The following is a 276,513-nucleotide window of genomic DNA, read 5'->3' as shown; positions in this document are numbered from 1 at the left end:
AGGTATTAACTATACCAGACAACATATTTCCTTTTTACAAAAACTTTATCCTCACGCACCGACATTTAGACCTGTCATTTGGGATAGTTTTGAAACTCTAGTTTGTGATGGTTAGTTACATTGGCAACTAGCAGAGGCAGGTGAAAATGATACCAGCAGCTGGTCTCAGTATTTAGTACAACGTCAATTTCTTTCCAAGACGATAAAAAAGCATGCGAGAATGCAGAATCATCATGGTTATGGAATATCAGTAACTGTTTGAAAAATACAAGGGGCACGAGAACAGGTTTGTGACTTTAGGGGGGACTAACAAGTAAATAAGTTAAGAAACCACTCTACCATATGATAAAACTAAACCGTTCTCACATTATTAGAGAATTGCAAGTTTCAGTCGATCCCTAATCACCGCCGTACCAAAAGTGTGCGTTTTGCTGCACAATTTTACCTATTGTCTGGGTAGCTTTGATGGTGTCTTTTAGAATTCACTGATATTTTGCAAAAAAATACGTCAATGAATCCCCAAATGACGTATAAGATGTACGTCAGTGTAAAAATCGCCTTCGATTTGTATGTCCCTTGGTAAATTACCGTGTCGCATTGCAATTGACCTTCAACTGACGTATCGCAGCAGAAACTTGCGCCGATATATGAATAGATAAAAACTTGCGCCTACAGGCTAGGGACGCTGTCAGAGTACTTGACGGGATTTTGATAAATTAGGTGCACTGATAGTGTTGCGTCAGAGACTTTTACTTTCCTTTTACTAGAGCTATTAACCGGCAGCAAAACTGTTCTTGGGCACCTGCATATTCGCCTGCAAGTTTGTCAAAAGCAAAACAGCCACAGCATGTTTCAGGAGTAATGCAATGAGTAAACAGTTTGATCACTATCGTCTTGTTGAATTCGGTTTGTAAAAAACACTTAGAAAAATACGATGTATTTTGGCGAGACCTTCCAGGATTCGCCTCCTGAACACCCCCTTCAACAGAAAAGGAAACAGGAAGTCGTGGTGCGGCGTAACAGGCCTGAACAAATGAGGAACGACCGCACGCCAATAGAAATCAATTAGCTTCGAGTCGCAGCCTGAAATTGACCTATCGTGTCAACCTTGTGTGTAAGCATACTTGGTAAACAGTTATTTTATTTTAATATTCTCTGTAAGATAAATTCGCGTGTAGATAAGATGCGAATAATTATAGAATATTGCCTGCCCACCGGAGAAAAAGTGTCAGGTAGCACGTTGTATTCATCAATAATTTACATTGAATTAAAAAAACAGCGTGTTTATGGGGTTTTAGTCCGGGCTTTGCCTTTTGTGGCAACACAATGTAGTTTTACAGCAGTCTACAAGCTTCACTGATCCTCTGACGAGTTAAAAGGTCTCTCTACAATTGACCTTTTATTACAGTAGCGTTTTGACACAATCATTCCGTCGAGCGTACCGGTGTTAATTTTCGTGTTGTTTGTTGTTAAAGTACCGTGTACTGGAGAAAACTGTTCAACTACGAGGGTAAGAATCAACTGGTGTAGATGTTCCATTGTCTAGTTGCCCCCTCTAAACAGTAGCAGTAAAACTGTTTACACAGTGTTTTAACTACTGTATGTTAATTGCTCTTGGTTGCGATATGGCAACCGTGCTTACAAGGAAGTCATATCATGCATGTTATCCATCAGGCTGTTAACTACCGTCTAAGTATTTCAGTACTTTACTTTGTTTATAATAGGTGTCTTCAAACTTTGATAGGGCCGCTGTGTATGAAATAGTGGGCTGGCTTCCGGATTGGTACATGTAGCTTTGCGACGTTCTGGAACTGCCGGTAAGTTAATGTTTCTTCAAATAACATTTATGATTATTGTTTTTTTTTTGTAACAATGCTTTCTATTTGTGTGGTTATTATAAACTAACACTTTCTTATAACTGTTGCGCTTGTCTGATAATGCGGTGAAGGTTTGCACGCCGGTGAACCTTGTCGACTTGTATCGAATAAATATTCCAAAGATCAAGTCGTTTTAAATTAGAATAAGTTGTTGTTGTTTTAAACAAGTCTGTTTCGAACGTTCGCCTGTGACGTTGTTACTTTTCCGCCGTGGGCCAGAGTTTTCTGTGGTTCAGTATTTGTCCGGATACCTGCCAGACATACGTTGGTAATTCCATAACCAATCGCAAATTTGACATTAAGTCAAAACCCAGATTATCGCTATTTAAGGTTTTACTCTTGTGGCCAGTCTTTTGTGTTGTGTGTTTCTGTATTTTACGGCCGCAAAAAGGAATGTCAGGTTTGAGACCAGTAGTGCAGCCGAATGTTTGCGATACACCTGTCGTTCCGTATCGGATTTTAAACAATCAGTCAAGTTGAGGCAGAGACGACCCTTTTGTGCGCGGAGGCGGAGCTACCCAATGCTGCAAGGCACGTTTTAGCCGCAGAATATCGCGCACCAATTAAACAGCGTGCACTGGCCTGCGGTAAATGATAACCTCAAACTAAAGAAATGAGACCAGCACGTTTCGCATCGCGCCGCGTCTTTCGCAGGGTATACATGATTCAGTCATTCAATGAGCGTCAGGAAACAGGAACTGGTATGGCGTGCTCGTGCAATCCGTTCTATTCACTGAGATACATATTCTTCAGCAGCCTGAAGTTATCGTTGCGTTTCTTAATCAAAGTTAGTGGCAACTGCAATGCCATATCACAGGGAGGCCACGCAAAGCTTAAACTTGACAACAAAAGTATCCACAGTCGTATTTTTCGATGTATGTTCGGTTTTGTAGTTTTTCGAGGAGTTAGTGTATGTTACAGAAAAAGTACACGTTGCACGGTAATACTGTTGTTAATCGTATTTTCGGTGTTTTAGTTAACACAATCAAAAACTATATGTCGGTTTGTGTGTTTGTAAAGTGACGACTTTTTCCACAATTTGTTTTCATTAATGCGCAGTTAATATAACTTATTTTAAAAGTATTTCTAAACAATAAAAATCCAGTTTGCTCCTCTCTCAGGACAACATTAAGTCTCATTTAAAAAGCCAAAACGTTTATGGATAATAACCAAGACACATTTTTAAAAATGGGTGTTGGTCATAGTGATCGACATTTTGTCTAAACACGTTAGACGATGTGGAACGACATGGTAGGAATCTGGGCAATCCTTTCAGGCAATGTAATGTTAGAAACTTTCACCAAATGCGTAGATTAACGTCAGTTTTTGTGAATAGCCGACCCCTATTTTGCTTCATCGAAACTACTATGGCGTAAATGTGTTTCCCGATCAAACTTGCGACCGCTCGATAGACATGTCGTTCTGTTGCCTTCAGTTTTGGGAAACAATGGCACACGTTCATGCTTATAAGGCAAGAAATACTGCACCCACGTCAAGACAACAAATCAAGGCCTGACGCATGTTGCGCTGCGTAGCAATATAACTCACATGTGTTTGACTGAACAAGGATTTGCATCAGTTATATATACACTCCATGTAGGCGTTGACTCACAGATTTGTCCATGTTTTGCGAGGAAATTGCAGTACTTTCATAGGCGACACTTCCAGTCTTATGTCAACCAAGTATTTGTTTAGCTTTGGTTAGTGACGGTGTTATAGTTAACTTACGAAAGTTGTTCATGTGCTGATGAGGAAATGGCAGTACTTTTATTATTTTACCTTTGGTCTCTTGTCAATTTGTGTTTATGTTTTACTAGTTAAAGTGTTTAGTCATAAAGTTGACAGATTTACTGATTTGGGCGAATTGCATTTTAAACAAAAGTGGAATTATGAACGGAAGACGTTCACCTTTGCCTAGCAAACGGCGCTCACCGAACTTGCAGAGCCCAAGGCCTTATTCAATGTTTGTTGGGTCACAATATTTAAAAGTAAACCCGGCTGACAGCCTGTCGAATTCGTCAAACTCATCTGGGTCTCCATTTGGTGAGCAGACTTCCCCCACAAGAACCAGCACGTTTGGTAAAGGCTCAAAGTAAGTTAATTAAAGCAAAACAACGTATGCCATCTAAAACGTGTAAGGTTATACATTGTTCTTTTCATTGAGCGCTTGTTTATCAAATGGCTTCTGTTGATCATGAAAAGTTCCTTTGTAAGATTTCAGTGTTTTTAACCTACTTCGTACCTATAGACCACGTTCCCGCAGTCTATTGGAAACCTTAATTCAGCCTTTAAAATCGCCCACCTTTTTGGGAAAGCAATCCCTTCCAGAGTGGTATGATACGGAAATGGAACAATGGTTCGTGTTGTGGGCTTATTGCCTGCGTCCAGCGGTGTTTGTTAATACTTACTGGTGGACTAACTATCAATCCAACAAGCGTTTGCAAAAGCTTGTCTGGATGTGTATTGTAACTTTCATTATCTGGAGTAACACAACTAAAGCTTATATTGTACATCACCGATCTTGCTGTATCGGCTAAACTCATTGGTTTTGTCGTAATTGTCGCAAAGTTACAAAAATACGTATTAATGTTTGTTCTGTTATGAGTTGTTTTAAACAAATGTGTCGAGACATTTTGCCCGAGGCTTGAACTATAGCGGCCAAATTCAGTTTAGGAAATTAGTCATTAGCGGTACGAAATAGCACTAAATCGGAGAAAACGCCCCCGAATGACTCGAGTATTTGTTGTGGAAAGTAAAACGGTGTAAATGTGGATCGTGTTTAACTCACAGCTGGTGTACGCAAAAAGTTTGCATGTATTCTAGCATGGTGATACCAGGCACGCGCTTTCTACGAATGTTTGTCAACAAAATTTCGTGACATAGGATCGTGGAATATACACTGTACAGGTTGTCACAAGTCAGCTCCTGTGGTAATTTATAGTCTTTGTCGCGGCACACCTCTGTTTGCAAGTAGATTCATCGATTGCACAACGTGTGTTTGAACAGTGGGGCTGTCACTTTATTCCCCACGCGTTTCCTTTCTCACACTTCTGGCGAACGTTCGCAGATATAGCTTTTCTTGGCGGCCATTCACACCTAGACGTGTTTGTTGCCAGGTCAAAACGCAACTCGTCAGTTGACACTTCGCTAAACTGTGGTGGCGCTTTTGACAGCCTCGTGTGCAGTATTCACTCGGTAGACGTGAACGCCAACAACACCATCAGCGAGTACGTGAACAGCCCGCCATACACCAACAGCAGTCACAAGAAGAAATCTAATTCCCCGTGAGTATACTTGTGAAAACGACTGATTTTGCTTGGGCAATGGTTTTTGTAGCGTTTTTAAGTGCCATGGGAATTGCCATACACAACGAGATGTTCGTCGCGTCAAGGAGGTAAAGGGTTTTGAACGGTTGTAAGGCTGCTGTTGTTGACGCTACGTTGTATTGATTTTTAAGGAAAAACGATTGTGCACAGATATTAAACGCTAAGCAGTTAACATACGTGAAGCTGAAGGCTGTTTTTGTGTGTTTAGGCAGAAGCGCATGGTCCCACCAGCAGGACCAAGTGTCAAAACGTGGCTCATGCCGAAAAGTGTAAAGTAAGTTCTATAATCTATACCATTTTTAAATAGTTCCTTTGTTTAATATGACTTTTTAACAGAAAGCTACCCACTGGTGGTCTTGTGTTTGGGACACACCTGGGCAAGTCAGGTTTGTGTTATGTGTCGGTGATTACAGCCAAAGAAGAGCGAATTATACAGACTTACGACCGCAATGGAGTACTCGTCAAATCTTTCCACACCAGAACGACAAAGGCAGGCAAACCCTTTGAGCCTTACCAGGTGAAACTAGTTTCTCTTTAAACAATTTATTGATTTCGAAATCACGTTTCTTCAGTTGCGCCATAACAGTGTAAGGGTGTAACCGAAAAAAATCATTTTTAACGATATCAATAAAAGGCTTTTCACCCAAACAACGTTTTGATAGGTTATAGGAAATTTGCACACATTCTTGACATAGCTTTTCAAGAATGGTCAACAATAGCGAAAACTTCGTTTGTTTCATGATCTTTTGTTGCTTTTAAAAGTGTTTGACATTTGTGCAAACACTAATCGTGTGACGTCAAGTTAAGTCATCAGTTAAGTAATTACACATTGATCTCACGTTTTCCACGATAATTCTAATACCATATACCTAATTTGCCGGGTTTTACGTATCCTGTGTAAATTACGTCACATTGATAACGAGGCAGTTCTGTGTATTTTTGCCATTTAAAACTACCACATGCGTAACATATTACGCAAGCTGGCTTGGTACTTTTGCTTGGCAAACAAATTACAAATGTCAATTGATTTAACCTCGCCTTTCCTATTCACTATGAAAGAATTCGACGAAACGTCATTGAAAAACTTTATACGCATGTCTTTAAATGAGACTATATATATATATATACATATGGGCATGATATCCAAATGCGTGTGTTACACGCTGAAGTGGCCTTTAAGTGTCAAGGTGAATTTGTGACTCGATAAAGACTGTGTGCTTAACCATGTTTTCACAAGTTATGCTCCCGATAGCTGCAAAAGCGCTTCATATGAATCTCCTAACTTGCAGCAAACAACCTTCGTCCAAAACATAACATTTGTAAACATTTGTAAACATTTGCTATTATGCGACTCCACAGATGTGCGAAACACCGGAAGGAAACATTGTGATCGCCTGCGGCTCATGTGTGACAGTTTGGTCGAAGGAGGGCAAACTTCTGAATGAACACGGCAGAAATATGTTTAAATTCGCAAAGTCTGTTGCAGTGAGATCGACAGGTTAGTAAATTCTTTAGTAAGAAAATTTTATTTAACCGTAAATCTTGCCAAGCTGTCAATGAATAGGTAGCCTATTTTTGCCTATAGGGGATTTCAGTTCTACAAAATTGTTAACACAAGCGTGAATCTATACGCGTTCTTTAGGGGGTTTTTCTCCTTTTTCTGAAAGGGGAATCATTTTCGGGAATTCTGAACAGTATGATCACAAGACTCTGCAGGTTTCGTATGCAAGTCAATATGATTTATATAATGCAATATGACTTCGTGTTTATAATTTTGGCCAAACTCGTAGGTCGAAACTCTAGTATCTCCTTACACTTCCCTATTTGACGTATGGCTGGTGTAACGTGGACTGATTCATATTGTGGTGCAATCCGTTTAATAACCTTTGGATCAAAATGCATTGACCTAGTATAATATTACATCATTGGGTTTTGAACCAATGATAGATTATAATAACTACAGCTATATATTATAATCCACAATTTTCAGTTAATCACCATATATGCGCCCTATAAATCCTTTCATTACAAATTATTACATGTTTGTTTGGAAAGTTGGATAAAGCTTTCTGTGTATCACGTAAAAAATGTTGTACTCAAAAGGGCAGTTTGGGACATGTTCCATATAGCAGTTGCCGTTCTGGATCATTTTGATTTCAGAGGTTTTCAAATTTTGGGTCTCAGTTACACCGTTTTGGTTGTCGCAATCGGTGATTCCGTTGTGGTTTTTCGAAAATGTTGTTCAAATACCGCGTGACAAGCGCCAACAGTTACATCACGAAATGCGTGATTAGGTGGGCTTGATTGTCTGCAATCACAACGCGTTAAGAACACCTCATCTAATGTGATTCGTGAACTTAAGCAACGTTATAGGCCTAGTGAATGGTTGACGGTTGACCACCTGGAATTACGGACTGTCATGCCGTTTTGTATTTGCACAGAAAACATTTTTTAACTAACAACTGATCTTTTACAGGTGAAATCATAGTAACGGATACTGATAACAACGCTGTAAAAATTATATCACCGAATGGTCAACAAATATCCAAACTGACCGGAGATTTTGATTGTCCAGTGGGCGTCACCGTTGACAGTGATGACAATATAATTGTCGTTGACTGGAAAGACAGGATATCGGTAGGAAAAATATTCTATTTTACCTTTAATTGTTAATTTTCGTGGTTTCATTGATCCTGTGTTTCAAGCAATTTTGTCTCATAAGTTTTCAGTTTGTCGCTGCACAAGTCGGAACAGTGTGCCTTGCATCCTAAGACAGCGACGCTTGACGATTGTGATAGCTTTCATACTTGAACTAAAGTATTCTGTCATTGCTTATGAATGCACAAAACAATGCTTTCAAAACTACTAAATGCGCCGAAGTTGCGGTTGGCCGAAACATTTTGGCTGTATATTCTGTAATGCCAAAGTTTCGATTTAGGCCAGAGTTTTTTTTTAATTTGGCCGATACCGAACTTTTTTGGTATCTGAAATTAGAGCACGAACTTTCAATATCGCCAATTTGAAGCATCATAAATTAACCTAACTCTCGCATCTATAGTTTCCATAAAAAACACGAGTCACGTTGTCTGCAAAAACAATGTGTTTTTCAGTTTACGTATCGTAAAAGTGTTTTGGAGTTTCGTAAATGAGTTTACCTGCAACAACAACAACACAAGGTTTGAATAAAAACATCCTCCAGAAAGGCGATTTTAGGTTCGGCCAGATTCGGCCGAAATTATCTGAATATTCGGTTTCGGCCCGAAACTTTTAAGGCGGGTAATTAGTGCATCACTGCCTTCAACAGAGGAATAAGAATCCAAAAAAGTCGGCAAACTAGAAAGGCAGTCTTTGTGAGTGTCATGTGGCAATGATAAATAAGAACCATGTAGAGTTGCAAGTCGGGCCGGTCTTTTCTGGTCTATTTCGTTTTTACGCAACTTTTTGTATGCTTAAGAAATTGTCACGTAACTGGTATTTCTACGTTATTTCTAGATTTTTGACGAAGAAAACGAACTTGTGCGATCCTTTGGCACAAAAGGTGGAGGCGATGGAGAACTTGACCTTCCGTACGGTATATCGGTCGATTGCGAAAACAACCTTGTGATTGCCGATATGTGGAACAATAGAGTTTCCGTCTACGATCGCGAGGGCAACTTTCTGCGGCACATCGTTCCAGATCCTGAACACGCAATACGTTTACCTTGTTCTGTGTCAGTATCCCGGCATGATAATACCGAAGATTATCGTTTGTCAGTGACAAATTTTGGCGGAACAGCTGTTTACGTGTTCACGTACTAAAACCCGATCTTGCCGCTAGGTGCTGCTGTCCAACAGTTTGTTTTTTTCAGCGAGACTCGAAGCGAGGACTTCGCTGGACTTTTGTTGCGCACAGATGCCATATTTATTAGGCAGCTGTATTGTAGTAAACACAAACGTACGATTTCTGCCTTACGACATCCATTTTCTTTCCACTGTATTTTGCGTTTTGGGCGTTCTTTGCTCGTGTTGCTTTCTTCGACATCTTCTTACTGTGCCGGTTTGTGGGCAAAGGTTGTTGAGGTTGGACCTCAAATAAATGTTTCTTCTCTGTTATTCATAGGTTTTCTTTTGGTGCGTAACAGGTTTTTGCATTAAAATACTTATAAGGGTAATTTAAAACTTTGAACTCACTACATTCTTTATGGCTAAAACGCATTTCCTCATTTAGTAGAATTTGAGAATTTGGCTCAATCGATATTACTCTGAACAACATACCGCTATACCATAGTGCAACTGCTGGTAATTCGGTTGCTTGTGCCTAATCTGGATTATTAGTAAGCTGAATAAAACAGGTTGAAAGGGGCGGGGACTTAGTGCCTTTCCTAATCTTTTTTAAATGAACCTGAAAATGTTTAAAAAACACGGCAGAACATGGCAGAAATATGTTTAAATTCGCAAAGTCTGTTGCAGTGAGATCGACAGGTTAGTAAATTCTTTCGGAAGAAAATTTTATTTAACCGTAAATCTTGCCAAGCTGTCACTGAATAGGTAGCCTATTTTTGCCTATAGGGGATTTCAGTTCTACAAAATTGTTAACACAAGCGTGAATCTATATGCGTTCTTTAGGGGGGTTTTCTCCTTTTTCTGAAAGGGGAATCATTTTCGGGAATTCTGAACAGTATGATCACAAGACTCTGCAGGTTTCGTATGCAAGTCAATATGATTTATATAATGCAATATGACTTTGTGTTTATAATTTTGGCCAAACTCGTAGGTCGAAACTCTAGTATCTCCTCACACTTCCCTATTTGACGTATGGCTGGTGTAACGTGGACTGATTCATATTGTGGTGCAATCCGTTTAATAACCTTTGGATCAAAATGCATTGACCTAGTAAAATATTACATCATTGGGTTTTGAACCAATGATAGATTATAATAACTACAGCTATATATTATAATCCACAATTTTCAGTTAATCACCATATATGCGCCCTATAAATTCTTTCATTACAAATTATTACATGTTTGTTTGGAAAGTTGGATAAAGCTTTCTGTGTATCACGTAAAAAATGTTGTACTCAAAAGGGCAGTTTGGGACATGTTCCATATAGCAGTTGCCGTTCTGGATCATTTTGATTTCAGAGGTTTTCAAATTTTGGGTCACAGTTACACCGTTTTGGTTGTCGCAATCTGTGATTCCGTTGTGGTTTCAATTTCAAAAATGTTGTTCAAATACCGTGTGACAAGCGCCAACAGTTACATCACGAAATGCGTGATTAGGTGGGCTTGATTGTCTGCAATCACAACGCGTTAAGAACACCTCATCTAATGTGATTCGTGAACTTAAGCAACGTTATAGGCCTAGTGAATGGTTGACGGTTGACCACCTGGAATTACGGACTGTCATGCCGTTTTGTATTTGCACAGAAAACATTTTTTAACTAACAACTGATCTTTTACAGGTGAAATCATAGTAACGGATACTGATAACAACGCTGTAAAAATTATATCACCGAATGGTCAACAAATATCCAAACTGACCGGAGATTTTGATTGTCCAGTGGGCGTCACCGTTGACAGTGATGACAATATAATTGTCGTTGACTGGAAAGACAGGATATCGGTAGGAAAAATATTCTATTTTACCTTTAATTGTTAATTTTCGTGGTTTCATTGATCCTGTGTTTCAAGCAATTTTGTCTCATAAGTTTTCAGTTTGTCGCTGCACAAGTCGGAACAGTGTGCCTTGCATCCTAAGACAGCGACGCTTGACGATTGTAATAGCTTTCATACTTGAACTAAAGTATTCTGTCATTGCTTATGAATGCACAAAACAATGCTTTCAAAACTACTAAATGCGCCGAAGTTGCGGTTGGCCGAAACATTTTGGCTGTATATTCTGTAATGCCAAAGTTTCGATTTAGGCCAGAGTTTTTTTTTAATTTGGCCGATACCGAACTTTTTTGGTATCTGAAATTAGAGCACGAACTTTCAATATCGCCAATTTGAAGCATCATAAATTAACCTAACTCTCGCATCTATAGTTTCCATAAAAAACACGAGTCACGTTGTCTGCAAAAACAATGTGTTTTTCAGTTTACGTATCGTAAAAGTGTTTTGGAGTTTCGTAAATGAGTTTACCTGCAACAACAACAACACAAGGTTTGAATAAAAACATCCTCCAGAAAGGCGATTTTAGGTTCGGCCAGATTCGGCCGAAATTATCTGAATATTCGGTTTCGGCCCGAAACTTTTAAGGCGGGTAATTAGTGCATCACTGCCTTCAACAGAGGAATAAGAATCCAAAAAAGTCGGCAAACTAGAAAGGCAGTCTTTGTGAGTGTCATGTGGCAATGATAAATAAGAACCATGTAGAGTTGCAAGTCGGGCCGGTCTTTTCTGGTCTATTTCGTTTTTACGCAACTTTTTGTATGCTTAAGAAATTGTCACGTAACTGGTATTTCTACGTTATTTCTAGATTTTTGACGAAGAAAACGAACTTGTGCGATCCTTTGGCACAAAAGGTGGAGGCGATGGAGAACTTGACCTTCCGTACGGTATATCGGTCGATTGCGAAAACAACCTTGTGATTGCCGATATGTGGAACAATAGAGTTTCCGTCTACGATCGCGAGGGCAACTTTCTGCGGCACATCGTTCCAGATCCTGAACACGCAATACGTTTACCTTGTTCTGTGTCAGTATCCCGGCATGATAATACCGAAGATTATCGTTTGTCAGTGACAAATTTTGGCGGAACAGCTGTTTACGTGTTCACGTACTAAAACCCGATCTTGCCGCTAGGTGCTGCTGTCCAACAGTTTGTTTTTTTCAGCGAGACTCGAAGCGAGGACTTCGCTGGACTTTTGTTGCGCACAGATGCCATATTTATTAGGCAGCTGTATTGTAGTAAACACAAACGTACGATTTCTGCCTTACGACATCCATTTTCTTTCCACTGTATTTTGCGTTTTGGGCGTTCTTTGCTCGTGTTGCTTTCTTCGACATCTTCTTACTGTGCCGGTTTGTGGGCAAAGGTTGTTGAGGTTGGACCTCAAATAAATGTTTCTTCTCTGTTATTCATAGGTTTTCTTTTGGTGCGTAACAGGTTTTTGCATTAAAATACTTATAAGGGTAATTTAAAACTTTGAACTCACTACATTCTTTATGGCTAAAACGCATTTCCTCATTTAGTAGAATTTGAGAATTTGGCTCAATCGATATTACTCTGAACAACATACCGCTATACCATAGTGCAACTGCTGGTAATTCGGTTGCTTGTGCCTAATCTGGATTATTAGTAAGCTGAATAAAACAGGTTGAAAGGGGCGGGGACTTAGTGCCTTTCCTAATCTTTTTTAAATGAACCTGAAAATGTTTAAAAAACACGGCAGAACATGGCAGAAATATGTTTAAATTCGCAAAGTCTGTTGCAGTGAGATCGACAGGTTAGTAAATTCTTTCGGAAGAAAATTTTATTTAACCGTAAATCTTGCCAAGCTGTCACTGAATAGGTAGCCTATTTTTGCCTATAGGGGATTTCAGTTCTACAAAATTGTTAACACAAGCGTGAATCTATATGCGTTCTTTAGGGGGGTTTTCTCCTTTTTCTGAAAGGGGAATCATTTTCGGGAATTCTGAACAGTATGATCACAAGACTCTGCAGGTTTCGTATGCAAGTCAATATGATTTATATAATGCAATATGACTTTGTGTTTATAATTTTGGCCAAACTCGTAGGTCGAAACTCTAGTATCTCCTCACACTTCCCTATTTGACGTATGGCTGGTGTAACGTGGACTGATTCATATTGTGGTGCAATCCGTTTAATAACCTTTGGATCAAAATGCATTGACCTAGTAAAATATTACATCATTGGGTTTTGAACCAATGATAGATTATAATAACTACAGCTATATATTATAATCCACAATTTTCAGTTAATCACCATATATGCGCCCTATAAATTCTTTCATTACAAATTATTACATGTTTGTTTGGAAAGTTGGATAAAGCTTTCTGTGTATCACGTAAAAAATGTTGTACTCAAAAGGGCAGTTTGGGACATGTTCCATATAGCAGTTGCCGTTCTGGATCATTTTGATTTCAGAGGTTTTCAAATTTTGGGTCACAGTTACACCGTTTTGGTTGTCGCAATCTGTGATTCCGTTGTGGTTTCAATTTCAAAAATGTTGTTCAAATACCGTGTGACAAGCGCCAACAGTTACATCACGAAATGCGTGATTAGGTGGGCTTGATTGTCTGCAATCACAACGCGTTAAGAACACCTCATCTAATGTGATTCGTGAACTTAAGCAACGTTATAGGCCTAGTGAATGGTTGACGGTTGACCACCTGGAATTACGGACTGTCATGCCGTTTTGTATTTGCACAGAAAACATTTTTTAACTAACAACTGATCTTTTACAGGTGAAATCATAGTAACGGATACTGATAACAACGCTGTAAAAATTATATCACCGAATGGTCAACAAATATCCAAACTGACCGGAGATTTTGATTGTCCAGTGGGCGTCACCGTTGACAGTGATGACAATATAATTGTCGTTGACTGGAAAGACAGGATATCGGTAGGAAAAATATTCTATTTTACCTTTAATTGTTAATTTTCGTGGTTTCATTGATCCTGTGTTTCAAGCAATTTTGTCTCATAAGTTTTCAGTTTGTCGCTGCACAAGTCGGAACAGTGTGCCTTGCATCCTAAGACAGCGACGCTTGACGATTGTAATAGCTTTCATACTTGAACTAAAGTATTCTGTCATTGCTTATGAATGCACAAAACAATGCTTTCAAAACTACTAAATGCGCCGAAGTTGCGGTTGGCCGAAACATTTTGGCTGTATATTCTGTAATGCCAAAGTTTCGATTTAGGCCAGAGTTTTTTTTTAATTTGGCCGATACCGAACTTTTTTGGTATCTGAAATTAGAGCACGAACTTTCAATATCGCCAATTTGAAGCATCATAAATTAACCTAACTCTCGCATCTATAGTTTCCATAAAAAACACGAGTCACGTTGTCTGCAAAAACAATGTGTTTTTCAGTTTACGTATCGTAAAAGTGGTTTGGAGTTTCGTAAATGAGTTCACCTGCAACAACAACAACACAAGGTTTAAATAAAAACATCCTCCAGAAAGGCGATTTTAGGTTCGGCCAGATTCGGCCGAAATTATCTGAATATTCGGTTTCGGCCCGAAACTTTTAAGGCGGGTAATTAGTGCATCACTGCCTTCAACAGAGGAATAAGAATCCAAAAAAGTCGGCAAACTAGAAAGGCAGTCTTTGTGAGTGTCATGTGGCAATGATAAATAAGAACCATGTAGAGTTGCAAGTCGGGCCGGTCTTTTCTGGTCTATTTCGTTTTTACGCAACCTTTTGTATGCTTAAGAAATTGTTACGTAACTGGTATTTCTACGTTATTTCTAGATTTTTGACGAAGAAAACGAACTTGTGCGATCCTTTGGCACAAAAGGTGGAGGCGATGGAGAACTTGACCTTCCGTACGGTATATCGGTCGATTGCGAAAACAACCTTGTGATTGCCGATATGTGGAACAATAGAGTTTCCGTCTACGATCGCGAGGGCAACTTTCTGCGGCACATCGTTCCAGATCCTGAACACGCAATACGTTTACCTTGTTCTGTGTCAGTATCCCGGCATGATAATACCGAAGATTATCGTTTGTCAGTGACAAATTTTGGCGGAACAGCTGTTTACGTGTTCACGTACTAAAACCCGATCTTGCCGCTAGGTGCTGCTGTCCAACAGTTTTTTTTTTTCAGCGAGACTCGAAGCGAGGACTTCGCTGGACTTTTGTTGCGCACAGATGCCATATTTATTAGGCAGCTGTATTGTAGTAAACACAAACGTACGATTTCTGCCTTACGACATCCATTTTCTTTCCACTGTATTTTGCGTTTTGGGCGTTCTTTGCTCGTGTTGCTTTCTTCGACATCTTCTTACTGTGCCGGTTTGTGGGCAAAGGTTGTTGAGGTTGGACCTCAAATAAATGTTTCTTCTCTGTTATTCATAGGTTTTCTTTTGGTGCGTAACAGGTTTTTGCATTAAAATACTTATAAGGGCAATTTAAAACTTTGAACTCACTACATTCTTTATGGCTAAAACGCATTTCCTCATTTAGTAGAATTTGAGAATTTGGCTCAATCGATATTACTCTGAACAACATACCGCTATACCATAGTGCAACTGCTGGTAATTCGGTTGCTTGTGCCTAATCTGGATTATTAGTAAGCTGAATAAAACAGGTTGAAAGGGGCGGGGACTTAGTGCCTTTCCTAATCTTTTTAAATGAACCTGAAAATGTTTAAAAAACACGGCAGAACATGGCAGAAATATGTTTAAATTCGCAAAGTCTGTTGCAGTGAGATCGACAGGTTAGTAAATTCTTTCGGAAGAAAATTTTATTTAACCGTAAATCTTGCCAAGCTGTCAATGAATAGGTAGCCTATTTTTGCCTATAGGGGATTTCAGTTCTACAAAATTGTTAACACAAGCGTGAATCTTTATGCGTTCTTTAGGGGTTTTTTCTCCTTTTTCTGAAAGGGGAATCATTTTCGGGAATTCTGAACAGTATGATCACAAGACTCTGCAGGTTTCGTATGCAAGTCAATATGATTTATATAATGCAATATGACTTCGTGTTTATAATTTTGGCCAAACTCGTAGGTCGAAACTCTAGTATCTCCTCACACTTCCCTATTTGACGTATGGCTGGTGTAACGTGGACTGATTCATATTGTGGTGCAATCCGTTTAATAACCTTTGGATCAAAATGCATTGACCTAGTAAAATATTACATCATTGGGTTTTGAACCAATGATAGATTATAATAACTACAGCTATATATTATAATCCACAATTTTCAGTTAATCACCATATATGTGCCCTATAAAAAACCCGATCTTGCCGCTAGGTACTAAAACCCGATCTTGCCGCTAGGTGCTGCTTTCCAACAGTTTTTTTTCAGCGAGACTCGAAGCGAGGACTCCGCTGGACTTTTGTTGCGTACAGATGCTGTATTGCAGTAAACACAGACGTACGATTTCTGCCTTTACGACATCCGTTTTCTTTCCACTGTATTTTGCGTTTTGTGCGCTTTGCTCGTGTTGCCTTTTTTGGCATCTTCCTAATGTGCCGATTTAAGCTGTGGGCAAAAGTTGTTGAGGTTGGACCTCAAATAAATGTTTCTTATCTGTTATTCATAGGTTTTCTTTTGGTGCGTAACAGGTTTTTGCATTAAAATACTTATAAGGGTAATTTAAAACTTTGAACTCACTACATTCTTTATGGCCAAAACGCATTTCCTCATTTAGTAGAATTTGAGAATTTGGCTCAATCGATATTACTCTGAACAACATACCGCTATACCTTAGTGCAACTGCTGGTAATTCGGTTGCTTGTGCCTAATCTGGATTATTAGTAAGCTGAATAAAACAAGTTGAAAGGGGCGGGGACTTAGTGCCTTTCCTACTCTTTTTTAAATGAACCTAAAAATTATGCATAACAAATAGGTTAAGCAATTATGGCTTTGCTGCAAAACAAGTTAAGCTGACACTATTTACATGGAACTAGCACAATCAATCAAATAATGAATATTTTACCGCATCCACAGTGAGATTTAAAGATTACAATGTAAAAGTGCTGTTCCAGAGCATGTAGCAGGAAAATCGCTCAAAACAACTTTCCCAGGCCTTAAATCAAACACTGTACAGCCAATGTAAGGACAGGCACTTTGAGAAAGCGATAGTTGTCAAACCCCGACCTCCATTGGAGTATATAGCGCCAAATAAGGTGTTTTACTGCACAACTGGCAAACAACTTTGTGCAATTTACTGCTTGAATGTTCACAAAACATAAAATTTTATCACGTAAGGCAGTACAACCAAGGCAACAAATTTCAACAAGTTCATTCAACATTAATATCCATATAATCGTAAGGTATATTGTTTGCCAAAGTCTCTCGACGACTGAATGTATGACAATGGCTTTGGGTGGGTTATATGTGTATTACCAAAAGCAAATTTGTGAGTTATCGACTGTCACTGGGATATTGTACGAACTCCATGTCTCCACACGCCAGCATATTATTATCGGCCAAGTATTGAAGGCAAGTTTGTGTACTGACGTCGACGGTCGTAGAAAACGAAAAGGCCTGGTACAGTGGCACATCGGCGATTCGTGTTTCATTTTAGGCAACGTTCAACGCGTCTTATCGCGGCTAAAGCCACCCTACAAGAAAAGTAGCACAATGGAACAGCTTTGGTTTCTCGTTAAAGCAGGGGGCGACGCGACGCGTTTGGAGTGTATGACCGGTGGTTTGTCAAGATGTGATGATTCATGTGTTTAGCGGTTTTGGTTTCGCACCTATCCTGTTCTTTAGTAGCATCCATACTGAAAGTCAGGGTGTAGGTAAGTTGACAGTAAACATGTACATCACATTGTGCTGGTGTCCTCAAAGTTGCTTGCTCATTTTGGTGTACCAAAACAAGAAGTTCTGTCATAGTAATTGCCTCTTTTGCTGATCGTATAGAAGTTTGTTGTTACTGCGAGGTTTAATTACGCCCCAACAATATTAAGGTTTTGAACTGCAAATCACAAGTCGACGTTGGTGTTTACAAATCGCCAATTTAATCCCTCCTCGGGCTCAACTCAAGGTCTGTAGTGTAGCAAATTGCAGTAATCGGCAATACTTTGCAGGCACAAGTGCGGGTGGAGATTTTGAGTAAGTGCTTTGTCAACTAACGTAGTAGCAAGAAGCGCCGCTCGTTTCAACTTCAGTAAATGACCGGTTAGTTGTGCGTCAAAACCACTTCACTGCTTTGCGAAGAAAGAGATATTGTCTCAAAATACAGCGTTTAAAGCTAGTAGGACCAGCATCACGATTTACAGGTAACGATGTATGCAGAAACATGGCCAAGGACCATCAATGAAATTTTCGGTTGCGAACGTTTAAAATATTTATGTGTCCATGCATTCGTTGTTGGAAGATTGAGGGTTGGAAGAATTGCTCGGACAGACGGACTAGTTACAATCGTGTTCTTTATCCGTACTTCAGATACAGTTTGGGGGTAATTTTGCGGTGTCAACGATTGCTCTTATAGGCGACTGATTCATATCACTTTAAGGGTTTAAATAAACTTCGATGGGAAAAGTTAAGTTTCTCACGATTCGATGGTAATGAGTAGTACAGTAACAAGTAGGTCGTAGTCTGGAATAAAGTGTTTGCTGTCTGGTCTGTTGCAGTTTTACTGCAATTTTTAAAGTGCATTGTGTAGGATTTATTGTTACTTTCTACCTACCAACAGAAAAATATATCGTTAAAGATAAGAACCTTAAAGATATTGGCAATGGCGGATAGAATCATCGCAGCCTTGGAATATTTGGATGCACACACTTCTTTCGTGCTACAAAAGTCGAAGCATGTAAGTATACATGGCAATTTTAGAAACTCAATAAACGTCGCCTGCTCTATGAATGTTTACCATTCTTATGGATTCAATGAAACATGTCATTGTGCGGACTTTGCCTGATACAGATCGATTAATTTTGTACTCAATGGTTGTCAACAACAATGAATACATCCAATTCTTACAAAGTAACCACACTCACAGGAGTTGTAGTATACGCTCCAAGCTAAACAAATATTATGCTACGTGATTCAAGTCAATGAAACAGGATTATTATGAATACTTATTGGTTTTATGTGTGTTTTATAAAACCAGTTTTCTGATAGTGAACTTAATCATGTACATCTATTAACCGTTCGGTAACATTTGCGGGTTAAAACGCTTCAAAATGTCAGGCATCAAGTATATTATGATCTGAAGCTTTAAACGCAGTTGGGTGATTATAGCTGTACCAAGTGCTATTTCTGTCTGCAGTGAGAAATACAGTGAATGCTGTTTTGTGACTTTTAACTGCCTTATATAGATGATAAACAATGTTCACTCATAGGAAGAAGCGTTACAAAAAAACTGCACTTGTAAATTGTATCTGGAAAAGCACTAAATCAGTTGTGATTAATAACAACAATATTAAACAACGAATGTTAATGGCGGACTGGTGTGCAATAATACCCTAGTTAGTGTAAGTTAAGTTACCGGTCGTTTTCCGTAACCTAGCAATACACTAGGAAATTGCCCTCCAAATTGATTTTCTGCTTGCTGTGTTTGCATCGTTGCCATGCTTAACCAGCTCGTTAATTTGTGAACTCTTAAGTTTGTTCTGTGTCGTTTTACGAGCTAATATAGCCTCAGTGTTTATTGGTGCTCAGTAACGTCACTCGTGCCTTTGACAGAGATCTCTCGGGGACATCGACTCCAAATATGAGGTTATAGACCCAACAGAAATGCCGCTGTCAGCGGTGATACATGACCAGATAAATCTCTTGGGAATCAAGCGCACGAATCTGTCACGACAAAAGACCGTCGACCAGATACTGGACGAAGATCGTGAGAGGATTGTTCTGTCAACGCAGCGAACAAGGTGATTAGTTTCTGTTTTACTCCTATATCAGCATGTTAGGATATGTTTACTGTGCGCAGCATTAAAATTTGCGAGAATTTGTAAGGACCTGTCGTAATATAGCAGTATTGGATTTTATTATACTTAACTACGATATTAGGCACTAACAAAACGAATTGAATTTTGGGAGAAACTTTGGTGACCGTGGACCGTGTTATTTTTACAAATCCGCTTCGATGTGTTTTGTGTGAGCGCTCGCCTCGGCGGCCCAGCCCACAGTGAATGGACAGTACTTGATCGGGACTCCAAAGTTTGTTTTGTTGCTTGCCGCCATTGTCCTGCTGCTGGTACTAACTCGCAGAGCCACCAGAACCACGGCTGTGCGATTACCACAAGCATTCTCGAACTTGCGGCGGCGCACGCGCTGCGGACCCACTTTGATGACAAGATGGCAAGCTATGCCCTTCCGACCCTCTCCACCACATTCCAAACTTTCGCTAATTGTCATTTTGTATGTTGTAACGCAGCTTTATGAAACGAGGTTGCATTGTGCGGTAAATTATGTAACACAAGGTTGACAATACACATTTGCATTGTCTCATACACAGTTTTCAAAATCGCCGAGGAGCGAGATCTTCAGGATATGCTGAGGCAGGTGCGACTTATGAATTATCTATAGGACATGAATTTACGACAGACAAACAAGGGGGCGACATGCCAGGAGCACGGAAATGTGGAGAAGAAATTATCCCACTAACGTAGCGACATTTCAGTGCTGTTATTTCGCGTTTACACTCGCAACAGAGTCAGTGATTTCGTTTGGTGTAGTGTGACGCTGTCAACAATATCGACATCTTAAAAACGTAATTCTAAGCGAGTAACCCGGCCAGCGACAGAAGCGCATAGTTGGATACAATTTCACAAGCAACAACACCGGGTTATTGTGACCGTCCAATCAGCTTGATCTGGTGACATTGATTATCCATTTATACTAGCTGTGGATGTTACTCCTACATTTCTGTGCTATGTGTTTATGGTTATCGAGTTGCCCCGAATATCCCGTACCCATTGTTAATTGTTGACCAGTGTACGGTAAAATCGCTTTCGACTCACGCCTGTTTCTTATCACAAAATGCCTGATAAAAGCTTTCGAATAAAGGGCTAAAATGTTCGTCGCTTCCGCACAACCTTTTTTATTTAGAAACAGAAGTTTTCCAGACATACAAGACACAAAGAAAACTTCGAAAACCCGTTCAAAGTAGCTTGTATTTGTGGTTTTTGTCTACTGATGAGACTCCAAGTTTCAAAAACACAACTTGGCACGTTTATAATTTCTATTTCAATAATTGATTGTGATCTTATGACTTCTCAAGCCAAAGAGTTAAACAAATTGCTTTATATCATACCATAGGTCAGCTCCGTCACGAAAACGTATTGCCACAAGTCGACCTCTGACCTCAAGTACAAACGTCGGAAAATCAACGAAGGTCAATCGAAGACGAAACATTCCGCGCCCCGAATCGCAAATGACATCATCAAGTACCTCCGTCACTAAGATGGCGTTCACACGACCGGGAGTTGATGTTGGACCAAGTGACGCGCGAGACGAAGTTATGATGGATATCGTGAACAAACCTCTCACACACACTCCTCCCAAGGTTTTCTAAACTAGGATCACTGTGTTTCAAAATTGATTACATGCTAATAACGGCTATACAATTAAGTTTTATATAAAAGTTGTTCGGGTCTGATATTTGTGTCGAATCAAGTTGTACATTTGATTGTAATTGTGCGGTTGGACACCCTACTTAGTTTAAAAAGAGCTTGTTTAAATATAGCCCATTTCAACACAACAGACGTTTCTTTCGCAGACACGAAACACAACTTACAAAACCCGTCCGTTCACATCGTCATCACTTCCAGGTTTTGGAAAAGTCAGTCTTGGTTGCCGCTCATTGAATTCTCATAAACGATCCCAAACTAGCCATGGAAGACCTTCACCACGAGCAGTGGAAGAGGAAAGCAAATGGGATAGAAGGCCTGGACCGTTTGCAACAGTAAAGGTACGTTGTATGCTTGCTAGCAAATGTGTACCAAAGTTCAAGTTTCAGAGTACTATAATCGTTACCTGTTTCTGCGAATATATTTATTGTAGGTCACCTTCTATGAAGGGGACACATATTGTTTTTGTCTGTATTTTTGTTCTTTTTTCTTTTTTTTCCTTTTTTCTTTTTTTTCTGTCTGTCTAACGCTGGTTTGTTATACGCGTTTGGTCAAGAAAGAGTGCTTCATTTTTTACAAAATTTAGAAACATGTTAGTTATTAATCCAAATTTGATCCTCCTGAAGTTTAACCCCGAATGACCCAGCGGTTCACCCACAGGCACCCAAAACGTAAATTTTTTAAAATGGCTGTACTGACTAAAGTACTTCATTTAGGAGTTATATGCTTTGTTTTTTGGTGCAATATAAGGTATTTCAATGAATTTCGTACCTTAAAAAAGAGTTACCCATTTTCACCCATTAAACCCCAAAATATCGTTTATGTCTAACGCTGGTTTGTTAAATGCATTTGGTCAAGAAAGAGTGCTTTAAATTTATTCAAATTTCCTCAGATGTTAGTCATTAATCCAAATTTGATCCTCCTGAAGTGTGACCCCAAACGACCCAGCGGTTCACCCACAGCCCCCCTAAACGAAAAAAATTAAAACGGCTGTACTGACTAAAGAACAGCCCATAATATGTGTACACTGTCAGTTTGAAAAGTCTCAACTCTCATACGGGGTAATTCACTTGTTTACGATTAAGGCGGGTGAATGCAGCGGGAGTGCTCAGCTTGACGTGTCGGTGATTAGAAATCAGCTGTTTTTGCGCAGCTATGCTTTGTCGTTTTATTAAGTTATCACGCACATTTGTAACGCGCCTTTTCAGTTCGATATGGACCTGCAGTTAACAGTTGTTGCAATCTTTATTGGCAATATAAAAACCGGCATATAAAATCCAGACAGGAAAATTACATCTGTCTTGCACAACGACCAAATCACGACTACCACGTGCATTCACCTGCCACGTCGAGCATCGCCGTTACGAAACAAACACTGGGGGCGCCACAGAGCATGTGTGACGTAATAATTGTGTAACACATTTTCAGTTTTGGAAAATTGTGTTTAAAAACTGACCTTGAACAACAATATCAAGATCAAAGCATGAGATTAAATTAAAAGTATTTTTCCCATTCTTATTTACTGTTTTTTTGTAGTTATTTACTGTTTTTAAGTTTTTCCTTAAGAATCTAAAAATAACCAGGATGTTTGTTTACCGTAAATCCGCACAAACACGCGTGTGGGGACCCATTTGTTTTTGCTTGCATATGTGTAGATCAAACGATGTATAGTAAATTGGTAAATATCGTAAAGAATATATAAAATGGAAGTATATTAGAAAGCCACCTTTCTAGTTATGCAAAGATTTAAATTTGTTGCAATGTCGTGAAAGGTAACTGGCAAAGATATGTGGGTTGTTTCCGACTCCACACCACCATCATACTTTAACGGAGATTTGAACGGTTTCCAGTCTTCCAAACTTCCCGGTTGGGAAGAAACAGCTAATTCACTTCCACGAGAGGAGAAAAAGTCGGCTCCCAGGTACAGTTTTTCACATAAGCTGACAAGAATAATTGCATTGTTTTCGTTGTTATAGTAACTCAATAAACTCTACCCAGGTTTGAACGACAGCTAGGCGCCCCTCCTCAGTTTGGACCTTCATCTCAGTGGTACAGTTTTGCCGGCAAAGATCCGTCCAAACAACAACCGATCTTAACATCGTTCACAGGTGTTTGCTTTATGTACAGGCTAAGACGCAAATTAGGTTAAATATTAACCAACTTTTTAATATTTTCCTATTTTACAAACTGGTTGAAAGGCTGGATGGGTGAATATGGTTTGAGCCATTGGAAAACAGAATTTGTATATTTTCTAGAAAAACATGCTGATGATTACTACAACATTGAATCACGAGTTAGTGAAACAGTAATCAATCAGTTGCAGTCTAAAGCAGGAATAAGAATCGGTGTCAACGGAAATGTTGTTTCGGACTCGATGAAGGTGAATATACATTTTCGTGTCTTTGTGATATTCGTGTTTAAAAATTGCAACAACTGTAAGCAACAATTGTATTACGACAGGTTGTCAAGAAATCTCAAAATGGAACCGCAACAGGTAATGATGACATTTCATGGGATGACGAAGAAAATCAACAAACAGACTTCACAAGTGACGCGAAAACGTAACATTTGTTAATAAAGCTGTATAAAAGGGGATTTTCACAAATATAATTTTGCTCTAAACTTTGCTAGTTGTGTTATAACTACTGTATATGTGTCATGGTTGTTTAAAATATTACGCCACATTATGTTGATTTATAGAGAAGACAAAGCCAGTTCATCAGGAAAAGGAGACTCTATAGAATCAGTAGAGGAGGAAAAGGCGGAGTCGGAGTTGGGAAGCGATGACAAAATGCAAGACCACAAACCCGAAAATGCCGACACACCCCAAGAGGAAGACCGTAAATTTACTTTACTTCGCTTCGTCGGAGTAGCGAACGGCGAAAATCCGTATGTGGCAAACTCGCCGTCGACCTCAACGAGTTCAGGCAATCTCTCAGCCTTGTTAGCTGATATTGCTCGAAATGTGAAGAACGCCAAGAACAGCGACATGGAACTTGTGGCTGACGAATCGGTTTGGAAATTGCTGAAGGAAGCGTCACCATCCTTTTGGATTTCAAAGGAAAAGTGGAGAAAGATGAGGGAAGATTTACAGCGCAAAAAGTCGAAACGTGTTGCGGAGATTGCAGATGGTACAGTTTTTCCTCTGTCGTGGGATGAGCAACTAAAACAAAACGACGCAAGGGTGATTGAAACCAAAGCGAAAAATGGTACCATAAGTAACTTGGTAAGTAAACCTCATCAATGTTGTAAGTTTTCAACAGGTTATTGCAATCAGCAGCTTTAATACACATGCTGCTGGAGTACTTTTATTACAATGTGTGCGAAGTTTCACATTTGGCATTTTTTCATTATCACACCGTGTAAAAAATCTGTTGTTGGGATAGAACCACGCAAAGCGTTTAACATACTTTACTTACAACAGGGTGAAAACGACTCCTTGCCCGTGGTGTTTCATAAACTTCTGTCTTACGATCAACTTCCTGTCGGTTTCGTCCATCTTACAAACAGCGGTTACCGACCCCACTCGACAATGTCTCGGGTCGACAAAGATCTTGATCTCACCGCTCCATCAAAAGGATGCGAATCGACTATAACAACGCCGCCGAGATCAGCCAAGTACGTCTGTCTGTTGTTACTTGCGCTTTGTGTCCGTTCGCACACAATACAACGCGACGTTGACTTTGAAGAGAGAAAGTAATGTGCCCAAAACACGTTGTTGACTGTAATCAAATGTTTCCATTCATGTAAAATAGTTAATGAACTCGAATCTTTTTTAATAGTTTTGTTTGCTAAAAATCAAATAGCTTTGATAGAATGCTTATACGAAACAACATGTCCACGTCTTTATTTCACATTACTTTCTTTTTGACTGGATGGTGCTGGTTTAAGTCAGTGTGCTGTTAATTAATCATTTTTACAGTAGAGAACGTCCTTTGAGCTATGTTTACCATCTTATACCGCAACGCTGTGTGCAGGTCGCGGACCACTAGTGCGGCAAACGGTTCACATGATGGCGCCTTTCCCGGGCGACCGTTCACAGCACAATCGCTCACAAAGAGAAGTCGATTGGCCGCGAACGAAACGGGAAGTCTCGAACTCTCGCAACTACTTCGAGTCACGCAAGATTCACTGCCGGGCAAGCAGGTTGCAAGCGAAGCGGATCATGTCGAGGGGACAGAAGGGAAACGTATGTTGTTGTATTATGTTGTAGGACGTGTTCTGTGTATAAATGTACGTATCATAAACTGTACAGCAGATTATTCACTTGGTCGCGGTACATAGTTCTATTGTATGATAGCTTGGGTGCTGATTGGACTATATTCATATACATGGAAATTTACCCTTTATGTTGGATGCGTCGTGACCCATAATTAGGTCAAACCCAAGCGAAATAAAACTACAATGAATAGCTATAGCTTTGTAATTCACGTCTTTCATCCAAACATGGTCAGATAGCAAAAGTCGTGACTGTAACAGATGGAACTTGCTACGCGACGGTTGCAAAGAAATAAGCATCACATTCCAGTACTTCAAGCGGCGGTTTAACCAAATAGTTGTTGTGGGTGGTTTGTAGATGACGACGTGAGCAGAGAAGAGCTTGAAGCGATGCGTCAGGAAGCGGCGAAAAGCATGAAGTTGACCGGACACGTCCATCCAAAGCTACTGGGATCTGTCGACGAACGATCAGAAGCCAACCGATCTACTTCGAATCAGCAACAGCATCAGAATAGGTTTGATAGGCGGGTTTCATTTGCCGCTGCGGTGGCTGGAACACAAGGCAGTTGACAAATGTTTGTGCTTACAGAACCAAAAGCGTAACCCTGAACAGCTTACCGATGAAGTCGAGCTCACCTATAACTACTGTGGATATTCGCCCTTCCGTCCCTAAGTAGGTTGTGGTAAACGATGGTTAATTTTTGAAAGCTGATTACTTCGCTGTGGTACAGTTTGTTAGATAACGAGGTCTTGTGATTGCATTCTATGATTACGGCTGTAAACCTAAGCCGTGCTTTTATTCCAGATAGTATAAGAAAGCTTACATGATAATGGGTTTTTTAGATCGTCGGTTCCCGTCAGCGGTTTAAACTTAACAGATCTGGATGAAAACTACAACGTTATAAACGGACCCAATCCACCAAGCCCAGTTTCACCCGTAAGTATTGCTCGGCACAATAAAGTCACATGGTTCGTAGCTACAAAACCCTACAAACTAACTGACCGTCACAGATTCGCATGGAAGAAATTTTTGAATTGGCCAACTACGCACCGTTAGGCACTGGAACGAAATTCGGCGTGCCAGCAAACACGCCCAAAACACCGAAAGTGCCACCGACCAGCAGTAAGCTCAGCAGCTCGGACGCAAGGAGTTTGCTACAAGACGACCGACTTCCGTCTTCTTACGAGAATCGAAGCCGGGCAGGAAACTTTCGACACGGTTCCAAGTCAGCGTCGACTCTTCCACGTTCCAATGGTTCATCACCAAGAAACTATCCAATGCAAATAGCCAATGGTGAGTCTTCATTTTTTACCATTAATTTCTGTGTTGGGTAACATCTAAAACCACGACAATATCCACGCACACCGAAAGTTGCCCTAATTCAATGTTGGAAAAGTATTTTAAAAAGATTAACGAGCTTTGTAAAAGTCACCGTAGATCATTGGCATGACGTGTTGATTTAATAAACCTTTTTTCGCATGTGTGCTGTTATCGTATGCGCAGTAACCTAGCACAAACTAAAACTGGAATACGATGCGTTTAAAAGTTGTAACAAATAAAATATATGCTGTGAACTTTTCTGCGTTGACAGATTTGCCACAACACCCCCCGAACCGAGGCTTTCACGGTTCACCGCTGACCGGGCGCACGCAAACCGGAAAGGCTGGCCAATCCCGATTTGGCAGCACGACGAAATCTTTTAAAACAGCAACTCCGGTCGGTCTCACTGGAGTGGACAACATCAACAAACTCGTCGAGTTCCCAACGCGCACTGGCTTTATTCAGATATCTCACTCTCTGCACATTCCGCCTCAACGACCCTCTTCAGCGAAGGCGGAGAAGCGCAATAAAATCTACGACAGTTACATGCGAGAGCTAACATCGAGGACAGAACGAAGTAACAAGTACAAAGGTTTGCATTCCGGCAAAACTAACGGTGTTGTAGTGAAGAGTTTGGGTGGGACTTCCGGTAAAATATTTCCGGATCACCAGGGAGGCATCAAACCGCAAACTGCACCAGCGGGAGGTGGAAGCACCAAAAGCAAGCCTAACTACACCAGTTTTTCCGCTCACGCTGGACGGCGCTCTGGTCTTGCAATAGCAGGTGAGATTTCTGCGCCACCTGTACACCAAGCCAAGTCCAACGGTGGGAGTGTCCATCTAGGTTTGCACGGCGACCCCGTCCGACTAAATCTGGACAAAAACATTCATAATATTTACCGTGATTTGGGAATTCTTAAGAAGCCTGGTAATGGTTCAGGCGCTACATCACCGCAACAATCAAATATTATGACGTATGAAGAGGTGCAGGTGGTCAATAACGGGGCAAAACGAAATGTGAAGTCAGCTGGTCGTCGAAGTGACGGAAGTCGTTCCAGAGCTCATTCTGCAATCTCAGGAGAGCGCATTGCAGACAGTGCTTCCCTTCACTCGGTGGTTACCATACCAACCGCAGCAAACAGCACTCACGACTACGATGACGCATACTTAAACGATACAGACGTCGATTCTGTGAAGCAAGAAGAAATTAAGGAGCAGAACGCGGATACCGGCGATATACCATTGACAAATGGTCAACAAGGTCAATCAGAACTTTTACAGACTACTAACGATAAAGAACAGAGAGCGTCATCGGCAAAAAAGTCCAACGACATGGCTGATTTTGGAACCCAATGCAATCCTGCGGAAATGGAACCTAAAGACGAAATCGGTACGTAACATATTCGTCCACACAATAACGTCTGCCCAAGACTTTTAGAGTTTTATTACAGGATTTTTTTTTAAATGCATATTTTATTTAGTCTGGAGATAAATGATAAATATTATATATTTCACATGCATAGAATGTATTTTTGGACAATTTACCAACTAGGCAGATTTTACAACGGGTTGACCATTATGTTTTGGTCCAAATTCGGCACAAGATCAAAAATGTGCACCTATCCTACAATATGCTATTTTTCGCAGCGCCCAGCATGGCAACAAATGGTGATAATAATACTGCTGTCGACACGACACATGAAACTGACCCACCACAGTCAGATAATATCCAAAACCGAATGGAGTTGGATACCGGCGCAGTAAATATGATCGACATCCGTCCAGATGCAAATGAGCGTTTACCTGAAAATCCTATCCACGAAATTCAACCGCCGTCTTCGCCACCACAAGATGTCGCTGAAAACCAAAACTTGTCAAAAAGTGTGTTGCAAACCGATAAACCCGATGATGGTTTGGTGACTTTCGAAAACGATCCTGATGAGAAGAGTAAACAGTCTTCCGAGAACGTAGAAGATACGGAAAACGGTGCTCCCCTTCCATTAGCGGATCGCAGAAGTTTGTCCGAAAGTCATCTCGATAAAATAGGGACCGAGGATGATACTGATGATGCGGGTGGCAAGATAGTGGAAGAAGATGTGGATGTTAGGGGCGTTACCAAGGTTACCGTCAACATTCCACCAGCCGTGAAGTGATGACTGGCTATTACCCATTGAATGCAAAACGTCTCATTGGACTGAGAACGGGCTCCTTTTCTCTGTGTCAGGAGATTCAGTGAATATTTATACGTACGGCAGTGGAACAGTTACTTAGAAAATTTTCATTTTACTACATACTTTTCAACAAATTGGTTTAATTTTAAGTGACGGAAATATTTTTGTTACTTTATAATTGCACTGTGATTTTTGCTTGCGTAGTATGTTATACATGATTTACACAAGCGATATTAAACCTTTAACTAGATTTCCCTAAAGTTTCTTTCTGTATACTACACAATACTCTATCTAATTAAGATGGTCAGCACAGTGGATCAGCTCAACAATGGTGGCGTCGCATTTATTTTCGCCCGATCTGTGGAACATAATTAAATGATTTGTAAACGTAAAATTATAACGCAACACATAGAAAACTGTGGAGAAATAAAGGCAAGAACCTCGGGCGAGAGTGTGTACATCGGCTTGGGTGCGTCAAAAAATGCCCCCACAGCTAAACGACACGTTGAAGAAATTTTGGTCAATAGTTGTGACGTTGTGGAGCAAAATCCACCACGTGGTAATAATGCTATAACAGTTTCAACTCGGGATGTTAACGGTAATATTGCGTTTGTTAGACTTGTAATACAGTGAGCGCAAAAGGTGGCCTAAATGTCACTACTTGATGACGTAAACGGTAGTAAAGTAGAGTGAGAAGAATTGTACAAAAAAATCTAAAGTTTTCCGCAAATACTGAACATAGTATGTCATGTCGGAACATAATATAACTTTTACCCAAACAGCATTGAGAAATAATACCAGACAAATAAAGACAACATTTCTCGCTAGAATACAAACACGAAGGCTTCAGATAGGTTTTACAAAACACATATTTTGTCGCAAAGACGTGCGGTCAAAAAAACACAGTACTGCAATTTTTACATGAACGTTCGCAATGAGGTGTATGTACATCAATGCTTTTGTGCGTGTGCATTTTAGCCTATGTGCAAGATACATAAATCATGGTGAACAAAAATCCAAAGAATTTACAAAACATATACATTCGCGGAATGCATTTCTGCTGCCCTCTGCCGGACAGAATCTCTAAAGTGCCGTCGACTTTCAAAGGCTTCATGAATGGTGGTCGTGGCTTCTTTTCGCTGTATATTGCATAGACGTTTTAATATGGACGTGGCGATTTAACGATTGCTCAAAGAACTGCGTCCGAACGCAGCTTGTGCTTGGAAGGGTGGAAATGGTTTTCATTACTGTTCCAGTCGGTAACGGCTCCGCTGCAGCTCGAGTACGGGATTTCGGCACAACAATCCCCCGCAGTTGACGAGGCATTCTCGTTCTCTTGGATGCTCCACACCACGTGTTCATTGCCGCTCTCCAAAACAGGAGATGTTGGTTGATGAACGTGATGGTCCTCTTCATATCCAGAATCTCGGTTCTTTGACTTTGAGCTGTGAGTGCGATCACTGGACTCTCGGCGCAAGCACGAATGATTGACAACTGACGGAGCAACCATCGGTTCGTGACGTCGGCCACGGTCGTTCGAGTCTCTGCGCCGAAGCTGGGACACTTCGGCGGAGCAAACCAAGAGCCCACTGGAAGAGCATCCTGATGAGGAAGAAGAAATGGATTGAGCATTGGCATCAAGTAAGTCCGAATCACCCTCTTGTACGATTGGAAGACGTTCCGTTTCCTCTTCTTGGGGAAAGAAGATTTTCGCTTCCTCCTGTGGCGCAAATGTCACGTGATGACCCGTACTGCCACTGCCGCAAGAGTCGTGGTCGCTTACAATCAGTTTAGGTGATGGGCGATTGAACTCCGTCTTTATTGAGTTCGCGCCGGACAAACTAAATTCCTGCGATGAACTACCGTAGAAGACTTCATCTCCAGTACGGGAGCGGGGTTTTCTATCAGCAGCGGTCAGCGAATTTTCTAGACTACCAGGCTCGTGGGTTTTAAATAGTGTGCTGATGCGAGACACGTCGGGGAGACTGATGCTACGACGCACATGCGCAACATTGCGCGACAATACGGAAATGACCGAAGCCAGTGACTGACGCTCTTTGGCGGTCCCAGAATCACCTTCAGCCCTTTTACGTGCGCACCACCACGAAGCGAGATTGTTTCCACGCGGCGAGAGAATCATAGCTCGGTGCAAGGCAAGCCTGTACTCGTCGGATTGGTGCATGCCGTCGGGAGTGCTGCAGTGTGAACGGGGACTGGACATGATACTGTCCGATGAGCGATGACGTATACTGTGCGCCGGGGAGGAGATGTTGAGGGTTGTTGGTGGGGATGGGACTCCTGGGTTGTTGTTCATCGGTTCGTTAAATGAAGCTGCGATAAAATAGTTTCATTAATGAAAATATGGTTTAGAAAAGTATGATACTCTCTCAAACAATGCAGCGACAAAAATCAGCACAGAAAGAAATGTGACATAAAAATTCACAATTGTGAGAACATTTTCATAAACTCAAACCAATTATGATGACATGTTTGCAATGGAACATTTACCAGCCCATGCTGGTTTGTGGTTACCAAGCAGCAAATATAGCTCCACAATATGCGGGACCGTTTTAAGCTTAACTGCCGTGGCCAAGACGGTATCCACGCCCAAAGGTCGCTACAGCAATTTGATGCATCACAACGCATTGGTCCTAAAAGGCCATCTATATACCAACCAATTACCAATATAACTTTTGTTTCCGGCTATCGTGGCACGAAGACTTTACTATGACCAGCAAGTTTTTGACAAACTTAGTAAACAAATTTGGCAAATCCTGACATGCGTGACGTTAGGAGTTAAACAAATCCGTAAATAAACGAGCGTCAATTAACGTTTAGTGTCGAATCGAGCACTTTTCACCCCCTCTTGACACTTCAACACATCACGTCGAATAAACTGTAAACATTTTCTGATCGAAAAAAAACTCACCGAAAACTGATTTGGGGCGTGGTTGCCGTTTTTTCAACCCTCTGCTGCTGCTGCTTGGACCATCAGTCTCTTCCACCCATGATGTTTTTCTGTAGTCGGTTGTTGCGATGTCAAAGGTCATTTCGAGAAGAGCGAGACTCGGTTCGTCCGTCAACTTCGCATTGCCGCCTTCCAGATGCTGCAAAAGATTACACATACGATTAGTAATCCAACAACTAATATTTTGTATTGCTGTTCAAAAATGATTCCAATTTAAACCTACACATTTGTGACAAAACTTTTAGGCAAACATTAACCACTTCAGCTTAAATTCAACTAAAGTTCACTGCCCTTGGGTCAGAAACCAAATGTGCAAGAAAAACTAAATAAATGTGAAGCACAAACACAGGTCATATAATGACCCAAGTCAAACGAGAATGTGAAAATGCTTTACTAGTTGTGCATATTTGTGGTATCCTTGTACCGACTGATTAAAATATTATAAATACGTAGTGTTTTCCGTGTAACACACGAGTTCATTAATCGATCTCAGACGTTGCTTGTCACGCAGTACACGTTGGTGGTTCACCGCCCAACCATCGCTGTCTGTATATATAAGTGCTTTGTAACGGAGGAAAGCTCAGTGCTATAAATAACACACATACTGATTACCCACCACAGGACATTTGCAAAAACTGACAGCGTCGGCATTATAATTTGCCTCATTTTTCATCAAATGCCATCAAAGGAAGCTCTATTCGTACCGAAAGGTCACAACAGTAAGGTAACTGTATCTTGGCTTACCACAGCGTTTCACGCACTTGCAATGTACCGGAGGCAGATTTCGCAGATAAAACATTGTTCGCATAAAACTATCTCCCCAAACTTACTCAATAAGAGCGGAAGACGATCAGTAATAGTCCAATCTTTTATTTTCGAAACAGAAATTTTAATTCCTCCTATTTAGATCGTCAGTTTCTGTCTTATTCAAATAGAATCATGGAAAATAACACTGACACTTATCGTCTGCCGCTTTTATTGAGTAATTTTGGGTATTTGATGAGTGAAGACAGATCCGTCGGTCACCACAGTATATTTTTACTTATTTTACACAAAACCATGTTCTTATTCACGGTAAAATGCATATAATAACCGAGTCTAGTGAAGTTGTGTATCAAAGCCTAGCGGGGCCGCGGTCGTCACAGTTAAGTGACCTTGTCTTGTTGTCTCAATCCCTACTTTGTAAACATCGGTGGGAAAACCGGCACTCAACAGATGTTAGTTAAATTTTTAACTACAACACAGCTGTATAACGCGATCGGTCGGCTATTGTCAACATGGGGTGACCTTTTGCACTGTAGTAAATGGTACAGGCAAGGGCTGGAACATATATAAAACTTAGTGGTACACGGTATTACCACTTGTAACAGAAACCGAAAACGGCAGCAGGGTTTGTTAAAATATTCGGTTGGCGACTTGCTTACAAGCTGTACGGTGCTTTTCCTTGTACATGCAAGAGTGCCGCTTCAAACCAGTGTATGCGTATGAAACATATTTCCTTCGAGTTTTACATGGGAAGCAATAACAGAAACAGAAATATTGTGTTTGACTGTTTGCTTTCTCTTTCGGGCTTACAGCAGCCTTGAATTTTAACGATCACCGTCTAAACACTTTCTATCAGAATAAAGCGAAACTATTACGCACAAAAAACAAAGCGGTAAAATTACGTCATTCCCTATTGTACATTACCCCTACGTTTCGCACAAAAAATGCAACACCGATTAGTAAGCACTACACATGTCGCGTCACAGCACTAAATTACCAGCGACAATGTATTAACATTCGAAACGTAGTTGTGACATCACTGGACTCTATATATTAGCGGAAGACTAGCGGAAACGCTTCCATTTGTGGAATATACATGTTGTGGTATGTGATATGTGCAGGTCGTTGATAGGCTAACCACGTTATACCTAACTGCAAGTCAGGATGTACATTAAGTGACGTCATCGAGTATGGGAGTTAAACGTATCGGTTATTGTCCCTTATCAAACAACAAACCACATAATTGAAGGCGTTCGATGCATGAAACATATAGGACCTCATTTAACATTTTCGAGAAGCATCCACTGTTGGCCATGTGTATTTGCAATAAGCAATCAATACTGTTGGTCGAGGTTAAACGCCGACAGGGCGCTCTAATCTTTACACATGCTGCGTACATGGTCCGATAGCAAGTTCGCCGAGAAATTAAAGGCTGTGCAACAGATTACACTTTACGTTGCTTGATTGGTGATAAAAATGACCACACAATTTATTTGACAAATAAACCAATGGTGATGCAACACATGTAAAACATTAAAGGTACATGGTCATTTAACATGTATTTTATGTAATGCATAGAGCATACAATGTATCATACAACTCACCTCCAGTGTGGAGAAAGGATTTGTGAAGCTTGATTCGTCATCATCGTTTGCTGAGCAAGCCATGTTTGCGGCATGCGTTAACAGCTCACGTGATATGTCGGAGAAACTTCGAGAAAGACGAGAAGTGGACGACGGGCGGCGACCCTGTGATAGGTGGATAAACCATGGGTCAGTGACTGATCGAGGTCGCGTGGGGTTGTGATGCAACCCGGGAGATTGGACGGGTCGCCCGAGTATGTGTCACTACAGGGGCTGGGTGGGGGGTTTTACAGCAGTAAACATTCGATGCATGCTCACGAAAGCAAGAAGGCAATTCATATATTAACATGTGCAGTTCTAACAACGTGAACAATGATATCGCAAACCAATTCGGGACATTTATAAAAACAAACATATGCATTTATAAAAACAAACAACAAACATATGTCTGCAGCTTAAACATATGTAGTTCTAGACATAAAAACACATGTCTCAAACCTGTACGAGGAATATCGACCAGCACTTATAATGGTCTGTAACTATATGTGATCACGTATTTTATATTGCAGGATACACTTACTCTAGGTGACATAGGAGGTTTGGATGGAGATACTGTCGAATTCCCATTGTTTGCTGAGGGTTGCGAACTTCGGGTGGTGGAAGCCGAATAACGACTTCTGGCGCTGTCGTCAACTGAAAAGATAAAAAAAGTTTATCTGACTGACTAAACTTTGCTAGCGAGGTGACCTGGCGTTGACTTCAGCTATTGTGTTCCCGTAGTTAACTGCTAGCAGTAAAAATTCCAACGGTGCGTGGTTGAAAATGGCACGTTAATAAGCGTCTTGTCGCAAAATCCCTTTATATATCGCACAACACAACAATACCCGAACCTCGTCACAGCGCATTGAGAAACACAAACATTACGAATATCCCAACAGCTGATTGTTATGTGTAGTTGGAAATATTTTCATACGGGATGGTCTGTACAAATAAGTTTGGTTTCAGCTGAAAATAGTTTGTAGCTCATCTGCTTAAAACATTTTGCCATCGGAATTAGAAGAGTTGTTTACAAATCGATTTGGTAGCTTACATGTGATAGAGTTACAGATATCTGGTTTACCATTCACACCAGTAACGCAAAACGAAGACGTAGTAGCATAAACTTCCGGCATGCGACACTGTGGGCCCAGACTATTTTCATGCACGCAAATGCACATCGAATGCGGTTTTAATATCAAAGGTTGTCGCCAGGGTCTTGCTGTAACCAAAACGTCTCGCACGTCGGGATGCTTAGCAAATGTCAACATTGCAAGAGTTAACGAAACACGTAAAAACGTGACGATAGCGCACGATCGGGGTACAGGGTGCAGCTGGCAATGGCAAGGCAGGACGTCTAGCGCTAGGTGCAACAAGAGAAGTTTGCTTTCACCAAAGCTTTGCCCAAAGGCGCCCAAAACAGGAAGGAAGATCGTGATTAACCTCAACCAGCACTTGCTGGAACAACGCGCAAGGGCCGACAATAGAAGCGGGAGCCAGAAGTAATCAATCGCAACGTTGGTACACATGTGCATAGTTGCATGTAAATCGAGTGGCGGCCGAAACTTAACCGCTTAGCGTCGTTGTGACGAGCAAGCAATGACATGACTGGTGGACGTTCGATACATTTGACGCATAACCTGCACGCCTTTGCGCACTAAACAGCAAAGGTCGCGTCAAAATAGAAGGACGTTAAATGTCGCCCGGTACTAAAACAAAAGCAATTACGGCGACCGTTACTCTATTGATCAATTCTACACGAAACGCATTGAACACTATGGCACTGTTGCGTAATTTTACGCCCGGGACGTAAGCTTATCCGGTCGCAGTGTTGCTAAGTCGTAAGCACACCCACGGGTCTGTTTTTAATCGGCCTTTACGGGTAGACAGGGCGAGAAGGCAGCGAACACAGCCACAACGTCTGGAATTCAAACACAATCAAGTCTGTTCGCGATCATACTTAAAAAAACATTTGCGCATTCCTTACAAATAACTTCACACACCTCGAAACGAAGAAGCCCTTTTCTTCTTTTTCAGGGCAGTGAGGATGGCTTCCAAACAGGCAACAATTTTGGAGAAAGTTGGGCGTGCTTTTGGTTCCAGCTAGATACAAAATCATCAATGTTTACTTGTAAATGGCTGTATCAGATGAATTCTTTAAAAATATATTCATTTTAAATAATACCTAGCGATTGTTAAATAGGCAAGAACTACATGACAAGGCCACATGTAATATATAAACACACAAAATGATTGAATGGTAATAATGTAAAAAAAGGTTGCCTGAGCCTTCTATAAATAGTAAACAAATCAAACTAGGAAATGACATGCCTTTATCTGCTACCATTATTGCCCTATTTTAAGCAAGCTAAATACAGATTTGTAATAGATCAATGCATATGAGTTAATGGGAACATAATTTTTTTACAACTCACTTAAAAATAAATTAATGTTATCTAAATGGACATTTACAAAAAATGACCTGTCATCTACCAATATACCTTTTGAGGACCATTATATATTGGCTAAATGAGAACAGATCAAGTTTTATGTGTTTGTAATGCAAACACACTTTGTCAGGTGTATGTTAAGCCGTATAACAATGCTGAAACACATTGATTGAGTCAACATAATAAAACTTCAGTGGGAATTTCATCAAAGCTGCCTGGCAGACATATCCACATTCTATTGACACACAACTTTTGATCCACCAAAAAGCTTTGCCTGGATACTGTAAGCTATTTCAAATTGATTACCTGACAACAGTCATAGGCTAGTTGCAGGAGTTCATTAGGTGGTGTTGTCTCATTGGATGTCAACAAACGCTGAAAGGTGTCTATTGCCAAGCCAAAATCATAGCTTCGAGGAAGTTCCTCTGGGTCACATGAGACCAGAGCCATTAACTGGCAAAGTATAAGACCATAGGAAAATATGTCTGCCTAGAAAAACATGAACATAATGCAATTAGTATTGTGCTGTTGTCATCTTGACATTGTCTGGGTTATTAATGAAATTATGTTGTGTCCAAAGGGTAGTGCCTTACAAATTGTGCAATCATTTTGTTTATTGTTTGTATAGTGTGATAACAAACATGCCATGGTTCAGGAAGGCATGTTTTCCTCTTGTGGCATTGTAGTTGGAAAAACACTGTTGCTTTTCATAAAGCAACCAATCAGAAAGTTTGTACCACCTAACACCTTTGTCGTTTCCCACCATGATAAGTCATACAATGCACAGCATTTTACAGCATGGGATCAAGCACCAGAATTAACTTGACAATATTGACAGGGTATAAATTTCATGCAATGACAAGTTGGTTCAATGACAGAAGATTAAGTCACTGCACTAAATCAGTCAGGCTTTTAAAAGTCATAGCACGTTGTGATACTGATGCATATTTGCATGAATTTTATACAGTGGAAAATAACAACAAAAAGACTGCTTTAGACCCTATTTTGTTGCTGATGTTGTAAACCAATTATTTATAATTTTACACTGAACATGCTGACTTAAGTTTCCATTTATTGCAATATTTGCTTCAATGAATTAAATGTCATATGAAGGTAAAGTTCAAACATCTTTATTGGATGTGAGGCACATTCCATGTACACCAGCTTGTAAATCTTACTTTTTCATTGTAAGGCCGTCCATGTATAACCTCGGGTGCCATGATGTATGGAGTTCCCACCATTGCAAACCGCTTCTCGTCCTCAGTGCACGTTGGAATTTTTTCAGCTAACCCAAGGTCTGCCACAACTGCCTTGTATTTCTTCTTGCCATTATTGTCAGTGGAAATGCTTACCAAACAGTTCTGAAATAATCAAAAATGTGTTATAGTAATTCCACTATTTAAATTCAACTTTATTATATTACCTCTTTCACAACCAAACCTATATATGCATTAATATGACACTTTTGATCAGTCAAAAATATTTCAAAATATGGATTAATGGTAAGCACAAATTCTTGTGACAATGTAAAGGCCAAATTTTGGTTCACATTTTCTGTCAAGGCAAATTGAATTGCTACCCAGTGCCAAGCATAGCAGAATGTAAGAGAAAAATACATTTCCTGGTCTTACAAATTAATTTTGAAGCCATTCAACGCACCTTTGCACTGAGGTCCCTGTGAAAAATTCCAATCGCATGTAGGTATTTCATGCCTTGTGAAATATCATGAGCAATTTGTATCCGTTGTTTCCAAGATAAGCGTATGTTTTTCTTTGTAACCAGTTTTTCAAGATCTCCTCCATTGATAAACTGTAAAAATAAGATGTTTTTGACAAAAATGCAATTTGTTTATTGTCTATTTAAATGCATTAACACAGTCATAAAACTAAACTTATGAAGTTTGACAGAATATGTATTGTATATGGTCAGTTTTTACCTCAGTGAGTCCATGCAATTGTCCCTCATGTACACAAACACCTTTAAACCTGAAATTAAAAGTAAACAGGGTTTTGAAATTTCAAAAACTTGTAACATATATATATGTGTAGCATGTAGGAGGTAGCAAACTTGTAAATCGCAAGGCTGGACAACCAACAGCTTCAAGATTGGAAGGTTATCAAAAAAATCAATAATTGCCTCTTTAGCAATCAATGAAACTGGGTTTTACTTGAGAATGTTGGGATGGGAAAGTCTGTTCATCAGTTGAACTTCTCGCAGAATGTTCATTTTCGAATTGGTTTCCTTGTTTCTTTTAAGTACCATCACTTTGCCAGTTTGTTTATGTGTCACCTAATAAAAACAAAACATAGGTCACATCCTCAAGAAAACAATTGACTACTGCTAATGCAAAGTCCCTATTTGACACAGCTAATAGCCTTAATGGCCACTAATCAATTCCTTGTGTGTTATACATATTGCACTGAAGGGCAAAACAGTATGTCTGTAATCAACCAAGAGGTAAGCATGTTACGCAATAATTGTCTTGTACAAAGTGAGTTTTACCCATAAATACACTAGATTGTGAAACCACCATTAGACATAAGTAAAGGAGGGTAAAACAAACTAGGAAAGGGGAGGAGGGTAAAACTTCTAGGAGGGTAAAACAAACTAGGAAAGGGGACAACAGTGAAACAATAATGTTCTCTTGCGTAAGCCACAAAAAATATTTACTCTCCTGATCCAGCCATTCAAACCACAATTTCAGGTTTGCTTAGTTGACTGAGAAAAGGCACTGGCACACATAGTTAAATATTGCGTAAACGCAAACCGAAAGTCTTGGTGACCACATATGCTTGTGTTTGTAAGAAACGAAGACAAAATTTATCTGAAGTGAATCTGGCCTGTATTTACTATTCACAACTTGCATATATTTGTATAAAATAATCACACCATATGCTTAACTTCAAACAGATTTTAATCTAACCAGACAGTATATTATTTTATCTGTACATGTTTTTGGATCACAACTTGGTATTATTTGTCACAGATCACAGTGCAACAAAAAGTTTTTTAACAAGTGCTGTATCTCTATAGGAGAGATGTTCTTAAAAAACTTTAGTTATTCTGCGACCACACCATGACTTACAAACAATTTTGTTGCAGTAGGGTTAACTTTATTAATACACATTTACATTGCGTTTGCCAAGGTTATTCCCGGACAAAAAAGAGCCTGAGAAATTCTGTTGTTCAAGCAAGCATATTTCAGCCAATGAAATTTTATGTATTTTATGTTTGTGTGATGTCATAATGCTTGGATACGGTTCGCGCAATGCTCAGTATCCTTACGCACCTATGCGGATGTATTACAGATTTATATACAGAGTAAAACAGAGATGAACATTCAATGGTTGGGCCAAAACAGAAAGACGTAACAAGTGAAATCTGTAGTCAATGGCTGATTTGTGGCCGTTTTGCTTCGTTAGCAAATTGTTTCCGGCGACTATACTACTGGCCAAATAAACGGATAACGCAGCGAGTGTGGATTGATTTTGTTGTTGGGGTTAAAAAACACTTTTTAAGTAAAACATAAACCGCAACTTTTAGATGCTATTGTAGTCAGACAAGTCCGTGTCAGTTGTTTGTGCCAACAGACACAATCGTCCTCGCCAATGTAAACAAACACTTCTGCAGTAAAAGCAACGTGTTGTCGTGAAAACGCATGTTTGTTTACGCAAGTTCGTACCGGTCACGCTATACAACCGCAATGTCCATGCTCATGGATTAATAATCGACTTAAATTCAAAAAATGCTAATGACGCGCAAAAACAATCACCGTAATAATGTCAATTTTTGTAAGTATTGCGTGCAGTACACGTGGATACTATACACACACGCGGACGCATTTTGAAAAGTTGTTTATGGCCTTTAGGCTTTAACATAACGCATCTAGTATCAGGTAGTACTCAATGGCGCTTTGGTAGATATTTCCGTTCGAGTGGGTGGTCTGAAAAACCGGGAGTTTGATCAGCGTCCGTTCTTTCATCTACCTTAAATTCTATGTTCACTCTAACACGGGGCACACTCGCTTGTGATTTGATGCGACGTTCGAGTGCGAACAACCAGCGGATGCAAAATCTGTTTCGCTGATTAATCTGACGATTGACCTATTTGTACCTCATTACATGCAGGCCCTGTGCGACATAATGGCTGGTCATCAATGTAACGCAATGTTGAGCTAATAATCAAACACCTTGCATGAGTTTCCATTTTTCCACAAGCATAAGTCCATAAAATTTCACATTTTGTACTTTATTTTAACTGCATGTTTAAATAGGAAGTTGTATGCAAATTGTGTTGCTAGGTCATACTTATAGCGCTAATACAAACACAACTTGCATTTGCAAATCCAATGTTTTAAGCATTAAAATATTTTTGTCCTGTGGTAGTATTTTTGCCAGCAGGAACATTCTGAGAAATGCAAAGTTCATTTCTGACAGCAAGTTTGCTTTTTTGCAAATGCAACAAATTGTTAGCATACAAAAATGTGTAAAACACAATACAAAACAAATTGAATTGGTAGTAAACACAACTGACTTTGTCAAAAAACCTTTATATTTGTAATCACTGCACAAAAAATTACCTTAAACACATCAGAAAAGAATCCATAACCTAATTCTTCAAGATCGAAATCATCTATGCGAGCTAACTGAGAAACAGCAGCTTGGACAGCATTAAAATGAGAGACATTTAGGCTTCTTCTCCGATCAGATGCAGATTGCATTTTGTTGGAATTGGAACCAAGCGATGATCGCATGGTGACCTGGGGAGGACTACCCTGTCCGTTATCTTGATAGGCATTTGTCATCCCTTTCATGTGTTTAACATCCAACAACATCCACAGTACACAAAATTAATGCTTCATATTTCGTCTAAACATATGGTTTGTTAAGAGGATTTTTTAGTTGTTCACTGGTAAAAATACATTGCAATTTTTTGCGGACTTTTATTAGATTGATGCTTGAAGCGCTAGCATTACCAATACAATCGATATTAACATAACACATTAAAAGTGCTATTTACAAATAAATGTTAACTTATAATATATTTAAGTACATGCAAACATTCCAGACCTGAAATTTTACATTCAAACAATACTTTGATAATAGTTATTATAAAGTAGAAAATATACACACAATTTCCATTACAACTAAAAAGCATAAAGTTATAACAGTCTTATGTTTGGTCGGTCTAGAATTCCTGCATTAACTACGACAACAGTGTAGTGTTGGAAATCTTGGTGAATTTAAAATGTTCTGTCAATAATTCAAACCATATCCTAAAAATTGCACTGTGTGTGTATTTACTATACTGAACAATCTGGCAACTTGCATACTCAATGAAGAAAACATAGCATATTCTTTTCATAACATACAATGTACCTTGTACAAATCAGACTTCACAAACCACACGCCGTCTACCTGCGGCCTGCGCTTGCCTGCGGCCGCGGGTCTTTAACTCTCAGCACTTCAGCAATTTTTTGCAGCATGAACTGGGCCAGGAGTGGACACACAGCCATACACTCAGCAAGTAAAGAATCTATGCAACAGCACCGTCTTGCGGCTGGTACGAAATTGGTCACAAACATCATATTTTGTATAAAGTAGAAAATGTGATGGGGCCAGTGGTGGGATTCAGCCGGTTCGCACCGGTTCTATAGAACCGTATCACGAAATTTTATGAGATCAGCGTACCGGTTAGCATTACTGGTTACTGTCAAAGGATTTTTTGTAACAGAAACGGCTGAAAAATAGGACTTTTGTGACAGAACCGGCTGACATAAAATTTGAATTCCACCAGTGGATGGGGCCAAGAGTAATTTCTTTTTAAGCTTAAACAAATATGGAAATATATAATTAAACTGAAAATTGCTCCGAATCTAAATGTTTATTAACCAACAAAAATAAATTTTGCGGCAATTAGTCCTTTCAAAGTGACTCGATTTCTGAAGGCCAGTCTAATTGTTTGTGTCTGTCCTATCGGTATATGTCTGTAAGTGTTGGCGAAGTCTTGTGTTATGAACCAGGGCTGCCACTGAGAATTTTAAGATATCCCAAGCTTCCCTCACAAAAAATCCCAAGGTTTGTCCAAAAATCCCAAGATAACCAAAAAATGGCAAAAGAACAGTTTAAATCCTAGCTGGCGCAGGCAACATAAGGTACACCACCACGTCCCAGCCATCACGTACCTTTCAAAAGACGTTAAGATATACAAGAAAAAAACAAAAGAAAAAATATTTTTTGTCTCCATTTTTTAACTGGTAGGCTACATGATACATCGAAAAGCCTGTAGTACTGGCCTAACTTACCAGTTTTGACAGGAAATTTCAATCAACTTACACAGCTTGGAACACAAAATTGATGAAGCACTGTTATGCAAATCGTTAAATAAAAAGACGATTTTTGCAAAAGGATCATTTTTGTTTGCAACAATAGTAATAATTGAATCTTATACGTATTAAACTGATAATTTCAAAAAATCCCGAGGTTTAAAACGTTTTTCCCAAGATTCCAAGCTTAGCACTAAAATCCCAAGATCTTGGGAAAAATCCCAAGGAGTGGCAGCCCTGTTATGAACATTGAATTTTAGACACATTTTAAATAATTTCTATAATTGTTTCGTAGTAATATTTCACCATACTTTTGTGACGTGTTTCGAGATTGCAGCTACAGATGAATTTTGGTGGGAAATTGAGCAAAAACATGTTTTGATACAATTGCCCACAGTTGTTTGTAAATACAACATGGATCAGTTGTTGACACGTTTGAATTTAAGTCAGACGGTTGAGATCACATAACCAAATGGGGCAAGATTCCCTGATACTACTGGCAATGTTGAACAACCAGTCTTATCAGTCGAACAACTCAAGCCTTAAAAGATGTTGTGAGGTTTGATTTCAGGTGTTAAACTTTTCAAGACAACAGAGGTTTTTAACCGAGTAATGTGACATGGCAAAATTAAAGTGGAAAAAAGAACTTTGGGATAAATTCTCGGTGCTTTATTAAAGCAAGTTTGGATAAAAAACGTTATTGACAAGGCACTGAAGCAAATGTATTTAGTTCAACGGAGTTTTTTTTCGAATCCATGACAGATGACAACTTCATGGTGAACAGTTTAAGACTTCGAGTCAGGTTATGTCGTCTTAAAGCACGTATAGTCTTTTAAATAAAACGACTCGAGTCAAGTTAGGAATTGAGTCTTACAACACTTGCAAATGGACATTGGACAAAACTTCGTAAAATGTCATTTTTGTCTGAACTGCTTCAACACCATCAGACATCATTTCCATATTACTTCCTGCTGTGACAAACCAACCGAGACTGAAATATTGCAAATGACATTTATAAAGCAGATTTTAGATGTGACAAGCCGCGCCCAAAGCGATCACAACCACTGCAGACGCTGCAGGGCTTCTAGGTGTAGGTTGTGCGTCCAGCAGCAACATGTAGCAGCGAATGTCGCAGATATTAGACTGGCTATTACTGCACAAAAGGTTTGCCTAATTATACGCTTGCTTCCAGCAAATAACAAAGCGCATCCTTTGCTTTGGTGGGAGCTGTAGTCCCATGTCACGCCGAAAGGGAAGTGCAGGTTTTGACGAGCGCAAATGAATGCCAGTGAATGTTGGAAATTGGAATAAGGGTTGGTGATTGCTGGTTTATTGCACAAATGCGTTTGCTTCTATTATTGATATTAGTCTCTTTGTCAAGACAGTTTATTGTCTAGCATGATGTTATACGTTCGTAAGAATATCACATAGGTATAACGCGACACATAAACAGGAAACAGCTGCAAACATCGGACAGCTGAGAAATTACCTACAGGTAAAATAAATGTGGAAGCGAGAGTCACAAGTGCAGCAGCCACACATATTTATATTTGTGAAAATCAAGAAAAAAACAAAAACGATCTATGGAGTAACAGAATGTGGCAATAAAAAGATCACTAGACAACAAGGGACGATACGATTGGATAAGTCGACAGATTGTAAAACATTTTGAAAAGGTACTGTAGGTAGGTCTTAAAGATGAAGTTAGTTGCAAAGTAATACGCAAGTGTCGTGAAAATAAAGTTATGTTCAAACGTTTCATGTAGAATTCGAAAACCCAGTGTAAAAAACCATGCAGGCCATGCAGAATCTAAAGGTATGTACACATATTCCTTAAAATAGATTATTTACGTAAGGTTAATGGCATCATTGGTTCCTGCAAACAAATGCCAGTGTGACACAAACATGTGTTCAGTTAGTTAGAGTTGTTCTTTATATTTTGTTGGAACTGTTTCAAACACAAAGATTAACATTAATCTTTCAAACTTAAATGCGGGTGCTTAATATATATATGTCACTTACATTTGCCGATAATGATGCGCCAAACCTCAAACACATGTAATTATTCCTTCCCTTGAATGCTCTAATTGCACATTACATACTTTCTTTTGCGGCGAATTGTCTGATTGGGACTTTTTCTTCATATTACATGTAGCATCGCCAAATTGGTTTGTTTAGTTATACTGCGATTTCTAGCAAAATGTGTTAAACGAATAAAAAAACAAAGACGAATCAAAAACATCACAGCATAGATGCACATGGATTCATAGCTTTACAATATATTTGTACCTGTTTAACGTTTTGGAATTTGAAAAACCTTCGTAAATTCGGTGTATTATGCAGTACATATCAAAATCCATTAAAATGCTATACACTGTTTGACAACGGTGTGGATTATGAGTGAGCTCATGTTTGACTCAGAAATGACCAAATTTGCCGAAGAGAGCGGATGTAGCTATAAACTTTGGCAAGCCTCTGAGGTCCAAACTGCCGGCAATATTACACCAGGGACTTGGTTTGTCATAAGTAAAGAGAATCTAGCTGCAAAGCTTGGGAAAGTCACCTCTTTCGTTTCATGTTTGCATTTTCTTATCGGTGTTATAGCGTTCTCGCGGTGGCCACGAATAATACTAAACAGCCTCGAGCAAGCGACGCAATTCCAATGGCATTCGTTTATTGCTTGCGAAAACCATACAAGGAAACGAACAGATTGGTAATTCTTTAAACAGTATTATGTACGCAAATTGAAAGATCTTTATTGGATATGTGGATTGTTAAGTTAAGAGCAAGTTGAGGTTTACAAATGAAATCAACAGGGCAATTGTTAAAAGACGTACAACAAGCCTTCTCTGTCGCTCTTGAATTATAACGACTTGAAGACTTAACTAGTTATCGTTAGACTTTGAAACTTTTGTGGTGATGGATGACTGCGTAGTTTCTCCTTCTCAAAACAATAAAGCAAGTGTCCTCCTGCCGGGCGGTATTCACAAGTGGTCATCGGCGGCTCTAAACGAAGGGAGATGGCTTCAAAGCCAGTTTAGTTGACTTGGCACCTTGTTTTTCGTGCGGCGGCGGCAAATCAGTCAGTTAGAAAGACTGCGACAGACTTTCTTCTCGCAGCCAGGCGTAGCAAAATCAATAGGGAATTGTTGTGAGTTACAAATGTCTGCCGGGGCCGCCAAATTGCCCGACGACCGAAAAAGATGGAAACAAATCGCGATATCGGTAGTCTCCGGGGAGTTACTTCTGAACGTCGCGCAACCAGTAGCAGGTATTGAGATTTTGCTGATCAGGGACGCCTCCCTGAATATTTCATGAGCAGCGCATCGAAACAGATTGTGTAATGTGGGAAATTAACACAGTTTGAGAACTAGAGGCGGCTTGGTGTGTTTGTTGTACCAAACCTAACAGCTGGGGCCAAATTGCGGTTGCAAGTCACAACATCTTTTATTCATTACGTTCGGTCTGCGTAAAACGCGTAACGATTTGTTCCGCAGCACAGTCGAAGCAATCGTGAAGCATTCGTTTCCTTAACTACCCAGCGGAATGAGTCGAAAGTTGTTGGCAGACAGTGCATTGCGAATTAGCTGAGTTTTCCTGTGTGGCACTTGGTTGTAGTAGAGGCTTTAGCTTTTCTCTCAGTTGAATTGGTTAGGCTTGAACGAGCACGCAGAAGTGGCAAATCCGAGGGCGTAGTTTGTGACAACAAGACTTTTAATTGTAGATTTTGGTGATTTTGTGTTTATTTTTACGATTTTTTATATTGCAGAACCCTAAAAGCAATTGTTTCCAAGTTGAAGCTGTTTGTGTTTAATTGTAACTGGGTAAAGTCAAGCTGTCCTGGTTTAAGAAAATAACGGCAAACAACAGAAACCAGTTCAATCTAACCCCAAAAACTCCGCTACACCAAAATGGGATCAATTTGTGGCAAAGGATCAGCAAAAGAGGCAGCTAATGAAGAGGCAGCAGCCTCCCCAGCACCAGCGGAAGAACAACCTCAAGAGCAAGCAAAGGAAACCCAACAGGAGGCGAACGGCACTGCTGCGGAAGTGGAACAGGCTCCTGTCGAGCAAGAGGCTGCTGGCAACAATGACGAAATTGATCAGCAGCAACAGGAAAGCGCAAACAGAATGTCAAGTGAAATCGTGAACGATGCTGTGGCTGAGGCCAACCAACAGCAGCAAGACGGATAAAATTTGTTGGTCGTCTTAAACAAGGAATGGACTGAAGTCAAATTACATTTTTATCGTTCGCCTACAAGTACAAATCGAAGTCAGTTTTGATATGTTGTTTTATTGCTGGGTTTAGTTTTCTTTTTTATGTCTAGTTTAAACAAACGTTAATGTACATCATGCGTTTAACTTAAAATTATAACCGAACATGGCGACCGAGCGTTGTTTTTTGAACTATTTGCGAAAGCACGATAAATGCAACGAAGCTATTGCAATTTTCCCACTTGCGCCTTCTCATTCTCCCTATATTGTTGTCGCCAACATTCGGCAAACCGCCTAATATTGACTAAAGCCGAATTTGGTATGAAAGCTCACACCACGCAGGCACGGCCTCGCCCTGCCGAATGACGTCACACAAATTGCAATTAATCGCATTTTTAAAGACACGATTGCGACTTAATGTATTGTGTGTGCGGCCACACCAAACCCGCCTGGATTACTAAGCGTCCGAAGAGTAATGCTTTCCGGACATAGCGACACTAAATTGGCATTTGACCGAACAGAGTGTGAGCAAAACGTCGTGTCGATGTGTCACGACTGGCATGCGTCATCTGCAAATCATTTATCAACTACCGTTGCACACGCAGCACAAGGCCAAGCAAAATTTTTTGATGTATGTTACTGTAAGTGTAGTATTTCTTTGCATTCGATTTTTTTGACCAACTGTTCGTTCGGACACAATAAAACCGGATACAAACCGAGGGTTTTTACAATTCCGTCAGTCAGTCAGTATATGACCTAGATTCCTCCACACACATAGTATATGACCCAGCAACCACAAAGCTTAGACATTCCGATGCAGGCGATAAAGTCGGCTAACGATACACTGCATGCCCAGCGGCAAGTCAGTGGATCGCTTCGACGTGGTTTGACGCTGTTCTGACACATCGTGGGGACAATGCGAACTTTACCTGGTGTTAAACTCATAAATTCATGAAAATTTCTTGCGCAAAATATGCTTGACCTACATCTGAAACAGTTGTTAGGCAGCTAACGGGCGTTGACGTCGTTCGGCATGCTATTTCAACTTTGCAGCAAAGCAAAATTTAAATTTTAAAATAAACGCTATCTAGCCAAAAATTTGGCACAAATAATGTTTGTACATTTAACGTTTAGAGGCCATACTTTAACAAACATGGAGGCCTACAAACCAATAAGGACATCATGGCATAAAAGCGTGTTGTATATATGTTTTAATCACGCATATCATTAAAACACGGGACATGTAAGTCTTTGAAATCGGAAATGACGTTGCCAGCGCCACTGGCTGGTCGATTTAATTGCATGACGACTTGAGTGTTCAACGCTTTACAGCTGACCTTTACAACACCACGATTATCAGCCCGAACACCAAGCAACGGGTAGCTGTGACGTAGATGGCCTGACCTTTACCACATCACTAACCGCAAACTTAAAACCTATTCCCTCCCAAAATGTGGCATGTCTATTTTTTGCTTTCCAGGCTCAAGTTTTTGCTTTCTTGTAACCGTTGAGTCTGGTTGGGCAAAAATCACACGGTAAATGTAAGTTCATGTGGAGAATTTTACACGAGAAAATGCGCTCGACACATACAAAATATAGATGGTGGCCCGACAAACGACAGGACACGTAACGCGGAGAAGATTTGCGAGAAAAGAAACACCGCTGGCGACAAACCAACGATCTGTTACCATAAATCATCGAAGCAGACAGGCGCAAAATCTTTAGTGCATGCGTTGGAAGGTTACATCGGGGTATTTTAGCGGCTTGAAGAGATGACTGTCCTCATATGACACGACGCTACCAATAGCACCAAGCTATATGCTGACACAAACGCGGTCTTTGTTTGAAACATAATAATGTGGCTGTTCTGTGGTTTACATCGCATTACACAGGGTGGGACTGCGCTGGCGGTAGATGAAAATATGAAGAGGTTTTCAAGCCGTTTGGCGACCAGAAGCAGGAAGCAATATAGGGGAACAGGGCGAGCCATCACACAAACAGGCGCGTTCAACACAGATACAACGTACACATACACATGAGGTGGGCAACAGTGAACTTTCAAAGCACCGAACTTTGTAAGTAGCCACTTGATTCGTCGCAAACACAACAATAAATGTCAGATCGCAGTCCATTGACGAGCGCGGGGGAATTTTGCTGGTCTAGCTTCCTTGAAAGTTACGGGAAGAGTTTATTGGCTTACAACAACCGAGGGAGGAACCACGCGCCACGACTCACAGTATATAGGCGAGTTTTGCTACTGTACAGTGTAACACGAACTTTTCTGCCAGCATTGCGATGATACGGGGAACACAAAACGATCGGTGCACTACTTTGGCAAACGGTACCGGCGGGTTTAGTATAAAAATAGTATTTTATGACGAAGCAGCGTGCAACGGCCGAGGGGCACACACGCCGAAATTGAACTATACATATGATGCAATGGCCAGACGACCTTTCGATAACCTCAAATGTCTACAAGGGAAATTGCGTCAGTCATTCAGGGGCACCTGCGTTCTTTGAAAAAAACTCTGAACAACTGCGTTAACTATATGGTGGAAAATAAATAGGTAAAGCGCTGGCCACCAGGCAAGGACTCTCGCCCTGAAATGCAACACTGACTGTGTGGTGGACGTTGCCATAGCAACGGGAATTGGGTTGTAAAGTTGTCATGAGGATGAAAATCGACGAGAATTTAGTTCCTTGGTCCAGCTTTGTTTTTAATGTTACGAGAAAGAGCTTCTTCTTCTAGGAGTGCTGATTCAAATACGTCAAGTTTAGCTGCAAAAAATAAGAAAATGATATACTTATGTAAAAGATAACAAAACAATTCAAAAACTGCATTTTAAATTTTTTTGGCGTAATTGGAAAAACATGAAATCGACGGTGGATTTTAGAACACCTCTGCAACGCACGTTAGTAATCCAATTAATGAGAGCAAAGGAGTGAGCATCGTGGCAGAGCGCCGGAAAAACCTGGCCAAGCGCATTATTTTCTATCTTTGAATGGCGTGATTGAAAATACATTGCCCGCCAAAGCATCGTGCCCACGGCCACAAAACCCCCCTAGGGAACCATTGACCTAAAATCTTAGACAGGGATGGTTTTATTTATAGTAAACGTACTGTTTTGTCTCCAAACGCTTGATCTAGGAAAAGATACCCACTTCTAATTGCGCAACGCTTAAATCGATTTAAGTCTTCAAAACCAATGCATCTTGAATGTTAAAATATTTTTTTACGATTAAATTGCAGAAAACAATTGTTTTGGTGTATTGTATAGCCTATATTTAAATATTGTAGAAAATAAAAATTTCGTCGTGATTTATATTTCCTACATTATCAAATCGTAAATCCAAGGGAAATAGGCAAAGACGTCAAATTTTGTGCGTATTTTCTGTCTAAAATGTGATTTTCAAGGTTTACATGTATTGAAATATTTGTTAACACAGCCATGTGCCACTAATGCAATCATGTCATCATCATTATTGTGTAATGCTATATTCACAAAAATCAGTGTGTATGGCGTTTTCTCAACAAACAGACAATAGCAACTTTCCACACTTTAAGCCTATCTTGTTACATCACCATCATTGAAGATGTGATTTCCTGATCAATGCGATGTAATATGTCCTACAGATAATGACATGAGTGAGTTTATCATAAGTTCTTACCTTTCAGTTCACCACGCAACTTCCTATACTCCTCGTCAGATGCCGCCAACTGTTCCTTGAGCTTCGCTACATAAGCTTCCGGATCGAAGTCAACGTCCTCTGTCATATTGAAGAGGTTGCTCGACGTCGTCACCGAATTGGTAAGCTGTGTGTTTGACTAATGTTAAAATCACAGGTACAAAGTACATACGAAATTTACCACAAAAACAAAACACGTTTAGGCTTTCTTGCGAATTTGAAATAACCTACTGGAAACAAAAGGCAGCATTCGAAGCAGTTTGATCACAAGGCCTATTTCGTATTACAAACTGATCAGAAACCGTTTTTTTTTTTTATACTTATGTGTTTTCGTAACTTTACTCAAAGTAAAACGTAGAGTCCCATGTTGATGTGGCTGAAAGTTTCTAAAGATTTGTGGGAGCATGAACATGTGCATTATGTCACAAAACCCAAAAAAGTTTCCCAAACACTGTGGACTACTCTCGGGCCAGGGGCAGTGGCGTAGGCAGACGAAAATTTTGGAAGGGGCCAAATAGTTTGCTGTCTAATACAACTTTTTGCTAATGCTCGGCGTAAGGCGTGCTTTTACCAAACACGTGACTTGCCATACTTTGGTTCGACCGTACAGCCAAACGCTTTTTTGATTTATTCCATGTCTACATAAATACAAAAAGCATGGATTTCAGCTTGCAATGTGGCGACAACAGTCATTTTTGTTAATTTATATATTTCTTTGATAGTTGAAAGAAGAAGCCACAATGATGAGGGACAAAACTGCACTAAATCAAAGTTTCTCAGTATACAACTTGAAAAATTTGGGAGGGGCCATGGTCCCTTTGGCCCCTCCCTGTCTACGCCACTGGCCAGGGGTAACCAAGACAAACAGCACCGTGTTTTAACTGTTAACCACTTTAACGTAAGCGAATATTTCCTCAATCTACTACTGGGTCCTAACTAGAGGGCTTTACAGATCTATTTAGTGCACTCATGTCATACAAATGCAACTGGTTACATTTTAGGGAAAATTAAATTATTTTAAAAAGAATAGTATGAAAATCAGCATTCTAGCAAAAACATCATAACCTAGTCAAAACCATTATGAGAAGAAACATATGGCAATCAATAATTGTCTGCGGACACTGAAAAACATAAGTGTGTTTCATCAATAAACCGTTGACTCGGCGACTTAAATCTGTGGCGGCTTGTTTCCACCCAGAGGGGAGGACTAGACTGCTACAACAGTCACATGGGGTTTGTGGTATTTGAAAGTGCCGAGTCGAGTTGTTATTATAGTTTCCAATACATGTGCGGTGTTGAAACAAATAGTACAGCTTATGTTTTCACGCCCAAGGTATTATAAGACGTGTCGGAGGCATTTGCTTTAGTTTGGCTATTGTCAAGAGGGTGTTTGTTTTGGATAAGTGTTTAGTTTGCACCAGTTGGGACCAAACATCAAAAACACTGCAATTTATTATACACAAAGCTAAAGTGGATTTTGTGTTGATTTGTGCGCGCAATCTGTAAGTGCGCGTTTAAAAAACGAAACAATCCCACAGTTTTCAAACATAGATGGAAAACGAGTTTAAAAATCATACAGAATCAGCAGGCAATTGTAGCAGGTTAATTTCGAAATGATTTGACCAATATCTGTGCCACAAATTAACTTGCATAGTGCATTGAAACTGAGGCATCTTATGACGTAACAATGCATCTAATAGTTTCTCTCATCACGCCATGCCACGCCTTGTGTTTGAATTAGAGTAACCTGAGGTTTTGGGTGCGGTGGTGTGAGTTTTCAAACGAGGTCATTCTATTGTGGGGAGAATACAGCAAACATCTCGACAGTTCTTGGTGTGCCAAAAGACAGCGTTCAACACAAATTAGCAACAGTTGGGACATCTGACCCGACTAGTTTGCGACAATCTGACAAATCGTTACCATTTTACACTTTGCGACCAAATCCTAAGCCACCAGGTGACGCCCTATATTAGGCAAAACTCGTTTCAAAAGAGTCATTTTCCACAACAGATGTAGTCAAAAACAAATTCTAATGCGGTATCATCAATCAGCGATGTGGTTTTGTAGAAAAGGGCGGTTCGGGCGTAGTTAAAACGACTTACCCCTTGGAGAAAGTTGCGGTGACATTCAACGGTTTCCTCTTCAATTTCTTGTAGACTGGTGACAGTTTGATGCACCTCATACATCTCACGTGACAATTCGTTCTCCTGCAGAAGTGATGGGCAAGTTCAATACTTTTTTAATGGTGTTAGCTATAGATTTAATATTTCCATTCAGCAGATATTTTAGTGTGTAATTATAGAATTTGCATACACCAACACCATTACACTTTCGTGTTTTTAGGTATATCACCAAATTCCAAATTAGTCTTTCCGTGAGCAATGACTATATCTCACATTAAGGTTTAAAATAGCATTGGAGCTATTATGGCGGCATAAAAAAGCGAAGTACTGAAATATTGGTCCCAGTGTATATATTTAACCTTCAAGACATTTTTTCTTGTGATTTTTGGATCTTCAAATCGCTAGTCAAATTACTTTAAATTGCTAGACTTTTTTATCAAAATGGTATCATATTAAACTCGACATGATATCTTTACAAGTAACCTAAACATGGCTAAGCCTCAACTGTGAATTTAAAAGTGCAGAAAAGGTATCACTTGTCACTTAAACATGTTTGTGTGTCTGCGTGTTCCTGGATGTCCTGTGTAAGCTTTATTGGGATTTGTTAACACATGTCATTGCCCATTCAACATCTGCTTATTAACAGATCTTATGTTTAGAAGTGCAGCAAAGCAAACACCGTTTGACTTTGCGACAGTTTTGGAAACTTCATAGAAAAAACTGAGAAATCAAGTTCATTGCGTAACATTTCATTGTCATCGTTTCAACAATCCACTTTTTTGTGTTGTTTTTATGCTTTTATGCAAAGTGCAATTAGATATACGATGGAAAACAGAGTTCTGGGATAGAGTTTAGAAGTGTTCACCGTTGTCGTTGTGACAACTTGCTATCATTTCATGAAGTAAACTAAGTTTCAAGTACTTACACACATGGAGCTGATCAACGCAAGGTCGCTGTTATTGGGCGAATGAATGCTAACGTGTTGTGGAGATTCGTCCAACCGTTCCAAGGGTCCACCAACAGCCGGTCGCTTCTTGAAAGGTTCGTCAGCTCCGTCGTCCACAGCAAGTTCCTTCACCCTGACAAAATAAAATAGTTTTTGTTGTTTACACAATTGACTTTTTTCATGTATGAAGAAGTAAATTATAACAGAAGCGTTACAAAGTTTTTGATCATGACTTTGCATGCACAACAATAAATTTTAATGGGTGATTCGTATAGATTTTTTATAGGGATTTTAGAGTATTCACGCTTAAGTATAAAACCCTCAGGGCCCAGTACTTAAATGGTTGTTTAAACTTAATTGTCACCTGTTCTCAAAACCAGCCAAAAAATAAAAATATCAAGACCGAATGTTAACAGTATATCCCTAAAAATAACATCCAACACTCATGTACAAACAGTTTCAAGCACAACAGCCAGCATCTTGCAATGCAAGTAACAACAACACACTGGTCGTGCGGTAGCGAAGGCAAGTCTTCCTCGAGCCAGTTTAAACAATTTCTTTCCTCGTCGGATCCAAGCGAACGTGTCAAGATGTCAAGATCAGCTTGGAGACTATAAGCGCCACGCAGATTTGCAAAGCAGTCAACCACACTGGATAACAATTCTACGTCGTCTTCGTTGCCGCTATAGTTGGACAAGCATGTGTCGCTATGGCTAGGAGCAAGGGATTTCTTCAGTGGGCTTATGGGGGCTTTAAAAGAACGGTCGCCTTCAGGGTTGGCTTTGGTGAGATTCGAACCACGAACGGATGAACGTGATTCAGAATGCGAGCGTTCTTTGCTTCCGCGGAGATGCGACGTCGCGGTTTTGGTAGATGAAGAAACCGAAAAGTCTTTTACTCTAAGGGTTTTACAAAGGCGCAACACGAAGGCAAGCGGAGACAATCAAGGTTGTCATGCAAGTTACCGGTTAAAGTTGAAGTTGATCCAGACGAGAGAAATGAATGCAAAAACACAAGGGACACTTTCAAAAGAGGGACGAAGTCCAGTAGACATTTAATGGCCATGTTCGTGACAGATAAACTTGTATTCAAATTTGCGAGCAAAAGGTTAGTATGTTTTTTCTTTTGTTTTCGTGATGAGAAACTGAGATATTTATGTGCAATGGTGAACCAGGCCTTTATTTGGCCACAGAACTGACTTTGGTCGCATAAATATATTTCGCTTTATAGACGTTTTGACTTGTTTAAATCAACCACATACAAAAGTTCACCTTTTCATTATTTGAACAATTTTTGTTTTCAACCTAGCGCAGTTGCGTCTCATAAATCTCGGTCCATGTCTCAGCGTTAGCAAATTAGTGTCAGCCAAATAACAGTACACATATACTAGGTTACCTGTCGGCGTATCTGAGTGTGTTAAGTGTGTGTTCACATGAAGTGATTCCGGGTGAGATGGTAGCAATCATACAAGTCCGCGATCTTTCCCCGATGAAGGAGTCGCGCAAAACCTGTGTGAGTTTGCTTGCTCTGAAGGGAAGATGTTGTTTGTTCTGACTCATCGCTCTGATGCATTCCTGTCATGGAAATATTTTGTATTTACTTTGGTGATGTTGTTTCTCGTGTAAGGAATGATGTACGCTGTATACAGTTTTAAAAGTACTGTCGTAAATTAGTAAAAGTGTATCAAAAACAGCGTTAACAGTAGCCATTTAATTAAGCAGGTCATATCCTTAAGCACAAAACCTTGGGAATATTTTTTGTGGTAACGGTTTTTGGCCTGACGCGAAATTTCGGTTCACTTACTTTGAGAGCTAGAAGACTTTTGTTGATTTCAGCACCTTCGACTCTGGTTTGACGATCAGCGCTCGTCGTATCGGCTCCTCTCTCGTTACCTGTCACAACACCACAAAGATCAAAACCCCCAAACACCCGAAAGCTCTCAATGGTGCGCATCGGAGTGTGTAAGTTGTTCATATAACACCGTTGTGGTTTCACTCATTCGAGACGGTATTTCGTTTAATGGCAACATAGCATAAAAAAGAATAAATGCTTTTGCAAAATTTCCCCCAGCTTGTAGGGAAATTCTGGGAGAATAATACGTGTAGACTAACTTGAAAGGACCTTATCAGTTTTGCTCGAATATATCTTGTTGTATCTAGGATAGCGTCATTTGGCCATTTACACTTAAAATGCTGCTCAGTATATTTCTCTGTCGGTGTTTGTCGTTTTTTAGTACAATTATTAAGCAAACGCAATGGTCTAACATAGGGAATTATCCGATTTGAAACTGTTTAAAACATTTTAAACACTACTTTTAAATGAATTTCTAGCACATTGATGTGCACTATTGCTATATTGAAAAATCGAATTTTGAGGTGTACCCTTATTCAAAAAGTACGAAACAGGATTTTCATAAACCGGTGTAAAAACACTTTCAACTGTGTTAACCATCTGCATGTTTGCCAGCCCGAAAATGCTATAAAAAAGTCCCAATGACTCCGCAAAATGTACCGGCTAAATCAATGAGAGAAAATTTCCCGTGCAGTTGTTGTCGGGGCCCACTTCTCCGCAAAATCAGCTGGAAGACTGCATGTGATCTTGAAGAATGTTGGTTTGCTGACGTAACACCAGATGTTCTGTTCAGCATAAGAGGAGATTTAAATTTGCTTGATTTCGCTCGTACTTCTTGGGGCTTATAAAACGGTGGTTTGTCATGAATAAAACATTACAAAATCCACATGCATATTTGGTTTCATTTAGGAAACAGGCGTCAATAAAGTATGAAATTTAACACAGCAATGTTTTTGACCATAAAAATAGCTTCTAAATCGGTAATTTTTAACACGAATGGTTTTATACACCTGTTGTAAATGCTCTCCAACAATGCCTTTAACTTTAATGCTTAAACATACATAAAGTGGAAATATTGGTGTTATGTCTCATAAGGTTATCATATTGATAAAATGGGACAATTTAACACGGCAGATAATTTACCTGCAACGTGTCCCTTCAGATATAAGTTGAAGAACATCTTCTATACATGTAACTCGGCGTTCCTGCAGACCCACAACCTGGACTTGTTGTTTGCCGTCTTCCAATACACGTAAACGACATTTCTTGTTTAGCAAATCGAAGACCTGAAAACAACAGTACAGTTTGTTACGATGTGTGAACAACATTGAACACAACAACATTGAATCAATTTGGTATCATAAATATAATTCCTGGAGCAATTGCAGTTTTAAGATTTTGCGTCTTTTAATGTTTTGAGACTATTGGCCCAGAAGGTTGTACACTCTTCATGCACTAAGTTAAACCAATATCATCTAAGAAAAAAAAACATTTTTACGCAACAGGCAAAGCACTCACGCAATTCAGAACACGGACAAACGCGTCCCTACCTTTAATGACAACATTTATTTTCACAGTAAATCAGTTTGTTTAGTGCCATTTATGGGCCCCATTACCAGAAGAATGGCTCGTCAAGGTCGGTACAATAGGATATTCTTTTACTATGTAATGTCAAAACCGTCAGTCTTTTACGCTAGAAATTAAAAAAAACCTAAAAGTTTTGGAAAAAAAATCATTTGTTGACGAAAACAACAACAGAAAGGAAGCGTTAAAGATCAATCATTTTTAGTTTTGATTAAAAAAATCTTTTGGGAGGAGTTTCAAACATAAGTTACGTTTTAGTATTTAAAAACAGCATAAACAACCGATTACCAGAAACTTTAAAATATGTATGACGTAACAAAACATTTACATCACCATCATAGCAACGTTGAACAGTTTACCACAACAATTGGCAGTGATGAGTTTGGGGCAATATCAGGTTTCAGCAAACCGGATTAAAGCTCAGACACAAAGGTGGGCTAACGGTTGTTGCACAACAATAGTGAATCACTGGATGTCTTGAACACATGGTCGTGGGAGAAAGTAAAACAACACAGCCTGAAACGTAAGAGTGAATGTAGATAGAATACCTTGCCACTGTAAATTTCGAAAAAGCTTGCGTATACATCAAGGTTGAGGTGTCGATAGGAAGGTTTTTGAAGTATTTGGAAAACATCTTGCGCTGCAAATAACATTTGGCCTTTTTATTTTGCTCAAAATATACATAATGAAGCTACAATATCCAAATCCTCCATGCCAACAGTAAAAAGAAATCAAACCTTATAACATAACAATGCGATAGTAGTTTATCATAGCATCAGGATTTACAGAAAACACAAATATATTTATAACAGTCACAGTAACAGACCTGCTAAAGCGTATATTCCTTTTCTTGTGTCTTGTGATTTTCCTGCTGTGAAATCACCACCCATTGTCTAAATCACAACATATCAAAAGCTTAAGTCCAATGAAATTGCTGTTTAAATTCCAACCAAGTTGATTGCAGTCTTCTTTAACTTACGTGAGTTTTTCCACTTCCAGTTTGACCATAAGCAAAGCAGGTAGCCATCCCTCCCTCAAAAATACATTCAACCAGAGGTCGAGCTGTATACCAGTACACCATTTCATTGGAACATGTTTCATCAAATGTATAATCAAATCGAAAGTTTTGATTCTCCAAGTATTTTGTCATGTCAACTTTCGTTTTGGGTTCACTCACCTAAGAGTAAAATTGTATTTATTATGAAGTGAAACTTCTCCTTTATAAGGATTTTCGCCACACTCTTGGTTTGTCACATTCATTTGATGAGATTTACAATCCACTAAAATTTAAATATAATGGCTGTGATATGGCATTCTCACCATTGCAACATTTTTATTTGGAATAGTTATAACATCAATCTCCTTTCTGGCCATTTCCTTTTTATTTACAGGTCGTTTTCGTACGCAAACACATATTCTGTGGTCTAATACAGGGTCAGCTGCTGTCAGTGGTTTCATGTCCAGGTTGGCCCTGTTAAAGGTAAAATAGATCCATAAAAAGTCCAATCAAACACTTTTTATGGTTCAAAAACACCCAAACAGTCACTGATCAATGTTGCACAGTGTGGAGTGTTGGTATATCCCAGGTTAATAATTCATAGACATTGAAGTGAAGTATAGCAGAGAAACTTTAAGTCATGGAAATTAACAATGTGAATGTTGTGGCTTCTGACAAAATGTACACATTTATTTGATCAGTGTTTAGCAAACATTGGATCAACTTGACTGATACTCCACAAAACAAAGGATTTTTTCCAGCGTTTACCCGACTTGCCAAAAAAGACAAAGTCAACATTAAGCTAAAGGCTGAAGTGAAAGTATTTGTAACAGGATTATGATCAATATAAACAGGGTTGCCATACCGTCCTTATTATGGGTCCCCTTCCCTGAAGGGGACACATATTGTTTTTGTCTATATTTTTTTTTCTTTTTTCTTTTTTTCTTTTTTTCTTTTTTTCTTTTTTCTTTTTTTCTTTTTTTCTTTCTAACGCAGATTTGTTCCCACGTTTTGGTCAAGAAAGAATGGTTCAAACTTTTTCAAATTTACACACATTAAAGATATTGGTCTAAAGATGGTCCATGTAAATTTTGACCCCGTTTGATCCCCCGGTTCACCCACAGCCCCCCAAAACGTGAAATTTTTAGCGCGGCTATTGTTCCCACGTTTTGGTCAAGAAAGAATGGTTGAAACTTTTTCAAATTTACACACATTGCAGATATTGGTCTAAAGATGGTCCATGTGAATTTTGACCCCGTATGACCCAGAGGTTCACCCATAGGCCCCCAAAACATAAATGTGTCTAACGCCCGTTTGGTCAAGAAAGACACTGTAGGCAGAAGTACCAAGAGAGTAACTCACTGGTTTACGACAGCGGGAGGGCTCAGCTTGACGTCGGACAGACGTTTTACGAGACGTCGTTTCAGTGATTAGAAGTTATGTCGTTTTATTAAGTGGTCACTCACATTTTCAGTTTTGGCGAAGGTTTTACACCTATGACGTGATTTAAACCTAATAACCGTGCTTCGGTTTTGTATTTGTCAAGAAAAACTTTGTTAATAAAAGTTAAGATGAAAAAATTAACTTGAGTTTTGCCAAATAAATGTTTTTTAAATGCTCGTTGTCAGGTTGGCTGCCGCATGATCACGGGTTACTTAAGGTCAACTAGTCGGTATTACAAACACAGCTTAGAACTTTCTTTATAACGTAGCGTTTTTTTTGACAATCAATTAAGGAGTCAATACTCAAGGCATGTATAAATTAGGCTTAACAGTATTGTTGAACACGAATGACGGCGTGCTATTGAAAACGGTGTCAAAAGGTCAAACAGTCGTTTGGCGTGTGCACCCTGAGAGGTTACTACTGGTCAATGGTACTCGTTTTGCGAAACAAAGTTAAATGAAAAACAATTTGTTATGTATACACTTGTAGCAAATTGCTTTTTAATTTAAAGTGTCTGTAACACAACTGTTACAGCTTTCTAAAAAAATTGTGTTCAAAACCCGACCTTGGAGGACTATATCTGGGTCAAAGCAAGAAATTAGATTTAAGTCTTTGTTACGTTTTTTTAATTTTGTAATTACATGACAATAATAGTGCAAAAAGAATACGAACAATTTTTTTTTATTGTTGGGTTAATGCTTTCTAAAAATTTGTCCTTAAGAATGTAAAAATCACCGCAACATTTGTTTACTGTAAATCCGCACAAACGCGCGTGTGGGGACCCATCAGTTTTTGTTTACAAAAACAATCATATGTGTAGATCAAATGATGTGTATAGTTAATTGGTAAATATCGTATAGAATATATAAAATGGAAGTATATCAGAAAGCCACTCTTCTAGTTTCTAAGATTTTTCCTTATTTTGAAGGACAATGTCTTAGAAAAATGTACTGTCCTTATTTCTAAGAAATATCCTTCTTTTTGACTTACGTCCTTATTTTGTCTTATTTTTTAACAAACACAAGTCAAATCCCTGCTACAAGTAAAAGTAAACCTAGACCTATGCTGTTGTGAGATGCACGAAGTATTTTTAACAAACAAGGAGTTGCTGAAACAAATTGTTTCTGGCCAAAAATTCGCATGTAATATGTCATGGTTCGTATCAATGCAAAGATTTGTCCAAAAATGTTTGTTTCGTTTGGCAAGAAAATCTAATTTTTCAGCTGTACTTATTTAATGGTTCACGTCGATAGCAACCCTGAATATAAACCATCACATTTTCACAAACTAAGACATGTGAAACTGTTTGAAACATAATTGGTTTCAAATGAAACTTGAATAATTCTTAAAAATTTCTTGATTGAGATAAAATCAAAAAAGATTATATTACAGTGTTACCTTTGTTTGTTTTGGTAATTTAAATACTTCAAAGTTTAATCTATACTTCCCAACCATACAAGATATTTACCTGCTTACAAGTTACAACTGGTGTTTAAAATTACCTGAATTCTTTGATCATTATTGCAAATTCCCAGTTGGCATTATTAGGATCGAAATACTGCTGCCGTCGCTCACGCTCAATAACTTGTGCTGCTCTCCGTTCCTCTCTGTTCCTCCTCAGTTTTTCCACCTCATCAACTACTGTTGATTTTCTCCCCCCTAAAACACAATTTCCCCAAATGTTGAAACTCATAATGTTGCCAACCAACACTTTGTAGCAGTTTTATAAAAATATACATTATTTAAAAACTTATTTTAAAATTTAAAAACAATTGTTACGTGGTGGAGCCTTAGGTGGGGGCATCACAGATCCATTGCCATTCACTGCAACTGCATTATTGTTGTTGGGGCCAATCTCAGGCTTAAATTCTCCTCTATGCAAAGGCCTTGATGAGTTTGGTGGGTTTGCTTCAACCTTTGGTACACGTTTATAGTAAGGTGAAGGAGATGGACTACGATTTTCCTTTTGTTGATTTCGCAGGTTCATCGGAGGTTGGATTGTCCGTCGACTTCGTGCATCAGTTTTCTAGAAAATTTTAAGTGTTAGATCATTTCAGCATAAATTAAATGGTGAAGTTAAAAAATGAAACAATACACAGCAAACCAATAATTTTCAGTTTTGCAAACAAGAAGTGTTTGAAAAACATCTTTCAATTGTCACATAACAATTACGCAAAATTTGCTTGATTGTGCATTAAATATAGCAAGTCAATCACTTTTGTCACAAAGCAGTTATAAAAGGGTTTTGACATTAGGTAACTCCACTACTTGTCCAGAAGAATGGTGTTAAATTCTAAATTATAAAACACTTTTGGAAAACAGTTGACCTATTGAAGATATTTGTTGGTGCATTGTGTCACAAAAGCACATTGTGTAGACAGAAGCCAGTGCCACTACAGGCACCAACTTTAAGAAGACTTAACAGGCACTTGAAAAGTTCTCTACCTAATTGCTTCACAACTACCATATCCTCCATGCCACCAGTAAAAAGAAACCAAAGCATTTGTGAAAAGACAGGGACAGTGACAAATTCTACCCAAACACACCATTATTATTTTTTCAGAAAAAATTTCTCCATTGAAAAACAAAAAGTAATCAACATATATACTGCCATAGATATTAAAAGCAACATACTTAAATCAGATATTTAAGCAAAAACTCAAGGCAGTAATTGAATTCCAATTTAGAACTTGCATGTCACTACATACAAGGATAAGATTGTCTAATAGTTAGATTGAAAACTTGATTAGCACTATTTGTATCTTTTTTTAATTGTATTGTTTTAAATCAACAGGACCACATAGTACAATTTCATACCAATCAGGGCAGCTCCCAAATTATAAATTTTGCAGCGTATTGGACTGCAAGAAAATTAACTTCCATGAAAAATCATAATGATTAGTGTACAACAATTGCCTGAATAAAATGTTCGATCTTAACCTTAGCTTTGACTTTTCTGAATGATCGATAAGACCTGGTTTCCTAAAAAAATGGTAAAAACAACAGACAGTTTAAGCTCTTGTTTAAATGCAGTGTAAATATTTACAACTTTACAAGTTCAAGTATTAATATACCCGTGATGGAGGACGGTCTTGTGTTTGCTTGCCACTGCTTGGTGCTACTTCAGGATTTAATTCGAAAACCATCTCCAAAGACACCTGGATAAATTCATTATTATTAAATAATCTTACAAATGGAGTACTGTAAAAAACATATTTTTTTAGTTTACAAACACAAAATATTATTTGAATATCATGTTTTATTAGTTCGGGGTCATTTACAATGCAGCAGGCAAAATCAAAATGAGGTCCCAATGAAGTTTATTTCCTTATTGATGTTTAATTTCTGTTCCATTTTTTGGGCTGTGTTGTAAACAAACCCTAATTTTTCAGAAACCAGTCTGTAAACATTAACATATGTTTACCTCCTTTCCTTTTGTTTCATCATCTTCAAACCATTCAACTGTAACACTTGCAGTATCACGCTGTAGTTCAGTCACAATGGCTTTGTGGACACGACCTATACAAACAAAAATAGGTTATGCTTGAAAACAACAAAAATACAAATATGTCCAGCATACCATTGCTTCTTCGTATGTTGACACTGGTCCCTTTCACCAATCCACCAAAGTTTACACTCATTTTTAAAAAATATAATTTGAAAGAAAAACATTTAATAGAAAAAGATTCTAAAAATAAAAGTTCTTGTTACATGGTATCTACTGGAAATATTGGCAATCATTTTGGTTTTAGGGACTTTATCATTTGTTTCCTATACAATACCAATCAATCTACAGATTAAACTAAAGTGTTTTACACCATTTAAATAAATTTAATATACTATATTTAAATATCAAAAATAATATACGTAGTTTTCAAATTGAGATGAGTATATATTGCTTCGTGAAAGAAAACATAGTGACATATTAGGACTAAAACAACCACCAAGCTGGAAATTACTGTGTGACATTAAAACACTATGGAGAACACAACAGTAAAGGGTACAATTGGTTGATAATAGCTAAACACGCTGCATAGCTACACCTTGTAACCGTAAATATGATCTTTTGTGTTTAGCAGCTTTGCAGACAAACAACTGTACACATGATATTAATAGTAAAAATCGAATTTCTGTTATCATATTTTGTGCTATGTCACCGTTTATATCCTTTTATTAGAGCATCTTTTTATGGTCAATGTGAGATTTTTGCACTTTATCTCACCTTGTGCACCATGTACAGCACACAGTACAAAACGCTTGTGTGTTCAAACAAGATGCGTTTAATACACATTACTGATGGCAAAAATTGCTACAATTAATCGTGATAAATAAACACGCATAAGATATGTCTCGTAATTTGGTAAAAAAACAACTTACATCAGCTCGCAACCAACGATCGAGTAAACTTTTGGAAAAACAAAGCTTTTGAATTTTTCAATGACATAGAAATCATCCAACGCATACCGCAACCAATAAAGCGCCATCTTTTAGAACTGCTGTTTGCAAATCTATCTCAACGAATGTTAATTGTTAACCTTTCCGGCAACATTTTTATTCTAAAACAGATAAAACAAAAAACATTTATATTTCATTACGATATCAAGCACCACAAACACCACTGGGAGTGGGACGTTGGCGGAACCAGGGGCTCTAAAAACTAAGCATCCCTGTTAGGAAAATACTTGGGGTTCGACAGGAAAAAATACAAAAAAGAAACCTTCCGGATAGTTTCAGGCACCGAATGAAATAGGACACACACAATTTCCCTAATAATATCATTGGTAATGGTACACTTGGACCAACATTTAAGTTTCAGGCCAAGATAATTACTTGAATTGAAAGTTTGACAACTATATCAACTGGATGCAATTGAATTCTTGTTCATGATTTCGGTGTTGCAAGTTGTGATCTTTAGGCCTTCTTCTATTAATCTGCTTAAAAACTCTGTTTAGACTTTTACTTTCTAAAAAATCTTTAAAGGTCGAAAGATTTTTTTTTTGAAGTAAACTAAAAAAAATAAGACAAAAATTTAAAACGCATATTTGGATGTTTCGCTAGCCTGATAAACGCATTGACAAAACAACAAAGTGTTTCAAATGAATATTAATTCAAAAAATTTTTTTTTTTTAGAATTTGACGAACGTTGCATTCTATTGAAAGTTTATTGGACCTTAAGTTAGAGCTCGTGTGGTTGCAAGAATTAGTGACGTCACATAAAGTGACGTCATAATTTACGTCCGCCACCTTGCATTTTTGTAAAACTCGGCGCCTATGCACAACATGCATCTCAAGTGTACGTAGATTTTAAGCTGCAAAACTCTATTTGTGACGTCATAGTTTAATATTTCACTTCATAATCGTTGTTAATGGTAGTTCTTTTTGAAGTAGAAAGTGGATTATGGCTTGTTGGTATTTTGCACATCATTATTTCTGTTAGGACCACAGAATTTTTCACTGGGGTGTACAAATTTGGAGTGAACGTTAAAAGGGTGTACCGCTTCAAAAATACCGATGCGTTGATCGGTATCAAAGGGAAAGAGCGCAAAACGAAAAGAAAAAAAGATTCCTTCGGCTATTGTGTACATAAGGAAACTTGTGGTACGACAAATTTGCCTAACAAGCGATACAAACCAAAGAAGGTTGTAGAAAAAGTTGCATGTAGACAAATTTATTCTGTTTAGTATTCTTTTTGTGGTTGTTCGGGGAAGACAAAAGATTAAGGACAGTTTTTAAAAGGCACAATTCGCGATACATTTACTGTTGTAAAGAGGTCATTTAGAACAGAGGATCCCAAACTTTTTTAACGCGACCCAAATGTTTCGAAAGTACAAGTTTGTGATTTCACGCGACAAATGAGTAAAACAAACAGTCAGATAACTTGTGACGTCACAAACGAACCTAGACAACTTGTTACAAACGAACACTGCGTTAAAACAAGCTGTTATGACATTATTATTTCGCAGTTGTTTAAGGCCTTGAAAAAATGAAGGCTAAGAAGCAATGTTAAAAAGTAGATGACATCGTTTCAAAACCAAGCGAACCACCTTTGGGCCGCGACCCATACATAGGGAAGCACTGATCTAGAATACATGAACGTTTGTGATGTGTGGAGTTTTCGATTTACTCTAATTGCCCAAACAAACTTGCATCCAAAGTATTTTACATTTACTTAAATCGTTACTTATAGCAAGAAGTTAAACGAAGTATCGATTCCGAACTGAGGTGTGTCAGAGCCGGTATCAACCGACTTCAAATTAAGATTCTCTGCATCTTGCTAAATTGCTGTCATAATAATTCAGCACACCCTTTTCGCGACCCCCAATTACAACGACGTTGTGCTTGTCTGGGATGCCACGTTCTTCCGATTGCACCTGTGTTCCGAATGCCATTGTCAACACTCAACACCGATCATAAATAGCTATAGGTACTGGCCATTGAGTTCTTAGTGTTTATAATAACGTCATAAGGACATGGACGCAAATTACTTCCCGCCAGCGTGTACACAATACAGTTAAAGAACGGACAACGTGAATTACGCAACTCCACACAAGGCTATGACGACAACATGAGATTAGAGCCTAATTGTGGGTTTCCTTCGTCAAGTCAAGTGTGGGGCAAATGTAGGCATAAAGATCTCGGTTATAACGCCCTGGCGCGGAAAAGACTACGCTCGACAATCAAAGTGTTTCAGGCGCCAAATAGAAACAAATAGTTTTAATGAAATATGAGCGAACTTTATAGGTTGAAACAAATAAGGTTGAGTGCGATTGAGATAAATGTTATGGAAACAGCATAAGCAGTATTTCAAATAATTCGCATTATGGCACGTTAATTAGTATAGCAGTTATTTTTTTAGTTTTTATAGAACATTTTTATTTAACAGGTCTAATGTAGCTATGCCAGGTTTCAACGGTGTAATATATGCCAGGTTTCAACGATTTCAAGTTTTAGGTTTCTACATCAATCTATGTTCTGTTTCAGATTCACGTTAGAATGTAGTGTAACTACATCACGGAAGATAGTTGTGAAACATGTTCATGAAAAAGTTAATTTCGAGCAAACAGATTAAACAGGAATGAATATTTCCTGGTCAAACATTTTCTTCTTTTCTTCAAAATTAAAGTTCTGCGGCATATTTTTCTTGTTTTTTATCGTTCGTTCATCCGGGAGCGAGATCTTGTCATGGAAAGGTGTCAAGCACTTCACTGACGACGACTGGCGCACAAAATATGTAGAAATTGCCTTAAATTCTTCATACACGATCTTTGGCCGAGGAAAATTTGATCGTCTATTTGTGAGTGGCTTCCTGTGTAAAAACCCAAACCGGTTGCTGCGCAAGTGAACGTAGCAGTTGTGCAAGCCAAAATTGGCACCTTGTTTGCACCCATAATTACAATCAAGGTCTTGTTTTGACCGTTACATGATATAGTCCGTAAACGCCCGATATTTGATTTATTAGCGACAAGTGCGGTTAACCAAAAAACTAAATATAAAACAAACTTCATGTTCAACTCGTTTTTAGATAAACGAAATGGGAACAATAAGCATGGGATCCCCACAGCGAACAACTGAGTTGCATGACGTCAGGGACGACGTGATTTTGTTTAGTCCAATTCTGATTGACCTTCGAAAAGCTGGTGAGTCTTAAAGTTACTGTATTGCATATTAAGTAAATTGTTTTACGTTTATTATTCAAACCATGTTTGGTGGCAATTTATAAAAGATGTTTATTCGTTCTCACTACCAAAATGGTTATAACCGGATGAAAATAATTTAACAAAACACGCTAATAACGAAATACAAAAAAAATCTCAAAGCATAACCTTTAAAATATGGTTTGTGAGGGCAATTCAATTTTTAAAAGTCTGCCGAACCAAGGCCCATAGGCCTTTTCATATTTTGTTTATCTTCTAACCACAAATCCCCATCCGATTGAAACGCAATGTGCGTTGCACAAATTTTCTTTCTATTTTTTTTTTCAGTTGTACGTAAATCCATTTCGTACTTGGAGCTTTATAATGCGACGGATCATTTCAAAATTCAAACCATATTTCGCCAATCCCTTCAGGATCATGATTTCACTGTGTCACAAGCATTCGCTATAACGTTTAACTTCACCATGGTAAGTTATTAGTGAGCTGTGAACTTATCAAGTAAATTGTTTTGCACAAAATTTTATCTGTTGTGGAAATTCAAGATAACCTTCAGAGCAGTGTTTCTCAACCTGGGGTTGCGAAGCACTTTTGAGGGAATAGCGAAGACGTAACCCAACTAGGGATGATTTTATCCGTATCATAAAAAAATCCGTGACTTTTCTGTTTAGCATAGTAACTCACACGACAGGTTTATTAAGAATTAAGTTGGTGTTGATTTAAAACAGCATTTCCGATCATAAACTTCTATGATCGTGGTTTTTGTTTTTTTACATGAAAAGCACGAAAAACGGAAAAGAGATTTTGGTGACATGAGCCACCCAAGCAAAAAATTATGACCGGGCCGTGTCCAAATACGTATGGCTTACTAGTGCAACCAAGTCTGGGTCGGACATGACAACCGTGTCTCAACCTTATATGAATGTATGGCTGGGTTGACATTGAAACACCCCCATGCATGGTGCGTACGTCAGGATTATGTTTGGTCCATGTACGTTCCGTGCCAACGGCCATACAATGGTACCCTTGCCTGGTCCATGGCTGACAGTCCCTGGCTTGTTGCGTCGTTACGCCACACTTTGCCTAACATGCCCCGGACACCCACCTTGCTAGTTTTTCTATCGGCTTTCCGGATGAGTACGGACTATGACCCACATATTGCTTTTATCTGAATTTTATTGCCACAAATACGAACGGAAAAGGGAAAATCATCAACATTAAACGTACGAAAAACTGTTACTCAACGTCGACGCACAATATTCGCGCTGCAGTCGTCAATTAAAGACGAGCGGTTGCACCTTGTTGTTAATGAAGGTTTTAGGAAAATGCCAATCGTTCACATCTTTACTTCCCCCGCTGAACTGAGTTTGACGTGCGCCCATGAAGATATCTAAACAAAAAATAAAATAGATATAATCGATTTTACAAAACATGAAAATGCGCAGTATTATTTCAAAACTGTTTACGGTTTAAATAATTTTCGGTTTTTAGAAAAAAAATGATGGCTACAGGCTTACATGCAAACATGGAAATATTATGGTACAAACAAAGATACAACGAAATCAATAGGACAACAAGTGCTTACCTTTTCATACATAAATAAGTTGACGTCCAGCAACATATTGCAGTTCGTAAGGCAAAATAAAGTATATTCCTGAAGTGTATTCCGAAAAATAGACTTAACTGAAAAGCTGCATGCTGCCTCAACAACTTAACTTTCACTTTAACACAGTGTGTTAACAGAGCTAAGTCATTCCACTGAACTAAGTTCCTTTATCGTCGATTGGCCAATAGCACTGCTTGAGCTTAAACGCGCCTTTGTTCGAAAGTTGCACTGTGGCGCGAAAAGGGAGAGCAAAACTTCAAAGGCATGATTGATCGACGTCTCAAAATTGTGCGATGGTCGGCCTTTGTAGCTGCCAGCGGGGTGCGTCACTTACGGCCAAAACATAACGCCCTTAGCTGAACAATTGGTTGATAAATAAATCTTTAAAAATTGCATTAACAGTTAGGCACTATTCACGCGATTTCGTAATAAGTGTCGACGAAACGACAAAACAAAAACTTTTTTTACGTTTAAGCAAACCATCCATTCAATTCAACACCTAACTTTATAAGTAATATGAAATTCATTCTTTAAGCAATTATTTAATTACAAACTAGCCTATATGTTATGTTATTCCAATAGTACTTTTTTTCCTAATAGTCAAACTTTCTGTCTTTATGTGACGTGCATCGAATCAATAAAATTTGTAGTGTTTACAAGCAACATTTACGACGCCGTACAAAATTGTAACATGGCCATGCTTGTCTTTTCATACCATAATCCTTTGTACCTGACCGCCATTAATAATCAGACGAGGGCGGTGTATGATTATTCCAAGTTAGGACCAGGTATGAAAATGCCTTAAAAAAACTTAACTTATATGAATGGGAAAAGTTTGGGACTGCCGTTCATTGGCCGTTTGGTACATACGCAACAGATAATCGTGCGCAAGAGGCCAACGGCCGAGCGTAAAGGGTAGATAATTTTCGCCTGGGCATAACCACACTTTTAGGGGTTTTCTATAAGCTTACATCAAAAAGTTGAACTGTTACAGTGACTTTTGATAGTGATAAAGTTTTTATTGTTGAAGTGGCTATATATAATCAGGTCGCACTAGAACGGTTGACGGAGATTTAGATTGTGTATATTGATCGTTTACATTTGAAAGACTAATTTAAACACTTGTTCTGTTCACATCAGTTTTCTTGACCTTTAACGTCACCGTAACCACAAAACACATCACTTTAATCTCGTCTATTAAAACAGATATTAATACTGCCATCTTCAAAGCAAATGTCAGATGTGAAACAACTGCGTGGAAAACCCGTCTTTCCACTTTTGATCTCAAGTCGGAATCTACCAGCGGTCGTTGATTCTGTTTAAAATTTTAGCGCTGGTCTTTAGCACGACTTCTTGGCATTAGTTATAGGCCTCACTGACATGAACATACTTATCAGTACGCTGTACGGAGACATATGAAACCACAAAAATCGGATTATTCGTTATATAATAGCATCTTTTGTGTATCAAAGCTTGACAAAGGCTATCATTACGCAAAACTCGACTAACCAGAAAAAAACAACCTCATCGTCCTACGACAAATTATCTTTAATTTACAAAACTGTAAACTCCATTACTGCATGTGGATCATATTGTTGTGTATTTTTTTATATCAGATGGTCTCCAACTCAAATGTTCGAAATATTTATCAAGTTGTCTTGGCTGGAAATAAAAACAAAATGTATGTTGGCTATTTCTACAACGTCACTGAATTCACGAATTGGGAGGAAAATTACGCAAGGGTAATTGGCCATGTTGGTATTTATTCTCCATTGTTTAGAACAGTGGTTCCCAACCGGGAAGAAATTCCTCCCTTTTGGCACCACTGGTTTGGAATATCGCGTTCTCGACTTTAATTCTAACATTCTATTGTTGCAGGGGTTCCCAACCTTTTTTCGATCTCGTACCACTTCGACGCTTTGTACTGCCACGCGTACCACTTCTTGCAGAACAACTTATTTAATCGAATCATATTTTATTAAGAATAATAATATTGGCCTACTAAAATAACACTAAAGCAAATTTAATGATATTTTTGCTTTTGTTTACTGTCCACCAATTGGCTGAGCAATCATTTGCCGTAATCAACGCCCACTGTCCCACAGCGTTGTACGGCTTTTCAAAGCAACTGTGCTTCTTGTTGGCAATTGACATGACCTGTAGTTTGTAGATCGTAATGATACGAAACAACAGAAATAGTTACGTAACAATAAGAAGAGGCTTGGGGATTTTTTTTTGTAAACAAAACCAGATAAACAAAATAGAAAGTTGTGAATCCAAATTTTTGTGAAAAAAAAACGAAAGCTACTCGCGTACCACTTAAAAAACCTTCGCGTACCACTAGTGGTACGCGTACCACCGGTTGGGAACCCCTGTATTATTGCAAACTACAAGGAATATTGTTACAATCTGATAAAGCGTGGATGGTTTACAATTTACATAATCTATACATTTTAAAATATTCAGCTTGTTTAAGTGAAAGATCTGTGCCATGTTGCATCTGTGGTGTTTAACAAAATAATACATAAGCTTCCCTAAACAAGGCCGGAATTCAAAAGTTGAAACTAAACTGATTTATGACAAGATGTAGGCATCTGTCGCCCTTGTTACTTATCTTTTTTGATGTATGATTAGGCGGGAATATTTGCATTACGCGATGGAGCCATTGAATGCTCTCACGAGGCCGACGGATCGGGAACTAAAGATATGTCGAACTTTCATCAAAGTAGTAACGTCGACACGCCGGGAACATTTATGTGGAGAGTTGATTTGCCTCTTGAGTGTACCTCATTTAGTAAGTATTCCAATTATACAATTTTTAAAGGCTTTTAAAAGTTTGTTTACCGTAGAACTGATTTTGAGACAGGATTGAATCAAAGATAAATCCCGAAATAAAATGCCGTTGAAGACAAAAAACATTTTGTTAGATGTAATCATTATCTTGATTTCCAATAATTTTAAGAGCTTTTACGTGTTTGTGCCCGCAGGGAATCAGGGATACGTAATACACACTTTGAACTCACAGTCACGGCAGATTATTAACAAATTTTAAGTGAATAAGATTGTTGTTAACGCGTGTCCACTTCAGTAACTTTGACAGAAGCCTTTCCATTAAATTAACATTAATACCCATAAGCGTGCGTGAAATTTAACGGAACAATTGAGATCAACTACTCAATCCTGAATTTATCGGTAGAGCAACTAACACTGGAATTTTGGCTAGCGCCCGGTCTGGGATTTTCTGGTAGGTGGCGCAACGGAGCATAGGCGTTTATAGTGCTGACTCAGCAATTTGGGTTTATGGCAAGAATAATTGCCGAGCACCATTACCGCCCGGCGCCCATGCTCTGTTGCGCCACCTGCGTTAGATGAGTTCCAGTGTTAGTAGTTCTACCGAATTTATCAGCAAACAAGCATACAAAGTAAAAAAAATTGGTCGACTGGTTCGGTAAATAGGCAAATTGCGTGTACCATCGGACATTAAAAAAATGTTATTCTTTTTTCCCCAGGTACAGAGGCAATGAGTTGAGTTGAGTTTATTTCGCTTGGTGAAAGACAACATAGCGACACAATAGCACTAAAAATGTAAAGTTTTGATTGTTGTTTCAGAATCAGAGTGTGGGATCGCAAATGTTGCCAAGCGCTTGTTCAACTTGTGTCCAGTCGGCGAGTTCTTCGAAACAGTTACCGCTGCACGGTGGAGATTTTACACTTTCTACTTCTGCAAAGCGGGGAGAACCTTACAGGACGGTTCGGTGACCGTTAAGAGAGATTGCCAGTACGATTCCGATTACTATACATACGAATGGACGGCCCTAGCTACAAGCCAAAGATGTAGCAAACGCATCAAAAGTAAGTACACGTGGTCCAAATGGATTGGCCGAAGAAACGTGCGTTTATTACTGGCAGGCCAATGACATAACGCAATAATAATTTTATAGCCAATCTAACACATTAACAGACATGAATTGTAATGACTTTTGAATGCTTGTAAACCCCTTTTGAAAAAGATGAAAAACATTATTGAATGTTTTTTCCTTTTGATCAGGTCTTTTTTTTGCAGATTTTTGGTCAAATTTTCACTCAAAGCAAACATAGCATGGTGGAGAAAAGCAGTAACCCCTCATGCACCTTCGCAAAAGTTCATACTATATCAATAAAAGTTTTGACACAATATGCATTGTGCTATTCTGTTTGACCTCTAGTTCTGGAAGCAGCTGGAATTCACTTCCAGCAAAAAAATCCAGAATCATTGAACAAGTCTGTATGTTACATAACGTCCAGCTGTTTCACTGGGTCTAACAATTTTGACAACTTGGCCCCGTTTAAGTCCAAAATATCGCGCGACAGGGTCACCAGCTTGTATTCTTGGTAGCTGATAGTCTTTGAGTTTGTATCTTGTCAACAGCTCCTGCTTTTCAGAGGGTGTTAGTACAACATGTTCTGGTACAAGCTGTAAGACACAAATATCTTTAAAAACATGTCCTTAGAATATGTTAATAACCACAAAAAATCTATCGGAGATATTCATTAGGACTTTTACAAAAGTTTCATATACAATTCAGATTTTTACGGAAGTTTTATACAAAAGATTAAGCTACCACCCAAAGAAGCAGCAAATTAACACAAAGTTACAAATGACAGACAAGTAAAAAAGGAACAAGAAAAAAAAAACCTAAATTACAACATCAAACAATTAAAAAGATTAAATGGACTTGTATCGCAATTGTTGAAACTTTGAGAAATAATATACCTCATGTTCAGTAATGTTAATCAGCAACTCTTGTTCCAAAAACTGTTCAAGAATATATTTTGGTGCCATATCAAATAATGATTGTTTAGCAGAGGGTGTCATGCCTTGTTGCACGACGATAATTGCTCGCTGAATGTTCTCTTCTTGCATTCTTTGACAGTATGTCTTGATTGTCTTTACTCCAACCTTTGGTTCCTCTGATAAAAAGATAAGGATTTTACACATGACAAACCAACTACTATACCAAAGCAACCATAAAAAAAGACTTTCTTTCTTAATTGGTAAAATGCGGTTTCTACAGTTGTGAAAGTAAAATTGGAGTTCTGTCAAGTGTCCAAAGCAGTGGTTCTTAACCTTATAGTGATTGCGTACAACCTTACGACTTTTTCTATGGCCGCATACCACCAAACCCTATTTGGATGAGTAGACAAAAAAGGCATATTCTTCTTTACTATGACAAAATATTCCTAAAACCAGCAATATTAGCATCTCCGAAAGAATGTCCAAAACACGAGTTTTGCCCAAGGTTTATCAGTTGGGTAAGTTAAGTTGCAATTTTGGATTTGACTTGAAAGTATAATAGAAAGCTCATCTGCATACTACAAAGTTAAAAACCACTGATCTAGAGTTATTTAGCACCCACCCGGAAAAAACACAAACATCTGATCTGTCGGATCATCATTGTGAGCAACAAGGATTGTAAGATCTTGTCGTCCAGGTTTTCTCTCACTGGGTTTATCACCAAATTCATCTTTGAATTCCTCAAGGGATTGGTCAAGTTCATGTTGTGTGACCAAATATCCACGGTCATGGCAAAGCTAAAATTTAGATGTGAAAATTTAATTTGCACAAACAAGGAGTTAGTTAAATGCAAGAATCAAATAAGTCCCGAAATTGTTTAAGCTCATTATCCAAATTAACAACACCAAAAAGTACAAATTGATAAACAGAGCAGTGGACTTGGCAATAAACCAAACCCAATCTAAACACAGGCCACTTGAAACAAAAGCATTCACTGCCCAATAAAAATGAGTTGTCTATATTAGAAACACAGCAAGCTTAGTCAGTACTACATAGGATAGATATAGAATGATAACTTCATTAGTCACTGTTTGCTGTTGAAACAAAATCGGACTGGTGCTTAGTCTTACTGCTCAACCAAACATGGCATATATGTATACGGTATGTTGGGAAATTTCTTTTAATGAAGTCAGTTTCTTAAAACAACTTATTCTTGAAATGCAAAAACAATACAGCAACTAATAGATTAGTGATATTATACTTATAGCAGAAGCATGACAACTCTGTCAATCATAAAAAGATACAAATTGAAATATTGAGCTTTCAAAACACACATATTGTAAAAAAACAAATAAACAAGTAATTACTTGCATCACTGTTTTCCTTATTCTCCATAATCTGTACGTTTCAGCTTCATCATCCATACTTCAAAATTCCTTAAGACTTTGGTGGCAAATTCGAGGTACTTTTTTTGTTTGGGCGTTTATGACAAACTTTATTATGTCTGAGTGAAAATATTTTTTGGCATTTTTCGATTCTGAATGACTTTATGAAAGTAACAGTAAATACAAGTATTTAGGAATCTCCAAAATCTTTTTTTTTTTCATTTATATCTGCAAAATCTCAAAGCAAGCTAACATTTAACAACAAAATTGCAGAAATTTACTTGAAGCAGATTCAGCAGAACATGCGCATTGCGCACAATGCCGCATGACGCAAGTGTGAATATACGACTTTTCCATCGTACAAATAACACAACTATTCGATAAAAAGCACAAAAGTTATATTTATAAGTAGGGCAATTATTTTTTGACCTAAAAAAAGAAAAATTTTGACCTACAAATTAAAAATTTTGACAAATTTTGACCTTAAAAAACTTTTTTTTGACAAAATTTTGACCTAGGAAGAATTCAAGTAGTTAAATTACGCATTATCGTTCAAAAAGTTAAAATATGGCTAGGCTAATCTAACTACAGCGAAAGAATGTGCAAAAGTCTAACACAGTCGACGAAGGTCTTTTCAAAGTACAATAAAAATACTCGTTTTCGTCAAACTTTAGGGTCTGCTAAAAATGGTAATTTGTATATTGCCAAATATCAAAACATTGGAAGCTTACACTTAGGCAAGGTTGAACAACCTGCGGACGTACTGCCGCCGCAGAGACGAGTTTGTGCGGTCGTGAACATGTTTTTAATATGTCTATATGTACTGGCGGCCGTGACGTAAATAAAACTCGTTTGCTAAATATTATCATTTTTAAACTGCTTTAAACAGTTTTTGTGGTACCAAAAAGGGTATTACCATAGTATACTAACTTTACCAGCCTAGTAGCAACATCCGTCAGACTTTTTGTACGCCTATTGTGTGCTAACAATGCGAACAAAACAGGTACCACAAGCGTCAGAATTTCGATTATGACATCATAAACGTGGGACTGATCTTCGTATAGTGCAGCTCAAACTGTGCACCTAGCTAGAAATTAATCTGGGTGTTTTGGGCGCTATTAGATGGTATGTATATGATATAAACCAAGTATTTTGAAACAAAAATAAACAGGTAAATGACGGTCGTTAGTAAAATAAGATGCGCAAAAAGGTTGTGCATCCCTGCACTAAGCTTTTATTTTCTTTTTTTGACGTACCAACTAGCAATGTGTGGTTTGTTCGTAAGCAGAAAACCAACAAAATATTGGCAGCAAAAACATATCTTAACAAATAAAAATTGTCGGAATTAAAGGAATCTTGAAACAAGATGCTTGTATTATTATGTCAGATTTTAACAAAATGACTAACAGTAACTGTTGCCACTACGTTTGAAAAAAAACTGATTATGATTATCCAAACAAAATTTTCTTAAAACCTACGATGTAACTTTGGGGTTCGACCAAAGGCTGAAGAATATCGTGGGGGTTCGGCCGCTATAAAAAGTTTAAGAACCACTGGTCTAACAGAAGGGCAAAAATCTGAACATACACCTAACCTATTCTGAAAAGGGAATGAGCTAATTAAAAATCGCTGCCCAAAAACTGCAGCTAAGACACAACGAAAATTATTCAATACATTTGTATAAACGAAAGATACATGAAGTATCTAAAGCAAAACCGAAGCAAGAGCTGCACCTAACCTGCAGGCTGTAGCTGTCGTAAAATGACTTGGGACCTACCAAAATTTTGCACGTTTTGAGGTGTGTTCAGCATCACGCCATATCAACCTAATTGTTTCACTCACTTGATGGTTTATGATTCGCAATAATTGGGGCAATGGGCCAATTACAACAGTATAAAGTAAGCTACAAGGTGTAAAACGAATAGTTTGCCGGCAGTGCAACCTCTACAACACCACAACAATGCAGTTTGTAAACAATTTTAACTTTGTAAAAAAATTTGACTTTGTAAACAATTTTGACAATTTTTGACCTATTCTAAAAATTTTGATAGTTATAGTTATAAAAGGTAAACGCGAATCGTATTGTAAAACGTAAGCAAAGTGGCCGTAAAATGTTCACAAATCTTTAGCTAGTCACCACCAAAGCATACCACTGTACCAAAAGCCTACTATCGTACTGGTACGCAAAATAAATGTTGAAGAAATGGTCTTTTTTACATCGTTTCTTTTTGCAACAGATGAAAATTGACCAAAACCTGCATTTAAAGCTGTTTATCACATGATTTTACCGCAGTGCCTTTTTTTCTAAACTAGAGTCAAAAATGTTTATGACGTCACTACTTCATATTTCAGGCTTACGTGGGTATTCGTTCTGTAAAAGAATGATTACACGTGCATTTGGGCTGCAGTTACATTTCCCATAGCGATTAACCAAAGACATGCACAAAAATTAGCACTAGAAAGTGATTTGTTCAGTATTCTCAAGCGGTTTTCAGTAGTCTGGAAAGTAACTGTTTTGTTCTGCAGTTACAGTTGAAGGGAAAAATATAAATATAAATTTAAAGTCGCGTATAGGACGAGAATCCTTCTATTAATATTCAAGTCAATAGGCTACTTCGTCCATGTGATTTTAACCCCTTAAAAAATCTTATCGACGCTATATAGTTAAAACTACAACTTCATTTTCACCAAGACAGTTGAGCGGCTTGTTTAGACACCACTCCCGTTAGTGCAAATCTGATTCAGATTAGTTTATTTAAATGCACGGTATAAGCAAAGACAGTGCACTACCCCATGGGGTTGATGCAGGTGCGGTACGTTCCAGGTTTTGACATTTGGTACGGTATTGTAGTGCGGGACGCTCTTCGCAACGAGTTGTGTATAGTACTGCCAATGTAATATATACTGTACCGTAATGCCATCCTTAAAGAGCAAACAAAAATGCTATACTGGGCAACAACTAAATCATTATTAAGTTTTATAAAAACACTAGAATTTATCCGTAATTGGGTGCATTTAAGTTTTGATATTTATGGGGCCCTTATGTCATGGGCCCTGGTGCGGCACAACGGCCCGTTGGGGCGTTTTCACCGCCACATGAAAAGTGCACTCATATGACACGGATAGAATAGGCCCCAATTGGATAAACGAGCTATACCCTGGTAGTATACCTGCATACAGCCATTCAAGCTCGGGGGTGAAGCAGTTTCTCTGTTTTTCAAGAATCAAATAAATATCGAACCACCCCCATTGTCCCCTCCACCACTAAAAGGGCATATGTTATGTGGCGGCGTTTAAAGCGTTTTATTTTTTGTCCTGTTTTCAAACATGTTTCGAAAAAAGAGCATAATGAATAGGATTGCCAAGCTTCATGTTACCCTAAACCCAAAACAATTTGATTTCACACTGCATGCAATTATCGCCGAGTTTTTAAATCGTGACTCAATTAAAACTTCGTGCCCGGAAAGGGTAATTGATTTCTGAGTATATCAAATTTCATAAGGATGCCAACTCGGATGCGAAAACTAGCACTTTTTGGGCGTGTTTTTTTCTTGTTTGCATAGCAATGTATCTCATGGTGACCCATGCGGTAAAATAGCACATCAGTTAAAGCTAATTGCTAAAACGTAGACCTAATACACATACTTGAACAGAGACCTTTAAGTCGCACCAGGTTGTACTTTTAGTTTTTAACTTAGGTTAACAAACCAGTTTTGGTTTTTGCAACATTATTTGAAAGCGTGAGTGTCATGCAAGTACATAAAACCGGGTGAGGTAAAATTCTTTTGTAACAAAAAGTTTTTTAATATTAGGTTTTTTATTGCTCGAAAAAAGGTAACCAGAATAAAAGTAAAACCAGAACTAGCAAATCCGGTCAGTGTGGCAACCCCGGCAATGATAAATTAAAGACAGTGGCCGAGACATCAGTTATTGAAAATGCGGCTATTATGGCGGACTGGGCACTGATAAATGCAAGACAATTGCGTCCACAGATTGCGGACGTTGATAACGTGCCGCCGTGAAGAAGGCCACCAACTCCGCCGTTGGCGCTAATTTTCTCTCATCACAGCAAAGTGGATTTGCTGAACCGAAAGCAGCACAGTAGTTCACGGTGGTGTCTTATGTAAACATGTGCGTTGGCCTTTAATAAATAAAACAAGTGCACAAAGTACTGGAAAAAAGACTAACTAGAATGTATTGTTGTTAGGTAAAAGTCAGTGTAAAATTGCAGTAAACTTGTAGGTGAAAAAGCATGAAAGTTTCGCTTTTCTTTTTGGCATTTCTACTTGCAAGTATTAAAACTTCAAATGCCGTTAGCGACGTTGGATGTGGACAAACGAAAGCCTGCTTCAAGTTTCCTCAAAACTGCCTCCTGACAGATTCATCATGTCTGTTCTTTTCGTATGTTTGGGTAAGTACGTGCAAAAATAGTTTTGAAACGACACATTGTTCATCTACCCACATTTGGCATGGTTTTTGATTGTTTCCAGTATTGCAAAAACTTGAGAGAAAATGTATTTTCCATTGAGGTGATATGCCACAATTTTAAAGGTGAATGCTCGTGAACACATTGCTTGTTGTATTGGGCTATTTTTGGAAACATGATTTGGATATGTTTTCGTTTTCTCGATATCCGGGGTTTACGCTTAGTCACTTTTCGTGCAATTTCATTTTTACGACAACCCGGGCTATTAACTGTAAAATCGCGGCACGCTGTTTCATGTCGTGACTTAAATGACGTATTGCTGCAGTGATCGGTCAGTTCGAACTCCCGTTGCCGCAAGCCACTCTTTGGCAGCCATATTGCATAGAAATTGAAACAATCGTATTTATCAAGTCATGATGATGCAGTGGTGACGATCATTTTTTCTTACAAACCTTTCTTACAAAAACTGGTCGCTTTCATATTCCTCATTCGCAAAACCGAATAATTGTGCTGTCTAATGCGAATTGTTAAGCGATATTGACGCCATGTCTTTAATTTTGTTTAAAAGATACAAACATTTTTTAGCATACAACTTATTTTTAATCAAGAACTTGTCACATTTCATGTCCCATTGAAGATCAAGAAAGTTAATGAGAAATTCCATCTATCACAACCACTGCCCACGCTTTGGGACAGCTTCTTGAGAAGTTTTCTATTTTCGGTTTTGCGGTCTCCTTTATGATATAAATTTAACTGAAAAATATTTTTAGAAAGAAGCAAATTCATTTCTCGTTACCGACGGCTACTTAACGCACCCATATATTTCAAAAAGTCGTTGAATGTTGTTGATCAAATCTGTTTTAGGCCTTCGCGGCCGGTTTTTGTAAACCCCCTTGAATATATTTTTAACATTTGTTAAAAGCAACATTATATTTCTGCACGTTACTTTTTTGTCGCTATTGGATTTTTTTGCCCTGTCGAAAACAAGGAGTACCACCCAAAACAGGCCATTTTGAGAATCGCGTATTTTGATGTTTTTATAGAACCAGTCAACCGGCATGTTTGACATGGAGTTGAGGGGTGGTGCAGGTAATGGGGCAACGTACACTGCCGTAGCGTTTTCCGCCACAAACAGGATGCAAGATGCTGACATGTACTATTGCACCGGGACAAGCTTGAAGTCTGGAGCAATTCAGGGGCTTTATCAAATGCCGGTCACTGACACAGAGACGGTGAGAGTTTCTCACACGATACCCAAGCGGCAATTAAGTTCGACGTTAATAAATAATGAGTGTTTGTGCGCAGGACGTTTTGACGATGGGAATCGCCAGTACAAGCAATGGGGTAGCGGAGTGCCAGTTTACACGATACGAAAGTGTCACAAAAACTATTAGCGGTGATACATCAAAAGTATTCAATTTGACCGCCGACGATTTTTACGTGCTGTTGGCTTCAAGTGCTTATCCAGGTTGGTCATCGTTAACATATAAAAACCCGATAGTTTGACAAAACAACAATACTTGTGTTTTTTGTTCCAACAATCTAGATGTGATGACATACCACGGCACACAAAGATGGATTTCGTCAAGTGCTGTGAATCTGAGATCTTCGTCACCACAAACAAGCACGTAAGCAAGAAAAACAAAATGCAGAGATAAAAAATCAAACCTTAAGGGTATTTAGATAAGACCTAAATTGTCTCATAAAAGATTTTATCAGGCTACGCCATGGGTCATTTCCGAAAATGCGTCAAAATGCCGTTTGTGGCAAAAAAATGTTTTTTAATAGCGCAACATTTATACCCCCGACAACGACGCTATCACCTACCATCACTTCGGGCTGCAACACCACCAAAAGATGCTACACAAATACGCCCGGTTGTTCGCCTGGGGACACCAACTGCATATTTTTTTCTTGGAAATACGTGAGTTTTTGCATTCACGTTTAAGACGTATGCGTATTCAAAGAATTTGTTGCGTGTTCTTTATCACGTAGAGGTTATGTAAATTTGTGACGCGATGTGGTCACGTGTGTGGGAGAAAAACACGGTTCGGTAAAACACTTGAAACTTCGGTCAGCATACCTAACATGCGAACCCGAGTTTGACAAACAAACAACCTAACCAGAACATGTCAACAAGCGAGTGACACAAGAGAAATGCCGCATTGCCCATGACAACTAAGCGTTTTATACGTTGAAGTATAAAGAATAAGCTAAGGGAAATAAATTTGCAGGTTCTTAGTTACGTTTAGAATTTAATAATTTCTTTAAAATTTGTTCATCATTAAAAGAGCTGTTTTCAACTTTGGGCAACGAAAACAAATTAAATCTCTTTCGACACACAAAAGATAGTATTTAACTGCTTCGGCTTTTCTATTAGAATCCAAACTCTGGAACCTTTGACATGGAAATAAGTGGAAAACCCGAACTGGACATGGGTTACATCGCTATTGCCTTCGCACCCACTGGAAATATGGAGAACGCAGACGTTTATTTCTGCGCAAGTGGCGTACTTGGCTCGGCGACGATTGGACAACAATACTCGTCCCCTGTGGTTGATTCTGTTTTGCCGGTTAGTTATGTGTCATTCTTTAATGCGGGTTCATATAAAAGAAAATTTGCTTTGTGTGAGGTTGTACGCAACGTCATAGCAAATAATGTACATTGGAAGTCACGCAACGCAAACCAAAATTACATCAAACAGTTTGTGCGTTGTCATGTTTTCGTTTGAATAAAAACAAATCATGCTGGGAATCCCAATTCTACGCAAATGCGTTTCGTTTGTCTCGACTAATGACATAACCTCAATTTAACAGTCAAAAACATAACATTTGTCAAATATGGAAAAAAATTGAGATGCGTTGATGCAGGCTTGAAACTCCCTGAATATTTTTGACAGACCGGGGTTTTGAGCACTGACGGCGACTCGACCAATGGCATGACGACATGCAAGTTTACCAGACCGTCATCGGTGACACGAACGGCCAGTGATGGAAGCCAAACTATATTTGACTTGTCTTCCGCCGAGTTTCATTTACTTTCAGCGATTGGTTTATATCCAGGTACTGTGTATTCAAATTGTTTCCAGCGAAACAAAATTCCATTTCGTCTTTCGTGGTTGTTTTTATGTCTCGTAAAAATTACAGTTGCTTTCTTCATTGTTTTATTTGAGCAACGCCATTTCCTAAAGATGTAAGGCAGTTGTAACCATTAAAGTGCTAAGTCTTCCTTCCAATACTTGATATGGCGCACATGTCATAATTAATTAAATAAAGCGTTGAGTGGCATTTAACATTATACTCCATATCATTACACCTGGTAGGTGGAAATTTGCAGTATCATTTCAATCTCCGTTGGTTCTCACCCTCGTCGCTCAATTACACGACGGGCTTCTTGGCTCCACCACCTCAAAACGAAACAAGGTAATAATTGCGGTGCTGGAAAACGCTTAATTGCGTCGACAATTTTTCTGGGTGTTAATTACTCAAGCGTCTACACTTATCCGTGTGATTCCACAATCCTGTCCCGAGAGCACATGGATTATGCATGGCATGGTGGTTGACATGCTGCCACCTTTTTGTAAGTCCCTTTTGTCGAGGCGTTCACCCCCTTTTCACGCCAGAGCAAAGTTAATCGTCCCACTAAATAATACATACAGTCACTGCATGACTGACAAACAATCTCACGAACAGTAATATGAAACACGACTGGGCTTTACTGCTAAGACTATGGGAAATAGAGGCACTTGCAGCTTTAGTAAAAACAGTGATAAAGTGGCCTACTCCGGATGTTGACAAAATATTGGGCGAGTGCCAAAACTCGCGGCCCTAAGGAACACATTTGAGAGCGAAAGATGCTCTGTATATGTTACTTCATTAGTTAATCATGAGAAAAAACTTGGTAGCGAACAAACCTGTGATATATGTAAGAAGCGGCATTCATTAAATATGCAAGAAATGTGTAGATGTGTATTCAAGGTTCTGTTCTATAGACTTTAGATTCTGGGTTCGAAACCACGTAAGGACAACCAAAAAAACACGTAACTACGGATACAATGTTAACAAACTTTTGTTCTAAAACAGAACGTCAACTACACCCTTACTGGCATCCGCCATCTCAACCACACCCGGTGATGAATGTGGGACAACCAAGTTGTGTGTCAGTAACATTCCCAACTGCTCGACAACAAGTAGTGGTTGTGTCACTTTATCATCCCGCTACGTAAGTCCAGCGTTTAAAAATATTATTTAACAAAAAACAAGCTCAAAATTTTGTACAACAAATCAACAGGTAGCAGAAGTAAATAATTTCGAAATGGAGATAAGTGTTGGTGCACTGTCCGATACGGAATATGTGGCAATTGCATTTGCTTCGTCACCTACAATGCAGGATGCAGATCTATATTACTGTACTGCTTCAAATCTTGGTTCGGGAACAATACAATCCTTGTATGTTAGCCCAATTCTTGATGCTACTTTGCCGGTTAGTATTAACATTATATAATATGCGGTTACTATGCAGATAAAACTTTACGTGTGAACTTAATGAGAAAAATTCTCGAATCTTACTTTCTTGAGACCAGAGATTCACCCCCAGTCTTACCACTAAGGGTTAATTTACTTCAAATTTACAAATTAAATGCTATTCGTTATAATGACGCTGTAGTTTTCGGCTTGCCACACCCATATGGCACTCTTTGATACTTAATTAATTGTTGCCATCGAGAGTAATCCGGAATGAAGTAATTTTAAAGTTTATGTTTTGCTTTCAAGGCTGGCGTCGTGTCAAACGGTGTAGTGTCCACAAACGGAAAAGTGACTTGTTCTTTTACAAGACCTGTATCGATAACTAGAACGGATCAAACTGGACAACCCAAATCGTTTGACTTGTTAGCGGAATCGTTTCACGTGCTTTTCGCAATTGGCTCATATGCTGGTAAGTGCATTGAACAAAGAGCGGATTTAATCGACATTTACACATCCAAGCGAGCATTGCAATTTCGATACACATGCTGATGCACTGCTGTCTAAAAACTAATGATACAAAATGAAGTATGTATTCAAAAATTGGGCGTCGACTGTTTATAAAATGCAGCAGTTTGTGATTTGAACGATTGATCCGAGTAACGTTTCGAAAGCTGCTACTAAAAATTCATGTAGCTTATCATCGGCCCGGTATTGTACCAATTAATTTGGGTTGTGTGTTCTAGGTGGGACGCTTCTATACCACCAACAACAGCGTTGGTCTTCGCCACCAGTGAACTTCATGAATGGTTTTTCCACAACACCGACCGCTGCAACAACGTATGATTTACTTGTATGGTGAAACTTCGTTGCACGGATTTTGCTTAAATTTGCATACACTCACAGAATAAGTGAAGTCGTTTCTACCACGACAACAATCGTTTCAACCACAAAAACCATGACGACTGCGATGCCAACAAGCTCAGCGACGACGCCTCCAAAGTGTGGAGGTTACGCAGAATGCATGAGCAACATTCCGAACTGCACAGTGAACCAACCAAATTGCATCATACTTTCCTGGAACTACGTAAGTGTGGCAGCAGACGTGTGTAATGAAACCGCGGGCTCTGCCATTTCGGTAAAACATCAACTCGTCAGCGTCAGACAAAATTAATGATTGCAGACCAAATATGTTTCCAGGATAAAGTCGGCGAGACATTTGACATGCAAATCCGCGGCAACATTGGGGTCATGCCAAAGTACGTGGCTGTTGCCATGTCAACAAGCACACAAATGCAGGACGCTGATCTTTATTTTTGCACTCGCGGTGCACTAAAATCTGGGGTTATTCGAGGTCGCTATTCAAATCCTATCGAAGACTCAACTCTACCGGTAAATGATTTTGACAATTGATAAATGTTGGTACTGATGTAACTTTTGTGTGCAGGTTGGAATTTCAATGCCCAGTGCAGCGACTAACAATGAAGTCATACAATGTCGCTTCCGTCGAGCAAGAAGCTTGACTAAAACAATCAGTCAAAACAAAGCGGTCGCATTTGACTTGGTTTCAAATTCATATCACGTGCTGTTTGCATCAGGCGCTTATCTTGGTATATGAATGGGAACCAATTGTATAAAAGGGCGTTTCTTTAGTTTTACATTTATAAGATAAAAAAAATTCAAAGCGTTGTAGCAGATTTTGTATGGTTCAATTTGAAAAGTAAACAACCGCTTTAAGCTACAGGATGGTAAAAAAACTTTCCTTTAAAGATAGCTAAAACAAACTAAAACCTTCCTCTAACTGTTGTTTTGACTTTGCACATAGGTAATTCCATGTTATATCATGGCGTGGATCGATGGTCGAGCAACTTGACAAAATTCGTTTCAGTCGAGTCGGTCACAGCTAACACGTAAGTTTGACTGGGTTTCGTTTTTCGTCAGGACAATTGCAGGACAATTTCGAACAATTTGTGTTAACTGCCTCCGAAAGAGAGCAAATAAAGTTCTCTTTTGTATCTAGTTACCAGTAAACAAGACAACGTGCCCTCGGGCAATCCTTCAAACAATATCACAGATTCCTACACACATCCTCTTCAGGTTATGAGAATTATAAAATATGATTTGTACTTCAAAGCGCATCACCGACACCAACCCCTAGTTCGCCTTCCAGCTTTTTGACTCAAGTTATACCTTCATCGAACCCCACAAATTCTAACGCTATGACGTCGACACTTACTGCTGAAATGGAATCGACAAGTTCAACGCCAGTCTCAAGCTTGTCAACAAGATCAAGTTCGTCCACATATCCATTAATATCAACCACAGTGAATACTGAAGTTGCTGTTTCCCAATCTTTTTCTCCTACCTCAGCTCCCGCCACCCCAGGACAAACTTTATCGACTGAAAAGTGGGTGGATGATATTTTTTGTTCGTGCGGAGATTTATCTTACTTTAAATGAAAAAATCACTCTTTTAAGTTTTTCTCACACCACACCTTTCACTACCATGCAGTCTGTATGGGTATAGTTACACAATAACATAAAGCTTATTAGGCAATTATAAGTGCCGTGTATATTTTAGGAAAACAAACATGAAACAATACCTGCATTTGACATGTTGCCAGTTCCTTAAACCATCAATTTTGCAGGAACAGAAACGCTCAAAGTTCAGCCTCAACATCGGTACCAGACGCCGAGGGCTGCGGCAAAACCAAAGGATGTTTTCGCTTTCCTCCAGGTTGCCAAACAGGAGATTCGAGTTGTATTTTGACAACCTGGGTTCACGTAAGATATATCTTATCGGTGTAACCTCAATTAGTTACCAATTCTAAAAAGTTTGTAACTTGTAGCAAGCAGCCGAAGACAAGTTTAAATTTGAGATCATTGGCGCCACATCTGGCGAGTATGTTGCAACTGCACTGTCCTCAGACGGAATGATGAGGAACGCTGACATGTACTACTGCACTGAAACCGAACTGAAGTCTGGTGTAATTCGTGGACTGTATAAGCCACCTGTGGACGATAACGACATGGTATTTTATTTTAGCTGCTTATTTTATCGAATAAAAATTATAAAAAATAAAAAGATTCTAATTTGATGTGTTGTATTGATAAACAATCCATTTGGTTTTTGTTTTGCTTTTCACCTAAAAGTGAAGACCAATTGTTCTAACTTTTTGTAGCATTGGATCCCGTTTAAAAATCATTAGGATCATTCGAGTTTTTTTACTAAAATGGATTCATAATGTAGGCGGTAAAACGATACACAAACCCCATGTTCAATTTAGCACCTTTGGTCATTACAACAACCGCTTCGAGGAAGCCAAATAGATCTTCTTGCAATCAATAAGATTCCTTTCTTTACTTTTGCAGAGTGTTTTGACAGATGTTGAAGTAAAGGCAGCAGATGGAGTTTTGAAGTGTTCTTTTTCACGGCCAGCTTCTGTAGACAAGCTGATAGATCCTCAAAACCCGACAACGTTTGACGTGATAACCAGTAACTATTACATCTTAATGGCTGCTGGAGCAACACTTCCAGGTTAGTGGCAGTGATTCTATGCATGCGGTTAAAAATGTGACCTAATACTATGCTGTATACCGTTTCCCCCCTTCCTCACCCTCAGTACAAATGCTACGATTCCATACACCCTTGTGATTGATATCCATGCAGCACCCTTGAATGTGAAATGACCATTTTTCAAGATAACGAACATGTATAAAATGGTTGTATATAAGTGGTCATACGCACTCTACAACTTTCTGCAACTCTCACACCTACATTTTTTGGTAAAGCACTATGACCCCCCTTCGTACTTACGCACTCCTGTAGATGTTTGATGCACTACAGTATATGGGGGAACCGATAACCCAGCTTGAAGATCGCTGTTCTAAAGTACTGGATTAAAATCAAATACAAAACAAAGTCGTTGTTAATGTACCACAGAAAATCGGTTTTCGGTTCAACATTATTACGTAAAGTATATTTGCAGGAAATATCATGCAATATCACCAGAATCGACGAAGCTACTCTGATCTCCCAGTTAACTTTACGCGAATCCGGGAGTCAGTACAGAGCTCCGGCGGTTCATCAGCGCGAAGGGTATTGATAAAACTGCACGCGTAAGTAGAAACAGTTGATGTAGTTGACTTTTATTAACACACATTCTCTATCTTATACGTTTGTTTTCAGGTCGCTCATGATCATTGCTTGGATTACATGTGTCAGCATTGGAGTGTTAATCGCCAGACACTTTAAACCACTGTGGCATGGTTCAACTTGTTTTGGAACAAAAGTGTGGTTTCAGGTTCGTAAACATTATACTATTTATTCACACTTCTACCAACCGGTAATGCAATAATCGAAAACCTTGTTTAATGTTTAGAAGAATCAATTTATCCTTGCCGGAACTTAGTTGAGCAATTTTAGGTAATTGCCTTTCGGTTTTAAAACCGTTAATTAACGTGATCATGTTAAATTGTTATCGATAACAATCAAATCCGTGACAAATAAGTACATTCGCACCTTATGAAGTTTTTTTAAAAGTTAACACTAAAAAGCAAATCCGGAAGTATATCGGACAATTACTACACAATAAGGTGTGAAATCTGCCGAATCGGGTTCCCTTTGCAATTTGCGTAACAGGTCATTTTTCCTCGATAGATTCACAGAGCAATGATGTCGACAGCTGTCGTTTCCACTTTGGTGGCATTTGTGCTCATTTTTGTTTACGCTGGAGGATACAGTGCCGTAAGTTGGATGCAGACTTTAACCTTTAACCTAGCAACTTATTTTAAACCTTTCCTGGTTGCTATAACAGAACGCTGGCGCACATCCTATCATAGGACTGATCGTCACTGGACTTGCCATAACCAATCCACTTATGGCCCTTTTCCGTCCTCATCCAAATACTCCAAAGAGATACATTTTTAACTGGGGTCATTGGTTTGTGGGGTTGGCAGCACGAACACTATCCGTCGTCGCCATATTCTTGGGTAAGTTACAGCTTCAAAGCGAAATTTGGCACAGATGTTTGTTGAAGGTTGTTTAACATTGTTTTCGACAGGAATTGATTTGCCTATTTTCAACTTACACCAGTGGGTCACATGGTTAATGATTGGCTTTGTTGTTTTCCATATTATCACAGAGATAGTCATGGAAATCATATCAGCTCGATATGGTCATATTGAAGGTATATAGCAAATATTTTTTATTTGACTCTATACATAACTTAGTTACATTATTAAAAAGGGAAATTTCGAATTGTGAAGTAAATTGTTTGTATAATATGGTGACTTGATCCTACTGTTTTAGCCTATAAAAAGCCAAACAAAACAAGTTCTGTGGAAATGACCAAACCCGCTGCAGGAGCAGCACCCGAAAGTGACAACAATAAACCTATGCCACCAAAGGTAAAAGTTGAGAATGTTGAAAAAAATTCAAAGCATGGTAAAAACTCATTTGTATTTGCAGGGAGCCAAAATAAAATACATTGTCCTGGGGATATATGCGACTGGAAACATTGCCTTCCTGATAGCGTTTATTGTCGCCATCGCAATGCATTGACAAGTTTGCGCTACATCAAGCTATATAGCCTATAGGCTTTGCAAAAGACAATTGATTCAAGATTTGAAGTGCATTTTGATGTGGTTTACCACCATGTGTTGACATTTTTTAACGATGAGACTTTTTATGAGCTATGGCTCACTTTTTAGTATTCGATGCATCGAATGGGCACTCATTTATTTGTTACACATAATTACCTACCCGTGGAAATAAGAGATCTGTATTGAGACCGCCTTGTCCGAGTTTCATCATTTTTTTTTCGTATTGTTTATCAACTACTTTTTTTGTCGAACTGCCTTTTGCATATTTTTTTGTTTATCAACTACTTTTTTTGTCGAACTGCCTTTTGCATCAGTTTATAAGGTTTTAGGATTTAGGCCTACCTTTTTCAGCCTATCCGAAGCCAAATCGATATGGCTCGTACTTTGGCTTGTGTTTGAGCATTCCATTTTTAGGTAATTTGTAACAGTTATATCTAGTGATGTACCGAATCGGCGAAATTTCGATTCGGCCGAAACCGAATATTCGGCGGTTTTGCCGAATAAATTCGGCCGAATCAACCGAATCATTTATGACGTCACGCGAAGTCGTACGCTACGCGTTTGACATGAAAAAATGTTTATCTACCAGGCAATTAGTGCAGAATAGTTGTGTTTCGTCCTCATTTCAGTTATGTGGGGTTTAAAATTGCCTCAAGCATGATTGGCAACCTGCCAATAAGTTGCTTATTTTTTGACAACAGTGGGAAACCGATAATGTGTTGAAAAAGATAAAAATTGACGCGATTTTCGTTATGTTTGGGCTTTTGAAAGATTTGCGTGGTACCTTAAGCAGAAAAGACACGTTTAACACTTTAAATTGGTGTTCGTAAAAGATTCGGTTTCGGCCGAATCGCAACAAATTATTCGGCCGAAACCGAATCTTTGCAAAAATGACCGATTCGGCCGAATAAATCCGGCAAACCGAATATTCGGTACATCTCTAGTTATATCCCACCGTGGTAACAATCATACATTAAACAAATTTGATTACGGGACGACGGTTTTTGTATTTGTGTTTCTTCTGAGAAGTGTCCATGTGAATGGTTTTGATTGGAGGGTTCTGAGTTAAAAAGAGGTTGCTTCAAAACAATAACTTTAGCACTTCTGTTTTAAGCTTATTAGAATAAAGTTTTAGTAAACCTGACACAACATGTAATAATGCGAGACGTATTTTAACAAACAAATTGTCACCAAAAGGTAACGTGAAAACATGGGTCGGCAAGCTATGTGCCGCGAGGTAATTTTTAGGGGTAGATATTTGGCCTCGACAAAACCTCTAAAGCAGGGGTCAACAAATTTTTTTCACTGCGGGCCGGATGAGTTTAATAATGATTTGCGCGGGCCGCATAGTTTACATGCCTTAGCGCCGTCTTTCCAAACTTAGCCCGCGAGGCTATTTTTATAGGGGCGCCAAGATATGGTCTTTCTGTAATCCCATTTAAAATCTTGTAAAGCGACTGTTAAACTCATAGTTAGCCCCATCTTGCGAGCAATACTTGTATATTGCATCACAAGTAACCAAAGAAGGCAATTGTTTGCGCACAATTACCACTTGTAGACTTGTTTGTGACATAACAAACTGGCTTTGGATCAATCCTGGGCGTTGTAATCGTATGAAACTTGGTAATATCATTTCTACATATCGCAACAGAAAAACTTTCGTATACGGAGTAGAATTTTTTTAATGTGATAAAGATATCCATGTGTTTAGTTCTAAAGTATGGGACGGGTACAGATACTCCACATGGTATAGGTATCGGCAAGTCGCGCCCGCTCTCTTTAAAACTCTACGCCTGTGCTCATAATACTATTCATCGTTACTCGGAAACTTTATCTTTAAAATTTACTAACATTTGGCGGGCCGTAGTTTGCCCACCCCTGGGTTAGAGTATTGGTTCTGAAACGAGTGCCACTTGGCACTTTTGAGGAAAAATGTTTATTTCCTGCAAAGAAATTTGTCCCAAAGAGGAATTGGGAGAGGAAAAGACGCTATTACTTGTAAAAAAAACTGTCTAAAATATTATAGACACATAAGCCGACTGTTGCGCTGTCTTTTAATTGGTAGAGGGCGTGACTCTATGCGCCCAGACAGCACAGCAGGGGCGATCGCTTATATTCCTAGAACGGTTCTCAACGCGCTTTTCCTCGCGCTCAACAACTCCAAGGCACCAAGAGCCAAAATAACGAACGTTTTATTAAGGCAATATGGACAGAGGTGGCGCTCGAGGGTTCAGCAGCAAGACGAGCACAAAGGCAAAAGCGGTTTCTGCAAATATGCACTAATTTAGTTAAGGAAACAGACGAGAAATTATCAGTACATTTGACTCTTACCGAACTATTATAGGACCAGAGTCACAGTAACATTCAAAGCGATCAGGAGATTTTAGGTTCTGCAAATACAGCATCAAATTCAATAAACATCACCAAAACACAATAGTAACGAACTGCGAGACTTTAAGCAACAAGGCTTACCGGAAAAATACAGTTATTTACAGCAAACAGCAAGTTGGCTGACGACGGTGGGATCCGTGGGCCAGAAATGCACAAATTACACATTGGACGACCGGCAACAATTCAGTTAGCACAAATTTCCTATTTGTTACCAAAGAAACAAACATAACCGGTCAATTAGATAAAGCATGCTGCCTCTATAACATCCAGTCGCTAATAAACACGAGGCAGTCACGCTTACAAGTTGGGACTTCAGTAAAACAAGGTTGTGACATCATAAGCACCGATTGTGTGATAGATAATGTCACCAGGTTGCACAACATTGCGCCATACAAGAGAGTTAAGGTTACTGGCGGGAAACATAGAAAACATAATAATATGTACGATGGCGATGTAACACTCCCCCACAAAATGTGGGACACATTTTCAAACACAACATTGCCAATCGCGCGCTCATCGCAATGCGGCAAAAACAACGTCGGACAGTCCTCAACACCAGCGCACCGCACCGTCAACTCGGTGTTCATCCCAGAAGTCCGGGCTACAATCACTCGGAGGGGCTGATGTCGAACTCTCATCAGAAACAACAATGTGGTCAAGTCCTTCAACCGGACATCGGAGCGTACCGCCGCTCGCCAGTACGAGCTCGATATTTACTCCTCGAAATCCACCAGGATTGGCACGAAAGACGAGCTTCTTCTCACTGAAGTGGCAACGGGAACCATCGATCAGCGGAACAATGTCGTCATCACAAGGCGATCGCAGATCACACAACCAGGACCCAAACATGGGCACTTTCATCCGATGAGGTGTCGGAGAGCAGCATGAATTTCCATCAGGGAATAAATGAAAACAAATTCTGTCAACATTCGGAGGCTCCATAGCACAACCCAAGTGAGGACCCAGCACTTCAGCGTTATCAGGACAGACCTTTGGGCTCCTAGCACAACAGTTAAGCCGCCTGTCTAGCTTGTTCTCACTCGAATTTAAATTGCACGGCAAACACAAAAATTGCCCGGGAGTAGAAACCTCTTCAGCATGACCCCCGGAATTGTAAGTCTGCATGGAATCAACATCATTTTTACACAAGCCTTCGCTGTGTATACCGACGAGACGCTTGTCTACCATTGAGCGGTCAGCTGGCAGCGTTTCTGTACGAACCTTCCGTGACAACGGAAGTTTTAAACGTTTATCGCGGTGCTTGACAGACCCCTTTATTGAATCCTGGGCGATCCGGTCCTTGCTAGATGTGGGCCCACCGAGAGCTGATGTCCAGTCGCTATATTCACCTTTCCTCTCCTGTTGGTGCATAACCTTGGCCACTCTCATGCATTGGACGTCGGTCTTGTTCGTAGCGGACGAACTAACTTCGGGACCAAAAAGTGACCACCCAAGGGGTGTCTTTACAGCACACTGACCTTGTGGACCAGAGCACGTACAGAGGACGTTGAAGGCAGCCGGGACATCAGCGCCAATGAGGATGGTGACCGTTCCTCCTTTCAAACGGGACAGACTGACATCTTGAAGATGTGAAAACTCATGAAGAACACTTGGCGCTGGATTACAATTGGGCGACACAGGAATTTTGTCAATGGACAAAACCTCATTCAACTTTAGAGGTTCTCCTCCATCAAGTGGCATGACAGTTAAGGACACCGTGGAACCTTGATACACTCGGGATTTGTCGGTGAGTGTACTCAAGCAGATTTTTCGACCTTTACGCTGCAAGCCGAGTTTGTCAATTAGTCGTTGTTCGCAAAATGTAGAAGTAGAGCCTTGGTCAAGGAATGCATATGTGTGTACCTCAATTCCGTTATGTCTGACTTTTACCGGCACGATATTGAGGTAGACCCCGCAGTTATTGTCGGACGCATTCGTCGTGTCCATGGCAGAGCTTTTCGAATTTTTAAAGGCTGGCCTTCGCTTGAAGGTTCCATGCAACTTCGTGTGATGAAAGTTACTAGTGCAACCCTCAACGGAGCACGATTTTCGAATAGGACATTTTCGACAACGATGTCCTGAACAAAGACATTTAAAACAAAGGCTATTTGAGCGCACAAACTCACGACGCTTGAGCAGTGTCATTTTGTCGAATTCCGGGCACGCGGATAATTCATGTGACTGCTTGCAACAGACACACGAAACTGACACAGACGAATTCTTAGAACGTGCCCTGTCGAACTTCGATAATGAGATGCTGTATGCCGCGGCCCTTGAACCTTTCCTTGGATTATTTCGCGGTTTATCGCGCACGGCCTCGTAGACCACTTCTATTCCAAACAGCGAATTGGCCACACGGGCGCACCGCACAACGAAACTTGTAAACGCAAGGTATCCAGCTTGTCTCCCGGTCTCCTCAAGCACTATGAAAGATCGTTCCACCCATTCCTCTTGAAGCTGAAATGGAAGTTTCCCGATCAATTGCTTCAACGTATCCAGTGAATTTAAACTCGCGTACTCCTGGATGTCTTCCAGAGAGCTACGGCATTTTTCAAGCAAATCGGAAAACTCCATTAGTTCTTTTGGTCGACCGTGTCCAACAGGCGGAAAAAGCTTCAACCGACGTTCGCAAGCATTGGCAACAATATGTGGTTGACCGTAATCATAATACAGTCGGGAACGAGCCTTTGAATAACCAGAGACTGTATCCTTGCTGTAGATTTCAAGCTTGTCAGCAACAGAATCTTTACAGTATTGAAGCAAGCAAACTAGTCGCGACTCTTCGGATTTTGTTCTGCGGTGAACATGGGACTCAATAGCTCGAACAAACGACCAGTAGTTCAACGGATCGCCGTCGAACTTCTTAATGGCCGGCTGAGGCAGGACTATTGGCTGTTGCACGAAATCGTTGTCGGAAGCACATCGAGGCGGGGAAGAAGCACGAGGATTGTGCATGTATGGAGGATAGGCATCGGGATAGGTACGTGACCTATCGATAGGTGGACCGACAGAAGGAGCAAGAACTGGCTTTGCATCCATCTTCGGAACATGCGGCAGTGACATCTTTACAGGTTTCGTCGGAGTCTGGACCACAGCGGGTGATCTAGTTGTTACGTATACTGGCTCTCTAGAACAGTTCGCGAGAGGAACGACGGGTGGGGACAAAACGTTGACCTGTTGCTGGTGCACCACAATACTATCTTCAATTCCCAACTCCTCGTCCCAAGCAAGTACCTCGGCCTCGGCTAACGCGACTTCGTTGTCCTTATTTTTTATTCGTCGTTGGGCTTCGAGTGCGACCTGCTGCTGCTCAATAGCAGCTTGTTGCTCAGCTCGTTGCCTCGCAATAGCAGCTTGATGCTCAGCTCGTTGTCTCTCAATAGCAGCTCGCTGCTCGACCTGTTGGTTCTCCAGTGCTACATCTTCTTGAACTTGCTTTCGCGACAAGCGAGCCACGCGCATCCGCACCCGGGCAGCCATTCGGGCACTATCTGTCGAACCAGATGTCCGAGTACTTGCGGAACCAAGATGGGAACTGGATGAGTAACTTGATCGAGTTTCGTGGCGACCCAAAGATTTCTCGACGTTTACAAGCCATTTTTGTATACGGGAATCGAGTTCACGTTTAGCCTGTTGGCATTCCTTTTGCGCTTGAGATATGACTTCATTGCTATCCACAAAAAAGGCGTACGCGACATCGAGGTCGCTGAAGGCACTGTCGACAAATGGAATAAACCCCTTTACAAGGACAACATTTTCGGTCTTCAGCATTAACTGTTCAATTTGCAAACAAGCTTGTTGCCAAGCGTGTGTGTAGCAGGAAATTTTGTCTTCGATTTCGACAGTGGAAAGTAAGTGATGTGAATCAGGTACAGCAGGGGCGGTAACACCTTTGTCAGTTTCCATTGTGAAGTTTTCTATGCTTAACTGCAATCAACAAGTGTCCAAAAGTTCGAAACTATGTTGCGCTGTCTTTTAATTGGTAGAGGGCGTGACTCTATGCGCCCAGACAGCACAGCAGGGGCGATCGCTTATATTCCTAGAACGGTTCTCAACGCGCTTTTCCTCGCGCTCAACAACTCCAAGGCACCAAGAGCCAAATAACGAACGTTTTATTAAGGCAATATGGACAGAGGTGGCGCTCGAGGGTTCAGCAGCAAGACGAGCACAAAGGCAAAAGCGGTTTCTGCAAATATGCACTAATTTAGTTAAACATCACCAAAACACAATAGTAACGAACTGCGAGACTTTAAGCAACAAGGCTTACCGGAAAAATACAGTTATTTACAGCAAACAGCAAGTTGGCTGACGACGGTGGGATCCGTGGGCCAGAAATGCACAAATTACACATTGGACGACCGGCAACAATTCAGTTAGCACAAATTTCCTATTTGTTACCAAAGAAACAAACATAACCGGTCAATTAGATAAAGCATGCTGCCTCTATAACATCCAGTCGCTAATAAACACGAGGCAGTCACGCTTACAAGTTGGGACTTCAGTAAAACAAGGTTGTGACATCATAAGCACCGATTGTGTGATAGATAATGTCACCAGGTTGCACAACATTGCGCCATACAAGAGAGTTAAGGTTACTGGCGGGAAACATAGAAAACATAATAATATGTACGATGGCGATGTAACACCGACACCCCGAAACTTTGGAATATTTGTGCTTACATGGACGAAAAAAAAACTTTGAGAACCATTGGGTCAGACTTCTAGCAACCACTTTGTGGTCACAAGATTGTGGGTTCCCCGTACTTGCCGCTTGTGCTTCCGCAAGCAAACGTTGAGCGGCGTGACTCCAACACAGGGGAATTGATGGCCTGAACTAAATTAACGTCACTAGCTTGCTAAAAAATTCGACAAAAATTTGAGATTGCATTTGTGAGATTTTTGAGGACGCTAAAGAAACAAATGTGGTCAAAAATGCATTTCTCAAAAACGTTTGACACTTTTGCGCCACCTAGGGTTTAGAATGATTTGCGAATTTGTGTGTCATGTGTGAATGTGTGTGGCGGACTATTGTCATTCTGGCAGAATAAACTTTCGAAGATGTAAGAAAGTATTTTACGCATCACTGCACAAAATTTCACAAAATTTTACTACTCACAAAGTGCAATAATTGATTCCAGACTACCCAAATATTACTCTAAACATGTTGAATGTTGTTTATAACGAACCAATTCAGTCTTTATTTTTTACAGGTATTTGAAGGCAACCAGAAGTCCGGAGTTCGGAATTGAAATATGTACATGCGGAGGATTTCTAAAAGCACCACCAACGTCCGAAATTTTAGCGTTTCAAATCAAGCGAAACTACCTCAAAAGATTCATGCAGAAAATCGTCTGCTTGGTTTCTGCTTATGTCGAAAAATGATTAGTCTACAGCGTTTTATGTTTTCAACTGTTGTGTGCGACATTTGTTGCACAAGCTCATGGTTCACCACAGTTTGGTTTCTTTTTGAAAGGGTGGGGTATTTTTAGCATTCCGATATGGCAATCCAACCTTAAATGAACTTTTCAACCAATAAAGTCAACAAACTCCAAACTTTTGAGGTGGTCATTGTTACGTGTTTGTTGCCTCATGCCAGAATGTCAAGCATGGCATGCACGTGTTTCATTTCTTCCGCGTTGTCGTTGGGTTTGCACGTTGTTTTTAAATAATATTGCGGAAGTCAAAGCTATTTTGTCGTTTGGGCAAGTTTGTGAGTTGTTTACTTCAGTTTACTTAGTCAGGTATATCTCTGTGAAGCTTTGAATTTCGGTTTAGCATGTATAGCAGTGGTAGCATGTACAGCAGGTGTGGCGTGACAGCATGGCGGTGTTGAAGTCCTTGGCGATTTCAGCATAGTTTAAACACTTTCCGAAAATAAGATATGTATAAAATTTGGCACAGATGTACACCAGAGCATACTCAACATTATAGTAATAACGAATTTTTGGAGCGATTAAAGAATTTTCAGCAAAATAACTTTTGCTTCGGGCCTACGCATTTTAGCAAGCACAGCATTATGGCACAATCGATTTATTGACGTTTGCAACTTAATTTAAACACAATCCGAAAATAAGAAAATTATAAAATTTGGCACAAATGTACACCAGAGCATACTTAACATTATAGTAATAACGAATTTTTGGAGCGATTAAAGAATTTTCAGCAAAATAACTTTTGCTTCGGACCTATGTATTTTAGCCTGCTCAGCATTATTGCCTTGTGACACAACAAACCACTAATTGACGTTTGTAACTTAATTTAAACACTTTCCGAAAATAAGAAATGTATAAAATTTGGCACAGATGTACACCAGAGCATACTTAACATTATAGTAATAATGAATTTTTGGAGCGATTAAAGAATTTTCAGCAAAATAACTTGTTTTCGGACCTACGCATTTTAGCCAGCTCAGCATTATTGCCTTGTGACACAACAAACCACTAATTGACGTTTGTAACTTAATTTAAACACTTTCCGAAAATAAGAAATGTATAAAATTTGGCACAGATGTACACCAGAGCATACTTAACATTATAGTAATAACGAATTTTTGGAGCGATTAAAGAATTTTCAGCAAAATAACTTTTGCTTCGGACCTACGCATTTTAGCCAGCTCAGCATTATGGCCTTGTGACACAACAAACCACTAATTGACGTTTGTAACTTAATTTAAACACTTTCCGAAAATAAGAAATGTATAAAATTTAGCACAGATGTACACCAGAGCATACTTAACATTATAGTAATAATGAATTTTTGGAGCGATTAAAGAATTTTCAGCAAAATAACTTGTTTTCGGACCTACGCATTTTAGCCAGCTCAGCATTATTGCCTTGTGACACAACAAACCACTAATTGACGTTTGTAACTTAATTTAAACACTTTCCGAAAATAAGAAATGTATAAAATTTGGCACAGATGTACACCAGAGCATACTTAACATTATAGTAATAACGAATTTTTGGAGCGATTAAAGAATTTTCAGCAAAATAACTTTTGCTTCGGACCTACGCATTTTAGCCAGCTCAGCATTATGGCCTTGTGACACAACAAACCACTAATTGACGTTTGTAACTTAATTTAAACACTTTCCGAAAATAAGAAATGTATAAAATTTAGCACAGATGTACACCAGAGCATACTTAACATTATAGTAATAATGAATTTTTGGAGCGATTAAAGAATTTTCAGCAAAATAACTTTTTTTTCGGACCTATGTATTTTAGGCAGCTCAGCATTATTGCCTGGTGACAAAAGTAAAATAATCTTTTTTTTGTCTAAGATCCCAAAAAAACTTTGTCTGTGGTGCGGTAATAATTGTTTTGGTATATTGCAGCATACACTGAATATTCAACTGAGAAATTTTTGAAAAACATTTGCAAATCATGGGAAAACGAACTACTCCAGTAAAGTACGAGATGGGTGTCAGTGGAAAGCAGACAGGGTACCTCCGTGCTGAAGCTTCACCCCTTCCTTCCGTGTTGTTGGTGACTGACAGCAACGGGAGGAACCTTGTTTACCCGCGGGTGGTATCATGTAACAGTGATTCATTCGTTTTTAATGCTATTTCTCTTCCAGGTGGTCATATCGACCATGGATGCACCGAACTGGAGTTTGGGCGAAAGTTCAGCAACGTCGACTTTGTGGTGTTAGCACTTGGCTCTAACGACGTTGATTCAGGCAAATCCATCGCCTGCGTCGAAGCAGCTTACCGAAGCTTGGTTGAGGCGTCTTGCAGCGTGTATCCCCAAGCGCAGGTAGAATTGAGTTAAAGTGATTTACGTTTACACTGTGGTATATTGGATAGAAGTAACAGTCAAGTATTAATTGATCAATATGGACGTCTATTTTTGTAGATAATTGTGGCTGGAATTCTTCAACAACGGGGAAATCACGGGCACCTTGTTCCAGAGATCAACAAGGTGTTGCGCAACCTCGCCACGGGAATGGGCATCAGCTTCTTGGACTTTACCATCGGCCATAATCGAGAGCTTTGGCACGACCGCCTTCACTTGTCTGACGTCGGTTTGCGTCATTACATGGCCAGTCTTGAGGCTCATATTCATGCCCTTCTTGCTGCTTCCAGCGTCCCAAGTAAATACTCATAAAATACTTTTGTCTCAACATAAGGTTTGATGGATGATCCCGAAATATAGTCCTAAGACATTTCAATTTTTAGAGAAGTTATCCGATTTTGCCGAAAACAACGCGACAAAGGAAACAAAGAAGAAGAAATTCCGAAGACGGCTGTGTTTTGGATGTGTGGCTGATCACATTCGCCCCTCATCCAGAAAGGTCAATTTGCGGATTTCCCAGACTTCTTCCATCTTTGGTACCGTCAGAAGAGTTTCTGCTGGTGGAGCAAAGGGTAAGGTGACCTTGGTTGCTGGACCCCCGCGCAAAGCCGACAGTGGAGCAAAGGGTAAGGTGACCTTGGTTGCTGGACCCCCGCGCAAAGCCGACAGTGGAGCAAAGGGTAAGGTGACCTTGGTTGCTGGACCCCCGCGCAAAGCCGACAGTGGAGCAAAGGGTAAGGTGACCTTGGTTGCTGGACCCCCGCGCAAAGCCGACAGTGGAGCAAAGGGTAAGGTGACCTTGGTTGCTGGACCCCCGCGCAAAGCCGACAGTGGAGCAAAGGGTAAGGTGACCTTGGTTGCTGGACCCCCGCGCAAAGCCGACAGTGGAGCAAAGGGTAAGGTGACCTTGGTTGCTGGACCCCCGCGCAAAGCCGACAGTGGAGCAAAGGGTAAGGTGACCTTGGTTGCTGGACCCCCGCGCAAAGCCGACAGTGGAGCAAAGGGTAAGGTGACCTTGGTTGCTGGACCCCCGCGCAAAGCCGACAGTGGAGCAAAGGGTAAGGTGACCTTGGTTGCTGGACCCCCGCGCAAAGCCGACAGTGGAGCAAAGGGTAAGGTGACCTTGGTTGCTGGACCCCCGCGCAAAGCCGACAGTGGAGCAAAGGGTAAGGTGACCTTGGTTGCTGGACCCCCGCGCAAAGCCGACAGTGGAGCAAAGGGTAAGGTGACCTTGGTTGCTGGACCCCCGCGCAAAGCCGACAGTGGAGCAAAGGGTAAGGTGACCTTGGTTGCTGGACCCCCGCGCAAAGCCGACAGTGGAGCGACAAAAACAGGAAAGAGTTCAAGAGTTGTGTCATTTCTGGTACCCATACTCAACGTCCTCGTACTTGCAATAATCTGCCTTGGCCTGTTTACTTTGTTTTATTTCGCATTTATACCTGTGATTTTTAGCCTGATACCACTGCCACGTCGGTTTCGAGGATCAATGTTGAAGCGAAAGCAAAGTGGTCAAAGAAAACATCATCGGAGAAGGAAATATTTGAAACAACAACCAGGTATCAATTTGCATTTTTGTTCTCGTTTGCTACAACTGCCGACATTTGTTAAAACTGGGGGTGGGCCACAAAAGGCAAATATTGCTGAAACTGTTGAAGCCATTTCGCGTTACATGAAATTGCAAGATTTACCCGAATTGAATCGTGAGCATAGTTTAGCATTTCTTCGCGATAGTCATTTGTGGAAAAATTTGTCAATAATGAAACGTTTGAGGCTTTTAAGAAATTTTTGCATCAAGTATCGCGACGCAATCTGTCAAAGCTTATGTTCAGTTCGTAAAAGCGTTTTGGGCAGCAGTCTTTTATTTAGGGACCAAAATAAGATTGACAACACTGCGATTATTGCATTGGCAAAGTCATTGGACTATTATCCTAACGTTTCAAAGTTGCCGTACCGGGCGGTGAAAGCGTTTTTAGAGTTATCCGGTTTAGCTGTAAATGGAAAAAATCGATTTAGAGTCTGCAGTAGATGGATAAACGACTTGAAGTTTAGACAAGCAGTCCAACACTGTTATAATGAAATAAATGGAGATTGCGATGTGGTTATTAACCAAGCCACCAGTAGTCCCGTAACTGATTTACTAAGCAAATCAGTTCTGTATTGTATATGTCAAACCCCTTATGACGGTCGATTAATGGTTGAATGCGAAACTTGCTCACAGTGGTATCACCCTAGTTGCGTATTTGATTGTTGTTCTCCCGCAGTTACGTTTTCAGCTGTCGAATGGCATGGTACACATATGGTTTGTCTCAATAGTAAGCACCGGTTTAAATCATTTTATGAGCACAAATTAATTACGAATAATTCGCCACTAGCTGTCTTAAGTGATGTGTCGGAAAGTTTGCCGACATGTGATTTTTCTGTCGTTTCATCTATATCACCTGTTGACTCATGCGCATTACCTTCTGTAAACGATCCTTTGTCTCCCACTGTTACTAATAATAGCAGTAGCACATTGGCCTCGAATGTTAAGGAAATTAAACTAGACGAATCCGATCAAGCTCAAACCAAGGAATGTGTTGATAGTACATGTAACGATATTTTGGCTGAAGATTGTTTTTTCGATGATGCTTTTGATCAACTTAACGAGGCAATAAGATCAGATTACAAGCACATTGATGATATTAACATAGTTGAAAAGTTTGTCGTTTCCTTGCAAGAATGGCACTCTATGGTTAAAAATAGAACAACAAATCATTTTGGCAGTTCACGCTACGTTGAAATTACTTTGCATTACTTGCGCCAGATATATAGCGGATGTGTGCCTAATGTTAAAAATAATTACTTAGTTGACCCAAGTGGAGTTGTTGCAATTTCCAAATCAGATAAAAGGTACAAGGAAGGTTGGATAAATTTTTACTGTGGTCATAGAAATTGTGAGAATTGCAATTGCGAAGTTAAATTTGTTGTAACATTTTGGTCGTTTGTTGACAGAGTTGAAGGGCATGTTGAAATAAGTGGTAAAAGAAATCACAGTCCCGGATGTAAACGTAGTAGGCGTTGCTGTGGGCCAATGAGGAAAAAGCTTCGCAAATCTTTACAAAACCAAACCGCTGTTAAAAAATACAGGGAAATTTACGATACCTTGAAACCGGAGGAACGATGGTTAGGGGCCCACACTTTTTTACCGTCACAATCTGTATTAAATAACATTAAAAGTGAAAGTAATTATGGTCACCGAAAAAGCAAACTCTGGTTTATAAACCTTAATTCAATTCGACTAGAAATGAACGAAAAACAAAATCGTTTTGTAAGAGTAATTAGTTTACATCCCCCAATGGTAATCCTGTACACAGATGCACAGATAAAAATCTTTCATCGCACTTGCATGTTTGACGTGGTTTACTTCGATGCGACCGGAAGTATTTTACGCCGCCTTCAAAATTACTCTGATTTCCAAGTGTACACATTACTTATACGAAACCCGACAGCAGGCGGCACACCACTACCAGTTGCAACGTGTGTAACAAGTCACCACGACGCCAATACAATTAGCCACTTTTTGGAAAACTTTTTATTTGATGCGGTAAAAGTGTGTGGAACGGCAAGAAAACCCAAGTTGGTAGTAATTGATGGCTCAATGGCAATGTGGAACGCTGTTTTAAAAGCAATGTGTCGCGAATCGCGCTTGGATTATTACAGGCGTTGTTACAGAGTTGTAACAGGCCTACCTGACGATTCCGACTTGCAAAAAACATTTGTTACCAATTGCTATAGCCACGCTATGAGAGCAGCAAAAATTTTGTGTGGTAAATACTGCAAAAACAAAACTTTAGTCACAACCTATTTGTTTTGGATAAACGTCATGTTTTCGTGTTCGACCGTTAAAGAGTTAGACGAAGCAGTAGAAAGTTTTTTTATTTTAACCAACAGTGAAGCTTCTTCCTCATTGGTCGAATTGCATTTTGAAAGACTTAAGTCACAAGGTCAGTCGCAATCCGCTCGGTTCGACCATGACAATGACGGCAAAACGGTTACAGACGAAACCGACTATTTTTTTACTGCAAAAGCATCGGACAAATTACAAGAACGCCATTCGCCATTTTACATCAGATATAGACGTAAATTAGATACCGTTATTGAAACGATATCTAATTCTACGCCATCGACTCCGGAACATAAAAATGTGTACAAAAATTCTGAAATTTCTAACAAGGTTTTGGAAATAACTTTAAGTAGAATCTGTTCAACTTCAAAATTAATGCTTGGAGATTTGTCCAGACATATGCGCAAAGGCACAACGTCAAATGACCAGTCGCAAATGTACAAACAACATAGTGATCACTGCAATAACCTTAAACTACTAGGCCATCAAACTATTTTGCAAAACAACCGAACGCAGGGGATTATTGAACAACATTTTGGAGATTTAAAAACAAATGTGATAGACGGGAAACGAATAGCTAAAATTGATGATTTTGTTGTAAAGTATTATCAAGCCATATTGATTTTGCAAAAACTTTTTTCTGATTCCCACATTTACCTCATGTCCAAAAGGAAATCATCAAATTTGTCGAGCAAGAAACTATTGACGCCTGTGGTGGAATCCAAGTTTAAAAAAAGAAAACGCAAACCCACAAGTTATTATTCTTCAGATTCTGCTTCAAAGCAGTTACAATACCGCAATGAAACATTTTTTAAAACCTCCAAAAACACAGGAATGTCCCCAAGTCCTTTCACGGCCCGATTTGCTTTTTGCCCTGACCCGGAACTAATGATTTCAATTTGCAAACCTGTTGTAGATTTTATTTGGCACCAAATTCTCCACAACACCCACTCCATATTTGATACAGCTATAATCACCAAATCGCGCCATTCATTGTCATGGTTGGACTTGTGTTCGGTTTGCCCCAAACCCAGGGGGAAAACTTACATTGCTCTGACTGAAAATTTTGCGCGTTCCCACAACGATGCGACGCTTGGGTGGTTAACGGATAAAGTTGTAGATTGCTATATTACTAGAACTGTCGCCATATGTAATTCGATTTTACCCGGTAAATTTGCATGTGTGTCAAGTGTTTTAGCTGCTGAAATTTTGAATGGAAAAACATTTAAAAACTTGCAACGGGCTTTGGGTGGAATAATGAACAGTAATGGACAGATATGTGAAAATGTTGTTTTACCGGTTTTGTACGAAAATCATTATGTTGTGCTGTGGTTCAGTCAGCTGACTAATACACTAGTTTTTTACGACTCAAATGTTTGTGCTAACGATAAATTGGAACGTTTAATCAGACAACACATGATTCCAGTGTTTAAATCCCTTACCGGCCAAAACGTTATATTGAAAGGTGATTGCAAGGTTGTCCAGCAAGATCAGTCTAGTTGCGGGTTGTGCGTCTGTTACACAGTTGATCGCCTTGCATCAGTCATTCTTAATATAGGCCATGCGAACTTTGACGTCACAAATTATCGAATTTGGGTGGTGTACGCATTAGTTCAAGACTCATTAAGTTGTAGTTTAAAAATTCACTCCACTGAAAAGTGACGATAGTCAACCTACGATTAAGGTCGTGCCTAGGAAGCGTCGTCGCCTCAACGCATCTGCCGTTGCAACAACGGAACGAATAGTTTACAGGAATATAGATTTTACGCAGTCAGACAAGGGAGAGGTAGTGGCGCTTTCTGGTCCAGAGATACTTGAAGCTTCCGTAGCAGAAGTTTACGAATTTGTCAATTGTCAGCTTTTGTCCGCTATGTCAAAGTCGTTTGAGGTCGGCAAACATGAACTTGACTGTTATCGTTTATGCCTTTTTTCGAAAAACCGCAGAAAGCAGTTGACTGGTTACAACTTAAGGTCAACTTTGGAAAAAACATCATTGTTAACAGAAACGTTTCAAAACCTAATGCGATTTTTAGATTATTCACTTTGTCGATTTCGCGTCCGACAACGTCTTATGGGTAAGCAAGTGTATAGGGAAACAAGTGTTTGCAAGGAGTTGAAGTCTGAAATAGGTATCCAAGGAAGCATTATTCACAGTATGCTTCAGGCTGAAACATTCGACATATCTTTTTTTACCAACAATGTGTTGTACATGGAAGCAGCCATTTACTACTTAATGCGTGTCGACAGGTTAACGTATATGCAAGCGTCTCAACGAATAGGAATTTCGGCAGTAGCATATGTGAATAAAATGTAAATTGGTACCGTTTTTTGTTGTGTGAATTGGCATTTATACAAATTAAGTTAAATTAAGTTGCAAACGTCACTAAGTCGTTTGTTGTGTCACAAGGCCATAATGCTGTGCTTGCTAAAATGCATAGGTCTGGAAGCAAAAGTTATTTTGCTGAAAATTCTTTAATCGCTCCAAAAATTCGTTATTGCTATAATGTTAAGTATGCTCTGGTGTACATCTGTGCCAAATTTTATACATTTCTTATTTTCGGAAAGTGTTTAAATTAAGTTACAAACGTCAATAAGTCGTTTGTTGTGTCACAAGGCCATAATGCTGTGCTTGCTAAAATGCGTAGGTCCGAAGCAAAAGTTATTTTGCTGAAAATTCTTTAATCGCTCCAAAAATTCGTTATTGCTATAATGTTAAGTATGCTCTGGTGTACATCTGTGCCAAATTTTATACATTTCTTATTTTCGGAAAGTGTTTAAATTAAGTTACAAACGTCAATAAGTCGTTTGTTGTGTCACAAGGCCATAATGCTGTGCTTGCTAAAATGCGTAGGTCCGAAGCAAAAGTTATTTTGCTGAAAATTCTTTAATCGCTCCAAAAATTCGTTATTACTATATTGTTAAGTATGCTCTGGTGTACATCTGTGCCAAATTTTATACATTTCTTATTTTCGGAAAGTGTTTAAATTAAGTTACAAACGTCAATAAGTCGTTTGTTGTGTCACAAGGCCATAATGCTGTGCTTGCTAAAATGCGTAGGTCCGAAGCAAAAGTTATTTTGCTGAAAATTCTTTAATCGCTCCAAAAATTCGTTATTACTATAATGTTAAGTATGCTCTGGTGTACATCTGTGCCAAATTTTATACATTTCTTATTTTCGGAAAGTGTTTAAATTAAGTTACAAACGTCAATAAGTCGTTTGTTGTGTCACAAGGCCATAATGCTGTGCTTGCTAAAATGCGTAGGTCCGAAGCAAAAGTTATTTTGCTGAAAATTCTTTAATCGCTCCAAAAATTCGTTATTACTATATTGTTAAGTATGCTCTGGTGTACATCTGTGCCAAATTTTATACATTTCTTATTTTCGGAAAGTGTTTAAATTAAGTTACAAACGTCAATAAGTCGTTTGTTGTGTCACAAGGCCATAATGCTGTGCTTGCTAAAATGCGTAGGTCCGAAGCAAAAGTTATTTTGCTGAAAATTCTTTAATCGCTCCAAAAATTCGTTATTACTATAATGTTAAGTATGCTCTGGTGTACATCTGTGCCAAATTTTATACATTTCTTATTTTCGGAAAGTGTTTAAATTAAGTTACAAACGTCAATAAGTCGTTTGTTGTGTCACAAGGCCATAATGCTGTGCTTGCTAAAATGCGTAGGTCCGAAGCAAAAGTTATTTTGCTGAAAATTCTTTAATCGCTCCAAAAATTCGTTATTACTATATTGTTAAGTATGCTCTGGTGTACATCTGTGCCAAATTTTATACATTTCTTATTTTCGGAAAGTGTTTAAATTAAGTTACAAACGTCAATAAGTCGTTTGTTGTGTCACAAGGCCATAATGCTGTGCTTGCTAAAATGCGTAGGTCCGAAGCAAAAGTTATTTTGCTGAAAATTCTTTAATCGCTCCAAAAATTCGTTATTACTATAATGTTAAGTATGCTCTGGTGTACATCTGTGCCAAATTTTATACATTTCTTATTTTCGGAAAGTGTTTAAATTAAGTTACAAACGTCAATAAGTCGTTTGTTGTGTCACAAGGCCATAATGCTGTGCTTGCTAAAATGCGTAGGTCCGAAGCAAAAGTTATTTTGCTGAAAATTCTTTAATCGCTCCAAAAATTCGTTATTACTATATTGTTAAGTATGCTCTGGTGTACATCTGTGCCAAATTTTATACATTTCTTATTTTCGGAAAGTGTTTAAATTAAGTTACAAACGTCAATAAGTCGTTTGTTGTGTCACAAGGCCATAATGCTGTGCTTGCTAAAATGCGTAGGTCCGAAGCAAAAGTTATTTTGCTGAAAATTCTTTAATCGCTCCAAAAATTCGTTATTACTATAATGTTAAGTATGCTCTGGTGTACATCTGTGCCAAATTTTATACATTTCTTATTTTCGGAAAGTGTTTAAATTAAGTTACAAACGTCAATAAGTCGTTTGTTGTGTCACAAGGCCATAATGCTGTGCTTGCTAAAATGCATAGGTCTGGAAGCAAAAGTTATTTTGCTGAAAATTCTTTAATCGCTCCAAAAATTCGTTATTGCTATAATGTTAAGTATGCTCTGGTGTACATCTGTGCCAAATTTTATACATTTCTTATTTTCGGAAAGTGTTTAAATTAAGTTACAAACGTCAATTAGTGGTTTGTTGTGTCACAAGGCCATAATGCTGAGCTGGCTAAAATGCGTAGGTCCGAAGCAAAAGTTATTTTGCTGAAAATTCTTTAATCGCTCCAAAAATTCGTTATTACTATAATGTTAAGTATGCTCTGGTGTACATCTGTGCCAAATTTTATACATTTCTTATTTTCGGAAAGTGTTTAAATTAAGTTACAAACGTCAATAAGTCGTTTGTTGTGTCACAAGGCCATAATGCTGTGCTTGCTAAAATGCATAGGTCTGGAAGCAAAAGTTATTTTGCTGAAAATTCTTTAATCGCTCCAAAAATTCGTTATTGCTATAATGTTAAGTATGCTCTGGTGTACATCTGTGCCAAATTTTATACATTTCTTATTTTCGGAAAGTGTTTAAATTAAGTTACAAACGTCAATAAGTCGTTTGTTGTGTCACAAGGCCATAATGCTGTGCTTGCTAAAATGCGTAGGTCCGAAGCAAAAGTTATTTTGCTGAAAATTCTTTAATCGCTCCAAAAATTCGTTATTGCTATAATGTTAAGTATGCTCTGGTGTACATCTGTGCCAAATTTTATACATTTCTTATTTTCGGAAAGTGTTTAAATTAAGTTACAAACGTCAATAAGTCGTTTGTTGTGTCACAAGGCCATAATGCTGTGCTTGCTAAAATGCGTAGGTCCGAAGCAAAAGTTATTTTGCTGAAAATTCTTTAATCGCTCCAAAAATTCGTTATTACTATAATGTTAAGTATGCTCTGGTGTACATCTGTGCCAAATTTTATACATTTCTTATTTTCGGAAAGTGTTTAAATTAAGTTACAAACGTCAATAAGTCGTTTGTTGTGTCACAAGGCCATAATGCTGTGCTTGCTAAAATGCATAGGTCTGGAAGCAAAAGTTATTTTGCTGAAAATTCTTTAATCGCTCCAAAAATTCGTTATTGCTATAATGTTAAGTATGCTCTGGTGTACATCTGTGCCAAATTTTATACATTTCTTATTTTCGGAAAGTGTTTAAATTAAGTTACAAACGTCAATAAGTCGTTTGTTGTGTCACAAGGCCATAATGCTGTGCTTGCTAAAATGCGTAGGTCCGAAGCAAAAGTTATTTTGCTGAAAATTCTTTAATCGCTCCAAAAATTCGTTATTGCTATAATGTTAAGTATGCTCTGGTGTACATCTGTGCCAAATTTTATACATTTCTTATTTTCGGAAAGTGTTTAAATTAAGTTACAAACGTCAATAAGTCGTTTGTTGTGTCACAAGGCCATAATGCTGTGCTTGCTAAAATGCGTAGGTCCGAAGCAAAAGTTATTTTGCTGAAAATTCTTTAATCGCTCCAAAAATTCGTTATTACTATATTGTTAAGTATGCTCTGGTGTACATCTGTGCCAAATTTTATACATTTCTTATTTTCGGAAAGTGTTTAAATTAAGTTACAAACGTCAATAAGTCGTTTGTTGTGTCACAAGGCCATAATGCTGTGCTTGCTAAAATGCGTAGGTCCGAAGCAAAAGTTATTTTGCTGAAAATTCTTTAATCGCTCCAAAAATTCGTTATTACTATAATGTTAAGTATGCTCTGGTGTACATCTGTGCCAAATTTTATACATTTCTTATTTTCGGAAAGTGTTTAAATTAAGTTACAAACGTCAATAAGTCGTTTGTTGTGTCACAAGGCCATAATGCTGTGCTTGCTAAAATGCATAGGTCTGGAAGCAAAAGTTATTTTGCTGAAAATTCTTTAATCGCTCCAAAAATTCGTTATTGCTATAATGTTAAGTATGCTCTGGTGTACATCTGTGCCAAATTTTATACATTTCTTATTTTCGGAAAGTGTTTAAATTAAGTTACAAACGTCAATAAGTCGTTTGTTGTGTCACAAGGCCATAATGCTGTGCTTGCTAAAATGCGTAGGTCCGAAGCAAAAGTTATTTTGCTGAAAATTCTTTAATCGCTCCAAAAATTCGTTATTGCTATAATGTTAAGTATGCTCTGGTGTACATCTGTGCCAAATTTTATACATTTCTTATTTTCGGAAAGTGTTTAAATTAAGTTACAAACGTCAATAAGTCGTTTGTTGTGTCACAAGGCCATAATGCTGTGCTTGCTAAAATGCGTAGGTCCGAAGCAAAAGTTATTTTGCTGAAAATTCTTTAATCGCTCCAAAAATTCGTTATTACTATAATGTTAAGTATGCTCTGGTGTACATCTGTGCCAAATTTTATACATTTCTTATTTTCGGAAAGTGTTTAAATTAAGTTACAAACGTCAATAAGTCGTTTGTTGTGTCACAAGGCCATAATGCTGTGCTTGCTAAAATGCATAGGTCTGGAAGCAAAAGTTATTTTGCTGAAAATTCTTTAATCGCTCCAAAAATTCGTTATTGCTATAATGTTAAGTATGCTCTGGTGTACATCTGTGCCAAATTTTATACATTTCTTATTTTCGGAAAGTGTTTAAATTAAGTTACAAACGTCAATAAGTCGTTTGTTGTGTCACAAGGCCATAATGCTGTGCTTGCTAAAATGCGTAGGTCCGAAGCAAAAGTTATTTTGCTGAAAATTCTTTAATCGCTCCAAAAATTCGTTATTGCTATAATGTTAAGTATGCTCTGGTGTACATCTGTGCCAAATTTTATACATTTCTTATTTTCGGAAAGTGTTTAAATTAAGTTACAAACGTCAATAAGTCGTTTGTTGTGTCACAAGGCCATAATGCTGTGCTTGCTAAAATGCGTAGGTCCGAAGCAAAAGTTATTTTGCTGAAAATTCTTTAATCGCTCCAAAAATTCGTTATTACTATATTGTTAAGTATGCTCTGGTGTACATCTGTGCCAAATTTTATACATTTCTTATTTTCGGAAAGTGTTTAAATTAAGTTACAAACGTCAATAAGTCGTTTGTTGTGTCACAAGGCCATAATGCTGTGCTTGCTAAAATGCGTAGGTCCGAAGCAAAAGTTATTTTGCTGAAAATTCTTTAATCGCTCCAAAAATTCGTTATTACTATAATGTTAAGTATGCTCTGGTGTACATCTGTGCCAAATTTTATACATTTCTTATTTTCGGAAAGTGTTTAAATTAAGTTACAAACGTCAATTAGTGGTTTGTTGTGTCACAAGGCCATAATGCTGAGCTGGCTAAAATGCGTAGGTCCGAAGCAAAAGTTATTTTGCTGAAAATTCTTTAATCGCTCCAAAAATTCGTTATTACTATAATGTTAAGTATGCTCTGGTGTACATCTGTGCCAAATTTTATACATTTCTTATTTTCGGAAAGTGTTTAAATTAAGTTACAAACGTCAATAAGTCGTTTGTTGTGTCACAAGGCCATAATGCTGTGCTTGCTAAAATGCGTAGGTCCGAAGCAAAAGTTATTTTGCTGAAAATTCTTTAATCGCTCCAAAAATTCGTTATTGCTATAATGTTAAGTATGCTCTGGTGTACATCTGTGCCAAATTTTATACATTTCTTATTTTCGGAAAGTGTTTAAATTAAGTTACAAACGTCAATAAGTCGTTTGTTGTGTCACAAGGCCATAATGCTGTGCTTGCTAAAATGCGTAGGTCCGAAGCAAAAGTTATTTTGCTGAAAATTCTTTAATCGCTCCAAAAATTCGTTATTGCTATAATGTTAAGTATGCTCTGGTGTACATCTGTGCCAAATTTTATACATTTCTTATTTTCGGAAAGTGTTTAAATTAAGTTACAAACGTCAATAAGTCGTTTGTTGTGTCACAAGGCCATAATGCTGTGCTTGCTAAAATGCGTAGGTCCGAAGCAAAAGTTATTTTGCTGAAAATTCTTTAATCGCTCCAAAAATTCGTTATTACTATATTGTTAAGTATGCTCTGGTGTACATCTGTGCCAAATTTTATACATTTCTTATTTTCGGAAAGTGTTTAAATTAAGTTACAAACGTCAATAAGTCGTTTGTTGTGTCACAAGGCCATAATGCTGTGCTTGCTAAAATGCGTAGGTCCGAAGCAAAAGTTATTTTGCTGAAAATTCTTTAATCGCTCCAAAAATTCGTTATTACTATAATGTTAAGTATGCTCTGGTGTACATCTGTGCCAAATTTTATACATTTCTTATTTTCGGAAAGTGTTTAAATTAAGTTACAAACGTCAATAAGTCGTTTGTTGTGTCACAAGGCCATAATGCTGTGCTTGCTAAAATGCGTAGGTCCGAAGCAAAAGTTATTTTGCTGAAAATTCTTTAATCGCTCCAAAAATTCGTTATTACTATAATGTTAAGTATGCTCTGGTGTACATCTGTGCCAAATTTTATACATTTCTTATTTTCGGAAAGTGTTTAAATTAAGTTACAAACGTCAATTAGTGGTTTGTTGTGTCACAAGGCCATAATGCTGAGCTGGCTAAAATGCGTAGGTCCGAAGCAAAAGTTATTTTGCTGAAAATTCTTTAATCGCTCCAAAAATTCGTTATTACTATAATGTTAAGTATGCTCTGGTGTACATCTGTGCCAAATTTTATACATTTCTTATTTTCGGAAAGTGTTTAAATTAAGTTACAAACGTCAATAAGTCGTTTGTTGTGTCACAAGGCCATAATGCTGTGCTTGCTAAAATGCGTAGGTCCGAAGCAAAAGTTATTTTGCTGAAAATTCTTTAATCGCTCCAAAAATTCGTTATTGCTATAATGTTAAGTATGCTCTGGTGTACATCTGTGCCAAATTTTATACATTTCTTATTTTCGGAAAGTGTTTAAATTAAGTTACAAACGTCAATAAGTCGTTTGATGTGTCACAAGGCCATAATGCTGTGCTTGCTAAAATGCGTAGGTCCGAAGCAAAAGTTATTTTGCTGAAAATTCTTTAATCGCTCCAAAAATTCGTTATTGCTATAATGTTAAGTATGCTCTGGTGTACATCTGTGCCAAATTTTATACATTTCTTATTTTCGGAAAGTGTTTAAATTAAGTTACAAACGTCAATAAGTCGTTTGTTGTGTCACAAGGCCATAATGCTGTGCTTGCTAAAATGCGTAGGTCCGAAGCAAAAGTTATTTTGCTGAAAATTCTTTAATCGCTCCAAAAATTCGTTATTACTATATTGTTAAGTATGCTCTGGTGTACATCTGTGCCAAATTTTATACATTTCTTATTTTCGGAAAGTGTTTAAATTAAGTTACAAACGTCAATAAGTCGTTTGTTGTGTCACAAGGCCATAATGCTGTGCTTGCTAAAATGCGTAGGTCCGAAGCAAAAGTTATTTTGCTGAAAATTCTTTAATCGCTCCAAAAATTCGTTATTACTATAATGTTAAGTATGCTCTGGTGTACATCTGTGCCAAATTTTATACATTTCTTATTTTCGGAAAGTGTTTAAATTAAGTTACAAACGTCAATAAGTCGTTTGTTGTGTCACAAGGCCATAATGCTGTGCTTGCTAAAATGCGTAGGTCCGAAGCAAAAGTTATTTTGCTGAAAATTCTTTAATCGCTCCAAAAATTCGTTATTACTATAATGTTAAGTATGCTCTGGTGTACATCTGTGCCAAATTTTATACATTTCTTATTTTCGGAAAGTGTTTAAATTAAGTTACAAACGTCAATTAGTGGTTTGTTGTGTCACAAGGCCATAATGCTGAGCTGGCTAAAATGCGTAGGTCCGAAGCAAAAGTTATTTTGCTGAAAATTCTTTAATCGCTCCAAAAATTCGTTATTACTATAATGTTAAGTATGCTCTGGTGTACATCTGTGCCAAATTTTATACATTTCTTATTTTCGGAAAGTGTTTAAATTAAGTTACAAACGTCAATAAGTCGTTTGTTGTGTCACAAGGCCATAATGCTGTGCTTGCTAAAATGCGTAGGTCCGAAGCAAAAGTTATTTTGCTGAAAATTCTTTAATCGCTCCAAAAATTCGTTATTGCTATAATGTTAAGTATGCTCTGGTGTACATCTGTGCCAAATTTTATACATTTCTTATTTTCGGAAAGTGTTTAAATTAAGTTACAAACGTCAATAAGTCGTTTGATGTGTCACAAGGCCATAATGCTGTGCTTGCTAAAATGCGTAGGTCCGAAGCAAAAGTTATTTTGCTGAAAATTCTTTAATCGCTCCAAAAATTCGTTATTGCTATAATGTTAAGTATGCTCTGGTGTACATCTGTGCCAAATTTTATACATTTCTTATTTTCGGAAAGTGTTTAAATTAAGTTACAAACGTCAATAAGTCGTTTGTTGTGTCACAAGGCCATAATGCTGTGCTTGCTAAAATGCGTAGGTCCGAAGCAAAAGTTATTTTGCTGAAAATTCTTTAATCGCTCCAAAAATTCGTTATTACTATATTGTTAAGTATGCTCTGGTGTACATCTGTGCCAAATTTTATACATTTCTTATTTTCGGAAAGTGTTTAAATTAAGTTGCAAACGTCAATAAGTCGTTTGTTGTGTCACAAGGCCATAATGCTGTGCTTGCTAAAATGCGTAGGTCCGAAGCAAAAGTTATTTTGCTGAAAATTCTTTAATCGCTCCAAAAATTCGTTATTACTATAATGTTAAGTATGCTCTGGTGTACATCTGTGCCAAATTTTATAAATTTCTTATGTTCGGAAAGTGTTTATGTACGCAAAACGCTAAAAAATGATAATGCCATGCGTGTATGTAATAATTTTCGTGCATGAAATTTTTTGGTTCTTTGCATGTGATTTAACGTTATCTACGACGAATAAAATCTGTTCAGCATTGCATATGGTGCTTGAATTCAGCCATTATCACGAAGGCCACAAAAACTACAATTCGGTTGTTGTGAAAAGGTGATTAACGACTACGTGAAGCCTTGTGCAGTGAAGCGTAAAAAAAATTCCCTTTAGGGCACATTTCATTCTGGCAGAATGACAATAGTTGTGGCGGTGTGCAACTGTGCATTCTTATTGGTAAAAGTCATATTCATTCTCGAGGAATTTTGCGTCTTTAATGCCGGTGCATGTTTGCCTTTTAAATAACAAATGTTGTTGTACGTTTGGCCGTAAATTGGGCAAGGTCTGAACAGGACAGCACCCACCTTGACCCAACCCAAAGCCATGTCCAGCAAAAATGAGTTCAATATAAGCCTGTGTAGTTATGATTACCAAACATCTTTTGTTATATGATCAAATGATTTGTTTTACATGAGGGTGATTTAAAATAATTGGCATTATAAAATCATAACAAATATTGAAAAAGGGATTTTGAAAAGAGATTGTTAACGCACTTCTGTTTCAAAGTAAACTGAGTTTGTTATGTAAAGTCTTTTACCAAGAAAGATTCATACCAAGTAAACTTTTTCACTTTCAAAATCATATCTGTGTTAAATCAACAAAAATCCTATTGGAATTCGTTAGATGAAATGAAGGCACAAAACAAATAACTTTTGGAAGAACACATAGTCACTTACAAATGCTTTACAATCTTGAAAAACTTCCACTTAAATGAACTGCCCTAAAAAGATTACCAATTGGACTAAATTCTACTAAAAAAAATTCAAAACAATCCAAATAATAATCTGCTTGATTTGCTGATTAAAGAGTTGTGTATACAGTTTTAAATAACAATGTTGGTGGCCACTGATATGAACAAGTTTTCAACTCTCAAATACTTATCTATTTATCCATAAGGGCATTGAATAGGAAGGATTGTGTATGATTGTTGTCAACTAGGCATAGGGCATCTACATTAAGTGAAAAAATGAAGATCACTATTAAAACTCTGAAACAGGAGAAATTTGATGTGGAAATTGGAGACTCTGACACGGTATGTTGGCAACTAGGCATACAGATTAATATGGCTTATAAAATATTCAATTGTTTCTTGTTTCATGAAGGTAAAAATGTTGAAAGAAAAAATTGAACAGACAAAAGGAAAGAATGACTATCCTGTTGGTGGTCTTAAGCTTATATATGCTGGTATGCGATTTTTTTTGTCGAAATAAAACAAGCAAATGGTGTAAATGCTTTTTCTTACAGTTGACTAAGTGTCCAATTTAAATAAAAGTAATTTAGAAGCATTATTTTACAATACTTCGTTGTACAGGAAAAATTTTGGATGACGCCAAAAATTTATCAGAGTACAATATAGAAGAAACCAAGTTTGTTGTTGCTATGGTTACTAAGGTTGGTTTGATTTTAAAAAAACAATATATATACTAGTGATGTAAAGAATATTCGGTTTGCTGAATTTATTTGGCCGCATCAGCCTTTTTGCAAAGATTCGGATTCAGACGAAAAAATTTTTTGTGATCAGCTGAAACTGAATCTTCTATAAGTACAAATTCTACACCATAACTATTTGCATCAAATATTTTTTTCCACTTCAGACAAAAAAGTCAGTAATTATGGGTCCCCTTCCCTGAAGGGGACACATATTGATTTTACTCAAAATGTTTGTTTGTTTTTTGTTTTGTTTTCTTTCATTTTTCTTCTCCCCAAAGTTTGTCCGACTCGTTTTTCCATCAAATCCTTGATGGATTTGGATGAAATTTACACAGATGGTAGATGTAGTTATGTAGATGTGCATCCCACTTTGTTTTTGTTGATAACCCCAGTATTTACCCCGCTAGCCCCCTAAAATGGGTATTTTTTCCCCGAAGTTTGTCCGACTCGTTTTTCCATCAAATGTTTGATGGATTTGGCTGAAATTTACACAGATGGTAGATGTAGTTATGTAGATGTGCATCCCACTTTGTTTTGTTGATAACCCCAGTATTTACCCCGCTAGCCCCCTAAAATGTTTATTTTCCCCGAAGTTTGTCCGACTCGTTTTTCCATCAAATGTTTGATGGATTCGGCTGAAATTTACACAGATGGTAGATGTAGTTATGTAGATGTGCATCCCACTTTGTTTTTGTTGATAACCCCAGTATTTACCCCGCTAGCCCCCTAAAATGGGTATTTTTCCCCGAAGTTTGTCCGACTCGTTTTGCCATCAAATGCTTGATGGATGTGGCTGAAACTTATACAGATGATAGATATAGTTATGTAGATGTGCATCCCACTTTGTTTGTCCGGATAACCCTAGCATTTACCCCGCTAGCCCCCTAAAAGGGGTGAGTTTGTAAACAATGTCAGAATTGGCAAAAATTTGGATAGCTTGTAAAGTATGCCCGTTATCGTTATTGTGCCATTGCAGTTTGTGGGTTGTTAACAGCCCTTTGACGTCAGAAACATTAACGGTTGTTGCTCAAAACACCTCTAGTGGTTGAAATTTTAAACGTTGGCAGATTGGACTGAAATTTTGCAGTACTATTGATTGAGTCATTGTGGTTTCCTACTTTTAAGTTTGTGTGTGTTGAACCTCAATTAGTTATCCTACTAGCCCCCTAAAATGAGTTTTTTTAATTTAAATAGTTTTTACTCCATATAGCATATTTAGATATGCACAGTACCAATCACTGTGTTTGTCTTCACAATACCAAACTTACTCATTGTTATCTATTGAAATGCATTTTATCTACAACTTTGCATGTGTGGGGACCCATGAGTTTTTGCTTGCAGAAACGACCAAGGTTATAAAAGACGATGGCTAATATGGGACCCAATACAAAATAAGCATAGGAAATATATTTATGTTTTAAAATAGATCATAGTGTATGTGCAAGGGCAATATGTGCTAAGCCACCCTTCTAGTTAATTGTTAGGCTGACACCCATGAAATAGACAATCTTAAACCCCAAACAACTAAAATAATAATAAAACACAACTATCCTGTTGTGTAGTACCACTGTTTGTGTGGTAAAAAAACATATGCTTTCATGTCAAATGCATAGCTTACGACTTCATGTCAGGTCTTAAATGATTCAGTAAATATGGCCCAAGTTATTCAAATAACACTGCTGAATATTCGCTTTCGGCTGAAACCCCAATTATGCAGATGTGGAGCATCTCTGATATATACTAAACATGTACGAATGGTTGTTTACTAAATAGGTTTGTATTGTTTTACTTATAAGTTATGTTTAAGGTCTTAAACATTTAAGTAAATGGTGGGTGTCTGCAAATACCACTTGCCCACTGTGGCCAACTTGAAAATACCACATGGCCAACCTGTGCATACTACATGACTGCTATGCCCAACCTGTAAATACCGCTTGACCACACACACAAATGGTATTTATCCATGATTATTTGTTTCAGTCAAAGGCCAGTGCCAGTAGTGAGGAAAGTACCAGTGCACCTGTCCCAACCCCAGCTCCACCAACCACTGAACCAGCAGCAATGGAGACACAAGCATCCGCGGAAACACCAGAGGAACCAAAAGTGGAACAAAGTGCTGCGTAAGTAAAGCCATTCGGAGTTCAATGAAATATAGCGATTCAGCATAGGACTACATTGTACAACATTTTGTAAATACTGTAGGCCAACTCCCACCTCTACCACTGAACCCACAGATACATCCGTCACTGCAGCTCTTGCTGCTTCTGAGTCTGCACTAGGTAAGTAAGATGTTTGCACTTTTATGTGTTTTAACAAAAGCCAGTATGTCATGCTGCAAACCACACCTTAGTATATTGCATTTCCAAATGCAAAGCATTGCAATGGCACCAGCTTCCAATCTTTTTTGTTTAATTGGTGCTTTGAAAACCTGCTGTGTGGATCCACTGTAGATGAGGCCTGGCAGAGATACCAGGAACAGCTGTCAGTTGCTCTTCAATCTGGTGATGATATTCCACCACCTCCTTTGCCTCCAGTGCCCGCAATGCCCAACATACCGAGTTTTGACGAGTTTTTGTCTCAGGCAACTGGGTCACAACAACCCCTGGCCCCAGAAAGTTTGTCATTAGGTTTGCCAGGTGATCTCACACCTGCCCGTTTGGATGAGCTACGTGGAAAGATCAGCGAGTCTGGTGGAATTGATAGGTGCCTTGAATCAGCCTATGCCAACCAGGACATGCCATTGAGTGATGTTGCAGCAGTAGAGGCACTGAAAGAGGTTGCAAGTGGCATGCACAAGACAGTTGATGAGGTGATTGACATGTTGAAAGAGGCACATCTGTTTGCTGCTGCTGCCAGGCAACCTGTAAATGTGCAAAGTGACAATGTCCAACAGGATCAAGCAAAACCTGGTATTGATTTCCATGCATGGAAGAAGTTGACTTTGTTGGGTGAAGGTTGTTGAATATAACTGAGAGGTAGCGCATGTTTTTGTGAAACAGGCTAAAGAAGTTTTCAGAAAGGTGGTGGATCATGCACATGGGTTTTGGTGATGGGTTTGGCTTGACATGCAAGAAAATTTGTAGTTGTAATGTTGTAGTGCTTCAAATGAGGTCCAGGTTTATGATAGTATATTTAGAGAAAGAAATTTTATTTTTATCCAAAGTAAAAAAAATTTTCAATCTCCACTACAATACATTGTTTTACCACTAAAATCCTTCATTCGCAGTAACTGGATCAGATTATGAAACCCTCATTACCAACATCATGACATTGGGTTATCCCCGCGATGATGTTGCTGCTGCCTTGCGAGCAAGTTTTAACAATCCTGACCGAGCTGTTGAGTATTTGCTAAATGGGCTGCCTGAAGGATTAGTTCCTGCCCCAGCATCTGGACTGGGCGGCAGTGTAGCCCCAACAACTGCAGGTATGTAGTGTGAAGGGTTTTTTAACCTGTCTGCTATATAAAACTTCCATTTTTATAATATAAGATACAAGGCAAAGTTTTTGTTTATCAATCTACCAATTTTGGATTTCGTAGTTTTATGGAACTGATAAAACATTAAATTAACAACTATTGAGATATTATGGAGACTAATGTTTGTGTTTTCACTACTGCCTCTTTTTAGTTTGTACTTTTGGTCTCAAATGTGTTAAGCTTTTTGTCAATCTTTTTTTTACCCTGAAGCATTTGTTGGATATTTCCAGGCCATTTTAGTCATTTTTTTTCTTTTTATGACATTTTTAACCATAATTATTTAGGTATGCAGAAACAAATGGGTCTCTTTTGAAATCAAAAACATAATATGTTTATTACATATTATGTTTGTTACTGATTTGTCTTTTGAAATCTAAAAATGATTGTGCTGTAATCATGCATTACCAGTTTGCACATACACATGTGGGACCGATTTGGTTCTGCCTGCGTAACCAGTTATGTTCAACAATGCCAGGAAATAGAATAGGAACAAATTAAATTTAGGTAAAAAATATGTAACTATTAAAATCATAGTGTTTGTAGTAAGTTATTTTAAAGGTTTAAAATTAAATAAGCAAACATTGCTAATTTGTTTCTATTAAGGAGTTTTTCAATCTTGGGTAATTTTACCCTCAAAAGTATGAAATTGAAATACTGTATGAATCAATATAATTTGTCACATTCAATTTGGAGTTGAATACATGTAAGAAAACTATTATTTATATGTTCATATAATTTAGCTCCACCAGCAAGCAATCCTCCAACTGAGCAAAGATCTGAAGGTATGCTGTCTTTTTTCATTATTATATTTGATCTGTGTAGAAGCGAATAGCTTGGATTTTTGCATATTGTTGGTTATTGCAAACTAAGTTGACCAGTGAAATAATTGTTGCAGTGAAGAGTAGGGATGTTCAAAGTAGAATAATTGGGTATTCTAGAATAATTGTTTCGAATCGAGAATATCGAATCAAATTCTTATATCATTTTTGACTGTGCAATCATTAATTTTGACAACAACTAAAGTAGACCAGTTTAATACATTATAAAACATATTTTTCATTTAAAATGTAAAAAAGAACCAACCAAAACAAAGAAAAACAATGGGAAAAAACTTTACACAACTGCATTGAAACTAAATGCAGTCCACAAAGCCAGAACAATTAGCATAAGGTTAAAAATTAATTAAAACGATTTTATTCAGTGATTTCTATTGCCTTCAGTAGAAATAACTATGTTGTAAGCATGCTGTGGTAATTTGATTTGTCTGGTGGTAGAGGACTGACATAGACTCCCTAGTGTACAAATATATAACGTTTGTTAACCTAAAACAACTGCAAAAACAGGCACCCTATCAAATAAAGTTGGGACATTGGTTGATAAATTTTCAAATCCCAATTGAACTACCTGCGATTTTGCAACACAAAACGTGAACTTTGCAGCGTTTACTCACTACATTTTTCTGTTTGTATTCGGTTAGGAAATGACCCAATCGTCATATGTTTTCGGATTCCTTTACTGTTTTTGCGATATTAACAGACATTCCCATGTTTCCAATCGCTGCCTAACGCCCTGAACGTTTAATGTTTTTTGTTGTCAAAGTCGGAAAACAATTAGATGCTCATAAGACGTTGCAAAAAGTTGCCGGTAAGTCGTTGAATGGCATAAACGTAATCACATGATCAGTTGCTTAACAAGTGCGCTAATCGTTAATTATGCCTCCAATGCACAACCGTCGTTATGGCGTTGTTATAGCGACTCGTGACTTGGCGTTAAGGCGTTGTATATCGCTCTCAGATTTGACGGCGAGGAGGCACGTGCCGTCTTTTGCAACTCGTACAATGACCGGGCGTCGACGTAAAAACGTAACGCATGTGTTTACATTTTTACCACCGACGAGAGCACACATTTATATCGGTTCCAATTACCCGATATAAACGGTGAAAATGGATTCGAATCTAACTGGATTCGAATCCTAAGGATTCGATATTCTACTTTGAACATCCCTAGTGAAGAGACAGAAAGATTTTTCACCATGTTGCTATTGCACATATAGTATGACTAACTCAGTTTTCAGAAGAAGATAGGTATTTAATTGAATAGCCGACCCAGCTTTTTGACGCAATTTACAAGACGATTTTCTTCAAGAAATGGCTGTGGTTTAGATTTATACTCTTTGCATTTAAATGGATTGTGCAATTATGTGGAATCATCTCTTCAAATAGGAGTATGGAACTAAGTGGAATTTTTATTTTAGGTTGTACTAGGCACCCAATGTATTTTAAAGGATTATTTTGCCTATAAAACATTGTGTGATGTTAAATTGTAGTGTTTGTGTTTAGCACAGCTTCAGGGGATTGTGACATGACATGTTGGAGTATGGGTTGAAACCAAGTCATGAAGTCATCGCTTGCTCATAAAATTTGCATTTGAAATTAACTGATTTATTATACCCTTATTAAGCAAGGCTGTAGCACAGTCGAAAAGTGTTTTTTTTTACCTACATGCAATGTCATCGAGATATAATCTACACCAGGGCTACACAGGCATTTTAATACAACATAAAGATGGCATATAGAGTTATAGACTAACGCTTAAGTATTGTGTGGCGCAATAACTTTCTCTAATAAAAATAGGTAATAAATTTACGATTTCTAAGCAGTGATTAATGTCCGTTTGCAAAGCACTGTACTGGCCTAAACTTGGTCAAAGTTGATAGGTGCCTATTTGCAAAACAATGTGACAGAAACTAAAGGCTAAAGCACGTAAAAGGTATCGGTATTTGGACGTGTAAAGTAGTAGACTCAAGTACCGGTAGGTTGTTTTTAGTTTTCGCTCCAATTAGTCGTTTCAATAAATACAACAAACATATTTTTTGCATTGTTTATCATATTATCCGTGAAGGGTCGTGAAAAAGAGAGCGATGAAAAAAGTTTGGGAAGCCCTGATCTACACCATGTGGATAATAACTGTGATAAGATAAAAACCTGATTTGAGAAAGATATGTTTAGCTTATTTAAACCAAAAAGTGTTTATGGTTACATACATGTTAATGATTGTCATGAATCAAACATACATCATCTCAAACCTATTAACTATTAAATTATTGGGATATGAATGGTTTATGATGGTTTTGCTTCTGATCTTGAACTATTTTAGTGGTGATATAGGTAAAACATTGACTAGAATATTTTTAATTATTGGCATACTTGATGTTTAAGGTGGAAATGTGTTTGAAAGTTATCGAAATAATGAGGCATTAAGAACAATGGCCAGAGAAGTGAGAGGAAACCCTGCATCACTTGTCACGTGCATGCAACAAATCGGACAACAAAATCCCCAACTTCTAGATGTAAGTGCTTATTTGTTATTTTGTTTTCTGGCAAATCAGTTTTATTTTTGAGTCATGTTAATGTTGTTATGTTTGAGTTTCTTTACACATTTTACTGTGGCTTCTATTTCAGTACATAAGGAGCCACCAATCTGAATTCATAGAATTTATTAATTCCTTGCAAGATTCTGATGAAGAGCAAAATCCCCCACCAGGAACTACATATCTTAGGGTGACACCTCAAGAACAGCGTGACATTGAACAGGTTAATTTCTTTTGAAATATATAGATCTTAGTCCACTGTGTGAATTACCTAAAATAACTTTATGTTGTCTGTGGCATAAGAAAAGAAAGTAGACCCTTTGTTAAAGTACTGGTGAATTTGCAATCACAATTTTCTTCAAAACTAATTTTTTTCTCAACTAGAGCATTCTATGTTTTGAAATTGCATTTTTGACTACTATTTTACATGTTTGCTAACAAAATGTTATTGTTAACAGCTTAAAGAACTGGGCTACAGTGAGAGTGCCTGTGTGCAAGCTTACATGGCCTGTGAAAAAAACGTGGAAATGGCCGCATACTTTCTTACAAGCCAAACTGATGACTAACTTATCACCAGCAGATGGGGCTTTGCCATACAGACTGTCTTACCATTTACATGTGAACAGAACAGAAACACAGTGTTCCAATCTTAAACAGTTTGAACTATGTGGTAATCACACCCACAAGTTATATATTTTTAAGTTTTATCATTTCGGTGAAAATTTGGGGTTGTGGAAATTTCCGTGCAGTACATGATGTGCGTGGCTTTTTGCTTTAAATGTATAGCTTGGCTGCCAGCAGAAAACTCACAACGGTACAGCCCTAAACTTGCTCTCACATATTACATGGTGTTTAGGGGCAGAGTGAACCAGTAACTTTCAGCTCGTTTTCTTCCAGATACCTTGTATATGAAAAAAGGATTTCTGTGTATTTTGTTTTCATGCATGTGCTCCTTACAGCATGCTTGATCATTGATTAAAACTACCCACAAACCCATTCAGAAGAAATAAAAGGCTAATTGATATTAGAATCCTGAAATGCACGCCTGAAATTGTATCCTTAACTGCTCTGCGTATTTTGGCCAGGGTTGCCCGGTTACAGACGTTGTTCCTTTAATGGATTTTAGGAAAGTTCAATCCTGTAAACAATTCCTATAAAATATGTTATTGGAAAACAATGCAAATCGAGGTACAGTCAAATACTTTTCGACTAATGCAGCCAATTCGAACTCAATCACACGTGGAACTATTGCAATACATTATTTAGCAGCGCATATGTTCGTACTGCTTTCTTGGTAAGCAATAGAGTGGATTGACAATCTTATGTTGATGGGAGTCTTTCTCGGTGCTGACAACCTCTTTGCCCGCCACTTGTTGTGTTGTAAATATAAAAGTCCTACATCCGTTGAAATCTCCCAGTCTTCGTGTGTTTGTTTTACACTGTTTATGGGATCACTTGACCCAACAAATTCTGTTCAGTGTTTCGGAATTAAATTGGTAAACGTGAACGAGCGCATGAAGTCTCCGTATTTGTAAGTCCGTTCTGTTTTTACTCTCATAGTAATGTGAGACATAGTAATGAAATTGAGTTTGAAGTATAGTGATCATTTAGATAAGATAAGTGGAGTGTTTTGCAGCTGTACAAAATAATATGAGCGCTAGTGGGCGAGCTGGGGCTTTAACAGCCAGACATCGGGTAGAACGAATGGTGCGGCGCGCCTGACCCACAAACAGACATAAAAAAACGACCGGGATTGTCCTGGGTTCGAACCCCGTGAAAAAAAACAGTAAGTGCCAAACTGTCAAATCTTAGTGTGGTAAGGTTTAATAGGTTAATTTTTAATAATGGTAAACAAAAAAGCAACGCAATTAGTGTATGTTTAAACTTTCTTTCCATATTAATATCAAAGTTTATCGCCAAGGTGTGAATAAACTTATTCTGACATTTTAGGTGTTTGTGATCTGCTGGAGAAGTTGTGCTACTTGCTTTGCTTTTGTTTCAAGAATTTCACGTTCAGTTGCGAGCAATTGTCTTTCTGATTCGATTCTCTCCTGTAAATGACACATTAAACACTTTAAATTGTCACTTGTTTCAAAATTCCTTTTCAGTAAGCCCACCCATGCAAGTTTCATTTTTTGGCGCTGGGAGTCATTTTCCTGAAGTCGCGCTTTCCACCAACTTTCATTTTGCTTTTTATGCTTTTCGACCATTGATCTAATTTCGTCTCGTTCCTTGTCAAGCAACCTGAGATGAAGTAAACTATGTTTAATTATGCTAAACCAGGGGTGCACAACCTGCGGCCGTACGGCCGCATGCGGCCGAGTTGACGATTTTGTGCGGCCGTGAACATGTTTATTAAAATATATGTACTGGCGGCCGTGACGTAAAAACAACTCTTTTGCTAAATATTTTGACTTTGAAACTGCTCTAATTAGATTTTGTAAGACTGTAAAGAATATTACCAGCGTGGTAACCCTGTACATTACACTTTATATACGCCTATTGTGTGCAAACAATGCAAATAAACAGTCACCTCTTGTGTTACAATATAGATTGTGACGTCATAAATAGCTCAGACGGGTCATCAGACTGTTTAGCTCAATCTGTGGATCATGTTTTAAAAATTATCCGGCCTTTTTGGACGCCATTAGATGGTTTTTGTATGTGGGACAAGCCCTATTTTCACATATTCAATTTAAAAACAAAACAAGCAGGTAATTGGCGGCCGTGGGTGAAATAAGGATCCGCAATGCGGCCGTCTTAGCAAAAAGGTTGTGCACCCCTGTGCTAAACTAACGTAACAGCTGAAAGGCTATACTTGCCGTATCAATTCTGTTCGTTCGTTTTCGAATGCTTGGCGCGCCGAAGCAAGTTCTGCACGAGCAGCCCTTTGCAAACTAAACCGAAGTTCCGGTGAATCTACTTCAGACAATTCTTCACTCTCCAGGGCCTGGTTAATTGGGATCGTCATCTGCTCGTTGCATTGGTTAAATTGAAAGTAAGAAGTTAAGCATACGTTTTCAAAGGAAAATAGTCTACACTCTACATGACTTACAGCTTCAGAGCATGAGAGGTTGTTGAGATGTTTCTCTGTTTCCGCAATCGTTTGAGAATTAAGTTCATAGAAAACTGTTGGCTTTTCTGTGGGTGACCAACACTTTGGGGAGTTGCTCTGTTTATTAAACGATGTATTGACGTCAAACAAAAAAGAAAACACATAAACCAAAGTATGCGTACTTTTTAAAAAAAAGAAAGAAAACTTGCGGAATAAAAACAATCTATAGACGGATTTGTACGAGTAAAGGGACTGTGCAAGAAATAAATGTTGAAAGGTCAGTAGCGTGAAAGCCTCGTAGCCATAAGTCACGATCAACCTTCTAATTGATCACCATCCATCATTTACACTGCACGACTAACCTGTATGCAAAAATCGTCGAGAAGATGTTCGATCACTGGTTTACGTTCCGAAGGATTGATGAGTTTCAGAGTACGCGCCTGGTTTAAACTCTCCTGGCCACTGTGTTCAATGCCACCAATCACATACATCGCGCTGTGTAATATAAAAGCTTCGTGTCCATGCAACGGGCTGTCGGGCAAGCTAAGTCCAGCCGCTACTGGACGTTTCCATTTCCTGCTTCCTAAAACGTAAAATACAAATTGGTTGTTCTTGAAGTCTTATATGCTGCAACTCATCTGACACAATGTAAAAAAGCAAGATATATTATTCTTGCCTAAACTGAATTTGTATGCCGCAGACAGGCACGAGATTGTGTCCTTGCACGTATCATTGTAACCGCCAATTAGATATATGTCCTTGTTTCGATGGGCAACAAACTTGTGGCCGGCTCTCGGGTACGGCAGCATACCACGTACCTCAGGTTGACTCCAAGAATTTTTGCCTGAAAACAATAATTGATGGCCATAAGTCGCTGTTACATATCAGCACATTTGGCATTTAATCGGTAGTTATTTCTAATAGTCATTCAGCCCACCAATTTATACAAGCTATCAACAAACACCACAGGTTATCGTTCTACGCACTTGGATCAAAACAATACAAGTCGTTGTAATACGTTTTTTCTCCACTTGAGCCTCCTTGAATATACATAATCCCGTCCACACATTCGCTGCCATGATCACATCGCGGGCTTGGAACAGGTCCAGTGGGATGAATTTTATCCCAAGTTTTGTTACCTTTTGTGATAAAATTCGAATTCGTAACATTCGTGTTCAACTATAGCAGTGGTTCCCAAACTATGGTACGCGTTCCACTAGTGGTACGCGAAGGTCTCCAAGGTGGTACGCGAGCAACTTATTAAGTTCACACCAAACGATCTTTATTTCACACAAGTTACGTAGAGCGTGAAATTTCACACTATACTAAATTCTAATTCCTTGGTGTATTGACGCATTGAACTGTTAAGCAAGGTTTCTTTGTGACGAAATAGGTTTGTTATGACGTAATGAATCTGTTATTACGACGTAATAAGTCCTTAAAGTCAGTTTTTGTAAAAAGCTACTAGTTGTGTTGGCAGTAGCACTGTAGCGAGGGCGGTAAAAGTTTAACTAATTTTTGTTTAATATTTACGAGCCTTTGGTTACTAAGGTACAGTTAGTTAGTAAAGTTTAGTAACATTTTTATTCATTAAATTCTAACAATGATTGTAGGTGGTACGAGAACGCTGCATGAACCAAAAAAATGGTACGCGAGTAGAAAAAGTTTGGGAACCACTGAACTATAGCATACACATGTAACGCTAACCTGTATGGAAAACAAACAGTTCGTTTGAGGCAGTTCCATCGCAAATTCCACCGAAAACGTAAATTTTTTGTCGCATGATTTCTGCTGTGAAACTAACCGCTAACGACTGTCGGCCACTGGTGTGAAGTTTGGTCCAAGACCCATTAACTTAAAATACGAAATGCATTAAGCCTGTGGTCATTTTGTGAAAGTAAAATATACTATAAAACCTGTTGAAAACTGGAAAATTCCAGGAATGCATCTGTCACTGATGAGCTGGTCTTTACCACCAAATATATACAACATCTTGTCAGAGTAACTAAAGTAAAATTGAATAGGTGGTGAAGTTAAAGACAGACTCCGAATGTAGGGATAAAACATACCACATAGCATGGCTGTCCCTTGGTCCTGGTATATCTCCCACCTGTTCCACTGTCGTCCAGGTTAACTGTGCATCTTTCACTAAAAATATTGTTACGATACCAAAGTTATCAAGCGGCCAATTAAACAAAGGCAAGATTAACTTACATGCCAACTCAAACAAGTCGTTGTAAAACGAAACTTCCCCCTATTTAAAGAATAAAAATAATATAACCCAATTGGTTTGTTGCAGTTGGTTATAACTTACATCGGTATTTGAATTGCATCCTCCAAAAACAAAAACCTTTCCCTGTACAAGTTTGGCTGTAAACCCATATCTAGACAACACGAACAGATTGTCGGTCAGTTAATTAATATCCTAGCGGGCGAAAGCTTACCTAGATGATGGTGCAATACCCGATGTTCTGACCGTTTTCCATACGCAACTTACAACAGCCATGGTGCAGAAAACACTGACAGTGCTTTACTAAGTATAGCAGTAAACCGCCCGAAGTTACTTTGCCTTAAACTGCTGTCAAGAACCCTTTGTTGTGAAGAGGGCACTTTCAGCTTTTAAGTTGGAAGTAGAAGGGACAGTGGCTGTTCTGTTTGGATTTTAAACAAGCACACAAACACGTTTGGAATGCATAGGATACTTAATTACGAAGGCTAGTCGCCCTTTCATCTTAAAATACGGACACATGGGGGTTTAATTTTTTATGTTATTTGCACATTGTCACGTTTTAGGGAAAGACAATTGGTTGAACTTTGAACGAAATGATTAAAAACAGCGATGCTTTGTTTTTTTCTTACATGTAAAAAATAAAGGACAGATCCATCACTCAATGTAAGACTTTTGTTCAACTGCAGCACTAAAGCTCTCACTCATGGCACAGAAACATTTTTATTAAGGGACAGCAATAATTGATCTTCAAGAAACATAAGTGGAAGTTTTATTGTAGGGAATAATGCGTCGCATGATGGGCGTTGTTGAAAATCTGAACGAGAAGAACCACTTATGACGGCTTAAATCATAATAAAATACTTCAGCCGGGTGTATCCATCTTTTATCCAGTTAATGGTCTTCTTGTGATCGCCATTAGGGAACGTTTTCTATACATGACATTGGAGTAGGATACGAAACACTATTGCACAAATGAACAACACAACAACATAAATCTTGATATTCACATGAACCAATGTGGTTCCTTTTGAACAGAAAAAAATGCAAGTTTATTTAAAATGTGACACTTAAATATCTATAGTCAGTTTTTTTAATGGAAGGTGAACTTGTTTTACCCAATTGGCACAACTGACCTAAAGAATCCATTCAAATATTTTCTCTTATGTAAGATATTTTAGGAATTTGTCAGCTTGTCATAGAAAGTAGCACAAAATAAAACAACAACTGTAATGAATATGTAAGGACCAGTACACACACAAGAAATATTAAGTTGCAATTGTTGAGGTCATGTGTGCTTTTGATGTCATAATTATTGCCACAATAATTCCAAACAAACCGATGGCACTTCCGAAAATCTCCACAATCAACACCTAAATACAAAAATACAGATGTAGGATGTTATAGACAAAAAAAAAGATAACACAAACATAGTGTGGTGTAGGTATTTTTTCTGACAGTGAAAGCAACATTGCTTACCTTGACAAACAAGGTCTGGTTGGCTGCATCTGCCAAAGCAGCCCCACTTCCCACAATACCAACACAAATACCACAAGCCAGGTTAGCCAAACCAGTCGTTAAACCAGCTCCAAGAATGGAAAATCCTAAACCAAGTAAAATACAATGAAGACACATGCTACAACATTTCCAAACAGACTTCATTTATACAAACCAGCAAAATAGTTCTTGGCCATTGTGGCTTCATCCAAAAGAGCAGGATTGAAGTTAACCAGTGATTGTGACATTACAATGGCTAGAATGATCCCATAAATGGCGACAGCTTCACAAAAGATAATACTTACCTGTAAAGTAAACAATGCACGATTAGAAAGCCGCTTACACATTTTTGCTATTGTAATCACCTACCAAATTTTTGGAATAAATTCTTGGAGTAATGATTCCTGCTCCCATGATGGATGAGCCAGTTGTGTAGATGCCCCTGTTCAGAAAAGAAATATGTAACTGATAATTGTAGAGATAAACTTAGAAAAGCGTTCATTTCAGCATGTACTGTAATCTGAAATGATCCCGAAAACAATTATAAATAATGCTTGGCAATAGCATGAAAAATGAGGCTCTCTGTTTAACTCACTAAATGTAATAACATTTATTTACTTCAAATTCCCAACGAATTCAAGTTAATATTTGCACTTACCAAGCCGCCCCAGCAACAGAAAAGGCCATGGCCAAGCCAATTCCCACACATGCATATGCATATGGTGAAATTGACATCAACAACCAGGCAACATCAAATCTAAAGCCTTGTCCAGTAAACAAAAGGTACAAACCTAGAGACATTGCATGTTAAACACAGGAAGAATTAAAATTTGTACATACAAACTTACCTAATGCTATCACCACAGTCAGAAAAATGGCATAAAGCGCAGCATAAACTGCTTTATACATGGTTGTAGGATGTTCAGTTCAGCAGAAAATTATGTTTACTACTAAGATCTGAAAGAAATTTGTATTTGTTACATTAACATAGGTGAGAAATAAGCAAGTTAGCATTTGAAAAGTAGCAGTTGACATGGGGTTGACAAGTTTTGCTAAAAATATTACACTTTTATAATGATTGTAAAGTTAGGCTACACACCACATTAAGGTAGTTTGCTGGTGATGTACCCAAATAATACAATGGGATTAGGATAATTTGAGACTATTTTACTTGTAAGAATGTAATTAAATGTTAAAGATTGAAAAGAATACCTGTGGTTCCCAAAGAAAATTTGTGGTACATCACTTGTTTACAAGCTTCAAAAACACAAAATCGCATTGAAATAAAGCATGTCACACAGGTATAAACAAGCAAAAACGTTTTTAAGAGAACTCCACAATAAATTACAGAAATAAGAATCGCCTTCTAAAAACACCAAGTTCACAAATGGATAAATTTACACCACACAAGCAATTTTACATTGAACTCAACAGCAGTTTGTTAGATTGTCATACCACTTTCCCATAAATGTCAGGTAATAAATAAATACAAAAGCATGACTTATGATTGCAGCTTGTTTTTGTTATATATATACATACAAATGTGGGCAAAGGACAAGCAAGGCACAATTTAAATACTTGCATTTTTTTGCCTAAATTTATTGCCTAAATTAATCAAATAATGACCACATCTTAATATTGGGGAAATGACTGATTGATAAAATAATTGTAACTTAAACCTTATACATAGGACTGCAACTACCAAGGCAGGGTAAAAAAATCATTTGCAACAATTTACCACTAATACAGTGTCAAGACAAGTTACACCCACCGTTTTAAAATTACAGGGTAAAATAAATAACACTTCAAAAATAAAAATAATTTTTTTGAAAGTCCTTGTGTGCAAATTGATAGTTGTGTGTAAACTGATCAGGAAAAAACTTGAGATAGACAATTTGTAGTTACGAATAAAATGTTAGTACGCTTGTCTGGTTGCCACGAAGCAGAACCATGGGAGGCAAATCACGTGTCAGCTCCTCGAGCCATGCCATATAAAGTGGCGCTGAACAATTTCCTTTGCGTGCCATGGGTAAGGTCATCATGATCAATGCAGCATCTTTTGAGTGTTTCTGTAACAGTTCCTGGAGACGAACTTGGCGATTTGTCTTGTCTTTGTGGATTTTCAGTTCGTTGTCAGTGATTTTCCAAGCATCCTCCTCCTTGCTTTCAACAGCATCTTCTGCCTCATCATGCAGTCTGTATGGCTCAATCAGGTTCTCAAAGTTTTGCTGAGAGATTTTGTTTGGTTTCATGTTGATGTCTGGAACCACAATCACATCTTCAAAGCTTATTCGAAACTTGGTAAGCAGCTGAGCCATAGTGCGCTTGTCCTGATCAATTCGATCCTTTTTTCCACCAGTAAAAATCCTTACTTTGCACCCTGCCCATTGCTTTCTAGTAGATAGCAAATAAGGTAGCAAAATAGTTAATCCACCATCATCGAACAGCCACCAGACATCAATGGTTTTGTCTTTGCCCTGGATGCTTTGAAATTGGGAAGAAGCCTTTAGTTTGGCTGCATTTACATCACCCGCCATATCCTTGGCTGCTGATGCTATATGAACAAGCCTGTTGCTGCTTCCCTTGTTTGAACTATTTTTCAGGTTAATAACTTCACTGGAATCACCCACATTGCTTGGTTCAGAAAGATAAGAGTCATCACGTTTTAAGCCACTTGAATCAGTCTTGCTTTCGATTATGATGTTATCATCATTGGACATGTATTGAGATACATCAAGACCCTCTGCCATTCGCAAAATGCAAACACCAAAGTTCATGTCAAAGGCATTGTGAATAATATTTATATACTGTATAATCTCTTCGCCTTTGCTCTGTTTCCAGTCAGTCATGAAACCCATCAAAAGTGTATTTGTTCTGAGTTTTCCAAGACCGGAGAGTTGCATTAGTGTTGATACACCAGTTTCCAAATTGTCAGCAACAACAGACTGATAAAATGCTTTAAGATGTTGCTTCTTTAGCCAACGTTGGCTCTCCTGATTGTCAATCATATTTGTTCGAAGGTTTCTTTTTCCTTTGTTCATGACAACATTTCCACAAACCATCAGAGAGATATTTTTGGATGCTTGTGAAGCAAAATGCACCAAAGCAGGACGGTGATTCACTGGACCTGATAGTACCAACAACTGCGGACGGAAATTCTTCACATGATCATCGACGGAAGTAAGTTTGAGAGTATGGTTAAGTGCTTGAGTGTAAATGTACGCTTGGGTGGAAGATCCCCAATTTACATCAGGTTTTTTGTAGTCTACGTATTTGTACAGAGCAGCAACGATTACAATGGTTATTAAAGCAGCCCACCACTGAATAACAAACATAATAGCGCAGCAGACAAGGGCACCGATAAAAGAAAGCCACATGTTGTAGTATTTAAATGCCGGACGCCATCCCGGAGACTTGGCCAGAGAAGCAGAAAAACAAGAATAGTTGATTAAAGTGTATGATGCTAGGAAAAAGTTGGAAATAATGGGTGCAATGGCATTAAGGTCTCCAATCAAAATAAAACCCAGAGCAATTACAAATGCCAGAATGTATCCTCTTCTTGGTTCATCAGAACCTGGTGCCCCTTTGCCAAAAAATCCAATCAGTGGAAATATCTTGTCACGGCACACAGCCTGGAAAATCTTTGGGGCACTGACCAGACTGGCTAATGCAGATGAGAGAGTTGCAGCAACTATACCAGCAATAATGATTGGCCCAAACCAACTTATTTTTTGCATAGCTTGGTAATCATTTAGAAGTCCCGATGAAAAACATCTCATTGTTGAGTCCGCAGATTGTTCACAACCAGGTGCAAGAGACATGTTATAGTAACAGCCCAACTGACAAGCAGCTGTTGTACAGTTGTATACGGTAGCATTTGCAATGCAGTCAACAATATCACCTGATGCAAAACGAACCTCAATGCTACCAAGAATTATTGAAATAATTGCATACACTATACTAGTTATAAGAATTGCCAATAGTGTTCCTTTTGGAATAGCTTTTTGGGCATCTTTAAGATCACCTGAAATGTTACAACCTGCTAAAATACCAGTGGCAGCAGGAAAAAATATTGAAAAGAGGGAAAAGAAATTCTGATCATTTCTAAAACTTGGTCCAAAGTTTTCTGCTGCTATACTTGTTTGATAGTTAAAAAACCCATCAGATTTTTTACTCAAACTGGCTGGTATAAAGGTACCAATAAGAAAGTTCAGAATTGAAAGGAGCAGAATAAACAACAAGACTATTTGCATTTTTGATTCCCAAGCCATGCCAAGTTGAGTAATTCCTAGTAGAACCAATACTGTTATAGCCCCAATAATACGAATATCATTCATCTTAGATCCAGTTATTCCAACATTGTTCTCAATTAAAAGATCAACAATTGTTTCAGCAAATCCAACAACATACATGGACACAGCAATGGCATTGGCTAATGAGAAAATGAGACCAATAGCACCACCAAATTCTGGACCAAGGCTTCTAGAGATCAGATAGTAAGCCCCACCACCTCTTACTTGACCGTTGGTGCAAATTGCTGACATAGACAATGTTGTAATCACAGTTACTACGGATGACAACAAGATTATCAGCAAACTAAAACCAATGCCAGCCTGCCCAACAACCCAGGAAAGGCGAAGAAACAACATCACACCCCATATGTTTAGCATACATCTTACTAAAACTCCCTTTATCCACCCAAATTTGATTGGTGCTTGTAGATTTTGTGGCTCCTGGTCACCACTTGGTTCCTCAGTCGGCTGACTTCTCGATCTTGATTCAACATCGATATCAGCATGAGCATCATGTAATTGACCTAAACTGGGACGTGCAGCTTTGTTGGTCATGGAAGTAGTGTTGCGATAATATGCAACCATAGGAACAGCTTCCTGGGTGTTGTGACCAAATGTTCTTTGGTAATACGTTTTTGAATATGTGTCATGAGAATCACTTTGCAAAGTTTCATGACCTGGAGATACTGGGCCAGACTTTTCTTGATTTGGCACACCAACAAACTCAACATGAAACCTGTTTCCTTCAGCTTTGGTTTCCGGGTTGACGTCTACCTCTGGGACTTCATTAGAGACAGGCACAGGTGGATTTGGTTCCTCATTTGTTTTTACATTCATCATAATGAAGCCATCACTTTCTGCTTTTTTAAGACTATTGACTTTGCCATCTTGGTCCTTGTTTTGTACCAGACCGGAGGTTTCATCAGCTAAACTATTGGTGGAGCCACGACGTTCTTCTTTGGCAACCAAAGGTTCGCCATTGTTGCCAGAAACCTTCGCCACTTCAAACCGCGATGATGACATTCTAATTACTATCAATGTAATTAAAACTGTCTAAAAAAAAAACTTATTAATGATAGATAAGGAAATCACACCTTTAAACATTAGCCGGCACCAACCTAAACAGGCTTAGCATGACAAAAATAGGTTAAACTAAAGCAACTTTCTAAAGAAACAGATAGACAAACATCTTTTTCGGTGCATTATAAGGTAAAATAACGGACAACCAAGGTGAGCATGTTATCTAAAATTCTTAATCAAACAAAGCTAAACAGCGTTGTCAACAAATTATTCCACTTTGTTTGGAAGTTGTTAAAAACTTGTAAATACTTTATCAATTCCGCGGCCTACATTACTATCTATAACTACTCACGTCAAGATGTGGCGTCTAAACCTAATCTAAGTTAAATTATCTAATGGTAGTAGAGAAATGCTGGAAAATAACACAAAACGTCCCACTGAAGGAAGCGAAGCGTGACACGACTCGCTTGCAATCACATGACAAATCCAACACCAGAAGCAGTGTTAATTCAATAGATATAAAAAATGTTAACAAAAACGCTAGTTTTGCATTTTATGCAAAATAAAAAAAATGTAAATTGTCTTACCAGAAACATATTAATTGTAAAAGAAAAATTTGGCGAAACGTTTGTAAAATTACTTTAAACCAATTCTGATTAACCCTTTATTTGTAAGAGATTCAATATTTAGGGTTCAGCAGCTACCAAACTTTAGTTGTTCAGTAACGACTCTAATTTAAAGTTATAAAAGTGCACAAAGTGTTGCAAAACGTATTTCACCGAAGACGGGTTCGTTGTTGTTTCTATGTGAAGTTCGTGGACTGGACTGGCACGGAACAACACTCTTTCTTTTCGGAATCGCAACGAGGAGTTTTGCGTGTAGTTTCAGAGGTAATTTGTTATTTTTGTATAGTTATGTTTTTACCTTATTAACCCGGAGAATTTATTGTTGTACTGATTAGAAAAAAACTGGGTAATTTAATTAACCACACCGAGTCGAATGACAAGAAAGCGCCTAGCATCGAACTCCGATTTATCTGTCAATTGATTTATTGTTACATTACAAATAATTTCAGTCAAGAATAATTCGCAGTATATTTGACGCTTTTAGCACACGTGATTCAATTTGTGTAGTTCACATGTTGATGAATGGAAGTGTTGACAATACGTGGTATCATTTTCCTAAACATGGGTTATAGAAGTTGAAAAATGTGATAGATTACAGCAAAATAATTACAACGAGATTTTCCCAGTACAATGATACCATTAAATTGGTGGGAGAAAACTGACTCTGAAGTGCATTTCTCTGGTGGGATGGGTTACAGTTATTTCCATGTGGTTTAACACGGAATGGAAACTAATTCAATGCAAGAACAGATAACAAGTGTCTTGATGGGTTGCTCTTGGCCACTCTAAATTGTTTTTGCAAGGCAAACACAATGCATTTGTCATCAAAGACGTGTTGAACCTGTGCCTTGTGTTGGCATTTTAAAAAGTATGCAACAATGGCATGTCCCATGTTGAAGTTTATTTATGCGATTTGATGTTTCAATATAAGGCTAATCTCAGAAATAAATTTATGTATGTTTTAATATATTGCTAGTCTTAATAATATGTTTTTTTATAATTGCAGTGACAAGATGCCGAAGCAAATTCGCGAAATCAAAGATTTTTTGCTGACTGCTCGCCGCACTGATGCAAAATCAGTAAAAATCAAGAAGAACAAAGATAACACCAAGTTCAAGGTAGCAGACCTTTACAACATTTTATTGTAAATAATGTAAAAACACTCACAACCAGGGTTGCCGAGTCTGATTGTATAAGGTTGGACTCCTGGTAATTATGGAGTCAGAAAGGTTGCCGTTTCAATTAAAGTTAAAAACATCAACGACAACTTTTCAGTGCAACACACTGAATCTGACTCTGTAACGCTATATACAACTGTGCTTTTGTAATAAGTCTACTGTGTAAGTGGTTTATTTAGTTCTGAAGAACGGAAGTTTAAACGCATGATTAGCATTAAAGATATATATGACAAACCAATCTGACTGCGCTTTTTCACTTTTCTGTCTGTAACAAAAGTTATATAATCTTACAGTTTTTGGTCATTAAAATCTTGCACTATCATCAATGGAGGTTTCAGTGTTGTACGAAAATAGTCACAAGTTTAATGGTACTTGCCCCTTGTTTACTCCTATGCATGATCAGTTTTTTTTAAGGTTTGGTTTGGGTGACCGCTAAGTAGTTTTAAGAGACCGCAAGTGTTTCATTTAAATACCAAAAAATAGCCATATTTGCTTAAACGAATTATTTATTAGGCTACTGGCAAATTTTGGGAAACCGCTGGAGAAATTTCGGTCCCCCAAAACACCTTAAAAAAACACTGTGCATGACAACATCATGGCCAGCTTTAATGAACAGAAAAAAATGCTAATGCACTTTACTTTGGGACACTAAGTAGTTTTGCTGTTTCCATTTCGGGTGCCTTGTTTCTAATTAATATGGCATATTAAAAAGACTGCTCAGCTGCACTGTTTGTATTGTGAAACATTTTTTTACTTTGTAGGTGCGATGCAGTAGGTATCTTTACACTCTTGTGATACAAGATAAGGACAAGGCTGAAAAACTTCGCCAGTCATTACCTCCTGGTCTGAGTGTCAAGGAACTCAAATGAGAGATGAGTTTCAAAAAATAAATACAATGCACCCATAAAACCCAAAGATTTTAAACAGCAAGTAAAAGGAGACAGGTCCTTTATTGCGACAAACCAGCAGACATAATTTCATGTGATAACAGAGGAAAAGTTTTGTGCTGTTAGGTCAAACGCAGTAAGTGGTACACTGGCAAATTTACCACCTGCATTTGGTACAAACTATACAAATTTCGTTAAAAGCCGACATAAATTTTACCGATTTTGGAGGTAAGTCCGGGGTTCTGCAGCCCAAATAATAAACAGTCAAACCAACGTGTTGCAAAATCGGTGTAAAAATGGCCATCTAAGACTTGACACCCACGCAATTGTCATCGACAACGAAGACTACTTAAATAATGAAAGTAGCTCACCACCACAACTAACAACTTCCAGTTGCACATGTGCGGTGACCGGCAACAAGCAAACCGTTTGACCGTTTTAGGGCCAACAGGATAACCGCTGCGGTCATCAAGTCAAGCAAAACCGCTTGTAGATCTGCAACCATGTGGACAGCTGTGGCAGCAAGTTATGTTGCAATGCATCAAATAATTCACGGCAAAAAGTTGAAATTGTAAAAACAGAGTGAAATGAAAAATGTGTCCCGTTCACGAATGAGACCAATAATTCCGTCTTTGACATAATTCAAATATTGATACGCATTATATATAAATTAGCATAAGCTATCGCTATACCATCACTTGTGGTACTAAAGGCTAAGACTTAGTTATGTTTATATATATATTTGTTTATTTAATAAAGTGATTCATGGTTGTAGTTAAGTGGTTATTTAATCGTTACCTCAACAACGTTATTTAATACTTAATTTTGTTTTGGTACATTTCTGGTTTGGTACCGTAGGGGTCAATGTAAAAAGCTGTTTAAGACCCAAAAACAACTAGTCTAAAACATTAAACTTCAACGCTGTTCAAAGTTTGATTAGCTGTCTTAACATATTAAAAATTTATGCCATAGAAATAAAATTGTAAATTATATTATCTTTAAACTCGCTGGATGTCAGTAAAGTGAGTCCAAACACGTACCACGTTTATTCAATCAAACTGTGGGTATAGAATAGGTCACAAAATATTAGAATCATATAAATATTCTTGAGTAGTAATATTACTTACTGTTTAGGTGGTTTACGACAATAACTTTACAACAAAACATTTTGTACTTCATAAATCAAGAGCGAAATATATAGATTAGCATGACGCACAGCGTAATTCATCACAGCCAAGAGGAAGTTGTCAGCATTCAAAACAGCTTACACACAAGCCGTTGAAGTATATTTACTAACAAAGTTTGAGGTTCATCGACCATTATCTTTCTATCTGTAGTCTGCTGATGTTTCACATTTCAATGAATACAAGTTTGTTCAGTGGAGTGTATTTTATTAGATATATTTCCGGGAACGTTTAATAAAGTAGAAAATAACATTATTCTCTATATATCTTCTATACCTCTACAATGAGCATATCCAACAACCACAAAACCCCACAATCACATAAGCCTATCTTTTAGAGCTACAATGTCAACGTTCATGTTATATTGGTTCATGCTAAAGAAAGGGCGATGCAAGAACCACATTTCAAACAGGGAAAAAATGTCTATAGTTCGTAGCAAAATCCGTGGTCTTATAGAAATTTCCCCTCAAAACAAATGTAAAGTTATGGTGAAGAACAAGCGTAAGAAGGACGATAAACCAAGGCACAATAATACCGCTACGTACCGTCCGAATTCGCCTCAATGTCTTAAGACACGAAGGCAAGAACCGGTGGCAATGTTGGGATTTCCCATAACATTGATAAAACGACAAACAAAAATTAAAAAGACACGACGGAAAAAAGAAAACAAGCAAAGGAGTCGCCATAAATCAGTGCATCCTGGCTGACTAAGGGTTACTTTCGTACATAGGAGACGAAGAGAGAAAGCGGCATGCGGCGAATAAAATCGCTTGTGCAAATTTGACTTTAGGGCCGTTCTTTTTAAATATATAATTCGCGCGATGAGTATGCGTTCTGGGCTCTCTTTAAATAGCAAAATAAGGGCGTCACTGTCCACAACAATCAAGATGGGAGAATTTTGACTTTTCGGAAGTCATTGGGTGAGATGAACAAAAGCTAAATCCAGAATTGACAAGTTGCTATGCCAACGTCCGTTTGTCTAATATGGAACATATACAGGATTAGGAACAAAACATAGTGTCAAATAGATAGATTTGGGAAATACATACGCACTGGCCGTCAACATAACACGACGAGGTATCTCGAAACATGTAACTTCATCCGGCTTGGAAAATGTCGCCATCAAAAATGTGTCTTTACTTTTATAGTGTTTAGAATTTTCGTCAAAAGCGACTGCGCTTGGTGAAGTAATGGTGAAATGATGATGTCTGTTGCATGCAAACGTTGGGCTTAGGGCACAGGTTGCTACACGTTGTGTTCGTTTTGTCTTTGTCATTGAAAATCACTTGTTGAGTGATATGTTATATGTTATGTTAAATGTTTGATTCACGTTATTAGCAAAAGAATAGAATTAGTTAATATACGCTTCATGCGTCCGGCGTAGTACGGGTGACAGACGCGTAGTTCATAGTTGCTTGTTGTAATGAACGAACAAGGAGAACACGTATAATCTATAGAAATATTGTAAATTAAAACAAATGCGTTGGTGTTGCAGAGGTACTACTTTGAACAAATAAATATAGCGAAATGTAAAACCGGAACCCCCGCCAAAAAACAACGCATAACACACATTATAGTATTGTACAGTTCGCATGGTAAAACAGAAGAGAAGGAAAAGCGAAAAAGTGGACAGCTTCTTTATCAGACAAATGTCGTTTTTGTTTCATGACCCTCCGTGGTGTATTCATGCGATCGCGTGAATCAGGGTCCGAAACAAATGTAGCAACAACTGCATGAAAGCTGTCATACATCCAAAACCTCCTCCGCTTTGCCACCGCACCTCAGCCGGTACTTCCCCGTTCTCCAACTGATCGTGGGATCCCACAGAGCTGAGAGAATGATGTATGGAGTGAGCGTTTCCCGCACGAACCAAGCCACGAGAAAATCGCATTTGCTCATCTGAAGATGCCCGTTCTGCACAAAGAGTTTGTTGTCAACACATTGATTGGTGATAAAGTAAGCGTGCAGTAGCCTTTAAAACCCCAGGCGTTTTTTTCATGACATTTGTTTTTATAGGACAAGCGATGAGGCGTAAAAATGCAGGACATGACCGCGCATTCCATTACAGCAAAAATCAAATGGTAAAAATGTGTGAATTGGGTAGGTTTATTTGCAGACCCATTTTAATAAATCATAGAACACAAAATGAGCTGGGCAGGTGAACTAACAGGCCTAGCAGATCATCCGACATGCTAACTGTCCAACATACAAATCAGGCGCATGCGATGCCATTTTAAATTGGTTCGTTCAAGACCGTTAAACAGAGTAACATATCAAGCGACAAGAGCGGGGTGGTCTGTATTGCTTCCAATAGAGACCAACTAAGCCAGGGGCTCAGTTGACACACACCTTTAGGCAACGTGCTGAACAACTTCGAATCATCGACTGCACAGATAGGGGAATGAAACAGATTAATCGGTGCAGAAAGTGTTGATGGTTACGGTTAGTAGGAGATAATGATAAACACCACAACAGCATTATCCGCCGTTTGTGGTGGCAACGTGCAAGTAAGAGTTATTTATACGGTCTAAAATTTGTCCTTTTCCTGAATTTGATCGCGAATGTCCCTCATGACAGCAGCCTATCACGGACATTACAAGTTGCGACGTCGATGAAATTTTAAAATCAATTCCTTACCGACGAAGGTTGCCAAGGGCAAATGGCGTTATCAGACAAATCAGAATACCGTTCATACCAAGAGCTTCAAAATTCGCGAAACTTCTCTGTGAGATTCCTATGCTATGTTTGGCTGAGATTGGCAAAACAGTCTACACTTTACGACAATAGTCCAATAGAGTGGTTCCAAACCGTTAATATGTTCAAAAGTTGTGAAGTGAGGAATTCGTCGATAAAGGTTGGGAACCACTGCTTTATAGGAAGCAAACAATGACCGGAAAGCTCACTGACAAATAGTATTAAATTAATTTCCTACCTCAAGTTGTCTGAAGAGAATGTAATCGAGCACGAACCAAACGAGCACATGGTAGAGGAAAACAACCAACATGTTCCATCTAAAGAAGTGGAGACATGACCAGGAAAAGACGAGGCCGGACAAAAAACATTCCGAAAATGGTTCCAGTATAACAGCCATAGGAACCATAGCAACCCGCAACTTTGTCCACCTGTAAACAAAAAATAAAGTTTAGTTATGTGTAAGAAGACTTGAGAACTGTCAATAATGCTCGTTCCAAGTCAGTCTGTTAATCTAATTTGACAAGATCTGACTCAGCTTAATTAACCCCATTGTTGATCATATAATGGCTAAACAAAATAACAGTTCAAAGAGGTCAAACTTCTCAGGCTATGTTATTACTTCTGTGGTTGGGTAAATCTCAGGTCAGTCTATTTATGGTAACCTATTAAAGGGTTTGGGTCTTGTTTCACCAATGACCATATCTTTACACAAAAAGTATAATTGTTGTAAAATCCAAACATCACAAAAAACGGTAGGAGTGACTAATGCAGGCCTATAAGCAAATATCCCAGGTCGTCTCGTTTTGATACCAGGTTATAGAGGATAAAGGTGTCAATGTCAAAACATTTTAATGTGTCTAATAATTGGGTAAAATATTTCCTTTGAGTAATGCTGTTATATGATTTCTTTCGTGACATGAGTGGCTAGTTATAAGTGAGTCAAACAGGCAGTCAGTCTGGAATGTGGAAAAATGCTGGGTAGTCGCCATACACTGCTGTACTTTATGGCGGAAAAAGCAACGGAGTAACTAGGGTCAAGGGATTACAGACAACAGTGAACTATACAGCTAAACGGGAAGTTAAATTTACATCGGTGTAATGGACTAAATCGGTTCTGCCTGTCATCCACTGCGCAATATATGGACAAATAAACTGACTAACCCCGCGAGTTTACACACCGCAAACGCGCACTTTAAACCGTTCCCCTCCAATATTTGCTAACCCTGTGTAGCATCAGTATTGGCCTGAAAACTCGTTTCGGTTAATGTTTAACCCTCCACCGTGGCAGTCGTAACCCTGTGTGCCAAGACAAAAAAGTAAAGTAACTGTAGTCCGTTTTTTATTTGCGGTGTTAGAGTATTGTGTTCAATATCAAGGCTACAAAAAAGTGTACGTGCCTGAAACGAAGCCAACTCAACACGCTTTACTCACGCTATGAGCATGACGGTGGTGGTCACATGATTGAAATTTGATCATGTGCAGCGGTACAGCTCATTACGTCATCGTAAAGCACGCGCCGGCGGATAAGCTCACAACATCGTACGCTGCTGTTGCTAAGTACGGTACTTGTACAGCAAAAGGCTGAGTAATTCGATTCTCGCTACCCAATCGATTCACGGGATCGTTACGTGCCCTATTACAACAATCTGTAATCTAATGTAGGCGGTTTTCGCCCGGAATGTTCTCAATACATTTCGGCTGTGCCGACTGTGGGTCGTAATTTGATTCCCCGTAAAACGATGCTTTGTTACTTACAGCAAAAATTCAAGAAAACAGCTAACGAAAGGTGACCTCTTCTGTCATTGAGCAATTTAAGTACAGCCAACATTGCTGTATTCAATTATGGGGCGCCGCAAAATGTAAGGTTACTATCAGACACACTACACACAAAATACCTGTAAATGTTAAATAAAAACCCGCCACAAACCGAAAAATCGATGTACAGTATTTATGACTTAAGGTTTGGCTTGTTTGCAAGTCACATCGCAAGGCTGCCACTGCATAGCTGGATTTGCGGTTCGATTTTCACAAACTACTAGTTTCAACAAACTACATGTTTTTTCAAGATCGTATAACGCATCTGATGCAGTAAAATGGCCCAAGGGAAATTTTTCGACAAGCAAATTGAAAATATATTTTCTCGGTTTCTTTGGCACCAAAAAGACAACATGTTTACTAGTACTGGACGACTGTAGATTTTGGCTGCGTAGTTAAAGAACATAAATGGTGAGCTTTCACACATGGTGGGCTGCGTGCTATGCGGAAAATGTGAGCAAGCGCACGCTATGCGTAAAGAGTCGAAAGCGTCTCAGCCACAACAACGCAAAGGCAGTGGCATTTCTCACATATGCATGTTTGTGAGGTACCATTTTTTTTTTTTTATGGAATTTAGCACGGAGATACAACGTCTGCAGTAGGGTTTGCCGGACGTGCTGCATCATTTTTGCCACAGAAACTGCACAAGCGTACACCTCAGAGCACGTCACATCAACAACGCTTGTGGTGGAGCTTACCCACACAATATGGTCCAGCAGTAAAAGTTTCACGATGACGAGGCAGTTTAACATTGCCTACATAACCAACGACGCGAAACAGGTGTTTTTACACTATTCAACATAACTCAGTCGTGGTGCTTTACATTTCATCCCGGAGAGATTTGCGATGGGCGAGAACATGGCACGTTTCTGTATCACGCCTGGATAGATGTAAAAGCCCTTGCGGCAAGTCACAGAGGGCACGTGACATTATGTGGTCACTTTATGGGAGCGTAGCGCTCGATTCGACTTAGAGAATTGACTTATCGTAACCTCACAAAACAAGCGGACCATCCTTAGACCTTCTTTAAAACTTTGTACAATAACCGCTAAACAGCTTACACAGCCTAATCCACTGTAGAATATAAGGTTGTCAAAGTAGACCCCCCAATAGTCTTATCGTATTTCGAAAACCGAAGAATCGGATTTGGCCGTTTAAAGCGGAAATGCTTTTACTGGAATAGTTCACGCGATGTGAAGAACATCCTGCTTGATGTGACGCAAGTTACAAAAAATCATTCATGACATGCCAGCAAATACGGCATAGCGACCTATGTACAGTCACACGCGACGTGGTTCTACCCGCAACAACGTTCGTTTTACGAGACATTACTGTTTGTCAGACCGTTAAGATTTCAGTTAATTACTAGATTTAACAGCATGCATCGTAACTGAAGTACAAATGTGGGCTAAAGTTATAGTCGGATATCATAAATGCGTGTCTCGCTAAGCAAATAGGTCACGCAGCTTGAATGGCCTGACGATTAACGACGCATTGATGATGATGTTCACTACATATCTACCGCATTTCTATGATTTAAGTAAAACGGACAATGATGTTACATAATCACCGCTGTAACACAATATCTGGGTAATGTTGTGACGGCCCCTGACGCGAGGCAGGCAAAATCAATGAAAGCATCACTATGACAACCAAACACTGCTAGCAAAAACAATGACGCAGAGCGACAAAGCGATAAGCAACAGCGGATGGCAGGATGTATTGTCAACAATCGAGTATTGTGGAGCACACACAAGTCGCAGCAGTGACTAAGCTTATTCAACCAGTCACGCTTTTCTGTAATGTTCAGCCCCAACGTTAGGCCTGTTACTGAACATGTGGTGTCAACCCTATAATTCCTCCCAGTATCTTAAATGCAGGCAAACTGCAGACACTTAATCTGTGAAGCAACCACTGACAGTGCTGATCATGAATAAGTGATGTACCAAGCTGCACAGTCAATGCTGCTATTTACATTTATGTCCATCTCCCATGGGGTATTAGGCAAATTGGAAAAGAAGCATAAACCAGTGGTGACCCAATACTTTGATATTAATTTCTTTACTTTAATATTTATTCCTACCTGATCATGCGTTGGACAAAGCTACCAATTCCGTAGTTGCCTGAGTTTTGCAGTGCTGGATAGGAAGCCAACGTCAGCTTGTATCCACTATAATGAAAACATAATATGACAGACAGAATAACAAAATGTTTTTTAGCTTAACAAAGTTAACAAATCTTCCACAAGGTACAAAACCAGTGGCAACATTTGCTGTAAATTCCTGTTTGTTTATGTACTGCATAAGTCATTCTACAAAACTCGACAAAAGTGCAAACACTATAAACTTCAAGTAGCAGTAAAGTGTAATTAAACTATTTTGCTATCTCGTTTTAGCTTTACCTAAATGACAACACAAACATGAAGGACTGAGCCAATTTCACCTTAACACAAGAAAGCTACATAGTATATTCTTGTAAATAAAACCAAAGCTAACTTACTTGTCAGATAGGACTTTAGCCATAAAATAGTCCTCAGCAATATACTGTGACAACTTTCCAAGACCTCCTGTGCATTTGTCGAAGTAATCTTTCCGAAGTAACGTTGACATACCAGTCATACAAATAAAACCGATAAGGTGCGCACTGATATAAACCCTTGTATGTTGTGTTCCAAAGTATATCTACAGGTAAAGCAAATTAAATTTAGAGTTTCATAAAAGACTTTTATCATCTTAATTTTTTTCTACCTTTTCAACAGTGCTTGAAAATCCTTTTCTGTTTGATGTATAGGGTACAGCATGGACAAGAGCAACTTTATCAGTCATTTTTGAAACCATGTCGCGCAAAGTAAGTGGCAGCACTCGAATTCCCGAGTCACATATCCAAAACAAGTTGTACTTCATAACCTCATATCCAGGCATCAGGTTATTAATTTTGGGATTTGCACCAACCCTTTTACCGCCTACAAAACATAAAATTATTACAGCCTGCATATACATGTACAAACTACTATTCAAAGTTCTAAGCTAACGCTACTTGTATTTGGAGTTATCACCTTGAAATATTGTATACATTAATACAACCTAGATATATATGTTGAAAAATAATGCAAACCTGAAACAATCCTTGCATCAATTCCTGGATGCTTTTTAATTAATCGTTTGACAACCTCTACTGCTGGGTCATCTTGGTCTTGGATGCAAAATAGAATTTCATACTGAAATATAGAAGCATTCTGTTTAGCAATATTAATTGAAACAGCTGTAATTGCTGAAGAAAAACTTACTTGAGGATAGTCAATCTCAAAGAATGTTTCAAGATTGTCTTCCAAGTTTGGGTCAACACCTTTCAAAGGTTTGAGTAATGAGACCCCCTCGATCTCTGCTTTCATTAGATCTGGGGGCTTTTTGTTCATGTATAGTTTTCTAAACAACATTTGTTAACTGTAATAATAACTAGAAGGGTGGCTTAGCACATATTGCCCTTGCATATACACTATAACCTATTTTAAAACATAAATATATTTCCTATGTTTATTTTGTATTGGGTCCCATATTAGCCATCGTCTTTTATAACTTTAGTCGTTTCTGCAGGCAAAAACTCATGGGTCCCCACACACGTAAAGTTGAAAATAATGCAATTCAAGAGATAACCATGAGAAAGTCGGGTGTTGTAAGGTAAAACACAGTGATCGGCACTGGGCTCAAATAATAATACTATGTAGAATACAAGCTATAAAATTAGATTCACCCCAGATATTGTTTGAAGTATGTCCTATTTAACGTTTTAAAAAACTGACCCATTTTAGGGGGCTAGTAGGGCAACTAATTGGGTTCGACACACAAACTAAAAAATATATAAAAACCACAATGACTTAATCAATAGTACTGCAAAATTTCAGCCAAATCCGCCAATGTTTAAAATTTCGACCACTAGAGGTGTTTTGAGCAACAACCGTTAATGTTTCTGACATCATAGGGCTGTTAACAACCCCTAACTGCCATGGCGCAAAAACGACCACCAAGCAACCCACCAACGAGCAACATACAACTGGTTGCCCTTGTAACACTATTGCTCAAAAGAAATCTTTCGTTTGTAGTGACCAGTAACATACAAATACGTTTTACACTTTAGGGGCTTGTGGGGTAAATGTTAGGACTACAGGGTTGAATGCAACAATCGACACCTATAAATGGCATACTATACAAGAAATCTAAATTTCAGCCAATTCTGACACTGTTTAAAAACTCAGCCATTTTAGGGGGCTAGCGGGGTAAATACTGGGGTTATCAACAAAACAAAGTGGGATGCACATCTACATAACTATATCTACCATCTGTGTAAATTTCAGCCAAATCCATCCAACATTTGATGGTAAAACGAGTCGGACAAACTTCGGGGGAAAAATACCCATTTTAGGGGGCTAGCGGGGTAAATACTGGGGTTATCAACAAAAACAAAGTGGGGTGCACATCTACATTACTACATCTACCATCTGTGTAAATTTCATCCAAATCCATCAAACATTTGATGGAAAAACGAGTCGGACAAACTTTGGGGAGAAAAAAAAATGAAAGAAAAAAAAAGAAAGAAAAAACAACAATTTGAGTAAAATCAATGTGTCCCCTTCAGGAAAGGGGACCCATAATTAACTTGTGAAGAGAAAGTTATCAGCAACAAAACACTTTGGATTGTGAAAAAATTAGAAGTTTTCATGTTCAATTAGAAGATCATTACAAAACAAACTACAAAATGATCATATTAATAGTGGTTATTTTGCTTTCAACAATTATCATGATTGTGTAAAAATTCATCATTCGAAAAACTTTATTTTTACAAATTCTGATGATGTTAGTTTTTGTGTTTTTACAAACTTACGAATAAATAACAGAACAAAAGTGCATGGTGAGAAGTGCAGTTTCCAGTCCAATTCCAAATGCAGCAAGTCCTTCAGTCAAGTAGACAAGTGATATCCACCACCACGACATGGTTTTAATTTAATTGGCTAATTATGCTGCAAATACCATATTACAGTTAAGCTACTTGGTTATAAACCAATTGCACAAAGACTTAAAAAGTAACCAAAACTGCATGCTGTGAATATTATGTTAAAAACATCAACTTGACTGCATCCAGCATTTACAATTAAATAATATAGTTTCGAAAAGTAAATATTAGTTCAAATAAAATTTTGAAAAACAAAAATAATGGTCCAAACTTCAAACTATTTTATCAGCACTGTACCACATCGAACACATACAACTATAAGCACTAACTTTTGTGTTAACAACTTGCTGACATGATATGTTACATGTTATGTTGAAGGTCACATTATGCTTTTAATGGTCAAATACAATGCAATATGCAACCACTAGCCTTGATGCAGTCATGAAATGATAAGATTAGTATCCAAAGACAAGGTAACAAATTTTAACAAAAACAACATACTTTAATCATAAACATTACTGCCAAGGTAGTGGTGTATATAGAATACATCGTGTAGACGTTTCTATATACACCACTACCTTGGCAGTAATGTTTATGATTAAACTACTTTTCAAGTCCGTGCATAGTGTTCCTAACCACAACATACTTGCTGCAGAACTAAAGTGATAATTCCCTATTCGCATTTTACTGTGTGACTGCGATATAATAACCAGTCACATCACATTCACTGGATTTCTGCTATATTTTGGTTTCTGTTTTAACGTCTAAATATCAACCTAAACGCTAAACACTGTACAATAATACAATGGCCAATACGTCTTTGACAGAATAAGGTGCACTGAAACGGACTGCAATCGAACAAGTCTACTGCTATCAGCGGCGGTCCAACTAGTAATTACTGCCACTTACTACAAGCATAAGACAAACTTCAAGTATTAGCCCGGTAGTATTTATAGTTCGTTATTACGTCATAGTTGGGAGAAATTGGACAGCTGACTGTGTGCAGTTTGCGACTCTTTATTTCCCCCAGTGCCTAAAAATCGATTTAGTAAAATCACCGACAAATTGTGTTAATTTTTGTCAAAGTGTTCATTTCCTAAAACTAACGCACATTTTAAAATCCCGTTTTCCTTTTCCATCGCTTTGGTTGTATTTTTCACATTTTTTTCTAAGATGTCTATTGTTGTTACGTACGTTGTGCATTACAAACACATGGGCCATTTTCAAACCTAAATTTTACTGTACTTTATATTTTGCACATAGTTAGTGTTTTCAAATACATTTGCTATCATATAGGGAATGCTGAAGATCTTTATACGTTTACCAAGTTATTCACATCATTTTTATTTCGGCAAAACAAGATTGTTAAAGAGCTTACGTTTCCTAAATTTTTGTAAGTGTACTGTTGTGATCTAAAAAATTGGCATGCAAAATATTTTTTTACAACCAACTCTGCAGTGCAAACTGCCAGACTGGCATGTGAAGTTTTACCAAATACCAACACTTGGCTTGACAACATCTTTTTGTCACTGGACATCAATATGCACAAAACGGTAATTTTAAATTCCCTTTTTAATATAGGGCAAATATCAACAAGAAAATCATCCCAAACAATGGAATTTTTGCAATGGAATATGACAGCAGATGAAATTGCTTCTTCTGCTGAAAAACTTATGCAGGATACTCGGAATGTCTATGACCAAGTAGCTATGGTCCCAAAGAATGAGGAAAACTTTAATAACACTGTCAAAGTAGTTGCGGATTTTGACAGTTCCTCTTCAATACAAAGGTAAACAATAAGATATTTTTGATGGATATGTGATGATCTGTATGTAATATGCTGTACCATAAAATCCATTTTCGAAACATCTTGCTTGAACATTTTGGTTATCTAAGTCCGAAAAACTGTTGATAATCTCTAGGTTTTGGAAGAAGCAGATATTAATGTTATTTAACCCACCTCATTTAACACAGTTATTTTGTTTAGGAACAACATTGATTTCTTTCAGCATGTTCATCCTGATAAAACGCTTCGTGATGCAAGCACCTCAGCAGATAAGAAAATTTCTGATTTTGAAGTTGAAATGAGCATGAGACAAGATGTGTTTGACAGGTTTTCACCTTGCGATTTTTGTTTAAAATTTTGTTTTGTGGTGGGGGTGACTTAAAATTATAATTTGCAGAATTGAGGCAGCAAGCAAGCTATCTCAACAGGATTGTACCCCTGAAGGAAAAAGATTGTTGGAGCGAATGGTGAAACTGGGAAGAAGAAATGGACTTCATTTGGACAAAACCAAGCAGGACAAGATAAAGGTTGATATCAAGCTGATATCATTGTTTGGTGCAAAATTAATTGTTCTTAAACACAAAACATGAAAATTACCAATTATATTTTGCATTTTCAGGAAATTAAAAAGAGAATGACGGAAATTAGCATCGACTTTCAAAAAAATTTAAATGAAGCCAATGAAACACTTTCATTCTGTGAATCAGAATTAAAAGGACTTCCAAAAGGTTTGATTTTGTGGCATACCACCATATTATCCATGAATATGCACCATTGTTTGTTTCAGACTTCATGGATTCATTAGAAAAAGATGAAACTGGCAAATTTATAGTTACCTTAAAATATCCCCATTACTTTCCTTTAATGAAGAAATGCTCTGTATCAAGTACCAGGAAAGCGATGGAAACAGCCTTTAACAGCAGGTGCAAGGAGGTAATATAAACTGTTCGTTATTGTTGTGGCTGTGTGAGGTGAATGCTTCTTATTTTGCTCAGAACAATACTGCCATTCTAAGTGAATTGGTCAAGCTTCGTGCAGAGAAAGCCAAGTTGTTGGGTTTTGAGAATCATGCTGCATTTGTTCATGAGATGAGGATGGCCAAACATCCAAATAATGTCAAGGAGTTTACTGATAGCCTTGCAAGTATAACCATACTGTCCACATCAATAATGGATGAGATAAACCAACATCACAACCAAACCACTAAATTTTGCAGAAAAGCTGAAACCTCTAGGAGAAGCTGACCTGACAGAAATGTTGGCTATGAAAGCACTTGATTGCAAAGCTTCAGGAGAAGAATTTAATGGAAAAATAAATATGTGGGACCTTAGGTTTGTAGCTGACTAGATTATTGAGTTTCTAACTGCACTGTTTACAATCGCTTTGTCGCTACTTACACACACTTCAGATTTTACATGACTAAAATCGAGGAAGAAAAGTACTCAGTGGATCAAAATAAGCTAAAGGAGTATTTTCCACTGGATGTTGTGACAAAGGGATTACTGGACATTTATCAGCAGTTGTTGGATTTAAAGTAAGGTTTCGTCAACTAAAAGATGGTTGTTTTGAGAACCAAACCAGTTTATAAAATTCGCAGCCACAACGTTCTGTCACTTTTCCAGGTTTGAGCGCGTTGAAAACCCTGTGACGTGGCACAGCGACGTAACGCTATACACTGTTAGCGATGCAACTAGTGGAAAGTTGATTGGGCACTTCTATCTTGACCTGCATCCTCGAGAAGGAAAATACGGGCATGCTGCTTGTTTTGGTTTGGTTCCAGGATGTTTAAAGCCCGACGGAAATCGGCAGTTTGGTAAATTTTTGTAATGGTAAAGAAAATGTTTGTAGAAGTGTAAAGGTCAGTGGTTCAAATCGCACCGCAGGATAGGTTTACTATCAGATACCGTGCTTGGAAGACCAGGTTGATTCGGTACAACGCTTCAATAGGCCTGGCGTGCTATCGTTTATACATGGGTGTGTCGTGATCGCTGGTGTGCATGAACGCATGAGGTCCGATCCCAGTAATGAATACATGTTCATCTTCATTTCCCGTTATCGTGCGTCAGTTCGTGCAACGCAAGGCCGATGTGGATAGCAACAGCATTTCCCCGAACTAAAGGGAATGTGAATTATAAACTTAAAAAAACGATTTGCTTTTTCTAATCCTGATAGCATTTTCGGCTCGGTTTAAATACTGTAAATGGTTAGCCGTTGAGCAACTTTGTTGTGTATGCTGCATTGCTGTATTTTTTTTCACAGCGGTGGCTGCAATGGTTGCAAATTTCACCAAGCCAACAGCCGATGCCCCTTCCCTTCTCACCCACGACGAAGTGGAGACTTTCTTTCACGAGTTCGGTCACGTGATGCACCAAATTTGTGCAGAGGTACGCGCATTTTTTACTGATCACAAACTATGGTGTATATATGTTTGTGGCGTGTTTTATCTTTTTTCGTATTTTAGGCTGAGTACGAGATGTTTAGCGGGACTAGTGTAGAACGTGATTTTGTTGAAGCTCCATCACAGATGTTGGAAAATTGGTGTTGGGAGGCGGAACCATTACGTAGGATGTCAAAACATTACAAGGCAAGTATTGTGCAATATACCTGGCTGCAAGTGTAGGACATATTTCAATGTAAACACGATCTATTTTATTACAGTCTATAATTGTGTGTGTGTGTTTTCTTGATACATTATGATAATTGCGGCTAGATCTAACCAATAAAACTCACTTTTTATGTTTTGCTAGCCAAGACTGTTTGAAACATGCGGCATTTCGCTAAAACAACGTGCAGTTAAACAAGAAGATATATAAAAAAATACTTTTACTTACAGGACGGGGGCGCTTTGCCCGACAATATGATCGACACATTAGTGAAATCACGAAATGCAAACACTGGTGTTTTCTACCTGCGTCAAATCACACTTGGGACTCTCGACCTGAACATTCACATGAGTGACAGCGCTGATCTTGCCCAGGTTAATACACCAGTTAAATGTGTTGAAAAACATGTTTTCATATGTACACAATGTATAGTTCTCAGTATTTGAATGAAACCCAATGTTAAGGACTAATTCCTCTTTTGTGAGGGATTTTGCATGTGTGCTGATTTTTGACCTAAATGTTGTTGAGTTGAGTTGAGTTGAGTTTATTTCGCTCGGTGAAAAAATCGTAGTGAATGGAGCCAAGGGATGTATATTACATCCGCATCGGTATTATCGGGATCACATATATACTTGTTTTGATGGCTACTTTAATCTTTTTTTTACTTAAGCACTCGTTATAACTGTCATGTATTCAATTATTGCAACCGAACGAAACTGTTTTAAAGTGGCATGTTATTATGCTAACTTTCAACTACTCACATTGGTTCCCATGTACCCCTGATACTGTTTACTCTGAGGTTTACCGTGTATCCGCATTGAAAATCGGTGCTTTAAAGGATCCAAATGGATACTGGTTGTGCAAAAATACTGATGCCAATTAACAAGCAAGCAACTTTCTTTAAAGCATGTCAAAACGATTCCACATCATGTTGCGAACGTTTTTCTGACCACTATTGACTTTTATTCGAAAAATCTGGCCATTTAATTTATCATTCCCTACTTCCCATGTTAATCTCAGTATTTATGCAACGTTTAGCAAATTCGCTGAACATCACGATGAACAGTTTCCTGTTTTGACAGGTTTACGCTGATGCTTGCCAGAACATACTAGGGATTCCTGCTACCCCTGGCACATGCATGCCCGCTACATTCGGTCATTTGGCTGGAGGTTACGACGCGCAGTATTACGGCTACTTGTGGAGTGAAGTGTTCTGCTTCGACATGTTTTACACCAGGTAGGCCTTTGGCTGAAATTTGGTACCAAATCACTCTTCTTGCAAACGATCGACCTTTGTAATAATGTCGCTTTGAGTTTCTTAGTTCTTGGCACATGGCGTTGCTTCCTGTGTCATGTTTTTCTGTTTCGCTAGGATACCATATAATGCCTGGTTTAAAGCTGTCCGTATTTAAAGGGGGTTTTATTTTACTCTGTAATTGTCCAAAAAGTGTTGTTCCTACTAGACCTATGAAGTTTTGAAACGTGTCATAGCAGAGCATAGATGACTCTACTACATCTGTTTTGAATATATTTGCGACATTTTCTAAGAAATACTTTTGCAGTGTGGTGCATCCATTGCTTTTGTTATCCCTTTGTCAATAAGACCCTTAACAGGTCAAACTATAAAATAATATAAATTTGGATGAATTTTGGAGAGTTACCTAAACCAGTGGTTCTCAAACTGTGCGTCGTGACGCCCTGGTGCGTCGCTTCAATTTTCCAAGGGCGTCGCCGAAAAGTTCTGTTTCGTGGCTTTTTGTTGTTGTATCAATAAACCCAACTTTAAAAATAAGTTTCCTCATTAACATTTATTTACTGGTGCGTCGCAAGTCCAGAAAAACTTGTCCAGGGGCGTCGCAACCAAAAAAGTTTGAGAACCACTGACCTAAACCAACATTTTTTGACATTTTTCTCCGTGGGCGGCCGCCTGCACAAAAAATCATGTCATAAATATGTAAGCATGTTTAACACAATGTAAAATATCTTAGTGGCTAAGAATCTTTTTAAAATATGCGTGTGTAAAATGGTATCATAATAAAAGCCACCACCAGCATAGTTTGATCTGATTACTTTGTGAACAATAACGAACGTTTAAACTATTGCATAGTGTGTACATTAAATACAACTTTGTTTTCATTTTTATTTTTTCTACTTTTTATGTTCTTTTTTATTATGTTTAGGTTTCTTGTAACTTTCGTTAACGTCTATATACTCGACAAACTGTCTGGATTTAACAAAACTCAAATGACCGGTTCCTATTCTTTACATCGCAACAGGTTTATTGCTGGGGGAATAATGAGCAGCGCCGTGGGACGGGATTACCGCGAGAAGATTCTTAAGCCGGGAGGTTCTCTCGACGCAACTGAAATGCTGAGAAACTTTCTCGGCCGTGACCCGAAACAAGATGCCTTCCTCGGCGCAAAAGGGCTGGGAGAAAAATTCACTGTGGATATTGTTTGAAGAAGGGTGTTGTGTACTACTAGTTCCTTTGTTGCAATTGTGGTTGTTTTGTCAATGGTGTAATTTGATTGTTCGCAATTCCCTTGTTCCGCATGGGTTAAAGCAATAACTATGCTAATGTCTGTTTCAGTGCTGCTTTTAAACGAAAATTTGTGGCAGCGTAGAAGGCTTAAAGGAGAACAATAAATGTTCCAGTAAAATAAAAAACCAAACGCTACAAGTCGGAGTGATCTGAAATGGGGAAAGCGATATTTTTCTGTACACCACGAAGCAAGCATTTTTCAACAAAAATGGTTTTGTTTTTCAGTGAGGCGACAAAGCCGGAAAGCAAACAAACCAATTCTTTGGTTTTGAAAAAACACCATTATGTGCATTGTTTGTGAGCCTCATGTTCACAATAAGATCGACGGTTTGAACATGAACTTTTGTTGCAGAGATTTTTTCTATACAACGTTAAACTCTAAAATCGAAACAAAGCTCGGATATGATCTGTCGAGCACAGAAGGTTGTTATGAACCCAGTCGAAAACATGTGAAAAAAAAAACAATTCTTCTGTCCTTAGTGTTACGATTCATGAGTTATTGCCGTGTAACTTAGTTAAGCAACGTAGAAATTAAAGTAGGAAAATGCGCAATCTGACTCCAAAGTCGACTAAAACAACTAGAACGTAAAACATGGTTTATTAAACAACATATTTAAAGTGGAGACAAAGGAAACGTATAACGTTGTCGGTAACTTAGTTTGTTAACTTACAAGTATGGTCTCAGCTTATAAACTAAAGCGTGTGGTCTGAGTTAAATTCTAAGTCTATATTGAGTTCTATATTTTCTTGGATTAGCAAACGCAAATATATAGTCAAGCGACAACGTGGTAATGTAACTCGGGGCGAAGTTATAGTGTCGCTTCGAAACAAAAGGGCTATAATTATTGTAGAACAAAGGCGGCTGCAAGAAACTGTTTTACGATTGCGTAAGTGCTAGAGCGTGTGGTTTTAGAAAACGCAACATCTAAGGCCGTAGGATTTCAAATAAAATACAAAACTGCCTTGACGTTTCTCATGCCGCTAAAATAAAAAAGACCCAAAAAGGCGATGCAAATATGCATTCACTGCCTCCCAAATAACACAACCAGCATTATGTTTCGCTGCAGGAAGCGACCGAAATATAAACACAGGAAACGTATGGTTCACACAAGTAATCACACACGCAGCAAGGCACTGTTGTGGTAAGAATTTAAGTCGAATTTGAAGGTACCGTCGACTCTTCAAAAGTTGAGATTTACGTAGCGCTTTCGTTTTTATTCTTATAGTTAGGCTGTTAACAAAGCTTCAGTTTACTGTATGATTACAATATGTCTAGCATGAGCAATTCGCGTTGTATATTTTATATGGTGTACCTAAACCCACCAATGCAGCTAAGCAGGACTCATACAAGTCAAAATTTCTTCCATAAAAATCGTTTAAGCTTAACTTAGCCGATATGCACAAGTTTGTTGAACTTTATGTAGAAGAACCTTTTGATGTTTTCAGCCAAAGGTCTATCCTGATTGTTTTGGTTTGAACTTTTGTCATAACAAACAGCATGCCAATTACATTGACTTCTTTATACGAAATAGTCCTGAAGGAAGGATCAAGATTACCAGGTGATCAGGTTACTCGGCAATGCTACGATAACGAGTACAAAGTTTTAAATGACTTCTTGTTTAGAACGATGGCATTACGAATTGGAAGAAGTGGAAAAAATCCTATTCCAGTCAAATTTTGCAAAACTTGAGAAATCAAACAGTCAAAATATTTCAGAAAACGGCTCCATCTTTGAGTGTTATTGCAATCATCAGCAACGACAGTAAATAAATGCACCTTTCTTACCAAAAAAATTTAAGCAAGCGTTTGACAAAGACAGCTATAGCTGAACTGTTATAATTTGCAGAACAATTTTTATCACGTGCTCCGTGGAAGGCATGACCCTGGACTTCAACGAACAGTCATTGTTACGGAAACATAATGAGGTACAAAAACCATCCCTCTGAGAAAACACCTATTTTAATTGACCCAATACCTTCCAGACACATGTTAAAAAAAACTGGAAGCACAACCTTTTTAATACTTTGTTAGAGCGCTAATAAGGGGAATCCCCGTCAAGTCAAATTGGTTTGTCATTTTGGCACAGCTATTAACACCATACCTCACGACAGACCCTCATGTAGCTAATCAACGATAGGTGGCGCAAAGAGTTGAATTATTTATTCAGCGGCTAAAGAGGGGTACGTTCGGGAAGTAAGTGTTTGACAGTTTTATATTAGAAATTAAGTTCTTTGGCTAGTTTTATTGAATGTTAATACTTTACCCCGATCATAATAGCCCTAACCGAGAGCAATTAGCTAAATATGGGTCAGCCGTGAGGTATGGTGTTATTAGATTTTCCTGTCATTTTAACAAAAGAAAGATATTTCGTGCAAAATGTTGTTTCATATTTTAGTAGAAAGTAAAATCTTGCAACCAATCAGAGGTGCACACAATCTTTGAAAGCACAAAAATCTGTAATTGCAACATTTTTTTCAGTTCGCTGCGAAATTACACATTGAACTGGTTAAAGCTTTTCCGGCGTACAATGTTCAAAGGTAAGCACACATATTTTGCAATCGCAGTGGCGGATTCACGTTACCTCTTCACCTCTTCAGGGTACCAGCCATTAAAAGAGGTAGTGGAATTTTTCAATATACTGTCTTCGGTGACGGCACGATAAAAGAGTTAGATTTGGAAAAAATCGTTTTTGATGCAAAGAGCGAATTTCAAAGGGTGACAGTTGCGGAAACAAAAAGTAATGGCAAATTGTTGTTACTGGACTGGGTTGAACGTAAGTGTTCCTAATACAAAGCTGATCCAAGTTATACATTTATGTTCATCTTAACCGTATTTTTGAATATATTAGAACAACTAACTTTTCAGTTATTTGGCTATAAAGTAGCCTACTACCCTATAGGCTACACTGTTAAATATAACTAAAAGCAATAATGGGTTTACGATCAGCAATCTAACAGACGAGCTTTCAATTCTTAAACGGCTACTCGCCTATAGTGTTTAGTGTACGTAAGCTTGTCTGCTACCTGAGTTTATTTGCATTGTTTATGGTTTTAACTCATGTAGGCTACACTTACTATTATTTGTTCGGGTTCAGACCTGTCGGACAAGGATGATAATTACACGTCGGTACTTTGCGGGTTAAAGCGAGGACTCTCGTATAGAGGCAAAACCATTTTGATTCTTGGCTGCGGCAATGGAGGTTTGTCAGAACTTGTTTGTTGCTGAGAGGTCCAAGGTCTATTTTTATTCGTTTGATGTGACAATTTGCGTTTATTCATGATCAAGTTTCTCTGCTTTCAAAAAAACATACCTGTTTCCTTTTTGTAATGTGGTTTTAAAACTGTAGAATAATGTATGACTTGTCTAGAGTTTGACACATGCCACAAATCAAATGGGGCTTTTTGCATTTTATTTCCAGCTGTGCTGCATCAGTTAAAAAAATTAAATCCACGAATGATTACAATGATCGAAAAAGATGAAATGGTTTTAACTGCGTGTCGTACGCACATGAGGTCGTGTTGTGGGGATTCGTTGGATCAATACGACAGCGAAAACCATAAGGTGTGCATGTAATAATGCTTCTAAATAGTTAAGTGGAAAATGCAATTTAGGTGTTTAATCGATTCGCGTTACGTGTTGGTAGGTGATTGTGGGTTACTGTTTGGAATACCTGCACAAATACGCGAACGAAGGACGCCAGTTTGATTACGTTATAAACAACATCACTGAAGTGCCAATAGAAACCCCTCTGTACGCTCAGACCAATGGCAAGGTATAACCACTTGAATGAGGCGTTCTCTGTGTTTTGTCCGGTTTTACTGAACACAATAACTACATCGTTTAATACTTCGTTTCGTGTGACAAGCTGCTTTTTGTAACAAAGGAATCAATGACATCCAGGAGCAAATGGCAACACATCCAGGAAGTTTTTAGTCAGTGCCTCAAAGTGATCGCCGTCGATGGACAAATTCTATCACACGTACGTACAAACACTAACAAAAGTGGATAGCAACCCATCTGAAAACATGACGCTATGTTTAAGAGTTCTAAAACGACTGTTTTCAGTAAACAGTTTGCGCAAAAAGGTTTAAATATTAAATTGCCACGTTCTATTCGCTAATTCACAACGTATAGGCTCAAGGATATCATAAAACGGTTCTAATATATTTTTTACTACGCGGGCCTTTTCAAATTCGCTGGAGGCGTCTAATTGGATAGGAGCATTGGCAGGACTTAAATTACCAGTCTCGTTCGTGGTGTACTGTACACAATATTCCTGTCTATTCAGTTTAAATTCGGTCCTCAATATGGCCCGGGGCATATTCAAACTGCATGTTGTAAGCGTTCCGCCAAACTGCACAATAAAATTTTAAACATGTCACATTTTTATAGTTTATATTTAGATAGCCTCAGACGGAAACCACAAGGGAATAGAACAATTTGAACACTGCATGAAAGAACTGGGCGGGAAAATCAACGTTGAAGTTTTCAATACATACGTTTCGTCGTTTGGCGAGATGTAAGCAACTTTACGTCTAGTAATATTGAACAAATAACGCCAACACCTGCAATCATTTCTTTTCAGATGGAAATTCTGTTGCATACGAAAATGCAATTCTTCCACCAAGGATTGAGAGTTTACGTCGTAAAATCTGCTCTACTCGTTGATGTTTAACAGAGTTTATTACCGTTTGTACTGAGAAAAAAAACAAAAACAAATTTGTGCTTGCATACTGACTAACAAGCGACAGTACATAATAACAAAACTTAAATTTGGAACTCTAGTATAGCTAAGCGCGTGCTTTTTAGCATATGGTGTCATACATAATGAAACCTATACCAACACACACACACACAAATTCAAGTCATTACATACCACGGAAGACATTTAGGGCAACAATGCACAATGTCGTGCGTTGCCAGACGTGTTTTATGATTTGCACGTAGCCAGCAAAATAGAAGGTTCCAAAGAGGTCGCGAAGGTATAACGGACTTGTAAAGTGTTTTAGATGCCAGCACAAAGCTACCACCGGACAGACCAGCGCAGCACAGTTGATGCACGGTATTCAACCCAAACGCACGCACATTTAACGGACGTTGGTGAATGAGATGTGTGTGCGAGTGTGCTAAACGACAACGTAGCAACGTAGCCCACAGGAAGACTATGTGAAAGGACTTTCGCTAGTAAAGACAACAAATAGGTGGATCTCTGTCACATCAGCCAGTAACCGTTGGTGTGTGATAGATATGAGAAATCATGTTGTTCTATATAAGGCAGGACGTGCATGCGCTCAATTTTTTTCTTCTTCCGTGCCAACTTATCCGGGCTTTGAAACGCGGCAACATAGCTTAACCGCGGCTGTCTGATTTAGATCAGTTTACAGGCCAGCGACCGGCACGCCTTGTTGCAGCAAGCAGTTACGCGCGAATACGTAATAATACAACGACGACAACGAGAAAAAGGCAAACGAGAGTTGAGTTGCAGCCTAATCAATCAGAAGTAACGAAATTTAAAAAGCTGTTGCGCCCATTAGGAGTAGTTGGACATATTCAGTCGAAATTAGAAAGTGACAGAAGATAGCTGTTAAGCGTGGAGAAATTGAACTGTGGTATCAGATTTCTAGTTGTATGGCTTCTCCACTGAGACAAAGCGTGCGTTTGTATCAGGAAGCGCGTGGGACAAATTGCTTAGCTTTGTTTATAAAAACTGCTGTATAGTGGACCTTGTGGCCGTGCTCTGGTGCATGGCATAATGAAATAATGTAGCTTTGGCAAACATATTTTGCAATATTACTAGTACACTATTATCGATGTCGTACGAATATTTATGCAGGTGTTGGTACAACAGAGTTTTAGGACTTTTGTGCAACCACAATTTACAATATCACCCAGTGATCCGTTGTCTCAGGCATTATGTCAATCACATTAACTTCTCTGTATGAAATCCTTCCAAAGAAATGCGACAGCAAAGCAGGCAAGTACTTGCTTGAATCGGTCACCGTTGTTGCTAGGGCTTTCAGACAACACACGAAAAAAGCTTTGTTCCTGTTGTTTACTAAATTTAGTACTCCAAAACAAGCTGTAGCAATGGGCTGAGTAAACAATTTCCAAAAGTTTATGTGACTTTTGTTGTTTCGTCTGTAATCGTCTGTACGTTTCCAGATCTTTGGCAAAGTCACTTTGTCACCCTAAAGGACGTTCTAACAAAAAACGGGTTTGAGAAACTTACAAGCAGTTCCCAGCAACAAAACGGTCACCCAGGGCAGGATGAAGTCGTTACTGAGTGTTATTGCCACCACAAAAACGGAAGGTAAATAAGTGTGATACAGCCGCCCGTATTTAGTCCACTCAAGCGTGCAAAAGTCTTTAGCTTCGACTTAAGTTGGTGGTGTGCGTTATTGCTCTTTGGTCCGTGAAGGATATGACACAAACTATAGAATTTTTTATAAGGTTGGTAACCGAATCGATTCACTATTTTTTTTGCCAATTTGAATAGCCTGCCTTGCGCTTTGTCAATTTGAAAATAACTAGAAACAAGTTGGCAAACTGATGTGCCGTGCTTCATATTATGGTGACTAACGATGTCCGAGCGTTCGTGTTTCCTGCAAAATTGTAACGACGTTATGACCGAATAGTTGCCGGCAGTGATGCAATGTATACAAACACGCAAGTCAAAACAGTCGTGGGAATAACGAGAAATTTGTTGTGCTTTTGCAAAGTCTGGCAAACAATTTCCTGTAAAATCTTTATGTGCGTGTGAAACTTTTTGTCCCCAAGTTTGCGATACAAAGATATTATATCCAATAGGTTTTGAAAGCGACTACATGATGGTTAAGTTACAGAAAAGAAAAAAATCTAAAACGACGTAATGTACGCAAAATAACTAAAATATACAGCCCAAACCGGTTTTCGAGAGGGACACCAAAGGTTTGCACTCTGCAACCGTCAATTTTATAAGACATTGCCTCTTACATAAACTCAAGCTTTAAGTGGCCTTGACTGTGGCCGTACAAACGCAATTCTTTTAATGATCATGACATTTTTCATCCAGAACAATTCTTGTCACGTGCTGCAAAGACAGCATGATGCTTGACCTCAATGAACGGACGCAACCAAGTCGCTTAAGCGAGTATAATGAAGTATAAATGCAAAATACTAACTGCAGTTATAAATCGGAAATTTACGAACGACTGTTTTTTTTTTTTTCAGTGTGCTGAACAACTTCAAACAGATCTTTACAAAGCTTTGCGAGATTATAACATTAATAGGTAAGCTAAAGTGCATGCTAAAGTGAGTTATTATAGCCCCTCCTTCCTGTAGAAAACATTTGTATTTCGATTAAAGAAAAAATCATTTTTTTACTAATCCTAGGTAAGTATCTGAAGTTCTAAATGGGTTCTAAATTTGTCAGTGTAATATTTTTAGTTTTCTGGCAGAAGTTTCGACATCTTCAAAATCAAATTTATGCAATAAAATTCCGGCTATAGCAACCCCTTTTTGAAATAAGGAAATTGTGACAAATAACGCAAACAAAGGCTGTGTAAAATTTAGCAATGCATTCCGTGCATTTTACCAATGTTTAATCTAAAAATACCGTTAGCAGTTCGCATGTAGGCTACACGTGTGTGGGGATCCATTCGTTGTCGCTTACAAAGGTGTACGTCGTTAATCATTAAATAGGATACAGAACATATAAATTAGCAAAAACTAACTTTCTAGTTTGATTAGGCTATACCTATTATTATAATAACCGGTTTATCATCGCTGCCATTGATTTGTGATGCAGAGTGCCTACTATACGGCGTGGTGAAAAAATCTGGCAGTATAGTGAATGTGGAGATGGACGAATTGCTGAAAATAACTTCACAGAACTACTTTTCGACAAAACAAGCGAGTATCAAAGGGTTACCATTGGATACACTAAAACGTACGGCAAAATTCTGCTTCTTGACTGGGTTGAAAGTAAGTGACATAATGTATTCGTTTTCAAAACGTCGTAAATTCTAACTTTGACTGTCTCTAAGAAACGCTTCAGGATTTTACAAACATGTTCATGCAAAACTGAAAATGTTGGACTAAACCTTATTAAGGGTCACAAAACCGTGTAAGAGAAACTACCAACTTTGAACCGTTGGTTGCGCTGCACAATTCACAGCAGGCGCAAAGACACAGATGTAACAACTGCTATACATATATTGTAGATCTTGCGGAATCAGACGATTCGTACACAACATCACTATGTGGAATTGACCGAGGCGTGACATATCAAGACAAAAGCGTCCTAATTCTCGGGGGTGGGGACGGAGGTACGTGAGCGGAAATCAATACAGCTATTTGCAACACGTTCAACTTTCATTGCCTTGCAGCTGCCCTCCATTGCCTGCGGAAACTGAATCCGCGCATGATTACGATGATTGAAATCGATGAGATGGTGTTAAATGCATGTCGTACACACTTAAGATCGTGTTGCGGAGATTCGCTGGACAAATACGAAGGAGAAAACTATAAGGTTATGAAATTTTGAGCCCAAAAAAGAAGCTTAGTTCCATTTAGGTCCACCGCCTTTCCTTAGTTCGGTAAAATAGGAGAAACAACTTTGGTTTATTTTTCGTTCTCTTTTGCTTAAGCAGAGAACTTTGCAGACTAATTGAGTAGATTTACGGTATAGTCTATACTGCATTCCCTGTACAGATGAGCACCTTAGGCGCAGTGTAAATGTGTTTTACATGCATCTATACATACATGAAAATCTAAATTCAAACTATAGTAGGCTATATAATTGATTGGGAATTAAAAGTTATATGTTTTGTGCAGATCATAGTGGGAGATTGCATAAAATACTTGGAAGAGTATGCTCGAGAAGGTCGCAAGTTTGATTACGTCATAAGTGACATCACAGACGTTCCAATAGAAACTAATGAAAAAAACAACCAGGAAGTAAGCCTCACAAATTTTTACTCTGCAAGAAATGTTTGCTGTATGCCTCCCTGAAAACTCTTTTGTCTATTTAAACCTCACTAAATTATTAATGATGTTGTTTTATACAGCACAGGTTTGTACACCTACATGGGACTTGCTATAAGTAACGCTTCACCGATGTATAAAAATATGCCTCATTTTTTTAATAGTTGCCCCAGTTTGATTTGTTGTTGTTTTTTTGCAGATAAAGGAATCATGGTTGTCTGGTGCGGGTTGGAAATTTTTTAAACAGGTTTTTAACTACAGTCTAAAATTGGTCGAAACGGATGGAATTATTATGACCCACGTAAGCCTTTTAACATTGCATTAAGTGACGAACTTGGAAACAACCTTATCGCAGTACCTTACCCCGAAAACAAGTTGTTTTGGACCTGGAAAATCATTGTTTTTGCTGTTTAAAACAACATACATTTTTAGATTACTGCAAGTCTTAACGTGGATGGAATTAAACGATTCGAGGTCGGTATCAACAATCTAGATGAGGAAGTTGATTACGAGATGTTTGACGAGTTCGTTCCGTCCTTCTGCGAGAAGTAAGCTTGTGGAAGTCTATAATTTAGAATGGAAGTATTTTGAATTGCTCGCTTTACTCAAGTAATACGAGTCATTGACATCAAGATTTCTGGATCTGTAGCTCACTCTAGCGGGTGGTTATAAAGCATAATATGCACGCATGCTTCAAATTGCTTGCGACCAAAGTTTTATAGAAAGACAATTTCTAAACATCATTCAATCTTAAAAATGGTTAAGAAAAAACTTTTGTAAACTATTATAAGTTTTATTCTCAGCTAGAATTGATACTGTTTTGAACATGCGTAAACGTAAACTTTCTTAACAGATGGATGTTTTGTCACATAAAGAAACGCACTGCACAAAAATGATGAAGCAAATGATAAGGAATGATTTTTCACTAGCCCTTACTGAAGCACTGAAGCAGTATTGTCTTGCCGTCATTTTTCGTTTGCACACAAACGTTTACACATTGCGCGCATATGCAATTCGACACATGATACCATTACCTTGCCTTTGGAATCACCACACGTCTCTAGAACCGTATGATCAAAATTCTTTTTGGAATCAGACTACATAAGATATTAAACATCTTGAAGATAGAAATCCTGGCAATACGGTTAATATGGGCTGACCACCAGAAGCACAAAGGCTTCAGTGTTTACATTAGCAAATGTTTCTCGACCATGACTTGCATGCACAGAATTATTTATTTTTTAGTAAAATTACCTCATGTTTGAGTTTATGTTTATCAGTCACCCAAATTTGAGTTGATGTTTTTAGCAACAGGTTTGTGATGTCAAAAAGAAAACTCGCTACCTATTATCATTTCGTGTTCTCACCGCTCGGTTGGCAGAAAAAGCAAAACTAAAGAAGCAAAAAAAGCGTTCACCAAAAAAGATTTAAATTTACCACTTTGGCAGCATTTAAGTGAGTGAAAAATAAAGCATTGTTATGTTGAAGTTTATTTAAATAAAGTGAATGATATTTAAATTCAACATCAATAAAACATTTTAAAATGTGGGACAGACGACGATGCGATTGTAATTTCCTCTCGCTACAAAAAAGTTGTAGGCTTCGAATAGCAATATTATACGATAAAAATTCAAATAAATCAACGACAACAAACATGGTGTAAAACAACAGAAAAGATGCATGGAAAAACACAAAATGACTGAAATTGATTTGTGGCACTATATCGAAGCATTACTTTTTCACCATACACAAAACCATATAGCCCAACGCGAGGTTTCGTGGTCCAAAGTTATTTCACAAAAAGAAAAAACATTTTCCACGAGTAAATTCACAACAAATTACATCATCAATGAGCGCTTCTAAAAACACAGGACACAAAACGCTGCACCAAACATTCTTTTGGGCAATTTATGAGTAAAGATAGGACCGTCGACCGCCAAAAGCGTCGTTTTCAGCAAAGCAGACAGTGCCGCAAATCTTGGATGCGTGAAAACCAGACGACGGGAAGCGGCGACGACAATAGAAGCTTTTGTTTCTCGGTGACGAGCGCTCGCGACTCGCTCCACTTGTCAGTTTGTGTAAACTTATAAGCGGTCGCTCTCCGTCTCTTCGGCTTCGATGTACCATTTTCGACAGTTCGTGAGAAAGAGATGCCACTTGGGCTGAGGGTGCGAAAAACTTTTACCCGTGCACCATTACCACTTCCGACTATTCTTCGGAGAAGGGTCATTAAAGATTAGAGAAAGGCTAAAGTCAATAGAGGTTAGATGAAAACGCCTTGGCTGTTCGATGACACATTAACTCCAGAAAACTGTGTTTTGTACTGATATGACTTCCTAAAATTGGCGGTAATTAAAGATCGTCCTGCTACCAGGGTTAGTTTATCGTTTGGAAAGAATGTTGATTTTTGAAGCGCAGTTGTAGTGTACAAACACGAAATTCCTATTGCAATAGTCACGCATGGTAAAAAAGAGAAGAAATAGACGAAGGTAGTTGTTAAGTTTTTGGCACGCCTACACAAAATGATATTCAAATGACTCGTGCGAAACACAATGTCAAACGCACAATCAAACCAGTTTATTTCAATTTGAAGAGTCTTTATACATGTTAGGTATTAAATGAACTACAGCTATCAGCAGGAAGTTGCAATCAAATTAGCTTTGACAGCACAGCGAAAGGCCTTAAGTACAAAGAAAATGTTAACTAACACCAACAGACACACCAAAGTGGACGAGAACGCATGAAAAAACTTTACTAAGAGAAAAAAGGTGATGGAGGCTGCATGGTAGATCAGTCATGTCTAACTTACCTGCGTCAAGCAATTTGTGCGGTTACGGTTCAAGATATATTGGACAGGCAAGTCAAGTATTGCAATACTTGTGTCAGTTTAGTCTGTTGTCAGGTTTCAATACAGACAACTTAGGAGTCGAAGCCTTTGTCGAATGGACCAAGTTGAAATTATGTAACTATTTGCAGCAAAAGTATCGCCATTATGGCCTTCACTCAGTAAAAGGTGCAATGATGTTTATAAGGGATTGTATTTGGTTGCTGGCGCTGTGTCAGAGCCTCTGTTTGGGAGCTATCGTAATTCGCAACACTGGTATGGAAGTTGCAAACGGTCGAATGGAATACATTCACAAGAACCTGCTGCGTTTCCGACACAAGCCTGGCGAGATATGCAAAGTTGAACTCACGCAAAACGAGCCTATGTCCCAACGTGTTGGAAAATTTACACCTCAGGTAAAGATACAAAGCGTTGGAACTAAACTTTTGCCTTTCAAACCTCATTTAGAAGCAAAACCGAAACAAAGCATTTTATAACGAAAAATAAAACGAATCATTTCTTAATTTGTTGCGATCTAAATCCAGCTTACTTTTATAAAACGTAGTGTGTTAGAGCACTTGAAATAGTGTTGGAGTTGTTAATCTTTGTTGACTGTGTTTAATGCTGTGATGCATGCCCTGTGAACTATAATAACAACAGTAGTGTGTTTTAGATCTTCGATTGCGATTATCTGCCCAATTCTGTACGGTACGAACATAACGGCTCTCCGTTTCTCTTTGAAGACGTCGTCAAAATGAGAGCGTATGTGCTTCTGGCTAACGAAACTCTTCAGGTGAGCAGATCACAAATGGCGATTTTAATTCGCTTAGAGGGACTAAACTATGACACACTTTGTTTTTCTCTCAGGAAACCGTTTACTTTCATATTTCTATCTTGAACTCAAAATGCGACATCATTACTCTCAATGGAGTCACTCTAAACGTTCCTGCAAACTCAAGGGTAAGAAATGCACAATTTTGTAAATTATTTGTTTGTAGGTTTGGCCAGATATGCAATATCTGATTTGAAATAATCGTCCTGGTTAGAATTACAAACAGTTTGACATTCGTTCTTACATAACGCAACGATTGTAAAATGGATAAAACGCCAAATTCTCGCGAACGGTAGGTTGATTCTTGTCCTGCCACTGCAGAGGCTCGGCTCGAGCCAGGAGCTAAGTGACTTAAAATGATTATGTGAATAACTCTACTTGAGTTGAGGTGCGAATGTATATAGTTAATAGGCTTTAACCAAGTTTTTTTTCAACAGCTTTCCAACCCGATAACGAGAGACGTGGTTGATTTCGATTACGATCGAGCGTTTGACACGTTGTGTGAAGTTCGAGTGATGCAACATACCGTGCATCAATTTCCTTCCCACGGACAACTGGTCGTTCCAGACAATAGTTCTTCCCCGAGGGAATGGAGAAGGTTACTTAAACTTTTCTTGTGGTTTTGGTTTGATTGACTGAATGGCACAAACAAACATTTTCCCTACAACGGAACTGTTTTGAACCTACTGCTACATTCCTAAAAAAATCGACAAAATGACTGACTACAAAATATAAGCGTCCTTTCCAAACGGTCTATTTTAAAACAGTTGTGCTTTGCAATGAAAAACTTGCCTCAAAAAAGCATACATATTTTTACCAGCTTAATGGCAATCGGAAGACTCTTGGCAATTTGTGTTTTCTACAAAGTAAAAATAATGTGGAGCAATGACAAGTTCAAGTTTTTTTTCTTCTCTTTCATTATGCAACGAAAATAAGATAGGTGTGTACATTTAAAAACAAATAACGTTGCAGAGATGAAAACTACAAGGTCGTATCCTCGATTAAACATCCCTGCAACGAATTTATACTGATGGGAATCCGCTACGAACATTTGACGCCACCAACTCCCAACGTCGATTACATTCCAATACACGTCATTATTACAGATAGGTAAATGTTGCATCAAGTGTAAAGCAAGACAGAACAAAGAAATGCGTGTTGTTGGTGCAGACGTTCGGGTTCGATTCTGCAGCAAGAAAGGCATTGGTTACCGGTTACTATCGAGTCAGCTTTTCTGAACCAACCTCCAAAGCCAAGTTTTTCAAACATGTACATTCTCGAGGTAAATATGCTGATTTCTAAATAGAAGTCCACCTTGAAATTAAACTAAAAGACCCTCCCAGCCTCATATAATGCCCCAAAGTTCACCAATCATTCTTGATTGCAACAAACGTAAAGCAAATCTGTAAGTTGCCAAACAATTAAGATGCAAAAAGAATTTCATTGCGATAATTGTCAGCGTGGATTTTTGCTGATTTGGGCTTGCACTCTGTTAGTGCTTATCATGTGTTCAGGTTGATCAATTCGTCCTAACCAATCTCCTACCTATGACTGTGTCGGCCACCGACGGTGAGACGAGCAACCAACGCTTGATTTACAACATCACCCGACAGCCTGAACAAGGATACATCACACACATGAATGACCACAGCAAATCTATCGACTCGTTCTGGCAACAGGTAAACTACAGCCTGTTGACGTACAATCTTGAGCAGCGCAAACCACAGCTATCTGTAAGAGGTCGGTCCTGAAATTGACGTAACGACCATCTGTCAGAATTGCTGTCGAAATCTGCCACCTTGGTTTTGTAATAGCGTTGAAGTAAATAAGACCGATGTACGGCGGGAACATAAACTAGTTGCAAAAACCCAATCCAAAGACGTGTATGGTGAAGCATATGTTGAAACAATTTAAAGCGAAAACTATTGGAAAAGCACTAAACTCGTGACATCTCTGAAAACGTAGTTCTTGAAAATCAATAAGTTTTTTCACATTTTTTCACATCATTAAGTTTTTTCACATTTTCTGATACTTAAACGCATTCAGAAATATGGCTTAATCTGTCAACTTCCGTGAATTAATCTTTGTGGTTTTAGTAATGCCGCTGGCGTCTCGGCTCAATAACAAAGTAAATACGAATGTTAACCAACCAAAGCAAACCACACCACTGCTCTTGAACCATTTAAACTTGAATCAACCTCAAAAATCGTGAAACAAGAAACTGTTAGCGAGCTTCCTTACTTAAAAAAGCAGTGACCTTAAGCTGGTTCGGGGATTTATTTAGGTGGGTGTGGTATTTAACTTTTAGCAATGAATGTTAACAGACCAACAGCACAAGAAAACGAAATCTCATTAAGGGCGGGCAAGGGCATTACTACAGGGTTGTTAACATTCTTGCAAAACGGTTGTGTTTCATTCCAGACATCAATCAGATTTAAACTTAGGCAGCGTGTTAGGCTGATCAATTACAAGCGGTTGGCCGAACTTATTTGTTCAGCAATTGAGCGTAATGAGCTCATGCGCATTGTGGTAAAGAGATTGACATCTTTTAAAATGGTACACAAACGCTCGGGATTATTCATACACCGTTAGTGTGGGAGTGCCTACAGCTTATTGCCTTATGTCACTATTAAGACCTTATCACACGCTATTCCTGACTAAAATTCGTGCGTTTGTCGGACAAATACCTCATCAATGTGAAACAAAACACATCACACGAATACGTTTTTTTCGCATTAACTAAAATCTATTTGATTCTTACAGATGTACAAAACTTTAGAATATCTTTCAACTTAATCGTATGCCCCAAATAACAATGTTATCATGAACATAACGAAAGCGATATTACAGGATGTGGATGAACTACAAATCGCTTATCAACCACCCAACGCAAGCTTCCCTGAACGACGAACCTTCGAGGTTGAGTTCGTGGTCTTCGACGCTTACTTTCTCACTAGCCAACCTTTTACGGTACCATGCAGTATTTTCGGCAATGTTAACTATAGTTCATTATTAAATTGCACTTATGTAGCACCCTACTATTTAACTCGCTTGCAAAAGATTAAATGCAACTTTGTACATTGTTGATTTTCGATATTATTAACACATATGATAATGGCGCGTTACATGCCAGTGCATATTAAAAGAAGCGCTAAAGGAAATTGCAAACAAACATGCTCTGAAACCTGAAAAGAGGGTGATCTCAATATGGCCGCTTTTGTTTTCTTTGAGAGTTTACCAACGTAGTGTCTTCTTTAATTTTTCGCAATCTTATCTTGAATGCTTTTCAGATAACGTTTACGCAAACCAAGAAAATTCGAGATAAATCCTCAATCAATTGATTTTGCTCCTTTTAGGTGATGCTTTCTGTGCGAGTTGCTTACACAAATGCACCGCGGGTTTCGTGGAATATGGGTTTAACTATGTTGGAGGGGCAATCTAGGGCGATCACACACGACTGTTTGCAGGTGGTTGATAAAGACAACCTCGATCGGGTAAGTAGCATTTATGGCTTCAGACTCTTGGAGGGTTTTAAATCATAGTTTTAATTCGAGATGCTAATGAACAAAGTAGGACTTTAAACTCTAAGTTCCCTAAGTTTGTTCAAACATGCGATCAATAAATCAGTTTGGCGTTTCTACTAAAATGTGCCGATCACAACAAATTTCTTGCAAGATTGAATAGCAGACAAACATATTAAATTACCTTTTTGTTTTCCAAATTCGTTTCCCTCAGGTCCGTTTTACCCTCTCGGGAGGTTTGCAACGAGGGCGGATGTACGTTGGGGACAGACCGGGTTTCATGTTTACTTGGAACGATGTCGAAAACGGTTTGGTGACCTATCGTCATGACGACACTGACAGCAGAAAAGATTTCATCAGTTTTCGTATTGCCGATGGTATGCACAGGTGAGTCGTATTTTCGGTCGTACCATTATATATATATTTTGGCATTTTTTGTTATCCATGTTTCAAGGATAATAATGCAGTTTATCCAGCACTCTAAACGTCTCACATAAAAAAGTTTTGCACCATTTGCAGAGGTGAAACAACAATCGTTTACCTACACATCGTGTTATAAATGTCATCACAAAGTAAATAAACTATGCTCTTGAGGTAAATATATTTTTTGTACCGACGTTTTAACGTCCTAAACAAGTCGCATTTATCAGGGCAATAACACTCAAATCAAGTAAAACCAGAAATGATTAAATAAGGTTGCACGTGATAAGCAACGAAACGACAAACAAAAAGAATATATTTGCCAGAAGAGCATCATTCAGTTCATAGTTTAATGTGTTCTAGTGCTCGTTTCAAAATTCCCATCAGCATTCTACCAAAAGATGATGCTCCGCCATTCTTGATCAACAACATCGTCTTTCAAGTTCAGGAGGGACAGGTATTCTGCTTTTGCACTACCAAGTATTTAGCGTTGATTGAGAAAAATTAAACAGTTAGAAGAGTTAGCTGTATTGCCGATTTTAAATACGAAACGTGTGACATTTAGGCAATCAGACGTATTTTAAGGATATATAAATATTTCAATCAAGTTTTTAAACAATAACAGATGTAACAAACCTGCAGGTTATTCTGATTCACCGCTTCATGTTGGAAGCCTCAGACGCTGATTCCAGTGCTGACTATATTCGCTACAACATAACAATACCACCAAGGGCGGGGGAAGTTCAAAAATGCCGAAAATGGGACAGAGGAGGATGGTCAGTCAATACCTTCCAACAAAAAGATCTTTATCAGGTTTGAAATGAAAAACTTTAAGTTTCTGGTTAAACTTTATAAATGTTTCCCTTGTAATGTTCATCAAATTTTAAACAATATGTAAAACAATTTATTTAACAGGGTTTAATCCATTACAAGCATCTTGGTGGAGAAATGTTTGAAGACTTTTTTGAGTTCGTTTTGATAGACAGCTGCAAACCTGATCCCAATATTTCACCAAAACACAGAGTCACAATCAAAATAACACCAGTAGATGATTTACCTCCACAACCAGGACCTGGAAATTCTTTGTAAATAAATTTGTTATTTTTTTAAAATTGTTTTTAAAGTCCATAAAACCATTTCTAAATGAAATTTTATCATATAAATATTTTTATTACAAGAAAATAATTTTCAATTGTAAAACTCACAAAAGAATAAGTAATGAAATGATTTATTTAAAAAAATGCTTAATGCAGATCAACAAAATCTTTTAACTAATAAATAGATTTTGGTCATTTTAACGCATTGCAGAACAATGACTGTGAATGAAACGGATGTAATTCATCTGACAAGAAATGAGTTGCACTACATAGATGTTGAAAAAGAAAATTCAGATATCACTTACACAATTACTTCATCTTGTCATCGTGTTGGCTTTGAACAACTTGATGAAGAAGCTGGTCATCTTGTTTTTACAGATGATATGGTCATGCTTATGAAAGATCCATCTGTACCTGATTTAAGGTAAAAAAAGCACTTAAATACATAAATTATATTAATTTGTTTGTTACATAAATAAATTTGTTTCTCAAAACAACATATGTACAACTCCTTATTATGTTTGTAGGACCTTTACCCAAACTGCAGTCAACCATTTAAAAGTAGCTTACATGCCACCAATGCAAGATATTGGTTTATATCCAGTCGATGTGCAGTTCTCATTTACAGTTACAGAAGCTGGAGGAAAACAAGTAACTTCTAAACAGTTTGCAATTACAATTCTTCCTGTTGATAACCAGGTCAGTACAAAGATAAAATTAAAAATATCCTTCACATGTTTTCATTCCAAAGAGAATATTTATTAATCCATATTAGCCCAAACAATTAAATTTGCCAGCATTTACACTATAAATGCATTTGGTGTATTTAAATTACAAATAGTATTGCAATTTTCAAGGTTCCAACAATTCAATTGCAACAAATGTCCCTCAATGAAGGAGGTTCACAAGTACTGTTGCCAGAACAAATAACAATTGAAGATGATGACACAATGGTTCAAAACCTCAAGGTTGTTCTTTCCTCAGTGCCAACACATGGGCAACTTCGGAAAAACAATTTTCCCCTCAAACAGGGTGACAGTTTTAGCATGAAAGACATTAACCTGTTTCGGTAAGACCAAATTTAATCTAAAAATTGTAAAAATGACCACATACACATTTTTTAGCATGGCATATGTCCATGATGGGTCAGAAAATCACAAGGATCAGCTGCAGCTTACAGTGATAGATGGAAAACAGAATTCAACGGCAACCATGCTGATTAGTATACAACCTGTTGATGATGAGCAACCTGTATTTACACGTAATGCAATACACTTTTGTAACTTTACATAAAATAACATCTACCTGTTTTTCAGATGAAAATTATCCATTAAGAGTCATTGAAGGTGGTTCTGTTGCTTTCACTCCAACATTCTTGTCAGCAACAGATGTGGACACTGAAGATGGAAACATAATTTTTGAAATTTTGTCACCACCAGAACACGGACAAATTACAATGCATACTGAGGTTTATTTTCGTTTCATTTCAACTTTTCGTAAAAATGGATTACTGAATAAACTTTTTATAGCCCATTACAACCTTCATGCAACATCACATTACATCTGGACAAGTATTCTACACTCACAGTGGCCGAGAAATAGGACAGAGGCCAGTTCCTGATGAAATAACCATTATGGTTTCTGACAGAAGAGGTAACATAAAAAAGTTCCATAATCTGTACATGAAAAACCACATCAATGTAAGTAACTTATTCACAGGACTACCACAAACAAGCACCCACACAGTGCTAACTACAAATCTCCACTTTTTAATACTTCCTGTCAATTCCCGACCACCATCTATTGCTATTGGTCATCAGGTCTTCACTTGCAATGAAACTGGTATTGCTACATTGACTAGTGGCTACTTAATGGCGGAAGACACTGACACACCACAAACAAACTTGTGTATGTTCACTGCTTCAAAGAGACTGGAACCTATTAAATGTCAATCTACATGTTTTTTTATTTCAGCTTTTGTTATCACCTCAAGGCCAAAGTTTGGTATTATAGAGGATGTAACACCACGCCCTGGCTATGAAAAGGTGTTGGGAAAGGAAACTTCAGCGTTTAGTTATGCTCAACTTGTTTCTGGGCACATCCAATATGTTCAATCAATGCATGAAGGCATTGAACCAACTTCTGACCAATTTATGATATGCGCTACTGATGGGCAATATCGTTCAGCAGAAGTAAATAGCCCGATGCCTCATATACCACCCACTGTACCATGCTAACATGTATCCTAATTTTAAACAGGTGCCATTTTTAGTTGCAATAAATCCACAGAATGACGAAGAACCTATATTTAGCTATGAAAATATTTCATGTAGTGAAGGTGGAATGCAACCACTTACCATATCAATTGATGACCTTGATATACCACATGATCATGTAATAAAGAGTTTATACTTCTTGTCTGTGGACATATAAAATATTGTTGAACATAACAGGTTATGATAAGAATCACCACACCACCAGGTCATGGAATGGTTATGGATGAAATGCAAATGGTGGAGAGACTTCGACGCTCTCCAGGGGCCAGGTTCACTTACATCAAATTCACTTGCTGAAAATGTCACACAAACCAATGGTAAAATTCCATTCTAGAATACAAGACATTCATCATGATGTACATTCCATGCACCACCACATGGATCCTATTAGTGAATTTTCAATGGATCAACTGCACAGGAGCAAGGTTCTTCCGGCATATATGCATGATGGAAGTGAAAACCAAGCAGATGAGTTTGAAATTGTAATCTCTGATGGTCGACATGTTATTCGCAACATGATGGTAGAATTAATAGTTTAAAAAAAAAATAATATGCTTACAAGCTGTATTATGCAGATGGTAAATGTGATGGCCATTAATGATGAACAGCCAACAGTTGAAGTGAATGATGAATTGTCTATCGAACTTGGAGAAACAAAGGTCACCATTACATATTTTTTTAACATAATTCTGGCTATTACTTATTTTCAAATTTCATTTTGTTCAAATATTCAGGTAATCAGTGGAAAATACCTTCACACCTCAGATGCAGATACTCCAGCTACTGATATACTGTATGAGATTCATTCCACACCAAAAAGAGGAACACTGCAGATTAGAGGTTGGCACATTTTACCAATACCTACCTACCTTTGGATTTTACAACTTAAAGAAACTAAATGCACAGATACAACCGATTCTTCCTGGAGGGAGTTGCAATATGCGGATAGGTTTTCTGAGAAGGACGTGGAGATGAATAAGATTAGATACAGACATGACAGTGTACTTGGTTCCAAATCTCAGGCATGGTATATTAGAGATGTTTTCATTTTGATATAGAATATCATTTATCTATTTTTGTTTATCTAGGATTCTTTCCGCTTTTCTGTTACTGATGGGGAATTCACAACTAATCGACAAAATTTTGTAATTCGAATCCAGCATGCAAAGAAAAATGACATACACATTGTGACTCATGCAGTTCATGTCAACGAAAGTGAAAAGGTAATTATATCATAGTGCTATATCTTACACAGTTACTGTTAAGTTTTGTTTATAGGTTTTTATCACTACTGATGTTCTAGTGGCCCGAGATAACTCACATAGACCAGAAGATATTACCTATGATATCATACAACCGCCAACTTTTGGTAGAGTAGAACATGTAAATTTTCCAGAAGTGCCAATCGACCTATTTTCACAACTTGACCTCCTGGCTCGAAACGTAAGTTTTCTGTTTAACATTCTAGCTGGTTAGTAACGATACAAATTATTTCAGATCATTTACATTCACACCAGCAAAGTCGACTCACCAATTGATTCATTTAGAGTACTTGCAAACAATGGCGTCAGAACCAGGGAGGCAAGCATCAGTATTCTTGTTACACCTGTAGACTCTGCTCTGCCTGTGCTGGTGATGAACGATGGAAACACAAGACAATCTGAAAGTCAACATGCAACTCAACTGATGTTGTACAGAGGGTCACTGGTTGTTATTGGTGAAACTGTGCTTTCCATAAATGACCAGGATTCACCAAAGGGTAAAGATAGTTAAAACCTACCAACATTATACCTAGTGTTATGACTCTATTGTATGTAGGAAATCTTAAGTTGGTGATAATCAAATTTCCTCTACATGGTGTGTTGACACTAAAGGGCATGGAATTAAATGAGAACTTTAATACCATCTCACAAAAAGACATTGAAAGTGCAGAGTTTGTTTATCAGCACAGTGGCGATGATTCCCAAATTGATAGATTTTACTTTACCGTAACTGATAGCATTCATTCCAGTTATCAACACAATGGTAAGTACAATATTACTTTGAATTATATAAGAGCTACACTGCATAAAAATACTATCCTACTTCAAGGGGAAACCAAACAAACTGCAACACCTCTTTACATTAAAATTGAAGAAATAGACGAAACACCTCCAATTATTATTCACAACAGAGAACCAACTGCTATACAACCTTTAGGTACTGTTGGTTGCCGTTAATAACTAGAAATAAAAAAAAATGTAATATGAATACAATTTTAAAGGCAAGGGGAAGTCATACACAATTAACATTGATGAGAATGCACTTAAAGCATCAGACACCGGATCAACAAATCCACAAGATATTAGTTTCATTTTGACAAGATTTCCTTCATATGGTCATATTAAAATGGTAAGACAAGAATAAAATAAAATGAAATAGTTTTAAATCATCTTTAACTGCATTGCAGAAAAGTTCATCTCCTGATGATGGACCAATTAATAGATTTACACAACAAGATATTAATTTAAGAAAAGTGTTTTACATTATCTCCTCAAAACTTGACGTAACAAATGACAGCTTTACTTTCCAAGTGGAGGATGGATGGGGCAACATGTTGCCAGAAGAACGGTAACAGAAAATCTACTTCTTTGTGGCCCAATTATAACATATGGTATGCAATTGCAGGTTCTCTATGTCTTGGTCCAGAATCAAGTTAAACAAAACCAAGTTAAGAATTTGTGAAAATTCTGGTCCAGTATCAGTTGCACTTACAAGATATGGAAATCTTGCCAGCTCATCATTTGTCAGTGTTACAAGCAAATCAGGGTCTGCGAAAACTGAAGTAGATTTTAATGTCAGATCATCAAATCAAATCCAGTTTGACCCAAGTAAGTAAAGATGAAATTAAAGAGTGCTAGTGTTGGACATTTTTAACAAGTTTTATTTCGCAGTGCAATCAGTGCAACAGTGGGTATTTCTTCCAGTTTTGGATGGAATTGAAGAAAGGAAAGAGAAGTTTAAAATGTCACTTCATTCACCTGTAAACACAGTTTTGGTGACAAAACACAACACCTGCAAAATAACAATTTTGGATGAAACAAGCAGAAAATGTTCTGGGTCAAAAAAAAGTAATTGAACCTGTTTAACCCAAGAGCTCTTATGTATAAGGGAGTATCCCAAATATTTATAAAGCAGCAGAAATATTTTTAGAATTTAATTTGTAAATACCTGCAACCTGTACATATACTTAGTTACTATTTTATTTGCTTTATTATCTCTAAAATAGATTCGCTTTCTAAAGGTTTGAGGTTCAACACTATCACTATAAACCTGCAGGCTTTTTCTGAGATTCCTGTAAAAAATGTTAACAGTAACTAATCTATAACTTGTGAAATTAGGTGCAAAAAAGAGTCGCAGAAAGAAAAAACAAAAAAAGAAACGTCACAAAGTGACTAAAAAGTCACGGAAAGTTTTGCGAGATGATCCCACATTGTCTTCATCAGGTAGATAAAAAAAACTTCAAATTATTCATTATTACATAAACTCAAAAAGCAACATTTGTGGGTCCAGGTTCATCAAAAAAAGTGTGGTATGGAAAGCTAGGTCCTGGTGCCACAGTCAAACCAGCAACATATTTTAGGAACAACTCAATTAGAATTTGGACGGTAAATATTTGTGTTTTTACTTGCATTAGTTGAGCAACTCCTATTATCTTGTTAATTTAGTATCATGCTATCTCACCTGTGACAGTGGATGAAACAGAGGAACATTCAATTGACCTGCCACCAGCAGATCTTTCACACAGTAAAAGTATTACATCAGCTGAAAAATACACTTTAATGTGTCACTTACTTATGTGTTTTTACCACAGAACTCTTACCTTTGCGAACAAATACAGACACACATGGTGAGACCATAAATGATGACCCATCAGTTGTAAGCCACAATGTTCTTGTAAGTAAGCAAAATATTTCTATTGTGTTTTTGTGTCAAAGTTACAAATACTTTTTGTGCAGTACAAAGGCAGCTTTAATGTGGAAAACACAAACTCATCTGCTAATATTGTGATTCGAGGACAGACCATGGCCTCAGCATCAACACCCACAAATGTATTTTAATGTTAATGAGTTTTAATTGCTGGAAGAGTGACAGTTTAGTTTTTTTACAGCAAATAAGAACAAACCATCAGCGAGTTAGAGCAAGGACCCCTTCTCAGCAGTGTACCTTAGTACATCAGGGAAAAAAGTTGTATGATGCAGAATCAGCGGCTATGTTTGTATGTGATGGAGCTCAATGGGTTCCTTGGAAGAAAAAGAGAAAATCCATTGCCTTGAAAAATCGATGTCCTGGTGAATGGAAAGAATTTCAAAACAAGTGAGCAAATTTAACAAAACATAAAAAAGCATGTTAGAAAGAAGAATCTTGTGTTTAGGTGTTATTTCGTTGGATCATCAGAAATCACATGGAATTCAGCTCAGCGAATCTGTCGGGAAACACATTCAGCCCAAATGGTTTCAATTCATAATAGGAAACAACTAAATTGGTTGTGGAAATTGGCACGAAAGAAATCATTTTATCTTGGTACTGTAATATGTTTCTTAATGCCATACTATTTTTTTTACAAAGCTGTGTTACTTCAAGGATTGAACAGAAAATTGAATCCAAACTCATGGGAATGGATTGATGGGTCCTCATTATCTTTTACCAACTGGAAGCGAAATTATCCCAAGCATTATCAAGCTGGTGGACGATATTGTGCTATGGTTCAGTCAAGAAAAAGATGGATTGACTGTCCATGCACTTTAGCTGATAGCAATGTCAAGTACATATGCATGAAGCAACTATGATAGATAGGCCACTGCTACATACCTACCTCCTAAGTCAATCTTAGCCTTGTTCACTAATACTCAAGATTACCTGCACAGAAATTGCATTCCTACACTACTTCTTGCTACTAATTTTTGACTGTAGGCTCTTGCCATTTTAAATATTTACACAGTTTGTACATACTTATTTTCTTTTGTCAAATAGAACATTTTTTAAAGCAAACAGGAACATAACAAACAAATGACAGAAATATAACAACACACTTTTCTTTAGTAAAATGTCAGTCTTGTTTGTCCATCTTTGCTACCTGGTACTTTTCTATATTTCAACATTTTTGTTCTTGTTCCAGGTGTTATTGTTGTAGCATGATCATGATTAAAAGTATTTTGATATGTGGAGAAATTTGAAAAGCTTGCCTTCCTCACTTCTGGCAGTGTTAGTAACAGTTGCATTTTTGAAAAAATCAGTTCAATCAATTTAACATTAACAAGGTACCTGTGCCAGGACCACGTTGCATTGGTTGAGCAACTCCTATATTTACTGAGCCACTAGTACCGCTTTGGCCTTGGTCATGTACAATCTGTAACATTTCAATATATAACATTGAGTAACAGCACATGTTTTAAAAACATTACCTCATTTGATTGAAAATGCTGTGCAATTGGATATATTTTCCTGTTGGTCATTGCAAGTGGATATATTTCCCTTCCAAAACTAAAACAAGCCAATTAATCAAAATTACCTAATACATTTACAGTATTTTACCTTGATTCTGAAATCAAATCTTGACCAGTTTGTCTGTACCAATTGTCACAACCTATAACAACCCTTAAAAATAACAAATTTACACCAAATCTTTGATAAACGAAACTAACTCAGTTGTGGTCTGCTTTGATCCATGTGTTGTAAATGGTTTTTTAATGCTCTCTGTGGATTCCTTTCAACAAACTTCTCTAATTGTATTTTTGCTGCCATCACCAAATCGTCCACATTCCCTTGGTACAGACCTGAACATACAACTGTCATTATTGGCAGCATCATGATATCTTACAGACATACCTCTTCGCTGTCCTTGATAATCTGCCTTAACATAACTGGTATTGTATGTATGTGTGTTATCTGACAACACTGTTTGATCTGGAAAACTTCTGGAAGACTACATAAAACAAGTAGTAAAAACACACATTTTTTGCAAATATATTCGAACAGTTAAGATGAGTACATTCATGTTTAGCTCAGTTGGTAGATTGTGAGTCCCGAAAAGACTCCTGTCATGGGTTCGAATCCCACCACAGGCTAGATTTTACTAGCCTGTGCATTGCTTTTTGGACATGCTTGGGAGACCGGCTTGATTTGGTAACACCTTCAATGGGCCTGACGTACTATGAAACATCTGAACAGTCACAAACACTTAAAAAATAATTGCCTGTTAAAAGTGACAGACCTGTATTTCCTGAATGTTTTCAACAGTGTGTTCAATATCTTGTTTGGACACGAGTTCATGCAAACATGAATAAATTTCCTAAAATTACAAAGACCAATTAGAATCCTATGTTAAAGTTCAAATAAGATGAACCTCTCGTATTCTTGTTGGTATCCAACCGTGATAAGACATAAACTCATCTTTTTGCATTCTACAAATATGTGGAAGTGAATTGCATGCCAACATTCTCTGGGCAACAAATGCATTGATACATGGAATATGCTGAAGAAAGCTTTCTTCCTTTCCCTCTTGGCTGGAAATCCATGATCTAAACACGAACAAAATGTTTTACACTACTGTACACGGAAATTAAACAATTATGTCAACCAATTCACTCCATATTGAAACGTTTGGTTAGTTATCTTTTAGGGGTGGTATTTCCCACAAGGACTAATTTAAAAAAAATATGAACAAAGGGGAATTAAATCTTTGAAAAAAGGGCTGAATCATATCTGTTCTAGGTTCACACCCATCTAAAAAGATTTTTGACTGGACTAAAGCTATGGTTTCAACCATTGGTTAATTTTTCTTTATGTGACCCAAATAACATTTTTTACAACTTGTGCGATTTATGCCAAGCAACTAGTTCGGTTAAAAACCAAAATCTGAATCTGATTTCTAGATAAGTAAAACAAACCTATCACCTCAAAGACAGAAAAGTTTTTGTGACAAGAATATTTATTAAGTGCCAAGAAAAGGTTGAGTAGCATGATTGTATGAAGGTTCATGGTTTTATACAAAGTGGAGGAACTACAAATATATATTGTTCACATTGAAAGAAGGAAAAAGCTGATTACCGATCTGCCACATCACCATCAGACTTGAGCATACTGGAGTTATAAGCAATACATGTCAGTTGGAAAATGAATTCTGCCACATCATGGGCAGAAAAACAGCACAGGGCATGTACCTAGACAAAAAAATAAATGCTAGGATAATAAAAAAAATATGCAAATAGTCATAAAACCTCAAAGTCCTCCAATGCAGAAGTATATTGGTTGAGTGTAGCATTAAGTTTGCCCAAGTTAATTGGTCCTGATCCACTTAGATCATATCTAAACAGAAAATATTCTTGTTTTTAGTCCTTGGTATGTATGATACTTTAAAGCAAACCTGTTGGCTTTTTCAGTTGATTTAGACAAAGAGATGAGTAAAATGCAGCATGTAGTGAACTTCTGCTTGATAGATCCTAACTGAATCATTAACCGTTTAAACTTTTCACTGGCGCCTGCAGTGTACATCTTATATTATTAACTTGTAGTTGCTAACATTTTACAATAACCAGTTTACCTTCAGTGTTGACCAAACTTATGTTTTCCAAAAGTACACAAGATGTTTCACTTAAAATTAAATCAGGGTATCGAACAGATTCATCCTCAAATTTGTAAGTTTTTTCAGTGATCAGAATATTAAAACTGAAAATACATGTACATATTACAAACACATAGTTGATAAATAATTCATACAAAGATTTTAGATTTTACCGAGTCTCCAACAAGTGCAAAACATTTCCAAGTTCAGTAACATTCTTTGAACCAATCAGAACATACTGATTTTTAAGTATTTCTTGTCTCTTAGCTTTACTGCTCTTGCTTGGTGTTTCTAATAGTTGGTCACTGTGAGGCCTAATAAAATAAACAGTACACACTGGATTGCATGTAATGTAAATTGTCCTGTATATAACTTACAACACCCCCAGTAAAGACTTATGAGTAATCCCATGCTGAAAACAGTGTGGTCTCCATGGGGACTCTTCACTGTGCTCATACTCAACTAGGAGATGAAATTTATCCCAAGGAAAATTCTCACACATCATGTGATCACATATAACCAGAATATCAGACTGTTTTCTGAAAAAACGTTAACATTTTGTATGTAATAAGATTTAAATTTTTTACACTCAATAAAGAACACCCAAAAAAAAGAAAGCAATCATGATAACCTAAATTACCTTCTGATTATGTTTAGTATGCCAACTGCATTAATCGTGCTTTCTATGTTTAAAGCAACTGCATGTAGGTCATAGGAAATAGATTTAAAGTGTTGGTTCAAATCTTGACACAAGTGAAAAAATAAATATCGACACTTTGTACTGCAAAGAACAACCATTTTTAATTGATTGATTTTCTTCATGTTCTTCCTGTAAAACTGGGTCAAAATCATTTTAAGTTGTTCAAACTTTGGATGGGCGAAATCCTGAAAGAAAACTTTTATCAATATAATTTCCCATGTTTAATTAAGTTTATTTCGCTCTGCAAGAAATGTAATTGACCAGCAAAAGTTCAAGAACTTCATTTTTTATTTCAAACAACCTGCTGTTGATTTTTGTTGCCACCAAACACTGATAGATTTTTTAACAATTCATTGAACATAACACCATGGTCTCGTGAACTTGGCAACATTTTAAATGCTTCACTTGACATAACATTCTGCATGGCATGGTTTAAATAAGCTGGAAATAATAATTTGTTACTGACAACATTTTCACAACACACTTTCACAAACAACTCATTATTACCCAATGCACTAATTCCAGACACATGAACAAGAAGGTAGTAAACAGAGACAATATCATGAAAGATTTCAATTAACATTAAGTTTGTTTGATCCAAAGCACGGCCACGACGTTTTTCATCCTAAAGAACATGGCCGATCAACATGTAATGTAAAGATTGTTATCACACAAAATAATCACATCAAATATCTTCTTCTGTTGCTGCAGCAAAAATCTAGAATACTCTCTTGTTGCTTTTGGTAGTTGACAATTTGCAGAAACAAGTTTTCTTTGATTTAAAAAATTAAGGAATGGCATGGTTTCACGTTCAACCATTAAAACCAGTTCCAAAATTTTTCCTGTAAAAAATCACACTGACAAAAATGTCAAACTAGAAAAAACAATGTGCAAGAACCTTTAATACAAACTTCTACTAATTTATACAAGTCTGCTTGGGGTTGAACAATTTCAATGTGATCGGATTTTAAAGATTCCAGTTTGTCCTTCTTTTTAACAAGATCTGACATTACATCTAAAAAAATACACGCCAATACATATATTTTACACAACAAAATCAAAGTGATGCATAATCCTTGTGATATATGTTTCTTGCAATATTGGAAGCAAATGTTGGACCCAGCTAATAGAATGAAAAAAAACAGTCAACAAAGCAAACTTTGATTGGCTGCTGCAAGCCGAAGACGCTTCAACTGCAAATTTCCAGCAGTCTTCAGCTTAGGCATTGCTGACAAGGCTTAAAAAAAGCACACAGAAACTATTTAAACGCTAACAAATGCAACAACAAAAAATGTAACAAAATACAATTACATTTTGTTGTTTGCTTCTCAACTTAATATATTTTTTTACATTTATTCTTACCTTTGGTGTTTGTCGAGGTAATGTCATTCATTGAATACTTGTTCCTTTTCCCAATAAGTTGCATAAAACCATCAAAAGAATTTTTCGGCTCTTCATTCGCCATTGGTTTGGCTTTCACCTTTTGTTTTATGTTAACATTATCTTTAAAACAGAAGAATTGAATATGTTTAGAAAGTGAAAATTATGACACACAAAAATTATTTGCAAACCAATTTGACGGTTTTGGCTCAGTGTAGCCGCCTGTACTTTTTGTTCCTGTCAAAAATAAATTCAAAAGTCTTTTGTTTCATTTGTTTGAGTTTGTTATGATACGTAACCCGCATACAATAGCATTTTGTTCAGGGTAGGGATTCCTGACAGATGGAACATCCAAACAGGACGATATGACTTCCAACTCAGATATTCCTGTTATAGAGATGCTGCAGTCCACTGGAAATAATTATCAAAATAATACCCCTCAAAAAAATAAATACAATAGGCTTTTTAAACAGACAGGATTGTTCCAGAAGAATTGGCACAAAATCATCTTTAGGTGACTCCTTTGTTTTCCTATAACTTATAAGGCCTTCTTTTTGCAACTTTTTTCTCAAGATTGACATGTCAGATGCAGCATGTAAAACTGCATCCCATTGTAGTGACATTTCAAGTTCTGTTAAATCAGTGTCTCGTTGAACGTGTAAAGCTTCAGATAAATTGTTAAGCACACCATTCCATGAACACTGTGCCAAGTGCAGGGGTTTTAACGATGGTTCTGAAAAACAGAAATCGTATTAGGAGTTAGGACATTTCTAAAGTTGATTGCAGTAAAAAAAACAGTATGATACATTTTTCGCAAATATATCCCATCTAAAGTAGTTGTAACCAAAGTACTAGACCAAAAATAGTACATAGTGTAGAGCAGGGGTGTCAAACTCGCGGCCCACGAAGCCCTCCAATGCGGCCCACGAACACTCAACAACAATTGCAGTATTTTGTCAGATTTTTATCTACTTACAATGAATTTTTCTTAAGTGAAAGCTATTATTTAAACAGTCATTTACAGAAATTTAATTTTTAAATAATAATTCATAAGTTATGAATAGAAACGATAGTAATCAAACTGTTCCTCAAACCATATAGCCACATGCTGCCGCAGAAACGAGTTTGTGGGCCTATTGTGTGCAAAGAATGCAAAAAACCGGCACCAAAAGCGTCACAATATAGATTATGACGTAATAAACAATTAAAACTGAGTTTCATACTGTGCAGCTCAATCTCTGCATCAAGTTGGAAATTAATCTGGGATTTGAGGGCGTCAATAGATGGTATATATATGATATAAACCTATTTCTTTACATCTGTAATTTTAAAACAAAAACCAGCAAGTAATTGGCCTGTTGGTGAAATAAGGATCTGCAATGTGGCCATCATTGCGAAAGTTTTGGGTGCACCCCAATGCTATATTTTTTACCTGGCAAAAATAACTTCATTGTTGAAAAATTCTCGATCACATCAGGTATTCTATCAAGCTTCAACAAACTTTCAGCAACTTTGATTTCACTAAAACAATCTTTCCAATCAACAACCTTATTTCGTATTTTTTAAGATTGGAAAAATATTCACCTTTCAAAACAGGTCATGGTAGGTATGGTTTCCTCCATAACTTGAAGCGAGCTTAAGGCAAATGTTAATGTACTTTGAACAGGTTTTAAGTCAGGTGTAATTAAATCATCATTCAAAAATGGAGAAACTTGGTTCAAACCATCTTGTTGTTCTGACACAAAAACATATGTTACCAGTATCTGACTACACATACACTGTTTGGTGTAATGGATAAAAACAAAGATTTACTATTCAAATTCACACCATTCTCAGCAAACTTATGCAGGAGATTCGTTTCAATTCCTGAAACACTTGCGTCGCCAGAATGCTGACTGGTTATTGCTGCTAGGTCTTGCAAGTATGGTACATTGCTATTGGAATCTTCCTATTGAAAAAAGACTTTAATATTGGACCAAAGGGAAAACAAATAAAACTTACACAAAACACTTTTTCTTCTGCCAGTCCATTTAGGAATAAGTTGTCATAGATGTTAGTTGTCAATCGAGGTGTGATTTGGTCATCAGCAACCCAATAATCACCTGACAAGCATTTATAACTTTCTAACATAATTTTGGAAGCATTGTTATTGCTGCCATTTAGTAATCCAGAAAATACCAGTAGACGTTCATTGGCATGAAAAGTGGTAACTACTGAAGTAACCTCCTCCATTGGATCTTCCATTTGAGCAAACTCCAAACCAACACACATACCAGATGTATCCTGCCTATGGTTTTTAACTTCAGATGTTAATGAAGGTAGCTCTAATAATAAACTGGTGTCAAAATATTTTAGTGGTAGGAAATCGTCTCCACATTCTTTCTTCTCATGCTTGTAGTGCTGGTTTGCCTTGGATATTGGTTCAAAAACTTCACAATCTGAACCAGGGTCGGAATTAGGGATGACAATATCATGTTCCCCATGCCCAATAAAATACTTTGAACCATTAAAAAGCAAAAAACTTCTCTCAACAACATTTTGTTTGGCCAGACTCCCAAGATCTTCTTGTAAATCACCATTAAAGTCAATTGAACATTTTAGTTTTTGATCTAAAAAATACAATAAGTTTGTCATTTACCTATATCAAAGTATACTTGCAATAATGACACGAGCAACTCTCCAGTTTACTTTTTTTGCACAAGTTAACATCAGCAGCCTGGTTCACTTATAATCATTCTAAAAATACTAATGCAACCTATAGATCAAGTAACCAATTGGGACAGAATTTAAATTAAAAAAATGGATAACAATCAACTCTATAGAGTTACCTTTCTCCCATGGTCGACGATAAGTCATAAACTTTGAAGTCAAAATGTGTTTAGCATCTCTTCTTGTTAAATCAGGACAAACCAATAACAATTGAGCAAGCCTCGTTTGCTTTCGACATATTGCGTCAACGAGATAATCTTCGGCCAAAAAACGTGGCATCATTGCCCAAAGCAGGCGATCATCATTACACTTTCACCAATAAAGCTTCAAGCTACAACAGATCAGCATTCCTCCGCCCTCAATAGCCAATAGTAAACAACATCCCGTGTTTTGGCGCCAACAATTAAAGAATTTATTCAGCCCTTTGCAAATAGAAATCAAACATTTGAAATAAGTTCCGTTTACTTCACTTGCCTTAACTGAAATCAGAATGTTTTTGCAGCTGATTTAAAATAGCAATTTGCAACCATTTTGTTGCTAATGCACTGTAGACACCGCTGAATTTCTACGGTGTAGGTGTAGCTGCAGCGCGTTTTGGTATCATCCACCGATTGTGCCCTTCACTGTTTTGCGCTCCATTACGTTTTAACGTTACGCAGCTATTTCAGGCTTGGTGATTGTTTTTAGTGCTATTGTGTCGCTATGTTTTCTTTCACCAGGCGAAATAAACTCAACTCAAAAACTTCCGACTCATTATTTCAAACCTTAGCTACAAATTGGAATCAACTAGCCCAGGGGTCACCGAACTTATTTCACTGCGGGCCGGAGAAGTTTAATAATGATTCGCGCGGGCCGGATGATTTACATGCCCTCGCGCCGTCTTTCCAAACTTAGCCTGCGAGGCGATTTTTATAGGGGCGCCAAGATATGGTCTTACAATCCTATTTGTAAAGTTAGTCTTATCTTACGAGCAATGCTTGTATATTACGTCTCAAGCAACAAAAGACGGCGCACAATTAACACTTTTGGTCTTGTCTGTGACGTAACAAACTAATCCTGGGCGTTGCAATCCTATGACGCTAGGTAATATCAAGTCTAAATATCGCGACAGGAAAACTTTTTATTCATTTTTGAATGTTAGAAAGTTTTCAATACGATTTGGCAAACCAAAAAAATGTGGTCGCGGGCCGGATGAAATGACCTCGCGGTCCGGATCCAGCCTGCGGGCCGTAGTTTGGTGACCCCTGAACTATATGATCTTATTCCAGAGATCTCCGAATGAAGAAAACATAACCTTTTGATTTCTTTGGGGAGACGAAATAAGTATGCAAAATGGGGGTGTTGGGATAACATTTCAGTATTTTAAGAAAACTTGGGGGTACCTACATTTTACCATCGAAATTTGCAAGGGGGTAAACGATACATGTGCCTGGTGCAACAATTTTGTGTCAGCCACGGCACGTTTTAACTTCATAAAAACACTGACTTACAACAAGATGTCCGATAATGTTAAGATTTGTATTGTCAATTGTAAAATATTACAAACGCACATTATATCTCTAACGCAATCACAATAATATGGATGAGAAACTTGAGACCGCATAGAAGCGGCTAATATCACAGAAGAAAACAACAAAAAAGTGATTAAAGAGCAACTGATTGTAAGGGATCAAAGCTGACTTATGAACGATTTTTTTCTGACGGTCAAATATGCCAATTCTTCGACAAGAAATCAATTGCAATGGCCGTTAGAACTGCGTACAATCCCAAATACTGTACTAATCGTAATATAAGCGCAAAACGGGCACAATGTCTGCTCAATGTGACATCAATACATTTCAAAGGTCAGCTCGCATGGCAGTAAGATCGACGGTCGGAATACAGTAGCACCGCATATGAAGAGATTTTTCGCATGTATACATAAGCTTAGCTCAATATGAGTATCGCAGCTGCGTGGAGCTCGGAAGCTTTTATTTGTGGGTAATTTATGAAAACATGGATGCTATTGCACTTTAATGATTGTGATAGGCAAACCGGGTCGAGCTATCTGCCGATTTCAGAGCCAACGTCACAATGAACAAGACTCACTTTCACTTTGACAACAATGATCGCAGCATTACATAAAACTTGCGGTATAAAATATAAAATAAACAAAGGCATCCCATTGGAGACGCGAAAGTGACGTTTGCCATATTGGATGAGGTTAAAACTGCGTGCTGAGTTGGCGAAATGCGGTTGGAACAGATAGAATAATATATTTGGCCCATCTTTGTGTAGAGAGAATGAGAAATTGGAGCCGGGATGAAAGTTTCATCTTGCAGCTCGACAGTGGAGGGCGCTAAGTGCAGTCAGACAAATACTTTCCTGCAATCCAAAAAATAACAATTCTGTTTATACACAGAACGTACCAATCACATTGATAAATAAAAATACAGACGAAACCGGTAAATCGGGATGGCAAAAAGTTTTGTCCCGATTAACTGGTTTCGTCTGCATTGGGCAGGAAAAAAATATCAAGTTTAAACAGAAATTTATTTAAACAAAAAAATTCTACACTAAGTCAAATACAAAGCCATTAATAATTTAACCCTACCTGAAACAAATCGACGCTTTGTGAGTGACACGCGGTATCCGGTCCCCACAAGTTCAAAGTCAGCCCCGCTCAACGTCGAACCTTCGGACATAAACTGGACAGCAAGCGTGGAAGATTTGCTTGGTCCAGACGCGATTGACAATTTGCTGTGTAAAGTGCCAGGCGGTGTGCTGCTGGTAATCGGGGTGGGAATTTTCCATGACAGACGCTTTTGACCGGCGATCCTGCAATAAAGTCTTCGTTACAGAACAGAAGAGATGTTTTGTCTTTTTTCGATACTGAATTCTATGCAAATTGATATGCTCAACAGAAAAAATTCCAAGACCTTTTTATCGTCTGCCGCATCTTATTTACAAGATTTATTAAACACAGTTTGTCCCCAGTTTCTTTAACATAATATTTCCTACAAAGTTTTAGATCTTCCAGTAGTTTTTATTGTAATATGCCAACGTTTAGATGTCCTATACGAGACACCTTCGTCAGGGTAGGTGTTATCACTCGACCATTGGTGCGCACTGCGTTTTTTACCACTGCGCTTTGTATGTACCCTTGTTGCTTTATAACAACTGTGTTTTTAATTTATGTCATTACCCTGATGAAGATGTCTCGTATAGGACATCGAAATGTCCGCATATTATAATAAAAAGTTAAAAACTACTGAAAGAGCGAAAAATTTGTTCATACATGATGCCTGGCAGCAACAGTTTATTCATAATATTTCCTACGTCTAAACGTTTTGGTTACATATAATTTCCCCAAAATATGTCAAAATCCCTTTCCTTTCAAAAAATTTGCATTAATGAAATCTGGCCTCTTTCCGCTTATTAATGGCCAAGTTTACATGGACATGTATTGAAGAGAAAGAGGGGTTACGTTTGCACCATTGTGTAACCGGAAAAATGCTAACAGGGGACAAGCTTTAACACTTTCATTATAGCAATTGACGGCGGCAACCTGATCAAACCATTCAGTAACTGCTAACACCAATCATTTTGGTTATCAATATGTATCAATAAATTTGCATGAAAATACACACGGTCAGTTTTGGCCAAAAAGCGCCATAGCAAACAAAATAAATGCTTCTCTTACCATGTTGCTTGTGGTTCTGACTGAACATTTGTAACTGATCCTTCTACAGGTACCAACACGTTGACGTTCTTTAACGGTGCGTTTGTGCATTTATTGTTGTACCTGTAATTTTCACAGAAGAAAATGAGCACGTGCGTCATGGTAAGTACAATGAGGTGCTGCATAGTAATCTGACCAGCGTTCTCTAGCCACCTATTTAGGCAGAGGCAATATATTCATTTTGACCTAGCTCGTGTTATGTATTACAAAGTTATTTTAATAATTGTTTCTCAGAGCAATGATCCAAAAATCATTGATGTATATAAACGCGGTGGTCATATTTTCAACAGGTTTGGCCTTGTTTTTTTTTACTGCCAAATTGAAATTTATATTTTTTAGCTAATGATACCCTTTAGTTTGTTCATTTGCATCATGTTGCTTAACATACTTATAAGTGATTCGAATGTCTGTGTAATCTGACTCGCACTGCCAAAAACTTGAAACGTGAAGGGGAACCATGTCGTAGCCTGACTGAGAACTCATCTGCAATAAATTAAAAGTTTTTTTAATCTAAATGTGCATAAAAACATAGTACAGGATCAACAACACTCAAAAACTGAAAGTATGGTAATGGGTTATTTTCTTAAACGTGAATAGGCAGAATGAACAATAGCAGTTGCATTTAAACAAACATTACATGTAGTGATAAAGATATGTGCAGGACATTTACAAATGCATCATTGGAATGTTTGTGCATACATGACATAAAGCTAACAATGTTTGAACAAGTGACAGATACTGTTGCATTTGTTGCCAAATATTTAACTAGAATGCACTAAGCATTCCTTTATGATGGTAACATTTAGCACATTTAAAACAGAAAGTAGTATTGTCATAAAACAGACCATTCCCACACCATATTTTAGTTATCTTTACATCATACCTGATATGTCAATATTTGTATGTTATAATACGGTGAATTGGGATTCGAATCTGCCATCTTCTTTACATGTGATGTCAATGCAGACATGTTAAACCAAAAACTTTGCTGGCTTGATTCTGATTGGGAATTGTCACTAAACACAAAAACATACTTAAACATCACAAATCATTTTGAACATTATCCATGGTCTTATTTATGATTGTTATGTTCTTCGTTTGCACTTTTCAATAACCTATGCTTATGCTTCTGAGTGGTGAAACTAATCAATCAATAAACATGAAAGTGCTTGACCTTAAGAAGCCACTTTACACCAATACATACTCACAGGAAAAGTAAATTGGGGTTAGGGGTAAAATCATGTACATTGGGACATCCCTTGATCTTGAAGCTCAGAACAGCAGGGTTAGGATTGGACGTGAAAGCTCGAACAATACCAGCGGGAAAAGACATTTGCATCTCACCACCAATTTTTACCATGCATCTGCAAACCAGAAATTGTTTAATACTTACCACTTTGGAAGGTGCCAACACATTTGTTCAACAACAATAAGTTGTAACTCCAACTGGCATCAACAAGACTTTCAAAACAACTGTAAGTGCATTTAGCACCAGACAGACAAAAAAATAATTACAAAGAAACTTTCCAAATATTACTAGATCTAAAACAAACAATATTGCTCTATGACTTAATCTAAATCACTTCACATTTGGCAAAACAATAACAGTTAAATAAGATATGTAGTAAAAATTGCCTATTAATATTTCACAAAACATCTCAAAGTGATACACCATTTTGGTGAAGGGACGAGTACCCGGTACCATCAGTATCGAAAGATTTCAATGGTATCGATACTCGTACGCGGTATCAAAATATTTTATCTCAGTTTTCGATACCAACGTGCGAGTACCGAAGGCCGATTTTTACCATAAGAATACAGGCAACGTTATGCCAATAATTGCTTCGGACAGCACAAAATTGAAAAAAGTTCCGCCAGTTTACGTATATCTTTTTCGCTATCACATGGAGATTACATTTTTCGGCATGTGAGTGTGCACGACTGTCCATGGCAGATAAATTAGGCAGTGATATACAACTAAGTACAACACTACACTTAAGTACTCAGTATCGAAGGTATATACATGTGGTACTCGTACTCGGTACTCGCTTCAAAACCTGGTATCGTCCCATCACTATCACCATTTGCAAATATACCCTCGCATAGGTATGGCTTTTTAAACTAGGTTTGTTTAACAATGTTTCAGTACCTTTGTTCATCAGCCCCTTTGAAGTAGGCATTGACAGTCTCAGTGAAGGCAACAGCTATTGGTATCGGATCTCCGTGCATTAATGTTAAAGGACTTGGCCCCCTTGATGATGCAAAGCTGTCCATTGGTGTAGTTCCACCAACAGATGAAAGTGATGACCAACTCTCTGAAGATGCCAGTGGGGCTGATGGTGTGGTTGCTGAAAAAAACATGTTTGGCCACTTTAAAGTCGGTAGCACTTGAATCAGAGTTTAGGTTAAAAATAGATAATGTATAGACAGAGAGAGAGTGTTATATTGCAGTGGTAATGTCAAAATGTCCTTCATTATATCATGAAAGGCAGCTGTTACACAAATGAAACTCTATTTTATAGTCAATAACAGACAAGTTGTGCAGATTGAAAAAGTTAAATCTGTTGATTATTAACTTACAAAGACTTTTTAACTATTAACCAAATGTAATTCAGGAATAATTTAGGTGAAGACACTTTATATCTGCATCCAATATACCTTTGGAAGGTCTGCTGTATGGGGTGGTCAAAGACAACTCAGTTGGTCTTGTTGACTCAACTGTGTCAACTGGTTCAAATACTGGTGTCATTGGACCGTTGCCTTGCGATCCAATTGATGTTTCTTCCTTTTCAGCTGTAACAAGCGATATAGCAATAAAACATTTATACATTAATCATTTGCCAAATTACATTACCCTTGTTAAACTGAAAAAAAAATGTAAACTAGAAACAATATCATAAATGTACTTAGAACTGGTCATATTTCATTAATTTTTGAGTAAAGTGCTCTTTTATTGAATTTGTGTTCTGTCGACTTCACAAGATACAATAAATTAGTAACTTTTATTTGTAACTTAAAAGATGATAATTTCATAGGTGTACTTAGTAAGCGGTAGTGACTAAGAAACACATGACCTACCAGGCATTATAAAAAGGTTGTTTAGTGACACGTTTGAAGAAGATTGAGGCAAAGTTGAAGTTGTAAGGTGGTCATTCTTGGCAGAAGTGGCGGGTGACTCAGGTTTGGAAGCAAACAGTCCTGCCAGGGTGTCTGTAGTGTTGGTGCTTCCAATCAATGGGGCTGTTTTGTTGTTTGCAACAGGGGTGTTGTTTCCAAACAAGTCCATCAGCTCATCACTTAACGACTTTTCACTTTGAAGGTAATAAAGGTAATGATTTATCAATAAATGAAATGGTCAAACTCAGTAATAAGGTCACATGCTTACGATTTTTCTGGGACAGTTTTTTGCTTGGTGGTATTGTTGTAGTTGGCTGTAAATTAAAAACTGTTTTACTTACGGAACTTTTTTTAAATTCTAAATCATAGTTGAAAAATCACTTGACGCCAAACTTAAAGATCTTGATTTTAGCACACTCATGCAAAAACAGAAATAAAGGATCATCTCTGTTGTTCCACAAACCATTTTAGATTTAACATAATCATCATTAGTAAAATGCACATCCAAACACTTGTAAGTCTTTGTAACTGAAACAAAAACAACTGAAACCTCACTTGAACATATATCTTAATCAAAACTGTCATGCCCTCTTGCATATCGAAAAATAAATAAAATATACTGAAAACATCCTCAAAAAACTACCATGCTCAACATCTGTCTTGGCATTGTCTTCACCAAATGAAACCCAACCACCAACTGTTTCACTATCTTCCGAAGCGGTATGACTACCTAAAGATGATGAGGCAGAAATCTCTGTTGATTCGACCAGATAGCGAAGTGAAACATTTAAATCCGATTTGGATTGGCCATGTCTTGAGCGGTCAGACTTAGCACTAATAAATGAACGTTTTCTTTGTATATCATTCAAACTTCTGGTATCCGTTGAGCTGTTCTCAGAGGTTTCTCGAATTGCTTCAGGAATTTGCATACGGGGTCTAGCGACAGGGTGACTTTTCGAGCTCTCTTTTTGCTCTTGTTGAACATCAAATGGCACAAACATTGTTGAAAACCTGTTTTCAGTAAGTTTAGGTGCAAGTGATTTCAATGAAGATTCAGTAATAGAAAGACGAGGTTTGGGCACAGGTTTAGCTGGAGATGACGATGGGCTGTTGTCAGCAGATCGAATTTGAACAGGAAGAACTTTTGCTGCACCAGAGAGCTGAACAGGTCTGGATTTTCTTAATTTTACTGGTGTACTTCGTGGTGATGGGACAAAGGCATCATTTACAGACTGGTGGCTAACTCTGGTTGCTAAGTCCTGGCTATTGTCACTGTTCTCTGCACCATCTGACAAGGAATTGATCTGCCTGCGTGGAGCTATAGCAGGAGGGTGTGATTGTTTCTTGCACTCTGATCTGCGACCTGAATTCAAACCACCATCAAAAATTTTCGAATAAAAAAAACAGAAGTTAAAACATTGCTTACAAAAATATAAAAATATAGAAATAGGGTTAAACACACTTACGTGACAATCTTTTTCCTCCCTGAAAGAAAGAAAAAGGTTGTAGTTTATAACACAGTTGATGATATCGGCAAACAAAGGATGTTCAGTTCTTTTAACTCAGTAATTTAACTCTTTGAACATTTTACCTCCATTAATACAAAAAACACAGTTTACAACAACAACAACAAGGTAGCACGAACAACTTACTGGGCTGTTGAATACATAGACATTCCGCTAAAGTAAGCATGTAAACAATGTCTACAATTATACACATATCCTAGTAGTTTATGCAGCAAACATTAAGCATGATTTGATTTGGATTGACACTACATTACTTACAAGAGGTGTTGGTGAATTCAATGTTAAGTTTTTGGTGATGGCATTTAAGGTTTCCATGTCACTCCCTGCTGATTCAGCAACAGTCTTCCAAACAAAAACAATTTCAATGAAGTATTACAAAATGTGCGCATACATTTTTTTTAGAAAGTTAAAAATTATATCAAACATACATGAAGTACCCTTTAAGCTTTTTTAATAAAGATATTTACATGATATTTGGGTAGCTATAAATTAAATACAATCAGAATAATGTTCGAGAAAAATAAGAAATGGCAGCAGTTATGAGCTTCCAAATAAAGTTGTTGTTTAAAATGCAGAATAATCAAATCATCACAATGGCATGTACACAGTTTACCACAAGCATCTCAAGAGGTTGTGGCAAAACTTTCCAGAAGTTTCATGACAGTTTTAGTTTTAGTCAAGAACAAGGTGATTCAATGTACCTCATCTTTGGGATTGATTTTCACATGAATTTTACGGGCTGCATAATCATCAGAATCAGAATCGGAGTCAGAATCAGAGTCAAGACCCCAGCTGTCCTTGGTACTCTGTAAATAGATTCAGACAGGTAATGACAAAAACCATAAATTATGGCTGGTGTTTTTTATTTAGGATGTTCGTTTTACAACCAGTAAACTGTAGGTCTGACTTGCCTTGGGGGTTTCAGGGCGAATTGTGTAGCCTTCATCATCAATTTTCTGTAATTGCAAATGTATAAATAAACTACAAAGTATATTTCATGCATGTCATTGTGTATGTTCAAAAAATGAAATTCCCTAAATTCACTTACCACACTGCTGTCTTTGTCTGGTGACTCGCTGGAAGAACAAAAATAGTATTTCACATTTCTACATCTCTAATAAGCATGGATAGATATCCATAAATACATGTTGAGAATAAACAGTCAAATAATAAAGTATAGCCTCTAGTTAAAACCCCATATAGTTGTAGGTTTGTTGTAGTAGACTGATGTGAAAATGCATCAAAGACTCATATATGTTAATTAACCAGGATAGAACATAATAGTATTATAGGACAGGGGTGTCAAACTCAAACCACTTTAAAAGGCCAAAAACAGACTTCCAAGTAAGTCAAGGGGCCACACTGTCCAAACAATTTTTACAGTGTAACATGACAACAACAAAATTGCATGATTATAAAGTAAAAGATTCATTAATTCCATTAACTGCATTAAAAAACAATATTTTAATAAATAACAAACAGACATACAGTGTAGCAAAGTGAAAGAATCAACTGTGCTTGATTGGTTTGTGTGAAAACAATTTTGGCGTACAATGATGGAACAATCACAATTGTAGATTCTAAAGATGGGTTATTTCAATTAACCCATTAAAGCGCTAATATATACCACTAATAGACAGGGATTGTATCGTGTGAACTCGCTGGGATGACAGGGTATCTCGCCTGAGTAAAGTACATAACTTCTAGAAATTACTTCGGGGGCCGCACAAAAACTCTTTAGGAGCCGCATGCAGCCCGCGGGCCGCATGTTTGACATCCCTGTTATAGGATATACTTGAATCATTATTGAAGCTGTTAATTACAAAAAAAATTTACATACAAAATATGCCTTACATTGACTCAGCATCTCTGTCTGTCTCCTTGCTTCCAGCACTGATGGTATCCTTTGCAGCTTTTCGACTTGGAGCCTTTTTTCTGCGAAACGGCAGACCGATTGGACGTCTACTTGACTTGTTTGGAGGAGCCGAGATTGTTTCATCTGGTGTGCTTCCATTGACTGGAGTGTCAACAATGACCGAACTAAGGTCACACTCCTCAAAAACAATGGGGCCTTCGATAAAATAAAAACAAATTAGAACACTTCTGAGAATCAAAGTGCTCTTATGCAGAGTTTCACTGAAATTTTATAGAAACTGGGATGTTTGTACTTAACTATTGTAGGTATTTTTGTTACTATTGTAGGATAAGTAGTATAAAAAATACCATGCACAAAATTTGCAGAAATTGTTTGAATAAAAAGCATGTCACTTTTTGCATCTATTCAGGCAATTATATTCATTATTAAACTTATGTAAAAAACAAACAAAACAAAATTTTAAAATTCAAATTATGATTGACAGCGGTTATAAAGATTATTAAAATATCACTTTTGTTGATAATATATTTGCTTTAAATATTTTTCTAAGGATTATAATTTTACAAAAAAATAGTACCAGGAAAACAAGAATATATTTCTAAGGAAAAAAGCAAACACCTGGTTTTTCAGGTCCAGTACCCTTGGCCTCACTGTATTGTTTCACTAACATATCGGCAGAATGTTCATTGACCTGCCGTCTGAACTCCTGGTGAACCTAAAAACAAACAGTGTGTCTGAGTCAATTTACTTCAAGGTCATGACAACAACAAGTTTATTGGTAACCACAAAAATGTAGTTACACTCATACTTATTCAAGTGAACTATTGTAATCATAAAAATACACACCTGATTTATAAGTACATTGGCATTTTCGTATGATAGTATATAAGACTCCAGCACAGACTTCATATGTTTTAAATGTGCTTCTTCAACATCTTGAAACCTCTATACAGCCAGGAATATAAACAAAAGAATTAGCAACTCTGTTCTGCACAAACAGAGGGCAACCCAGCCTTTAAACTATGTTATGTTTACTTCTCTTCAAACTTCAAACAAAGAAGTAGGGAATAAAGATAAACAGACAATTAAGAAAGTTGGGTCCAGTAGTTATTAACTTGATGACATACTAGTATTGTATAACTACAAATTAAAAACACAAGTGTATTTCCAATATTAAACCTTGTTCAAAGTTGCACAAGAATATTTATTTGGCAACAATAATGCAAACAACAACCAGTCTCTACACATAACATTGTTTAAAGCATATACATTGACCAGCGGTTAGGACAAACCCACTGTTATTGGTATAAAAATGAAAGATTGTACCTTTGCACTTTCTGTCATTTTCTGTTCAAAGTCACTTCGCACATTAGAATATTTTTCTACCAAGTGTTTATACTCTTCGCCACATTTTTTTGACTTTGCTTCGGCCTAAAATCATCAATCAAATGATCATTTAGTATAATTAGGTCATATGATATGACAAAGTTTGCATGCAATCTAATAGGGGTGAGCCATAGGGGTAATTGTTTAAGTTGTTATATTTATTTAGTCAGTAATCTATATGCAACTAAATAGAAACCGAACCTTACCAATTTACACAAAAAAATGAAAAAAACAACACTTTTGTTTAAAATGAAAGCTGAGGACTAAATCAGGAGTGTACCACCATGTGGCCGCCCATGCAGAGTTATGTTCTGCTTACATGTATATTGAAATAAGCACTGGCAATAAAACGCTTTTTTATATTCGACTTCTGAAATTAGTTTGGTTTGATCTGGAAGGTATAAGATTCCTTGGTAAATACAGCATGATACTGCATGTGACCGCATGTTATCACACGGCAGGAAGTTGTAAAGGACTTGAATATGCTTTTTTGAAAATTATAATTTTGTGGACTTTCAAAAGTGCTGACAAGCTATTCGGATTGGGTGCGGGTTTGTAATTGCAATAATACTAGAATCTGCTTTAATTTACCCTGTTAGGGCTGCAATATTCTAAGCAGAATACCATGTGGTCACATGCGGTATTTAGTACCACCCTATGAGATTTATTATTTTACATGGGAAGTTAGAACTTTCGATGTAGCGGACAAAGGCGAAAAGGTTGTGCAGCATTGGAGTAAAACCACGAGAAAATCAAACCACATTGTAACAGAGATCTCTACCTTTTCAATGTCTTTGTTAAGTCCACCTGATTTCTTTAGTCGTTCAGCTTCTGAACATTGTTGGTGATACTTTTCCTTGCTTCTTTTAAGTGCATTTGTAGTGGATTGTACTAAACTCAGTGCATCTGCTGTACCACCTAATTCATCTTTGACCTAAGACAATATCTTAAGGTTAATTTATCAGAAAACAACAGCTGTTTAAACTAAATTCCTTTATGACAGAAAAGCAATAAAACTTCCCACCCATTTCCAGCAAGTATTACTTGCAACCAAAAGCTTAAAAATTAGATTGGCTTAAAAATTATATCAAATGGGATATAGGAAACAAAACTTTTTTTTGCGAAAATCTGTTGCATACATATATCGTTTTACCTGTTTATGTTTTCCTTTCTGTTCATCAAGATATTTGGCCAACTCCTTAATAACATCATGAAGTTTAATTACAACATCAACATGGCAACTTGACAGTTTCTCTGCCATGACTTTCACGATCTCAAACATAGGTGCAAATGTCCTGCACAAAAAGAAAAACTTAAAATAGTTTGGCAAGTTTCAGTTTTTATGAAACTGTTTTTTTTTTACATTATTGTCTTGGCTTAGGTACAAATGAAACAAACTTAAAAAATAACTAAAAACAAATTTAATGAAAAAAATATGTTTAGTGTAACCTGCAAATTTGTTCTTAGTCTTGACATACATGTTATGAAGCATACCAGTCACCAAAATGATTTAAAAATGTTAAGGTACAACCAAACGATTGGTCTGTCATCGTATGTTTTTCAATGAAAAAGTTTAACTATTTCGTAAAATAAAAAAGTTACAACAAAAATACGTGTTTGGCTTGATCTGTTTCAGCTATCAATATGTATATATTACAAACATGTCATAAGATTTAAGTTATACAATCCAGAGCAAATGGAAATAAATTGCTTTTTACTTCAAGGAATGACAACTCAGAGTTATCTATTGTCATCAGTACAGATTTGTTGGTTACTTCAAACTATGCCTGTGCCAAATCATTTAACAGGTTTTGTTATGGTTATAGCCCAGAGACAGTTGATAGCAAGAATGACTGATACAGGAATGAACATCTTGTACAAATACCAGCCCCTCATAAATTATTTATGAGATCACACACATTAGTTGGGTAATAACATGTGTTCCAAATTTCTCACACATTTTTAACCCACATTTCAAAAAATCAAAAATATTTCCAAATGGCCAAAAATGGTAAACCAAACATGAAACAATGATCAATATTATTATACCACCAATGACAAAAACAATCCTCCTAAAAATACTTCACACCACTGCTTGCATTTTTTGTATTGGTAATTGGATACATTTGTTGAGTTTGTTGATTCTTTCTGTCTATTCATTTCATGATTAAACTGCTTGTAATTTGATGGTCTTGTATAAAAGGGAATTAATACTGCCAAACAAGAAAAATACTTTTCTTAAACAACCCAAAACTATTGAATTAGCCCCGATATACCACCACAACAACAACAAAAACAACCTGTGTTTAATAAATTAAAATAAGGCAATCAACATGATGTTACCAAACCAAACAAAAATACTTTTTTACGAAAATTAATGTTCACAATTTTAAGCAGCAGTGTTTTACTGTACTTACCCTACAGCAGGTACATTTGATGCTTGTTTAGCAAGTTTTGTCAAATGCTTTGCATAAATATCTTCAGTGCTTGCACTAAAAATACAGAATAAAAACATTAAGGAACATGTGTTTTATATTTGTAACCAGTCTCACCAATAAAACAACAGCATTCTGAGAATTGATATCCATTCACAAACACACACAAAATCCATGACACAAATATACAGCTCACCTTTCTCTGAGTAATTCTTGCAAAAATTTGACAGCAGCTTGACCTTGTTTCATATTGTGATACAAAACACTGAAGCCAAGGTTCTTTTCTCCCTAAAACATAAAAGATTTTTTGAGATAATACAGCACAATCTTTAGTCATCAGGATATTTGGTGTGGAAATTAAAGATATTCAAAGTGAATAGTTTTCTGGTTTTATATTGTGTTTTAGTATCACCGACGATGTACACATATAATCCCAGTTATAGGGAGACCCAATTTGCCAAACAGTTCTAAAAATTGCCAAACAGTTCTAAAGAAATCTATAAACAGGAATCAGTGTAAACAGTATATTTATAGGTTGTGATTTAAAACCCACAGGATGAAGGTTTAACCTCAAGTTTAACACATTAGACAAAATATTATTTGCTCAGTATCTCCAAAGCATGGGGTACACTTAACCTCAACAGAGAAGCTCTGCCTCATGCAATGTGATTGGTCAATATACAATTGACCAAAACTGTCTGTGATGCTGTCCCTGTGGTGCACAGCAAACTTTTTTTTATTTTTTTCAAAACTTTTTCTTGCAAATCAGTGGTGCACATTTCAATTTCAAAAATTATCTTATCCTTGTGCAGTTCTATGTGTAATCACACAATCATCATAGCTTTTTCAAGTTATGTTGCAACCCATCTTTTTTTAACAGACTGACTATCCATAAATGCTCAAAATCAAATATATACATCTTAGAAATTTAAACAGTTTGTTTTTATATTGTTTGTATGGATTTTTTCACCACTGTTGATCAAATTGATAGATTATTTTCAGGCTTGTTATAATGGACTCAAGTCTGTATTATGGTAATCACAAGTGATACTGTAAAGAAGTAGGGGTAAACTATTTTGCATTTTTTTCTAGAATAGTAGTTTCATAACCAGAGCATTAAACTCAATTTTCAGGGAATGGCAGTCAATATTTCATCTTGCACATCCCAATGAGTAAGAATCAAAGCTTTTTTAACCTTCTTGCCAATGATTTGAAATTATTCTACTTGGTACTGTGTATACAAATTGCTTCAGGGTCTATACCAAGTGCAAATCTGTAAACAACTTTTAACATGCAAACAGTTTCTTTTTAAAAACATATATTATATATGTATAGATAAACCATGCATTAAAATTTTTCTTCTATTTCAGATTTTTTGTATAGCAACTGATTGGTTCTACCAATAAAATTCAATAAATGTGATTTCTACTTCTAGTAACTTACACTGTCAAGTTTTGATGTTTTTAGCTGGAAGTACATACCTCATTAAAATCAAATGTCACAGAGTTGTCATTAAGGCTATATTGTAAATTTATAAACTTTAAATACATTGAATTTGATGACTTTTAAGCACAACCCGTTTTCTTGGAATGTATGACAAAAAAGGCAGAAGGAAAGTAAATGAGATGGACTTTCAACACATATTGAAATAGCACAAAGCTGTTTATGTAATGTTTAACTTGCAATACACTACAGAACAAATTTGTATGTGTGATGCATTGAATTCATCACCCGAATAGGAAAGTTTAATTTTGGTGCAGTGGATTCTTATCATTAAGGAATAGTCCTGAAACTGATGGGTTGATTGACATTATAGCATATGAATGACAAGGCAACAAATCTTCACCAGTGTTTCTGTGCATATAAGTCAGTAGCAAACTACAAAAGTTTGAATTTAATGTTTTCATACTCATTTATATTTGTGTAGTATTTATAAGTTAAGGGCCATGTTGGTGAACATTTTTGCTAAAGTTTTGTCAACCCTTTACTGCAGGGGCAGGCAACATACGGCCCGCAGACAGTTTCAGGTCTTACATGATAATGTGGCCCGCGGCCACAGTCTGCCGCAATCCCCCACTACTTGGTTACTATGTCAAATTATAGTTGTAACGGACAGTCCCCAATAGCACAAAACTTTCCCGCTGTTGTTACCATTGCACCATACGTCCATTGTTATGACATAACTGCCAACCAAGTGTGTGGCCTGCTTTCACGGTTTCCTTTGTTTCCACAAGTGTAGCCTAGTTAGTGTTTCAGCAGTATCTAAGTCTGTGGTTTATGCATTAAATTTGTTGTGGTAAATAAGTTTAGTTATATCAGTTAGATTGTTTGGACTGTATTGTATTTGTGATGTTCTTGAATGTATTTGGCTTAGGTGGTCAAAAATCGGTTTTAAATCACTGGATAAATACGCGATTAATGTATCGATTCAGGAATCCAGCCCACCAAGTACTTCATTTTCCCATATGAGGCCCGCCGACTGGAGAAGTTGCCCGCCCCTGCTTTACTGTCACAACCTAACCCAAAAAAGACATTTATAATGACTATGTTCACAATTGGTGTTAATTGCGAAACCATGGGGGATTGTTTTCAACAAACAAATTATGAAGATTTTGTACAGAATAACTAAATTTCTGTTAATGCTTTTTTTGAACAATATATCCATGTTTAGTAGAAAAGCTACAGACATTGGCACTCGAACTTAGGGGTCTTGTACCCATGCACACTAAACATGTTGGTCCTGCAGGCCTCAGATCAGGAACTGCCATACTCTGCAGACTTGTGCTCAAGGTTGGGTAGTGTTATTTCAAGCAGGACATTTGTTTTTGTTAATGCGCTTGACCTATTTAGTGAGTTCTTTTGCGGAGCAAACGTTTGTTACATAATATCGCAACGAATGAACATTACAAATTCAAGAGTAAAAGGAAAACAGTGGTCTGTGACTCTGTGCTATATGAAATGCAAAACAACAGTGGCTAGGACAGCTTTGTTTTTAAAATTGACTCAGGAAATTTTACTTTCAAGACCCTATATTTTACGATAATTCCCCATAACCTGACAATAAACTTTTGAGCACAAACCATATTCTAAATTTTGTGAAAAGGATCTGTTTCTGTTTAAAAAAAACTGTGCTTTCAACCACATTCACATTTTTATTGAAATAGTATTGTAAGATCCGCAAATCTTCAAATTGATTTCACAAGGTGGTTGATAAAAACTTACCCAGAAATGCTGGGCAAAATAATCATCTGTAACGGCATCATTAACTGTCGTTGGGCCAAACGTAAGACCGTCTAATAAATCCACCATGTCTCCTGTTTCGGCTGTTTTTGGTGTAGATGCTAATGTTTGTGCATTAACTTTGCTAAAGCCCTGTACACCTTGCGTCGAATTTTCGTCAAACAACTTCAGCACCAATCAACACCCTATCAAACCTGTTTATTTAACTACCGTACCAACCAACCAGAACCGGCAATCTTTCTTGACTTACCAGACAACCCCACTTTAACGGAGCCCATGCAAGAACACTTAAAATAGCACAACTTTTTTGGCTACATCCAATAGAAATCTTTGTCTGTTTCTATTCTGGGGTTGAAAACAAGTAAAGGACAAAACAAACAACCATCATTTTGTCCCACAAGCATAATATAATATAAGATTTGTTTTCAACAGAAGGCACATACCTGTACCATATTATTTCGAAGTTTTCGAATTTCGCGTGAACGTAATTTAATACAACATCATTTAAACAAAACTTACGTCTTTAGATGGTGTGGAGTGTGCTGATCCATGTTTTGCCGGCGAAGGAACAACCAGAGAGTTATGGGAAGGTGTTGTTGGCAAGCTCTCACTTTTTGCCTGGCTGGCATGCACATTTCCTTTTTGCGCAAATGCGCCCTGTACAACCGGAGCTAAGATGTTTGGAACGTTCGAATTACTTTTCAATGACATTACAATCGGTCCACAATTGATACGAGACCTAGCAAAACCAAAACCCAAGATATAATTTAATCTGAATATCTCGCCTAGGAAAACGAATAAAGAACTGATCGACCTAAACACTCACGAAGCTTACGTCAAATACTGTAATTCTTGAATGGCCTGCAGTTAAAAGTACATATTATCATCAGTACAGCACCCCTGAGGTTTGCCGTTTACCATCTGGTAAAACAGGGCAACGGACTTAAATAGAAAAACTGGTCGGATCGATTTTAATGCCGAACCTTGCAATTAGCGTTACTGACTCTCTCTTGCGCGTTGTTTGCGAAGTCAAACATTCTAACATCTGCCTTTTGAAGTCTTGCTAACTATGGGAAGTAGTTGGAAAAGAAACGTGCACTGGGGACATGCCTACCATGCTCAAGAGGTTGGGGCAAAAATGTTGACATTATCGTGTATGCAGAAAACGATTTAACAGTAGCCTAAAACTAAGTCTATTTCAGTTTTGACGAAACAGAAAAGCAAAGTCAATAAGTTTATCCAATTCAACTTCTGCCCAAGTACAAACTCTAGCTAACATTTCGTGATACTTAGCTTACGTCACTTATCGCGACGGACCAGTGCAGCTATTACCAATTTAGAATCTTTTTGTCACGTATTTGTCGTCTCGACATTAATGGTCTTTGAAGTTTCGAGGGTTTCAAACATACAGTTTTACGTATTTTCCCAGGAAAAAATTCCTAACTCTTCCTTTGACAAACACATATAGAAACACTGTCCCAAGGCAAAAACACTGGTCAACGTTTCAGTTCAACCTGTAAAGCTGTTGTTGACTCGGTCGTTAACTACTTTCCTTCGGCAAACATTCTTGTTACTTCGTATCACCAAGAAACTATACCGCGCAGATCTTTGGACGGCAATAAATCTGATTGCCTTGGCTTGGCACAGTATTGAACATTCCTGAATAATAGAACCAAAATGAATCACCTAAAGGGTTCAAATGCAAACATCAATGATTATTACGTAATGCAATTTGCCATTGATTATTATCACTATTTGAAGCGGCGAACAAAATATTGCGTTCGCGACAAGTTTGGTTCATGGAAATCCATGGAATACATTTGTTGTTGTTTTTAATTATTAGTCGTGCGTTGGTAAAAAGATGTAAGGCTTCAATTGGTACACAGCGTAGTTGAAATGTTACAAATGCATAGTCAATATTACAAGTAAAGAACATTGAGTGAGTAAGTTGGGTGGAAATCGCTCTCTGGAATATCAAAAGTTGCTCAGTTTAAAATTTAAACGGTAATGTTTACCTTCTTGAAGGAATTTAGGAACCTAACACCCATGGTAGGCTACATCAAAAAAATAATAAATTCCAAAAATTTTACCGTTATCAAATTGTTTAGCAATCGTTGAGCGTCCTAAAATTATTGAATACATCTTACAAAAACAATCTGATTTTGAAAATTTAAAGCATGTTTGTTAAATGTCACACACAAACGTTGTTGTTTATAGTTATTACTTAATATTTCGATTTATACTGTTGGGTTAGTTTTGAACTATACCCACCATATTTAAAGCGTTAAATGCGGGTCCCAAATCCAAACCCCACAATGGATGACAATTTTCTTAGATCAAAAACAAACACCGGATATTAAAAATACGTGAGATGACGAGATTCGGACACCTATATAGAATATTACACATAAAGGAGTCAATGGGGGAACCGTTGACTTGCGGAACGGAGTAGGTTACAAACTAAGCTACTATATAAATCATGCAAGGTCCTGTAGCTTATAAATTAATGGTAAATAAATGGCTAAGTTTTAAGCCGCTTTTATGCTCGTTGAACTTTTTACCAAAAAATAAAACTGGCAACGTTTGCGAAAAAGGGTTAAAAAAAGCAAAATCTTTTGCATGTTTTTGCATATCATTGATGTGCTCTAGTGAAGCATTTTTCTCACAACAATATAAAAATAATCAAAAACTTCTTTATTTCTTCACACCCCACTGTTTATTACATCAATGTAATTGAATCAACATTCATGGACAGTGAGAATATCTGCTCCTTTTCTTCCACACGATTAAAAACCACCTAATTCACCTAATATGCACGTCATATGCGGAAAAGAAGCCACGCACAATGAGCGCTCGCATTTTACCTATTCCAGTGAGGAAAATGGGTAAAAACCGGGGGTATATGTTTTCCGCAACCGTACCATGACCCAGGAACGTTGCCATATACGCTGTCCGTGAGTCACTTGTGCACGAAAAAACACTGTTACTAAGTCTAAGTATACGGGATGTGGTGACGAAGTCAGATGCTCACTGCGGTGTCAGAGCATTGCTCACGTCACGATGCGACGCTGAGCAAGATATTTACAGGCTCAGCTCCGTGTATTAGGAGACGTGACAGTCTCGGCACCTTTGCGGGTCCAGAACTTAATTGGAGCCTTCTATTCTCGTCAGGTCGCATAAAAATATCGTGCACAGCGTATAGAGTGAATAGATAAGTTTTAAGAAATGACCGGAAACTATTCTAAGACAGTCTGAAAGGCAGTGCAGAGTAGTTAAAGTTGTTATTTGCTTTCACTTTTAAATATTTTGATTTCTTCAGGAATTGTAGGGTATTAATAACTTATTAGCATTATAATAAGTGGTCTGTATTTTTCACTTGATTTGCACGAAAGAACGCGTATTATATTCAGAACTACATGAATATGTACAAGTTAACTTACGAATCAGATGAGGAGATGGGAACAGGAGAGACCGTCAAAAAAGTGACCCCGGATATTAACGAGTAAGTGAACTACAATAAACAACATTGACCAAAGAAAAATGTCAAGTAACTGTAAACAACACCTGGCACGTGGCGAAAAGTTTTCGACAACAAACGCACAGGAAACAGATTTATTTAAATATAACAGTTGCTCAGCACTATTTAACATACATTCACATGTACGTTGACGCGTATATTTAAACATCTGAATAGATAAGTTTGGTGCTTTTGATGGAAAATCGTGGGGGAAACCAGAAGCTTTCACAGCTAAATATTCCTAGCTTTTAGTGCAAGTCCATATTATGGCGCAGCTTTAAAAGTTGTAAACAACACAATTTGTATTCGAGAAAGTATTCGAGAAAATTGCACAGAGACCGCTATGACAAACAAATAATAACGTTTGAGTCTTTGTGAACCACTGCACTACATAATGTGTAACCCAACAGGCACTTTTTTAAACCAAATTAGGAAATTCCTGATTTACATAACCACATTAGCCATGCATAAATTTTGTTGGAGTTGTTAAAAAGACCCCACATGTTTTATGAAAACGTTTATCAGTATACATTTTAATTTTTCCCTACTTTAAAATCATTTTTCCGCGCAACTAGTTCAATATATGACGTGACAATAAACATTTCCTTCTAAGGAAGGGAAGTGTCACTTGTTGGTGATTCATGACAGTTGGAAAAATGATTGTATATCTTGCATCACCTGTACGGCACGTGATCTAGGGCTGACGTTCGGTGTGACGTTAAAAAGTTAAAATTGTGTGTGTGTTTTGTAAATTACCTTACATGAACTATTACTATTTCGGGCACACTCGTTCACGTATACCGATGTTTGCGTCATTTCCAGCCAAAACCGTAAATCTTGTGTTTCCTTCTTTGACCAATTCAACACATTTGATCTATGTGCTGCATATCGATATAATTAGAAAAGCGGGCCAACAGCTAGCTGCGTGGCTGAGTACGTATAACGTTACTCCTACAGTTTAAGTCCCAAACCAAATGTTTGAAATTTTGCTGACAAATTCCTGCCCCTTTATCCATCTGACTGTTTTGTAGAAATACGGCTGACGAAACAGTCATTTACGATCGTTCTAGTTCTCATGAAGAAAAAGACAAACCAGGTACACATGTATTCAGGTATTTAATTGGGACTAAACGACGGGATAAACTGACACTTGGATAATTTTACAGATATCCACTCAAAAGAACGAAGTGACACAACAGCTTCCGCCATTGGAAGTGCATTTGCTGCCACAGACTATGCCAACGGAAATCATCGAGAAAACGAACGGTAACAATCAGTAACTAAAAATAGTATCATTACTGGGATATTAAATTGTAGTCTTATCTTTTTTAAAACAACAAAATGTGACTTTTACACAGTCGGCGAAACTTTTACGCCATGTTTCGAAATGTCAAAGAAGAAGACAGCGATTACCCGAAGAAAAGCTCCCGCCCATGGATAGGTATACGATCGTAAAATTAAAACGCGTTTATTGTGGCGGTTGGCTGGAATGATATTATGTGATACAGGTTGCAAGGAATGTATGTTGATTTTTTATCTTCTTATTCTGTCCGCTGGCATCATTATGATGGCGGTGTTTTTTCAAACCCTTTCATGGAAATACAGTTTGATTGAAGAACGAGTATCATATTTGGAAGAGAAAGTTAGCGTTTTGTCCACGAGCGGTTTCAACAGCGGAGCACCCGCTGCCTTGCAGGAGGTAAAACATGTTATAGATGTCAGAGCTTGAGCAAGATTTAATTGTTATCAATCGAGCAGCATAAGCACTTCATCTACCATAGGCTTTACAATACATCGTCAATTAAGAGCATATAAGTTCTCCTTTTAACAGCTTGCCCTTCAATAAAACTGATAGGCTCAAGGCCCTACTTTTGTATTTCCAATTTTTTCTAAATTTGTTTAACCCAAACCGCTAAAGAGCTCCTTAATTCTTTGTATCCTGTGTGTACTGTATTTGAAGCTTCAACTAATGCGACTTTACTTTTACAACTTGTCCAATGTTTAGAACCAGCCTCCACCCCACGAAGAATATGTTGGAAAAATGGATCCAAACATACCGCCACCCATTCCAAGCGATGTTGGAGGTCAGCGCGAAAAAACTGGATGTTGTTCCCGCCTGAACTCACGCATTAACAAAGTCGAAGAGAAATTGTCAGGCATCGGAATAGACTCGGCTATGCAGTTGGAAAAGTCTGTGAAATCGACCCATGAAGAGGCAAAGAGAAATTACTTGCAACTTGCCAAAGCTAGTAAAGAATTTGAAAGGAAGCTCCAGACTCTAGCAGATCAAGTCAACCAAGTGACTGTAGAAATGGCAAAACTCCACGCTGAGGAGATAGAGATAAACGGCATGGCATCGCTTGCTCTGACACAGTCGGCAAATGGCAGAAAACCAAAAGTAACATCGTACGGTAAGTACCTCAATTGAGATTGATATATTAATCCCTACAAAATCATCAACTGTTGTCATGTCTTTGGTGTGTGTATCAGTATTCGCAAACGTGGCATAACTAAACGCTTACGCGTGCTTTATTCTTTGTAGCTTTTGACGCATACCATGCTAAGAACGACCTCATGAAAAACCCACAAAGTCTCACGTACACGATCTCGCCCTTTACTGCCACAGCGCGGCCACTCTTTTACAACTACGAGATGATCAATAGAATGAGTGAAATGGATCCAGGCTCTGGCGTGTACAACGTCCCACGTGATGGAATTTACATGTTTTTCGTAAGATTTTGCACAGCTGTCGGTCAAGGCGACCAAACTACCACTGTGGCTCTTATGAGCAACCAAACCACTTTGGAAGTGTTTAGTGTCCCAATTGTGACAGATATGTTGGAATTGTTTCGTTTAGCGGCTCCACCGACTCCCGTTGAGCTACAAGACGAAAGTTTCGCTGAAACTACCATCGGCGAAGTGAGAAGACATGAATTTACCGTCATGAAAAAGCTTACAAAAGGAGAGAGGGTTAACTTGGAGTTAAGAGAGGGGAGTGTTGTTGAGCTGTCGACACTCAACCAAGGAAATACAGCATGTACACGATTTTCCGGGTTCAGACTTTAATCAACTTCATTATGCATAACCTTACATTCACTGTACAATATAGCCTAACACTTAACTTTATTCTCATATATTGTTTGTTTAATGTACACAACGTGGTCGCCCTTGTGACAGAAATGTTTTACACTAACTTTTCCACGTCTTGCAAGTTGGAAGATAAGATGGAAAATAGCACAACATGTACAAAAACGCACATGCGACTTTCTTGCTTTGTATAGTAAGTCAAGAAAGTGACCATGTTGAAATTGTAATAATTTGATGGTTTTTACTAGCTAACTGCCATTTAGCCCATATGCTTGCAATTTTTCTACGTTTGCATACGGTGGAACATGATACGTCCGCCCAGCGATTTGCTGACCTTGTAATATGCTTTCTTATTGTTGTAAAGGGGCAAAACACGGATGTTATGCAAATGTTGTATACAGCACTTTTCTGTAAATACTTCTGTCTGTTGGTTGACATACGACACACCACAAACACAAAAACGCAATCAAATTGCGTCACATGTAATTTCTGAAATTGTTGTTTGGAAAAACGATCAGTCGAAAAAAAGATTGTTTGGTCAGTTGGTTTGCATTAATTTCTTTTTTTTTAATTAAACAAACGATATACAGACATTGGTGAACTTATACAATTTGCCGAATTTTTAAAGGCAGAGTTTACATATACTTGGGTTAAGCGATTCTAAAGCAAAAATTTCTGTTGAAAATGGCAACTTTGTGGTAAACTGTTTTAAAATTTTAAGGGATAATATTCCGTAAAATAATTCACCCTTACATGTTTATAGACAAAAAAAAGTCACAAACGTTGATAAGTTCCGACTTTCAACGCCGTTTTATTGCTACAAAATGCAAAGCATGTATTTTTTTTAAAAAAAGCTTGTCTTTAGGAATTTTCGGTCGTAAAACCGTCTCCTTAATCAGGTGACATAGTCACATGATTTACGAAGTGTTGTGGAAAATAGTGTAAAGAGGTCAAACTTCCGTGCCGTCGCCGTTTTTAGCGTTTGAACTTGTTTGTGGCGTTTCTTGGGCCTCGGAGTCCAGTTCTGTAATTTTCGCTTCATTTCCATCAGCTTCTGGTGTTTTCATCACCGAGGCGTTTTTAGCATCCGGAACCCACAGGCCAGAGTCCACGCACCTTATTTTTTATGTAAAGTTATGTGTTTAAATTTAAAGATAAAGTCAATTCTATGTATATACAGTGCAGGATTAAGGGTCTGCTGGCCTGTAAGCACATTTTATAAGTGGCCTGAAAATCACGGTTGCCAACTAAAAAAATAGAATTATCAGTGTTGCCAAATCATTGTCACAAAGATTAAAGTGGTCTGGATTTTTGATTGGCCTGTATGCACGTGCCTACTTTGCCTAATGGCCAATCCAGCACTGTGTATATATTACAAACAATAAACAGTTTCATGTTTTAATTATTTAATTTTAAACAAATAGTTTAAATAACACCTTTTTTTAAAAAATATATCATTGTCAATAAACATTAATGTAAAAGCTTGTTTCTTTTAAACATAAAACAATATTTGGTCACCTCTTCATATGATACGCAGCTTGTTCTGGGTCCATTGAGCTAATAACTTCCGAAAGCAATTCAAGGTTTTGACTTTCAAAACACTCTTGCAGTTTCTAAGTGACAAAAGAAATGTTTAAATGTGCTTAACCTTCGAGCGATTGCAATAGTGGTGTAGCCTACCGGTGGCAGTGACTCCATAACTTCAACTGGATGCAAGCCACCAGGTCCAAGTTCCAACTCTCGTTGCTCTTCCTTGTACCTCTTCATTGCCTCTTCAACGCGAACAGCTGCTCTCTCTGTAAAGTATATGTTTTTACATCAGGCTGTCATGAATTAGATGAGAGGGGGAGTTAAAAGTTTCTTTAAATTTAACAAGTTGAGCTAAATATAAAGTCACACCATGACATTGTGACTGACACCTGCAGTAACATACTGTACAAATTGCTAGATTCAAGATTTCAAATTAAATGTTAGCTTCAAAACTAATTGTCTGTTCGGATTTTTTCATTAAAATCTGATTCATTTCAGTTAAAAGCAGGTTTAGCAACTTACTAGTAAATGAAAACAGTGATTATGCAAATACTTTTCAGGTGAGCTAAAATTTAGGTTAGTAAATATGCCCTGTAACACTAAACATTTGAACACCACTGTTTTAACTGTTTTACGCCTTGCAACAAATTCTATGAGAAAGCAGATAAGTCAGTTGAAAAACACTTATTACCCACTAGGGATGTGCCAAAACTGCAAATGTTCGACCAAACAGAACATTTCTGCTTTCTCATAGAAATTGCCGAGCACGCTCGGTGCATTATGATGTCACAAAAAATCCCCTTTCTATGTTTTAGCTCTACAAGGCCTCTTACGTCACCGGCGGTGTTTTATTAAGCTGTACATGCCATAAAGTATGCGTTTTTTCCACCATCTACTGCATTTGAAGAATCATTCGTTTTTGTTCATAGACACCCTTTAGAACACTGGTTACAAAGGTTATCAGGGCATGAATATGCAAATATATGCTTGGGTCAGTTTGTGCAACTGTTTGGCCGAGCACAGAGCATTAAAAACAGCGATGCTTGGTACCGAGTACTGGGGTTCTGGCTCGGCTCGGCCCATCCCTATTACCCACCCTTCACTCTTCCTATAAATGAATTGAGCTCAGCAAAGAAGCTGTCCATGTAATCTGCTTTTTCATTTTCAATCCGGTTAAAGAAAGCATTGTAACAATTTCGGGGGTCAGTTTTCATCTGGATTGCCAATTGTAAAATAAATTGTAGCACAATTGTCTGGTGTGCAACTCTTTCCATTAGGTTTCTTTTCTGAAAAGAAGGTGTATAAGTATTTATTGGAAATTTATCTAAATTAAACAAGCAATAATACACTAACAAACCTCTTCTACTTCTAAGTCAATGCACCATATTACTAGGTAATTTGCGGCTTTGTCACTTATTAAATGTGGGTGATCCTGAAGATATCTGAAATATAAAGTTTTGTAGTGTTTTCTGCAGTGGGGCATTTACGCAAATGTGCAAAACAAGTTTCAGCCAACTCAATAATATTTATATCAAAACTAAAAGTAAATAAAAAATGCATACTTTCGACTGTCAGCAGCTTTGCTCAGCATACCAAAATTTTGCAACTCTTCTTTGTGTTTTTCCTGAAATTTCTTTTGTTCCTCATAAATTTCATCGTCTGTCTTAGGCTTTGTTTCTTCAACTTTTGGTCTGTAACAAAAATTATTCATGAAAAACAGAAATCACTTATTATACAAAACATAATGTTCAACTGACTTGTTAATAACAGATTTGCTAAAACCTTCTTTACAAATTGTGTCAACATTCCAGGGAGTAAGTTTGTCTTTTTTTGATAATTCCTCTTCCTTTGCTTCAAATTCATGCATTTGTTTCGCTATCTCTTCTTTTGTCATTAAAGCTTTTTTCATCTCAGCTTCATTGAGATCATGCTTTTTCAGCTTTTTTTCAACTTCTGAAAGCTTATTCTTGTACTCTTGCTTTTCTGCCAAAAGAATAAAATCCAAATAAAACTTAAAGCATGTAGTGCATGTTACTAAAAATATTTATCAGAAACATAATCTGTCAAAACTATAAAAAAATTATCAAGTCTTGTTTTGCAGTGGCATAAATAAGCCCCCCTTCATCAGCAACACTTAAAAACATCCACCAGAAAAGGAAACTATTTTATGCCTTTACAGCATAGTAGGTACATGTTAAATCAAACTAGATTTTGACTCAGCATCAAAACGAACCAATCACTGTTTGAACTAGTGGCACATTGAACCCACATCAAAAGATTCTGGCTAAAAACATAAGGCCACAAGGCTGAAACTAACATCACCTTTTCTGGTGGATGTTTTCAGGTGTTGCTGATGAAGGGGAACTTATTTAAGCCACTCCAAAACAAGTTTTACAAAATGTATATAAACTAAACAAATATAGAATATTTTGCAGACCACAAGACTTGTGTTTTCTTGATACAACTTTTAGCTAAAACTGAAAAAGTTCAGTCCTAAACTAAAACATCTGCAAAACAGCAGATTTGGCCCAAATGATCTGGCCAGCTAAAACTTCAGTGCATATATGTTTAGTTGTATATAAGTATAGTTATATATAAGTATAGTTTAAATTTGACAATCAAAAACGTACAAACTACAAACCTACTAAGGGTAACACTAATTTACGGAATGGTGAATGGTCGGAACGCTCACTAATTTACGGAATGGTCGGAATGGAATGAATAGGGCCAAAACTAATTTAATGAATGGTCGGAACAGAATGAACTGTCGGAATAGAATGAATGACGCTGTAGGAACGGAGTGAAGTGTCGTAATGAGATAAACAAAGATGTATGAACAGAATAAACTGTCGGAAGAATAAACTGTACTAACAGTTTTTTTAGAGACAGTAAATTTCTACTATGAGAAAAATTACCAAATTTGTACTATCTGTCGGAACTTGTTACAAAATACATGTAAAAACATTTCAAACCGCATTAACCTTTGTTCAGCTTTTCCCAACTTTGTTTTTGCTCTTCCATTCTTTCAACTCTTGCTTGGTGCCTCCATCGAAAAAGACTTGGAGTATCAATGTTAGGGTGGGTATCATCTTCATCGTCTGAAATTTCAATATGGTCCCACTTGCTATAATCCAGACGTGACATGTTTGTTGGCGGGTTTGAAACAGAGGCCCAAAAATTAACCTTTAGAGAAAAAGCGAAACCCGAGGCTGAAAAATATGTTCATTGCAGTTTGTGGATGAAAAACAGTTAGTTGTTGCTTTCTACAGTTAAAACTTCTAATGCCAAACACCCTGCACTTTATTTATAGTTTTAAAACAAAACCTTTTTAACAATACAGTATTGTTGTAAGATAAGCATTAAGACCAGTGTCATTCTGGCAGAATAATTTCCCCTAAACACAAAAATTTTACCACAAAATTTCAGGTACCATATCAAATGAAACATTAATGAAAACACAATTAAAAAAAAAAAATGGAAAAATGACATGATAAAGAGCATTTCAATGTGATCACGCGTCAAAGAATATAAATACTCAAAATAAAATAGAACCATGCAAAATCTTGTGCGTCCATTGTGACATTTTTTCGAATTTTATTGTCATAATAGAAATCATAGCTTTCAGTGTCAAAACACACAAAAATTAGCCGTGAAAAACCTTAATTTTGAAACTGTTCCGGAGGGGGGCTTTTAACCAGCTGGATACCATGTTGTAGCCCAGAGCTTACTCTTTTCTATCCCGTTGCCGTTACGACACACCCTTTGCGCATTTTTACAGCAGAACGCTTTAGTCGAGAGACCTTTTTCAAATTTTCAAACATCTGTTTAATTTTTCCAATGCGAATAAATTATCCGTAAACAACCTCAATTTTGAAACTGTTCCGGAGGGGGGCTTTTAACCAGCTGGATACCATGTTGTAGCCCGGAGCTTACTCTTTTCTATCCCGTTGCCGTTACGACACACCCTTAGCGCATTTTTACAGCAGAACGCTTTACGCGAGAGACCTTTTTCAAATTTTCAAACATCTGTTTAATTTTTCCAATGCGAATAAATTAACCGTAAACAACCTCAATTTTGAAACTGTTCCGGAGGGGGGCTTTTAACCAGCTGGATATCATGTTGTAGCCCGGAGCTTACTCTTTTCTATCCCGTTGCCGTTACGACACACCCTTTGCGCATTTTTACAGCAGAACGCTTTACGCGAGAGACCTTTTTCAATTTTTCAAAGACATGTAGATTTTTTCTAATGCGGAAATATATTAAACAAACAAATAATGTGTTTATTTTCCCTCAAAGCTTTTTTTGTAATCACCACTGCGTATTTCACTACAAATTAAGTCAATGTGCATGAAAGCATAACTGCACTACATGCGGCAATTATCTCCTGTTTGCAGTGTGTGTGCCACGCGTGCAAAAGTTCTTGCATATAATCAGTAACAATGGGCATTATTCCGTAAAAAAGTAATTTCTTGACACGTTTAGGTTTGTCCTTTGTCCTGAAGTGAGGTTTCCAATTTTTATGGCCAAATAAAACCTAAGTCAAAACAAATGCATACTAAATCGACTCGTGATAGAAAAGCACAGCGGAGTTGCAAACATAGCACGGCACTGAAGTATAGTCTGTTATAAGCACAAGACATATATCCACACGCTTATGTATATGATAGATTTCTGAAATTTCGTAACCTTGTACTGATTGCAATTTCATGTTATTCTGTACAAGCTGATTAATTACATGTTTTAACCGTTTTTAGAGTCGATACGGCTTTCCCGTTTCTAATGTGCGAATTCGTCATGTTGACGGGCGGTCATGCCCTTCGATCATTTAAGATGTTCGCTTCTCATTTCTGATTGGCTAATTGGAATGAACTATAACATTGCACGTTGGTAATGGATGCAATTTCGAGTTGGTCTGCAAAAACTGGTTATATATGTGCTAACCGTTCGTTTTTTATCGCTGGTAGGTCTTTCCCGTTTCCATGGTGCGAATGCGTCATGTTGACGGGCGGTCATGCCCTTCGATCATTTAAGATGTTCGCTTCTCATTTCTGATTGGCTAATTGGAATGAACTATAACATTGCACGTTGGTAATGGATGCACTTTCGAGTTGGTCTGCAAAAACTGATTGAATATGTGCTAACCGTTCGTTTTTTATCGCTGGTAGGTCTTTCCCGTTTCCATGGTTCGAATGCGTCATGTTGTCGGGCGGTCATGCCCTTCGATCATTTAAGATGTCCACTTCTCATTTTTGATTGGCTAATTGGAATGAGCTATAACTTTGCACGCTGGTAATGGATGCAACTTCGAGTTGGTCTGCAAAAACTGGTTGAATATGTGCTAACCGTTCGTTATTTAGCGCCGGTAGGTCTTTCCCGTTTCTGTAGTGCGAACTCGTTATGTTAGAGGGCGGCCATGCCCTTCGATCATTTAAGATGTTCGCTTCTCATTTTTGAATATTCAAACAAACTAAAATTTCGCATGTTGATAATACAACATGGTATCTTGCTGGTTAAAAGGCCCCCTCCGGAACAGTTTCAAAATTGAGGTTGTTTACGGCTAATTTATTCGCATTGGAAAAATTAAACAGATGTTTGAAAATTTAAAAAAGGTCTCTCACGTAAAGCGTTCTGCTGTAAAAATGCGCAAAGGGTGTCTCGTAACGGCAACGGGATAGAAAAGAGTAAGCTCCGGGCTACAACATAGTATCCAGCTGGTTAAAAGCCCCCCTCCGGAACAGTTTCAAAATTAGGGTTGTTTACGGCCATTATATTCGCATTGGAAAAATTAAACAGATGTTTGAAAAATTGAAAAAGGTCTCTCGACTAAAGCGTTCTGCTGTAAAAATGCGCAAAGGGTGTCTCGTAACGGCAACGGGATAGAAAAGAGTGAGCTCTGGGCTACAACATGGTATCCAGCTGGTTAAAAGCCCCCCTCCGGAACAGTTTCAAAATTAAGGTTTTTCACGGCTAATTTTTGTGTGTTTTGACACTGAGAGCTATGATTTCTATTATGACAATAAAATTCGGAAAAATGTCACAATGGACGCACAAGATTTTGCATGGTTCTATTTTATTTGAGTATTTATATTCTTTGACGCGTGATCACATTAAAATGCTCTTTATCATGTCATTTTTCCATTGATGTTTTCGTTTTTTAATTGTTTTACATTAATGTTTCATTTGATATGGTACCTGAAATTTTGTGGTAAAATTTTTGTGTTTAGGGGAAATTATTCTGCCAGAATGACACTGGTGCATTAAGCAATAGCAGAAGCAAATCTTGGTTTCCACTTTTTTTGCAAAAAATCCGAAGCTGTAGAATACCTAAAACAAAAGATAGGCAATTCTGATGTGCAATTGCAAATCATATACATGGAAAAATATTTTATTGACATCCCAATTAAAAAAGGTTTACAAATCTAATCTGTAAAACTATAAACCATACGTGTTTAAAAATCTTGTTGCAACGGAGCAATGAGGAACAATAAGAAGTTTCCTTCATCGCATGGAAAATCCACGACAGACCCACATTAGGCTAAATTCACGGCAGACCCACATTTGGCTAGTTTTCGATAGGTGGTGCAAACGTTTTGTGCTGGCGATCAAAAAAGTAGTGGAGGTTGAATTTTCTTAATTTCGATTCCGGTTCAACACCAAACAAAATAACGAGGGTCCAACTCCGGTTTGGGTTTGAGAAAATCATAATTTAGCCTACGTTTCCGGTTCGGTAAAGGTTGAATAAAATAAAGCGCCCAAACCAGTTCGCGGTTTCAGGATCAGTTTCTGTTCGACTCCCAACATAACACACAAGTTGTCCGACCCAGTGGTCGGCAACCGCCGGTCCGCTGCCCGGTGCCGGTCCGCGAGGTGTTCGTTACCGGGCCGTAGACTATATTTTTTAGGTAGCCTAGGCTATAAATGCTTACATTTTGCCCATGCATCCCGGAAATGATAAACGAATTTTGTCGTTTTCATTGCTGAATAATTATAGTTTTTTTAATGCCGCTCCGCGATAAAATTTCAGTTTCTGGTCCAACCCATTGTTACGCCGTAGGCTAGAGCAGGACGACTTAAGCGGCACGCGATCCGCTTCGGTATGTTGTGTATCTATTTGTGTGCTAAAAATTGCTTAAATTTTAAACTTAAAAAATGTGGCAGCCGTTTCCGAGCTGGGATCCGCGAAGCCGTTTTTCGGGGCGCTGCAAAGAGACTAGCCTCGGCTACAATGTAGGATAATAAAATGTAGTCTTTCGAAAAACGATTTCGGCCAGACTGTGTGACTTAGACCATGACGAGAAATGTTTTTTATCCCACTACAATTGCAAGAAGGGAGCGATTTTTTGCGCGAACTTTTATTATTCTATCAGTCTTGTCTGTAGGCCTAATTGTCTTTAAATCATTAGTAATACGATTCGTTGCAAACAGAATTTTGCGAATTTATCTTGTTTTCCGGTCATAAACATTCGACTTTAACAATAGTAATCTTGGAAAGAAATTCTCTAATTAAGACATACTCTATTTGCATTACCAACATAAGTGTCCGGACCTCGGCAATTTTGTACTTAGTGTTTGGATCTTTTAAAAAAATATTTAAGTAGCCCTGTCGTAGAGCCTCACCGACACCATTGTGTTTCCAAAGCACAAAGGTGGTATAGAAAAAAAACGCATAAATTGTATGATTTTTACAATCTGAAAGCTCAAATTCGCGTTCAAGTTCTGCTTATAAAAAGAATAAAGCAATACGTGTGTTTTTTTTCTGTCGGCTACACACTGTGTTTATGGAGATCAATGAAGCCTCTTTTTCGTGACGCACGATTGACTTTGTGCGTCCGTTAGAGTTTCACTTGCTGTACGCAATATCAGGTAAATGACATGATGCGCTTCTATCTAATGATGTCATCCAAAACAGTCTTACATTTATCATTGTGGTGACCACACAGCTGTTTTAATTTGCTGTCAGGTAGAACGGGCGTCAACATCTGTGGAGACCTGGAGACGTTTTACACAGTTTTCTGTTTAAAATAATGTGTCGTAAATAGATTTTCGTCTTTTCCGCTTACATTGGGCCAGCATTTTTTCAATCTTCTGCTGCGAACCCTGTGGAATTTTTCCGAGCCATCGCTGTTCAAGTTTAATGTACACGAGAAACCTTACGTATACTATTAAATGTTCATTTTCGTATTGCAAAAGTGTTTCCGCAACAACATGTACGTATAAAGGGCTCATTTCACCCAGTTTTTGCACTAAAGCACGTTGTAAATTGCGTCATCATACAAAACTGGCAGTTGTAATTATTACGTCACATACCGCAGAGATGGCAACACATGTTGTTGTGGTGAGGAAAATGGGGATTAATAATAACCAGCAATTGCTGACATATAAGACGTAATACTGATACTGACACTTGACAGTGACATTAAATAAACATGTAGAAAATATTAATTTTATGTTATTAGCGCTTTTTCCCAAAATTGCATGGTGGAGCCATTGACGTTTGGGAAGCACTGGTGGCGTTTAAGGATAAATTGGACAGGCTATCGAGGGGAAATTGAAATGCACCTCTTGAAGGCCTCCGACAAACTGTCCACACCGATGGGTGTTGTAAGGCTTGTTCAAACAAGCAAAATGCAGAGACAGATGGAAACGAAAGGAGAAGCAAAGAAACGGTCTCTACATAAAAGCATGGTATTAAACATTGCGTTTTAAATGTAGAAATGCAACTCAAAGCTCAAATGTTTTGTAAACCAGTAAAAATATACATTACGGGCAATCCCAGAAACCAATGTAAGTATGTAACAAACCAAAACATACCGTGAAGGGGTCTTGTGTACAATCGTACGTACATAAGTGGGCGTAATGACGTCATCATATAACCTAAACTACGTAACTTAATAATTTTGTGGCGTCATTAACCTATGTACGTACGATTGTACATAGACCGAATGAAGTGTAAGACCACCATGGCCTATAATGTCATAATCATTACCAAAACTATGCGGGGCGACAGTGTTGAAGAAGGATTCACGCTTCACTTGAGGTTATATCAACCATACAAGAGAACGCGACCAAATGCAACTTAAGCACCTTCGCTAAACCCGACTTCACGTCAGGACAACTACTGCAAAGTAAATTGACATATTAGGTCATCGCAGTTAAATTTGCACATATTATAGTATTTCACGGTTTGGAGTCGGGAAACACATTCATACAAAGTGACTCACCAATAATAGCCGTCCACACGACAAAACACGCCTTTTCAAGGTAATCGACGCAGCACTGTCGTACACGGAAGTAAAAAACGAAGTAAACCATGTTGCGTTATCAGTCAAAACTTGCTGTTAATTTTTACATCACACCAAGCAATATATTGCAACACAATTTGTTGTGAGACAAGCGGGATTTAATAGAAATCAGCAATTACTGACAGTGACAAATAAGATGTAACAGCACCAAAACCGCTTCGTGGTAAGTTGAGTTAACATTGCTTCAATTTCAATTGGCAACGCCATGTGGCTGCCTTTCTTTTGAAAAAGTAAAAACTTGAAACTTCTATATGCCCCCTTCTGAACCATAAACAATAAAACTTTGGCCATCTTAAAAGCATTTTTATAGGCATTTTACAGACATACGTTTCGTGGGCCTGTTTTGTCACTAAATAATTCTATGACGGGTGACTGTTGAATTTAACGTTGGATTTCTGGATTAGATGGGGGAAGTCATTGTCTACTTCAGATCGCTGGAATTCGCTATTATTTGCTCACCTTGCGCCACCAAAAAACCACACATGTTAAACAAAGCATGGAGATGCGGTGAAGCGATAAAGATCACTTCGCTCACATAAAGGTGACACACCTTGGTAATAACTTGGTGGTGGTTCACCTAAAAAAAACCTGAAAAAAGGAAGAATGTGGATTTTATCAGTGTAAAACAGTGTGTTTTAGATTTAGCTGTTTTCAAAAAAGTTCATTTACCTATGGGCATTTACCAGTAACTCTTAACGTTTTGTGAGGTCAGACATAATATTATAGCATTATATATTAGCAGGCCTAAAGTTTAAGTTTGTGTGTATAGGAATCAAAAAAATAAATAAAGTGTTGTGCATTCCAAACAACAAGGACGCAGTAAACTTATTTGTGCAAAATAAAACCTATTTCCAATTCAGATGCCTTCAAATTAGGTCACGACAGACCTGAAAACAAGACTATCAATACGAGTTATGGAGGAAAGTTCAATGAGAGTTTCTGAACTTCAGGAAAGCGGAGTATTTCAAGATCCGATCTTATGCGAAGCGATTGTCAGGAACTTGCTAGTGGGTTAACATAATATTTTTTGTAAAATTGTCGCAACGTAGTTGTTTTAGCGAAACTTTTATTTAGGGTAAAAATGAAAGTCTTCGCTCTTGCAATAAAAAACTGGAAAGGGAGCTTCAGGTAAAGCTTGCTTATCATAAACCGTTATACGTGTTATCTATTTTTTACAACATGCTTATTTTGAATTCAGGAGGAACGTCGAGAAAAGGCGAATTGGCATGTCCAGGTACGCCGCGATACTTTGTTTAGACTTAAAATGAATAAAATTTTGTTGTAGGCTATTGCAAAACAGGCTTTACGCGAAACTTTTAACATTGATGTGAAAGATCAAGTGGAGTCGCTGAAAAATGATCTGCAGGTATTTTGAAGTAAAAAAGCAGATGAAGATTATCATAATTTTCGACGTAGCTCATATTTATGCTCAGTGTGGTCCAACTTTATTTTGTTGAGGGGCAATTCAAAATCGTTAACTTACAACGCGGGCCAAGCTTTAATTTTTTGCAGGAAAAACTTTTTTCTTGGTCAAATTCTAGGGTAACTATACACCTTTTTTATCTATAGATAAGTTTATTTTTATATTTTATAGTTATTTACTAGAAGCTGTCAAAAACATTCAGTTTCCACTCTAACGCAAAAATGCCCCCGAAAGGTTTATAGAAGCAGAACCCTTTATTAAATAGCAATGCCTTGTCATGCGTCACAATAGGAGATTTTGCAGTATTTAGTGTGTGTTAATCCTTACACTTTAAAAACATTGGTTGAATTGAATTAATAAAAACAAAACTTATAGTTGTCATTAAAATGTAGGGACTTTCGCGGGCCAAATAAATTATCTCGCGGACCACAATTGGACTGCGGGCCTGCGGTTGGACCACGCTGTTTTAGCTTGCCCCAACAAAAATATATAAAAATTTATACAACTAAATATGTTACTCGGTGATCGGTTTTAAAATTACATAACATTTTGTTTAGGTTGCCAAAAGCAAAATTGTTGATTTGGAACAAAATGTTCAAGGGTTGCGCAAAGCTCAACAAAAAAATGTATGTTTTATTAAATGTAAATGGCCAGGCGGTAGTAGGTGGTAGTGATTTAATCCATGTATTTTTAACAGTTACCTATGGGCAAGGAACTGATCTATAATGGGGACAAAGATAAACTGCTTTGCGACACATACATTCGTTTTGTTGAAGTAATGAAAAGTAATGAAAATGACCCACTTTATCAGGAAGTTAATGCTGTCAGTGAACACTCTGAAGAATCGTAAGTTATTTTTTTATCGGGAATGAATTACACATAACATTATTTGTGTTAGAAGCACCTCAACCATGTCAGACGCCAGCGCACCACCGCGCAGTCAAAAACTTGCTGTTCGTCGCAGATCTTTGTCTTTGCCTCTTCCACCACTTCCCTTAGTAGAAAGGGAAATGCAACCAATTGGGGACCTTACAAACTCCACATCATCCGGTTACGATTTTTACTCGAGTTAGTAGCCTATATAAATATAAGATATAAATGCATACCCGACATAAGTTAATTGTTAAGCGAGCTCTCGTACATTACCGTTTTCACACTGTCTTAAGACAAAATAATCTTACAAGACTAATTGGTACAGGTGCAAAGAGACTTACACAACCAGCCGCTGACGGCCATCCGGGCATTCATGCCAATCTTGCCGCCGAAGAGCGTTGTAGTTCTTTCGAATCGGACGTGTCACACGGCAATTTTAGTAAGTTTTACTTGCTGTAAGACAGCTGTATCGAGGTGCTTTAACTGTCACAGTTAAAAGTCGTTTGACTAGGAGCAAATCAGCTTCTAATGTGCCAATACCCAATAGAAGTAAAAAATGTTCTGTCTAGGTTTCTCCTCTGAAGCAAGCAATCAGAAAAATGAACGTTCGGCGCCGCCTGTAGACGAGTCTGGTAATCTAACTTTCACGAAAGGTTTAAATATTTCACTGCTTCTGTGTCTTCAATAAATACGCTTTTCAGGTAGCCAAGATGACTTGCCGATGACGCACTACAAGGTTGACAATGGAGCAAAAAGGGGAAAGAAAAAAAGTTCCGGATTAAAAGGAAAACTAGGAAAACACTTTTAAATTGTCACCCACTATGCTTCCTTTTTTTAAAATGTAACTGTTTTGTATTTAGCTAGCCAGGCAATACCTACTAACCATATATGTATACTACTTGCGCAACCACCATGATATCAAAACGCGTCTGTTTAGTTCAAAAGATGTGAGATGGTTGCAAACATAAGTTCCGCCATGTTTTCTCTATCTGTTTTTCTTGAGAATTCTATACTCTTTATGTGGTTGGTTTAAGTTTAGGTACACTGGGCTTTACGGTGCTGGTCTATCGCACTTTTCGTAGATCTTTAATCTTGTGTTATCTTTCATGAAATTATGCAAATACGCGGCCTTTCAAGTTGTTTATCAATCGTTTTGTACAGGCTTATTTTTGTACAGTCACAGAAGTTTGAAGTTCATTTCCAACTTGGTCATGTATTTTTCAGGTTCAATACTGTTGAAGCAGTTTTGTGGTAGTCCTTATACATACGGCCGCGTGGCCAAGCCAAATACATAACTTATATGAGCTGTCATAATAACATTTTCAGTGCTAAATACTTAAATTTCTATCTTAAAACGGTCCGCAATGCAAAGAGGTTGCCGACCCATACTTTAGCGTATAAGACGGAGAATCAGTTCACCATAAAATCTTTTATTTGCCCATCGGCAGTTGACAGGCAAACAACGCACTATGCATGAAACGCAAACACGTCATCAAAACAAAAAAATACGTAGAAGTTAATCTATATTCTATAGTGTAGTGTAGTGTAGTGTAGTGTAGTGTAGTGTAGTGTAGTGTAGTGTAGTGTAGTGTAGTGTAGTGTAGTGTAGTGTAGTGTAGTGTAGTGTAGTGTAGTGTAGTGTAGTGTAGTGTAGTGTAGTGTAGTGTAGTGTAGTGTAGTGTAGTGTAGTGTAGTGTAGTGTAGTGTAGTGTAGTGTAGTGTAGTGTAGTGTAGTGTAGTGTAGTGTAGTGTAGTGTAGTGTAGTGTAGTGTAGTGTAGTGTAGTGTAGTGTAGTGTAGTGTAGTGTAGATCAGTGGTTCTTAACCTTTTTATAGCGGCCGAACCCCTACGATATTCTTCAGGCTTTGGTCGAACCCCAAAGTTACATCGTAGGTTTTAAGAAAATTTTGTTTGGATAATCATAATCAGTTTTTGTTCAAACGTAGTGGCAACAGTTCCTGTTAGTCATTTTGTTAAAATCTGACATAATAATACAAGCATCTTGTTTCAAGATTGCTTTAATTCCGACAATTTTTATTTGTTTGCCAAATGAAGCATTGTATTTTGGCATCTGTTTGTTGTTTTTCTGCTTACGAATAAACCACACATTGCTAGTTGGTACGCCAAAAAAAGAAAATAAAAGCTTAGTGCAGGGATGCACAACCTTTTTGCGCATCTTATTTTACTAACTACCGTCATTTACCTGTTTATTTTTGCTTCAAAATTACACACAGTTTGAGGTACACAGTTTGAGCTGCACTATACGAAGATCAGTCCCACGTTTATGATGTCATAATCGAAATTCTGACTCTTGTGGTACCTGTTTTGTTCGCATTGTTAGCACACAATAGGCGTACAAAAAGTCTGACGCATGTAGCTACTAAGCTGGTAATACCCTTTTTGGTACCACAAAAACTGTTTAAAGCAGTTTAAAAATGAAAATAGTTAGCAAAAGAGTTTTATTTACGTCACGGCCGCCAGTACATGTATAAATATTAAAAACATGTTCACGACCGGACAAACTCGTCTCTGCGGCGGCAGTACGTCCGCAGATTGTTCAACCCTGCCTAAGTGATTCTATATACGTTGTCATACAAACGCATGCTGTTATTATGCGATCAGACAGGCCGAAAAATGTGTAAGGTAAACCGTGCAATGACTGAACACTTTAGGATGACGTAAAAACTGGTCTAACGAGTTGTCATCCTCGTCTTTAATTGTATACACATGCGTTTGCAAACCTTCCAAGATCATTTGACGTGATCGTGCAATCGTCGGTTGTGTACTTTGATTAACTTTGGTGTGGGCCAATTTATAATTAACCACGAAAGAGGAACAGAATTCAAACGGCTAGCACTTGAAAACTGCGGACGTTTAATCATTTGCTACTGATCTAACATTGCGCCACCAAAACTTACAAACGTTAACAATAAAGCAGAAACAAAGGTGCTATGGGGACCTTGCATACACACAGGCATTTACTTGACGGTGGTATATTTCAGTATTAGCAATAAAACAATGGGGAATGTCGGTTTCTTTTGTGTAAAACATCTGCTTTAGTATGTTGGCTCATGTTGTTTTCGCCCTAATTTTGTCAGAACTAGTTTTAATAACAAATATAAGCTTATGTAACAACATTTATGTATACCTATAAAGCTAAGTGTTCATGCACGAACAAGCAAGCTGAACAAGGTTGTTATACTGCCGGGTTCAAACCAGTTTATTTTTGCTAGATGCGTCAGTTTTATTACTTTGCAGAATTTTAAAAGCCTAACAAGTTTCTAATCCGGACACTTTTGGCTAAAGTATACCTGTTAACAAAACATTACAGTTATGGAGGAAGGTACCATGACAATTTCCGAACTTCGTGAAAGCGGAGTATTTCAAGATCCAAACTTCTGCGAAGAAATTCTCAGGAACTTACTAGTGGGTTAACATCATATTTTCTTAAAAATCGTCGCAACAAGTATTACTACTTTGGCGATTTTATTTTCAGGATAAAAATAAAAGATTTCGCTATTGCATTGAAAAAATGGAAAATGAGCTTCAGGTAAAGCATGCTGCGATTATAAACTGTTATATACGTGTCATGCATTACAACTTGCTTGTTTTAAACATATAGGAGTTGCGTCGAGAAAAGGCGAATTGGCATGTACAGGTAGGCACGCCACGATACTTTGTTTAGACCTAAATATAAATGAAATGTATACACATAAAATAAAAACATAAAAAATCCGAGTAAAGCTTGCTTAGCATAAATCGCTGGATGCATATTTTTTATCACAATTAACCTATTTTGCTAATTAGAAACCAACGTACTGCACTGAAAATGATAATTTGAGAGAACAAGTGGAGTCCTTAAAAACTGATCTGCAGGTTATATATTTTTTCAATCAAATACTCATGTGCTGTTTGAGCTTCACTTCAAAATGTTTTACAATTATATGTTTCAGACAGTATATGGAAGAATTGAAGATTTGGAACGAAGTGTTCAGAGCAAAACTCAACTAAAGAGGGTAATCGTACGATTTGTTTCATTTAAGGTCATCTAAACAAATGTGATTAATTTTGTTCACGTTTGACAGTTACCTACTGGAATTCTGAAGGAACCTATCTATGAGGATAACTATATTAAACTAATTGGCGACAACACACACATTCATTTGGTTGAAGCACCTGTGGGTCGCAATCGCAATGACCCGCTTTATCAGGAAGTTGACATTTATAGTCAAAACTCGGCAGAAGCGTACGTCAATATTACAGGTTTCGAATACTGCCCATGCCAACAATACATTTTTTTGTTTTTGAAGTACTTCAATTGCGTCAGACGCAAGCATACCGCCACCTAGTCGTGGCAGAACTCCAAAACGTAGGAGATCTTTATCTGCACCTCTTCCTCCCTTGCCTTCGGAAGGGGAACTGCAAACACCAGTTGGAGACCTAACAAGCACCACATCAACAAACAGTAGTTTGTACTCGCGTAAGTACTTTACCTGACATCAAGATAAATATGACGATACATTTTATACATCCTTTGTTAGCATTGATCAATAATGAAGATTTCAATTAGCAGCAAACTGGTTGCCAAAATTTTACTTCAAATAATTGGTGACTGATGTAGGTGTGCAAAGGTGCAAACAACCAGCTCCTACCAGGCCACCTGTTCACACCAATCTGGCTACCGATGACCGTAGCAACTCTTCAGAATCTGACGAACCACAAGAGGACCATTTTAGTAAGTATCGACACGTCGAGGTGCGTTTTGCTGCAATAGCTAATTCTTCCCGTACCCCCAAAATCACATTCCTGACAATTCGCATGATATGCAACATAAAAAATTAGACCTGTGTTGAAAATCACCAACCTACACACCAACGATCGCAAGTTACAATCCTGGCTTGAACTCTAATTCAAAACAAGATGGCAGCAAAATAAAAACTGAAGTGACTTATGTAACATTTTGATTTAATACGAGGCAGCAACACACAAACACTTTTTGGTGCGATACCAGGAAAACAAAACCCATCTAAGTACACAAAAGCATATGTTGTAAATTTGATTCAGATTTGTGAAAATTTTGAGCCATGTGCTGTGTAACTTATTAGATTAGTACACTTAACAATTGTTGCTGCTCTGCTCCGTTGCAAACTTGGTTAACTTATTATCGTTACTGTGACGTAACAAACAAGCAATGGCAAAAACCTTGTTGACAACGAAAATCACATAATTTAAGCATTGGTAAGAAGGAAAGGATAGCATACTTGGTAGAAACATGGCCAAAGTCCATCGCGTAGCCAACACAGTTCACTTTTTTAAGCCACCGAAAGTCAACGTTTCCTAATCCACTATTTGCCGGTCGAATACCAACGGAAATAAAAGATTTGCGCAACACCATTATGCTGACACTGGCTGCATTTAAAGCACGGAACTAATATGTGTTAGTTGTCTTGATAAATATAAAGAAACATATCTTTCCCAGGTTTTTCGTTGGAGGCAAGTAGTCCGAAAAACGTACACTCAGCACCACCTGCAAACGTTTCAGGTAATCTACCAAAACTTTTTAAATACCACACTGCTAATGTATGTTCTTCGCAATCTTCGGTAGGCTAGGGTTACCAGACGTCCAGAACATTTTCTAGGCATGTCCGGATTTGGGCGTAAAAATCTGTGTCCGGAAATATTTTTTAAAAACACTCTGTCCGGAATTTTAGCGTTTTGCAATAGTAATAGTTTTACCTGCAGCATTTTTTTACAATTCTTTTCTTGAGGGATCCAAAAGTTTACGTTTTAACTGTTGTCTTGGCTGTTTTGATGCATAGAGCTGCCTATATCCATGCAAAACAACTTATCAGCATGAACTAAAGGCTATTTGGTGATTTTTTGCGCCTCGAAAGCTAACAACACTCTGTTAAAAGGACCGCGGGTCCTGTGAAACTATCTGTTTTGCAACTTATTAGAAAACAAAACTGCGTTTTTGTCTCTGTGATAATAACGCTTTTGTCAAAATGGGACTGTTTGGGTTGGTAACATGGGACAATACCGCATGTTTGGTGTCGCTTAAGATATTTACTAAAACCGCCCGGAATTTTGCTCACGAAGATATGGTAACCCTAGACTCTAGGCCTAGGGCCTACCTAGAGTCTAGGGTCTAGGGCAGGTCTACTCAAATGGCTGCCCGCGGTCCAAATCCGGCCCTTTGGGGCGTTGACCCCCATCCGACCCCCGCGGTCTTTTGATTGTGGCCACATACGCTACATTGTGTGTTAATTTCTTAATAGTTGCTATGTAGCGACAGTTAACTCGAGTCCGCATAGCGATTCTCGGAGTACTGCTAGGAGCATTAAGTATTTCCAAACTCCAATAGACCATTAACGAAACGGCGATTGTTTCCGCACAATTGTATCTATGACGCAATAACTGAATTTTAAATTACTACCTTAGGGCTTAGGAAGTAATCCTGTATAACTAGATAAACTGTATTTTGTATGTCGTCGTGCCAAAACTTAATTTATGGTTAGTGCCCAATTCAAGCTTTTGTTTTGCTGACAGAAACATTTGGCTTGAAGAAATGTGTTAATTTTGCACTACTATATTCCGCATTACGGTAACTATAACCAAAGTTGGCTAAGACATGTTGCATTACTTACGGACGTGTCCGGACCTTTTTGTACTTTTACCTTTTCTATCTGGACCTTTCACAAAACTAATTGAGTAGCCCTGGTCTAGGCCCTAGACTATCATTTCCTGCCTCTAATGTAAATACACGTTTTACAGGTAGTCAAGTTTTCTTGCCGATGTCGCAACACAAGAATGACAAGGGAGCAAAAAGGGGAAAGAAAACGGGTGTCTTCAAAGCAAAATTTGGACAACATCTTTAAATCCAAACTTCTTTCGACGCGACCCAAATTTGAAACTTAATTTTGTCGTTTCCCGAGACCCATATATATACCAAATCACAGTAGTATTTCAGAAGGATATATCTGTAAGACGCGGAAGCTGTTGGAAAAAATACTTCATGAAAGCACTCTGCTAGTTTCGGCCTAAAATATTCGGGCATTTGGCCAAACGTTTCAACTTGGGCCAAATCGTGGATGAGTTCGCTTTTGCCAAGCTCCTTGGCAGGAATTTTCGAACGCAAGCTCACTGTAAAGTTTTTGCAAAAATAAGGTGCTTTATGGCGTGTAACGATCGCGTTTTGCCGTTTGTCGTTGTGTAGTTAAATTACAATTGTGTGGATGACGTTTTTCATTACGGTAAATACAAACTAATTTCATTAAAAAGACCAATTAGTTGCATATTTTTGCACATCAAGCGGAGAAAGAGTTCACCTTAAAATCTTTTATTTGTCTATCTTCAGTTGACAGGCAAGCAACACATTTTGCACGTTAAGTTATCGTGCATAGAAAAACAACAAAACACGTCCCCAAAATACAAACAAGGCAAACATGACAAAAAATATCAGTGGAAGTAACAACACATACGTTGTCATACATACGCATGCTTTAATAATACGACCCGAACGGCGAAATTAATTTGTGTAAGGCAAGTCATGCAATGACCAAGCACTTATGTGTGACAAACTAGTCTGACAAGTTGTCGTCTTCGTCTAAAACAACGGTTCTCAAAGCGTCCTGCGGTAGAATTTCGAAATGCGCAGTTGCCCCGTCGTTAAACGCAAAGGAAGTGTCGCCATCAATACAAAGCGTCGCATCCCAACAGCGTGACCTGCGAACAAAACAAATAATAAATGCAATAAACAAAACAGGCTTTGATTTGTGCAATGTACTGTCTATGTAACAAATTTCAAACTAATTTGGCAATTATTACCAACGGTTGAAGTAACCCTATTTTAAAGTTTGAGGACGTGTTTTTTTTCTTTATTTACCAATTGAACAATCATATACCATACATGTTAAAACAACAGTGTGCAGTTAGCCAATACAGTACACCATTAACAATTTGTAGCCTTCATAAGTACAATATTTTTCTGGATTTGTAGCCTACAAGTGTTGTTTGTGTAACTTACCTAATTACAAGGCTTTTAGCCCAACCATAAGGCTGATTGCAGAAATAGACTTTGTTTTGCATTGGATCTCTCACAGAAAATAGCATTTGAGGTTCATTTGGTTTAAAAATAAAAGAATGAGCGAACTCTTCAGTGGCTGAAAAATATTAAAAAACACATTTATATTGAAACTTCACAACATTAGACAAAAAATCGCCATGACCCACCTTCATTAATCACTGTACTCTCTAATTGCTTTAATAGCTTGTTTGGATGTTTTTTACTTTGAAGTTTCTGTGCTATGTTAAGTAATGTATGCACAGATGAGGAATGAAGGCGGCATATGTTATATGACCAAGCAGTTGACCCTGTGCCGGTGCAAATGCACACACCAGAACTCTTCTGCTTTTCTGGCACCTTGTCATCTACTTGGATTTCATACAGTGAAGGGCTTGACAAAAATGGAAATAGTTGAATTTTACATAAAAGCCAGTCAAAGTTTGTTTGTTGGGCAAAAAACACTTACACGGATGCAATTGACTCCCCCATGAAGATCTCATTTAATGCAAGTACAGGTAGGACCTCTTTAAATGGGTGCTTTGTTAAAACACTGCTTGAAGTTGATTCTGCAGATACCAAAAATTTAGACAAAAGAAATTCAGAATGAGTATGGTGGCAGGGGTGAGGCTACCATTCAAATACCAACCAGGATGAACCAAACCACATTGCATAAAAAAATGTCCAATTTAGTCACTGTTTTAAAATTGGACCGTCAGAAAAGCAAATCGATAATGTTTCTGATGTCATAAGGATGCTACCACTCCCTAATAAAAGATCATAAAATTGCTATTAGTTAATGCAAGTAGATCATCATCACAACTGAGATGTGATTGTTTGCACTCATACTCCCTTCTGGTGACAAGTGGCCTAAAAAAACTTTTTGAACAACACAGTTGCCATTAGGGATTTTGAGTGAAGCAGAACAGACTGCCGTGACTGTATCTACTACCTGTAAAAGTTTCTTCCCTAATCTATTTCATATTAAGCTTTCATTCTAAAAGTACATGGACAAAGTTCAATAAAGTAGAAAAAATTGAGTAAAATTCAATGTTTTGCAAATCCCAGGGAAATTGAACTACAAAAAAACCTTTGGTTAAATATGGTACCTTGCTCCTTATCTTCAAACTCATCATCACTGAAATAAGGCGACGGTGCTTCTTTGTAATTTCCAAGCATCCTTTCTTTAAGCATTGCACCATTGTCAATAGGCCGACAGTCAGTTTTGCATCCAGAAAGAGTGATGCGAATTCTTTGTCGAAACAACCACCTTGCAAAATGAAAGTAAAATTATGTTGTAATGGAAAGAGAATTTTTTTTTTAAGTAGAAAACTCGGTGAACACAAAACAAAGTACTAAATAGGGAAAAAATCCTACTTGAAATTTCCTTGTGACAATTTGTCTAATGCTTCATCTAAATTCGTTGTGTATTTCGCTGGTAAACAAAGATGTCCTTCAGACCTAACAAAGGGTAAAAAGTCAATAAAAGTTTTACACCATTTTTCACCATGCCTTCATGAAAAAGGACAGCAAGAAAAAAGTTACAAAACAAATCAAAAAGTTACCGATCTGGTGCAGTGTTTATTCCAATCAGAGGTTTATGGCTGTTTTTAATTTTAGTTGCTGTGGACAAAAATGTTCCATCACCACCAGCTGTTATTACAGCATCAGCCCATTCCACACATTCCTTAAAAATCCATTTTTGAGACCGTTTGGACATTCTTAAAATAACATGTAAAAATGCAATAATGTACCTTCGTAAAAGAAGTATTTCCTCTTGAACTTATTTTAAATTCTATTCCTCTTTTCATTAGCACATTTTTTAAGTATTCCATATTTTTCAAGTGCTTGTTGTGTTTGGAAAGTAGAGCATGATAACTGGATCCACGAATTTTTAGCTAAAAACATACATGAGCCAAAAGTCACACAAACAGTTTTTCAAAACTTAAAAAAAGCTTTAGAATTACCACTTCTTTGAATTGATCCTCCGAATAGTTTTCATATCTTTGTTTTTCAAATTCGTATCTTGTCATCTTTCCAATTACAGCAACTTTTTTAAGTTTTAAATCCAGACCATTGTCAACAACATTTTTAAATTCCGAATCATCTTTATTGGTTTTAGAATGCTTGCAATGGGTTGATGAACTGGCTGCCATTACACCAGTATGGTTTTTTTCACCTTAAAGAAAACATCATGTCGAATTACATATTTTTTTCGTTTTTTTAACAAAACTGAAAAATCTGTTACTAAACATTGCTATCAAACCTCAACATAACTGAAGTTGGTGATATATATTTAAATGCACATCTAATCATTTTAAAATAATTTCCTTATAAAATTGTTGGCTGTGCCTTAAAGCTGTGCATTCTGTTGACTTTAATGTCAATGTTCACAAATAACCAAAGACCGATAGTTCAATAAAACAATACTCACGAGTCAAAACACGTTCTCTTCGATGATGAACAGCAATGTTTCGAATTGCATTCTTTTTTCGCTGAGATGCATGGCAGACATAAAGACTGCTATTTAACGAACGGACAACAAACAACGTTGGTTTTTGAAAAAGGACTCTGACAAGATGGTTGCTTTGTGGGAGACTAGTCGCCCTTCGCATCGCCATCACAACAGTTATTCGAGCATTTTTGTACGTTAATCAAAATCTGTTTGGCAACATAAACAAAACAAAACAGGGGAGAAATTGCCAGATTTACAAGGTAACTGCAGTGCATTATGATTAAAACCTTTTATAGTACTTCCAGTCTAACTCTTTGGTGTATGTATGTTTTAAAGCAAAAAATGTATTTGTGTGTGTGTTTGGTGTAAACTGTAAACCTATTGCAAAACATTAAAAGCGCATTTGCAGCAAAAAAATATGTCAAAAATCATCTATCAGCCGCCAGAGGGCATATGTATTGTGTATGTCGGTATTTTTCGAACTGTTTATCAGTTCTGCCAATTTAAAGTTTTAAATTGTAGAAATTGCAAATCTTCATTGTGGCGAAAGAGACATTTTTCCCCAGTGATCTTCACAATGCTACAGCAAAAACGCAATATTGAGCCTATGATAGGGTTGCCATACGTCAGGATTTTCCCTGACATGTCAAGGAATTTAGTGTTTAAATCTGCGTCAGGAAGAAATGTTAAAATGTACTTAAATGTCAGGAATTTAAGAAAAAAAACCATGTATATACTATGAAATTAATGTACCAACGGAGAAAGTTTAGTTAGCTGCAGCCGCGTCTATAACATGAAACGTAACGATGTAAGTAAACTGACGGCGAGGGCAGGAAGTTGGCCGAATGGTCTGGCGCGCTTGACCCATATACAGACATAAAAAAAAACTTGATCGGGATTCGTCCCCGGGAGTGTCCTGGGTTCGAACCCCGTGAAAAAAAAACGGACGGCGCGCATGTTAACGCAAAGGTTACTCTTTCGTTTTGCAGTGTGTGTGCGCGCGTAACAATACCTGTTTGTTACTAGTTGTCTAAAAATCCGCGTCTGAAGAAGACACAGCGTTTAATGCTACGTGGAAACGTAGAAAATTTTATTTGTTGTACCTAATATGCAAGGTACTAACTAACAAAAAAAATCGAATGTCGTGAGACATAAAAACGGTTTTACAGTGGCATTATATTTCAAATTTAAGTCGAGGTCTTCGTGGCTCCCCGTGTTTTTGATCTGTGTGAAATATGTCCGATTGGCGAAAATTAACGTAGCGGTTCTCAAACTGGGGTCCGAGAAAATGTGGATGTAATTCTGTATTCTTATTTGGCGTCAGTTTGTGCAACTGAATAAGAAAAATTAAAAGTGAGAATCGACCGTCTCCGTTGCGAAACAATAGGTTTTATTGCATGACAACTAACAAAAATGCAATTGTTTGCGCACAATTCTAATGTTTTTGTCTTGTCTGTGATGTCAGATTTGGATCTTTGTTATGCGCAATTTTGCATAACTAGGTAAAATCCTGCAATCAACTTTCGTTTTTCGGAAATACACCTTCAGGCTTAAGGACCGCGAGTCCTCGAAATAATGGCAAAGGGACCGTTTATAGAAAATAACGAAAAAGTTTGAGAACCACTGGGTTAACGCAACTGAGATAAATTTTGTCAGGGATTGTATTTTATAAAATATGGCAACCCTAGCCCATGATGATTTTTTTTTTCGTTTGTTTTCTGGGTCCTGTCTGTTTTATTTTAGTCTGTTGAATCATATTTTATCTTTTCGATTGGCTCAACCCATGGAGAACCACTGGGTTGCAGCAATGCTGCTCAAGCTTCCTGCTCTGGGAAACACAAGCGACCGAGATGGGATCAAAACCGAGAACCTTGTGAACACAATACAGTTACGATAACTACTCGGCAACCTTGGCGACTATCGTAGTTGTTAGTTATTGTGAAAAACGTGAGGTTTGAGTTAGAATGGGTGCAACAAGAATAACCCTTTGTTGTAATGACAATATGATATTTATGTTACTTTGACGAATTTATCGAAACTTTATAAAATTCAAAAACAAAGTCAAATAGTTTGTGCTATAGCCTACTCACATTAGGCTAATAGGCTAGCCTACATTAAACTTGATCCAATTAAACTAGTCCTCTTTTCTATATTTAACTTGCACGTACGAATCTGCCAACATTTTTACACTGTTCAGGTTTTCTAATACTGTTTAAGTTTTTGTACAGTACAAAAAAGTGAAAATAGAAAAGAACAACAACATCGCGTTTCGGAGCGATTACCGGCCACCCAACCTAGTAGGCTATAGTTTTCAAACGGATCCCACTTGTCTTGTGGAGGAACTTTTAATTCCTGGAAGGAAATTCGTCCCGCAGCGGAAACGGGGAGGAAAAACTTTAAAAGTCTTGGTGTTTTTATTACTTGTTTATTTAACAAACGAAAAACCGCAAAACAAGAACCAGGAACGTGAACTACTTTAATTGTCGTTCAGGCACACACCAACCTTTTTTTTCACGGGGCTCGAATCCCGATCAGTTTTTTTAAGTCTGTGTGTGGGTCAGGCGCGCCAGACCATAAGCATATTTTGCAGGGACTTCTGTTGGGGAGAAAATGGCCGTGGTTTGGTTAGGAATTAGGATTGTAACGACAACTTTGTGAACCACTGACCTAACCAAAGCTCGCCAGTGTCAGGAGTGCATAACCTGCTGCCGTTAGGCCGTGTATGCGACCGTGAACCCTTGAAACTTACATGTTCACCAAACAAGAAACCAAGCAGTTGATTTCAAGCCATAGCCTGATAAAGGAAATTTGTTCGGATTACACCGAGAGGGCAATTTCAGTCACTTTATACATTAAAAGCGGTTTTACGCCTAAATTCCGGATTTCTGAAAGCTCTAAGCCAGACCAAACTCGTGTGTGCATGGTTGAGGAAGGAGAGGGGTTGTGCCTCTATCAGTTAATAAAAAAACACTGACGGAAAACTGCGTCGCTGTTTGCCGTATTTGTTGCCTACCGTTTACCCCAGTAGTTCTCAACGGGGACAGCAGCGCCCCCTGGGGGTTTGATATCATTGAGGGGGGCTGAAAAACAATAGGGCGATATGGGGGCGCTGGGAGAAGGTAGAGCAGTTGAAACGAAATAAAACGACAAAATCATTTTTATCAACCAACGACCGGTAAAAGTAAATTTGACCAAGTATTCACTGTATTGGGTACTTCATTTTGTTTTGCGGCAAAATTTAACCGGCAAGTCACAAACGGGTTTGTTGACATCACAATAGAACGTGTAATTTGTTCACTGCTGACGTATGAAAGATGGGAATAAAAGTGATTGTTTTCAAAAACGTCAAACAGTGGGAACACGCGCACTAAAACGTGTTTTCAATTAGTTGCTGTTGTTAATTAAAAAAAACGTTGGTGTTTCAACTAGCGTTGGCTTGCCTCACTTGTTATGCAGAAGGGACCTCTACAGCTTAAATACGACCCAGGGAGCTAAAAAGGGGCATTAAAACCAGTAAAAAACACCATGTAAATGGGAACGGTGCATGACCGTCACATTACACCGGGCGTGATCGACCGAGCACCAAGCGTTAAAGTAAGACGCTCGGTGCCCGACCAAACAGAACTGCAGTTTTGGCCTATCCCTGGTACCAAGTTAAAAGCAATGCGCACTGTCTGCAGTTAGTGGTGTCATGTTGAATTAACCCTTAGCATTTTTATATTATAAGCACTAAAACATAAAAAGGGGGCGGCACAGGAAAAAGGGTGGGAAACACTGGTTTACCTGCTGTTCTTCAGCACTGCTGTCTGTTACTGATAAAATGCAACAGTATTTCATACATAAGAATACTACGTTTTGAAAACACCCAACAAACAACTTACACAATTTTTTTTTTTTATTAAACCTTCAAGTTAAAAGCAAACCTTTTTCAAGTTAAAAGCAAACTAAAGCAATACATAGGGTTTATTATTTTACCCATCACCTCTCACCACTGAACATCAACTTGTAACTGACAAGGCATAACGTTAGAAGCATTTATTGGAATTGTCCCAACAAAAATTAGAAAACAACACAATTGCTCCATTTACAAGCTTTAAGTTTGACCAAGGTCTAAGGTTTAAACCACATCTGATGGCACCTTTGTACATGTAAGTGCAAATAAGTAAAGTGTTTTAAGCTACTGGATACTAAAATCCACTAGTATTGCTCAATGGTGGATAAAAGTGGCTTCTTGTCTTTGCAGTCGATGACAGAAGCATAAAAATATGGAGACACTTCTACACCATCAGGAACAGGATAGGATTTTAAGTAAGTTGGTAGCTTCCCTTCGCTGTCTCGTATAAATGCCAGATCTCCATTGACACTCAACTGCAAAATGCAGGTTTTAAATTTTGTCATGTTTAATTAACACATTCATGTAGCTAGTTTACACAGTAAGCTCTCCATTTACCCAGAAAGTGCCATTACCTGAGGTTTTTGACCAAACTGAATACAGCAGCCAAGCATCAGTAACACAAAGGTTGAGATCCAAAATAATGTAAAAACCAATTCAGGGAGACCTTGCTTCCTGCAAAAATGTTTTTAATAAAAAGTAACACAACTGGATGTGTTGGGTGAAATATTCCCAACTGTGGACCAAACCTTTGTAAACTGGTCTTACAAAACAACACCTCAATAGGTGCAACAAACTTTAGGAAACAAGTTGTTTACATAAACAAAGCAACATACTTTGTAAAGCATGTCCACCAATTTTTGTGGAATTTTTGCCAGTAACGGTCAAAGCCAGTGTCAACAGGAGCGCTTTCATCATTTCTCCGATACAAGCTGAACTCACCAAACGCACCAGGCCTGTTCAAATAAAACATTATTGGTAATGTTTTTGTTTCATAATCATGCAGTTAGTTTATATGTGAATAGTCACAAAAATATTTGTAATGTCAAAAATAATTTGATGTTGATTAACTTTTTAATCTCATAGTTTCACAAGAAATAGAAACAAATGCTGTAAAAACTAGAAGGGTGGCTTTCTGATATACTTCCATTTTATATATTCTATACGATATTTAGCAATTTACTATACACATCATTTGATCTACACAAATGATTGTTTTTGTAAACAAAAACTAATGGGTCCCCACACGCGTGTTTGTGTGGATTTACGGTAAACAAATGTTGCGGTGACTTTTAGATTAAAAATTTTTTTAGAAAATTTTTAGAAAGCATTAACCCAACAATAAAAAATTTTTGTTTGTATTCTTTTTGCACTATTATTGTCATATAATTACTAGTGATGGGACGAGTACCCGGTACTCGGTATCGAACGATTTCAGTGGTATCGATACTCGTACTCGGTATCGAAATATTTTGTCTCAGTTTTCGATACCAACGTGCGAGTACCGAAGGCCGATTTACACCATAAGAATACGGGCAACTTTTGGCCAATATTTGCTTCGGACAGCACAAAATTGGAAAAAAGTCCCGCCAGTTTACGTACGTCTTTTTCGCAATCACGTGGTGATTACATTTTTCGGCATGTGTGTGCGCACGCCTTTACCCCGAGCATGGCAGATAAATTAGCTAGTGATATACAACTAAGTACAACACTACACTTAAGTACTCGGTAATCGTACTCGGTACTCGGTATCGAAGGTATATACATGTGGTACTCGTACTCGGTACTCGCTTCAAAATCTGGTATCGTCCCATCACTAATAATTACACAAACATTAAAAAAGAACGAAACAAATACTTTAATTTAATCTCTTGCTTTGACCCAGATATTGTCGTCCAAGGTCGGGTTTTAAACACAATTTTTTTCTAGAAAGCTGTAACAGTTGTGTTACAGACACTTTAAATTAAAAAGCAATTTGCTACAAGTGTACACATAACAAATAGTTTTTCATTTAACTTTGTTTCGCAAAACCATTGAACTGTAGTAACCTCTCAGGGTGCACACACCAAACGACTGTTTGACCTATTGACACCGTTTTCAATAGCACACCGTCCTTACTGTTCAACAACACCGTTTAACCTAATTTATACATGCCTTGAGTGTTGATTCCTAAATTTATTGCAAAAAACGCTACGTTATGACGAAAGAAAGTTCTGAACTGTGTTAGTAATACCTACTAGTTGACCTTAAGTAACCCGTGGTCATGCGGCGGCCAACCTGACAACGAGCATTTAAAAAAACATTTATCTTGCAAAAATGTCAAGTTTATTTTTTCAACTTTATTTTGATTAACAAGTTTTGCTTGACCTATACGAAACCGAAGCACGCTTATTACGTTTAAATCACGTCATAGGTGTGAAACCTTTGCCAAAACTGAAAATGTGAGTGATAACTTAATAAAACGAAATAGCATTGCTGTGCAAAACAGCTGATTTCTGACCACCAAAACGACGTCTCGTAAAACGTCTGTCCGACGTCAAGCTGAGCCTTCCTGCTATCGCAAACCAGTGAGTTACCTCTTTGGACTTCTGCCTACAGTGTCTTTCTTGACCAAACGAGCGTTAGACACATTTACGTTTTGGGGGCCTGTGGGTGAACCGCTGGGTAATTCGGGGACAAACTTCTGGAGGATCAAGTTTGGATTAATAACTAACATATGTCCAAATTGGAATAGATTTGAAGCACTCTTTCTTTACCAAACCAGCGTTAAAAATTTTACGTTTCGGGGGCCTGTGGGTGAACCCCTGCGTCATTCAGGGTCAAACTTCAGGAGGATCAAATTTTGGTTAATAACTAACATCTCACAAAATTTAAAGCACTCTTTCTTGACCAAATGCATATAACAAACCAGCGTTACACAGAAAAAAGAATATGGACAAAAACAATATGTGTCCCCTTCAGGGAAGGGGACCCATAATTATGAAACAAATTAAACTGCTAGTGTCAGAACAGCCTATAGTGTTCCACATCACACAATGCAATGGATGGCAGGAAGTGACAGCACAGATACTATTCATAAACAGTGTAGCAGAGCTCTAATATCTTTACACAAACAATAGCTGATGATTTCGAAGGCATTAAATAATAGCTTATAACATTCCACAACCCCGATTTAAAGTACCTGTTGGCATTAGTTTGGAGATTAGTTTCAATATTTTCCTTTTCAGTCGATTTGGGCTTGCCACTTTCAGTGTTGATGATTAACTTCTTGATTGGATGTTCTGTGTTTATTTCTGGTTGATTGTGCTAAATTCATAAAAATATTACAAATGTTTACATTTTAATGTTTAAGCCTTCTTAACCAGTAGTCTGATATACATATATGTGAAACTACCTGAATCACAAAAATTTCATGGTGGGTTCCATCTGAAATCTCAATTATCTCTGTTCCCACTGTGTCAGGCATAAATGATTGGAACATTGATAAAGATTGCAGAGCAGAATTGACAAAGTCATTCATCATGCTATCAGCCTGTGTTACAATACATTTCATGTTTTATTTTCTTAAATAACATAGTGGGTTCAGCAACTGACCAAAATTTTTTTCTTGAAGAAATAAAAACCACAGTTAAGGTGCAGATTACTTACATAGTCAAAAAAACCATTATTACTGCCAAACATGCCGTTCAAATTGTCTTCTATGAGGCTGTTGCCAGGTCCAGCCTAAAGTACAAAATAAATGATTTTAAAATGTTTTGTTAAGCACATAATGCTAAGGCTTGATACAAACAATAATAATGTACCTGTAATGATTCTTTTGAAGCAGTTTGAAATATTTGGCAACCTTTATGGCAAGCATCCAGAATGTCAGGTTTTGTGTATGCTTCAGAACATGCTGAAAATATATATGTCACAATCATAGGCGCCCACTTGTTAAAATCGGCGGGGTGGCAAAATTTTACAACTCGGTAAAGACGAAAATATTTTTCTGTCACCTAACGTCGCAAGTTACACCCTTTGCAGTGTTTCTGTACTGGTATACATAACATTAGCAGCTGATGCCGACCCAACTATACAGTAATACAATTTTTCTTTCCCCGCAACAACTATTACAAAATATGTTATATTTTTACGCAACAAGGCGCACATGTGTCTAAAAAAGCCATTATAATAGTAGTTTACTATGTTTCTAGGTCGTTTGGTACGTTTAAACCATGTTGTCTATTCACGCAACAAATTGTATGTGACGCATTTTTAGATTTTAAGTTCAGTTTATTTTAAATCAGGAGTTACCAAAGTAAAGAGAGCGAAGGTATTTGTTCTATATAGCCTATATATCTTGGAAAACAACGAGTTAACTGTTAAAAGTTAATTTGCTATGACAGTGTTCCCAAAACAACATGTGGGCTTAAGTTTACCTAGTTTAACAGGACGCATAAAAATGATCGAAAACAGTTTGTTACATCACAGACAAGGCTTAAGTATCAATGCCTTTCTTTGTTAATTGTAATGAATTAAATGAGAAGTTAGTAATTTATGCCAAATATTTTTATTGTTGGACAGTAGCGCTATCTGACTCTTAGTAATATTGTAGCTCCTACTGGTCCCGCAAAAGCACTTTGTAGGCCACAATTACGGAACAGCGCTGCGTTTGGGCTTGCAAGCTATGTGGCCATCAAATGTAATTTTCATGTTATCCGGCTTTCCATGAAAAAAAATTGGCTACTTCTATAAACAATGTCAATTTGTGTCGATGTTGCGGACCGAGTTTTAGTAAACACTTCTTGCATGTTTTTATCCAATGGCTCATATAACACTTCAATATATATGTATATGTTTGTGAACGTAACAATATGGGTTGTTTGATTTTTCAGAAAGGTTTTTCTGTTCAAACTAAACAGTCGTTGACTGTGCAGTGGTAAAATAGTTAATTAACTATTAATGCATTAATGCAAAACTGTATGTGCATTATTTTGTAAAGTAACGCAAAACTTGTTTATGACGTAGTCAGCAACGCAGATACCCGGGGATGCGCCGCCTCCCCATAAGTGGGCGCCAGTGGTCACAATACTCGATTAGAAAAAAGGCTATTGATCAGTTACATCTATACCATTACCTTACCTGTAAAGCATTCCTGTGTCAATTGTGTGCTATTGCCTGGTTCGACAATCCATTCACTTATGCTGGCAAGTCTACAACCTTTGCTACAAGCAGAAGAAAGTTCCACCTACAAATTATAACAAATCTGATGTAGTAACTGTTGGCAAATACTTCTTACTATCAACAGTTTTAATTGAACTTGATACACTGTGCTGTAGCACGTATAGTATCATGAATGTTTTAAGAAACCTGAATTTCATAAAGTTAAACATTGTAAAAATTTAATAAACAATGTATGCTGATGTCTGGGTAATCTTTTAAATGGGGTAACATTGATACTTTTATTGATGTATAGGCAAGAAAGGGCTAGATTCAAGAAAGAAACTTAACACTGTCCAACCAGGCAAATTCTACCTTTTTGTCAATTCCTACAAGGAAAATAAAAAAGAATGAAAGCAAACACATCAAATCATTGTAATAGTAAAAGATAATCCAATTTTGACATTGAACAAACAAGCAAAACTTGGCTTAAATTTTGTCAACTAACTTAATGGCTGGGCTTAATCCAAATTTTTGACTTTTTATTGAGCTAATTTTGGGACAGCTTTGCCAACTAAATTAACCAACCAAGTTTTTGCCCTTATTTTAGTCCATTTAGTTTTCATACCTTGCAAAAATAGGCTATTGTTGTTTAATAAACCCTTGTAACAAATTAAACTCAGGAGTGGATGTACAAACACATATTTTTCATAGATTACATTGAGACGTTAGGTTATTTAAAATGCATACATTTTTATCAGAACATTCCTTTTTGCAGATTTTTGGTGATGCAAAAAAGACATCAATTCCACTTCCTTGGGTTGTAGTAATAAACATCACATTTAGACAAACAATGCATGCGCTTATGACCCAGTTTTTAAATCTTGCCATGTTTTTTTGTTTTCTGTCAAAAAGGTAAACATTAAAATAAATTACATCTGCAATTAGCATTTTCTCGAAAACTTGATCTATTTAAACCTTTGTGGCTACGGCTGTCAGAGTGAAGTGTCACCAATATAACGTTACGGTATTACCATCTGATTGATCTTGCCTCATAGCTCATACCAAGCCAAGCACTAAATACGTGCCATACGTGATTTTCCACAACATATTTCCTATTTACGACCTATTAGTTATTTGTAATTTATAACATTGCAGACTGAAAACTTTGACAAGTCTGAAGTCGTCCACTGTTTTATTAGACATAATATATACAGGGTTGCCATACCGTTCTTATTTCTAAGATTTGTCCTTATTTTGAAGGGCTGTGTCTTAGAAAAGTTCATTGTCCTTATTTCTAAGAAATGTCCTTATTTTTGACTGTAGTCCTTCTTTTGTCTTATTTTCAACAATTACAAGTCAAATCCCTGCTACAAGTAATAGTGAGTCTAGACCTGAGCTGTCGTGAGATGCACAAAATATTTTCTACGAACAACGAGGGGGTCACATCTAAAACTGCGGGCCCACTTGGCCCAGCACTTGGCCCGCCTCATGCAAGTATAAAAACTGCGGGCCAGCTTGATAAAGCCGTGGGCACGCCTGTCACATGTAATTAAATTTTGATTTCGACAAGATCTGAACGGCAAGCAATGGATGTAGTGGGCCCGCAGTTTTTCCTTGCGATAGACGCGGCAAGCACAGGATATAGTGGGCCCGCGGTTTTTCGATACAAGAGGCGGGCCAAGCACTGGATATATAGCGGGGCTACAGTTTTTATACTTGCAAGAAGCGGGCCCGCAGTTTTTCAATTGCATGAGGCGGGACAAGTGCTGGGCCAAGCGGGCCAAGTGATCCAAGCGGGCCCGCAGTTTTAGACGTGACCGACAACAAGATTGTTTCTGGCAAAAATATTGCAAATATTATGTCATGACTCGTATAAATGCAAAGATTTGTTTAAAAACGTTTGTTTCGTTTCGCCTAAAAATTTGATTTTTTCGGTTGTCCTTTTTTTGGTTTCAAGTCGATGGCAACCATGCATATATATTTCACCTAAGTAATAAGCATCGTCAGTATCTAAAAACAAAACAGCGCTAAAAACCATATGCAAGTTAAACCGTAAAGCACAAACAAACGTATTAAAACCTGCTGACAGTAAGGTAGAACTGGCTGGGACCTGCTGATGGCGCGGTCAAACATGCACACACACAGTAGTAAATACGCAAAGAAAAGGAATAACATCGCACTTTTAAGCTTGTACCGCACTTCTCGGATATCCTTTGTGCATTGCTCGGATTCGATTCTCTAACTTCTGTCTCTCATAATCTCATTGCCCCGAAGCCAGGATATGTTTTTATTGTTTTGTGACTTTTAACATGAAATTCCCGGGATTTCCCGGTAAACACGTTCCCAAATTGCGGGAAATTTTGCATCCCAATAAAAACATTTTTTGTTATTAAAACACATAAACGATAACGTTGAAAATAATATAGTCGTATTCTAAGAGCATTAATTTTTCTCTTTATTTTTAGGTTTCCGAATAGAAGTTATGGATTGCAAAGAGCAAAAAGAATAGTACAAAATTTAATCGCATAATGAGCTGCTGTATTTGCCAAAAAAACATTATTTGTCAAAAATGCTGAAGATGCTGGAACTTCCAGTGTTAAAATATTAATTCTATGGTTTCGTTACGCCCCAATAAAAACGCTTGTCACGCTCTGTGGAAGTGTTTGTAAAATATTGAAAGGTGATTGTTGATGTTTGTAAGTTGAAACAGGTGTTTTAAATACCAGGCAGCCAAAGCGCTGTAAAAACATCCAAATGATAAGTATATTTTTAACTGATTTGTGTATTGCGCAGTGGGCTGCATGCAAAGTAATATGAACTGTTCAATGCCCAACTGCAATGCTTCGTTCAAAAGAAGTAAGACATCACCAGAGCACATTTCCATCTTTAAAGTGCTAAGGCCAGAGTTTGCTAAATCTGAGGAAGAGAGAATTCACCGTGAGAAGCTGAGACGTACATTGTTAAGTGTGCGTGATTCTTCAAGAGGTGATAGAATAAAGGAATTACTGCACAAAGAAACGCAAGTATAAATCGATACATCTAAAATCGTTATTATAACTTAAGCCATTTAAACTCGTCTTGTACATAGCTAGATGTACCATTAAATATTTACTAGAAACAAGTAGATAAGAAAGGTTTAGTTTTATCCAGTTTTTTTGCTTTCCTAGCAAGAAGCATCAAAATCTAAACTATTCTGTGTTAAATGCATCCAGTTAAACCTGCAGTAATGTAATGCAAAAAAATACACAGTTTCTCTTCAATTGTATTTTGTACAGCTGATTAGTCTGGATTAACTTTTGACTATTTTTTTATTTATTAGAGCTTCAATACTGTTTTTTTTATTAGAGCTTCAATATGTGAAAGACACTTCAAACCAGAAGATATTATTTGGAAAGGGTCAAGAAAAAGTCTCAGGATTGGTGCAATTCCTACTTTTTACAAACCCAGAAACAGTGTGTTGTGGAAAAACAAAGCAAAAACCCATACAGCAGCACGTCATCACAAACCTAAAAATATTTTGCACAGCAGTATTGAACATTTGATCAACTCAGCAAACAAACTGAGCTTCCCTTACAAAGGTGGGCTATGTCCAAAAGGTTTGCAGTGTGTTGTTTTTGCAGCAATGTTTTTTTGTTTTTTGGGGGATGCATCTTGACTTAAAGAAAAGTTAATCAATGCCTCCCAAGTCCCAACCATCATGTTTCTTTTCAACTTAAGACTTACAAGTGTTTGCTGGAAAAAAATATTGATTGATATAAAGCTCACTTTTCAATGCAGAATCTTGGATATTTTATAAACAAGATGATGGGATTGTTTTTGAGCAACACGAAAAAACATTAGCTGTACCCACTACAAGGTAGGAAATTGAGCACACAAAAGTCAAGAAAAAAAAATCCTTAATTTGCAGGATTAGGTTTGATAAAGAGGCGAATGTTTCTGAGGTTACATATTCAGGTTGGAGGATTGAACTTGGCATATTTAGCCACATCAAACCTAGAACTAGCAAACTACCTGTGGTTCTTGGTAGGTTTTTTTTTATGCAATCATATAAACTGATTATGTTTACTATTTTTATGGTTTGCAGTTTATTATTAGTTGATAACCGTTAATTGATTGGCTTGTTTGATACCTTTTCTGTACCTGATAAGTTTTTTGTACTTTGTAAACTTAATCCATAAGCTAATGAAACTAATTTCAACCACCACCTTAAATAGTTTTGAAATAACTTTACTGAGACAAACTATGTGTGTTGTGTAAATTTAATAATGTGTATTCTTGTGTATTTGTATTATAACAGGTGGATTTCAAAAATATCAACTGTGTCAGGGATCAAACACCAAATCAAACATTACTAAGGATCATATTATTTTAAAAATTGACTTCAACAACATAATGACCACAAAAACTATCAACAGATCATATCAATGTACAGGAGTTGGTAAAGGTTTTTCGAATTTTGCTTTGGAAATTGGAGTTTTTAGAAAAGTGTTTGTTGTATTTTTGTAGTTTTGTTTGGATCAAAACAGACAGTATGCAACAAGTGTGCATCATTATCCTGTAACAAAAATATTCAGGTAAGACCAATATCTGTTATCAGGCTTGTTTAACAAAGTAATAAAAATTGCTAGTTTGTCCTTTTAGAGACAAAATGAAGATGCATCTACTGTATGTGGCGAAACTGTGAACGGTCGGCCATTTTAGACAAAAAAATACTCAACAAGAAAACTAACCAATTAGTAACCTGACTAAGGAAGAGTGACATTTAGGAAACTGAAATGAAAATGTCATACAAATACAAATCTTTGTGGCACACAATATTTTTAACTGTGCAAATGAAAGTTGTGTTGTCTACTGACGTCAAACATTTTGCATGGTCTTTGGTCTCTATATCGGGCGCAACTTGTGAATTACGGACTACTCCAAAATTTTGGATGCATATAAGGGATAAAAAAAGTTGTTATTCGTAACTTTGTGTTTGTTTGTTTTTTCGTTGGACACGTTTGTTATGTTGCTGTTCGTATGTGTTTTTTAAGGTTTAAACCTTTTCAAATTTACGCACAATATAACCGAAGTTCGACCCTGATTGACGCAGCGGTCAACAGGCTCCTTAAACATGGAAATTTTAGAACAAAATACTGGCTATATAACCCAGAAGTTTTTTTTTTGCATTGTTGGTTTGTGTATAACAAAATGTTACAAAGCATTTAGTAACTATTATTTAGATTCACTCGTTTCTTACCTTTTACCGCCAAATATCCGCTTTTTGTTCATTGTTCCTTTTAACTCATTTATTGTGCTGAAATTTGTAGCAATGGTATATAGCAGTGGTCGGCAACCGACGGTCCGCGGCTCGGTACCGGGCCGCGAGGAGTTCGTTACCGGTCCATATTATTTTTCAGGTTAAATGCTATAAAACATTTTGCCTATGTATCCCGGGACTGATAAACTCATTTAAGTGTTTTTATTGCTAAATATTTGTAGTTTTTTGAAGACCGGTCCGCGATAAAATTTCACTTTTAAGAACGGTCCGCAGTGCAAAAAAGGTTGCCGACCCCTGGTATATAGGATGCTCATTATGTGCTTTTTAATAATTCGGCAAAATTGGTACAGTGATTACTCGTACAAGTATGTGTAAAAACGCAAAACTTTTGTGCTCCAGACTCTGCACCACACGCGGCGCCGCAAAAGTGATCAACAAATTCACGATCGGCGCTTGAAGATTCCTGTTGTTTACTCACTCGCGAATAAACTTGTCAAAAGATGAACTGCATTTATAAGCTTAGTAGATTAACATATAAATCTTGCAAAAAACAATCAGTCTTGTAAAAACAAACATGTTGTTAAATACCAGATAAATCGGGACCCCAATCTAAGTTAGGTAACAAACATTTATGTGATGTTTGTATTTAACCATTTGTAAGATGGAGTATATTTACTATTTAGCGTGATAATTGGGGGAGTATAAGATACAAAGAGCACTTAATCGACAGAATATACAGCTTTGAGTAACAAATAAATAAACATGCATCAATTCTCTACATTACATATTCTTTCCATGCGTATCAATATTACGTTTTGTAAATCGTGAACCCGACTCGATTATTCAGGAAATGCCATTTACAAACACCACCTTTTGGCACATTGACATTGTTAATGAAATGCGCAAATGTCATTACAATTATTGGAAAACCAAGCAAGCTTTTACGTTCTTAAATTAGCTGCATTATCTATTCTTTCAATCTATTTTAATTTTCCGTTTTGAAAAACAGTAATCCCGACTCCATAATTAGATCTCAGAGCCCCGCCAAGTCCATCCCTTCTCCTGCGAAACGTTAAGGTCCCGCCAAGACTATAACCCTTCTCCTGCGAGACTGCACAGCCCCGACAATGACCAAATTTTCTCCTACGAGAGCACAGCCCCGCCAAGTCCACCCCTCTTCTTGCGAAACGCCCGAACCCCGTCAAGTGTAACAATTTTCCGACGAAACCTCACAACACCGCCAATTCCTCCGCTTCTCCTGTGAGACCTCTGAGCCCAACCAAGTCGTCCCTTCTCTTGCGAAATCTCAGAGCCCAGCCAAGTCCATCACTTCTCTTGCGAAACGCCGAGCCCGCCAAGTTTAACAATTCTCCAACGAAACCTCAAAACACCGCCAAGCCCACCCATGTTCCTATAAAACCTCTGAGCCAGCCAAGTCATTCCCTTCTCCTGCGAAACCTCAGAACCCCGTCAAGTCTTGGTAAATCTCAGAACCTCGCAGAAGTACCACCATCTCTTGCGAGACTCTAGAGTCCTTTTTGCAACTGGTAAACAATCAAACATAGTGTATTATTCAAAAACATTTTTGAAACATGAAAGTCAATTTTATTCACGCAAGCGTGCAGGGCGAACTTACGGTAAGATGGCCTACGTCAACGCCATGAAGACTTTACATGAACGCTTTGCTGATTCTGTGCAACAACTCCTAAAAAATGTCAGAAACACTACTGATTCCGTTTACAATTTAGTCTATAGTTGAATCTGATTAAAAAAGCACGCAATGCGACCGACTTTTACTGTAAGGTTTTGCCAAATATCTGCAATTTCGGACAGTACAAAAGTGACAGGGAGCCGTTGTTCCTGCTTTTTATATTTTGTCCCGACAACGACTTTGTTGTCGCAACATGTAAGCGTGTAGCAGGTCTCGTTTGGATTACAATTTTTTTTAACAAAATAAAAATTGTAAATTAGGCTCTTGTTATGCCATGTAATCAAACGTTATATCAATGCTGCGATTTGTGCGCTATTTGTCCTTAGCTATTTGGTTCTTATACGTACACAGCTTTGACTCAAAACGCATTAAGTCCAACTCTGATAAAAACGAGTTAGTTAACATATAAGGTTGTTGATCATTATCTTGCACGAACTTTTCTCGCCCTGATCTGTGTGGTTACATCTTCGTGAATTATTAGCATAAGAAATTTTCAACGACAAAAATTTATAAATTTCTTAAAAATTTTAAATTTATAACGAAATTGTTTGCAGTGACCAAGTTGTGAAAGATAACGTTTTGTTGTAGATTCACCAGAAACACCCACTCAAAATCATTTTATTTTTTACTTTATTTCCTAATTTAATCGAATATTTCACAGTCTATTTGTCTAGGCCTATATTGAGGTTTAATACGATTACGGATTCTTGTTTACTCTATTAGGCCTGTGTAAAGCCGAAATTAGTACCGAATTCCAACACGAGATTGCCATTTGCATTTTTAAGGGGGGCACAGATCCTACAGGGTTCCTTGAAGGGGACCACGAAGCCAAAACGTTACTTTTAGGGAGCCACGGTCCACGAAAGGTTGAGAACCACTGCCCTACTACAACATAACCATCATTTTCTTGTATTGTGGTTTAAAAAATCCGAAAAGTCGCTTATTCTGTATGATTACATGAAACCCTGGGCATAAGCGTTTTTTTCGTTTGACGAATTAAGTTTTCGAAACAGCAGACTTAGGCGTTGGTTGAGAATTCATGTAGGCCTAAATGTAATGTGCAAACTAAAGCAGGGACAAAGTTTTTCTTAACTACTTGTGGTCTTTCAAATGACTTAAATAATTGCTGGATGAATTCCACTTTGCAAGTGGCTTAAAGGTGGTTTGTTCAGAACATACAAGGAAAGCTAGCTGGTTACATGTGCAGTTTAGTAGTGCATACAAAATTTACATTGGGAGTTGGGACGTTTTCTCTTTAAGCCTTATATTTCTGCCGATGTTTAAAGACACCCGTATCAAACAACACATCGTCGTCCGGTGTCGCCAAGGAGCAAAAATGCACGATTAGACCCGAGAAGCTTGACGTCCGTTTTGACCGAAGGAAACCTAGATCGGAAAACGATTTCGAACGCCTTTTCACACAGTATGTCGCCCATGTACTCTTGTCGTGCTGATTATTCTTTATTGAGCCTAGTAATGGGATCTTACAACTACGAGTGCTGAGCAAAAAATGTTTTGCTTGTAGTTTTCTGTTTTGCCCAGGGCAAACATAAGATAATTTTAACCAAGTTTCAACAAAACTTAATGAAGAATGTCTTCGTAGGCTTAAAAAAACTTTTCCCCGTCACAAACTGTAATTGTAATTGTAACGTCACAACTGCTGTTGTTTAGTTGGAGAGGAATTCGTTCAGTTTTTACTTTTTAATTCACTGTTTGTACTTCAGTGCTTAAAGAGGCCGGCATGTTCGTCCCATTCACAGGAACTGAGCTCAAAACAGTATGGTAACGCAGGCGCGGTCTGTATTAGTCACCTCAATTACCACAGCAACGAAACAAAAAGAAACAAACGGGAGCCAGCAGAGAAAAAACGCTGGCAAAAGGAGTTTACTCCAGGACATTCACGAGTGGCACAGTGCGGGGTTATGTCAGGTCAAAATTCACCAACCACACAAAATGTGCTTTATCACTGCAACAGATGAACTACGTTATGGATAGATTTGAAATATTATTGGAAGTATTAGTATATTACCAAATGTGAACTTTAAGTAATTAATTGTTAAAATCTGACGGAAAACGTTAATAGCTCATAACCTTATCAAAAGTGTCTTAAATATCGTTAAAACGCCGCACCAAACGTGGAAACAATAAAATGCATGACATAAGACACTTTTGTTGTTTTTCAACTGCAAGTGTACGCCAGGATTCTCTGACAATTCGAAGGACAGTGCTTCATTCCACTACGAACAGGCGTATTGAAAATAAAGCCTTCTGATTGGTTGACGTCGTATCGCCTGACCCCGTGTCGGGAATTGGAAGAACGTACTACGAGGTCATCGGAGCGTAAAAGCCGGTTGATGTGCTGTGGCGTCGTTCAGTGCGGACGTGTTATGACTTGGAAAGGGAAACGTGCGTATTCAAGTTGTAGAACGATGATGAACAGGTTGTTAATTTATTCTTATTTGATGTTGAATAAAGAGAGCCTTTACTGACAGTGAACAAATTATTTCATATGTGTTACTTGAAGAAACGGTGTTTGTCTTTGAATAAACGTAAACTTTCAGTTACAGCCGTCAAATAAATTCATATTGTCAGTAACTGCAGAAATACAACTGTTGTAGAGACCATGTAGGTTGAGAGGAAATAAGAAGTAAGCCACAAGCAACCTGCTGGTTAACCTACTAAATCGATAAGCCTTTTGTAGTAGTTTTACGTTTTATTTTTTGTAGTTTCAGTGTTGTCCATTCACATTAAAGTGCATAAATAGCACAAAATTTAAACTAATAACCGTTGTGTCTGAAAACTACAACCAGTCAGCAGACGCACACTATGAAACGTGGAACTTACCATAATTTTGACACCTATTCTGTGACACAAATCAAGACTTCAGTGAAGTTGCTGTTATTCTACTTGGCAATTGCTTTTCACACAGAGAAAACCTCCGGTATGTCAAAACAGTTTGTAATCAGTTAAAGGATTTAGTAGCCCCATTTTTATTTTCTGCCACTATTAGGTTTAAGGCACAAGCATTCAGCTGGAAATGAAAATAAGCAGACGGTTTGTTACCAGCATCTAGGATGCTTCAGTATACTTCCTCCATTTTCACCCAAGATGCCGCTTCCAATGTCACCGAAGCAGATTCAGACAAAGTACCATTTGTTCACTCGTAGCAACCCAGAAGAAGGTCAGCTTATTGAACCTGAAAGCCAGAACCTGACCAACTCGTATTTTGACTCAGCAAAGCCAACGAAAATTCTTGTTCATGGATATGCGGTAAGCATGCTGAACGAAAACATCAACTTAAGTTTTAGATTTTTCAACATTAACGTGTGTTTGTCTTACTTTCAGTTTATAGAGGCACGTCTTGCCAAATGGGTCCCTGAAGTAACGGCGGCAATTTTGTACAAAGAAGACGTGAACGTTATTCAAGTCAATTGGGTGATCGGAGCTCATGTTGCCTACGATAACGCAGTCTCAAACACTAGAGTTGTTGGTGCACAAGTTGCCCATTTAATAAAAACACTAATGGTAAGCATACCAACCCATCGTGTGTTTTTACTGATGAGTTCAACACCAATAGAACGATTGTTAAATTTAAGGCGAACCACGGGGCCCATGCCGAGGACTTCCACCTAATTGGATTCAGCCTTGGTGCGCATGTCACTGGTTTTGCTGGAAAGAAAGTACAGGAGAGCGGAAAGCGTTACAAAGTTGGGCGTATCACTGGTCTTGATCCAGCCAATCCTGGTTTCAACCATGATAACGCCTCAGTGCGCCTGGATAAAACAGACGCGAAATTCGTGGATGTTATACACACGGATACAAGCACTTTGTTTGGCATGGGTAAGCACCTTCTAAATATATGTTTGTCGCTGTTTTTTTTTCCTTTAGACTCTTTTTAATGGCTCGTGAGTCTGTTGTGTAATTTAAGCTACGGTATGCTATATAACAGGGGTGTCATAACGACGCTTTGGTCCGTCACCTTGTTGAGCACCGTTACGTGTATTAGCGATTTTCTTTTCATCGCCTCCCAGTAATGGCGTGGTGGCATCATAAGGGCGGTGTATGAATACGCTGGTTCTGTAATTTAATAGGAACAGGTCGGGAGCGCCACACAATTGATCAAGTAAAGTTGGTCACGGTATCATAGGCCTTCCACCACTCGGGCTTTTGTGATTTTCACGGTTTATCCGGTTCTACACAAAAAAGCATCTGGGCCTAAGCTTGTGCCATATCGGACTTCGCGCCATTTTGTTAGCCATACGTGTAACCCATTTTTGTATTTTACAGCAAACGGACTAAATCGTAACCTCGGACACATCGACTTTTATCCAAACGGCGGTGCCGACCAAACTGGCTGTCACGATGGCTCGAAGCACTGGATTAAAGGTATTGAATTAGACTAGTAATAGTAGAAAAACATGCATCAGGCTTCGGTATAATATTACAATACTAAAGTACGTATGTTACGCTGCCACTTTGCGCCTTGGGATTTACTTCGACCTTGTTGCCAACCTATAAAAGTATACATAGCTGTCACGTGACGTCATCGCACCCGCGTTGTTGACGTCATTAATGATAGAGAAGGCTATTCGCTGAGCGCGGTGGGCGTGACAGGATATTAAGAGCGTCTGGTTGCCAAGCCTTAGCGAATAAAAATCGATTTTCCCTTTTCCCGTGAATAAAGCGTATGTAAATGTGAGTCCAGTGATGTTTGTCGGTTCCTATGTTTTTAGTTGGTACAAAAGCTTATGCATCGGTTCATTTGATATCTTGTTTGATTTTGGCTGTTGAAGTGTGCGCAAACACGATTTTGAAGTGGCAAGTCAAGCGTTAAACATACAATCTGCATTTGATTATCACAGCGTAGTCATACTCAAATCACTGCGCAATCACGTTTAAAGCCAGTGGTCGCGGACGATAGATGTATGGCTGGGCTTGTTTGACGAACAAGGTTGCCGTCAACATTCTTCATGATGTGAAAGTGCACAGTTTGAAAATTTACCAGCGTCACGGACATGCATTAGTGCAGCGTGCTCGAGCGTGTCAGTTTGGGTAAAACAAAACAAATGGTGGTACAGTGTATTTCCAGTCGGCAAATCATCTTCTTTTACGTTGGTTTCCAGTCAATGAGGGCGGGCGCTATGGTGTGACGTCACCAAGACGTCAAATATTTATTTAGCGTGAACGTTCGTTTGTCCTAGGCGGGATTTTCTCTTCCAAGACGTTGTATCTTCCAAGACGGCCATTGGCTTAGAGGAAAACGGCACATAATCGAAAGTCCTGCAGCACGGTTACCTCGTATACGTATTGACTTACGATCACATGCGACTTTACGCCACAATCACGTGATGACACGTTGCCTCGCGACGACCATTGTGCCGGCCACTCTTATTCATCTCAGCACTCAATTCAGGAATGCCACCGACTCACTTGTCTCGCGATTCTCGGCTTAGCGACTGCCACGCCATTTTCTCTCTGTCTTACATGACTCGATAGTGCCCTAGAGTAACCTTTTATTGATCCACGAATCCATTCGATTTCAGTTCAAATTTGGTCTGGCTTACGAAGATTTACTTTTTTTGTTTTCTTCGTGAAATCCCATTGTTTAGATTCAACTTTGTGCGTTTATACTTTTTACATGGATAAAAACGCCGAACGATTTTATTACGGTTAACAATTGATGATTCGTGTTTAAACATCCGATTAGGATAATGCGAGGGGTTACTCCGGCTCAGTCGACGTCATAGGCCGCGTCTCATCGTCGGGTTACTGTTGGTCACATTTTTGGCACCTGCGCGTGACGGTTAAAACGATGGCGCCACTCGTTTGCACATGAATTTCAAAGGTGCCTACTGGTAAGGTGTCAAAAATCGTTGCATGCAGCCTGTATACTCCACATCATGTTGTTGCGGGTCTTAAGTCGAGCTAGAAATAAACTTTACGTACCACATTCACACAGACTGAACCTTTCCGTACTGTTAAATAACATACGCCCGCGGGGATATATTGTGTCTTGCTCATGATTACCTGCCCTTCCGCTTCGGGCTTTACGTAAAATAGCTGATGGAATTTTTGCTGTAGTTATGAAATGTTTGGTTATTCCCATAAAAGCACGAAACCCTGTTCGTATTTAACGTTGATCAAAACTTGTGATTTGGTTTACAGCTGTAACAGACATGACGATGTGCGACCATCTACGTGCACCAATGTTATTTAAACACAGCATCAATGCCACTGGACCTGAAAACGAAATGGATGGTTACAAGTGCGACAGCTTCGAGAAATTCAAGGTAAGCACACGAATTAAACATACGACAACACTTGTAAGCCAACGTTTGCATTTTACTAACTCTCGTACGTGTACGTTTACAGCGCGGGACCTGCCTTCGATGCAGAGGACGCGGGGGTAAACACAAGGGAGGAAATCGCTGCCGACAGATGGGTTACTGGGCAACGCCTCTTCGTGGAAAACAGAACCAAGTGCAGTATTACCTTGTGACCAGCGGCCAAGCTCCATTTACAGGTGAATTTTTAGTTTAGTTTTACCCCAATTAATTTTTTGATTTGTTTTGCTTAGAGATGTAAGTGATTTTAAACGATTTATTTTTCTTTAGTCAAGCACTATCAAGTCCAAATCCACTGGTGGAATCACACGGATGCATCTCCGTCCGGGTTCAAGGCCAAACTGTTTCTTACACTGCACGGCGAAAATGACACCTCGAAGGAAATCGCATTAAATGAGTAAGTGAGCAAGTTCAGATAATCCTGTCTGACATATGTCACCAATATCTATTAATTGACTCGCAGTATTTTACACGACTTGGAATAATGAAATCGATTTTTCATTACAGCGGAACGACGTTTCACGTGGTAGCGGGCCAAACTACCAGGTTTCTGATCACGCAAGACAGCGAACAAGATGTCGGTCAAATTGAACGGATTACCTTTCGGTGGGAACAGCCTTCTTGTTGGAACTTTTTCTTTAACTGTCACCGCGAAAATGTACGACTAAAGCGAATCAAGATTTTTGATGCTGCTGAACAACGCCGGTAAGAATAATAACATCTCTATAAGCTTCTTATTTTCTCTTATTTGGTCTTTGTGTTTAACACCCGTATCATTTGTGCAGGTATTTGTACACGCCGTTAAGCAGATCCAGCAAAAGCCGATACCTGACGCAGGAAGTTCAGCCTGACATACCGTTTGAACTTATACGACGCCCATACAAGGAATCGAAACCTATCCGCTATCTAGTTCATCCAGCCATCGTTGATCCAAACTCCAAATCTCACACAACAAAACTCGGCTCTTCAAGTGATTCGGCATCGTCAAAATCAAGTAGCGAAGATGTATAACGAAGACCCGCTTACTACAAGCAAAAAACAAATCTCGGCCTTCGGGGCGCGCACACGGTCCGGAGTTACGCAGCTCGCCAATAAAGTGTCCCAGCATCAAGTGATTATTGAATTGAATTTGACGATTTAGCAAAATTCTGGGTCGCAGCATCTCGCGAAAGCCATTTGCCATGTATGGTACACGTCGTTTATTTTCTACGCTCAAAGTTTAATATTTATTTATTTATATTTATTATTCATATGATTGATATTATTTATTGCCACGTTACAGAATTGTTCTGTACCATCCGTGTAAGCATGCAAATGTACAGCTACGGCACATTGGAGATTAGAGGTTCGCGTTATATATGGTTTCCGAAGTACAAAAACGAAAACAAGAACCACTGTGCACATAGCAACATTGCTGTGTAACAACCACTCGCGTGGAACCTTATTTGCGCCATTTTAGTTGGATGTTCCTGTGCTATATTCTTTTGCCCCCCCACCAATTAAGAACGTTACAAACCCCCCTCCTCCAACACGTCACACAATGACGTCATATGTTTCTCGCGCTACCACGTGTCACAACAGCATCACTCATGCGATCATACTCGATCTCTACTTGAAATGTTTCCTGTGAACGTGTGGTGTAACCCTAACACGTCATCGCTTGTGCTGACGTCACAACTTTCCATTTCCGGTGCTTCATTTCCGATTTCAAATCCTCCCTCGCCACGTTCGCTGTTTACCGCTATTTACCACAAGTGCCTGCATGGTCGAGTGAGTGACCCATCGACTGCCTTCCCTTTTATGATGTGATCTTGCGTGTAAAAAACACACGCCCTTGTAGCTAAATTCACGTGCAATAGGAAGTGGACAATTTCACTGACGAAGGGACACCCGACAATTACCAAGCTTTCGAATATTGCAAATACGAAACAAATTTTTGGGATTCGACTTTTTCGCCACAGACTGATGTTCAATTTTTCTTGTGTTATTTTTTTGCGTACGCGCCACTTCAGAAAACAGCCGAGCAATTGCTGATTTCAAGCCCTTGGCGTCCAGTTCACTGTGATGTTCGGTTTTTGCAACTTTTTTGTTTGGTGATCACGCGGTTTTGTTGATTCTCTATTACATGTCGTTACACATATTTGCTGCGTGCTGTCAATGGCAGGAGTTGCAAGATACAGATTTCTTAGTAGGATTAGTCAGGCGGCGAAGGGTCGAGTCATTCCACAGATATACCAAGCTTGTCATCACCTACTGAGCCCGATTCCAAACAACACAAAGAATCCCGTTTCACCTTGTTCCCGTTATATCTCACGTCTAGAGTTCCATAAGCGAGTTTAGGGTTTCATAATATTATTAAGCGTGGTACGACCCACAGTGAGCTGAGAGTAATGTGTTCTGTTGTGTGTATTGTTTCGAAAACGGACTTGTTTTATAACGAAGGGCTAATGTTTCGACCGCCGCTAATTTCCAACAGTGCAAAGTCGAAGTTTTGAGATCTCCAAAGACGAATGTTGGGACGACTTTGGACTGGGTGTCGACAAGGCGGGGTCACACACCTCCCTTGTTGTACACATGGTTTTAATGGGAAATTCCCTAATGACTTTCCGAAAGTTTTCCGGGTACTTTACTTCTAGTATCGAAATTCGGAAGTAATCTTGGGGCGCGTGTTGAGTAACCTTATTGAATAGGTTTTAGGTTATGTGAAATTTATGAAGATAGAAAAGCATTCATACCAACAACATTGGGAATTCCTTATGGTACGGTATTCATAAGTCAGACATGACGATTTATTTCCTTCATACTAAATACATTGAAATACGACTAGTGGCATATGGCGTTAGTATTTAGTTTTTCCTATGCGATCAATTGATTTATATCCCTCGGTCCCCTGGCGATGACGGAACGACGTACTGTTGATCACGTGGAAATCAATTGACTTTTATGAATGGTTGTTCTGGGAGGAGGAACTGCCAACTGGCGTGGCACAGAAATGTACAAGGGGGCGTATTTGACCCCAGCATCAAGATATTACTCATTGCGACAGTAAAGGAATGCTTGTAAAGTTTCGCCAACGCTTAGAATAACATTTTTATTCATGACAAAAATAGGACGCCTTGCAGAACAAAAACACCCCTTATACAGGAACCAATAAAACGAACGCATTTGAAAGAGGTATTGCCACAACAAAGGTAACGCCTATTCACATGAATCCATGAAAATCCCTGCTATTGTGGTTGCTACCCCGTTTCTAATACTAAAGTTTTCTTCTGCTTCTTTCTACTTCGTGTTTTGGTTTTGCTTTCTGTCTGTCTGTGATGTCAAAAACTTATAAGGTCGTTTCCTACTTCGACAACGAAACTTCCAGAGAGAAATATTTCTGTTTGTTGGGTTGCAAAAGCTGGAAACTATTTTTAGTAAATTTGGAAGTTTCTTGTAAAAGCTGTTCTCTATACTTAACCCACTATTCGTTACTCCCAAATAGCAGGCAACAGGCTACTCTGCCACGACACACAATTCTCTAAACTCAAAACAATCATACCAAACTTTAAAATGTTTACAAAAATATTTAAGAAAATTTACAATGATTTCCAAACACTGCGACCAGCCAAAACCAGGCTATATTTTATGCGTGAGATTTATTATCGCAATAACTATCTACGATAAAAGTTGTGTACAGGAGCTATGAATGTGCGATAGAAGAAGAGGCAAAATTAGTCGTACTGTATGAAAATTGTATACCACAGTGTAGCGCAAGTGAAAAATGGAAACACTATAACTGTTTTTGAGGATTGACGCAACCATAGCGAGGTGCAATGATAAATGTAAGGCGCGTGATTGTGAAATCGCATCTGTTAAAACAAAAGTTCAAAGGCACTACGTCTAAAATAGAAAATACAAATCCAACACCACGGTTACTGCATGTCATGGCCGCCAATCACACGGCAAAACAGATGTAACAAAATTACCCCTACGTACGCGATACACGAATGCATACAAGCGCTACATCTACAGGACCGAGTATGGCGTGATGTTGCACGCCTTGATCGGTTCGTCCTTCGACCTGTCAATCATGCGCAAGGCTTGCGAGATTCTCCAACAGTTTGTCCACAGAAACTGTTTGGTCAGAGACGTCCTTGCTATGTGACGTCACCGCTCGTGTTATCGCTTCTTTTAGTTGATGTTTCGAGAATCCGAGGCTGTATATCAGGTTGTAGTTGTTCGCCATTCGCGCGACTTCGGCTCTTGGTAAAGCGTCTGTATTTTGAAAATAATCGATATGTTTTCAAGGATACGTTAACACTCTTAACAAGTTTGCCCAAGCAGTGAAAGCAAACAATGGCCTAGTGGCATTAGCGATTTTGATAAACAGTGCACAACTTCCACTATTCGGTTGTGATTGTTGACCGAGGCAGCATGCCGTCACGACTGAGCGATAACGCAAACCACCATATTTGGCATATTGTATATTTGTTGGTGAAACAACACCAGCATATGGCAAAGCAGTGCAGCTTATCAGAGGTTCCATCAAAAGACCATATGCCTCGAGCTATTCAGACAATTAAACGGCGTTCAGTCAACAATAGCTCTTTTGCGCCCCAAGCGAAATATGTACGTAAGTGTTGTTGCTATGTTTAGTACAAAATAAATAGTGGTTAAATACCTTTTATGATTTACACCACAGGTTTCAATGCACAAACAAAAGCATTTTTCATTGCTGCAAATTTAACAAGATACCTGCTATGTTTTGCTCCTGATATTAATAATAAAAATTTGCCAATATAATATTTTATTTGAAGTAGTGCTGGAGGCTTGGGCAACCAATTGCAAACAATTTTTTGTACGAAATTGTTTACTCAGCAACAACGGAAAACAAAGTTTGGCAGACAAACCACTTTTGTAAGGGTGATAGTTGCGCAGAGCATGTGCCAGTCGAGTAAAGTTTCTGATCCAGGTTTCGGTTTTCCTCATTTCGGATGCAATCATATTTTGTTGATCCTCGCGTCCAATCGGCCGAGGTTCACGCTCGTCCCAACCTGCAAATACAACATGTTTACATGATGCTAACTGTCACTGCAACCATATAACTGCCCTAAGGTCATGAAAAATACAAAACATGTAACACTGACGTTCGTGTGCTGCCAGTTTGGAAAATGCGTTTTAAAATTTGCAGTGTCAGTTGTTTGTTACTCAGGTTTGTGTAATGAAATATGTTTCAGCACAACTCTGTTAAACAAAAAAGATAGATTTGTATATCGAATATCACCGATCAAGAATTAAGCGACGAAGTGTTTCGGTAAATGCGGTTTCCACGTTAAGCAAATACGGGCATTACGCCAACTGGTCAACACGTAACAGTATCTGTCATGAATTTTAATTAGTTTGGACCAAAAGCTGGGACCATTTTAAACACGCCGTATTGTATAGATTCCTGGACGCAAGACGAATTGTTCGGGTAAAATTAACATTCCTTACCTGTAGACATGTGTCGGCTCTGTTTGGACGACGCCAACGAAGCGATATCGGCACTTGGTGATCTCACAAGACTTTTTCTCGCAAAACGTGAATCGACGGGGGGCGAATCATCCAGAATACCGTCTGCAATGCAGAAAAGTACATGTATTTTTATCAGTGGGTTGTAGATGTAGACATACGGGCAGACGCTTTGCAACCATATATTTACAATAATGTTGTTAATTGGCAGGCAATGACTTGCATTATTTGTTTGAAAATATTCACCAAAGGCTAACATTTCAGCAGGGTTTGCGCCATATAACGACAAAAAAATATACAAAAACATATGCAAGGTCGGTAATAGGGTGTTGGGCCCAAATTTGAAAAAAACCCTACAAAATCCATTAGTCATGTAAACACGACTGAATCCGCATTACATCATTATACGTTTTCAATGTGTCCATGAACACGCAGCATACAGGGTGTGTATAATAAAATGCTGAGGTCATTATTTGCATGCACATACCAGACAGGCATTAAAGTGTCCATTCATAAGTTTTAGTTGGTTGTACTTTGACCAGGAACAATTTCTTTAACATGATCCTATTTAAATATAGGAAGAAATACACCATGATTCGAGTCAAATAAGTTTAAGAGGCATGTTAACCTAGCACCGGCGGTCACTGAAAACACAGATCAACTGAGTTGGCTGATAAATCGCCTGTTTTAACCGGCAAAGCGGAAGTAAACAGGGCGTACAATGTGTGCAATCCCGCAACACGAGAATTGCGTCATTCGCAAAGTCAAGTCTTTGTACAGCTTGTTGGAAAAGCCACGCATCGATCACGAGCAAACACGTTGGCAACACGCCTGTTGCTAAGTAAAGTTGCATTACAACAGGATTGTGATTTTGCAACATGCAGCATGCTTTAGCTTGGCGGCAAACCAGACGTGGTGTGCGTGCTCCAAAAGCACGTTTCATAAAGTACTTGTACAACAAACTGCTGAACAAAATTGCAGAAAACAAGCTTCAAAAAACTGACTGAGAAACACTTCTTATTTTTAGCACAAAGCACTTTAAAAAAACATAATTATTTATATCCGATGCCAACACGAAACGTGAGAGCGGATAACCCCTAAATTTAAAGCCGAACGCAAAAGCATACCCGTTATTTCAACATGAATTTTATTCAGAAAAGGCGATGCGAAAATCTTGTGGAAATTGGCTTAGTTCAAGTTAGAGAAAGTTGCTTTTCCAAATTTATATTAAACTATTGAGTTTCATCATGCAAACGTTCTTCGCAATTTAAAACGCACCAAGACAAATTTATTCCCAAGTCCTATGTTGACGTCAGTTACGAGGGTTAGGCTACCATGTGAGATACCAATGCTGAACAGAGAGCAACTGGAGTTTATTCATGTCATACATACTATGTGTGGATGGGTGACCGTCACTCCACACCCCACTAGCGGATATCTTGGTTGGATTTGTTGGTGTTTTAGCAGGACTGGCAAGTGTCTTTGAGTTTTTCGCATCCGCGGCCAGTCGCTCATCAGCACAAGCCAGAAGATCGACAAATTCTCTCCAGCTAAAATGCACAATGATATGAAAAAGTTCAAAAACATGTGTGTCAACCGAGCCAGTCACCTTACCCTAAACATTATTTTGCAGTAAAGTTTTTCATGGTGTTGATTTAAACGTTACATAAAACAGCATCAAACGACTACCGCTTTTTTATTGGATGATGTAGGCCTACATACAGTAGTTATAATTGTAGGGGTGAGTGCCTATTTCAATCGATTGTTTAGCACAGTGGTCGGCAACCGCCGGTCCGCGAGGAGTTTGTTACCGGGCCGTACAAATTTTCAGGGTAAATGCTATAAAACATTTTGCCCATGTAGCCCGGGGATGATAAACTAATTTGAGCGTTTTTATTGCTAAATAATTTTTGTTTTTTGAAGACCGGTCCGCGATAAAATTTCACTTTCAAAAAGGGTCCGCAGAGCAAAAAAGGTTGCCGACCCCTGGTTTAGCGTCACACACGGTTGCAATGTCGACTAACTTGATGTTTCCGTGCGACGTCTCGGTGGTTTGAAGCATCTTTAAGATTACCGAACTCGTCAAAGGGAGACGTTGTTCCACGCAAATTCTTTCCACCACGTACGATGGCAGTTCACCGTTTGCAAGCCTAAAACGTGTTGCTTAAGCTTAGTGTTTATGATGAAAATGCAGCACTCTCGCGCCCTCTAAGTGGCTTGAAATGTCAGGTTACATAGAAACGATTAACCCTTTTATGCGACTTACCGTTACCAGAGCGTGAATGATCTCTAAATTAAAGTTAATCTGATAATGACCCGTCCAACGTATAAGTTCAAAACAATGTTGAAATAAAATATTTCTTATTCAAAACATGGAATTCAAGATTTTGTTAACAAAAATTGTGGTACCTGTCTGCCATTGAAAACGCAGCATTTAGATTTCTTAAATCAATTTCGTCAGATCCATTTAATTGCATTCGAAGCAAACTTAGAAGCTTTTCATTAGCTTCACTTCCTTGTGTATGAAGTGTCAGCTTTAACGGGGACTTTGCTTGATCAGGACTCTTGGCAGGGAAAATCTTTGAGACATTGGGCTGTTGGGGAATCCTGGAATATAATTTTTGACAATAAGACTTCATTTCCCAGACAGTTTTAATTTACCCCAATCATCATTTGGTATAATTGTTACAAATTGGCAATTTGATTTCAGCCAAAAAAACATTGGTGTGTAGTTCAGTAGTTCTCAAACTGTGCGTCGCGACGCCCTGCTGCGTCGTTTCAATTTTCGAAGGGCGTCGCAGAATATTTCCGTTTCGTGGCATTTTTGTTGTATCAACAAACACAACTTTAATAATAAGTATCCACATTGACTTTTGTTCGCTGGTGCGTCGCAAGTCCAGAAAACTTTTCCAGAGGCGTCGCAACAAAAAAAGTTTAAGAACCACTAGTGTAGTTGGTTATTACTGAAATCCCAATAACTCGCATTTAACATCTGGTATAAAAACTACACAGAACAAAATCATTTATAAATGTTACTGGAATGGATATATATTACACAAAACCGAGGCCTCATCATTTTGCATTTAAAAACATGTAACTTCATGTAATGACAAAGATTTTGTTAACTCTGTTCCCTTCATTTTAATGGTCAATTTAACCACTTAAGCATAGTGATATTAAGCTACAATAAATTAGACAATACGAGAACATAAATAAATAATGAGCCAATGCTAAATTTTTGTTTGTCGAGTATACAATATATTGTTCCTAATATAAGCACCCTTCAAATATTTCATCCTTAGACAATGGGGTGGCTGTACAAACCACTTGAGCATACAGTGTATATATGATGGACAGTTATGCCTCCCAAAGTTATACCTGATTTGTCAGTTATTAAATATATTTTATCATGTAAAAGTGTAACAATGCAAAGGTCCTCACATTTTTGTCTTGTTTGTTTTTGTGGATTGTGATAAACAATAGGACAGAAACTGCAAAAGTTTTTCATAGTTGACTGATCTTGTCTCATGTCTGTCTGCAAAGCAATTAGTTTAATGTTAAATGCAACAGGTACAACTTTAAGGGAACAGATTTCTTTACTAACCCCGAAATTTGTGTAACAGCAATTTAAGAGTGGACATTTTGATTGGAAGGTCATATCTCATGGCAACAAGGTTTAGCTGTGCTTCATTTACAAAACCAGTCAAGTGTCGATCAAAACCAGTCAATTCAATGTACATGTCCCTGTTATCAACAAAACAAATATTGGCATAACATTGTACAATAAAATACTTTTGTGAAAACAATAAGAATATTTTGTCTTCTAAACAACGATCACCATGTAATCAATAAACACATGATAAAGAACAGAAACACTAGTACTGGTTACCCTGATTAAACACAGTTTGGAAGTAATATCACAGCTTAGAAGTTATCCATTTAAAAGTTAAAAACATTGTACAAAATCTGCTATTTTTGACGTCGCATAGACAATCTAACTTTAGCTTGTCATGTCGAAATCCATGCATTTGATTTGAAATAAGAGATTCCAATGCATCACCATCGCTAGGCTTGTCTTTCAACGATTCTCTGTGTACATCATTTTTAGAAAACTCATTTGGATGTGCTTCAGCATTGCCTGAAAAAGGGAAAGACACATTTAATTTACCATTTTTAAACAGTTGTTGATTCTCTAATAACGATATTTGAAGCAAAACATTTTGTAATTGCCTGTTGATCAAAAGTACAGTTTATAAAAAAATTACATTTAACAAAACATACCTGCAGGCTGTGATGCTCCAATTGGAGGTAGAATTGGATGTTTATTTAAAAGAGGAACTCCATGACGAAATGATCGACTGCGATCACCATTTGGAGAAGTGTACGAAGTCACCTATGATATAAAACATTTGCTATTTTCTTAAATTTTGTTCACATGTGTGGGTAAATCCAAAGTATAGTATATGGGGGAATAGGTATGCCATTGGTTAAAAAATTGTCACAAACTAAAAAAAAATCATGACCACTGCTTAATATAAATGGGGTCAATCTGATTTTGCGATATGAGCCATATTAACTCAATTATGTTTGGGTGGTGGTAAATACTGCATGCTAAACCATTTAGTATGTCGCATGGTTTGTGGAATGTGAGAATATAAGTACCAACAAGGGTTAATGAGACAAGATTGTAGTGTTATTGTAATTACAAACCCTTACCCCAACCCGAATAGCTCAAACTGTTAACACTTTCAAAAGTCGCAAAAAAATAATTTTCTGATGAAGTATATTTATGTTCATTACAAGTCCATTAAAAGATCATGCAGTATTCACGTATTTAGTAACTGGCCATATTTAATACTACCACTAATTTTTCACATGCAAAACGCCTTTGTAAAAATAGATGTAAAGGATATTTTACTTATTGATAGCTGCCAACTACGGTATTCATGCAAGTTGGTTATTTCACTATTCACAAAACTCCTTTTTAAACCTGGTAGTTACATTAGTTCATACTGACATGTTATGCAATTGCTTCTCAACCTTTTTTCACTTTAAAATCCCTCTTTGAAAATTGCATTACACAATGTGCCCCCATTCCCTGCTCTTTATTAACACATTAGAAATTACTAGAATGTGTTCATATTTACATTACAATTAAACAACTTATGGTTATGTTTGAATAAAACAGTCTTGTCAGGAACAACTTTGATTTAACATTTTTTTAGCCATAAAAACAAGAGGTGACTCAAGGAAATGCCGTCGCATCACAAAACAGTCCAAATAAAACTGTAGAGTCACTTCTTGTGCCAAAACAAATTTGTGACATTGATAAAATTATTTGCAACCCTCTCACAAGTGCTTGGTGACCCAATACCTGTCTTGCAAGTTGATGTTGCTTTGCAGTATTAAAACCATGTTGAAGATCTGAATACTCATAGCTTCTAAAGAAAGGTTGTGTCAGCATAGAGGGTGTACCATGTGGCCCTCTTGGGGGTGAAATTTTGTCCTCCGTATTAACCCTAAAAGAGCAAAATTTATTTTGATAGACACATCACTTGAAAAAAAATGTACTTAACTTTTAATCAAACAAATAACTTCTGTAATTAGAGGGTTTATCTTTTATGTGAAAGGCCAACAGCATGTTTTTCTGTTTCAAGAACTACAAAAACGAAAATTCACAATAGTTTTACCCTGAAGCCGACTCGTCTTTGTCAGCCAATATTTCAACTCGTTTTCCACCAACTATTTTAACTTCCAAAACAGGCGTGTTGTCCGTTCCAAAAGGCGCATTTTGTGTCACCCAATTCATCAGCCTGTCTGACTTGATGCGTAACTTTCTGTTGTAAAACACACAGACTAATACTGTTTAAAGACTAAGACTGACATACTGTACACCAAAGACGCAATCTTGTCCTGGAGAACGGAACACACTTTACAAAAATCCCACACTTGCCATGAAGTGCGGTGCTTGGAGTTGTAGCAACTATTTTAACACCGTCGCAAACATAATCACCAATCATTGTGATTATAACGAGCTTAATGTTCACATTTAAAAATGTAAAACACCAAGTTTCCAATACATAAACTATATTGGGCGCGTAATTTGTGGAGTTGAAAGCGAGAATAAATGCGAAAAATCGTGATCAATTGCAACAAAAAGCATTCTGCAGCAGCGCAGAGAACACATAAAAATGTTTCCCACAGAATTGAAACACAGATAAAAAAGTTGGGATAAGTTTTAAACAACAAATTAGGTAAGTTAAAATTTGTAGTGTGTTTAAAATGTTTTACATACGACTTGTAAATTTTTGCTCCCGCCAAGCATGAGATGTATGTTAAACCATAGTTAAACACAAACTACCGTATTTGCTCGATTGTAAGCCGCGGCTTATATTGTTTTTTAGCTGCCGTTTGTGCGGCTTATAATCGGGGGCGGCTTACAATCGAGGGCGACCGAAATCATTTATACACTCCAACATTTTAAATTATTTGGGGTTCAAAACATGTATGCGTGTACAGATTATACGTCGATATACGTTCTGTCGGGTACAGTTATCAACGTAACTAACAGATATGGGCAAATAGTTACTAACAGATATGGGCAAATAGATACTTACAACAGAAAGATGTATTAAGAAAGAATCGTATCTAAAATTCCAGCGTGCGGCTTACAATCGAGGGCGGCTTACATTATTTTTTTAACACCTCAACATGCGGCTTACAATCGAGGGCGGCTCATAAACGAGGGCTTACAATCGAGTAAATACGGTATCTGAGAAACCAAATCACAGTAATTAATCAACACACCAAGTGAAAGTTGACGTAAAATTTTATCAGTAGAAGTTTAAAAATTAGGATGCATATAAAAGCAAAAAGCATTGACGCAAAAAAGGCCACCCCTGAAAAAATAGTACATTTTAGTTCTATATTTTCTGATTCACACTTTCTAATATTTGCGTAAAAATGGCATACCGGTAAACACTCGAGTTAATTGCACAGTAGCATTTGTAGAATTTTCATTTACAAAAAATTAACTTGTAAAATACTTAGCAAATTACAACTTAGCAAATTCATTTGAGCTGAGAAACTTTTGCACAAGAGCACTGGTTTGCTTTGCACAACCCCAGTGAAGGGTCACTCCAGATCCACCATGTCCGTAATTATGAATAAGTGCAACATTTCTTCCATTGACAAACATGCTAGTCAGTTCAACTCTAGACATAAAATTTAAGTTACAAAAGCATTTATATGTTTATATTTTTTGTATTGTATTTTTCGACAATCAGGCGGCAGTCCGAGAACTGAAAATTGCCCTTTGTCGTTCACAGGGTTCGAACCCAGGATACTTCCGGGGACGAATCCGGATCAGGCTTATATGGGTCAGGCGTGCCAGGCCATTCAGCCAAGTTCCCGCCCAATTTATATTTGCTGTAATGAGAACTACGTAACGGGGCTGCTCGACATGAAGTTAAGCTTGCCTAAAATATATCTATTTTTTTTGCAGCAACCCTATAATTTTATAAAATCAACTTTTAAATACAGTTTAAGGTGTTTTGAACTCTTTCACTGGTATTTTTAATACTGACAAAGCAGGTTTTCATACCTCACACATGACCTTCGTGGTCGCAGCCCAGCTTTTGATCCAATGACTTCACAGTGCTTCAGACTTGGTTCCAGTTCACAGCATGTTTTGAAGATATGCTTTCTAGTGGGCTCACTTAGCTCCAAACTGTAGTTCCCTAGAAGAAGTATTTGACTCTTATCATGTAGTGTTTAAAACAAAGTTACTCAAACTGGGGTCTTTGAAAAAATTTGTGGGGACTGTGGGACAGTATAAGAGAATATCTTTTTACAATCTTGTTAGTAGTCAGTACATGCTACTGAAAAGTGTAAATCAGGGGTGTTCAACACACGGCCCACGGGCCAGATATTGCCTGCGAGGCAGTTTTCCATGGCCAGCGACATCATTAGCAAACGCCAAATATGACCAACGTTTTTTGTTTTACTCACCCATCAAGTTTTCAACAAAAGAAAATTAACGAAACTTTAACCTACACCCATTTATCACTATGTCAAAATTTTTAAAACATTTTTTTTTTTTTTTAAATTTAAAAAAAAAAATTAAAGTTAAGAATCCGTTTAGTTCTTTGTGTTTACTGCATAGGTTTAGCATAGAGATAACGAATGTTCATGAAGTCCAACCAACATTTCTTGATACTCAAGTAGGCCGCATAGACTGTTTTAGAGGCCTAAGACAGTGGTTTTTAAACAATTTTATTTCTATAACAGACCCATTTTCCCATGTAGGACTTGCGGTCCAAAATAAATAAAAGTAATCAGGGTCTTTAAAAGCATTTTTATATCTAATGCCACATTTGGCCCGCTACTTGTATGTAGTTCCAAAAATGGCCAGGGACTAATTTGGGTCTTCATTTATTTGTTTGGGTCTTTGCTTTTCCTGAGAAAAACGATGTCAAAGTCGTACAACAAACCATGTTTGAGTCACATGGTGGTTACAATAAATGCTTACTGCTGGATATTACAACATTTTAGTATACACTCAGTTTACTAACCACAATTATTATCCTACTCATGGTGAAATAATCTAACATCATGTTTGCTGATCTTTGCTTTTTGGGCATTCAGCGCCCACATATCTTTATAGTTCGTCAATTTTTTTTATTGGTTTAACATTGGGTAGTTAATGAACCCAGTTAGGGTGATTTGTGCTGATAAACTATCCAGTGATAGTTTCTTGTTGGTCCAGATAAGTCTTGGTTAATCAAGGTTTACTGTGAAAGTAATTTTGAAGTTTCAGTGGCATTTTGAACAAAAATGAGTGAAAGCAGAAAAGGCAACTACTTCATTCCAACGCTAGTTTTAACCTATTTTTATTCATGGCAAACAAACTCCCGAAACTCCCAAATAAGACAGATTATCATATTCCAAACTTATTCTTGATTTTGTGGTTTAAGGTACACATAATGCTTTTATTTCACATTACCAATTTGATGTGTTCCACCCAAAACAACATCAGTAAGACGGGGTAGAATGTAAGTGTCATCTCCAACCAGTTTGAATTGTTTGATCCATGGTGCTTTGACAATGATTATCTGCAATAGGCAAAGAAACATTTATATGCCATGATCAAGGCGGATATTTAGTATTTTACCATTTATCAGTTTATGTTCCATGGCTTATACAAAATGAGTTTAAAACTAGAAGGGTGGCTTAGCACATATTGCCCTTGCATATACACTATAACCTATTTTAAAACATATATAAATATATTTCCTATGCTTATTTTGTATTGGGTCCCATATTAGCCATCGTCTTTTATAACTTTAGTCGTTTCTGCAGGCAAAAACTCATGGGTCCCCACACATGCTAAGTGGAAATTAATGCAATTCAAGAGATAACCATGAGAAAGTCGGGTGTTGTAAGGTAAAACACAGTGATCGGCACTAGGCTTAAATAACAATACTATGTAAAATACAAACTATAAAATTAGATTCACCTCAGATATTGTTTGAAGTATGTCCTATTTAACGTTTTAAAAAACTGACCCATTTTGGGGGGCTAGTAGGGCAACTAATTGGGTTTGACACACAAACTAAAAAATATATAAAAACTACAATAACTCAATCAATAGTACTGCAAAATTTCAGCCCAATCCGCCAATGTTTAAAATTTCGACCACTAGAAGTGTTTTGAGCAACAACCGTTACTGTTTCTGACGTCATAGGGCTGTTAACAAGCCCCTAACTGCCATGGCACAAAAACGACCACCAAGCAAACCACCAACGAGCAACATACAACTGGTTGCCCTTGTAACACTATTGCTCCAAAGAAATCTTTCGTTTCTGGTGCCCAGTAACATACAAATACGTTTTACACTTTACGGGCTTGTGGGGTAAATGTTAGGACTACAGGGTTGAACACAACAATCGACACCTAAAAATGGCATACTATACAAGAAATCCAAATTTCAGCCAATTCTGACACTGTTTAAAAACTCACACATTTTAGGGGGCTAGCGGGGTAAATACTGGGGTTATCAACAAAACAAAGTGGGATGCACATCTACATGCATATATCTACCATCTGTGTAAATTTCAGCCAAATCCATCAAACATTTAATGGAAAAACGAGTCGGACAAACCTTGGGTAAAAACACCCATTTTAGGGGGCGAGCTGGGTAAATACTGGGGTTATCAACAAAAACAAAGTGGGATGCACATCTGCATAACTATATCTACCATCTGTGTAAATTTCAGCCAAATCCATCAAACATTTGATGGAAAAACGAGTCGGACAAACTTCCGGGGAAAAATACCCATTTTAGGGGGCTAGCGGGGTAAATACTTGGGTTATCAACAAAAACAAAGTGGGATGCACATCTGCATAACTATATCTACCATCTGTGTAAATTTCAGCCAAATCCATCAAACATTTGATGGAAAAACGAGTCGGACAAACTTCGGGGGAAAAATACCCATTTTAGGGGGCTAGCGGGGTAAATACTCGGGTTATCAACAAAAACAAAGTGGGATGCACATCTACATAACTATATCTACCATCTGTGTAAAAATAAAATTTTGTCCCCTTCAGGGAAGGGGACCCATAATAAGTTGTTTTTTGCTTATTGCAACAACACCTCTACCTTGACCATATCCCAGTCATTCATTGGTTTCACACCAACTTTTTGTTTTATCTGTTTCCAAACATCCTAAGCGTTATAATACCTTATAGCTGTAACCCATAGACCATTTTTTAAATGCCCTGCAGCAACTTTAAGTTAACGTTAAGCACAATAAACACAGTCAAGCAACATAATTTATACAGTTACTGGTCGAAGCTACTCATTGGTGCTGGATCTGAAAAAATTAATTCGAGTATAAAACACAGTATAAAAAATCATAACCTGTCCTCGATCAGGCTGCATGTCATCAGTAGGAATCAACTTCTTAGCTTCTATACCAGTGCAGTTAATCACAATATCAAACCCATCAACATCCTCTAACTTCTCAACATGTTTTTGCAACACATTTCCACCTGTTGCAGGGTAATGAAATAGTTACAATGACAGGGCCATGTATTACAAGCCTTTTCAATTGAAGTACCAAGTTTTTTAAATTCCTTCATCATCCAAGGCAAATATTTTAAACATTCACATGTATATGTTGTCATAAAATAAGTAGTTCCCTCGCAATGTACATACAGCTCCTTTTCCCTATCACCAACTTCCCTAAAGTCAGGAAAATGTTTTCGAATCGAATCAGGTGCTTCAGCGTCTACAACATAGCCTGAAAGTGGCGCAATTCCTGAAAAAAAAGTAGTAGTACAGCTTATTAAATTTTATGGCACTGCTTTAATGCAAATAGTTATTATTATGTTACTCTTATTTATAGGTAAATAATATATACCTATCTCAAATGCATCATCTCTTTTGTATAGCTCACAAAGTCGGTCTAGAGTTTGTTTAAACCATAATTCAAGTAGACGTTGGTCCCCGCCACATGCATAGGGAAATATGAAGCCAGCTGAAATATCTGCAGTTGTATCAGGTGAAAACTTGCTTGAGTAGACTGTCACCTAAAATGCGACAATAAATACGCTGCATGCTAAGTAGGAAGCATTCTTTACTCACCTGTGAACCTGGTACATCTTGTAATACTTTGTAGGCACTTGACAGGCCAATTATTCCACCTCCAACAACACACACTTTAGGTCTTGTGCTTGGCATTTCCAAGCGTCTTGTTCTAAGACAGAAATACTAAACCAGGTAACTTCTAAAGAAATTATGGTGCAAGTAAAACTAAAAAAAACCAACGAGTTTCTCGCGATATGCAGAACAAAAGAATAATTGATTTCATACATGTCTAATCTCCAGGGCTGCCAATGAGAATTTCAACAAAACCCAAGACTCACAGCAAAATAACCCAAGAATTTGAATGAAAACCCAAGATTGCAAAATGTGGTTAGAAATGCAATTAATTAGGAAATTTACTCGGTTCATTGACAAATTTTTGACAATTTACAGTCCAGAAATGCAACTTTACAAACTGGTAGGAAATGGTCAATGCAAGCAAATGCAAGGGAATATTATGTTCAATAAAATATGCAGCAATCGACAGTTCACTCTTGGCTGTTTGATGATCATAATCTGTTTTCTTTTTCATAAAATTAGTAATGTCTACAGTATATTTAGAGTTTTTATGTTTAACAAGCATTGATTTATTTGCATTTTTAAGTGTAACGATTGCTTTTCCTGTATACTTATCTGGAAAGAATTAGGGTCTAGAAAAGAAAGAAAATAAAAGAGATGATAAAATGGCCTAAACACTGCAGCTACCCGAAAAACTTTTCTCGTTAAAATAGTTCTTACATATATTTATTTCATCAATAAGACTCAAAACCCAAGAATTGCTATAATTTTCAAAATTAAACCTCAAGAACCCAAGACGTCAAGTAAAAACCCAAGATCTTGGGGCAAAACCCAAGCTTTGGCAGCCCTGCTAATCTCACGTACAAGTAAAAACTCCATGTAGGTAAATCCCCACAAAATCTTCCCGCACCTAAACCCACAAATCAGGGTTGCCAATGAGAATTTAAAGATACCCCAAGGTTTACTTACGAAAAATCCCAATTTTAACAAAACCCCCCGAATATTATAATTAAGTTAATTACCAATACTTTTATTTCTAAACAAATTTTCTTCGTGCATAAGG

The 276,513-nt window shown here is 37.9% G+C and overlaps 31 protein-coding genes and 4 long non-coding RNA genes across 49 annotated transcripts; 18 read left to right on the top strand and 17 right to left on the bottom strand.

The window, feature by feature from the left end:
• Positions 1 to 3,670: 3,670 nt before the first annotated feature.
• LOC145223198 (uncharacterized) lies at positions 3,671 to 9,295 on the top strand. 4 transcript variants are annotated; one of them, XM_080089570.1, is made up of 8 exons: positions 3,671 to 3,969; positions 4,126 to 4,233; positions 4,994 to 5,161; positions 5,412 to 5,477; positions 5,540 to 5,720; positions 6,563 to 6,701; positions 7,680 to 7,840; positions 8,696 to 9,295. In XM_080089570.1, the coding sequence occupies exons 1-8, from the start codon at positions 3,767 to 3,769 to the stop codon at positions 8,999 to 9,001; spliced, it is 1,332 nt and encodes a 443-aa protein (XP_079945696.1). In that variant the 5' UTR covers positions 3,671 to 3,766; the 3' UTR covers positions 9,002 to 9,295. The 4 variants fall into 4 exon arrangements, with proteins under 4 accessions (XP_079945696.1, XP_079945697.1, XP_079945699.1 ...); XM_080089571.1 differs by having other exon boundaries at positions 3,677 to 3,969; positions 5,051 to 5,161; XM_080089573.1 differs by lacking the exon at positions 4,126 to 4,233 and having other exon boundaries at positions 3,678 to 3,969; positions 5,051 to 5,161.
• Positions 9,296 to 9,590: 295 nt separating this feature from the next.
• On the top strand, positions 9,591 to 12,262 carry LOC145223200 (uncharacterized). Its single transcript, XM_080089575.1, has 3 exons — positions 9,591 to 9,664; positions 10,647 to 10,807; positions 11,663 to 12,262. Exons 1-3 carry the CDS (start codon positions 9,625 to 9,627, stop codon positions 11,966 to 11,968), a joined length of 507 nt encoding a protein of 168 aa, XP_079945701.1. The 5' UTR covers positions 9,591 to 9,624; the 3' UTR covers positions 11,969 to 12,262.
• A 295-nt stretch (positions 12,263 to 12,557) lies between these two features.
• LOC145223201 (uncharacterized) lies at positions 12,558 to 15,229 on the top strand. Its single transcript, XM_080089576.1, has 3 exons — positions 12,558 to 12,631; positions 13,614 to 13,774; positions 14,630 to 15,229. The coding sequence occupies exons 1-3, from the start codon at positions 12,592 to 12,594 to the stop codon at positions 14,933 to 14,935; spliced, it is 507 nt and encodes a 168-aa protein (XP_079945702.1). The 5' UTR covers positions 12,558 to 12,591; the 3' UTR covers positions 14,936 to 15,229.
• Positions 15,230 to 18,514: 3,285 nt separating this feature from the next.
• Positions 18,515 to 29,379, top strand: LOC145223032 (uncharacterized). Its single transcript, XM_080089325.1, has 17 exons — positions 18,515 to 18,645; positions 19,521 to 19,708; positions 21,099 to 21,345; positions 21,559 to 21,750; positions 23,182 to 23,330; positions 23,408 to 23,517; positions 23,665 to 23,789; positions 23,870 to 23,970; positions 24,110 to 24,635; positions 24,834 to 25,027; positions 25,387 to 25,598; positions 25,986 to 26,142; positions 26,217 to 26,300; positions 26,471 to 26,564; positions 26,639 to 26,921; positions 27,220 to 28,338; positions 28,596 to 29,379. Exons 1-17 carry the CDS (start codon positions 18,571 to 18,573, stop codon positions 29,099 to 29,101), a joined length of 4,362 nt encoding a protein of 1,453 aa, XP_079945451.1. The 5' UTR covers positions 18,515 to 18,570; the 3' UTR covers positions 29,102 to 29,379.
• A 67-nt stretch (positions 29,380 to 29,446) lies between these two features.
• On the bottom strand, positions 29,447 to 42,432 carry LOC145223033 (uncharacterized). Its single transcript, XM_080089326.1, has 12 exons — positions 42,300 to 42,432; positions 41,501 to 41,789; positions 39,089 to 39,210; positions 38,858 to 38,906; positions 38,581 to 38,730; positions 38,100 to 38,282; positions 37,228 to 37,410; positions 36,475 to 36,574; positions 35,016 to 35,128; positions 34,457 to 34,600; positions 32,049 to 32,226; positions 29,447 to 31,450 (listed from the first exon to the last, which is right to left on the bottom strand). Exons 2-12 carry the CDS (start codon positions 41,753 to 41,755, stop codon positions 30,309 to 30,311), a joined length of 2,619 nt encoding a protein of 872 aa, XP_079945452.1. The 5' UTR covers positions 41,756 to 41,789; positions 42,300 to 42,432; the 3' UTR covers positions 29,447 to 30,308.
• A 6,570-nt stretch (positions 42,433 to 49,002) lies between these two features.
• On the bottom strand, positions 49,003 to 63,810 carry LOC145222650 (kinesin-like protein KIF2A). Its single transcript, XM_080088820.1, has 17 exons — positions 63,672 to 63,810; positions 63,516 to 63,610; positions 63,166 to 63,249; positions 61,871 to 62,117; positions 61,594 to 61,750; positions 58,972 to 59,122; positions 58,631 to 58,828; positions 58,478 to 58,544; positions 58,200 to 58,291; positions 57,211 to 57,353; positions 56,728 to 56,852; positions 56,020 to 56,108; positions 55,612 to 55,790; positions 54,196 to 54,349; positions 53,250 to 53,354; positions 51,130 to 51,274; positions 49,003 to 50,238 (listed from the first exon to the last, which is right to left on the bottom strand). The coding sequence occupies exons 1-17, from the start codon at positions 63,730 to 63,732 to the stop codon at positions 50,153 to 50,155; spliced, it is 2,178 nt and encodes a 725-aa protein (XP_079944946.1). The 5' UTR covers positions 63,733 to 63,810; the 3' UTR covers positions 49,003 to 50,152.
• A 3,304-nt stretch (positions 63,811 to 67,114) lies between these two features.
• LOC145224416 (uncharacterized) lies at positions 67,115 to 73,616 on the top strand. Its single transcript, XM_080090904.1, has 6 exons — positions 67,115 to 67,385; positions 67,614 to 67,728; positions 68,074 to 68,213; positions 70,966 to 71,091; positions 71,984 to 72,143; positions 72,959 to 73,616. Exons 1-6 carry the CDS (start codon positions 67,167 to 67,169, stop codon positions 73,264 to 73,266), a joined length of 1,068 nt encoding a protein of 355 aa, XP_079947030.1. The 5' UTR covers positions 67,115 to 67,166; the 3' UTR covers positions 73,267 to 73,616.
• LOC145224417 (uncharacterized) lies at positions 68,902 to 69,808 on the bottom strand. Its single transcript, XR_013859645.1, has 2 exons — positions 69,329 to 69,808; positions 68,902 to 69,133 (listed from the first exon to the last, which is right to left on the bottom strand). It is a non-coding gene; the product is annotated as an uncharacterized LOC145224417 (long non-coding RNA).
• On the bottom strand, positions 72,871 to 75,771 carry LOC145224415 (DNA-directed RNA polymerases I, II, and III subunit RPABC1). The gene is made up of 4 exons (XM_080090902.1): positions 75,491 to 75,771; positions 74,746 to 74,920; positions 74,103 to 74,299; positions 72,871 to 73,802 (listed from the first exon to the last, which is right to left on the bottom strand). Exons 1-4 carry the CDS (start codon positions 75,545 to 75,547, stop codon positions 73,599 to 73,601), a joined length of 633 nt encoding a protein of 210 aa, XP_079947028.1. The 5' UTR covers positions 75,548 to 75,771; the 3' UTR covers positions 72,871 to 73,598.
• Positions 75,772 to 79,683: 3,912 nt separating this feature from the next.
• On the top strand, positions 79,684 to 91,010 carry LOC145224554 (uncharacterized). Its single transcript, XM_080091087.1, has 27 exons — positions 79,684 to 79,919; positions 80,978 to 81,166; positions 81,240 to 81,402; positions 81,481 to 81,562; positions 81,723 to 81,858; positions 82,315 to 82,506; positions 82,834 to 82,996; positions 83,257 to 83,356; positions 84,017 to 84,155; positions 84,225 to 84,416; positions 84,707 to 84,869; positions 85,144 to 85,237; positions 85,304 to 85,484; positions 85,598 to 85,789; positions 85,845 to 86,007; positions 86,223 to 86,307; positions 86,532 to 86,804; positions 87,045 to 87,180; positions 87,246 to 87,428; positions 87,769 to 87,934; positions 88,386 to 88,515; positions 88,586 to 88,700; positions 89,057 to 89,143; positions 89,214 to 89,388; positions 89,460 to 89,585; positions 89,708 to 89,805; positions 89,867 to 91,010. The coding sequence occupies exons 1-27, from the start codon at positions 79,761 to 79,763 to the stop codon at positions 89,957 to 89,959; spliced, it is 3,975 nt and encodes a 1,324-aa protein (XP_079947213.1). The 5' UTR covers positions 79,684 to 79,760; the 3' UTR covers positions 89,960 to 91,010.
• A 1,166-nt stretch (positions 91,011 to 92,176) lies between these two features.
• On the bottom strand, positions 92,177 to 92,587 carry LOC145225284 (uncharacterized). Of its 2 annotated transcripts, XR_013859846.1 has the most exons (3): positions 92,473 to 92,587; positions 92,332 to 92,390; positions 92,177 to 92,266 (listed from the first exon to the last, which is right to left on the bottom strand). It is a non-coding gene; the product is annotated as an uncharacterized LOC145225284 (long non-coding RNA). The 2 variants fall into 2 exon arrangements; XR_013859845.1 differs by having other exon boundaries at positions 92,332 to 92,587.
• Positions 92,588 to 97,416: 4,829 nt separating this feature from the next.
• On the top strand, positions 97,417 to 98,080 carry LOC145224756 (uncharacterized). Its single transcript, XR_013859740.1, has 2 exons — positions 97,417 to 97,451; positions 97,602 to 98,080. It is a non-coding gene; the product is annotated as an uncharacterized LOC145224756 (long non-coding RNA).
• An 18,229-nt stretch (positions 98,081 to 116,309) lies between these two features.
• On the top strand, positions 116,310 to 125,225 carry LOC145223903 (lysine-specific demethylase RAD23B-like). Its single transcript, XM_080090314.1, has 10 exons — positions 116,310 to 116,467; positions 116,538 to 116,619; positions 116,747 to 116,826; positions 118,846 to 118,985; positions 119,068 to 119,144; positions 120,092 to 120,289; positions 121,081 to 121,122; positions 123,559 to 123,689; positions 123,802 to 123,933; positions 124,169 to 125,225. Exons 1-10 carry the CDS (start codon positions 116,402 to 116,404, stop codon positions 124,274 to 124,276), a joined length of 1,056 nt encoding a protein of 351 aa, XP_079946440.1. The 5' UTR covers positions 116,310 to 116,401; the 3' UTR covers positions 124,277 to 125,225.
• Positions 125,226 to 125,251: 26 nt separating this feature from the next.
• LOC145223901 (leucine-zipper-like transcriptional regulator 1) lies at positions 125,252 to 129,362 on the bottom strand. The gene is made up of 13 exons (XM_080090313.1): positions 129,210 to 129,362; positions 129,080 to 129,149; positions 128,980 to 129,019; positions 128,835 to 128,913; positions 128,682 to 128,770; positions 128,473 to 128,619; positions 127,752 to 127,904; positions 127,442 to 127,609; positions 127,128 to 127,348; positions 126,766 to 126,882; positions 126,533 to 126,681; positions 125,828 to 125,954; positions 125,252 to 125,761 (listed from the first exon to the last, which is right to left on the bottom strand). Exons 1-13 carry the CDS (start codon positions 129,269 to 129,271, stop codon positions 125,657 to 125,659), a joined length of 1,527 nt encoding a protein of 508 aa, XP_079946439.1. The 5' UTR covers positions 129,272 to 129,362; the 3' UTR covers positions 125,252 to 125,656.
• A 334-nt stretch (positions 129,363 to 129,696) lies between these two features.
• LOC145222923 (V-type proton ATPase 21 kDa proteolipid subunit c''-like) lies at positions 129,697 to 131,399 on the bottom strand. The gene is made up of 6 exons (XM_080089170.1): positions 131,338 to 131,399; positions 131,148 to 131,280; positions 130,859 to 130,931; positions 130,665 to 130,794; positions 130,472 to 130,596; positions 129,697 to 130,365 (listed from the first exon to the last, which is right to left on the bottom strand). The coding sequence occupies exons 1-6, from the start codon at positions 131,396 to 131,398 to the stop codon at positions 130,261 to 130,263; spliced, it is 627 nt and encodes a 208-aa protein (XP_079945296.1). The 5' UTR covers position 131,399; the 3' UTR covers positions 129,697 to 130,260.
• A 46-nt stretch (positions 131,400 to 131,445) lies between these two features.
• Positions 131,446 to 136,104, bottom strand: LOC145222917 (solute carrier family 12 member 2-like). Its single transcript, XM_080089163.1, has one exon. The coding sequence runs from the start codon at positions 135,802 to 135,804 to the stop codon at positions 132,391 to 132,393; it is 3,414 nt and encodes a 1,137-aa protein (XP_079945289.1). The 5' UTR covers positions 135,805 to 136,104; the 3' UTR covers positions 131,446 to 132,390.
• Positions 136,105 to 136,521: 417 nt separating this feature from the next.
• On the top strand, positions 136,522 to 138,514 carry LOC145222924 (large ribosomal subunit protein eL38). Of its 2 annotated transcripts, none has more exons than XM_080089171.1 (3): positions 136,522 to 136,691; positions 137,434 to 137,545; positions 138,367 to 138,514. In XM_080089171.1, the coding sequence occupies exons 2-3, from the start codon at positions 137,441 to 137,443 to the stop codon at positions 138,472 to 138,474; spliced, it is 213 nt and encodes a 70-aa protein (XP_079945297.1). In that variant the 5' UTR covers positions 136,522 to 136,691; positions 137,434 to 137,440; the 3' UTR covers positions 138,475 to 138,514. The 2 variants fall into 2 exon arrangements, with proteins under 2 accessions (XP_079945297.1, XP_079945298.1); XM_080089172.1 differs by lacking the exon at positions 136,522 to 136,691 and adding an exon at positions 136,737 to 137,295.
• Positions 138,515 to 139,862: 1,348 nt separating this feature from the next.
• Positions 139,863 to 149,236, bottom strand: LOC145222920 (ceramide glucosyltransferase-like). The gene is made up of 8 exons (XM_080089165.1): positions 149,064 to 149,236; positions 147,472 to 147,610; positions 147,300 to 147,402; positions 146,933 to 147,147; positions 146,685 to 146,866; positions 146,269 to 146,355; positions 142,609 to 142,798; positions 139,863 to 141,590 (listed from the first exon to the last, which is right to left on the bottom strand). Exons 1-8 carry the CDS (start codon positions 149,171 to 149,173, stop codon positions 141,420 to 141,422), a joined length of 1,197 nt encoding a protein of 398 aa, XP_079945291.1. The 5' UTR covers positions 149,174 to 149,236; the 3' UTR covers positions 139,863 to 141,419.
• Positions 149,237 to 150,340: 1,104 nt separating this feature from the next.
• LOC145222919 (thimet oligopeptidase-like) lies at positions 150,341 to 156,201 on the top strand. The gene is made up of 15 exons (XM_080089164.1): positions 150,341 to 150,525; positions 150,714 to 150,921; positions 151,120 to 151,245; positions 151,316 to 151,445; positions 151,538 to 151,646; positions 151,706 to 151,851; positions 151,914 to 152,061; positions 152,135 to 152,249; positions 152,327 to 152,452; positions 152,541 to 152,731; positions 153,178 to 153,302; positions 153,380 to 153,502; positions 153,752 to 153,895; positions 154,604 to 154,758; positions 155,798 to 156,201. The coding sequence occupies exons 1-15, from the start codon at positions 150,432 to 150,434 to the stop codon at positions 155,979 to 155,981; spliced, it is 2,124 nt and encodes a 707-aa protein (XP_079945290.1). The 5' UTR covers positions 150,341 to 150,431; the 3' UTR covers positions 155,982 to 156,201.
• Positions 156,202 to 157,084: 883 nt separating this feature from the next.
• Positions 157,085 to 161,331, top strand: LOC145222922 (spermine synthase-like). Of its 3 annotated transcripts, XM_080089167.1 has the most exons (11): positions 157,105 to 157,622; positions 157,687 to 157,825; positions 157,910 to 157,988; positions 158,542 to 158,600; positions 158,661 to 158,836; positions 159,158 to 159,262; positions 159,482 to 159,624; positions 159,707 to 159,835; positions 159,947 to 160,042; positions 160,467 to 160,582; positions 160,649 to 161,331. In XM_080089167.1, exons 1-11 carry the CDS (start codon positions 157,562 to 157,564, stop codon positions 160,695 to 160,697), a joined length of 1,152 nt encoding a protein of 383 aa, XP_079945293.1. In that variant the 5' UTR covers positions 157,105 to 157,561; the 3' UTR covers positions 160,698 to 161,331. The 3 variants fall into 3 exon arrangements, with proteins under 3 accessions (XP_079945295.1, XP_079945294.1, XP_079945293.1); XM_080089169.1 differs by lacking the exon at positions 160,649 to 161,331 and having other exon boundaries at positions 157,085 to 157,622; positions 160,456 to 160,520; XM_080089168.1 differs by lacking the exon at positions 160,649 to 161,331 and having other exon boundaries at positions 157,087 to 157,622; positions 160,471 to 160,574.
• A 128-nt stretch (positions 161,332 to 161,459) lies between these two features.
• LOC145222921 (spermine synthase-like) lies at positions 161,460 to 166,377 on the top strand. The gene is made up of 11 exons (XM_080089166.1): positions 161,460 to 162,037; positions 162,226 to 162,373; positions 163,115 to 163,202; positions 163,273 to 163,331; positions 163,850 to 164,025; positions 164,265 to 164,369; positions 164,430 to 164,572; positions 164,878 to 165,000; positions 165,227 to 165,328; positions 165,460 to 165,575; positions 165,881 to 166,377. The coding sequence occupies exons 1-11, from the start codon at positions 161,977 to 161,979 to the stop codon at positions 165,921 to 165,923; spliced, it is 1,164 nt and encodes a 387-aa protein (XP_079945292.1). The 5' UTR covers positions 161,460 to 161,976; the 3' UTR covers positions 165,924 to 166,377.
• A 194-nt stretch (positions 166,378 to 166,571) lies between these two features.
• On the bottom strand, positions 166,572 to 173,325 carry LOC145222925 (uncharacterized). The gene is made up of 3 exons (XR_013859396.1): positions 173,261 to 173,325; positions 172,389 to 173,097; positions 166,572 to 169,869 (listed from the first exon to the last, which is right to left on the bottom strand). It is a non-coding gene; the product is annotated as an uncharacterized LOC145222925 (long non-coding RNA).
• LOC145222915 (FRAS1-related extracellular matrix protein 1-like) lies at positions 167,824 to 181,216 on the top strand. 2 transcript variants are annotated; one of them, XM_080089159.1, is made up of 44 exons: positions 167,824 to 168,267; positions 168,525 to 168,644; positions 168,719 to 168,811; positions 169,121 to 169,281; positions 169,656 to 169,793; positions 169,854 to 169,965; positions 170,198 to 170,362; positions 171,534 to 171,653; positions 172,040 to 172,177; positions 172,419 to 172,591; positions 172,988 to 173,081; positions 173,267 to 173,437; positions 173,540 to 173,709; positions 173,933 to 174,145; positions 174,249 to 174,420; positions 174,579 to 174,790; positions 174,846 to 174,982; positions 175,038 to 175,189; positions 175,251 to 175,374; positions 175,441 to 175,629; positions 175,696 to 175,913; positions 175,981 to 176,115; positions 176,175 to 176,266; positions 176,332 to 176,518; positions 176,573 to 176,656; positions 176,732 to 176,837; positions 176,904 to 177,019; positions 177,086 to 177,220; positions 177,276 to 177,440; positions 177,495 to 177,756; positions 177,816 to 178,022; positions 178,089 to 178,196; positions 178,261 to 178,388; positions 178,447 to 178,607; positions 178,665 to 178,867; positions 178,931 to 179,107; positions 179,378 to 179,482; positions 179,550 to 179,644; positions 179,705 to 179,789; positions 179,851 to 179,933; positions 179,996 to 180,088; positions 180,148 to 180,353; positions 180,412 to 180,560; positions 180,621 to 181,216. In XM_080089159.1, the coding sequence occupies exons 1-44, from the start codon at positions 167,824 to 167,826 to the stop codon at positions 180,824 to 180,826; spliced, it is 6,804 nt and encodes a 2,267-aa protein (XP_079945285.1). In that variant the 3' UTR covers positions 180,827 to 181,216. The 2 variants fall into 2 exon arrangements, with proteins under 2 accessions (XP_079945285.1, XP_079945286.1); XM_080089160.1 differs by lacking the exon at positions 179,996 to 180,088.
• Positions 173,933 to 188,840, bottom strand: LOC145222916 (uncharacterized). Of its 2 annotated transcripts, XM_080089161.1 has the most exons (31): positions 188,509 to 188,840; positions 187,682 to 188,289; positions 187,493 to 187,628; positions 187,265 to 187,415; positions 187,113 to 187,201; positions 186,156 to 186,413; positions 185,988 to 186,091; positions 185,872 to 185,917; positions 185,663 to 185,803; positions 185,460 to 185,537; positions 185,199 to 185,315; positions 184,985 to 185,142; positions 184,808 to 184,925; positions 184,602 to 184,741; positions 184,241 to 184,485; positions 183,978 to 184,139; positions 183,774 to 183,914; positions 183,580 to 183,704; positions 183,403 to 183,517; positions 183,257 to 183,344; positions 183,087 to 183,199; positions 182,383 to 182,557; positions 182,251 to 182,328; positions 181,866 to 181,962; positions 181,682 to 181,813; positions 181,572 to 181,623; positions 181,442 to 181,520; positions 181,302 to 181,386; positions 177,529 to 181,233; positions 175,027 to 177,449; positions 173,933 to 174,135 (listed from the first exon to the last, which is right to left on the bottom strand). In XM_080089161.1, the coding sequence occupies exons 1-29, from the start codon at positions 188,669 to 188,671 to the stop codon at positions 181,076 to 181,078; spliced, it is 4,152 nt and encodes a 1,383-aa protein (XP_079945287.1). In that variant the 5' UTR covers positions 188,672 to 188,840; the 3' UTR covers positions 173,933 to 174,135; positions 175,027 to 177,449; positions 177,529 to 181,075. The 2 variants fall into 2 exon arrangements, with proteins under 2 accessions (XP_079945287.1, XP_079945288.1); XM_080089162.1 differs by lacking the exons at positions 173,933 to 174,135; positions 175,027 to 177,449; positions 177,529 to 181,233; positions 181,572 to 181,623 and having other exon boundaries at positions 181,323 to 181,386; positions 184,602 to 184,925.
• A 1,053-nt stretch (positions 188,841 to 189,893) lies between these two features.
• Positions 189,894 to 206,429, bottom strand: LOC145223184 (F-BAR domain only protein 2-like). 3 transcript variants are annotated; one of them, XM_080089546.1, is made up of 25 exons: positions 206,210 to 206,429; positions 202,647 to 202,738; positions 202,433 to 202,507; positions 201,169 to 201,310; positions 200,797 to 200,949; positions 199,956 to 200,060; positions 199,476 to 199,574; positions 199,248 to 199,344; positions 198,608 to 198,824; positions 197,802 to 197,829; positions 197,665 to 197,709; positions 197,455 to 197,559; positions 197,012 to 197,095; positions 196,880 to 196,906; positions 196,694 to 196,712; positions 195,496 to 195,541; positions 195,189 to 195,421; positions 194,769 to 194,903; positions 194,260 to 194,458; positions 193,319 to 193,474; positions 192,994 to 193,126; positions 192,499 to 192,593; positions 192,072 to 192,173; positions 190,983 to 191,206; positions 189,894 to 190,753 (listed from the first exon to the last, which is right to left on the bottom strand). In XM_080089546.1, the coding sequence occupies exons 1-25, from the start codon at positions 206,399 to 206,401 to the stop codon at positions 190,728 to 190,730; spliced, it is 2,829 nt and encodes a 942-aa protein (XP_079945672.1). In that variant the 5' UTR covers positions 206,402 to 206,429; the 3' UTR covers positions 189,894 to 190,727. The 3 variants fall into 3 exon arrangements, with proteins under 3 accessions (XP_079945672.1, XP_079945674.1, XP_079945673.1); XM_080089548.1 differs by lacking the exon at positions 206,210 to 206,429 and adding an exon at positions 205,673 to 205,959; XM_080089547.1 differs by lacking the exon at positions 196,880 to 196,906 and having other exon boundaries at positions 206,210 to 206,428.
• A 2,594-nt stretch (positions 206,430 to 209,023) lies between these two features.
• Positions 209,024 to 212,688, top strand: LOC145224446 (uncharacterized). Its single transcript, XM_080090936.1, has 7 exons — positions 209,024 to 209,192; positions 210,239 to 210,303; positions 210,374 to 210,473; positions 210,566 to 210,648; positions 210,716 to 210,906; positions 211,213 to 211,618; positions 211,750 to 212,688. Exons 1-7 carry the CDS (start codon positions 209,107 to 209,109, stop codon positions 212,271 to 212,273), a joined length of 1,455 nt encoding a protein of 484 aa, XP_079947062.1. The 5' UTR covers positions 209,024 to 209,106; the 3' UTR covers positions 212,274 to 212,688.
• Positions 212,689 to 212,747: 59 nt separating this feature from the next.
• LOC145224447 (hsp90 co-chaperone Cdc37-like) lies at positions 212,748 to 217,085 on the bottom strand. The gene is made up of 8 exons (XM_080090938.1): positions 216,806 to 217,085; positions 215,582 to 215,807; positions 215,387 to 215,515; positions 215,182 to 215,266; positions 214,921 to 215,110; positions 213,975 to 214,090; positions 213,813 to 213,907; positions 212,748 to 213,410 (listed from the first exon to the last, which is right to left on the bottom strand). Exons 1-8 carry the CDS (start codon positions 216,966 to 216,968, stop codon positions 213,245 to 213,247), a joined length of 1,170 nt encoding a protein of 389 aa, XP_079947064.1. The 5' UTR covers positions 216,969 to 217,085; the 3' UTR covers positions 212,748 to 213,244.
• A 7,274-nt stretch (positions 217,086 to 224,359) lies between these two features.
• Positions 224,360 to 226,926, top strand: LOC145224520 (uncharacterized). The gene is made up of 6 exons (XM_080091034.1): positions 224,360 to 224,493; positions 225,108 to 225,176; positions 225,248 to 225,618; positions 225,749 to 225,862; positions 225,993 to 226,055; positions 226,125 to 226,926. The coding sequence occupies exons 3-6, from the start codon at positions 225,462 to 225,464 to the stop codon at positions 226,229 to 226,231; spliced, it is 441 nt and encodes a 146-aa protein (XP_079947160.1). The 5' UTR covers positions 224,360 to 224,493; positions 225,108 to 225,176; positions 225,248 to 225,461; the 3' UTR covers positions 226,232 to 226,926.
• Positions 226,927 to 227,976: 1,050 nt separating this feature from the next.
• LOC145222821 (uncharacterized) lies at positions 227,977 to 232,699 on the top strand. The gene is made up of 10 exons (XM_080089032.1): positions 227,977 to 228,849; positions 228,920 to 228,973; positions 229,046 to 229,081; positions 229,231 to 229,299; positions 229,377 to 229,439; positions 229,509 to 229,669; positions 229,734 to 229,903; positions 230,045 to 230,158; positions 230,903 to 230,965; positions 232,198 to 232,699. The coding sequence occupies exons 1-10, from the start codon at positions 228,757 to 228,759 to the stop codon at positions 232,299 to 232,301; spliced, it is 927 nt and encodes a 308-aa protein (XP_079945158.1). The 5' UTR covers positions 227,977 to 228,756; the 3' UTR covers positions 232,302 to 232,699.
• Positions 232,700 to 232,746: 47 nt separating this feature from the next.
• Positions 232,747 to 236,193, bottom strand: LOC145222819 (NAD kinase 2, mitochondrial-like). Its single transcript, XM_080089029.1, has 10 exons — positions 235,920 to 236,193; positions 235,453 to 235,664; positions 235,240 to 235,383; positions 235,051 to 235,172; positions 234,863 to 234,946; positions 234,595 to 234,755; positions 233,955 to 234,054; positions 233,656 to 233,879; positions 233,450 to 233,585; positions 232,747 to 233,148 (listed from the first exon to the last, which is right to left on the bottom strand). Exons 1-10 carry the CDS (start codon positions 236,104 to 236,106, stop codon positions 233,004 to 233,006), a joined length of 1,515 nt encoding a protein of 504 aa, XP_079945155.1. The 5' UTR covers positions 236,107 to 236,193; the 3' UTR covers positions 232,747 to 233,003.
• Positions 236,194 to 239,960: 3,767 nt separating this feature from the next.
• LOC145222820 (uncharacterized) lies at positions 239,961 to 247,304 on the bottom strand. 2 transcript variants are annotated; one of them, XM_080089031.1, is made up of 10 exons: positions 247,155 to 247,304; positions 245,722 to 245,875; positions 244,954 to 245,059; positions 243,636 to 243,727; positions 243,481 to 243,555; positions 243,227 to 243,364; positions 243,014 to 243,138; positions 240,669 to 240,788; positions 240,408 to 240,507; positions 239,961 to 240,308 (listed from the first exon to the last, which is right to left on the bottom strand). In XM_080089031.1, the coding sequence occupies exons 2-10, from the start codon at positions 245,860 to 245,862 to the stop codon at positions 240,138 to 240,140; spliced, it is 1,068 nt and encodes a 355-aa protein (XP_079945157.1). In that variant the 5' UTR covers positions 245,863 to 245,875; positions 247,155 to 247,304; the 3' UTR covers positions 239,961 to 240,137. The 2 variants fall into 2 exon arrangements, with proteins under 2 accessions (XP_079945157.1, XP_079945156.1); XM_080089030.1 differs by lacking the exon at positions 247,155 to 247,304 and having other exon boundaries at positions 245,722 to 245,943.
• Positions 247,305 to 247,650: 346 nt separating this feature from the next.
• Positions 247,651 to 250,739, top strand: LOC145222822 (uncharacterized). 3 transcript variants are annotated; one of them, XM_080089036.1, is made up of 7 exons: positions 247,651 to 247,993; positions 248,320 to 248,552; positions 248,752 to 248,830; positions 248,882 to 248,997; positions 249,272 to 249,400; positions 249,481 to 249,548; positions 249,616 to 250,739. In XM_080089036.1, the coding sequence occupies exons 1-7, from the start codon at positions 247,776 to 247,778 to the stop codon at positions 249,673 to 249,675; spliced, it is 903 nt and encodes a 300-aa protein (XP_079945162.1). In that variant the 5' UTR covers positions 247,651 to 247,775; the 3' UTR covers positions 249,676 to 250,739. The 3 variants fall into 3 exon arrangements, with proteins under 3 accessions (XP_079945162.1, XP_079945161.1, XP_079945160.1); XM_080089035.1 differs by having other exon boundaries at positions 249,272 to 249,412; XM_080089034.1 differs by having other exon boundaries at positions 249,272 to 249,418.
• A 3,573-nt stretch (positions 250,740 to 254,312) lies between these two features.
• LOC145224655 (pancreatic triacylglycerol lipase-like) lies at positions 254,313 to 260,429 on the top strand. Its single transcript, XM_080091194.1, has 10 exons — positions 254,313 to 254,886; positions 254,956 to 255,215; positions 255,291 to 255,470; positions 255,542 to 255,785; positions 256,233 to 256,331; positions 258,111 to 258,235; positions 258,318 to 258,468; positions 258,560 to 258,686; positions 258,797 to 258,994; positions 259,075 to 260,429. The coding sequence occupies exons 1-10, from the start codon at positions 254,772 to 254,774 to the stop codon at positions 259,298 to 259,300; spliced, it is 1,725 nt and encodes a 574-aa protein (XP_079947320.1). The 5' UTR covers positions 254,313 to 254,771; the 3' UTR covers positions 259,301 to 260,429.
• A 1,388-nt stretch (positions 260,430 to 261,817) lies between these two features.
• On the bottom strand, positions 261,818 to 269,782 carry LOC145223799 (uncharacterized protein C1orf87-like). The gene is made up of 12 exons (XM_080090186.1): positions 269,473 to 269,782; positions 269,157 to 269,301; positions 268,064 to 268,175; positions 267,782 to 267,920; positions 267,387 to 267,526; positions 267,224 to 267,317; positions 266,192 to 266,389; positions 265,807 to 265,932; positions 265,175 to 265,332; positions 263,765 to 263,887; positions 263,182 to 263,325; positions 261,818 to 262,546 (listed from the first exon to the last, which is right to left on the bottom strand). The coding sequence occupies exons 1-12, from the start codon at positions 269,589 to 269,591 to the stop codon at positions 262,356 to 262,358; spliced, it is 1,689 nt and encodes a 562-aa protein (XP_079946312.1). The 5' UTR covers positions 269,592 to 269,782; the 3' UTR covers positions 261,818 to 262,355.
• Positions 269,783 to 269,852: 70 nt separating this feature from the next.
• On the bottom strand, positions 269,853 to 276,291 carry LOC145223800 (D-amino-acid oxidase-like). The gene is made up of 7 exons (XM_080090187.1): positions 275,433 to 276,291; positions 275,209 to 275,377; positions 274,906 to 275,106; positions 274,707 to 274,837; positions 272,787 to 272,895; positions 271,386 to 271,521; positions 269,853 to 270,996 (listed from the first exon to the last, which is right to left on the bottom strand). The coding sequence occupies exons 1-7, from the start codon at positions 275,526 to 275,528 to the stop codon at positions 270,837 to 270,839; spliced, it is 1,002 nt and encodes a 333-aa protein (XP_079946313.1). The 5' UTR covers positions 275,529 to 276,291; the 3' UTR covers positions 269,853 to 270,836.
• Positions 276,292 to 276,513: the final 222 nt, after the last annotated feature.

Source organism: Phallusia mammillata, chromosome 4 (genome assembly GCF_965637545.1).
Source record: "Phallusia mammillata chromosome 4, kaPhaMamm4.hap1.1, whole genome shotgun sequence".
NCBI classification, from domain to species: Eukaryota; Metazoa; Chordata; class Ascidiacea; order Phlebobranchia; family Ascidiidae; genus Phallusia; species Phallusia mammillata.
The sequence above is the reverse complement of the archived record's forward strand: the minus strand, read 5'-3'. Positions and strand labels throughout refer to the sequence as shown.

Bases quoted from the DNA above. Each gene is read 5' to 3' on its own strand.
- LOC145222820 (XM_080089030.1), bottom strand. From the start codon at position 245,922: ATGCTAATTGCAGATGTAATTTATTTTAATGTTTACCTTTTTGACAGA. The intron at 243,139-243,226 runs GTAGTTTCACAT...TTATGAATTTAG, and splicing joins ATGAAATTTTTGTGATTCAG to CACAATCAACCAGAAATAAA. The intron at 240,309-240,407 runs GTAATGGCACTT...TGCATTTTGCAG, and splicing joins AGTTTGGTCAAAAACCTCAG to TTGAGTGTCAATGGAGATCT.
- LOC145222921 (XM_080089166.1), top strand. From the start codon at position 161,977: ATGTCAATCACATTAACTTCTCTGTATGAAATCCTTCCAAAGAAATGC. The intron at 164,026-164,264 runs GTAAGTGACATA...CATATATTGTAG, and splicing joins GCTTCTTGACTGGGTTGAAA to ATCTTGCGGAATCAGACGAT. The intron at 165,329-165,459 runs GTAAGCCTTTTA...ATACATTTTTAG, and splicing joins ATGGAATTATTATGACCCAC to ATTACTGCAAGTCTTAACGT.
- LOC145222822 (XM_080089034.1), top strand. From the start codon at position 247,776: ATGCAAAGTAATATGAACTGTTCAATGCCCAACTGCAATGCTTCGTTC. The intron at 247,994-248,319 runs GCAAGTATAAAT...TTTTTTTATTAG, and splicing joins GAATTACTGCACAAAGAAAC to AGCTTCAATATGTGAAAGAC. The intron at 248,831-248,881 runs GTAGGAAATTGA...CTTAATTTGCAG, and splicing joins TTAGCTGTACCCACTACAAG to GATTAGGTTTGATAAAGAGG.
- LOC145224520 (XM_080091034.1), top strand. From the start codon at position 225,462: ATGTCAGACGCCAGCGCACCACCGCGCAGTCAAAAACTTGCTGTTCGT. The intron at 225,863-225,992 runs GTAAGTTTTACT...TGTTCTGTCTAG, and splicing joins CGTGTCACACGGCAATTTTA to GTTTCTCCTCTGAAGCAAGC. The intron at 226,056-226,124 runs GTAATCTAACTT...TACGCTTTTCAG, and splicing joins GCCGCCTGTAGACGAGTCTG to GTAGCCAAGATGACTTGCCG.
- LOC145224416 (XM_080090904.1), top strand. From the start codon at position 67,167: ATGAATATTTCCTGGTCAAACATTTTCTTCTTTTCTTCAAAATTAAAG. The intron at 71,092-71,983 runs GTAATTGGCCAT...ATGTATGATTAG, and splicing joins GGGAGGAAAATTACGCAAGG to GCGGGAATATTTGCATTACG. The intron at 72,144-72,958 runs GTAAGTATTCCA...TTGTTGTTTCAG, and splicing joins TCTTGAGTGTACCTCATTTA to AATCAGAGTGTGGGATCGCA.
- LOC145222917 (XM_080089163.1), bottom strand. From the start codon at position 135,804: ATGTCATCATCGCGGTTTGAAGTGGCGAAGGTTTCTGGCAACAATGGC.
- LOC145223198 (XM_080089570.1), top strand. From the start codon at position 3,767: ATGAACGGAAGACGTTCACCTTTGCCTAGCAAACGGCGCTCACCGAAC. The intron at 3,970-4,125 runs GTAAGTTAATTA...TCGTACCTATAG, and splicing joins ACGTTTGGTAAAGGCTCAAA to ACCACGTTCCCGCAGTCTAT. The intron at 5,162-5,411 runs GTGAGTATACTT...TTGTGTGTTTAG, and splicing joins AAGAAGAAATCTAATTCCCC to GCAGAAGCGCATGGTCCCAC.
- LOC145222922 (XM_080089167.1), top strand. From the start codon at position 157,562: ATGCCAATTACATTGACTTCTTTATACGAAATAGTCCTGAAGGAAGGA. The intron at 158,601-158,660 runs GTAAGCACACAT...TCACCTCTTCAG, and splicing joins CCGGCGTACAATGTTCAAAG to GGTACCAGCCATTAAAAGAG. The intron at 159,836-159,946 runs GTATAACCACTT...TTTGTAACAAAG, and splicing joins ACGCTCAGACCAATGGCAAG to GAATCAATGACATCCAGGAG.
- LOC145222923 (XM_080089170.1), bottom strand. From the start codon at position 131,398: ATGTATAAAGCAGTTTATGCTGCGCTTTATGCCATTTTTCTGACTGTG. The intron at 131,281-131,337 runs GTAAGTTTGTAT...CAATGTCTCTAG, and splicing joins GACTGTGGTGATAGCATTAG to GTTTGTACCTTTTGTTTACT. The intron at 130,795-130,858 runs GTAGGTGATTAC...TTTACTTTACAG, and splicing joins GAATTTATTCCAAAAATTTG to GTAAGTATTATCTTTTGTGA.
- LOC145224554 (XM_080091087.1), top strand. From the start codon at position 79,761: ATGAAAGTTTCGCTTTTCTTTTTGGCATTTCTACTTGCAAGTATTAAA. The intron at 79,920-80,977 runs GTAAGTACGTGC...ATGTTTTTATAG, and splicing joins TGTTCTTTTCGTATGTTTGG to AACCAGTCAACCGGCATGTT. The intron at 81,563-81,722 runs GTAAGCAAGAAA...GTTTTTTAATAG, and splicing joins TCGTCACCACAAACAAGCAC to CGCAACATTTATACCCCCGA.
- LOC145222920 (XM_080089165.1), bottom strand. From the start codon at position 149,173: ATGTCGTGGTGGTGGATATCACTTGTCTACTTGACTGAAGGACTTGCT. The intron at 147,611-149,063 runs GTAAGTTTGTAA...AATGTTGTTTAG, and splicing joins TTTTGTTCTGTTATTTATTC to AAAACTATACATGAACAAAA. The intron at 146,867-146,932 runs GTAGAAAAAAAT...CTTTACCTGTAG, and splicing joins TTTCAAGCACTGTTGAAAAG to ATATACTTTGGAACACAACA.
- LOC145224415 (XM_080090902.1), bottom strand. From the start codon at position 75,547: ATGGATGATGAAGCTGAAACGTACAGATTATGGAGAATAAGGAAAACA. The intron at 74,921-75,490 runs GTAATTACTTGT...TCTAAATTTTAG, and splicing joins TAAGGAAAACAGTGATGCAA to CTTTGCCATGACCGTGGATA. The intron at 74,300-74,745 runs GTGGGTGCTAAA...TCTTTTTATCAG, and splicing joins GATGTTTGTGTTTTTTCCGG to AGGAACCAAAGGTTGGAGTA.
- LOC145222821 (XM_080089032.1), top strand. From the start codon at position 228,757: ATGGAGGAAGGTACCATGACAATTTCCGAACTTCGTGAAAGCGGAGTA. The intron at 228,850-228,919 runs GTGGGTTAACAT...TTTTATTTTCAG, and splicing joins AAATTCTCAGGAACTTACTA to GATAAAAATAAAAGATTTCG. The intron at 229,670-229,733 runs GTACGTCAATAT...TTGTTTTTGAAG, and splicing joins AGTCAAAACTCGGCAGAAGC to TACTTCAATTGCGTCAGACG.
- LOC145222819 (XM_080089029.1), bottom strand. From the start codon at position 236,106: ATGGCGATGCGAAGGGCGACTAGTCTCCCACAAAGCAACCATCTTGTC. The intron at 233,586-233,655 runs GTGGGTCATGGC...AATATTTTTCAG, and splicing joins GAGTACAGTGATTAATGAAG to CCACTGAAGAGTTCGCTCAT. The intron at 233,149-233,449 runs GTAAGTTACACA...TTTTGTTCGCAG, and splicing joins GCTAAAAGCCTTGTAATTAG to GTCACGCTGTTGGGATGCGA.
- LOC145222916 (XM_080089161.1), bottom strand. From the start codon at position 188,671: ATGATGCCACGTTTTTTGGCCGAAGATTATCTCGTTGACGCAATATGT. The intron at 184,926-184,984 runs GTGATTATTTTG...CATGTTCTTTAG, and splicing joins AACAGAAGAAGATATTTGAT to GATGAAAAACGTCGTGGCCG. The intron at 183,705-183,773 runs GTAAAATCTAAA...ATGTATTTTCAG, and splicing joins TTGCACTTGTTGGAGACTCG to TTTTAATATTCTGATCACTG.
- LOC145223901 (XM_080090313.1), bottom strand. From the start codon at position 129,271: ATGGCTGTTGTAAGTTGCGTATGGAAAACGGTCAGAACATCGGGTATT. The intron at 128,771-128,834 runs GTATGTTTTATC...ATTTTACTTTAG, and splicing joins AGGGACAGCCATGCTATGTG to TTACTCTGACAAGATGTTGT. The intron at 125,955-126,532 runs GCAAGTATAGCC...ACTTCATCTCAG, and splicing joins GAACGAACAGAATTGATACG to GTTGCTTGACAAGGAACGAG.
- LOC145224446 (XM_080090936.1), top strand. From the start codon at position 209,107: ATGAATATGTACAAGTTAACTTACGAATCAGATGAGGAGATGGGAACA. The intron at 210,304-210,373 runs GTACACATGTAT...ATAATTTTACAG, and splicing joins TGAAGAAAAAGACAAACCAG to ATATCCACTCAAAAGAACGA. The intron at 211,619-211,749 runs GTAAGTACCTCA...TATTCTTTGTAG, and splicing joins ACCAAAAGTAACATCGTACG to CTTTTGACGCATACCATGCT.
- LOC145223200 (XM_080089575.1), top strand. From the start codon at position 9,625: ATGTTTAAATTCGCAAAGTCTGTTGCAGTGAGATCGACAG. The intron at 9,665-10,646 runs GTTAGTAAATTC...GATCTTTTACAG, and splicing joins TGTTGCAGTGAGATCGACAG to GTGAAATCATAGTAACGGAT. The intron at 10,808-11,662 runs GTAGGAAAAATA...CGTTATTTCTAG, and splicing joins ACTGGAAAGACAGGATATCG to ATTTTTGACGAAGAAAACGA.
- LOC145224447 (XM_080090938.1), bottom strand. From the start codon at position 216,968: ATGTCACGTCTGGATTATAGCAAGTGGGACCATATTGAAATTTCAGAC. The intron at 215,111-215,181 runs GTTTGTTAGTGT...CCTTCTTTTCAG, and splicing joins TTGACTTAGAAGTAGAAGAG to AAAAGAAACCTAATGGAAAG. The intron at 214,091-214,920 runs GTGGGTAATAGG...TATACTTTACAG, and splicing joins ATTTATAGGAAGAGTGAAGG to AGAGAGCAGCTGTTCGCGTT.
- LOC145224655 (XM_080091194.1), top strand. From the start codon at position 254,772: ATGAAACGTGGAACTTACCATAATTTTGACACCTATTCTGTGACACAA. The intron at 256,332-258,110 runs GTATTGAATTAG...TTTGGTTTACAG, and splicing joins CTCGAAGCACTGGATTAAAG to CTGTAACAGACATGACGATG. The intron at 258,995-259,074 runs GTAAGAATAATA...TCATTTGTGCAG, and splicing joins GATGCTGCTGAACAACGCCG to GTATTTGTACACGCCGTTAA.
- LOC145223201 (XM_080089576.1), top strand. From the start codon at position 12,592: ATGTTTAAATTCGCAAAGTCTGTTGCAGTGAGATCGACAG. The intron at 12,632-13,613 runs GTTAGTAAATTC...GATCTTTTACAG, and splicing joins TGTTGCAGTGAGATCGACAG to GTGAAATCATAGTAACGGAT. The intron at 13,775-14,629 runs GTAGGAAAAATA...CGTTATTTCTAG, and splicing joins ACTGGAAAGACAGGATATCG to ATTTTTGACGAAGAAAACGA.
- LOC145223903 (XM_080090314.1), top strand. From the start codon at position 116,402: ATGAAGATCACTATTAAAACTCTGAAACAGGAGAAATTTGATGTGGAA. The intron at 116,620-116,746 runs GTATGCGATTTT...TTCGTTGTACAG, and splicing joins TCTTAAGCTTATATATGCTG to GAAAAATTTTGGATGACGCC. The intron at 123,934-124,168 runs GTTAATTTCTTT...TATTGTTAACAG, and splicing joins AACAGCGTGACATTGAACAG to CTTAAAGAACTGGGCTACAG.
- LOC145222919 (XM_080089164.1), top strand. From the start codon at position 150,432: ATGCTGAAGATCTTTATACGTTTACCAAGTTATTCACATCATTTTTAT. The intron at 151,446-151,537 runs GTTGATATCAAG...TTGCATTTTCAG, and splicing joins CCAAGCAGGACAAGATAAAG to GAAATTAAAAAGAGAATGAC. The intron at 153,303-153,379 runs GTACGCGCATTT...TTCGTATTTTAG, and splicing joins TGCACCAAATTTGTGCAGAG to GCTGAGTACGAGATGTTTAG.
- LOC145222650 (XM_080088820.1), bottom strand. From the start codon at position 63,732: ATGAGTGTAAACTTTGGTGGATTGGTGAAAGGGACCAGTGTCAACATA. The intron at 53,355-54,195 runs GTAAGTACTTGA...TCACTTCTGCAG, and splicing joins CGTTGATCAGCTCCATGTGT to GAGAACGAATTGTCACGTGA. The intron at 50,239-51,129 runs GTAAGAACTTAT...TATTTTTTGCAG, and splicing joins GTTGCGTGGTGAACTGAAAG to CTAAACTTGACGTATTTGAA.
- LOC145223800 (XM_080090187.1), bottom strand. From the start codon at position 275,528: ATGCCAAGCACAAGACCTAAAGTGTGTGTTGTTGGAGGTGGAATAATT. The intron at 275,378-275,432 runs GTGAGTAAAGAA...GTCGCATTTTAG, and splicing joins AAGATGTACCAGGTTCACAG to GTGACAGTCTACTCAAGCAA. The intron at 274,838-274,905 runs GTACTTCAATTG...ACCCTGCAACAG, and splicing joins GAAGGAATTTAAAAAACTTG to GTGGAAATGTGTTGCAAAAA.
- LOC145223799 (XM_080090186.1), bottom strand. From the start codon at position 269,591: ATGAATTGGGTGACACAAAATGCGCCTTTTGGAACGGACAACACGCCT. The intron at 265,333-265,806 runs GTTAGTCGACAT...TGTGCATTTTAG, and splicing joins ACGTCGCACGGAAACATCAA to CTGGAGAGAATTTGTCGATC. The intron at 263,888-265,174 runs GTATGTATGACA...TCTGCATTGCAG, and splicing joins CGGTCACCCATCCACACATA to ACGGTATTCTGGATGATTCG.
- LOC145223032 (XM_080089325.1), top strand. From the start codon at position 18,571: ATGGCGGATAGAATCATCGCAGCCTTGGAATATTTGGATGCACACACT. The intron at 18,646-19,520 runs GTAAGTATACAT...TGCCTTTGACAG, and splicing joins TGCTACAAAAGTCGAAGCAT to AGATCTCTCGGGGACATCGA. The intron at 19,709-21,098 runs GTGATTAGTTTC...ATCATACCATAG, and splicing joins CTGTCAACGCAGCGAACAAG to GTCAGCTCCGTCACGAAAAC.
- LOC145223033 (XM_080089326.1), bottom strand. From the start codon at position 41,755: ATGTTGTTGGATGTTAAACACATGAAAGGGATGACAAATGCCTATCAA. The intron at 39,211-41,500 runs GTAATTTTTTGT...TGTTTTTATTAG, and splicing joins TCTTTTCTGATGTGTTTAAG to GTGACACATAAACAAACTGG. The intron at 36,575-37,227 runs GTAATCAATTTG...TTTTGTATCTAG, and splicing joins TAGCCTATGACTGTTGTCAG to CTGGAACCAAAAGCACGCCC.
- LOC145223184 (XM_080089546.1), bottom strand. From the start codon at position 206,401: ATGTCATTGAAAAGTAATTCGAACGTTCCAAACATCTTAGCTCCGGTT. The intron at 202,508-202,646 runs GTGAGCTGTATA...CTGTATTTTTAG, and splicing joins CAAGAATTACTCAGAGAAAG to TGCAAGCACTGAAGATATTT. The intron at 197,096-197,454 runs GTACATTGAATC...TTTGTTTGGAAG, and splicing joins AAATCAATCCCAAAGATGAG to ACTGTTGCTGAATCAGCAGG.
- LOC145222915 (XM_080089159.1), top strand. From the start codon at position 167,824: ATGTCTAACTTACCTGCGTCAAGCAATTTGTGCGGTTACGGTTCAAGA. The intron at 168,645-168,718 runs GTGAGCAGATCA...TTTTTCTCTCAG, and splicing joins TGGCTAACGAAACTCTTCAG to GAAACCGTTTACTTTCATAT. The intron at 168,812-169,120 runs GTAAGAAATGCA...TTTTTTCAACAG, and splicing joins ACGTTCCTGCAAACTCAAGG to CTTTCCAACCCGATAACGAG.
- LOC145222924 (XM_080089171.1), top strand. From the start codon at position 137,441: ATGCCGAAGCAAATTCGCGAAATCAAAGATTTTTTGCTGACTGCTCGC. The intron at 137,546-138,366 runs GTAGCAGACCTT...TTTACTTTGTAG, and splicing joins AAGATAACACCAAGTTCAAG to GTGCGATGCAGTAGGTATCT.